Source organism: Aquila chrysaetos, chromosome 25 (assembly GCF_900496995.4).
Source record: "Aquila chrysaetos chrysaetos chromosome 25, bAquChr1.4, whole genome shotgun sequence".
Taxonomy (NCBI): Eukaryota; Metazoa; Chordata; class Aves; order Accipitriformes; family Accipitridae; genus Aquila; species Aquila chrysaetos.
Genome location: NC_044028.1, coordinates 7,924,319 through 8,212,676, shown reverse-complemented (window position 1 = coordinate 8,212,676; position 288,358 = coordinate 7,924,319). Strand labels below are relative to the sequence as shown.

The following is a 288,358-nucleotide window of genomic DNA, read 5'->3' as shown; positions in this document are numbered from 1 at the left end:
AAAAATTTTGGATCTGTAGCATGGCAAGAGTTGCAGGAACTGATTTGTATCTCTGCTCTCTTTTGCCCCACTTACCATAAAAATAGCAAACAAAAAGAGAGGAATATAGCTTAATAAAGTCTTGTGAAAAAGATAAGAACAAAATTAATCTGGAAAATTATCTGCCTACTATAGGTTTTATTGACACTTAATTTTTTCAAAGACATTGAATTACTACATACTGATTGTATAATATTAAAGTTTAAGAATATATTAAAATTTAATGAAAATGTCTTAAATAGCAAGCCGAAGAGCCAATGCTATCTAATTTTTTTTGTCTGATGCATCTAGAGCTGAAATTTCTGCAAGTCTTTCCCTTGTCTTTAATAGACATCAGACCAGGCTTTTAAAGGAGCAGGTCTATTTACTAAAGGTCAGACACATTTGTAATGAAATTTCCATTCATCAAGATGCATTTATATTGTGAAAACAGCTTACTGCTTCAGAATGGATTTTTCTCCCTCCCTCGTCCCTCCTGGAAAAAAATAAACACCCCTGAAAAGAATGACGCTAACATTTCTCATGGTACTCAAAGGTCAATTTGTAATATAATAGCCCTGAGGGCTTACTCAGCTGGGTGAGGAAGCTGTGCTCTTGCGAAGTGCCAATATAGAGAGAGGTATGACGGCATTAATATCTCTTTGAAATAATCCATCAAAGCTGGTATTTATGTTTTTGATAGTAAAATGAATGGTGCTGAAGAACCCTGTAGAGAAAAGCTTACTGGTGGATTGTCTGCTCTGAGGTGTTGAGGAGGTCTGGCCTTGTCTCTCTGGTGTCTGTAGGATCATGTAATTATTGTGGCTTTTCCTCAGAAATGGGATTGCTTAGTTTTTAGAAATGTGGGGGTTTCTTGTGTTCATGTCCACCCCCACCCTGAAAAAAAAATGCTGTTATTGTGTTTTGATTTAAATAAATAAATAAATAAAAGTTAAAAAAAATCAAAGCTCACAGACAACTATCAGAGTTCAAAGACCATCTGGACGATGCTTTTAGTCATATGGTTTTAGTTTTAGGTAGTCCTGCGTGGAGCAGGGAGCTGGACTCGAGGATCCTTATGGGTCCTTTCCAACTTGAGATACTCCATGATTCTAACTCCCAGAATACTTCAGCAAAAACCTGAAATTCCTCAAAGGACTTGCAGCTTGGGCATTTTTATTTATTTATTTATTTATTTACCGCCCTGCCCCACTCCTCATGTTCCCTTTGCATGCTCTCTCTCCAGCTGATGGAAGTGGGATTGACTGTGGGAGACATAGTCAGAGGAAGAAACGTGGCATTTAGGGTAGAATTAATGAGTTAAGCTCAAAATACAGCTACTAAATGTAGTAACAGTATTTCTAAATTAATTTATTTCTGATAGTCAAAATAATTGTGTAGCCACTGTAGATGGAACAGAGGGTTTTCAGTGGTGTTTTGTACGTAGCTGGGGAAAGAGGAACCCAATTTACACTTATCTCGCACTAAGCCATTATTAAGAAAGGGAAATTATTTCCAAGCTGCGCTGCTCTCCCTGCTCTCCCCATCCCCTCTGCTGCTGCCAATGGTGCCCAACCCGGCTTTAGCCTTTGCTAACAAAGCACCTCATTTGTTATAATGGTTTCAAACTTTGTACCTGGTACCAGTATTGCCCAGAGGTGTGATGCTATGGGCATTAAAACCGAAGCCTCTCCCAAGAGGATCCTGCCTCTGCCTGGCGTGAGGTAGGTGAAGTCTGTACTATTTTTATAAACACTTATTTTGTGTCTGATTTGGAACATATTTCCATGCAGGTGCCCCTTTTCCCTTCAGGGGCATATCCCGCACAGCAGCAGTGAGAGCTGGTGATAAACTGCGCAGCAGCTGAAATCAAACTCCCAGAGATGTCCCCTCCCTCCTGCTGCTGGCTTAGCCGCCAGCATCAACATCGCGTGGTGAGTCTCCTGCACGCGTGTATATCGATGCAAAGGGGGGATGCGCAGCTTTCACAGGCAAAAAGAGCCGTGTGTCTCCTTCCTCACATGTGCGTGCAGCTCCTGTGCATGCCTGCACGGGAGAACTAGTTTCTTCTGTAACAAGTTAAATGAAGCTCTAGGATATAGCTGAGCCTGCCGATGCTGCGGGCTGGGGTAGGAGGGGAGCACAGGGAAGTTGGCCACTTCAAAGCTCTCTGAGATAATGTTCCTACCAAAGGCAGTGGTGCTGGTGGTACACTGAAGCTATTTGTTTTAATGCTGTAGATCTTGAAAGGTACTCCTCCCCCTTGTAAAGAGAATATTTGTTATGCATTTTATAGTCTCAGGCATGGCCATCTGCTAATATAGTCAAGTAGACACAATAAAGGAGGTTTATATCTTTTTAGGTTCTGTTACTTCAGGTTCTATTTTTGATGCAGTAGGAGCTGGCACAGCTGAGCTGAAAGACTCTCAGGAACATGCCATGCATTTTATAGTGGATGCAACTAAAGAAAATTTGCTGAAGGACTAGAATTAAAGGCAGCACATAACAGAGAATTTGAAATTGCTATTGCCCTGCCTTTAGCCAGGGGTAGTTTAGAAGCTCTTTTTTTTTTACATAAGAGACTCGAGACTCTTTTATTCTGACATTATGTAGTCTGTGCAGTGCAAGCCTGTGTGTGAACTGCACTGAGATGTGAACGGTCAATACCAGCATGTCTGTTACCAATATAGGCATGAAAAGCTTTTAATTGCAGTCCGGAGGAGGATCTGTCATGTTCAATTTGTCTCCTGACACATGGTAGACTCATATCTGCATTAAATAAATAAATAAAGCACACCAGTAATTTTGTGTATAGATAAAACTTCAGCTGTCTGGAGGTTCAGTTTCTTTGCCTTTGCTGTAGGTGTCACTTGTCAAAGTTGGGAGCTCAAGGCTGGAAAGGACTCCTGGCTAAGCGAGCTGGGTGTGCTGCTCCTGCAAGCAGCCGTGCTGTTTATAATGCATTTGTCTGAGTGTAAGTTGCCCTCAAATCCGAGGTGTTTCTCACTTTCCAGAGAACTCACAGTCGAACTTACTCCGCCCAGTTCAGCCCAGCGTGGGACAGGTCAGTGGGAACACGGCCCCTTTCTGAGCCCAGTTTCACGTTGCGGTCGCTTGGGCTGGGCAAAGCAATGCAGCCGTCCGTGTGCCTCCGCAGCAGCCGGGCCAGGCAGGACGAGGGACTGAGTGGCTATCGGTGGATTGTCTCCCATCTCTGCCTGTGCTGCCTAACATCCTTGGGCGTTTTTGTGTGTGTGCGGTTGGTTTTTTTGTTGTGTTTTTTTTTTTTTTTTAAATTAATTTTTTATTTTAACCTTTTAACCTGCATGCTAGAAGACTTCTAGTTACTTGTTTTGAAGTCTCTTGCAAGACCTGATTTAGCTTGACTTTTTGCAGTTCTCTTGTGTGTCTCTACACTTCTTGACCTCCTGTAAGACATCATTATCTTTGGTTAAGTCTCTCTTTCCCATTCACTGTATGCACTAAGCTGTTCCTGAAATGCTTTTTCTTTTTGAATGTGATTATTCAATAGGGAATTTGGAAGTGCTCTCTTAATCCTAAGAACTTGGTAGGAGTTGGGCCAAGAACAAAGTCTAAGAGCTCAAGCTGTACTTTCTAGATTGTCTGGGGAAAAGGTGTGGAGGATGAGCAAAAATATACCTGCTGAGAACTGTAACTTCAGAGTGCAATTTTCATTCATCCTTGTCTTTGCCACAAATTGTCACAATTCAAAATCTTTTGCTACCTTGATGCCTCTCAAATAGCTCAGCCCTTCTTACAGAAGCTTTTCCAACTTCTTTTATTGTTAATTTGGGTGGGTAACACTACTCAGAGAGCTGTGCTTAGGCTGGCAACCTTGCACAGAACGCGTTGTTCCTGAGATAAACTTCAGTGATGGCACGGGGTTGGGGTTTTTTTGGTTTTTTTTTTTTCTTTTCCTTTTTTCACCTTTGAACCTGCATGCCAGAAGACTTCTAGTTACTTGTTTTAAAGTCTCTTGCAAGATTTGCTTCAGCTTGACTTTTTGCAGTTCTCTCATGTAAAGAGAGAAAGCAACGGTGGTAGGATCATGCCCTCCCACTTTGATGGGAGTAAACTGAGGAGCTGTAGGACCGTAACTCCTGGCTCATAGCACTCTGGCGCTATGAATTTCAGCAAGTTAATTTTGTATGACCAGCTCTCCCTGCCATGTTTCTAATTAGCTGTGGTTTATGCCAAGCCTTTCCCTATCTTAATCCTTCTCTGCTACTGTTTGGAGACTTCCCTGATAACCAAAACAGATGAGTTGGTGTATCTTGTGATACCTGTGTTGCTGCACGTTTTCTTTTCTTTTCCCTGATCCCCTGAACAGCACAGAAGGAAGCGGGGCTCTGAAACGAGGAACGGCAAAGAAAGACGAGCACAGAAAATTGCCCTCTCTTTTCTGATGCTCTTTCTGTGTGCTTGGGACAGGTCCTCATTTACCTCACTTTCTTGTTTTTCCCATTGTTTTCTAGAAAGCAATTGGTTTGGGCATTTTTTTTAAATCTACACACATCTACACCATAGATTCACACGATCCTTCGTAGCATTAATTTGCTGGTTTATCCTATGTTTTTCATGTTTATGTAGCTTTTGCTTTCAATTGTGTGCTCACCAAAATGCTCTGCAGTATTCAACTTCTTATTCCGCAACAGTTACACGATTAGATAGCAAGTGTTTAATTAGACTTTGGCTAGTTGGCTAAGTATCTTGGTATCTGTAATACATGTCTGGTCACAATTAATAAAAGGGAATATACCCATGCAATTATATAATCTTGTTTAAATATCCATGACCATGAGCAACAGTAATAAGTAGTTAAATAAGAGTATTAGGGTATTACCTCTGTGAGTGGAAGGATCTTCCTGGAATTACACAGAACACTTTGGCATCGCTAACATTAATAGCATAGCAGGTGATTTTGCAATGAAAATTCTGTGTAATAATTGGTCTATTTGTTCTTTTTAGCTAATGCATTTTACAGCAAGTGCAATAAATACTTCCAATTTATAACATATGTTCAGGAGAAAATCTCTGGTAATAGAAACTGTTCCATTATCATACGCTTCAGATATTTTTCATATCCCCATGCAAGATCAGTACATTTGCTGAAGTCACAGCATAAATGAATGATCATGGTGAAACCAAAAATAGCAGGAGTGTACTCAGGTGATGCAGTAGCCCCCTCCAATATTAAGACATAATTCCTTCAGATACCACCATGTATAGAAACAGCAGTTGGAAAAGCAAACATATGATGCTGGGACTGGAAGAATGACAGTCTGTGGAGACACCTTGGAATGGTTATGCTTTCTTTTTGTTTCCCCTCTGTCCTCTACCTCCCATTTCCTTTGAAGGCATCCCAAAGCATCCTCAGATGCAAACAGTTATTGCTTTTTGAGTAGCATCTATGTTTTGGAAAGGTCGTAAAAATGTATGAGCCTTGCTAGGAGTGTTGCTAAATGAAGGGACTATTATTCCAGCTTTTGTTTGTTCTGGTGAGAGATCTGTGAAGGTGTGAATGAGAGTGGGCACTGATGGACAAGCACCTTGAATTAAATTTTTCTGTATCCGAATGTAGCCTGTTTCCAAACCCGTCTGACCTTGTGATTTCTGTTTCCCCATTACCTAAGAGAACTCCATCTGAGAATTTTACATGTGTAAGGAGAGGAGCTTTGGAGGGCAGATAAGAACAGGGTGTATTTAAAAGGTCTGATCTGAGATTTCATGTGGAATAAGACAAGTGTCTTTTCCAGAAGGCTCAATTGCTTCATTATTAGGAGCATGAGATTGGAGTAAGTATAGTCTTGGCAGCAGAGCCAATTGGAAAAACACTGTTTCATCAAAACACAAGTTGTGGGGATATCTTCATGAGTTTGACTATTTTGACATATTTTCCTGAGGGGAGAACATTATCCAAACAGAACATACTTGCTTTGAAGTAGCGTTAAATTCTGGCTTGAAGAGTTCAGCCTGCTCTCTATCCTGAAGATATGAGATAGCTCTGAATTCTGTTAAAAGGCAACTCTGAGGAGGGAAACAGGCCCCAAATTAGTTTCCACAGGTGGGGAGAAAGGATTCATTGTGAAACTGCACGATGCAGTCAGAAGGCCTATCAAGAGGAGATGGCTTTGCTGAGAGGGAGACACAGGGATCACCAGGCTGTGAGAGAGATGAGGGGAAAAGAGCGGAAAGAAAACTGTACATCACAGGAAAGCGTATGCTGTGGTAGAAAAATAGAAGAGAAGAAAGTTGTGCTATGGTTTCTCATGTAGTGATCCCCTTCATGGTAACTTTTTTCCCTGTGGGATGTGCACAGGGACAAGGGATACGTCTGTCATTCATTTTCAGAGCCCTGGCTCTGTCCTGCCAACCCTCCTCTTCAGATTTTGGTGCAATAGCATCACTCTTACATGTGGCAATTACATTTCTGTATATCTTGAATGTGTTTCTGTAAAAGTAAGTATTAAGTACATACAGGTAACTTTGTACCCAGTTAAAAAACAAACAAACAAACAAACCACCTTTTGTGTCTTTCCAGTGAATTTAAATTGAAAACTCTGCTGGCATATTTTAGATTCAAAAGGAAAATGTTGACCAGGTTGGGTGTGTGGTTGTTTGGGGGTTTTTTGTTTGGTTGGTTGGGCGGGGGGGGTTTTGGGTTTTTTTGTGGGTTTTTTTTGTGTGGTGTTTTTTTGTTTTGTTTTGTTTTGGTTTGGGTTTTTTTGTGTGGTGTGTGGCTGCTTTGTTTTTTTTTGAAGTCTCTTTTTCTAAGTAGCAGCTCCAATACTCCAGAGAACTGGGCTGGGCTCCTGTGTCCCCATCCTGCTCCACCACCTTTGCATGGATCCTCTGGATCTTCTAAAGGAAGCAAAGTCGCTTTGTGGCATGCTGAGTTCTTCCAGCCGAGGTCTCTGCCTTGTCTGCTTGAAACGCTCTCTCCGGCTGTCTGAAAAATCACTCTCAGCCTTGAAATCCACCTGGGCATTTTCCTTCTACTCAGAGCTGTACGTCCTCACATCCTTTGTTTTTGTCTTATTGTTTCAGATCTTCCTGGGGGAGTTCTTAGCCTTTTTCTGTAGACTTTTTTTCATTTTGTTTGCATTAATAATACTGGAAGGGGTTTGGGGGAGGGGGGAGGAAGCTTCAATTCTGCTGGAGTTTTTTCCAAATTGGTTCATCATCATTAATCTTCCAATGTTATTTCCCTCCCTTAAAGCTTCTTGGTTCATTATTGCCGTGAAAAAAAGAGGAACCCTTTGTTCAGTAACAAGGGAATTTGTGTCTGTCAAGGCAGCAGCTTTTTGCTCCAAATTCCATATCTAATTTTGCAGAAAAATATTGTCAGCAAATTGCTTGAGGTATTGCAGTGAAACACAGGGCTTATGTTACCAGCAAACATTCATGCTATTATGTAAATCTTTGCAGAGCTGTATTATCAGAAAAATAAATAAATGGACTGACCAGAAAATATACCTGAAATCGGGATGCGATGGGCACAAAGAAGAGCTGGCTAGTGACACCATGAAACAATTAGCTGTCTGCTTAAATGACACTTCCATTTCTTTATAGACAGAGGATTTAGCTTTTTTCATTAATTATTGAAAAATAACTTTGAACAGAAGAGTAATGCTTTCCCCATATGTGTAATCTGTGCTTGCAAAGCAAAAAATCCCAGCGGTTCAAAATGGAAATGTGTTTATTGGCATGCTTAGTAGCTCTCTTCTGCCAATGTGTGGAATACTCAGTGTTTGATTTCCTACATCTGGGCTTCCCAGCTTGGTTTGCCTGGGAACCACCAGCAGCGGTGTATGCAGCAGCACCTCACGCGGTGCATGCGGCTCTTAAGGTGCCATTCAAAGAGGCTTGTGCAGTAGTACCCACGGTGGCACGCACAGTGAACCCCATGTCACCTTACTCTAGGCTTCATTTAGCCAGGGCTGGGGCCCCAGTACTCAAAAGTATCTAGTTTCTAGCTGGAGGTTAATAACTGCAAAAGATTAGTTTTGGTTGCGCAGAGATAAATACCTCTGTTCTGAAGCTCGCGTTTTCTCCAGCTTCTGGAAAATAATTCTGTGACCGTATCTCTGTTCCAAATGTTGCTACGTTTATCATAATTGGCATTATATTTAGAAACTGGGTTGTCGTGTTCTAGCATTTTGAACTGTTTGTCTTCAAGTCCTTTGGAATATTGCACAGATCCCCGAAAAGACCTGGATCTAGAAAAATGAATAAAAATCCCCCAATATCACTTCTGTACCACCAAAGTCCCCCCCAAAATAGTTTCTGAGCTGCACTTGGGTTCTTCTCCAATTATTTCTTACTGGATGGGGCCCAAAGAGCCTAGTGTCCCAAGGACTTCACAAATCCAGTAAAATACTCACTCAGCACAGCCCACATGCTACCAACTGCTTCCCCCAGACATATGGCTATGTTTTTTGCCTATCACTATATAAGGTTAGAGTAGGGCAGAAACGCTTCCCCCTCCTGCTCAATGGTATAAGTGTGATAGTTTTTCTAAATTAAAACAAAAACAACTTATACTCAGGAGCGTGACTAATGCGATGTAACCCATGTGACTTAAAAGATATGCCAGTGGCGTGGTTGCTTCATTGACTTCACTGTGTTGCTGACTATGACTTGCATTTCTGTCTCTGTGGTTCAGGTGTGTCAAGAAGCTCCCGTCAAAGGTCAGATGTCTCTGTGCACATGATGAGACGTGACCCTGTAAGCTGGAGACTGGTCATCACAACTCTTCTTGAAATTCAATGTTGAGTTTTCAGTACATGCTGCTGTTGCCTGGGATGGAGGTCTCTTTATCTTCTCTAGTAGCGAAATTCTTCCAGTGGCCACCAGTGCCTCATCTGCCACACTGGGTGGCAGAACAAGAGAGATGGCAAGGATGATGTTTACAGCAAAATTTTTGCAGTTGTTTTTCTCCTTACAGACATTTCTTTACTCTAGTCTTGCCTTGAGAAGTCTCATATGCTTCAGAAATGCTCTATATAGAGATTGTCACTACTGCCATTTAAATCGTTTTGCTGCTGGGAATTAAAAGGACAATTGCAATAATACTGCCGTATCATTGGAGGAAAATATTATCTCGGGATTCAGCAACCGCTAGCAGACGGCATGTGGGAAGGGTTTGAATAGCAGGGCAGAAACAGGGCCTTGTTGCCTTGGGAAAGGCACTGTTTCTGCTGATTTCTGAACTCATCTGGAGCTGGGAGTTGTTGCCTTGTGTTGGAACAAAATAACATCACTTGGCTGAATGGAGGCTTTTCATTCACAGAAGCTGCATCTCCAAGCCCTGCTGAGTTTCTCCCGGTGCACTTACTGCCTTGATTTGGGAAAGAATAAACACTGTGTGCTGTATTGCCTTTGCAAAGCTCTCTACTTCTGTGTTTAATCAAACTGTATCGATGATCTGATGTGTCCAAGCAATGTGCTTGCAAAGGATAGCTAGAACATTGGAGACTTATAAATAAATAGAATTGTAGGAAGAGATTGAGCCTACCATCGGAGCAAACACTGCCTGCTCCTACGCCGGAGAGTGAGTGGCACTGTTCGCTGCAGGTTTCATGACTTGGCTCTGCTCCTTCAGCAGTATTTCAAATATTTGGTCTTTTACAGCTACTGGGCAGTCTTATTCTTGTAAGCTTTGGGAACAAAATGGTTGAAGATGGACACTGTTATGATTAAGAGGATTTAGGACTGGGTTTGAAGGTTTGCATTCTCATTCAGCTGAGGGTCTCCCTGGGCAAACTACAGAGGGACACTTGATCTTTCTATGCCTTGATTCACCTTTGTAGAAAACAGATCATCGTCCTTTGTCTTGTCTATATAGATCATAAATGATAAGGACATGGACTTACGTACGTAAATACCTGCTAATGCAGTTTTCCCAGTTGTGGTCGGGACTTCTGGTTGCTACCGTCCTACAATAAGTAACAGGATGGCAATTTCTCTTGCATGGTTATAATGAGATCCTGAATGTAATTTTCCTACTAAGAAAACATTTTGGGGTTCAGTTCTATTTTTTGCATGCTAGTCAGTAAGCATGATAATGTTTCCTAGTCAGTGCTGTCCTACTTGAATCTTGAAAACATTATATTCATTGGGGGCTGAGTGGGAGGGAGAAGAAGAGGAAGAGGAATTTAAAACTTTTATACTTAATTGGCCATGTATAAGTCTCATAGGTTTTACTCAAAACTCATCATTGGTTTTAATAGATCTGCTTAACAAGTGTTGGTCTGAAATGCCTCAGGGTAATTAATGCTAATTCTTACATGGCCTTGACAGTTCTGCAAGAATTCCTTCTAAAAGAAATAATGAAGGGATAAGTTATTATTTTAGCATATATAATGATGCATTCCAGGAATTAGGGTGTTAGAAACTAGATAACCAAGTCAAGAGGAATTTCTTATAAGATTAAAGCACTCGCGAATGAAAGTTCCCAGATGTCTTTCTAACTAACCTTACAAAAATATAATATGACCAGAATCTACTCTCTCATTCAGCCCATAGAGCAAAGATGGTTGAAAGAAAATATCTGGTTCCCTTCTCTATCACTGATAAATGTGGACCAAATTAAGAAAGCATTGAAGCATACACTTAGAGGAATGCTTTAAGTGTTTTCATCAGGGCCTAAAGTAGTGAATTAGAGCAACTCTTACCCTTGTTCAAACCACACTGATGTCAGTGGAAAGATTCTCATTAACCTCTCAGGATTTTGCATTAGATCTGTGGGTAAAATTCTGGTTCCTTTGAAGTTAGTGGCAAAGCTTGCATCAACCTCTGCCTGAGACTTCATTTATTTTGCAGAAGGAATGTTCCTGGCATAAAACATATGATCATGTCCTGATAAATATAAAGAAAATTGATGCTATCAGTTTAGGAATATCCGACACTACCAATTAGTAAGAAGTTTGAATACAGAAAAAAGCTAATCTAATTATGTGAAAATCCTTGCTGTGTAATAAAATAGAAATGATTTCTGCAAGTCTTACTAGAAATGAAAGAGATCAGTATTCAGAAACATGTTTGAATTTATTTTAATATGTATTGCAAATACTTTTTGCTTTCAAACTGCTTGGTAACCATTATGGTCTACTTTGACCAGCCATAAAGCTTCATTTGCCTTACATTCTTCGGTTGTTTCTCTATTCCTAGTAATGTTTTGGAGGCAACCTGTTCATATTTTGTAAGGTGTTATAATGAAACCTGAAGTTCTGTTCATTCCATGTTTCTGACTCATTTTATGTGAAAACCTGTGAAAAAGAAAAGGTGTCTGAGACTTCGAGGACAGATAAAATTGGTCCTCAAAAGTTCAAAAAGAGCAATTGCATCAGTCTGGAAGAACATGGTTAGGGTTAGAGTTTGCAAATACAGACTGAAAGAATTGAGTGTATTTAGCCTAAAGAAGCCACAGTGAAGTAATGAAGAGGCACCGTGAGTTGTTATTTTCCTTCTGAGGTGAAAAAAAAAAAAAGAAAAATTAAGTACCAGTATAACAATAGAAAATGTAGCAAGGGCTGTAAAATACTACATAGTGAATAGAAAAAAATTTCTAAAATGGGTCTAGAGGGTGGCTATAAATTATGGGCATGTATAGTAAATTATACTATAGGGAACCTGAAGTATAAATATTCCAAATTTCTTTTAAACTGTATTCAATTATTTTTCTTAATGGAGAAAATGCTATTTCATCTAAGTTGGATTTTAAAAAAAAACAACCAACCAAACAACAAAAATAGCCAACCCTCAGAAATGAACAGTTTCCGCTGTGAAAAGTGTATCTAGAGGATGAGATTTTCCAAAAGCGTGTAAAGCTTTGCTAATCCTAAATACCTAAATAGAAAAATAAATGGAGCTTGATATTCAAAAGGGTTTTTAACCAGTGTTTCCAGAGGAAGCCGGAGGGCAGCCTGCGGAGATCTCTAAGAGCAGGGTTTCAGGAGACTTGCCATGCTGCCTCCTCACTTACGCAATGTATATGGAAGGTGTTGCCGATGCTGGGAGCAGGTCTGCATCCTCCAGAGAGGCAAGCCCACACAGCAGCTTGGCTGTGAGCATAGGCCTTCAGGTGAACATACTTTATAAAATGCAAGCAATCACATCAAGTCACGGCATGCTTTGTCTCATTTTTACATACTCTCTTTCAGATAGGACAATACACTTTGCAGGTAACTCATCAACACTGCAGAAAGTATTAATGCAGTTGCTGAACTGGAAAACTCATTCACTCTGTCTTATGAGTTACATACCCTGAGGTCTGGGAGCTGCCAAGTGTCCTAAGCTGATACTAAATTTGTTAGGAATCGAGGGTACTCAACAACCCCAGAGATCGTGTCAGGATGGTATCAGATTGATTTATTTTGGAGGAGTGACTGCATGGCAAACTTCTGTGATGGCTTTCTGACTTGCATTGCCAGTTCTGTATTCCCTAATGACTGCAGTTAAGAAACCTGCACCAAAACAGATGGCATCATGTGACATCACATGTTTGAAAACATTCATGCATGTGACTTTGAAACACTGCATGTTTTTTAAAGATGCTGAACATTATCTCCCTATACGAACTGGAGCCTTTTTTACCGAGAGATCTCCCTGTAACTCTTCCCCATGTGTCTAATAAACTCACAAATGAAGACATAAATGCAGGTCTTGAGAGAAGCCAAACAACTAAAATAAGACAGACAATTAATCTGAAAGCACGTTTACCAGTTAATGAAGTGTTCTTGAGTGCTGGCAAGGGATCTATGTTGGGAAGTATTTCTTGCTCCAAGGTATCCATTTGCAACAAAAGCCCTGAATGGCAGCATCTGCTAAAGAGCTGCTCAGTGCATCCTCCCAGTTCAGTTGTATATTGTTCACAGTATGTTTTCTTGACCTGGCTACAGTAAATATATCTAGACTATATTTCCCAGGGTTGCTTATGAACTGTCAAGTAAAACAACATTAAGAAATGTCAGAAAAAAAGGAAATTACATTTGCTTCATGTATTTGTTCTTCACAAATCCATGTTGGCTATTACTCATCTTCATGTCATCTTCTGGTTTCCTACAGGTTATTTATTTCAGTATTTCTCTGCATACTGAATGATGGATAAATCCCTGGATCCTCCCTTGCTTGTTTTCTAGCAATCTGGATTCTCGCCTGTCTCAACTTCTGCTCCAAAAAACTGTACAACTAGTTCCCTCAGTACTCCTTTGATTATTTTTTTTTCCTGACCAACAGATATAAAAACCTCCAACTTAGCCAAGTATTCTTCGATCTCTTCTGATTTTTGTCATAGTTCATACACTAATATCTCCGAGCCAGGATCAATGTTGTTATCCATCTGATCACAATTAACCTTTTTAGTGAGGACTGAGGCAGAAAAGGGAGTAAATGCTTTGGTCTGCTCAGCATCATTTATTGAGACATTCTTTCCTCTTGAGTAGCAGACTGACTTTCTTTGACCTTCCCCTTCCTACTAATACAGTCTGTTTTCTTGTTTCATCTGGTGTCTTGTTATCTGTGCCTTTGTCTTTTTTTTTCTCTCTTCTTTACACGCTGCAGCAGTTCTTGGACACACTCTTAGATGAGTAAATTGTATGTTTTCTGATGCCTCTTGAAAGGACTCAAACTCTTTGCAGAACTCTAGAAATACTCCAGCTGCAGCTTTAGCCGTAGTCTGCTGTAAAATCTTATGCATTAACATGTAGAAGGAATAATAATCAGAGGATCAAGTAGTATTTGATTACTCTTTTGTGGAATACTTACTGTAATGGTTAGGGTACCATAACAATAATTTGCTAGACCACTAAAGGACATACCCTTTCCTGGATTTCTAAACAGTATTTATAATTCAAGAGAGATACCAATTATATCTGAATATATATTAGGCTTACCCAAAAAGATATCCTAGCTAGTAAGCTTTTTTTTTTTTTTTTTTTTTTTGACAGATTTCACTGATTGGGAGATTTTTGAAAACATTTATTTGTTGGGGTTTTTTTGTCCGATTTTTTTATCCTTTCTTTATCCTTTCATTAGCACTGTGCTTGAAAAAGCTTCTTCAAATGTTGTCGATCACCATTAGTATGGTTTTATAATAAGCATTGTAAAGCCACAAAGCTGCAATGTTAATACAACAGAAATAATTGATACTGTATATGTATAAACGTTAAAAATTCTTTCCCTAAATGTAATGGTAGCTTAACTGGGGCTCAGAGAGACATTGAGTCTCTTGTGTCACGTGTGATTTCAGAGGGACTGGCATGGCACAGCACTATTCTAGCAGCCAGGTTGCCACTGCTTTACCTTTCTCCTGCCCAAACCAAGGGTGTTGGAAGTTATAAACTGTCAGATTTTTGCTACTGACAATAGCTATGTGCTATCAATAGTTCTGGCCTCTCACCTATTGAAACCATCTGGATTATTTGGTTATTGTCAACTGTAGAACCAAACGCTGTATAACTATGAATAGCAGAAAGTCTCTACAACCCCATGGGCTGATGAAAATTAAAGGTAGTACTATTTTTGTGTTGAGCTGCCTGTGATGAGAGGTTTGTTTTGGTTTTTTTAATGATCAATTGTTTTTTAAAGCTGACTGCACCATTTATATGACCACTGAAAGTGGTATTAGGAGTTAGTGCTCAAATCCTACTGAAACTCATCTGATACTCCTTTGTGATAATGAAAATCTCTTCCTCCTAAGCAGAAATATTGATGAGGGTATAATGAAATTATATTTCCCTGCTTCTGATTCAGGTTTTGAAGACTTTACTCACCTCTCCCTGCCCAGCCAGGGACTCCAAACACCTGAACTCATCCAGTATTTATTTGCTACTATATGTCTGTTCTTTAGGTGGGAAGTTTTTAGTAAGGTTATTAGTACATAAAATGCTGGTGTTTATTTAAATGCAGCTTCCTTCAACAGTATGCTTTCAGCTTTTCTATGGTGCTCTAACACCACATATTTTCATATTTAAATCTTCTGTGGGCTTTTTAAATGTAAAGGTGTTACTTGCAGATGGAACTGATGTGAAGTTTAGACTTGCTTTATTAGCAATACACAAGAACCAAAATAACATCTATTTTTTTCCTGTAAGTGTGTGGTTAGTCTTTGTAAATACTGAAGGCTAAATTGTGCTGTTTAAACAGGAAGGATGACTAACCAATTTAAATTGGCTGTGTTGGCATCAGCCTAAGATGTGAGGTATGGTGGCTGTGTAATTGCTGCTGAAACTTGGGGGTTGGCTACAGCCGCGCGGTGGTGCGTAGCGGTGTGCAGCGTGGAGCTGTGAATTTGCGTGTTGTGGGCGCTGGATCTGGGCTGCTGCACCTTGTCCACCAAGGGCTCGGCTCGCAAACGGTCTCTTTCCGCGGCGCCGTGTGTGCGAGCACGTTGACTGAGTAGTAAATGTCGATCGGTGTCTGTTAGGGCCGTGGCTGTGTGACCCTCCCCACAGCCCTCCTGGGACCCTAAGGCAAGAAACGGGAACTAAGGGGAAGGTTTTGGAAAAGCACTGTAAGGCCTGCTAGTATCCATATGGTTAAAAATGCTAAACTGCAATATAGGGGTGTCTGCAAAGAATTGCTTTTGGAAAGAGCCAGTGATATTTGCTGAGAATGTGGGTATGTGGCATTATTGCCTAAAACCCTCTTTGCAAGCGCCTGCACGGGTCTGTGGGAAGGGCTTGTCCTCAGCACCTGCACAGTTTGGGCAGGGGGATTTGACCCCTGCCAAAAAAAAAAAGGGGGGGAAGGGAAAAAAAAGAGAAGGCGGCTCTAGGACTGAATCCAGCAGAAATAATCACCTCCATGAAAATGAGAGCCCTCAGGTACTCCTTTGACTGCTGTTGAAAGGATGATGGCTTTGGGTAATAAAACCATAGTGCTCTTTCCCCTCTCCTGTTGCCACCCCACTGCTGACATTTAATGCATGGAACAGGACCTGTGCCGTAGTGAAATATCACTCCTGTCACTTAGGTAAGGTGACATGACCGGTGCTGGGGGACAGCGGGCTGTGAAAGCACCAGGTGGGAAGAGTCATCTTTCCCAACCGATGAAAGAAAAGGTAAAAGGGGATGCATAATTATGGAAAGAGGCTTCTCAGTGACCAGAGGTGGAAAGAGTGACAAAGAAAGTGCTCATGTTGAAAGGCGCACAGACTGATGTGCGCAGCCCTACGTGACACAGCAGCTCTTTCATGCCTCTTGCGTGCTCCTCCACTTGGTTAGGGTTTCTGTAGCTGGAATCAGGCCCCTCTCTGCTCATCAAATGCTACGTGCTGATTTTAATAGGCAAGATGAAACAGAAGACAGCTCAGTATGGGTTGTAGATTGAGTCATGGTTATTGAGTTTGTCCAAGGTACAAAGGTGCTGTTTGCAGCAAAATGAAATAAGTGATAAAAAAAATCCACCAAGAACAAAGGGACTGGAGAGTAATATTTGTCACACTCTCAATGGTCTTCTCTTTCTGAAAGATTTATATAAGAGAAAAAAAAGAGTAAGAAACATGCTGCAAACTTGCAACAGTGAACTGCTTGAAAATAAAAAATTTAAAGAAAGTGAGCATTGCTTTACTCAACTTCACAAAAGCTTGTGGGAGGATAAGTATGTGGAACTGAAAAAAACCCCCAAACGCACAAGTAACAAAGAAACAAAAAAAAGAAAGATAAGGGGCAATGCAGGAGCCTTCACAGCCCCCATGTGGAAACCCTATAGATGTGCTTTCTCTGTTTTACCTGGATGCAGTGCCTGGTTCAGTCATTATTGTGTGAGTATCCATGTAATGTTGAGTTGGGACTCGTACCTCCAGACGTGAGGTTCCTACCCATCTGGTTGTGTACGCCTCTAAACCTTTTCTACTGTTTGATTTGCAAAGAAACCTGTTTGTGTAAGCACTTAAACATCTGAGGTTTGGTCTGTCTTTTTTAGCTCTTAAAGACAGGAATAGTTTTCTTTGTCACAGGCATCTGTGGTGATGAATAAGTGATAGGTAATTAGTTGCTATAATAAGGGGAGATTGGTGGGTAGGTAGGTAGGTGTTTCCATGGTAAGATTGTTGTGGTGGGTTGAGGATATAGGTACAGCAACACTTGTAGGTAGAAATGTCTTGTAGGAAGTAGTCTGTGAAGTATAGTTACTTTACATGAGTACTCCAGACTTCTGTGCACAGTCTGCCCTCAATTTGGCCCTTATATAGGTTATTTAATCTTTTATGAGGCATTTACGTCAAAAGAAAATGACAATATTGAAACAAATTGGGACAGAAATCAAACGAGAGGTACTTATAGATGAACCCTTTGCCCTCTCTTCTTTAAATGGGTATCTAATCAACCTCTGCTAACCTTTACCTTTCAATTTCTCAGCTGTGGTTGCTTTTCCAGAAGAAAGCAGCCATAGGTAGAAGGCTCGGGCAGATGTGTGCCTCTGCTTTGTGCCTGTAGGGGTGTAGCATCTTTAGTGACCCAGCGGGCTGCTGTTGTCCGTATGTGCCCGCTGTTGTCAATTACGCAGTATCAGCTTTTGCTTCAGCTGCCAGAATTGGTAGAAATGCATAAGCCTTTATCAGGAAGGAGCATTAGAATGAAAAGCCAGCTGGACTCAGTAGACTTTTTTCCTCCTTCTCTGTCAAGACTTCCACGTGAAATGCCACCGTCCCTCATTAAGGTGCAGACTACCAGAGTGCTGTGCTGCTCCCCAACTCTGTTGCCAAAGCTACAGAATCAGAAGCTCTGGCTATGAATGAAAGAGAAGGGTCCCCACTTTTCTCATAATTTTGGATGGGTTTGGTTCATAGTCCAGGCACCACAGCTGAATCCTAATCTCATCAGGTCTTGCTGACTCCTCTCCATTTTGGTTGATTTTCTCTCCCTCCCGCCCCCAATCCCCCACCAGCAGATGGGGTCATCAGGGACGGGTTTATTCCTTGTCCCAAGGCTCTGTAAATGCTGTGACCCGAGGAGGGTCCTTGGTGAGGGAGGAAGCTTGTGGATGGACATACAGTGCTAACCTTTAGGAATTGCTCTTGGCTGTGCTGAAACGGCATTTAACTTGACAGATCTGCTCTTGACCATCCGGAGACTCATTCAACTCGACGCTCTACTACAAATCTGTATTTCCGTGCTTTTCCTGGCGGCTGCTGAGTCTTTCTGGTTCAGCACAGTCCTCCAATGCTTGTGCCCAGACATGTTTGCACATGTTTGCAGTTTCAGAGGGTTTTCTGTTGTTGTTTTGGTGCAAGCTGTATGTATTTATTTTCAGAGCAAAGATTTGATATTCAGATTTAACTAATGTAATTTTTTACTGATATAAATTAAAAGCTAACCACTCATTTTCCAAAATAACTGTCTGTATCTTGGACTGCATTGGAGTAATAGGAGAATCAAACTAGTCCTGTTATAGCACCATTTTTGTCAGTAAATCAGCTGTAACTGTGTTTCTGTCTGGTCTATTATTTTTATTCCAATATTATAGATCTGAAATTCTCTGTTCTTGCTCCAGGGAAGCAAATGACAATTCTGCTATGCCATAACTTTTAGTTAAGTCTTTTCTTATTGAGCCATCGCACTGTTGCTCACTGGTTAAATGCAGTTAGTGAGACGTTTGCGGTGTGCATTTCTCAAGCTGTCATCACTTAATGCAAATCAAGGCTTGAAAAATGGAGGAAATATAGTTCTGCTCTTTTGCATAATTTTCATTTTTATGTCCTAACCCTTGTAAGAACAGCAAAGTTGGGTCACGTTTTCTCCCTTTGTTGTGGTACCGTCACTGTACCGCTGTGGTGGCCAAGAAGTGTTTTCCCACCTTCATTGCATTCCCGTCTTCATAGTAGAGAAAGTGAATATAAAGTAACTTCAGAAGCCTTTTTGGTAAAATGTCAGCTACCAATATTGTTTTTCCTGCAAAATTCAGGATCTGGGTTACTAAAATTATTTGCAAATAGCTTTTGCCAGACAAAGAGAGGAAAAGTCTAAATGTTTTCTTTTGATAGTTCAAAAGGCTGGTTTTATTTCCTTCTGGGTAAACAAGTGATGAGAGGTTCAAGGAGTTAGCTGTAAAAGAAATGTCTCCAATGAAATGTGTGTGGGAACTGTGGCACAGCTGAAATAAATATAAATTTCTGTAACTGAAGGCTAAACATCTGTTTCTTCATCTTGGGTTTGCCCTGCTTAGTTTTTATGGGGATATTATAAAGGGAATATGTCCATTACCCTTCAGAGATTTAATTTGCCTTGATGGTCCCAACTATACTTGTATAATTAGTTGTCAGGATGAATGAAGTTCCTAAGCAACTTGAGTATGAACAACTTCAGTCTCCATTGGGTCTTTCCAAGAAGTATTTGCGGGGTTCTTTTGTGTGTAAGAAAAGTAGAGTGTAAAAACAAACAAACAAATAAACAAACAAAAATTCCCACCAGTCTCTCAGCCAGAGTAGATTCATTAGTTAATGTCTCTCTCCGGAGTCTTGTGCTTTTCTTACTTCCCAATAATTAAATTTTCCAGGTTCAAGTCAGATTTCATGCTGTGTCTTGGATGATGAGAATCTACAAATACATTCCACTTCTTACAAAAACTTCCTAAAAATTCTCAACATAAATAAGATATATCTTTGAACTTCAAACTATGACCTAAAATTCCTCATTGTCGGATCTCATAATTTTTACTGGCATTTAGTTACTTTTTTCACGTAGGGAAAATAAGCCTGAACAAGAAGGCTGGTGACCTCTCTTCAGCATAAGGATACCTGGAAATTTGGCTGCTGTGCTGGGGTCTGAATTTGCTCTTCTAGTTCCCATTTGAAGATGTGCTACATGATACCTACCCATAAACTCTGAGATGGACTCACGATTCTTTTTCTTTTCCCTATTAACAGTGCCTTTCTAGCAGAAATTTCTTACAAAATTAAGATTTCATTCTTGCAAAATGTAGTGTGATACATTAGTTTGTATAATAGGAAGTATTATCACACTGTAAATAATTGAAGAAACCATAAACTACAGTTGACAGTCTAAATGAAGCAAGTACATTTTCCGATGCTTTTTTCCTGTGAGTTTCCTTGCTGAATTTTGCAAATTAGCAAGTAATTTGTAATGGTTATCCTGAACGTTATGTGAATTAGTGAGGGTCCATTGTAATTAGATTTTTTTTTTTTTAAATCCAATTAGCAAGTGAGAATGATCTCATCATTTACCTAGAATTACTTAGAAAAAAACCACCCATAATTTTATTTGTACTGCATTTTTTTTAACATTTTAATGCTTTAATTTCCTCCTAATAAAAGAACTTGCACCAGGGCAAGGAGAAGAATGGTGAAATCCAAAGTTACATTTTTTCCTGCTAGATATGTAGGCTCCTTCTATTCTCAAAGGTTTCTGAATCAGACCAGCATGATATATGTAGTATTCTACAGGGCAAGGAATTAATTCTGCTTTCTGCAGATGCAGTCTAGTGTCTTCACCATAAGATCATTCTTTTTCTGCATGTCTTTGCACACATCACACTAGAATATTTTTAATTTCCATTTTAACAGAAGTGGAACTTCTTTTTTCATTTCTTTTTCATTTAGTAGTAACTGAATTGTAATAGAAATGGAATTTCATGAAATTTTCAACCTTGTCCAAGGACATCTCTAGTTTTGTTCTATTTTTCTGTGAAGACTCTTATGATAAGAGCAAAACCTTGTTTTCCTTTGCTGTCACCTCATAATGTCAAAGGGAAAAGAGATTTGGCTGCTGCATATTCATGAATTACTATAGGAGATTGGATGAAGTACTTGGCAGAGATTCATGTAACAGCTGAGATGTTGACTTCTTGGCTAGTGCAAGAATAATATGGACATTACACCAGTTTGCACAGCAGGTCTGCAGTCATCAGCACTGAGAATAAGGATTTTCTATCGCTTCAGAATAGAGGGGTCAGTCATTTCCTTCTGTCATATTGCTGTGCACTGGAACGCTAGGTGATAATTGGAATCTCTGGGTGCTGAAGGACTGGTGATCTTTTATGTGAAAGATGCGACCTGTGTTTGAGGTACAGTGTAGTGAAGCTTTTCAAGCAGCGGTGCATCTGTTTGCACTGGAAGGCCAAGACCAGCTGATGGCTCCTGTTACCCATTTACAAGCTCCTCTGCGGATGCAAGGCTCTGCCGCGTTGCAGCATAAAGGTGTTTTTTTTTCCTTTTCAGTCTCGTCTTATTTCCTGAGATCTATAATGAGATGAAGTGCTAGGGGATTTTATGTGCAGTGTTCAGCTATAGAAGTATTCTCCCTTAAGCAATGTATTCTCTTCCCCATTGTACTTCCGTTGTTTTCTACTTCTCCTTTGCAAAATACATGTTTTGCAGTTTAATTGTAGTTGCGTGGTCTGTGTGTGTCCTCCCTTCTGCACTGCTTTTACCTAGTTCTTCTCTTCTTGGATTTTCTACCATCTTGAACAAATCAGTGGAAGAGTTCGGAAGAGAGATGCTTTGTAATTTACCAGCATTTTAGCTTGATGATAGGTCTAAGCTTAGAAAAACTCAGCTAATAACCAAAACAAAGTAAATGTTGCTTGAGTAGACATCAGTGGAAGTGGAGAGACGCCGGCTGTCTGCTGGAAGCACTCGGAGCTGCCCCAGACCAAGTTCAGCACCTGACCAGAAACTCTGTGGCTGAGAAGCACGACTGCTGAAAGCAATGATTTCAGCGGTACGATTTAGGCAGTTTTAACTAACCTGCTAATTCTGACTATAAAAATCCAGAAACAAATGATAGAGCATTGTGGTGGATCTTTTCTTCCCCAGTCAGAGTGTCTGTAAGAATAAGCATTAATTGACAACAGAGAAAATCACAGGAGGCTGCGTAAAATTGTAAAATAAGGCAGATACGTATAAAAAAAATTAACCCTAGGCTAGAGCAAATTGAACTATGGCTGCTGTAGCATTTAAGATGTTTAATTACAAGCTGACTTACTGATGTGGTTTCTTTGCTTGGGATTCCTTTTATAGTGAGCCTTAAACAACTGGCTGCATCTGAACATCTTGCACGTGTTTGTTTTGGTTTTTTGGGTTTTTTTTGTAATTGGTTTTTTTTCCTGCTTTTTTTTACAGCTTAACTTTCCTTGTGGGTAATCCAGATAATACTTTTTTTCAGTATTCTTTGGAACACTCCTCAAGAGTTCTAAGTAGTTTTGGTGGTGGAAAAGTTGGCTGAGTACATCAGTCATGATAACAGCTGTAAGCCTTGCTCAGGTTTGGGAGGGAAGAACAGGGGGCTTGAAAATAGCTAATTGTATGACATATATAGAATCTGGCAGAAAATTCTAGTAATTTTCTGCTCTGATATACACTTATGAATAGATAAATCTTCTAGTTAACCAGCTCTGGACCACTTCTTGCTCTGTGTATAGGTAACATTTGGCTTAAATAAGAGGAGGAAATAAAAGGAACAAATTAACCACACAGTAATATTTATGTTCTCCCATTTTCCTAAATAGAAGTTTTTTCAGCTTTAGTAGTAAGCTTAAATTGAGTGGCAAGTATTTAAAACACTTCTTTCTGAAACATGAGTTTTAAAAATCGAAGCAATGCACGAAAACTTTAAAGACAGGAAAAGTCTTTCAGTTCTGTTTCCGAGCTCCAAATCACTCCTGTGATTGTTCTGATTCTCAGAAGGAAAAAAAAAAAAATCCCCTCAATAACATCAGCAGGATGTGTGTGTCCCCTGGTACCACTAAGCAAACCAAGAGATTTCACATTACGTTAATTTGCATGGTTTGCAAATATTTCTGAAGTAGCCTGTTGATTAGATTTCCCATTACTGAGTAACTGGTTCATTGCAGGGCCCTTAAGAAATGTATTACTAAAAATAATACCTTAAATTAGTTGTTTATGCAGATGAAGGAAACTATTGACAGAATATGGACACAGTCTAAATATTAACTGGGTATATATGGGTAGGTATTTGTGTATGCGAACAAGACTTCCCCATGCTTGCAGCTTTTAAAAAAAGATTTATGCTTCTCATTTCACATTGATAATAGTGGCAGTCTCTTCCTTCTTCTCAGCAGGAATAGCTATCAAAGATGAAAGTATCTTTGTAGGCTGGCATGAACTGATTTCCTTAGTTCTGTGCATGATAATATTTTAATTAGGCAATTTACTGTAGTAGTAACTAGCTTTTCAATTAACCATTTTTGAAAAGCTTTCTTGCTTTCTCTAATTACATTACTTTAACTTCTTAGTGAAGGAATAAATCTCAACAGACAGGAATTCATTCACCTGAATTTCTGGGTGCTAAAAATCTGTAGAAAATCCAGAAAGCAATATGCAGTGGATGAAATATTAATAGTCACTCTGTTTCTCACGCAAGTTATTAGTGATTAGGAAAATGGGTGATGCACAGTGTGATGTGCAGAATTTCTTGCTCTTTAGAAGTGAAATATGAACCATTTCTTGTAATTGAAAATACTGTGATGTCTGTTCCTTAGATCACCATCAAGGAACTTGCTAGTTCAGACCTTGAAGAACCAAATTCATTCCTGATCAGTGGAATCAAACCTAATATGGAAGCAGTCAAAAAGTTTACCTGAAGATCATTTAGTCATGTTTTTATTAACACTTCATGGAATTTATGTAGGGGTTAATAAGTTACAAAGAAATGCTACAGGTTTTACTACATGTCTTGTATTCAAGTGCTTGGAGCAGCTATAGGTGTTGTAGAGGACTATGGGTGAATGAAACTTCTTAGTTTACATATAAACTCTTTTAGTTTATATATAAACTTTAGGTGAATGAAACTGCTTAGACTCCGTAGTGACTATTTCATCACAAATCTATGAAACACTTAGAGTAGAATCTTAACTGACTTTTTCCATTCTAGTTCTGTCAAAATATTTCCATTGTTCCTGCTTTCAGATACATGTAGCAGCTTAATTACTGTTTTGAAGCCAGGGAACATTTCAGAGGAGATGAAATTAAAAACAAGTATTCTTATCCCAATGGTTAGTGAACCTTTTAGCATTGAAGAAACTTCCCACTGATGAGAAAAATCTCATCAGGCGGATTCATAAGCAATTGACTATGGTTCAGGTACTCTTCACAAAAGAAAAAAACTCTGGAGATATTCAGATACTTATTAGTTCACGGTTGTCCAAAGAACCAGGGTCTAACTCATGCTGGCCATAACTAGAATCTAATTAATTATTTCATTTTTTATTTTAACCTTTAGTTCTTATAATTTTTTCTGAAAGATATGAAATATAGCTTGTCTTTTTTTATAAGTTGTAACGGGGAGAGTGGAGAACATGAGGACCTGATAACAGGATACCCAGACTAGAGCTAGTTGGAAATGTTTTAGTGGAACAGTTTTTCCTCTAAAAAATATAGCTTAAGGGGTGGGGATGGGGATTAAATATTAATTAGAACATGTTGATACTTGACCAAGAAGTCTGATAAGGAAAAACCAGAATAAATATAAATCCATTTTTTATTTTCTTGATTTCATGCATTTTATCCCTATTTATATTTTAAATAATATAATATATACTTTGAGCCTTTAATAATAGTAATGTTATTTTATAGAGTTTTGACACTTTGGAAATATTTCTAGTTGGTAACAAATTATTTTATCAGAATTCTTATTCTGCAGGTAAATAAAAATTTTTACTTTATGTTCCAATTCAAAATGAAAACAGATTTTGAAATGGCAGCTTTTCCTGCAGAAAGAAAAATGGCCTTTCTAAACAGATGTACATGTGTCTTAATATAGTTTCAATATCACAAAAATTTTCACTGCTATTGACACTAATTGGAGGGGACAGGTGGTGGCGGCAGTGGGGAGGAAATCTCTCCAGGATTGTTTAGAATTGATAACAGGATACGCAGAACTAGCGCTGGTTGAAAATGCATAAATATCAGTTATGTAAGAAATTGATTAACTAAGATTAAAAAAATAGAAGAAACTGCAATATAACGTAAAATAACAGGAATAAGAAAGGTACTTTCTCTTCTGTGTCTTCATGAAGAATCCCTAGAAGTGTAACTCTAAACCCCTAATGGTCTCCCATGACTGCTGCTGAACACCTCCCAACTAAGGAAACTCAACACAGTAGAAAAAATAGTGAGTATTTGTGGTGGGGAGGCATCGGAGGAGCTTCCTCACCTTGTGGTTATGGATACGTGTGTTCACGTTTGCAGAGAAATGACTGAATCTTTTCCCATCTCGGAAGACAAATCTTTGGGTAGCACTAGAATAAATTCAGAGTTCAAGGTTAAAATAAATGCGGTTGGTCAGCAATCATTTTTTAAAATTCTCAGTAGATTTCCAAGAGTACAAGGTCCTGTGCTCAGCCAGGGAGAAAGCTCGAATACGGACCCTCTGCTAGGTGAGAGCCTGCCAAGAAGTCTGAGTTACTGTAGCGTGCATTAACACAAGAGGGAGTCTGAGAGATGTCTCTAGCACGTGTGCTATGGTAAAGTCTGTATGCCATAGCTGAAGAAGTGAAGATATTTTTCCCAATAATATACAGGCTGAGAGAGAATAGTGGGAGAATAAATTTAAGGCAGCTAGATTGATTCCATTTACTCTGAGGATCCACTGGTATTGCCAAAGGAGAATGTGAACTACTGAGTTTTCAGGCTTGTAAACCATGGACTGATTTGACAGAAACAAAGTAGGCACTGATAAAAAGCCATGGTAATTAACTTTCAAAAGTTAATATTTATGACCGGAAATCAGATCATGTTATCATTAGCATTTAATACTCAAAACAAGATGTAATTGAAAATTTTCACAGTACTGAGATTTATTTCATACTATAAATATTTGTCTCTAGAGAGCTTAAAAACAAAATAGGTAAGAGACGTATGTAAAGTCATATGAGAAATTGAAACAAAAGTGCAGTGGCCTAGAAACCACAAATAGAGAATTGTTGTTTCATGCCCCATGGCTTGAAAAACAGCTGCTTTCTAAACATGAAACTCAGCTTTCCTTCCCATAATCACTGCCTTTCCTCCAGGCACTTGCTCAAAGTGAATCAGCTTGAGGATTAATACTTTTGCACAATGTTTTTGACAAAGTGTGTAATGCCAGACTGTATGAGCTTGAGCAACACCGAGAAAGGGATTTTGCAGAGGAGCAATATAGCACCTTGGAACATCAGTGTTATCCACAGAAATACTTCAGACCCTTTGATAAAGAGCTCTGGAAACAGAAGTGACGTCTCTGCCTGAAATGCTGGAGAGGAAGGCAAAGAGAAGGGGAAAAAACTAGTTTCCAGCAGTGGCTTCTCAGCATTCCAGGTTTCTCCCAGTTTCAGTGATGCTGCTGAGATTGGACTTGGTGTATCTGTGGTTTCCACCAAGAATAACAAAGTTGGATAGCCAGTTGCTGGTGGTGATCTGGGGTGATCTGAGTTTGCTAGGGCCAGTTTCCAGTTCTGATACATGTGGGTGGAGCAGATGCAGTAGTTTAAAAGACTCTCTGAGCCTACTACTTGTCCCTGTCAGCTCTTTTGGGATGAGGCACAACTAAAACCCATGGTGAAAGTGGTCTGTAGGAGCCTGGCTGCGGCGGGGAGAGACTTTGCGTTTCCCCAGGGAGCCCTGCCGAAAAGGGCTATCCTGCAGCAAGCCTGTGGTCAGAGCCCTTGATTTATTTGACTTTTGTTTCGCAGCTGGATCAGGACAAGGACTCAGGTGAAGGTAAGGCAGGATGGAGCCTGGTGCAGTGGCATACTGCAGTTACTTATCACTACTGTACATAACCTGCAGCACTGAAACTACATTATTGCTGACTTCTCTAGCAATTGCATTGTTATAACGCTTCCTTTTTATGTACTGTAAATGGGAAGTTGATGATAGGAAAAAGAGAATTGTGCAATAGGCTTTCCAAAGCAGAATTGACAGACTGCAGTTTCTGCAGGGGTACATCTCCCAGCGGCAGCTTCCTATTGCATATGGAAGAGACGATGATCTATCAGTGACTCACTGAATGCTTTTCACTTTATCATAGCAAATGATTAAAAAAAAAAAAGAGGATAAAAAATACAATTTCCATGGCCTTATAAATGCAATAGGAACCTGTGATTAAAAACAAGGAGCTTAGCATGTGAAGGGTAAGAGCATGGCAGCAGGAGCAGCAGGTTAGATATTACTGCTGTTACTGAAATGGAGCGCAGGGGTGACCACACTTTACAAGATCTTTATTGCTTCACTCTAGTAAAAATGAATCACATTTCTCTCTCTCAGCTCCTCATTTTTCCCCTCAAAAGACTGATAGGAAAAAACGATGATAAAAAGCTCCAACATGAAAAAAAGTTTAACTATACACGTCAGTGCTGTGTATAGATGGATGATTCACCAGAATCCATCTCTGTGTTTTTAAGCTGGCTTTTTGTTTGAACTGTAAACATGTCAGACTTTGTAGAGATTCCAGGTCTGGGCCTATGCTAATACTTGCTTTTATCAGGTAAAATGTTATGTGGTGGCATAGAAGGGACTCCTGCTGAAAGTCCTCTCCTTTGCTGGTTTGATGGGAAAATAAAGAGAAATCTATGTGAAATCTTCATTTCTCTGCTCTTAGGGATTATTTCCATGGAGGTTTATACTGGGTACTTAAATGGAGTCTAGAGGTACTTTTCAATATTTGACACCATCCTTTGCAGTATTGGAGGGGGTGAACTATATACACTTCTCTGACTGAATCAATTTTGTGACTGTCCAGTCTCTGTTAAACAGCTTTTAACTTTTGTTGCTGTTAACAGTCTTAGGACTTAGGGGCAGCAGAAGGCTCCAGCTATAGACTATTCAACAGGCTCAAGGCTTTGTGCTAGGTACTGCAGGGACTGAAAGTCATTATTTAGGAAGCCACATCCTAAAAGTACTTGCAGATGTAGAAAGGACAGGGCACCAGCCTGCAAGCAGCAAAGAAAAATTGAGTTTACAGACCTGTAATATGTACATATAAACTACATACCTCGTTCCTACTTGCAACAGAATTGTACTAGTCAATGTGTAGTCTGCAGCCGTGCATCTTGCCAAAGCTAAGCCGTGCTGTCTGCAATAGGAACGCTTTGCTTTCTGCAGTGCCTGGCATCTGACAGTCCTGAAGCATTTTGCAGTACAACTGTTAATTAAGCTTTACAACAGCTTTGTAAGGTAGGTAAATACTATTAGCAGACATTTCAGCTAAGGCAATGGCCAACCTCTCCTGTGGAAGGGTATCAGGGTGCGAGAGGCGGCCTGTTGGTGGGTAGCCCAGTGTCTGGGGCCAGATTTGAGCTCAGGAGAGCCAGTCTTCAATTGCTGCGTGACCTTTTGTGCTAGCAAATAGGGACCTACATCACAGCTGGGATCTCTGCTATTATTACAGCAGGAAAACTATGGTAATAGAAATGCTCCATAGACTGGAATAGCACGGTGGTCTGTCTGCCAGGGAATTATTTTGGATTTCCCCCCAAATGAGACTAGAATCTGGCTTTTGATATGCATAACAGCTCCTCTTGTTCCCACTTAACACGAAGCTTTTACTGGTTCTAGAAGTGTGACCTTGTACCTCAGCTGCGGCAGTGCCACGTCGTATGGGCTCGCTCTCTGCAAAGCTTGCCAAGCAGCAGCCGCGTGCCCTCTGGTCTGGCGTGAGCCTTCATTTCATTCACACATTGATGAATCGTTAGCAGTCTGCGTGCAGCCTGTCAGCCCTTCATGTTCTCCCTTCAGTGCTCTTAGTTTCCTAGCAGGAGGAAAAAATGCTCCTGGCTTGTAGCTGAAACCCTTTTCTGTCACACGTCCTTGTCCGGAGCCTCTCCTCCTAAGGGTGAATGCTCTGTCCGACAGCCCACCTCCAGGCTGAAATCTGACGTCCAAGGGTTATGCTGGGCGTTAATTTAGACCAGTCTGAGTCTTATGGGTAAATACTGCAGGATCTCTTTGCAAAAGGGTGGGAGGGAGGAGGAGGTAGACAAAGTGCCCAGTGCCCTACTTAACAAACGCCTAAAACCTGGCCCGCTGCGTTGCCTTGTCAGTCGCTGTATGCCGCAAAACTGATTAAATAAAAATGTACCATGTTGGGGGCAGAAATTGCCCAGTTCAATGTTAACATTGTGTAAACACTCTCCAACTGACTAAATTTTAGCAGATCCAAAAGTAGCCAGAAGCGTTTTAGTGCTTTCCCTTTCTGCTAAAGCTAAAATGGCAACTCTAGCTACATTACTGTCTCCCTGGGACTCATTAGCATGGCACCATCGTAGTTTCTGCAAGCGGTAGGCAGCCACAGGGGAAAGTGTCACACGTGCAGCTAGTGGCAACCTTCACGCGGGAACAAAACTATGAAGCAAAACTGCAGTGGAGGGGAAGGATCATGCTTAATAATATGCAAATCAATGTAGCATCTCACAAAGATTTGATTTGCGTTTTGAGGCAGCTGCTAAAAATGTTGTTTTAACCCCTCCTGGGAACGTAAATATATCCAGTAGACAGACTAGATAGAGGGCGATTACATTTTCTAATAACTTTAATTTTACAAGGTAGAACGTTTGAAAGCTGCCGAGTCTTTCATCCTTGGACCAAGTTTGTTGGAGAGATGTCCATGTAAGGGTAATTGTATCAATTTAATATGGCAGAACCCTGCCAACTCATGCAAAAAAATTGCACTAAGAAATGCCCTGCAGATTTGTCAGGATGTGAGAAAGTTTTGCTATACATAATGAAACGTGAAATATAATTTTCAATGCACAAAGGACATGCTTTCTCCTTGCTTTCTATTGTTCCATCACAGGCAGACTAATGCTCGGTGGTGCTGCCTGGGCTCAATCATTACACTATCAGGCTGCGTATCCTCTTCGCTGAATCAAGTGCTTACCGGCTAACCTGAGAAACTCAGTCAAGCCTAGTTGTTTTCCCATTTGTAAGGGCAAATGATTGGGGTCCTTTGCCTTCCTGTAACCAATTCCACACATTGTTAAGCTTGTGTAACTCAGGTGGCTTTTTATTGCCTGTGTCTCACAGAAAGCAGCACAAGACTTAATGCGGTTGCTTCAACATGACATAGCTGTAAGAAAGAACAATATTCTGGCCCAGTGCTGGTGAGAAGCAGAGAGGTGCTTCAGGAGGCAGAGACCTGCGTGAAGGCTGAGGCCCCAGTGCCAGGAAATGAATAAATAAGCAGCACGCTGCTGCACTAGCACTCGAGGAAAAGTTGTTCGTGTCCTGCTCTGGGAAGTGATTGTTCAGGAGATAGCAAATTGGTATTTCTGTGGCTTGGATCCATTTTGACTTGTTTTCCTGTGTTCAAATCATCTGCCCCCAGCTGTTCTCTCGGGTTGAGTTTGACAGAGATGTACAAATGGACTCATGGCTCCCCATCTTCTAAAGAACATCTGCAATTCTCCTCCCTTTAGTTTTTGTTTGGGGTATTTGCAATAGTAATGCCACTGTACTGGGCCAGGATTCCCTGCTCTGCAAACACAAAACCAAAAGGCAATCTTCTGCTTAGGGAGTTTCCAGGCTGTGTTTTGTTTAGAGACACGTTGCTGATTGCAAGTACAAAGGTATTGATGGAAATCATACTTCGGTACTGCCCTTGGCAAAATCTTCTTAACTGTTAAAATGAGGCCCCGTTGAATCAGAAAAGGGCTGCCCGAAGGCTTTGCCACACTGAGGCAACCTTTCTGGCAGCAGATAGGAGCCCGTTTCATTTTAGCCCTGCAGGGCTGGTGGTCTTCTCCACTCACCCACGGCTCAGGGAGCAGTTGTCCCGGGCGGCGTGGCCAGCTGCAGGATTTGTGCTGCTCTCTGATTGACACCTGGCGCCTTCAGTGACCCTCCGTCGTGTGAAGGAGGGGGGTTGTACCACCCTGAGACAACCTACTGCTTCCCTGGGGTTTGCTCAAACCTTTAATCATTCTCTATATTACATGTCTTGCAGGGCACCGTTTTGAATTTGCCTAGTTTCATCCAGATTGAGGGACGTTTTATTAACAGCTATTCCCCTTGTGCCTTTCTCTCTCCTTCTCCGAGGTCTCCATACATTGTAAACCAGGCAGCTCTTGGTCTCTGTTTTGAGCTGTTTGTTTTACAAAACCAGGCATGTTCTCTGATCCTCTAAGAAATTCTGTGGTTTTGCACCTTTCCTGGTTTTCAACGTTATTTTTTAAAATTGGAGTACCAGAGGATTATAGAATATTTCATCATCAGTCTCACAAGTGCTGCAAATGGAAGTAAATTTACCTCCCTATTTGTTGTTTACTTGTTTATACATCTAAGAATAATTTTCTAGGTTATAGTCCCTTATTCTGTAGCTGTGCCTAGGTACATGTCTTTTCCCTAGATATATAACCACAAATTTAGCTTTAAATGAACCTGGTGAAAATGAATGGATTTCCCTGAGATATCAAGGTTTATTAAAAATTAAAAAGATCTCATCTAACTCTGCTCCAGTTCCTCTGTGCAGGCTTTCCTTAACTGCCTTAAAATGTTTATTCCTAGATATTTAACATCCTTTTTAGTTACTCAAGGATTGGAAGACATTTAACTTTCCTACTGCCCTTTTCATATATGGAATAGAAATATGTATTGAACAATTTTACCTCTTCTGCATTATTATTGAAAACTTTGCCAGCTCTATAGCTGCTGTGCTGCTGAGGTTCTTTTGCTCTGTTTAAACTCTTTGTCCTCAGCCAGGCCTGCAATGGCTTTTTCTCTGTGCTTTTTAGCTTTCCTAATAAATATTTCATCTTTTCTAATTTTGTTTACAGTAATTCCTATTGATTTCCTCCTTTTCACTCATTTTATATTGGCTTTTTGTTCCTAATTGCCTCCTTCACTTTGCACCAAATGAGAATGTGCTTTTAGCCAAACTTGTTCTTTTTTTCAATTGTGGTATTGTGGCTCTTGGCCATCTCATGAATTTTTCCCAAAGAACTCCCAATTCTCATCCTGTCTACTTTTTCTTTCAATCAGTTTTTGGGCATTTTATGTTCTTGAGTTTTTGGGCAACAGTCCTTTTGAAGCCTCAGGTATAAAATTACATATATCATATTTACTCTTCTCCTTTCTGTTCTGTCCTCATTTTTTAATATCTTCTTTATTATGTTTTGCATATTATGATATTAAACTGCAATATCTGGATCAGCAACAGTCTTACCAATATGTTTGAATAGCACTTGGAAAATCATGTCCTATATCTTTGTGGTTCAGAGTTTTTGCAGAGACTGTTTTCTGTTCTATCCTTTTCTCAAAACAATGAAGTTGAACTCTAAGCAATTTGTTCCCAATTTGTTGCTTCCATTTGAACCCTGAAGACGTACCGATGTTCTTCAAGCTATATCTGTGGGGTTTTTTTCTACATACGTTAATAGTGGCATAATAAGGGATATTCAACCTTCTACAAACCTTGCTTGCATCCTTGGATTTCTATAGCTAGTTGGCTCGAAAATAGGATTTGGTTATAATAATTTTTAGGAGACTACACTAAACCAAGGTGTCCCGACAGTAGGAGTATACTTCTGCAATGGTAATTTTATAAGTGAAAGAGACTATCACAGGAATTAAACTTCTTGTTTGGGGTGCTGAGTTATGAGACCTGTTGCTGTGAGATGCTGAGAGCTGGCATAAAACCAGCATATGCTCCTAGATCTGCATCCAAAGCCACTGCTGCACCAATTGCTATGAAATAATTTGCTCTTGCTGTGGTAGCAATTTTGGGTAGTATTTGGCAGCTCAAGCTGACAGAATGATCTTATTTTTATTGCATGGGTGTCCAGCGAGCTATGCAGCAAGCTGTAAAGCTAAAAATTCACTGTTTTGCAAGAACATGGGAGTTTGAGTTTGCATTCCTAATCAGTCCCTTGCTGAGTCACTTTGCCTTGTCATGGCTCTGAATCACTGACACTTAATTGATGGACACTTTTTTTTTTTTTTTTTTTTGGTGCAACAGATGTCAGGTCTGGTGAGTGTTCCTGGGCTCCAGGTGACTGACTGGGAAGGTTCTTCAAGTCAAACCGATCTACACAGAGACAACCTTAATTCCTCCATACTGCACCTGGCCATGCACTGTAAAGGATGCTTTAGTGGCTGAGCGTGGTCAGATTGAACACCACGATCGTAATTCCTGCAGCAGCCCCCCTGAAGTATCTCTCTTGAGCATCTTCTCTGGGATTTGAGAGGGCACCATGATTTTTCATGTGACAGAACATCTGGTAGCACCGAAGATGTGAGCGAGTTCATCGTGCTGTGTCGCATGAGGTATAAACCTACCCACAGGGGATCCTGAAGCACAAACAGTCTGTATCCGTGAGGCTGACAACAGCCAGCTCAGGCTTACAGAGTAGTCGCAGTGTGGTTTTCAATGCCTGGGAGAGCTCTTACTTCCACAGAAAATTTCTTGGAGCCCCAGACTTGATGAGTGTCCCTGACTAAGGTCTGCTGCCTCTGAGCTGCTTTTCTCCCTCTTTACTACCATGTAGCCATAGCTGGAAAGGCAGAATCGGACCCTACTTATCTGTGCTGATATTGTCTTCTACTTGGCATTTGTGCTATATGTCTCCCCGCATTCTTCCCTCTCTCAAAACGCATGTCCCTAGATATCTAAACACATCCTACCAAGAGTGCTCGGTGAGCATGGAGCAGATTGACTGCGAGCCCTTCTGATGCTGAATTCAGCTGACAATCAGCCTCTAATGCCAGCAGCTATTCCTGTTTTGTATCCTCTTCCTTCAATCTGATGTCGACAAGGTCAAGTTTAGAAACTTCTAACAAATGTTACTTTCTCATTAACAGACAGCCTGTTGGGTGGCAACTCCTGTTTCGTATATGCCAGTTGCCACTTTAATCAGCTCTCTTCTGTAAGCTTCATATTTGAATATTTGGTAGTGCCAGAGTGGTGAATGGCGTAAGAGCCAGCAGGTCTCTCTGCACATGCTTAACTCTTCATATTTTTTATAGCAATTACTATTTCAATCCCATTTTCCAAGTGACCCTGACTGTTCTCTGCTCTTTGAGGAGGAAGGGATGAGGTAGCAGAGCAGGGGAGATCAGGGGATGGATGGATGGATGGATGGATGGATGGATGGATGGAGAGCATCATGAACAGGTTGTAGCTGGTCCACAGAGCTGTGGTCTTAAGTGGAAACTTCTTCCATGTGGAGGAGTCCTGGTTCCAGATCCCATCATTCCAGTTTTCCTATACTGCACCTTCAGCATCCTCCACTAATCGTCCATTGGCTAAAGGCCACTGAAGTTTGCTAGGGACTCTAACTCAGCTAAGCATCGTAAAGTTGTGTATCCTGCACAGTAAGGAAAATGAACTCCCTGGTGTATTGGTCTTGGATAATAGGCTGAAGTAAGAGCCCTGCTTTATTGTGACTTGAGTGTTGGCTCTTCTCATCTAATTATCACTGTAATCTCTAACCTAGTGCTGCAGGCATGGATTCAGATATGCACTTACAGCAATTAAATAAGTGAATGAATCAAGTATATGTAGATAAGATATATAAATATGGTGATTTAAAATTGTATTGTGAAGATGTCTATGGAGACTTACAGTTTGAATCAAATACCTTTTGCATCACTGGGAATCTTTCCACTGCTGTCGGTAGCCTTTGGTTTGGCTTCTTAATGATTTGTCTTCATTACTGAAAGTTATACAGAGTATGTCTTCCTATGAACGGTTCAGGGCTGTCAGATCCTGGTGGATGCTCTGTCTGAATGATGGTACTGAAAGTTAATATCTGTTAGTGATGCAGTAACGTGCATGACATTGTTCTTTTAGTCTTGCTGAGGGGCAGAGTCAGGGCTGTTTAAGGATGAATGAGGGTGGAATGACTTTCCACAGATTGGAAAGAGGATCTCCAGAAGAGCATTCTTGTCCAATATGCTTTGGGATTGATACCTGGCATCAGCTGCAATGAAATGGCCTCTCATTAATGCTAATCACGCTTACCTCTTACTTTTCATATTAGATAATGAACACGGTTATGTACTGGAAAGCCTCCTCTCCCTTTTTCTGCTGTGACAGCATTAGATTGCTGTGATTTATACTCTTCATATAGGTAGTAATATGATTATTCAGTTAATCTATTATTCATTTCACTCATGATCTATTCTTTTCACATTTTTATTCTGTAAGTCAATTTCTCTCTCTGCTATTTTAATAGAGTAGCATTTTAAATTGTGAGAACACCGCATTAAACATGTATAAGATTTAATCTAATTTAAAATGCTTTCTTCTAGCGGGATATGCCTAATAAGCATAAAAACAATAATGTTCAAAATGCTATGGCATATTAACATGACACATCGTGAAGGATGCATTTTTCAAACAAAGCTAAGCACTAATTAATGAATAGGTAAAAAACTTTCTTATCCCTTATCCTGAAGCTGTATGATTGACATGGAAAAAGATCTTTTGACAGAATAGTATTGCATACAAGCTGCCTTGAAGTTTACAAATACTATTTCTTGCTGTCTAATGAGATATCTTTAAAGTAACACAGAATCAGTGGTATCTCACAGTATTAATGTTACATGGACACTGAAGTGCTTGTGAATAATTAATCTGCACTTGATTTAGTGCTGGATGTATGTGTGTGACCCACTGGTTGAAATGGATTTTAGGTTTCCTATCTGCATTTTTCTGCAGAGATCATGAGTCTGTTCCAGCCTGCAGCGGCACAGCATGGCTGTTGCTTCTTATGCTTGTAGTTTTAGAGACTCTTGCCAGAGTTTAATTATCTGGGCAATAATTATTTTTGCTAATAATTTGTTTGACAGAAAAATGAAGTTTTGGTTTGACTGAAAACTTGTTTGAAACAAATTCAGCCTTCTACCTGCCGCCTGAGAACTGAATAATTTTGATGTGTTTTTATGTGAAACAATTTTGTTTCCTGCTTAGAAAGTTAGGTCAATGCACTCTTGCGAAAATGTTAAACCTGCCCAGATGCAAAAAGAATATTCTGCTATCAGTTGCACCAATACTCAGTCTAACTAAACCAAAATTGTCTATTTTTCTGTTTGGTTGACTGTTTTCATGACCCCTTTTAACGCTCAGTTTTCGACCGTGCGAGCAGCCCCACTGTGAGGATACAGAAAACAGTAAAATCCTGATCCTGCAGAAAGTTATGCACAAACTTGGGGTTCATAATGGCTGCACTGGTTCCCGTGCAGCCCACAGGAGCCGGCTTTTCCTTTCTGTACAGAGCAAGGCAGAGGGTAGGAAGGCAGCAGAGCCCGGTCCCATACTAGGAGGCTGGGTTGTGGCCAGGACGAGCTCCCCGCCGTGCAGATTTGGAAGCCCTCTCAGCTCTGTCGTTTTAGACAAAGCCAGCAGAGGCTGCTTTGTAATACTCAGAGGGAGAACTCATATAATTAAGCACGTCTCTATGTCTCTGCAGTTCCTGAATCTGCTTTTTAAATCTCCTATTCATTATCATTGTATCGGTTTAATTATAGATTTTCAGCAGAGGCTGACATGCAACAGGAGGTCTAATTGTGCATTCGGTTTCCGGGATTGCTCATTCCCAGCAGGTAACTCCAGGCGCATATGGTGGAATTAGCCATTTACTCGCACTGCTGACCTTCTCCGCGTGCACGCTCTCGGCAACTGCGAGCCGCTGCGCTCCCACACTTTCAGAAGGGTGAGTCTGAAGTGAGGAAAAAGGAGACTTGGACAGTCAGATGAAGATCACTGAGACAGCTTGCTGTAAGCTGTGCCTCAAATGATGTAGAAAAATGGCTAATGCTGCAAGTTCCAGAATACAAACCCCTGCAATATCAGGAGTGCTTAAAAAAAACCAAAACAACTTTCTGACAACAGGTCAGAAGGATATTGGTTCTGAGCATGGCTTGGATTCAGCAGTGTTTTTCCTTAAGCATGTTTAAGTTCTTGCTAAGGTCAGAGCTTTGCTGAATATTTCTCTTTATTATTTGTATCTTGCTAGTTGCTAGGTACTCCTCTTTGAACATAGAAAAATGAGAGTGCTTTGTATTTGAGGAATGTATTAGAAGTGTACTTAACTCTACATATCTCTGCCCTGGAACTTGCATGAAGTAAACTTCCACGGGAAAACAACTTTTCTGAACATTACAAAACCAATATTTGAGAATGAGTGTGCATGTATGGCATTTTTTTAAACTGAGGAGGTGCAACTCCCCTTGGTAATTCTTTGTCCCAGGAGGAGCTTACAGAAACTGAATTACAGGGGTTCGAGAAACCCAGACTGGGACTTCAGTGATGGTTCTTGGTGTGCTGGAGAAACAGATCAGTAAAGTATGGTCATTCTTGCAGACATACAAAGTTGAAGAAATCACCACTTTCAGAGTTGGGAAGGAATTTTTCCTATGTATTCCCCAAGTTTTGTTAGGTGCTGCGGATCCTCCTGCTGCCCACCCCACTGTTTCTCTAACGCTGCAATCCCAGTGAACTTACTTAGGAAAAAAACCCATCGGGTAGATGGTTCAGTTTTCTGTGGCTGTGGGTGAATGGCATAACTGGATCTCAGCCCTTCTGTCACCAGGACTATGTTTCTATTTGCAATTACATCTGAGTCTCTGCAGCACTAGAAAACAAGGTGAGTGGCAGATCTCCTCTACCCCGTGCTCTGCTTAGCAACGTGCCCCAAAACCTGCCCAGAAACTTCCAGCAGTGAAAAATGCTATTATTTTATTATATTGCTTGATTTTACAAAATACTGCCCCGCAGGTGACACCCTTCAGACAATTTAAAGAGCTGGCTTTGATCTATAAAGCTTTTCCTGTTTAGGATCCTGGATGCCTCAGCACTGACATATCTCAAGTTGACAATCGGCGTCATTGACTGTTTGGGAAGCTTAGGCCCTGGGCACACAAAGATGCAGCACTTTTTTTTCATGTCTACCTCTCCTCACATCCATCCATCTTAATAGAGATGTTATTTCTAGCCCTCATTGTTTTGTTTCTGCTTTCAGCAAATAACATAAGAGAAAGGTCTGTGACAATTTTTGGAGTCTTTATAGAAAAAGGTTATTGATGGCTGCTACTTCTTCTACGGGCATTTGGAAAAATCCTTGAAATGGTGTTTGGTGGCTTGGTGAAACAAATTATTACTATGGTAACAGCTGCTGAAATGTTACAGAAAAGTTTATCTCTACTTTTCCATTTTTTGTTTCTATGCTGACATGAAATCATGTGGCCTTATTGCTGAGATAGTGGCATGAACACGTCAGTAATATTTGTTACGCAGCTTAAAAAAGAGAAAGGAGCAAGCATGTCAAAACCTTCATATTCAGGATCTGAGCACAGCAGTGGAAATAAACACCATCTCACTGAAATAAATTAAGAACCTGGGAAGAAAAGTCTATACACATCAACTGGAGGAATCTTATTTTAAATGCTAGTGATTTTTTAAATTAAAATATTATTTCTTACTAGATTTATATCACAATTCTACAGTTATGAGCTGCTATTGAGTTACAAAAAAATTGCCTTTACAGTAGAAATTTCATATTTCTGCCAGCATGCCCAAATCTGCCTTATGGTAGTTGGATAAGTTGTACTGAAGGAAGAGCTGAATGCTCTGCCTGCCCACCCTGGGGTTGATTAGGCACAAAGTGTCATATCCACCTCAATGGAAAAAATGGCCCTAAGTTATCAAAAGTGTAAATGGCTGCTTGACTGCACAAAACACAGCAGGAGAGTAAGTCCTGGGCCTCTGAGCGTAGAAGTCTCAGTTCAGTTATCACAGTGGACACTAAAGGATGTGAAAGTGCGGAAATTCAAAATGAAAGTTAGTAAAAGTTTATTGCAGCCTTTCTTAAGGGGGGAAAAAGAGATTTCTTGTCCAGTTCTAGGGTGTAAATGATCAGGACACTGAAGAGTCACTAGTGGTTGACAGTATAGGTGGACACAAAGAAGCATGTGGGCAGGAAATACGTTTTTTTTGTCAATGTCCTCAGAATCCAGCTGGATTGTCCATCACCCATAGATACTCCAGCCCTGGCAGCTCATCTTATTGTAGAGTTGGAAGAGCCCTTGTCAGGCCAGTAGTCCATTTATCTGCTGTGAAGTGGAGTCTGCACTTGTGTACATCTTCTGGACTCGGGAAAAATTCAGCACCAGCTCGGTTATCAAAGTAGCTTGAGAAGTATAGAGCTTTTATTCCGTGTGAGATTGGAGAGGCTTTGTAATAAAAGAAAGAACTTTGCTGGGTACATTGCAAGCTCTGGACAGTGGTTTGTGCCAGTCATTCTGAAATGAAAGTCAAATCCAAGTCAAGGGCAGGATCTCTTTTTGGCACAGTGATTGCTGATGCTGGCGCTTATGACCAAAAGAAGATGCCAGTCTCTTATGTTTTTCCCAGGATGCTTGAATAATTATATATTTATTGTGTTGCGGAGAAGCCTTGAAACAAACCCGTGTGTCTGAACAAGGTGAAATGTCACAGTCTCTGAGGTTTAAAACCCAAAGGTATGGCCAGACCAAAATTTGCATGTGATACCAACCCAGGAGTCTTTTTTCAGGTGTTACCAATCTTGGATTAGTCCAGAGTTTGGGACTAAATGAAACACTTTAAGTGTGTCTCCAGGCTGTGTATTACCTGCACTGCTGCTCTGTGTGTGTAAAGCCTGCCACGTGTAGCTGGATGTATAAAGACACACGGTTCAACTTCTTGTCGTTCCTTACATTTTAATAATATTGTTGGATTAGGACGATGAAAGAGAGGACAATGTTATTGAAGACACAATAATCTCATGAGAACTGAGGGCAGGTGTAACTCTGTAGTCAGTGTGAGCACATCCTACTGCTTAAAACCATGGACTTGGGGCAGAATCCTGCAAAAGCATATGGTTCAAGGATCTAAACCCAGGTTTGAAATAACAATTTACCATGTCAATGGGGAGAGAGGCAAACTGGAGTCTGCTCCCAGGAGTGGTGTCCTGAAATTGTGGGCAAGTTGATGCACAACTTCGTATCATGTATCACATAAGGCTCATGTTCATGCCTTAGCTTCAGTGGCCTGACCCTGATATGCTAAAAAGCTATTGAGGTGTTTTATCATTTAACTCCTCTGTGCAATTCCAGCCAGACTTCCTATATATGCAAATACTTGACAGGTAGAGGGCTTGATCTTGAGGAACGACTTCTGTTGTGTCCTTTTCAAAAACCTGCCTTTAGTGTGCTTTTAAATGTTAAACCTTTGATGATGGTTAAGGTGATGGGCTTTGTTCCAAACCGCAAGCACTTAGAAATATTTGATTTGAAATCACACCTAGCAAACTTTGGGATATTACAGTCAGTTTTATTCCAGTGTTTGGGATCTTAGTCCTTCTGTAGCAGCACAGTATTTCAGGTAATTTTATTTTGTGTAGCAATGGCTGGTTGGGGCTGTCCGGCTACTGCTAATTTAAGAAATGGATTGAGGAATTTTGTGCATGGAAAATGAAAAGCTACAAGTGGATCAGATGGTGGGAGGAAAAGTGGGTTTGCGATTGAAAACACCCACTCAGCCCAGAAGCACTGGCATCAGAGATTTTTTTTGACAAATCCTGATTCTTATCCTGTATAAATCAGTGGCAATTAGGAGGAGCTCCACTGAAGTGAATGGGATTATCCGTGTAAATATAGATGAGATCATATTTATGCTTCTGTGCAACCAGTCTTAGCAGGGAGTGGATCCTGAGCAAAACTTAAAAGACTCAGGTTTTATTGCATTTTTAACTTTTTTTTTTTTTTTTTAAACTACCCTTCCCATCACTCCTGCCTCTTTAAACCCAAAATAAAATATCACATGGAGTGCTTTCATAAATAATTTACTTTCTGCCTGACACCAGTCAGGGAGGCATAAAGCTTCCTGTGTGTACATGCTGCTTCTAGAGCTCAGCAGTAACTTGATCTGAATTTAAAACAAAAAATCTGAAGATTTTTATTTTTCTATGAGGATGGAAGAGGTTCAGGGACTCTGAAAGAGTCAATTCAGGCCCCACTACATCAAACACTCTCTGTGGCATTTGAAAAGGCACCGTTCATTCATCCTGACCCCCGCCAGAGGGAAGAGGGATGACGTGGGGAGGACTGCCCTTGTGGTTAGGGAACTGGGTGGAACTCATGGGATTTTGGCTCAAGTCTCTGCCCTGCTCTAGGTGATGTTGGCCCGGTACAATGTAGCCCTGTGATGAGATTTCCAGGCTACCTCCAACCAAGCTGGGAAGCAGAATAGTTGCATTGATATGTTATGTCCAGGCAAAGATACCTGCTGCCCATTGGGGTTAGCTAACACAATAAGTGTGTCTGGTTTTCCCAAATGACCTTGCAGAATTACTAGATTTCCATCCTTTACAGGAAGAGTAATTATTGAGCAAGCTGTGGAGTTTGGAGCTGTTTTTCCAAATGTCCTGCATGACCTTGGGTAAGTCACTTGGGCAGAAATTTAGTGAAGTATTAAAGCATTTCAGTCTTATTGAGGGCTTATCTCTGGTTCATTTCAGTGGGATTTAGACTTCCACTTTCTACTTAAGTACCTAAATCTCTTTGTGATCCATGCAAATCTTGAAGTTTCTCTTTGAAAAAAGGGGATCATAAAATGTCTTGTCTCAAAGGGATGCTTTGAGGAGAAATTAAAGATTGGGAAAAAAATAAAAGGTTTGCCTATGAGGCTATGTAGACATGGTAGAGAGAGTGATCATGCATTCCCTAAAACAAAATCCGGAGTACATGCTTGGCATGAGTGTTGTACAAGTGTTTCCAAGCTGGCAAGAGCACCCAGTCTTCACGTTGCACAAAGATCATTCTATAATTTACAGCAAACCTCTGGAAAATATTTCTTTCGCTTAAAAATACAAAAAAATTCTGCCTGTGGCATGGCATTTGTAACATGCTTAGCAAGCAGCATGAGCTCTTTATAATTCATCAAAAAGGCCACACAGATAATGAGACAAGGCTCCTCGCTGTAGCTAAATATTTCTTCCCAATGCTGCTTCAAAACGAAAAGCGCCGAGATGACGGGCAGAGGGAAGACTTACTCCGGCACCGGGGCCCAGTACGTCCCAGGACATCTGTGCACAGAGCAGCGCCTGTGTCTGGGGGCAGCATTTGTCGTTCTACACCAGGGATGCTCCAGCCCAAAGCACCAAACCATAAACCTCTTCTGCCCAGCTCTGGCACAGAATTTGGGCTAAAATCTCCAAGCTGAGGCTAAAAGAGCTTCAAAAAGCTGTCAGAGCTGCCTTGGTAGCTCTGCTGCTGCCCTCTGCCACCACCGTGCCTTCTGCTGGGGCTGGGATGAGAGAATTTTCTGCCTCTGGACAGACCCAGAAAATATTATTGGAACAGGAGAGCTGGGGTTGGGGCTTGTTTTGTTTCTAGATGGCATTGTGAGCAGGGCTGAGCTGAGCCTGCCTGTGGCCCTGGGGAAAGAAAATGTCCGTGGGAAATGATTCTTTCACTTGGCACTGTTTCCAGTGGGAATCGGTGAGGATTTCAAAGATGTTCCCCCTGATGTGCTAAAGCTTAGCTTAAAAAACACAGAGATGAAAGGGCAGCCTCCTCTGGCGTGCAATGAGATGTGACAGGGTGACGGGCTGCTGTTGCAGTGAGCTGTAATGAGTTCCTATAAGGGGAGTCACAAGCGCTAAGAAGTAAAATGAACAGAAATGGCTGCGTGCAAAGTGATTTCAGCATTGCCTGTGCTGCCTGTACACATGGTGCATTCAGTCCTGGTCCTTTTCATGGCTGTGTAATTCCCTGGGGCTTTGAGGGGACCTCCGAGGTATCTGGAAAGAGAATAATTGCTGCACTGCTTAGGTTTGCTCTGCATGCTGGCCACCTCCCTAGATCGCTGTTTGTTTTTTCCTTCTTTGTCTTTGAAATGTAAACTGTAGAGGTTTTGATACTATAACAGAAGAGGAGAGTTAGGTGACTGTACTCTACTGAAAAGCTGTTAGGTTATTTCCTAGTCTTATAGCAGTCTTTTCCAGTCTGCTGTAACTATAGGTGAAGCTGTGATGCAGAGATATGGGATTTTCCATCATGTTGCATATGAATTTGGGGGGGGTTGTCAGGCTCTGTAACTATGCCAACTTTTAAAGGCACGATCTCTTTGTGGAGTTTGGGGTCTGCGTTCTCCCATGTGTATTGTGGCAAACTTGTAGGTGTAATGTGAGTGTTTATATCAATGAATCCATGGTTTTCTTCTCCCTTTTCTCTTGTTCAGTTTCATGAATCTTCCAGGAATTAATAAGGAAGACTAGGAAATTATGGCCCCATCCCTCTGGCTGTGGGACACAAAGTCAAATGGAACAGGGCATTGAAGAAGAAAGCACAACAGTGAAGAGTGTGATGGGGTGGAAGGGCTTTCACCTGCTCTACCTTCTCTGCATAAGCTCTGCAATTAATTGTAAATTAAGAATGGGAGAAGCAACATTAGACAATGCTGCTTTCCTTCTCCCCTCCTTCAGTTTGGAGTATGCCCTGTGGTGTCAATAACGTACGGACTGAGCGACGTGTGCTTCTGTCTAGTGGATGATAAATGGCACACAGTGACTAGCAGTAACTAGGAATGGTACTACCTACATCTGCTTCCTAAGTGGGGTAAGCAACCAAGCTAACTATGCAGTGGAGATGTAGGAGTTATTGTGGCAATAACCTGTTGAGTCACTGTTTTTTATTGTACAATTATTTGTGTTCAGATCTGATGCCTAAATAATGTGCAATACTGAAACACTGCAGAAAAGGAAATGAATGCAGAGAGCGTTGCTCCACGCAGCAGAATGTCCCTGCTGAATAAAATCTATAGCTATTTCCCTTAAGCTCTCGTTAATAAGGTTCTAAAAATGATGGGTGAGCTCCTTAGGGGCTGGCACCTGAGTGCAGTTCAGAAGAGTAGCCCGAAGTTCAGACACTTCTCTAAAGCTTCTGTCATCCATTTGAATGTCATGAGTCTTCAAACCTGGGCTGAAACCCCTGCAAGGACATGCTTCTCAGCAGTATTTCAACTTCTCAGGTTCCCCCTGGAGAACAGAACTGCAAAGGCACACAAAACTCACGCCATTTCAAGCTTGAAAACAAAAGTTGGTGGTGTACTGGAAATAGGCAGAGATCTAGGGTGAAGGAGCATCTTTGTGACTGGTTTCAAACAATGGAAAATCTCATCTTTGTTTAACATATGGAGAGTGGGAAGCCTCTAGATAACAAACGGGGGAGGGCTTTGCAACCTGTCCCTATTTACACAATGTTCATCTCGCTTATGAAATATCCTGTCTAGCGTAAGACAGGTTAACATAGCCCAGCTCACTGTCATCGTCTTAACGCAAAGGCAAAACACGCTCCCATGTTTGAGCTGCTGGGATTCCTCCTGTAGCTCAAATAACACAGGCAGATCCTTTTACACATAGAGCCTCAGGGCTCAGTCCTTTTACATGGAAACAGGCAGGTCCCTCTTCCAGGGCAGCAATCTCTAGCCAGCTCCCACCAGCACCACTTGGATGTGGCACATGTATCCCTGCATGATGTGACCTGGTCACGTCACATACAGATCTAAGCTGTGGCTTTCCATAAGGCAGCACCCTCAGGAGGGACGGCAGGTTTCCATAACAGATACAGTTTCAGTAGGAACCTTCTATGCTTAAGAGAAATACTCTTTTTTGTGAGAGAGCGAGCAAGCCACACAGAGCCTAGCAACTCTGGATTTCTGGATTGCATCCCTCAGCACAAGAGCTGGCAGCCTGTCAAGGACAGTCTTTCAAAATACATATATATTTTTGCAAATTGGACACTAAGCGTGTTAGCGAAAACTTGGTCTAAATGGGAGATGTTTCCAATCAAAAGTCAACATGCTGCTGATCTAGCTCATCATAGTGTCTTGCCCCTGGGAAGGCAGCAGGTTGCAGTTCCTGGCTCACACGAGACAACAGATAAGGGAACCAGGGGTTAGGGACCACTACTTCTTGTTGACACATGTGCCTCAAGGTGATGTGATTCCTCGCTGGGGCCCAGCACCAGCCTGGAAGCTTGCTGTTCAAAATACCAGCTTCATCCTCTTTGCCACCCCTGGTTTACCTTGCTGACCACCAGTGTCCTGTCTTTTGAGTCCTTTGACATCAGTGTGAGGTCTGAAAATCTAGTTTTGTCTGAACCATATAAGACTAGATATTGTGTGACTACAATGATGTGTCAAATCTGTAAATGTTGTCTGTTTTGGGCTTTAAAGGAAAGTACATATGAAGGAGTGAGGAGGAAGTGTATGAAAATCCCTGACTTGGGTTTAAACAATGATGACTAAGGATTGTCTACACAGGAGTTTCCTGTGTGGTGAGGTAGGTTTTGAAGTGAAGTGCTTTATACTTAGCTGCCATTTCCATCTGCAGTGTCTGGATCCGTCGCATCCCTCCTACAGTTTTCTGAGGCAGTAGCACAGCCGAGTTAGCCAGGGACAAGAGACAGAGAGACCTAAGGTGACTACTTTTAATGGAGACTTTGCACAGAGTGTATAGAAAGCTGGAAATTCATATTCTTGCTTAGAGGTCCATATAATTTACACTATTGCAGAAAAATCTCTGTGTTCCTTTGCACATTAGAACGTAGACTGGTACAGTTCATCTGCAGTGCTTATGGAGTAGTCAAAGATAGGTGGAACATGCACTTTATCATGTGCCTATAAATGTTTGGATGCACATATATGTTTAGTGTATGTCTGTAGAGCTTTGTGATCTAAGAGCACCTGCGCTACTCGCCCTGAGTTACTGGCAGACCTGCAGTGCTTCCAAATGCCTGAAAAGATACAGCTAGTGTGGTATTCTGGCAACCTTTTTTAATAAGAGAGTTGTTATAAAAGTCCCAACAAGGACAAAAAACCTGCGAAGGTGCATTAAAGATAAACGAAATTCTGGCAGTGATGCAGTCCTGGGTTACTCACTTCATAAAAGCCATCTTGATAAGCAGCACCCTTGAAGGACAACTTTCAAAAGCAGAGGTAGGATTGTTCCTGGCAGGACCCCTCCTGCTTCATTGGCTTTCAGTAGCACTCATGGCCTTGCTTGCTCTCTGGGCTTCTGAAAATTTCCAGGCACAGTTGGCACAGTTTTGCGAGAAAAGGTGGAAGTGCTATATTATGTGCATCTTCCTCTTAAGCCACCTAAAATAAAGCCACTTATTTGTTTCCTTGTCAGATTGTCTGTGTGGCAGTTGTCTTTTTGGCTGTGATAGTGAACCTAGCGTTAAATGCTGTATTAAGGTATCAGAGAGAGGAGAATAATGTAAACTGTAGTTATCAGTGCTTTAGCTTTCAGAATATTTTGCAGGTTTGGGGGCAAACTGAATATAAGGTGATGAAATGCGAGGACCCTTGTTTTCCTCCCTCCCCTCATGGTGTCTCTGGCTCCTCCAGAGCACCAAAGCTCATCCACCTTGAATCCGTGGAGGGAAGCCGAGGAGTAGTTTCAGTGCAGCTTACTGGATCCTTGATGCACTCTTGAAGGCTTTTTGATTGCAGTGTTATTTCCTTTCAGAGCCAATGTGATTCCCTCCGTGCCACAATAAAACCACTTAACAATCTTTCTTCCCTTTCAGGAGAAAGGAAGCAATTTTAAAAAATATATAGCCACATATATCTCCAGCATTTCTAGGCTAAAAAATATATCACATTTAAAATGTTGTGGCTGTGGCTCTGCAGGCTCTTCCATGTCCAAACAATGCAATGTCATGCTCCAAAACTTCATGAATTGTGAGATTCAGCGCTAAGCTGGTAACATATACATTGAATTTTTTTTAAAAGTTACAGTGCTGCATACCATTAGAAAGAGAAAATACTTATTTGTCCTCTGATACTGAGCACTGATTAGTAGCCATGTCAAATCTGAATTAGAAATATTTTAACTGTGGCACTCACCAGCAAATAAAAGGCGTATTAGATTATTTTAGAATGCTTTTATGGCTCCATGTGAGTAATACAACAGATGGTACTAAGGCACTTGGTTATAATGCTAAAAGAATATAAAAAATTGCCTTGCTTAAAATAAGAAAGTAAATTCTCAAAAAATTCTACAACAGTTTCAAAAGTGTGGCATGTGCAGCATACGTAAAGAAGTGAACGTGAATCCTGAATGCCATAGCCTGCCTTAAAACCCCAAGTAAAATTTCATGCAAGCAGTAATGCTGTCCCACATGCACATCAATGAAATATTTGCATTTCATGGTTATGTATCTGTCTTGAAGATAGATGTGTGTATATAGGTACAGGCTGTGTTCGCAGAGTATATGAGTTAGGGAAACATATCCAGCTGCTGTGAAATCATGCTAACTTTGTGGCATAAATTAGGTGGAAATTTTCCAGATTTGTATTTAAAAATGGCATACTCAAGAGCTTTGGAACTAAACAAGCCCCATCTGTTTTAAAAATTATACAGCACTAAGAACGTGCCCCAGTATACATCAAAATCTGGGATGTTGTATAAGAAACAGTAATTTCTAGGGTAGCAGGAAGATTTCAAAAAATTGATTCTGTATGTCTCTTCTTGAAACAGTTAGTTAAATGCACTCATTGACTAAAAAACTAGTAAGTTTTTAGTGCTAATTATGAGCTATTTTCAAGTTTGATTTTTTTTTATAGAAGTGTTTCATCACATCTTATGACTGAACCGTATTAGTTAGTAGGTCCTGCTTAGCTAGGACAGGGCTCACTCTGGCACCGGCCAACCCATGGCCCACCCTCTGCCTAATAGCCATCTTTGAAACAAAGATGCTTTGACTGTAGATACGTCTAAACTTGGTTGTGGTTGGTGCTGCTGAATGGGAAAATCCAATGATATTTGAATTTTCCATAGCCTTTGCATCAAGTAACCGTTCCTTATGAGATGGACTTGTGAGCGCAAGGAGGAGAAGGTCATCGGGAGCAGTCAGCACAGGTTGACCAAAAGTAAACATGCCTGACCAACCCGACTGCCTTCAATGAGAAAACAACAGGGTTTGGGCATGAGGGAAGAACCTCCCTGTCTTTTACCTTGACTTCAGCAAGGCTTTCAACAGTCTCCTAGATACTCCTCTATCTAGTGTGGGACATGACATTCTGGAGGGACAGACAACTCAAAGAAATGGTTGGATGATTGGGCTTATCAATCCTGGTCACACTTAAAGGCACGTGACAAGTGCAGTACTCTGAGGTCTGTCCTGGGGTCTGTTCTGTTTATGACCTTTACCAGTGACCTGGAGGAGGTGATGGAGCACACTTTTGTCAAGTTTTTGGGTGACACCAAATTTCAGGTGCTACCTGTCTGTAGCTTAAGAGCAGACCTGCCATTTGCAGGAACCTTGATAGGCTGGAAGGCCAGCAGGAACCATATGAAGTCCAGTAAGGACAAATACAAAGTCTTGCACCTGGGAAGAAAAAGCCCTGCGACAATAAAGGCTCCAGAAGACAGAGCCAGACTCTTCACCGGGGTGTGTTGTGGGAGAATAAGACACAGCACATGTAAATTGCTACAAGAGAGGTTCAGATGGAGTATAAGGAAAACCATTTTCCCCATGATGACTCTCAAGCGGTGGAGCAGGCTGCCCAGAAAGGCTGTGAATTTTCTCTCCGTGGAGTTTTTTAGGACCTGACTGGACAAAGTTCTGAGCCACCTGGTTTGACCTGAGACTGGTGCTGCTTTGAGCAGCAGGTTGGACACAGAGGCTTCCTGGGCTCCCCTCCAGCCTGCATTATCCTGTGACTCTGTGATCCTCTGAGAGTTTAATGTTTTAGGATTGAACATTTTTTAGACTCATGGGTGTTGTAAACCAGAGCTGACCACAGCGGAGTCAGACCAACGTATATTAGCACGGGATTTGGTATTTCAAGTCTCCCAAAGAGTCTGGGATATAACAGAAGAGAGATGCAGCTCTATAAAATGACAAACCTGCTGTACGTTTGTTGACTGAGTCTAACAGGGCTGCTCAGCTCTGTTTTCCTTCAAGTTTCTCTGCTAGCTCAAACGCTGCAACATGTTACTGTAATAAACAGAACAGTGGCCGCACATTCAGGGTTTGCAGGGGGATTTCTGTATGTTCATTGTATCCTGGAGATACTATATTGCCTGAATTACTGACAGTAAAGTTGCTGTTCTAGGGAGAGAAGGAAGAAAGAAGAAAGGTTGGCTTAAACCTCGTGCATACAATTAGTAGCAAGTAAACCAGGGTGTGAACTGACAGCACGTCAGCTGACGCCCTGAATTCCTTTGTGTGAAGCAGCTTGCTTTACCCAGAAAGCGCAGTGAGGCCCTGGACAGATGCTCTTTTGCAGGTCCAGCTGAGCCAACAGAAGATGCTATTGATCCAGATGCTCCTCAGTGCTTCTCTGCCAGAGGTTGCTGCCCTTTCCTATTTGCTGGCAGAAGGGGTTTGCATGAGCGTGTACGTACGCCTTTGGTTCAGGCAGCGTCAGCAGGGCTGGTGCAGTCTGGCCGTGCGGTTGGTGTGAGCTGGCCCCAGGGATTTGGCTGCTGTGAATTAGGGAATGCTCTTACGGTTTGCTCAGCGTGGGAGATCCAGTGCGGGGACAGGGAGAAGCGGTAGTGAGTGCTCCCATGGCCCAGCTGGAGCAGGAGGAGGGCAGCCCTCTGAGGCTAACGGCACCTTGCATGGAAGAGCATCTACCTGAAAAATGAATGCAGAGGAAGTAAGGAGCTGTGAATTCACACCCCTCTCGCTGTGCATTAACTTTCTCGCTTTAAGAGGTAGATTAGGCTGCTGTATGTCACTGTCAGTGAACGACGATACCCACCTTTTCTGAAAACTCCCTGTAACATTGTGCACAGGCCTTGATTACCGTTGTCTGTCTCCTTGGCTCTCAGGAGTATGTTTTACAGAAGCACAGACATTACCCAGAAAATTCCAAAACCATAGAATTGCCTCATACTTTTTATGCTTTTTGCTTCACCTTGATATTTCCCCAAAGGATGCTATGCCTTCTTCCATCTCTTTCTGGACAGAAGTCCTTTTGTAATGTCCTGATATAGCTGATGTTTTTTTCTTTTTTTAATTTAAAAGCTTGCTTTGGAGTTGTTTCTCCTTCCGTGACAGTCAGTCCCCAGGAATTATTTTGTTTTTACATAATTTGCACGTCTGTGTTCTGTCTGTGGTGTGAAAACCAGCAGAATGCCGGCTGTTAATAATAACAACCCTATATCCATTGCTTTCCTGTTGCCACTGTGACTCTCCCAAAGTCATTGACAATTCATCATCTTGTAGCGACTCAAAATGAGCAGTGTGCAAGGGGTGATTTCCTGCTGGTTTAGCGTGACTATTAAGTGTCCTCATTGTGTCTTACACCCTGACCACTTCTTGACGCTGGAGGACAATATCAATTAATCTGTCACCGAACTGCGGCCACCTCTGCAATGGACATGGCAAGTTTTGAACAGGCTCAATCTGATCCAGGCTAAGCTCTCTGGGGAAGGGTAGGATCTGTTGATGATTATTTGTGGCAGACGTTTGCCTGTCCTGTGATGATGTGGGAGAACAGCTCTTTAAATCACAGGACTGTCAGCGGCTGCAAACATCTGTGGATATGGGATCTGTAATCTCCCCTCTCAGACCTTGACATTGCTGTTTAATCTCTGCTATTTGTGACTACAGGTTTTTTTTATAGGAGTCATATAAAATCCACTGCAGGAAGGAATCACTGTGCATTACTCGCTTGAATGGCAGTGGATATTGCACAAATACACGCATATGTCTGTGTGTCTGTGTGTGTGTGTGTATACACACACACACACATATATATGTATATAAAAATAAAAACAGGGGGAGCTCTAGTGCAGACATTGCCACATACTCTGGAAAGCCAAACGGGGCAGCAGTTAGTACATGAGGAGATGGAGCTGTTGAGTTTTCAAGCAGTACAGTAATGAAAAGCAGACATGCCTCGGAGTCCTGGTCAGCCCTGATGGTGACACCCATGAGAGCCCAATATAGGCCTCAAGGACAATATACCTGGAGAGATGTAATCATTCCTTATTAAAGTGCTCATTGTTTTGGAATTGAAGACATTCTTTACTGATCAAAGAGCTGCCTTTGATTAATCAGTTTTGAAATGAATGAATTTCCAAGTTCTCATTTTTTGCTTTTCTTAGGGGACGTATTTCAAAAGCCTTTTGATCTTTGGTGATAGGTATTTAGTAAAAGGCAGGTACACTTTTACAGAAAGAACCATAGAAGCCTTGTTGTAAAGGGTGACGTATATAAAGCTCTGATCAGAAAACATTCAGAACACGTTCAGCAGGTCCATTGACTTCAGTGGGCCTACGCACACTCAGAAGGCTGCTCTTGTGCTCGTTCTTCAGCAGGATCAACAGTTTTAAAAGGCAAAACCAGGCTAGTGGTCTGTGGGAAAAAAAAGGGTAATATCTACTGCAAAGGTCAGAAAATATTTATGTGGCATCTTACACTAACAGAGTACAGGCAGCACAAATCTTTACAAATAGGCATCCTGCTGGTCCCAATTGAAATGTAGGAGGCAGTTAGTGTCTCTCAATTGTAGGTGTCATTTGATCCCCAGGGAGGCATTTAATGGATGATATTTCCCTACTGAGAGTCCTGTCTTTTCTTTCTGTACTTCATTAGTAATAGCTGAGGGTCCTCCTGTTCATAAAAAATGTATGCATTGCTTACCTGATTTTTTCACATACTGTATTATGAGAAAGGATGTCATTGCTAAAGAACTAAATAGAATACTTGACCTTTAATTACACGGTGTCTTCCTGTCTGCAAGCAGGTTTTCCCCACTACTTACTACCAAGCTGAAGGGAAGGAAAGAACAAAACAGAGAAAAGAGAATAAAACCAGAGTAAAATATTGGCTATGTGCAAATCCACTTGCCTCTGGAACTTCCCCCCTCCCCAGCTAAGCTGGATTGGTCTTAAGGATACTTCAGAATGCAGCTCCTATCTGTGGTGAGATATCTATGGGAAATGGATGCCTCACTCCTGCAGAGGTGGACCTGTGATATGAAACACTCATCTTACTGAGTATGAATAATTTTATCCATAAGTGAAATCTTGCAGTCGTTTGACAGGGTAGAGCATTACTATCCTACTGCTGTTAGAGGGAGAAAAAAATTGCAAGTAAGAACTCAAAATACCAGAAGTAGATCTACCTGGAATAATTTCAGATTCAAAACTCAAGCTGTAACAAAAATCCAAGTCTTTCACTGGTGGCTCAGGGGGAATATATTGACTCCTCTCTCTCCCCTAGGATCAGGGGCTGCCATTCATTTTCTCATACTGTTTTGGTTGACTGCTCTCCTATTTTCTCACAATGTTTTAACTCAAACGTTGAGTTAAACCTTGATCAACTCCACAATATATAGATTATTTAGTAACAGAAATACATTTTTTACATTGGTCTAATTAAATACAATAGAACACTTTAACATGCAAATATAGAGCCTCCCAGGAACTGCTCTGTGTTGCCGGGGTTCAGTCCAGACACGCAGCTCTATCTGCCTTTACAGCTGCAGCATTCCTGCATAGGGCACTCGCCTGGACTGGCAGAGAACACGCTGCGCTCCCTGTCATAAACCAGTCCTGTTTGTCCCCTGTGACCCATGAAAATGCTCTGGATTCATTGCAAGGGTGAATGGCAAGCAAATTGATTGCATGTGGAAAAAATCCGATAGTGGTCTAAGAAATTATTTTTGCATTTGACACCAGCTCTCCAGATGCAGGTGCTTACTGTAGGCCGTTTGATGTGGTCCTGCGAACTGGGCTCTCCCACGGAAGCGAGGATGCTTATCTTTCCTTCGGACCCTTTCCACCACCTCAAGGAGCTGATCCTCCAAGTCTGCTCCCGCATTTGTACTTAATCACATGTTTAGTGCTTTGCTGAAGCAAAATCAAAGTGGCCGGTTTCAATATTGGCTTGGTTTTGTTAAATTGAGGATGTTGTGTTTTGTTACATAGCTTGGGGTGGTGAGAGAAATCCATTAAACTTGAAGTTAATTAGTATGGGAAGACTGTAATTTATCAAGATTGCCTGAATGAAATAATGGCATTGCTATTTAACTAGCAAGTGTATTTGGATTTTTTAGATTATTTTTTCCTTTTTAATTTAATTCAAAATATTGTAAGTACTTTGCAGATAATGAAAGAAGATTAGATTAAGGACAGGAAACTGAAAAGACATTAAAAACTTACGGCATAATATTTATTTTTTTTGCTATTAAGTACATGCTGTTGATCAGATAAGAGAGCTTTTATTGCTGTGGCCTGTTCTCATTTTGTATCTAAATTGTAGCTGAAAAGATGCTTTAAATGATAGACTCCTAATTTATATTACCAGGAAGGACTGAGCTTACAGAACTATTAAACCATAATGTGCCTGTTTGTTGCTTCTTCTGCTTCCCTGTTTCTGAGACCTTCCACTGAAGCAGTGGGGACTTCCAGGTGATTTCAAGAAACGTTTACGCTAAGCTGTGTTTTATACTGTGGGCTGCTTTCTTCTTCATTTGCCTTAATTTAAGGTAACTCATTGTAGATTGAAACTTCACAGTTACTCTCCTTTATGGAAGAAGATACTGCTTTCATCCACAGGAATGCTCCAAGTCCCACCAGTTTCTAATCACGCAGCATGTGTCCCACTGACGTAAGGGACTGTGGAACGGGGTGTTGTCGCGTCAAGTGCATTGAATAACGTGCAGAAAGTTCTCTCCCAGGAGTGTTACTGCCTGCGCAACTTGCTAGGTCTGTCTGTCCATCCATCCATCACCTTCCAGTGAGAGATGCCGGGCTCACCCCATGGTGGGGCAAGTGTTTCTGTGCGTAGTGACCGACACTGAGTCATTTCTCATAGTTGCTTGGGGTGGCACCCAAAACTACGGTACTTGTCTTGCGAATAATCTCCATCTTTTATCGACTCTGGTTGTGCATTTAGCTTACATACCACAGCGAGGCGTGCGTAAAAATATTCACTGAAAGTCTTACCACTGGCTCACGCCTGCCATTGTGGGAGTGTGAAGATTGTGGCAATATTCTTGTGCAGTGGGAGACACCTGCTGTGCAGTCTACAAATCGCAACTCCACACTGCTGCTGCTGTGCCCAGGCTCCTCGTTACAGCTACGGCAGGCAGGCGTGATATCTAAGTTGGTGTCTGTAAAAGGCAACCTGAATGTAGTGCTTACCTCACTCCACCGACTGTGGAAAGAACCAAGATTAGGTAGATGGTCCGCATGGTTCCTTAATCTTTTTAATCTTGAATTTTATGCAGGCATCTACACCTGCCTCTGCACGAGCAAGCTCCGTATCTCTATGTGGCTCCCTTTCGCCTCCTGTGAATGGTGATAATATCACTCCCCTGCCTCCCAGGACTGCTGTGAGTAAATGCATTAAAAATTTATTTGGCCGGGGTAGTCTTTCACTAGTGCTCTAGTATAATTTGCTTCTGCAGTTGTGTCAGTTGTTGTACAACTATGGTATTTTGTACAAAACCCGCTATATGCTGCGACTGCTGTCTTTCTGCACGCTGCTGTAGGAATTACGCACGCTGGTGATGAGCATACCCATCTCTGAAAGAAGTTTCTGGAACTTCTGCATTCCCCACGTTGGTGGCTGCAATTTAAAAATCCACATTTGTAGTGCTCGGTGTGCTGTCAAAGCTGAGATCTGCAGGATTTAAACAATTTTGTGACAGCTGCAGGATAGCACTCCAGTTTCCATGGAAACTGGCACTGGCTCTCCAAAATCAAGGTGAAGTGTTGGCTGATTATCTAATAATAACGCTGAGCATTTAAATATGAAGTTCTTCACCTTCCTCTTGCTGAAACAATTTCCATTCCTACTGCATCCAGGAAACACAGTGGAGGTCCTGCGAACTCAAACTGTTGTCACAGCTTGGGCTGTGTCATCTACTTTTCAAAGATGAAAGACAGAATTCAGCCTTGACCTGTTCAGCCACTGAGCCTTATGCTCTGCTGTTAAGATAAAGGGCTAATTTGTCCCCACATCTACTGCATAGACTGGTACCATTGTTTATATGACAAATTACAGAATAACAGAAGTTCTTTTGCTTTACTGTGTGTTTTTATACTATGTCTTTCCAGAACATTTTTGTCTTCAAATGCATTTCCTTATAAATAACTCTCATTGCACAAACTTCTTATCTGCTCACACTCTTGCTTATCACATGAATTTAATTGCACTTTGGCTTTGCACTCACCAGACTCTTGTTTTGAATCAGTGAGTTTCATCATTTTGCTGAACATTCCTTTTTCCAGGTCATTGATTTCTAAGGTTAACAAAATGAATCCTCCTGCTGATCCTTGTTACGTCCCACTAATCTCCTTGCTATATCCTGAACCGCTCAATTACCTTTTGTCTTCAATTTCAGAGGCATTCATTGAACCCACAGATCAGTCTTTTATGCAGGAAGCAGTTTCATATTGGATTCAGGAACATGCTCGTGTGAATATTTCTCATACCTCAATTTGTTAAGGTTGTTTAAATTTTCTTGGTTAATTTGCTTCTTGACATGTCCTTTTAAGTGCACTTTCTCCACTACTTATTTTTTGCAAGAGATGTCTTTCTTTCTAACCTCTCTTCTTTTCCATCTGCTCTTGAATAATATCTTTTACTATTTGATAGTCTTGACTTTCCACTTTGCAGCACTTTATCTTTTCCACCCTTCTGAATCATTTGACTCCTTTGCCATCCTTTGTTTATTTTAGGCAGAGAATAAGCCAATATTATTCTGAAGGACGTTTGCTCAGTTTTCCTCAATAAGAAATTGGGGATTTTCTTAGGCCTGTCTTTCATATCACTAACTCCATGTCCCTCTTTTTTTTTGACTGGGGGTTGATACCCACTTTAGCCAGGTTTGGCATGATCAGTTGTATCTCAGCTTGGATGTACTGGGGAGAACACGGAGGCACAAAACCAAAGAAGCAATGTTTGTGGCCTAACACCCCATGATACCCTTTGAATCAGCTGGGTATTAATGGAAAATGGGGCAGAGCATAGGTCTTACTCCTTTGATATGATCTTCCTCCAACCCAAATGACCCCTGTTTCAGGTACCTATAACTGAGTCTGCTCTCATAGTTATTGTCTTTGCTAGGAGTGCAATATGGAGAAGAGAAGGCTTTTTACACGTTGATTGGTGTGCCAAGGCGTTCTCTTTAGGTGTATTATAGCAGCAAGGGCCACATGTCTGTCACAAACATAATAAAAGAAGAAGCCCAAACTAAACTTCTGGCTGCAGGGAGCCACTGTCCACTCTGTCTAGGGCCACCGTCACTCTGAGTTGCATTTTTCACATCAGAAACCTGTTATTTCCAGTGCCCAAGGACCATGTAGCCATTTACAGAACACACTGACATCCCAGAACAAGTCACGTTACCTTTGGCAGTGGCTCAGAAGTCTGGGATCTCAGGAATAAGCAATAAAACGGAAGCTCTCGAGAGCAATAGCTTCTTTGCTAAGGAGAGGCACATTTTTAACGTGACTGAATATGACTGAAGATAAGAGTTTGACACCAGAGCATTGGGAAGGAATACAAACGACACCACTCCTAATCAACAAGCTTGCTTATAAATACAATTTCTCTTTAGAAAAAAAGCCAAAAGAAGTTCTGCCTTGGAAAGTACTTTTTGACAAAAACTTGGTTTTACTGGATCATTTGTTATCTTAGATGATCCTATTCTATGTTGAATGTATCAAGTTAATTAAAAAAGCGCTTCTGAGGTCATGTAATTTTGTTCACAGAGGACCTGAAGCTCTGGGCTCCTCTGAGGAAACGTAGAAGTTGAATGTGTGAGATGAGCACCCCGAAAACCTCATGGTAAATCCCCTCACATTCGGACAATTATCTCCCAATCAGCGCATTTGAGAAATTATGGCATACCTGAAAAACCCAAAGCCCACGATACGCATAGGCTTTAAATCAGAGGTGGGGAAAGCATGTCACATTTAAAAAAAGAAATGGCCACAAAGGCACTTTTGTTTAAAAGCCTCCGGGGTACTCTGAAATGCCTCGTAGCAGGGGGCAAAGCCTGACTGAGCAGGAAGCTGATAGTTGAAGATAGTCTGCAACAGGCATGGAGTTTATACAGCCTTGAACATTGACTGTGAATTTGAATTGAATATGTTTTGCTGAGCAGCTTTGAGCTACTGGTTGTTGCATTTTTTGGAAGAGGAGCTTTGGTGACTAGCTGGGTAGTAATATCAGAAAGATAAGAAGAATGAACAGGCTGAAAAAAAAAACCCACCTACTTATACAGATTAGAGTGGTGTACTACTTCACAAAGTGTTGGAAATGTGTAGTCTTCTACAGCATGTGCTGCAATCCCACCAAAATACTGCTAGCAGCTCGCTCTCCACGAGCAGGTCACCAGCCACTACAGTCCCACAGAAGCCCATTAGCTTAAAAAGGGGGTCTTTTAAGACAGGAGTGAAAAAGACAACATAATTAGGTAGTCTGGTTCATTGGAAGCACCTAGGCCATTCTCAACCTGGACAAGTCAGTTCCTTTTTAGAACAAATACACATTCAACAGCATTTTGGGTGACTTCCGTTTCCAGTAATATTGTTGTAACATAGGAAAGAGAGGTATGTTTGTCTTAAGCATTTTCTTCTTTGAAACAGCAGAAGGAACAGAGAAATTACAAGAGGTAGTGAGTTTAGCAAACCTGCACATAAAACAATCTTTCATAAGAATAAAATACTGCATTTACAACTGTAAGTGTATACACCCGTATAATTTAAAAATACAAAGCTACTTTTACTGTGTTTCAGGGCTTGCTCTTTTTTAGTTCAGAGAATGAAATGATCAAGTGCTGGACTTAAAGTGGTTAATCTCATTGCATTGGCAAAACCAAACCATTCATGCAGCACTGGGCTTTTAACTCATCTTAAGTGAGAAAGTTAAAACTCAGCAGTTCGTGTAACCGAAGTGCAATTGTGTTCTTCACACTGTGTACATTTTGACTGGCTTGTAAAAAGAACGTAGAAGTTCATGACTCTCCCTGGCAGCTTCTTGAGATGACTGAAGAAAACATGATCCGCAACATATTTGTCCACAGCCTGACTCCGAATGAGAAGACAGTTTTTTATCAGACAGTGGAGAAAAGTCAAAGTCAGCTACCTGGAAAAGGAACATCAGAGAGATAATTTTTAATTCGGGTCCTCCTGGCTCATAGCTCATAGGCAGTCTTTCTAGAGGTACATTATTCATATTATGGCACGATGTAAAGTGTATTAGGTACTTTCCAAAGGGCCGTGAAAGCTACTTTTGATTTAGGAGCTCATGCTTATTACAAATACAATAACGTAGCAAGTGAAAGCTACACCAGAGGTGGAAGGGATCTGGGGAAATAAAGGTCACATACTAGAGTCAGGTAACAATTTAGTGCAGCTTTAGGTAACATACTGACCCTTTTTTACCATCCTATATCCTCTCTCACTACCCCACTGCTTTCTTTCATGTAACCACTGTGAGGTAGATCGTCTGGAAGGGATATTTCAATGCAAGCACCTGCTTGGTAATATTAACAAACCACCCATGATAGCCCTGGCAACTTGAATTAGGTATAGTTCTCCACAACAAGCCAGAAGCATGCCTGTTGCTTAAAGTGTTGTTTGCCTACACTGTTCAGATTTTTTCATGGAACGGATCAAACATACCAAGGAAATACTCCCCCCCGCCCTGTTTTTCTGGGGATTAAAGAAGGGAGATGGCTGAAAGGTATCTCATTGCTATCTCAGCTCAAAGTAAGAGCAACTGAATACCTCCACGAGATCTTTTTGTTGTGTGTTACTTCGAAAGGTCGTGTACAGCACCAGTCCTAGCATCACTGAAACCAGAGCGATGCAGAGCAGGACAAAGAAAGCCGGGTGGATCCCTAGGAAAGAGCACAAGGGCACATTCCTGGAGTGATACAATACACTGAGAAGGTGCAACAGTGAGAAGGAAATCATGTTTTAGGAGAAGTTTTTGTATTTTTAGAACAAAAGACATGTGTGTAACAAGGGATACATTTTTCAGCCCAGATCACTTCAGGTCTTTCTGAAATCTCAGAAGTGGGAATGCGGGGTTGTGAGGTTGTAAGGGTCTTTCCCTTTTTTCCCCTCTTTTCCCTTGAACAGCCTAAAAAACCCCACCTGATTACGTATGTTAGCCCTAACTCACCAGAGTGTTTGTACCTCTGCGGTACCCCAAGAGGATAGGAAGGAACCTCATCTTCACAACAGCTAGCAGTCTCCAGCAAAGAGGATTTGCACACTTAGCCCTGAGTGCACACCACTCACACTGCCTTTTGGAGTGAGCTGCCCTGTCTGTATACAAGTGCTGGCCCACAGTGAGACGGTATAACCGTTCTGTATCACAGCCAGGCTGTCCTCTGGTCAGGTCCTCTTCACTTGGCCACCTAACCACTTTCTCAGATGATTCAGGGACCCGAGAGGGGTATGTGTGAGCAAGCATGGGGGAGCCAGCAGGGATTGCTGGCTGAGGGACAGAAACCTGTAATGAAATGGAGGCCTAGAAAAATCTTCCCTTAAAAAAACCCTATAACTAAACAAAAAGAAGAATTGAGACTGCTTAATTAAGGGAATGTTACAGACATATATGTTTTCCTAGTTATCCTCTTTAACTACAAGAGCCAGACTATTTAAACTGAAAAATATGTAACTTCAGTAACTCAGCCTTCCCAGGAAACTCATTAGCTTCAAGACACTCTTGAGACCTAAGGGTTCAGCAGGATGCAAGAAGCTCAGAGCAATTAGAGTAGGCGCATTATAGGCTCTCCTTTCTCTTCCTCCTTCCTATGCTTTTAGGGATCTATACCAGTTTCCAGAAACCTCATCTGCAGGCTGGTTAATCCATAATTGTCCCTGCCATGTTTGAGACTGTCAGTCCCCTGACAGGTGGGAATCTCCGTGCTGCTCAGACTAGCTGCTCCTCACCTGTTGGCCACACTTTTATTTCATGGTACGTCTGCAGCATCGTCACACCGTTCTCCACTCTGACACTGAGGCAATACTGTCCAGCATCACTGAAGGTATGGCTGAGATTGTAGCAGGAGCCATTAATCACCACCAGATGGCATTTTTCACCTTCAAGTGGAATGCACTCGGACTTTATAAGCCAGCATAACGCTAGTGGTGGGCTGAAATGACAAGAGCAAAAATAAAAAAAAATAAAATAAAAAAAAAAAAAAAGGTGAAAACGTTGCAAAAATTTCAGCTAAGAGCTGATGAATCACTCGGTTAAAATAGCATAATAGTTTTGAAAATAATGAAGTTAATCTAAATACAAATAGAGAAGTAATTAACTGCACAATTGTTTGGTTTATAGCATTTGTCAAATGAAAAAGTTCTTTGTGATGCTTCTATAAAAGCATGCCTTTCAGCTGAGAGCTAAACACCTGCGTGGGTCATAGGCAGGCCATTGTGTGTAGGAAACCCCATAGTCCTTCTCCAATAAAGATAAAAGGAATCTTTTTTTCCTGCACTTCCAAGAGGGTATAGGTTGTTTTTTCTTTGTTCTTCTCACACAGAAGAAATCACTGTCTGTGCTACTGAAGCACACCCAAGACTTTTCTGATTAAAAAACCCCCACAACCAAATGGAAAGCATGGAAGTTGAGCTCTGTACAATGGACTAATAGCTAGAAAAGGTAAATAAATTGCAAGGATCACAATACTCCCTTACAATAACAAAAAGGTTTTCATTTGCTGTCAAGCAATCTAGGTGCAATCCACTTTATGGCCATGTGTCTTCTCACTATGTCTAGCTGATGCCTTTTATTTACATTTTCAGACTGTTGTTCCAACTAATTCTGCTTGGACTCACCTTAGGCACTACGGACTTTGATTCTGACAACAGAGAGCGCTTTTCTTTACCCCATCTTATTAGTATTTTGTTCCTTATCTCTCTAGGACATTCTCTGCTAAAGAAAGCATCGTGTTTATATGTTTAGCTCATTTTCCAGCTTTGTTTTTGATAACCCATCTCTCAAGCCTTTGTCATTGCTTCTCTATCACAAACTCCCATTGCATCAGTCCCAGCCCTGTGGCTAGGAGGTTAGGTCTGGCAAACATTGTCCATTCTAAAACCAAGCCTGCTTTTAGGGATCTCAGGTTTGCCTGTAATGGGTTTTGGCTGTTCATATTTACTGGTGCGCCATCTCCAGTTTCCACTCCTGCCAATGCGCCATTCAATTTCTGAATGCAAACTATGCTGCTTTGTCTATTGGGACTATTTATGCTTTTGGCAAACAACTGTGCTGGGTGCTGCTCACTCCATCCCACATCCCTACTCTTTTTTTTTTTTTTTTTTTTTTTTTTTAAATCCAGCGTTCGCCTAAACAGCTCCCAGTAGCAGAACGTGAAAGCGTCACTCTTCTGGAGAATAAATGACTTCTGTGGTCATGGAGTTTTTATGGTGAAGGAGCTTTTCTGAGTGTTTCAATAGTATTTAAAATGCTTCTGCCATACAAAAAAACTCTGATGTGTTCTAAATACTGTAGCTTGTGCTAGGATCGAGGTGCTTGTGACTCTCCTATATTCCTATAATCCTCACTGCATGGAGCCTCTCTGTTTTATTCATCTTACGGCAATCTTAACTTTGCCAAAATTATTCCCCAAACCCATTAGTCCCATATGCCAGCCAAGGATCACTGCTATGCAACAGGACTCTGAATACAGTTTAATTTAATGGTGGTGAAATTGGTCAAGGAGAAAAATTCAAAAGGAAGTTTTAAAATGTAATTTTTCCCACTATCTTTCTCTGGCTAGTTCCCTTTTAACATTCTCTTCACAAAGATATAAAAATAACATTTGCTTTATATAGGAGGATTCTACTTTTCTGTAAAGATGCAGGCTCTTTCAGGCTCTTAGAGTTCATGGTATTTCAAGTCAGGAAAATGCAATAGTCAACAGCATTTTGTTCAAAGGAAATTTCTTTTTTGTTTTAACAAACAGTTCTGTGGGCCGCAACTGACTATTTTAAGGAAACAGGGGAAAAACACTTAAATAGACAATGCATTTTGGGGAAAAAAAGTTGTGTTTGCTACTTACGTGCCATTGATATGAAGAGATAAACTCAAGTTTTCCATTACGTGAGTCTCTCTGGAGCCCACTACATGAATGCTTTTAACAGCATCTGAGAGGAAGAAAAAAAAAGCATATCATACCCCACGTGTAAACTTGCAATTCACTGCTTTTCCAGTGAAGGTTTGTTTTCATAGACTTCACAGATTTTTAGCTCCATCAGTCACACAAATAATAACACTTGCCTCATACCCAAAAAGGAAACCTACCGATAGAGTTGTAAATTTTCTGAATGTTTTGTGATTTCTTTTTAATATGTAATCAACTACTTTATTAATCCTTCACACTTTTACTTCTGTGTTTGTTTACTCCTGAAGCTGATCAAATCAATGAGACTTTCCTAATGCTTATTTTAACTAATTTATTTTTTAGGGATAGCTGACGTAACTCAGACAAATCCTCCATAAGTTATGGTAAACATTTTACTGTAGGTTTTAAGTGTATGTGAGACTTTGACAAAAGACAGAAAAACTTTTGATAAATGAAAAAGAAACAGAAGATTTTATATAGTTCCCCCTATTTTTTCTGCAGTAGAACAGCACAATGGAAACTCTTCCTTGAATTATGTTGACCAGTTCTTGCATGTGAAACAATGCTGAAGTTGTATTGTCACATTAAAGCTAGATTGTATCTGTACATCTATATAGCAAGTTCTGTTTTGAGTATGCAAAATGTTTTATAATTACCTAACAGCTCCAGAGCAGTGGTAAAATCACCAGTTTTCTGCACCATTTCTCTTTCATGTATGACGCTTCCAATTTGCTCCCATTCAGCTATGACTTTCAGATGCACTGTGCGATTCCCCATGGTAGAGCAATTATAGTAGACAAAGGGTTCCTTGGTAATCTGATAAACTCTGTGTGTAACATGAAAAGATTTAGAATCAAAATTGCCTTTTACCAAGTCCTTGCATATTTCTGATTTAAGAAGGAGCAAGCTCGAATATTTTCTTTATAGACAATGCTACAGTTGGCCGTGATTCTACTTTATGTCCATATCAATGAGGATTAATGTCTGTGGCATTACCAATAAACTACAATCAGTATAAGACCCAGAGTATATTTATGCATTTTTAGTCAAAGAAACTAAAGATAATGCTAAAAGAACTCACAAAATGGAACAGGAATAGTCAGTAAATTATGAAAACTACCTTTATAGCAGATGGACTATAAGTTAACTGAAGCACTAAGGTCCAGAGAAGGAGAAGAAAGAAAGAAAGAGAAAGAAAGAAAGAAAAAATATAGTATTCAAAGACTAAAACTTAAATTTCTATTGCATATGCTTATTTGTATTGGACATATATTTGTCCTCAGAGAAGGAAAATAACTGAATGTCTTTTTTCCTCCCTACTGCAGAGTGGCTTAAGGGCTAGATACTACCCATGGTTTTATTTTTGGTGGTTATGAGCTATGTTCCCCCCCTGCTTTTTGCTATTAGGTAAGCATTAGGTGTGTGTTAATATGCACCTCCATATTATTTGAGAGACGTATCCACTTTCAAAAGCTCCTCACCCAAGCTGTGGTATATTTATGGGTAGCTGGTCATAGTAATAGCTACTTATTGCCCAGCCACAAGTATACTGCTTCCATTCTCCGTAAGCGCACAAATTATTCACATATTCAACAATAACAAACTGCTAATGGAGATTGGCAGGGGTAATGATGTTTTAAAAGAACAATTTACAATAAGTTACTTTTTCCAGTTCATTCAGTTCAGCTCATTGCACACATAGTAATACACCTAAGCATATATTTGAACAAGAAACTTAGGTCTTTAAAACATCACCTTTTTGTGAGTATGCAGTGATTTCTGTGCCAAAGTTTTTGTAATTCACCTGGTTTATATGCTAAGACTGTACCAATTGACAAAGGTGTATGCTTTGTCCTATGATTTAATCAGGATTTTTCTCTAGATAAGCATCTGAATCAGAGCCATCTTGAATACTCATTGAAGCAAATGAAGTAACCACACCTACCCATCTCCAAAATCCCAGTTGTAGACAAATGATGCTGACTTGAAGTAATGACTTGGGTCATGAAGGCAGAAAGAAATCCGGGTCACGGCACCCATGGAGGAACTAGAACCATGAGTGATAACTCTATTGTCTTCTATCTGGGCAATGGTAAGATTCCCTGTGATAAATTCTGCAGAATAATAAGGTGGAAAAAGAATGACAGCATATATCACTTTCATAGCATGCTCTGTGTGAGTATGGAAACATTATTTAAAATGTACTGCATAAGTCTTTCTGTGTCCTAGTCCAAGCGGTTAAGTGTATTTTATATCTATTACTCAGTGTTGTTACATGTGTTAGTGAGGCAGAGAGATTAAACTACTTATTTAGTGCTATACAATGGGTCATGGTAAAGCTTCTAATAGAACTAAGAGAAATAATCCTGGACTGATTGAAGTCAGTATCAATTTTTACTATTGATTTAAAGAGAACTGGGATTAACATCAAGTATCTAGATCAAAGGATTGAGAATCAAACCAGTATAGACGCCCTTAATGTTTGGGGTGGTGGGTTTTGTTTGTTTGTTTTATGGGTTTTTTTATGTTTCTGGTTTTTATTTTTTAGTTTTAGCTACTTCCACAGAAATTAAAATTTGACTACTGTGAATAACAGATATGCTATATATTGTGAATACATAAAGGGTGAAATTTTGATTTTGATGTCTGCGAGAGATCCTATGCTTGAGTTTGTTTACAAGGACTAGCAAAGACTGATATAAAAAAACCTCTCTAACCTATGAATGAAGAGGTATTATGATGATACACTTATCAGTGCATTATAAAATTAATGGCGTATTAATTACCGGTAACAGACTCTTACCCTGTTACTGCTTCAGAATGGGGCTGGTAATGTAGAACTAACTGGAGTTGTAGTTTATATGAGTTATTGGCAACTACCTTTAGGTCCCTCTGAAGCCCTGGTGGGTGCTCTTGCTTGGGGAAGGCACAAAGGTACAGTGGGATCTTACCTTTTACAGCTATAGAAAGCTTCTATCCCTTTTGCTTATGGCATGAGAACATAAGACAGTGCAAAATGAAAAAGGAATAAATATATATTCAGCAAGGCAGCAGAGAAAAGATCTCACGTATACTTTTATAAAGACTTATCCAATAAGCTTGGTGTTTCTCAAAGAAAAATCTCAATAGCTGTTCCTCAAAATGTCAGCTATGCCCTATGGTTAGCTCTTTTGTCCTCATGCATGTCCTTAACTTCGGCCGGGAGCTGGGTCTATTTTGGAGTGTATAAGTAGAGCACTGGGACATGGGGTTGGAAGGACGTGATTACTAGTCTCTGAAATAAGGGATTGTGGGAAGCTGTCAAGTGGTATTTCATGTCAATCCCTGTATCAGAGGTTAGGTTCACATCATTGGTCAATTTGTCAAAAAATGCATATTTATAGATATGAATATTCCCAGTAAGCTGAAATTGCACTTAGCAATATTTGGAAATGCAGCCACGACTTCGCATTTAATTTCAGTTAACTCAGTCAGAACTTTAAAAGAAAATGTAATGGCTCTGTTGCGCTGATGGCCTAAGTTTTTGCTGTGTCATGCAACAGGGAAAATCAGTAGATTATCACTGCTGCTGGTCATCCTAACTTTAGGACTAGAAATGCTGGGAAGCAGTACAGGAAGCAATATTTTAGGAGTCTGGACATCACTGAACAATGCTGACGTGTGAACTGCAGCTACTGAAGCATCTGGTTTCTAGTTCAGTTTCTCTAAGTGATAGAGGCAGGATCACACTTGCTTCCTGGATGTAGGTAGATTACGGCATGGCCCAGTTAGTACAATGCCACCCAAACCCACCTTCAATCAAAGGGCTACACCAATCAAACTTTGTTGGCAGAAGCCGTATTTACGCCCGGCTTTCATTTTTCTGATGCTAGCAGAGGCAGCAAGCATCCTGATGTATACTGAATTCCTGAAGGCGTGGAAGTTGTAAAGCCATTTTACCTGTAATCTGAAGCACGGTGACGTTTCTAGCAACTGGCCGACATAACCAACAGTTTCTATGGGTCACCCAGACAGATACAGGAAAAGTCCCAGGGAATTCACCGGTCACATTAATTACGGAGTTAAACCGCTGCTCGGATTTCTCTATCAGAATCAGAGGAGCATAAATCCAGTTAAAGTGATACAAGTTTGATGCGACACTGTCATTCTTCATACTTAGACTGGCATGAATAGTAGCTTGAGCTCCCGTTGTGATGGGACCATTGTTGGTTATTTCCAGACCATACTCTTCTGTGGAAATGAGAAGAAAAAAAAACCAACCCAAACCATGTTGTATTACATTTTTGTTTATTTATTTACATATTTTAACTAGTCACCTGTAGTTATGTGACCCACAATGACACTCATCCCAGCAAACACTTTACCACCTTATTTTTAACCATTTAAAAACCTCGAATAGAAACTGTTGCATGTATATATAAGTTCAAACAAGTAGCATTAAACATGTTAGATTGGGTCCTAGAAATGTTAATAGTAGAAGGGAGCTTCAGACTAGAACACCACAAAAAATTTGATGAGGTTTTATAGGCAGAGCTGGGCGCTGGCTGTAGGTTCAGTATCACTAATGATCTAACATGGTCACTAAACTTCCAGCTACTGGAAGAAAGTCAAGCTCAGCTCAAATCTCTCTCCTAAAAAAATTGAACTTTCAAACTCAGGTAGGATTTCATCCAATAGATTCCTTGTCAGCTCTGTCCACCCCAAAGTCTCCCCCACCTTCCTCTAACTGAACAAAAGCCCATCAGTACCAGCTTCTTCTTCTCTATGGTCCACCACTGACTTCCTTTTGTAGGAAAGGACCAAAAATCCCAATGTAAATGAAACTTGTACCATAACCTAGTGACAGACCAGCTGCCATCCAGAAGAACCTGGACAAGCTTGAGAAGTGGGCCCATGTGAACCTCATAAGGTTCAACAAGGCCAAGTGCAAGGTCCTGCACCTGGGTCGGGGCAACCTCTGGTATCAATACTGGCTGAGGGATGAAGGGATTGAGAGCAGCCCTGCGGAGAAAGACTTGGGGGTACTGGTGGATGAAAAGCTGGACATGAGCCGACAATGTGTGCTTGCAGCCCAGGAAGCCAAATGTAATCTGGGCTGCATCAAAAGAAGTGTGGCCAGCAGGCAGAGGGAGGTGATTTTTTTATGATGAGGACGGTGAAACACTGGAACGGGTTGCCCAGAGAAATGGTAGATGCCCCATCCCTGGAAACATTCAAGGTCAGGTTGGATGGGGCTCTGAGCAACTTGATTGAGTTAAAGATGCCCCTGCCTATTGCAGGGGGGGGGTGGACGAGATGACCTTTAAAGGTCCCTTCCAACCCAAACCATTCTGTGATTCTATGAAACGGCAAGGCATGAGAAATGCAGGACCTGTGATACTGAACCATCCCTACTTCTGTGGAACACTCACCATTACCTTCTCTGCCACGTTTACACAAGCTGCTTACTTCAGCTCTTAAAACTACCGCAATGGGCAGAGCATGAGTGAGGTTGGGTTTTATGGAAAGGATACATTCAAGTTTTCCAAAAAATAGCAGTGTAACAAGATTAAATGACCTGCATGTCTTAAAAACGAACAATCAAAACAACCCCCAAACAAAAGGAAAGGCAACAGCCACTGAAAGTTGTGAACTGGGGTAGAGCTGGGAACAGGATCTGGTTGTTTGCCTCCAACATGGAGCATGTTTCCTCCCTGCATCAGTGCTCTGCCTGGCTATCCTCTCAACAGCGAGCAAGGGGGCCATGCTAGGCAGAGCAGCAGAGCTGTGGGGGTTCTCATGCTGATGACTTTGCTTCTCCTCTATTTCAGCAGCCACCAGATTGCTAACAGGGACCTGAATCTTTGAGCTTCAGAAGTTGCATTTCTCACTCATCCATGACCTGTAATGTGGAGGCAGCACTGGGGTCAGCTAAGCGCTGTGCTGCCTTTCCTGCACCCATCAGCTTGGGACAGGGTGGAAGGAGAACCCAAAGCATCTACTTAGTGCCTGCATTTTATTTCACAGATTGCGGGTGCTGAGCAATTCTGGATGCAAAAGGATTGTGAGAAATAACTGTAAGATTACTGCCTGAGCAAGAACTCCACTCTTCCCATTTCACAACACAAGGAATGGCCCCAAGTTCAGATTTTTCAGTTGATAGAGAAATGCTTATGATGTGATGAAATCTGGCACCGAGAGGTTTCAGGTCTCTAGAAGATTCAGGCTACCCTCTGCTTTGTTTCAGCAGAACTTAGGAAAAATATAGCCAGCTACCTCATGCTTATCTAGCACTTCTCCTTAGAGGTTATCACGGTGCTTTACAAACCAGGGCTATACTGAAGCCCAATAGCTGCAGCAGTTGGAGATTAAGCGGCTAACCCAAGGTCACCCAGTGAGTCACCGGCGGAGCAAGATATTTCATCCAATTCAAGTATTTCTTCTACCTTTCCGACCTCTGCAGAATGCAGCACAGCGAGGCTGCCAGAGCAAGAGACAGAGGCTGCCCGGGTGCCTTGTGACCCACGGCGCTGGGTCAGCGGAGGAAGCAGAAGTGCAGCTTTTGGGTTAGGAAGTGCAAAGCAGAACCCCGGCTCCCCGGGATGCCCCAGCTTCACTGCGCGCACCAAGGTCGGAGCGCCTGAGAATAAAGTCTGGGGAGGGGAGAGGGTGCCCGGAGCTGCCTCCATCCCCTGTCACGGCTATAGCAACCCCGGGAAGAAAACCACTACCACCCCCCCACAAGTAAAGCAGCTCACACCTGAGGTCTGCCCCCCGCCCCGCCGCCGCGGCTGCCCTCACCGCCCTCGCCCGCATCCCGGGAGCCGCTCCCCGGCGGCGATGACAGCGCAGACCGGCGGCCCCTTACCTGCCGCCGGGGAGGCGCGGCCGAGCAGCAGCACCAGGCAGGTCAGCAGCAGCACGCTCGGGGCGGCGGGGGCCATGGGCAGGCACCGCCGGGACGGGACGGGGACCGAAACCGGGGCCGGGAGTCGCCGCGCTGAGGCCGGGCGCTGCCCCCGAGGCCGCCCGCGGTACTGCGGCACCTCTGTCCGCGCCCCCGGGACGCTCCCCCGCGGCAGCGCCCAACCAGCCTTTCCCGGGGGAAGTTCCTGCGGGGTTGTGTTGCTAACGTAACGGGCTGCTGCGAAACCGCCGGAGATTTAAAAAAAAAAAAAAAAAAAAAAAAAAGCACAAATGCTGCCCATCTGCGGAGAGACTGGGCACAGCTCTGAATTGGGTGAGCGTTTGGGAAGGAGTCTGTATTTTGGTTTGGTGGCTGACACGGCGAACATGAAGTGTTTTTCAGGCTCTGGTGGTGTGAGGACGCCCCAGCCACGGGCAGTTTGGCTGCGGTCGCCTCGTCGTGAGGAGTCTCTAACGCGAAGCGTGCAATGGGAGCTTCTGGAGAGAGCCAGAAGAGCGGCGGCTCTCACAAACGCAGTGCAGGGTTTTTTTTTTTTTTTTGTCGTTGTTTGTTTGTTTTGGTACTTATTCGAAGCCCTTTCTTACTCCTGGCTGCAATTATTTTGTTGTTCTTGTACGGATCAGCCCCCTTCTACCGCCTTAGCTCCCGGTTCCCCGGTGCGGCGCAGCCGCTTCTGCCGCCGCTCCCCCGGGCGCCGCTGCAGCGGCGGGGCGGGTCCCCGGCGGGAGGGGCCCGGGCCTGCGGGGGGGGACCGACAGCGGCCGCGTCTGCTCGGGGTAACTCCTCGCCCGCTGTTACCGGCGTCGCGCCCGGCGGCCGCTGCGTTAGCGGAGACCCCGGGGCTGAGGGGAGAGGGACGGGGCCGGCCGGCCTCGCCTCAGGCAGCGCGGCCCGGCGGCGGCGGGAGCTGGCAGACGCCCTTCCCAGCTGGGGCGAAACCGCCCCGGCGGGGCAGGACCGGGCAGGACGGGGCAGGGCAGGGGGTGGCCGAGGGTTGCGGGTCCCCCCGCGCCGGGGCGCGGTGAGGGGACCGGGCGGCGCCGTGGGCCTCAGCGCCCGCCTCCGCCCGGGGAGATGCGCGGGAGGCGGGGAGCGTGAGGAGGCGGCCGGAACTGGGCTCGGGCGCTTCCGTTGCGCCCATGCGCTGCCGCCGGCCTCCGGGAGCAACAAAGGAGGGAGCTGGGGGGCTAAGGCCGGCCGAGCCCGGGCAGCCGCGGTGTGAGGAGCGGCGGCGGCGGCGGCAGCGCCTCGGTGGGGCCCGGGCCTGGGCGCGGGGGCGGGGTGAAGCGAAGCGGCGGGAGGCGAGGCCCAGCGCGGCGCGGTCTGCGGGGCGGAACCGGCGCGCCGCGGGGAGGAGGAAGGGGCCGGAGCCCCGCCAGCACGGCGCTCGGAGGCCTTGGGCCGAGGCCGGGGACCGGGAGGGCTGAGGGACGGGGGCAGGCGTTGTCGCGGCCGCTCACGGGTGCCCGTGTTCGCAGGGCGGGCGCCTCGGCTGGGATGGGGTCGGCGTGATGGCGCCCTGGCAGCGGGGAGCGACCCGGTGGCGACCGGCCCTGCGGCGGGGAAGGTAAGGGGACGCGGGGCCCTGGGGGCAGCGCCCCGGGCCTGGGGCAGCCGCGGGGGGGGGGGGGGGGGGCCGGGGGGGGCGTCTGCGGGGCACCCCAGCTGTTGGGGGCGGCGGGCGCCGTGAAGGGCGGCTCGGCTGAAGCGGGCTGTGTAGGAGAGCTGACAGAAAAGCGCCGAGGTGAGGCGAGAGGTCGCCGGTCTTTGAAGCTGTATTTGATTTCAGGTTTCTTTATAAGCGAGAAAGGCAGCTCGTGGCGGCAGGAAAACTTCTGGCATCTCTGGGAGTGAGTCCCGCCGGGCTGCGTCCAAGGGTGGCTGTAAGTTTGGGATCCGGCCGGGTCGGAAGACAAGACGGCAGGTGTGCGGTGCCGGGAGCATTCCTGAGCCTGCTGCTGCTTCAGGGAGAGACGAAACCAAGCAAAACGCGTGAGTGTCTACGCTGTGAAGAGCCCAGGAACCACTTGTATCTGGAGGTGTGTTCCTGTGATAATGAGTGCTGTACATGCTAGGCATTGTATTTGTAATCCTAACTAAATGTGACAGTTGTGGTTTTTGGGAAAGATGTGTCCTCTTCAGTACAGCAAAAGAATGGATGTAGGTGGTGCGACAGCTGTTCTTAACTACCCATATAAGCTAAAAAATAATTTTTTATTTTTTTGTAGGTGTGTTGGTCTTGATTTTGTGTACTGAAAGCTGATCCTTCCTCCTCCAAGATGGCATTTGTTTCAGCACAAGGGCCTACGGTGGTGGACCAAACCACTTTGATGAAAAAATACCTTCAGTTTGTGGCTGCTCTTACAGATGTCAATACACGTAAGATACTTTTTTTTTCTGCTGAAAGTTACAGTTCTTCAATAGTGTTTTACAAATACTGCAGTATTGTTTAGACTGTTGATAAATGTGTGTTGAATTCACTTTGAGTTTTGATTTTTGAAGAAGCAAAGTGATGAGTAATACTTGCATGAGCCGAAGTGAGCGAGCTGTGTGCGTGTGCGGTTGTGTGACGGTTGTTTGTGAGAATTGTGTGCCTTATAATTGGGCGGTGATAGCTAAACTGATAAGATCTGATTGCTTCTTTGATCAACGAGCCTGGTATTTTCCTTCATGATGTAGTTTTACATTCAACTTTTTTGCTTGAATTTCCATTTTCAGCTGACGAAACCAAATTGAAAATGATGCAAGAAGTCAGTGAGAATTTTGAGGTAAATAAATAATAAAAAAACCAAACCCAAACAACAAAAGCCCACAACAAAACCCCTTCTGAAATGGCTGTCTTCCTTGTGCTTAATGTATGTTGATTTGATTTCAGATGTTATGTGGTTAAAATATTAATATTAGTATCTTGTGACTTACTATTTGTATTGTTTTAAGTCATTGATTTTAGGTTTGTATTTAGGAATTAGCCAGGTTACCGAAGAATTACAACATTTGGACTTAGAGAGCTCTTTCATTCTTTAATCTTTATTCAGTAAGCATTTAAATAAATGTGAAGTAATAGATTTTTCTTCCGTGTTGTTGAATGATATGAAATCTTTGTATTTAAAACTTCCTTTTATTTAGTTCAAATATGTTTGTGCCCTCATGAAGCAGAGGCCCCTCTGATTCCTCTGAGTAGTTCCGTAGTATAGAAGTGAGGGAGGAGTTGTCAGATGCCGAATCCGACATCAGGAGTGGAGATGGCTCCAGTGACATCTTTAGCATAGTGATAGACCATCAACCTTAGATGAGCAGCAGAAAAAAGTGAGACACAAGTTTAACCAACCCTGTGTTAGCAGAAATTATACTTTTGTTGAATACTTAGTTATTATGTGTCTGTTCTGAAATTATAGAGAACTTGTTATTTTGCAGAATAAGTTCAAGATCTTAGAATCACTAATTGTCTCTGTATCTAGTTTTTTTAGTCGTGTTGCAATTTAAAAAAAAGTGCTGTCACTATAACATATTCTGTCCTTACCTGCTTTATTTGGAGTGCTCTTGCTTGGTCTGTGGTATGGAAACATAAATATATGTTCTAGTCCTCTTTAATGTCTTTGGCTATTTTTAAGTAAGCTTTATGCAAAGTTACATCCAACAGGTCCTGGATGTTGAAAGCTGTGCCAATTTTAGTTGTTTCTGAGTTATCGGTGGAAATTTCCTGTCCAGTGAATTTTTTTGTTTAGTTCAGGTTAACATAGTGGAATAATAAATTTAGAGCTGGTGTAACTGTATTATAAAAAAAAAAAAGTTAAAAGGCTTAATTTGTGCTTGGTGTGTATAAGCAAATAAGTAGATGTCTGTAACAGTTCTGCATCTGTATGCACATGGGGTGAGCAGAGCTCCATATTACCATAAGTGACTATCAAAAAGTATCCTTGTGGCATTTTGTATCTGTTTAAGCTGATCTGCCATCTCTGAAACGATTTATTATCTGACTAAAAGAGTAGTTTTAACAGGTTAGTTTAGTGATCTGTTTAGAATTTGAAGCTTGGTTGATTCTCTTTGCTCTTGTCTTCAGTAGGGAAGAACTCGTTCAATATTTGTTCTAACAATGTTCTCTTGGACCTCACTTGGTTCTGTAGTGTGATCCTACATAAAGCGATGATGAATTGACTTATGCTAAAGTACAGTTCTATTTGTTGGAAAATACTTGAGGGAGCAAGAGGAACCACTAATACGGTTTTATTTTCCTTTTTTTCCTTTGGAGGTTGCGGACGGTATTGTTGCATGTTGTTACGCTAGATGGTTTCTTTTCGTCTTCTGTTTCTATAGTCTCCTTATTAAATCTACTCTATCGCCTACTTCAGCTTCCAATAGCTATAAAGTTCAGCAAGTTTTTTTTTTTACTTCAAGTGAAAAAATATTTTTTTTTTCCAAAAATTAGCTGTTTGTTGTAAGTTACAGCATTCATATTCTGTTGGCTGCATTATTGATCTGGATGTCTCTCTAGTTAGGGGTAAAACTGAACATGCATTGATGATTCTGGAGGATGACTTGAAGTTAAAAACTGAGGTGCTTCACCGTAATGTTATCCATTTGACAGTGCCAGTTGTTGGACTAGTTTTTAGGGTGTTGTTCTGGGCTAGCAGAGGATATTGCTCTTCTAAACCAGTTTCTGGATGGGAACATATGATAGTTTTGAATCTTGTTTTCTCAGAAATTATTTGTTTGTGGGGGAATTTTTTCCTTCTCTATTTCTTCATAGAGATTCTGGATTCCAAATGGGAAGAGAGGAGTGTATTCGTTGTCTTTCTAATCTCTGTTTTGGAGGAGAAAAAGCTTCCAGATTCAACCTCTGTTGCTGCTTCTGATGTTTTGTGCCAGCAGCATAAATCTGAACTTGGTTAGAGTAGTGGGGGTTTTAGTTTCTTGTATGGTTCAGAACAGCAATTCATAGATAGCAGGAGTGCCGCAAATTTGCTGCTCTTTGCTGTTCAGCAAAGGTATTGGGAAGGTGCTTTCAGGAATTTAAGCTGGGTTTGTGAAGGTATACTTTTCCTTGAATGGATTTGTGAGCCAGTTTCCAAGAATGCAGCAATACCTGTTTAATTTCTTGTTGGAAACTTTCCTTCCTTTCTTCCTCCAAAGTAGGACTATTCTCCTGACATAAGGTCGGGGAGGTTAGGAGTCTTTCAAAATTGGAAAGGGGGAGGTGGAGAAGGAGAAGATACAGACTTTTTTTGGAAGACCTTTGAGGTGAAGAGAACACGTGGGCTAATCTGCTCTTGATAATATCCTGTCTTGCATTGTTGTGGTTTAATCCCAGCCGACAGCTAAGCATCACACAGCCGCTCACTCACTCGCTCCCCCCCGGTGGGATGGGAGAGAGAATCAGAAGGGTAAAAGTCAGAAAAGTCGTGGGTTGGAATAAAGATAGTTTAACAGGTAGAGCAGAAGCCACACGCTCAAGCAAAGCAACACAAGGAGTTCATTTACCACTTCCCATTGGCAAGCAGGTGTTCGGCCATCTCCAGGAAAGCAGGGCTTCATCACTCTTAATGGTTACTTGGGAAGACAAACGCCACCTCTCCGAATGTCCCCCCTTTCCTTCTTCTTCCCCCAGCTTTATAGGCTGAGCGGGATGTCACATGGTCTGGAATATCCCTTGGGTCAGGTGGGGTTAGCTGTCCTAGCTGTGTCCCCTCCCAACTTCTTGTGCACCCCCAGCCAACTCACTGGTGGGACAGCATGAGAAACAGAGAAGGCCTTGAAGCTGTGTAAGTGCTACTCAGTAATAGTTAAAAATCAATGTGTTAGCAACGCTGTTTTGGTCACAAATCCAAAGCATAGCACCATATGAGCTATGAAGAAAATTAACTCTATCCTAGCTAAAACCAGCACAACAGTGGAAAATAATGCTCAGTTTGGGTGATGTATGCATGTACACATATTTGCAGAAAAAACTAAAATCTCAATTTAACAGTGGCTGAAAAGTCTTGGAAATCCTAGAGCAATGAAATGTGAGTGTGCTTGTCAATCTTTCTCGTTCAAGAATGTGTGCAGCATTTTGCTGTTGTTTTTTTTTTCCTCATTTAAAATAGCTGTATGTCACGCCAACTTTATTTTCTATGTGAGGTGACAGTGTTAAAATAGGAAAAAAAAATCATATTACAGTCCATTGGGATTGGAGGAAAGAGATTAATTTGTATTCACTTTTGTTTGTTTCACTAATAGTGCTCTGTAGTGCGTCAGCAGATGCATAATCACTGAATCTATTAAAAAGTCACTGAAAATGTTTAATAGTGGCTTTGCATGTAACTTAATATCATCTGTGTAATGTCTATTATATCTGTCTCCCCATTTTTTTTGTTTGTTTTGTTTTGCTTTTTGTTCTTAATTAGAATGTGACATCATCCCCTCAATATTCTACATTCCTGGAACACATCATCCCTAGGTTTCTCACCTTTCTACAGGATGGAGAAGTTCAGTTTCTGCAGGAAAAGCCAGCACAGGTAAACTGTGTGGAGCATCTCTTACCTTTTTGCAATGTGTGCAGCAGACTATTCATTCAGTGAAGTACTTGATTAACCTAATGAACTGATTAATGTGTAGACTTTGTTGTTCAAAATAGGTCTGCCGTTTGGAGTAATATTGAAAAAGTCCAGTTTCTAAATAAGTTACTTACAAATTTTGCAAATCTGGGCTTCTATGAAAAATGAAGAAAAACTAGGTGCAGTATAATTGGCTTTCTCGCTGAAATACAACACATTGTTACAACTTACTGACTTTACCTTGGAATGAAAGGCAAAAGTCATTAAATACTTAAAATTGAGTTCTTTAAAAAAAGTCTGATAACTTGCATTTTTCAACTGTAAATTTGTTAAATTTGCCTTATTCGCATATGTGGGTAGTAGGAAGCATTATGTGTTTGTATATAAGTGTATGTCTTCACAAAGTAAAATGGCTTTTTTTCTTTCTAAGCATGCAGAAGTATTAAACTGAAAAGATGTTGCAACCAGTTGTTTTTTGTGGACTTTTGGAAAGTTCTATTGTGGTGTGGTTTTTTTGTTTTTTTTTTTTTTTTACAGCAACTCCGAAAGCTAGTGCTTGAAATAATTCACAGAATACCAACAAATGAACATCTTCGTCTTCATACCAAAAATATCCTGTCTGTGATGTTTAGATTTCTAGAGGTATTTTTTATTTTTTTCTCTTAAAACTGTTGCAAATTTTCAGAAATATTTTCCTCTTCTTTCTTCATCTCAAAGAATTGCTGGGGGTAGAATTTTAAATAGCTGTGCTTCTGGAGCAAGAGTGGAAGGGCATTCTATTTAGGCTTCACCAGTGTGATATCTTACTATCTACAGGTTTTCTGCATGTTCTTTTCTGCCCTTTAGAAACCTGGATTTTACAAATGCAAGGAACTGTTCTCATGCTAGGCAAGATTTCATTCATGAACACTTTTCTGGCTTATATAAGTGCAGATAGCTTATTCTAGACACTTCATTTTGTTTCTTACGTGGAATTGAAAACATTGTCATTTGAAGCTCACAGAAAATAACCTGCTCTATGTGGAGGTGTCATGGTGTGTAATAGCCACACTTGTGTGTTTCTGTCTGTGGGGCGTTAGAAACAGGTCTGATGGTATAGAGTGGTTGAAACTTCTGTTTTTTGTTCCAGTAGGGGTGAATTTCATTTTAGCCATGCTGTAAGGCTGCAAGGTAAAGTTATATCAAAGGAAAGGCATCTTGCTTATGCAAATTCGTATTAATAGGGTACTTGTAGGTTGCTGAGATGAGTATAATTTTATAGGGTTTTGAAGTACTTACGGAGTAGTTGAAGAATGCAGCAGTAGGCTCACTAAAGATTCCCTTTTTTTCAGACGGAGAATGAAGAAAATGTATTGATTTGCTTAAGAATAATTATTGAATTGCACAAACAGTTCCGACCAGCAATCACTCAAGAAGTAGGTCATAAATCTTGTTATATGGTATAGAACTTACTGCCATACTCTTCAGAATTGTTATTTTAAGTGAGTTGGTTGGTTTGTCTTTTCCTGCTGTCCTTTTATGTTGGCTGACCTGTTGTGGTGACCATATATTTAATTATTTTTTTTTTTTTTACCTTAAAGTAATTTTTAGAAGAGGATTGCATAGTGCTAGCACCCCTGGGAAAAACAAACTGTTAAAGCCTAGTTGTCTTTGTTTTAAGTGTTTATGGGCAGTATGATTAGACTAAGGAATGTAATTTCCACAGAAGGAAAGAGAACTGGTGCTTTTTTAGTTTGTGAAGGGGAAAGTCCTGGAAAAGGAATATGATTGTCTCCCCCCTGCCCAACACACACTCCCCCCCCCCCCCTTCTCTCCTGTGACTCGTGAAGGAGTATTTGAAAGTTTGCATTTTTATTCTGTTGCTTGCTTTCCTTGGTTTTTGCCTGGGAAGACATAGTTGGTTTACAGTAATTATTTCTAATGATACTGTATTGTAACTATGTTGAGATGATAGGTAAATTGGGTTCTTTCCAAGTGCAATTTGAATTAATATTGGCAGAACAGAAGGAAGCAGGAGAACACTTTCAGATTCTTTTTAAATATCATGAAAAATATACTCTAGTGGTGACTAACGATTTTATGTAACTGTACAGTTAATACAAAGATTCTAAAATTGTGATTTTTTTTTTTTTTTTTTTTCCTTTATCGTAAACCGACTTCTTCCTTCCTAGATCCATCATTTTTTGGACTTTGTGAAACAGATTTACAAGGAACTTCCAAAAGTAGTGGTAAGCTTTTTATTTCTTAAATTGCACTTGCTACAGTCAGAAAACCAGTTTTTATTTCTTAATTTTAACTCTAAAAGATATTAACATAATTACTTTTGTATCTAGTGATACAAAGTAAATATAGCTTTAATAAAAATATTTAACAAAAATATGTATAAAAATGGAGAAATTTAGATTTTGAATTGGAAAACCTTCTCTTTCTAGCACAGTATTACTAGTATGAGAAAACTGAGGTAAACTTATATAATAAAGCACTAGTCAGTTGATTGCAGTGGTGTCCATGTAGCCAAATGTTTTGTGTGGTGGTTTTTGGTTGGTTTTTTTTGATGTTGTTTTTGTTTGGTTTTTTTGGGGGGGTTTTTTTGGTGGTTTTTGTTTTTTTTGAGGGAAGGGTGAGGTGATGTACTTTCCAGCAGTTAGAGCTCTTCAGTGTGCTTGAGCAATGTGGAGGCCATTGCCCGCTCTTCCTCACTGATGCAGAGTATCTGTTTGGATGCTTAGCAGAAGAACCACCTTGGTTGGGGACGCTTTTCTGCTTCTTGTGGTAGGGGGAGTGAAAGATTGCAGGATATGTTTACACTGCAGCATCTACTAGGACTATACACATCATGTGCAGAGAAGAAAAAACCGTCTGCAATAAGTTGTGGGGAAAAATTATATGGAGGAATTCTAATGAGATAAAAGGCCTTTTGACTATTACTAGCATTATTATATTTTTCTACTGCTCTTTGCTTTTAGAATCGGTATTTTGAGAATCCTCAGGTGATTCCAGAGAACACCGTTCCTACTCCTGAAATGGTTGGCATGATTACAACAATTGTGGTGAAAGTAAACCCTGAGCGAGAAGATAGTGAAACGAGAACAGTGAGTATTCTAATTGCTCTTGATGAGACTGTCTGTATCACAATACCCCAAATCATAAGGGCAGGTAATAGGCTTTCTTTTTGCTTGTTTTTCTTATCAAGATTTATTTGTAGAAGCTGATGGAAACTTTTCAGATATTTTCTATGCAGCTGTAGTTACAGGATTTTTATTTAATATAATACCAAATGGTTTTGTGCTTTTTAAATGTAATTATCGCTAAATATAGTGCTATTAAAATGAGCAGTTTGTTTAAAAATGTATTTCAGATACTTTTTTGAATTAATAATTAAACTGTTTATAAAACATGTGTTCTTTCTTTCAGCATTCTATAATTCCCAGAGGATCTTTATCTCTGAAGGTCTTGGCTGAGCTACCTATTATTGTTGTTCTTATGTATCAGGTTAGTATATTCCAGTATTTTGCATGTAAATACCTTTTATTGCTGAGTGCCTTGTGTAAGTTCTGCTGGCAAACATATTAGTAAAAATGAATGTAGGTATTTTTGAGATTAAAATATGGTCTAAAAATACGCTGCTGAGATTTCTTAACTTTTTCTGATTAGCTCTCAAATAAGTTGACTGTGAGTGTGACTTGTAAATTCTCTAATAATACTTTATTTTTTTTTTAAGCTCTACAAACTGAACATTCATAATGTAGTAGCTGAATTTGTGCCCTTGATTATGAACACTATTATAATACAGGTTTCTGCTCAAGCAAGGTAAGAGCATTTTAACAGTATTTTGATGATATTTGGGATAAACTACTTAAACCTGCCATTCAGTATCGCCCAAAATACTTTTGTCTTATATCCTGTGATTTTTTTTTTTGCTTCTAGTCTTACTGCTTTTAATCTTCAAAGTAGCAATGATTATTTGACTTAAAATTGTCAAAGTTTTGTAGGTGAAGTAATTGGCAAATCTGAGTATTTCTATTATATGTCACTGGTAAAATCCATAGTTGTGCAGTAGATCCCAATTTGTTATTTGATAATGTATTTTTTTAAAATAGAGTTCTGACAGAAATCCGTATTACCACAGATAGTATGTGATGGAGACCATGTTAGTTAGGACACTTGCTGTTGTTTAATCTTTACCATACCACCAGTGATACATTTTTGCTCTTCCAAGGTATAGCTTAGGTGAAGCCTTGTGATGTTGCAGATATGGGTGCTGCTTTTCCTGCTTCAGAGAGAGATGTTTCTAAGGAGCAGCAAGTGGTGCTGAGCAGGGCAGCAGGAGTAAGATCTCTGTCTTTTCCTATCTGCCCAGATGATCTGAAATAAGTGGTTGAAGCTTGAGAGAGACCGATAAGTCTGTGGGAGGGAATATTGTTTGGAGAAAAAAAATTGCCCTGGTTAGGGGAACGGAGCCAAATGTTTGATGCTAATGTATTGACTTGGCTTTCTGTAGCAAGTTGAAAATTGTATGACTGCCTCAAGGTTGTGCATTTCTGCTTAGAGCATAAGATGCTGGGAATTTGAATGGCAGAGAGCTTGTTAAAAATCGGCTCTCCCATGATGATTTTACTCCTTTATGAAGCAAGAACCTCACTACAAGATGATGTAATTTGAAACTTCTGTGAATTTTCTGAATGAAGGTATTAAAGAGGAGGCACAAAATCGTAACCACTATTCAATTTAATTTCAGACAACATAAACTTTATAACAAGGAATTGTATGCTGATTTTATCGCTGCTCAAATTAAAACATTGTCTTTTTTGGCTTACATCATAAGAATTTACCAGGTAGGTTGCATTTTTGTTACATTGTTACTCTTAGTGCAACAGATCTCTAGTTACTTTATGGCAGGCAAGTGACCACCAGCATGACTGCAGTGCATCAGGGATTGGAAAGAGCATTTGTGCAGTGAATCTGAAGATAGGGCTGTACTTGGTTGTCCTTTCAGAAGTATTCTCATGTAAATGCAAAGTGAAAATGTCCTATTCCCCCTGCCCCAGGCATTTATGGAATGGCTATTGTATTTTAGTTTTACAAATAGATGACTTAAAGAGAAACAAATTAATTTAAATTAAATGTTATCTTGCAAACGTAAAGCAAGCCTTTAAAATAGAATGTCATAATAATTGTATTCATGTAATTTTTTGTTATAGGAATTAGTGGCTAAATATTCTCAGCAAATGGTAAAAGGAATGTTGCAGTTGCTCTCCAATTGTCCAGCTGAAACGGCACACCTCCGGAAGGAGCTTCTGATTGCTGCTAAGCACATCTTGACAACAGACTTGAGGAGCCGTATGTAGTACTTTTTAGAAATGTACCTATAAACTGAAAAGATTGTGTATTTAAGAGGCATATTGCTTATTATTTGTTTTGGACTATTACATACTTATTAATATTTTGGGAGTGGGTGTGATTTTTGTTTTGCCTTTTTTCTTTTTCCTTTAAAAAAAAAAATCATCTGAATAAGGTGGCATACTGAACAAGTGGCTTTTCTAGCTTTCTAAGTATCCTTGTTCCAAGTAATTACCATTTCATGATAAATATTTGTGTTGGCTTGTAATTGTGCCTACAATTGTATAGATAACTTAAAATATTAATCTCTTAACCTGAGTGGAAGTAGTTCTGTCAAAACCTGATACCATATGTTTGATTCAGCTCATAGTATTTGCCTCTAGCAGAGGAAAGCCATTTTGGTCTGCCTAAATTAACTAGGTTTGGTGGATATGTTCTGTTTTGGCAGAATTGCAAAACTGGAGATAAGTGTAAAATACTCACTTCTATCTTTTCATCTTTACTGTGTGGTCCCCTTTCTTTTCCTTCTGCTAACAGCAGTTATGGGGCAGTGTGATATCTTACAGGTATTGTTAGGTTGCCAAAAAAAATAAGCATGTTTCCTAGTTCTGGAATTTAGTTTTGTGGTCACATGGAAAGCTGTTTCTTTGGCTGTTTTTCAAAAGAAATTAGCTTAATTGTTCTACGTTTTCCAGCCTCTCCTTAATAACTTCTGAACTTGACCAGTTTCAACAGAATTCAACAGAGAGTGTGGTCTTAAAGATACAGCGTTCTGCATAGTTTGTGAACTTTAATGTTTGAGTAGTGGACAAAACCCAAGTTAGTGTCTCTGTTGGAGGAATAAACAGCAGTGGGAACTTAGCAATTCATTGCCCTTGGTCAGCTGGCTGGCATTTTGGCATAAGTGTTGATAACGCATCCCTCGTAGCCCTGCTCTTGGCTGCCTGGCAGCCCCGAAGTGGATGTAGAGGAGGAAATGCTTAGAAGCATTAAGGAAAAGAGGGAACATGGTATTGCAGGAGGAATAAGGAGAATGAGGAAGAGGAGAAGTGGGATATAAAGTATGTGGAGATCTGTAGAAGATAAGGCTTTGGTCATTCTGCTGGCGCAGTTCAACTTATTTGGAAAAATGAGTGTTCAGGGAAGTGTTTCATGTTTGTGGGTCTTGCCAGTGGCATTATTTTTCTCAGTGAAATAATCTTGCAAACTGAGTCTTTTGCATTGATTGAGAGTTGATGAATAACGCCGCATATCTTATAGTGATGCATTTTGTCTGTGTGGAACTTTGTTTCTGATTCCTAAAAGAGAGGGTGGAGGTGAAACTCTACTTCCTCTCTCCACTGTTATCACTATAAAGGCTGCCCCTGTCTAAGAATACTTCATAACAGCAAAATGTGGTATGCATATAAATATTAAGTGGAAGTTTTAAAACCTGGCTTAGAAGATAGAATTCAAATCGAATTTAGAAACTTGCCTATTTTCATTGCTATTAAGCCATTTCTTTTGAGAATTTTGACTGAGTTGTCCATTTCAAAAGGCTAGAATGGTTTGTATGGCATTTCTGAAATTCTTATGACTGATCATTGTGAACATTTCTTAATTTCGGTGTAAAATATTCTTATGTTATAAAGTTTAATGAGAGAGTTCAGTCAGTGGTCCAGTGTAAACAATTTGTTATTGCTTGCTTTGCTTTAATTTCTCTTAGTAGTTCACATTAAGAGTAATAGCACAACACAGGAATATTAACATTAAATGTGTTCAATACACAAAAACTCACTACTGTTTTTCAATTTGCATTTCCTTTGCTTTTTTTCATTGTCAGGATTTGTGCCTTAATCTCTTTGCTCTGCTAACACTAGTGCATCTAAGACTAATTCCTTTTTTCAAACAGAGTGGATTGATGATCAAAGGTGGTTCCTTTCCAACCGTCTTTTTGACTGAGCTTTTTTTCTCCACAGTATTATTTTTTGGTTATGACTGAATTTATTCTCATGTCATGACTGCTGTGGTGGTTGGCTTGTAAAATAATGGATTGTGTTTGCATCTAAAATCTTTATTCCCATTCTTCATTTGCTTTTTTCCACTGCAAGTCTTCCAGATCTCTACCCCCCTCAAAAAACAATGCCGATGCTCTCCTTTTCTCTTCCTCTGTGTTTTTGTAGCATGTTACATTCTCTTAATGCAAAGACGGCTACCATGTTGTCCCTTTCATTTAAGTGGACCTCACTGATTCATTGTCCATTTCAGATTTCATTCGGAAAATGCTGGATTTCTATCTTTATATACTATTTGGAAATCTGTGGAGAATGAAGGTTGCTGGATGTTCCTCTTTCTCTTTATTTGACATTTTGCTTATTTGTTTAGTAAGTTTTAGCTTGTTGCGTTATTTGGAGGTGAGAGCAGTTAATCTTTCCTGCCATTTCCATCATCTGCCTTTAGGGTGGGTGGAGTGACCTAGTCAATCCTGTAAACTTGTTGATTTCTGTATTTAAAAAGAAAATGCTTCTTTGGCCTTACTTTGTCACTTGACTTTTGTTACTGAATTCTTCCTTTTGTTCCCTGGACCCCAAGTTGCATGTATTCCCCCCTTATATTTTGGGACAGAACTTGCGCGATAAGGTGCGAGACAAAATAGAGTTGTGTTGTACAGCGTCGCCCAAACTTGTGCTTTCCAGTAACTCATTAGTTATATTCAAAAAGTTCCGCAAAGTTGAAAAAAATATAAGCATTTTTTCTCTTTGCAGATGTAACTTTTTTGTTGTGTCAATGCTGTGGCTTTTGACTGTGTACGGTAATGTTACTCAAGGGGCAAGTGTCAGTGGAGTTCATAGTCACAAGAGGTTAACTGAAAGTTTCCTGGTAAATGACACTGTCCTTTATAAGCTTCAGGAATGAATTTTATAATCAAACTACTTTCTGACTTAAGTTTAAATACCTAAGTTAAGTGGTTTAATGCTCATCTACCTTATTTTGATTATTTCCTTTGCTAATCGTTATGTACAGCTTTTTCTTTTTTCTCTCTCTCCCTTTTTTTTTTATTTTAATTATAGAATTTATTCCATGTATGGACAAGCTATTTGATGAATCCATACTAATTGGCTCTGGATACACTGCCCGAGAGACATTGAGGTATGACAGAAAGTTTGGAATAGCTATCTGAGTACCTGCCAGGGCTGGTTTCTTTCAAGGCTTATTAATATTTACAACAATGTCTGTATAGGTTCCTAAATCTTTGCTTTAAATAACTAATTTAATTAGATTCTAATATTGGAAGGGCTTCTGCTGCTGTAAAGAGTGGTGGTTGTTTTAACACTTCGATGGTGTAGCATGGTAGAGCGAGTGTAGGGCAAAATGAGATAAACGGGTGAATGAAAATTATTTCATTTTTTGAATTGCAGAGCAGAACAAAAATAGTCGTCACAGTGAAATCAACTTATATCTTCCCAGTATTTCACGAAACAGCCTAAATCTTGTGTCCACTGTAAAATCTGAATGAGATTTAAACTGTTCTGTCAATAAGTACCTTAAAACTTATTCATTTGCAATTGAAAAAAATAAATGGGGAGAATACATACTTTCTGTGTCTTCAATAGTCTACTAGTTTTTGGGTGCTTTTGCTGACCAAATTAAAATATGTGAACTAGGAGAATTACGTCTTCTTGCTTAAGTATCAAGTGTACCTTATTGACAACATGTATTGGATTTAGAAGTATTTGGTCTACTAGATGCTTAAACCTGGTATTTGAAAAGAAATGTTTTTTAAAATTTATCAGTTTTCGTAACTACTTTTGAAATCATGAATCATCAATGATGAATTGTGAAACAGTTTACCAACGCAGCTTAATAGGTGGCTTAAAACATGCTAATTTGCTCGTAACTGTATGTAGATGAAAATACGTGCTGGGGATGTTCAGCAGTGGGGGAAGAAAGATCAGAGAGGTAATATTAGTGTTATGGGACAGATTAATGCATCTTTGGTTAGATCGTACAGATTATAATTCTCTTGTGTAACTGAAAAAGCCTTGTGAACTCTGGATTTGCTTAGAAAATTTGGATTTAGAATCTTGGAAATAGCTCCAGGCAGTAATTATTGGTTAAGTCCAATTAACAGCAATTATAATTGTCCTCAATGTGTTTTCTTCATTTCTTGTTTTTACTGATAGACCACTTGCATATAGTACACTGGCAGACCTGGTGCATCATGTCCGTCAGCATTTACCACTCAATGATCTCTCCCTTGCTGTCCAGTTATTTGCCAAGAACATTGATGATGAGTCATTGCCTAGCAGTATCCAGACAATGTCTTGCAAGCTTCTGCTAAATTTGGTAGACTGTATCCGGTCTAAAAGTGAACAGGAAAATGGAAATGGTAGAGATATTCTTATGAGAATGCTGGAGGTACTGCTTTGTTTAAAACATGCGATAATAAGTTGAATATCTTATTTCATAGTATGTTGTTGATCACATTTTACTTTCACCTTTCTTCAGAAATGAGAATATGTAGAAACAGTCTCCATACTGTATTTCATTTTAATACTTCAGAGAAGGGCTTTTTTAAAATGCTATGCAACTGGGATAAAATCTCAAGTATAGCAGAGATTCTTTGCTAACTCAGCTTATTCGTTCAGTGACTTGTTTCAAAGTAGGAAACTGAATGTCTATGATGCTGTGGGTGGCTTAATTGTTATTATTTTTAAAATTTTCTTTTAAATTTTAGTTGTAATCTCCTTTTTTCCCCACTTAAAAGTATGTAAGAATGGTATTTTTTTAATGCCTCTGGTTATGTTGTTTTGTTGGTTTTTTTTTGTTTTGTTTTTGTTTTTAAACCCTGAAAGAGGGTTATTGTGCAGGTCCTTGGCATAGCCCAATACCATCTGTAAAATGTGAAATATCCTCACTTTCAAGACCTACTGATCCTTTTTAAGGATCTTCTTTATATGCAGGATTTTTGGGGGGCTTTTTTTATGTGTTATTTTTAAACATCAGGGATGCACCCGAAAAGCTGTTATGCATGGTATAGTACAACTGTAACTACCTGCTTGCTGTAGCCAAGTAGTTAATGGAAAAAAGTTGCCTAGTGTTTCTCCTGCCACAACATGAAGATGCACTCAATTGTAGAGTAAAACACTTCTTGTAGGGTAAATACTGGTTTAATAATCTAATTTTGGGATGTGAGAGCATGTCTTGAAATCTAAATCAAACTGGTGTTAACACTTTAAGATCACCGAGGAAGCTGTATGGCTGCTTGTTTCAGAAAGGGAGATCTAGGAATTCTGAATGTAGTGGATCCCCTCCATCATTGACTCTTCTCTGTCATTGACAGACTCTCATGTTTCTGAATGCATCAGGGAAGAGATTTAGTCATTTTAGTCATCTCCAGGTTATTTGGTATCACCCCTGAACCTGTTTTTAAGGTAGCAGTAGTTTAGGGAATGGCTTTCATCCTAAATACAAAATACAAGTGACGGTGCAAGTGAAAAATCTTGATGTTATGCATTGTAATGGGTCCTTTATTCCAGATTTCTCAAACTGAAGTAGCTGTCTAGTAGGATTTGTCTTCCAAAAAAACTTCTATGTTTTTTCTGCTTTTTAAAAAATCATAATGTAGTACAGTTGTTTGGTCACTTGTTTATCAAATTAAAATTTGTCATACTATGTGAATTCAGAGAAGATGCATCTAGGGAAGAAGGGAGCATGCAGAGCTGTGGTGCTAGTGGGGAAATATCTGAGCAAGCCAAGTAGATCTAGACTTCAAAATCTGGGAAGTACAGAAAAATTTAAACTGAAACCTTGTGCAACATGTCCCTTGACAGCCAAGAGGCAGAAATATTGGGGACCACTGTTCTGCAGGATTGGTTATTTCTTGCTAAATCTGATAGGCTGCATAAAACTAAGACTTAAACCTATGACGTATACATCTTTTAATATATCTGACATACATTACATAAAAACCTTGAATTTTTCAGATGTATATCTTAATAGTAAATATTTATAGACTGAAATATTAAGTCTTATTTTAAGAAATGAATTCAAATAACTTTTAATTTTAAATTAAGTAGAATTGTAGAGAGATCAATTTGTAGTTTATGGTTTTACTAGTTTTCAGCAAATATTTTTACTTTTGGAACTTGTTAAAAGTAAGCAAACTACTTTGTTGATACACTTAATGTTTGCTGTCATTTGAATGACTTCAGAAATACTGAGCTGTAAATTTTATTGATCTCAGTATGTTGACTTGAAGTATTAGTATTATTAAATTTAGAATGATTTTTGAAGAAGAAACTTACTTTCTTTTTTCTCTCCCCTCCCTGCTCTTTCATTTGCCTTTCCTCTTTGTGCTTTAGGTTTTTGTTCTGAAATTTCACACTATAGCACGATACCAACTTTCTGTTATTTTTAAAAAATGCAAGCCACAGTCTGAACTTGGGGCTGCTGAAGCCGCATTACCTGGAGTACCGACAGCAGCAAATGCAGCACCTGTTCCTGTTCCGTCTCCTGCCCCAGCCACTCCTGTGGCCCCTGCACCAGTACCTGTATTTGAAAAACAGGGGGAGAAAGAAAAAGAAGATAAACAGACATTTCAGGTCACAGATTGCCGAAGCTTAGTAAAAACTTTGGTCTGTGGTGTCAAGACAATCACGTGGGGCATAACATCATGCAAAGCTCCTGGTGGTAAAACTGCATAATATTTAATTACATTTATCTTTTGTAATTCTACAATTAAATCTCTCTAGCATGAAAGCAAATAATATTTTAATGGTTAACTATTGTCTTATTCTTTCTTTATCTTCTTTCAGAAGCACAATTCATTCCCAATAAGCAGTTGCAACCTAAGGAGACTCAAATCTATATAAAACTGGTAAAATACGCAATGCAAGCTTTAGATATTTATCAGGTATGTAACCTGGCCACGTAGCACTTCTAACACACAGTAACTGTATAAATAGATCTTTTAATAAGGATTTATTTGTCAGCTAAAAGACAAATTTCACGTGTAGTATATTTTCATTAAGACTTTAATTTCAGGACCACAGCTATTGGGAAATTTTATGAATTTCAAAGTACTTATCACTTGGAACAAATTATTTTCTTAACAGCTGTTATTGTCTGTGTTTATGCAGGCAGGTCAGACTGAAAATAATTTGTCTTTCATGTAGTGGATTAAATCTTTTCTTCAAAGAGATAGTTTAGCTATCAGTTGAAGCATTCACGTGGCTATATTTGTCTTCTGTAGTTAGACAAAGTACTGATGAAATGTAAATGTACATGGTTTGGAATTAAGTAAGTTTACAAATACAATGTGGTATCTCCTGCTTTTGTCTTTTTCCACTCCTGACTTAATGGTTTTAAAATCTGTGCTGAAAACACTCTATTTTAATATTTTTATTGTCACTGTTGGCTCTTGTGCCCAACTTCTAATTGTATGGGGCTTGCGTGTGAAACCTGTAAAATCTCAGTTTTTTTCAACAGGTATTTTAAGACTAGTGGGGGAAAAGCTATTCAAATTCTGTAACCAATATATGTGTTTTCTCAACTGCTGTAGGTCCAAATAGCAGGAAATGGACAGACGTATGTTCGAGTAGCAAACTGTCAGACGGTGAGAATGAAAGAGGAAAAGGAAGTTCTGGAGCATTTTGCTGGTGTGTTCACAATGATGAACCCTTTAACTTTTAAAGAAATCTTTCAAACTACTGTTCCTTATATGGTGGAGAGAATCTCAAAAAACTATGCTCTTCAGGTATTACGTTTTTGTTTACTTTTTTCAATTGGTAATAAACAGCATGTAGAAAATAGCTTATGCCTTGCAGTAATGAGGCTGAAGTGGAATTATAAATAATAATGTTGAAATTAGCATGCGAGATTTGAAGCAGTCTATAAAATTACTTTGTAAAGGTGATTTTTCAAAAACTTTCCAGAGTGGTGCAATACAAACATGAGCCCTTCAGTTTAGAAGATATGAATGCACTTTTTTCTTGGAAAGTATTGAATATTGTGGAGTTCTTGTTTTGTTCAGGTTGTTGTGTTAATGTTCTACTGTTTTACAGAACACAAGTCCTATAATATACATTTAAAATTACACTTTAAACTTCAATACTTAAGTTATATGCATGGTTGTTTTCCACTGAGGATAACCTGAATCGCTTGGGTAGCAGTGGAAATGGGGAAAGAAATTTGTCTTAGTTTTTTGTTTTAAATGGCTAGTGCATTTATCCCTCTGTTCTTTTCATTACAACAACAATAACTCTTTTGTGGTTTCCTCTTCTAGATTGTTGCCAATTCCTTCCTGGCAAACCCTACTACCTCTGCCCTCTTTGCAACGATTTTGGTAGAGTATCTTCTGGATCGGCTGCCAGAAATGGGCTCTAATGTGGAACTCTCCAATCTGTATCTCAAGCTGTTCAAGTTAGTCTTTGGCTCAGTTTCACTATTTGCAGCTGAAAATGAACAAATGTTGAAGGTAAAGGTCATTTGTGTTAAAAACAAAAAAATCTGTTTTGACTCAATACATTCTTCAGATGTCTGAAGAAACTTAAAAGTTTTATGCTGTCTTAACATTTGATAGTCTTTTTGTGTTTGAACCACTGTTAGTGACACAACCGCATTTTTTCCAAATGCCAAGTACATTGCCTTATTTATGAGAGATGGTTTCTGTAAATGTTTGCTTCATATTTGAAACTAAAGTGATGTGCTAATTCTGAGTATAAATGACTGATACGTGCTTGTGATCTGATTAGGATAGCCATAAACCCATGTAACTTCATGGTCAGGATATGCATATCTTCTTGCATATTTTTCCCCTTTTTTTCCGTATTAATTTAAGATTTTTGCTTAGACTGGAATCACTTTTTTGTGTGTTGGTGAATCTTGTTCATTCACGTCATATTCAATGACATGTACGTCTTGAGTTAGATATTTCTGTGCTCTTGAAAACTCTAGATTAAGGAATGCAATTTTTTCTATTGACTAGATATTGTCAGTGTATTCCAAGGATCTATTTATGTTGATGAGATCATCTCATTATTCAATGAATTTAGAAATACTGAGCTTGAAGCAAGAGTGTGCTTTTCTCGTAAAAGTAACAGCTGCCTATATCCAGAAAAAAGGTTAAGGTATTAATTGAATGCTGCTCCGTCTCTCATAATTTCTCTCCATTTCTCTTCCTTCTATCTTAGAATAAACAAAATTTCTGATACAGGTAACTGTGTGATAATTGTTTCTGTGCTTAATGATTTATTACAGCAGGATTAGTTCAGTTTTCTGGGTAGAACAGAGTAGGGACTACTAATTTTCCAGATTCTGTGAAAGATAAAAGTAATATGGAGCATTATTCGTATAATCTTGCTTAAATTCTTCTAGTTTGTCATCAGAATCAAGGTCATTTGGATTTTATAAGCTGGAGATGCAATTTAAAGACTGTGATTTACTACCTTCACAGTTTCATGCTTCTGTGATGGTTTTTTTTGTTTCTGCAGGATTGATGATATGGGCCTTGGGTAGACAGTTTAATTGAATGATGAAGGCTATTTGCAGCATTTGCATAGCAATGTAGAAAGCTCTTAGATGTTAATAAAATCCAGAATTGTGTCACTGTTTGTCCCTGATCTGTGAGAATCCTTGTATTTATCAACTATCTTCAATGATTCCTGCAAACTGTTAATGTCCTCTGCTCTAGAAAGGCCACCAGTTGTGTAACCATTTTTTTTACTTGTAAAAGTTTCCTTTCAAAGTTAAATTTTAACATTCACGAAAATGAAGAATTCATGATGAAGTTAGGTCAGGAGTAAATGAATATTGTGAAATGTCTTCTCTTGTCATTCTGACACTTCTGATTTCTGCTACACATTGTTAGGTTTTGTGGCGCAAATATTTTTCATTGTGTCAGATTTGCAGAAGGTTTTTTGTTTTAATAAAGTTACTGCTTGGAGTAACAAGCAGACTTGATTGTTTGGCTAATATGAAAGCAGGGTTTAATTAATTAAAGAATGCTCTGGGTTCTTGATACTCTTCAAATACAGATTTACTTTTTAACAATTCTTCAACAGCGGTATAAAATTAGCATGGCATCAGAGTACGTGGAATAGCTGAAGGTTTTTGATCTGAAAAAGTTGTCTCATGCTAAACTCTTATACAACAGTACAATGACGATCAAATTGATAATTTATTAATCTTCAAGCTTTATTTTTTTTATAGCCACATTTGCACAAGATTGTGAACAGCTCTATGGAACTTGCACAGACTGCCAAAGAGCCCTATAACTATTTCCTGCTGCTCAGAGCACTGTTCAGATCTATTGGAGGAGGCAGTCATGATCTGTTATATCAAGAATTCTTGCCGCTGTTACCAAACTTACTGCAAGGTAGAACAATACCTTCTTTCCCCACCCCAGTTTCTGATCTTTTTATGTAAATAGTAGTAATAAAGTTATGTTATGTAATTAAAAAAACAAAACTAAAGCCCTAACCCTGATAAGTAGCTTCTGATTTTGAGCTTTGCAGTTGATTAAATATCTTGAATGTGGCTTATGTTCATTTACTCTCAGCTGCTTCAGGCTCCATAGTTTTGGCTGCTTCACAATTTCTGCTGCTTGTTTTTCTGCTTTTCATTGTGGGGCTGTTGGGGTTTTTTGTTTCTTTTATTCGTTTTTTTGCTATGGATAACCTTGTTAGCATAAAGCATTGAGGGGTAAGAGTAACAGGAGAAGCAGTATTGCCAGGCAATCACTGGTTTTGTGGGAAGAACATTACAGAGAAGCTCTGGTTGTTCTGCAGTTGAGGGCATGTGTGTGCACCTGCAAGTGCATGATAAATATAAACGCAAGTAGTGTCAATTTGCAAAAAGAAATGGAAACAACAATCAGTTTGATTAATTGAGCATTTGTGCTTGCAAGGACTGTGTTCCAGAGATACTGAGGATGAGCAAGCAGATGTGGAGAACTACTTAAACCTAAGGACAAGCGAATCGTAACAATTGCAGGAATGTGAAATCCTGTGGTTCCTATTTACAGCTGTAGGGGCAGTTTTTACTGTAGTTAGCAAATATGTCCGTTATCTATAAACCGTTATGTAAAATACATGTCAGCATAGAGGTGCTAGCTAGGTTTATGGAATATATGAAATCTTGATGGGAAGAAAAATAAGTTGGGGAATGTGTTTAGTTTCTATGGGACAGTGAATGTACTTGAACTCATTTAATGTTTCTTTTCAGGATTCCAGATATTTTAAAAGCAATTTGTTCTGTGTGGATTTTTTTTTATTGATACAAGGCTGAGGTTTGAGTCAAATTATCTTTTTGTGGTTTTCATCCGCTGTATTCAAATGCTACTTTATTGAGTCTAATATTAAATTTTAGAATATGCATAGGTACTCTTTTTTTTTGGTATATGCATGTACTTACAAAAGCATTCACTGCATAAAGTCCTTAAATATAAGTTATAACTGTGAATTGTATTACATTTTGTAAATACATTATTTACAGAGCTATAAGCTTTACAGAATTTAAAAATGTCAGGTTATTCTGAATTTAGGAAATAGCAATTTTTAACAATAAACTGTGGACTGTCTTTTCCTTTGAGTGTATAACTTATCAATGATTTTCAGGACTTAATATGTTGCAAAGTGGCCTTCATAAACAACACATGAAAGACTTGTTTGTAGAGCTCTGCCTGACCGTGCCAGTTCGTCTGAGCTCATTATTACCTTATCTGCCAATGTTGATGGATCCCTTGGTGTCGGCTCTCAATGGATCTCAGACCCTGGTTAGCCAAGGCTTAAGAACTCTTGAACTGTGTGTGGATAACTTGCAGCCAGACTTTCTGTATGATCACATTCAGCCAGTTCGAGCTGAGCTAATGCAGGTAAACATGTTGTTTCCTGTTAAACCACAAGAGGTCATTGATTCGCTAAATATTATTACAAATTTCCAGGAACCTTTGGGTGTAAAAATTGAAAAATCTGTCATGAGAACCATACCAGTCTGATTTGTATGTAAAAGGCTAGTTGGTGGTGTGCTGTTAAACTGAAAACTCTGAAAAATTTAAAAGTACGTTAATCATTTCTTCTATACCCCTGTTAAGGGGTTAAAGTTAAGACTTGGGACTCAATAGAAGAATATTACTATGTTTAAGATGAGCTGGTACAGAAAATAATTAAAACTTGTTAATTTTTTAAAAAACAAACAAGAAAAGCTAATTACCTTCAGCATATCATGATTGAGAGCTATATGAAGTCTTATATATACAGTGAAGATGATGCGGCTGAAATTCAGAACAGTGTTTTAAATGTGGCTACTTCCCCTAATAAAGTGCTTTCATATACTTTATCCTTTAAATATAATATTTACTTTATTTGCTTTTTATATTTCAAAACTAGCTCTATGAGGTTAATTCACTTCAGCCTTAACTGGCCTGCCTTTTTTTTGTTTTTAAATTCATGATGTTGTTTATCTAATATTATTCATAAACATGAAATTACATTTTGGTGTCGCAAAGATTTTGTAGCTGATCACAGTAATCTAATCTAAAACTGCATTTAGGACAACCTTGTTACAAAGCACTTGAACTGTTGTGAACTGAGACTGCTTTTATTCAATCTAGATAAGTATATTCTGGAAGTTATGCAGGATCAATTACCCAGATACAAGAATAAGTGTTTTCCTTGACATTTTTTTTACATTACAACTTGAAAATTTTTGAAGTGAGACTGGTCTGACCATGTAACTTTAAAAATACTTACAGGCTTTGTGGCGTACACTGCGCAATCCTGCAGACAGCATTTCTCATGTGGCTTATCGTGTACTTGGTAAATTTGGTGGAAGTAACAGGAAGATGTTAAAGGAATCACAGAAACTACAATATGTACTCACAGAAATCCAAGGACCCAGTATTACAATTGAATTTTCAGACTGTAAAGCATCCATTCAGCTCCCAATGGAAAAGGTAAAGGCTTAAGTTACTTTCTGTGCTGAGAAACCATCTTACTCAGTTTTCCTTTATTACAGATTTTTTTTTGATGTTTGCTTGTAAAACCTTGATAAAATGTGGTATGTGTGCCAGTTCCAAATATCAGTTAATGAATATCTAACATTATAGAATTTACATAATTAAAAGTAGGTTTTAGGATCTCTTGCATACCTGTTGGGTTTTTGTTTTTTTTTTTTTTTAATATATCTCTCCAGTTAGACAAAGAGATTTCTAATTAATTTATGTTCTAATGAGGAAACAGAATGTAAACCCACTTACAGTTTTTGTATGTTTGGGTTTGTTTGTTTGTTTCTGTTTCAAGTAATTTTTGAGTTGCCAGACTTGGCAGGTAAGAGCTTTTTCATGATGTAGTGATCAGTTGACAGTCTCTGTATAAGGCAGATAGATCTACACTAACTTCTTGCTTTGTTTTGACATGCAAAATTAGCAGAAGCTTGCCAAGGTGTTCTTTCTTTATTTTCCCTTTAAACTGTTTTATATGTCACCCCCAAAATAATAGATTTAAACATGCTGTTCTGCTTTTACAAAGTGATAGGATAGGGAGCTAAACTGGCACAAGTAAATGCTTTTTGTGCATTTATTTCCCCTTCCTAACTTTTGGTGTACTGCTTAGATTAGGAGCGGGAATCTACTCTAAAACCTCCCTATTTTCTTTTTGAAGTGTACCAAAAACTTACTGTAGAAATTCTTCGGTGATGATTATTCTAATGACACCAATGATTTGGTTTTGTTTGTTGTCTCTAGGTTGGGTATAGTACTTCCTTTAGCTGCAAAACCACTTTGTACTTGTGTTGGCTTTCATCTGACAATCTCAATGTATCACAAATGCTTAGTTCTCACTAATTACAGCAAACTAATCTGTGTCTATGTCTTGGGATCTGAGAGTGAAGCTGGATTCTGAGTTAATTTGGCCTGTAGAGTTTTAATACTTAGCTTTTCAATTACACTTTCATAGGTAGGTATGATCTGAATGTAGTAAACAATTTTCTTTACAGGCAGTTGGCTGTCTTTGGCTCCATACAGCCAACAGTCTTAAACATAGCTTGGAAAAATGACTCTTAAAATGCAGATAGCTTTACTGATTTCTCCTCTGTACTGAAACTGATGAGTTGAATACACATAAATACTGTAATTGCTGACATTTTCCTATCCTGCTAGGTTTAATTCAAACCAAGTTTTCCAAAGTATTTATGCATTTAACATTGCTTAATGATATGGAGCGATCTCCAGCTTCTCGGTGTTGACCAAGAAACAATGTTATCTGCTGAATGCTTTGTATCTGTAAAAAGGGAATGTCAAATTGAAAGGAAAAAGAAGTGGAATAAATTGGAAATGAGAAGTCCATGTTTTCTTTTAGTGCTTTGGTAGTCTTCTGCAGTCTGTGTAAAAACTCATTGTTCTTTTCATTGAGGTGCTGATAGGTTATTCAAACACTGATGGGATGACAGCTAGTTAAGTCACTAAGTGGAAAGATGGTTTTCCTTTCAAAGAAGGAAAATGCCCACCTCTTTGTAGCAGAGCCTTTTTCTGCATAATCCTGTTTAAGCATGGATGATTAGATTTTATTTACAATTGATCAGGTATTGAAATTCCTTATTTTGTGCACTCCAAAACAATTTTTATGTGTGGTTTTTTTTTTTTTTTTTTTTTTTAACTTGGCGCCGGTCTCATTTGTATTTAATTCCTTCCTTTCTTTTCTTGGGGAAGGATAGAAAGTATCTAGCTGTGTTATATATATGCAAAATAGAAATTTTCCAAAAAGATGTACCCCTCCTTTTCATTGCTTTCACATCTTAAGAGATTATTTGAACTATTCTCAAATGTATTAAATAAATCTTCTTGCAAATGAAGAGAAGAGTACTATTTCCATTAAGTAAACAGTGTTTAGAAGTTGCTTACAGGGACATTTCATCATGTATGATGTAGCTCTTGATTTGCATGGAAAATATGACACAGTAATTTGTAAGATAGAACATTTTTTGGTACCATTTATATATGTGTGTAAATGCATTGTATACCTACAGTATATAGGGATTAGGAACAGCAATTACTGCTGGAGGGAAGGTGAGGAAAATTTTCTTGAGGAGGGAGAGAGAGAATGAAGGTGTACTTCACTCCTGACCTTAAATGCTTTCTGACCATGGAAATAAATGTATCTGCCATGAAATTTTGCATTTATAAAAGCACAGCAAATACCGTAATAGTTTCAAGTCCGCTCTCTCAGGCATTCTCTGCATTTCTTAACTTAGGCAATCCAAATTGTACATACTTTTAAAGTTACTTTTAATATGTATTAAAGATACTATTCCCTTGATCAATCACCTTATTGTAAATATCAAGAACAAGAAGTGTTTTGTTACTATCTATCTTTTTTTCATTGTAGGCAATTGAGACAGCTCTGGACTGTCTGAAGAGTGCTAACACAGAACCATATTATCGGAGGCAAGCGTGGGAAGTAATCAAGTGTTTTTTAGTAGCTATGATGAGCCTGGATGATAATAAACATGCATTATACCAACTTCTTGCACATCCCAAGTATGACAATTCTTTAAACGTAAATGTGTATGTAAGATTTATGGTGTCTTTAGAACAACCTAATTTAGAGACAATGGTTAGTCTAGGCAATGTATTCTTCATGGGATTTTTACCTACTGGTTTATCCTGCTTTCTTTTAAATCAGTGCAGGACTGTCCAGTAAGAGGAATTCTGTCAGCATGTTATTTAATGCCAATGACGTGTTAATGTTTCATACTTTAATTTTCTTCCCCTAATCACAGTCCAATTCATAATCTGTTACATATGATCAGACTTTTTTTTAATTAATTTTAATTTAATATATTTAAATAGTTGGAATATTCTGGTGCTTAATTGTGTTTTAAAGATTAATTCAGATTGTGAAGTTTTGTATGTAAATCTAACTTTTTACTAAAGTGAAAGAGATACATAATTCAGTTTTATTTAGTGACCTAACTATAACATAGTCACACATGTAACCTATGTTTGTCTTAGTGTAGGGCCTTTTTATTGTTTTGGGTTTTTTTAACATCTTCTACCATTTTAGTCATTGATACTTAATGAGTTTATTGCTTTTAGACAACTTTGACATCTTTGCCCACAAAGTGTGTGCTGACTTTGACTCTTGCAGTGTAGTAAATGTAGCTAAAGAGTATAGTAGCTTTTATAATTTGGACTTGTTAGACTTGACACAAATATAGCTTCGCAATGAATAGGTTTTGTTGGGCAGTGATTTGATAAATAATGTTTCAGTCTTTCAAGATTAAAATCAAATGTCATTTTAAAAAAGGGAAAAATGTCAAAAATTGAAAATGACATTCTGTAATTGAGTTGCAGTGTGATGCTTGTATACCTATTATTTGTAATATACGTGGCTTCTTCTGAACCACTGGCTTTAAATGTTACTGATGAAATTGAGCTATCCATCATGTTTGAGACCAGTGGTTGACAAAATTAATACGGACTGAGTGAACTGGACTAGCTCTATCAAAATGAAGGGAAAATGGGAAGTGGAGAAGGAGTTAGATATCAAGAGCAAACTTTAAATCAAGTACTTAACAGTGCTCATGATAGAGCTGCCAGTACTGCAGTTTAGGATTATAATGAACTTAATTTTGTCTTTCAGCTTTACTGAGAAGTCCATACCTAGTGTGATTATTTCGCATCGATACAAAGCTCAGGATACTCCAGCTCGTAAAACATTTGAACAGGCATTGACAGGGGCATTCATGTCAGCAGTCATCAAAGATCTGAGGCCTAGTGCTCTGCCTTTTGTAGCCAGCTTAATCCGCCATTACACAATGGTAGCAGTTGCTCAGCAGTGTGGTAAGTAAGGTGGAATAGAGATTGTGTGGACTGACATGAGAGGGGTGGAGAAGTTTATACTTTTTCTAATAGTAATTTATTTTAAGAAAGTCATGATATTGCAGTTGCTTCTGGGTAGATGTGTTGGTTTTTGTTTGATGACTGAATTATGTTTTAGTTCTTTTGAGCAGTGAAAAATTATTAACCAAGTTTTAAAAAACAATCAATTGCCTAATAATACTTCTAAAATGCTACAGCCAATGAAATAATTACAGCTTGGAACAGTTTATATTTCCAGAGCATTTGTGTAACTTGGTATACACAGTTATTTTTGCAGATGGCCTTTAATTGGGCTGTTTTCACTTGCGGTTTTGAAGGACCATCAGAGGAACTAAGTAAATGTTAGAGCACTGCAGTGTCTTGTATCTACGAAGAAAACTTTTTGTTTGGAGTTGGACTGTATGACAAGTAATTTGGGAAAAGACATACTCTTAAGCATATCACTCTTCCTTGTCACATTAATGTAACTTGAATTTTTATGATTCTTCATTTTAATTAAATCTTCTTGCACTGCATAGTCTAGTGCATAGAAGAAAATATTCAAGTAGATGTAATCTTTTTTTCTAAAAGTGAAGAATGCCTTACAATCCATTTATATGCAAATAGACACAGTGCTTACTGGTTTTGCCATCAGCTAGTCAGACGAGTAGTAAAATCTAATTGAAAGACTATTCATATTGAAATATCCATTGTTTTATCTTTTTTTTTTCCTCTCCCTCTTTTCTTCCCCAATACAAATCACAGGTCCTTTTTTGCTGCAGTGCTATCAGGTTGGAAGCCAGCCTAGCACAGCCATGTTTCATAGTGAAGAAAATGGGTCAAAAGGCATGGATCCCTTGGTGCTTATTGATGCCATAGCAATCTGCATGGCCTATGAGGAGAAGGAACTCTGCAAAATAGGAGAGGTGGCTCTAGCAGTGATATTTGATGTTGCGAGCATTATCTTGGGTTCAAAGGAAAGGGTAATATATATATACATATATATATATTTTTTTAATGTATTTAAATAATCTAGTTTCAGCCAATGCAATTTTGCTTCTAAAATTTTGTAGGCTACCAGTGAGCTGAAAAAGCAAACTGATATATTTCTTTGTTTCCAGGCTTGTCAGCTTCCATTGTTTTCGTACATTGTGGAACGTTTATGTGCTTGCTGTTATGAACAAGCTTGGTATGCTAAACTAGGAGGTGTTGTGTCAATTAAATTTCTTATGGAACGACTGCCACTAATTTGGGTCCTCCAGAACCAGCAGACTTTCCTGAAAGCACTTCTCTTTGTTATGATGGATCTAACTGGAGAGGTATTTAATGAATTAATTCTATCAAATAGTATGGGGGAAACAAACTTTTGTTCTTAAATTCACACAGATTGAACTCTTGCTAATCTTGATTTTACTTCAGAATGTATCTTATCTGTGATAGTTACAAGTGAATTTTAGTCATTTTAACTTAAACCGAGACCTGAAGTTAGGAATGAAGTCTTTTTTTTCCACATAACTTTGGCAAAGTTGTTGGAATTACACTTGCTTCTTTCAGAGTAGAAATGTACAGGTTGCTTTCAGATCAGTGAAAGAACACTAGATTCACTGTCATTTGCATGAAAAACACTGTTCTTTTTCTTCTTTCTGTGTTTAGTTTGAAGGGTGTTCATCTTATCAAAAAGCTCTATGTAGTTATAGATACCTCGAGAATCAGCTGCTTGACCTTTTCTCAGTTGTGAATCCTATGGTGACAACATTGCTAAGGGTTCTGGCACCTGAGTTCGTTTATAAAATTGTGTTGCATTGCAACTCACAGTTTTGGAATGATTGGTGGGAAGGCTAGTTGAATATGTGTTCCCTTTAAGCTTTATATGTTTTTAGCCGTTTGCAGAGGATTCATCAAAATCAAATGCTAAGTTCGCTGATGAGTAGTGTGTAGATTTTGTGATCTTTGTTCTGTACTTATTTAGTAAAAATAATCTATGATACTTCAGGTTTCCAATGGAGCAGTTGCTATGGCAAAGACCACATTAGAACAGCTTTTGATTAGATGTGCAACTCCTTTAAAAGATGAAGAAAAAACAGAAGAAATCCTAGCAGCACAAGAAAAGTCTTTTCATCACGTAACACACGACCTTGTTCGAGAAGTAACCTCTCCAAACTCTACTGTGCGAAAACAGGCCATGCATTCGTTGCAGGTACTTGCACAGGTCACTGGAAAAAGTGTCACGGTGATTATGGAGCCACATAAAGAGGTAAGCAGAAATACTTACTGCAAGTGAGTTTGAAGTTGTTTACCAGTCTGGATTTGCAAAATGCTTTTCTGAGTACATTTTCCCACATTAGTGAATTAAGTTCTTAGTGCTTTGATAGCATATGTTTGTCATTTGCTAGGTTTCATTGTTCTAAAATACACTGCGGTTGGAGTACTATAGAGATTCATACAAGCTGTGCCTGACTACTTAGCCAAGCCAGTAGTTATAGTGTCTGCAGGTTGATTTACTTCCTGAAATTATGGACTGCTCGTCCTACCACCAATCAGACATAGGCTAGGCCAGGTAGATACTGCATTTTGAACTCAACTTTGTATTATTCTCTAAATATGGGGCATATTGCTATGGCGCTCTCTATCCAGAAAGAGACTTTAAAGATCAAAGCTGGCTGAAATAACTTTTTGCTAGGTAGTCCTTAAAGCTAATAGCATTCATTCTCTTGAAAGACAAGTAAATGTACATAAGCCCTAAGGACCACCACAACATATGAAATTATAGATGTCATTACTGTAGTTTGGGAACATACGGAGAAGCCCCCTAACTGATACCTTATTTTGCTAAAGGTGTTTATGGAGGAAAGTGAGAATTTGGTGTAATGGAAAAAACTTAAATGAATGTTTTTTGTTTTTCTGATGTTTTAGGAGCTTAAAATATTCTTGTTTCTTGACTTGAACATTTGAAATGCTTAAGCCTATGAATTTCTTTGTTGTTTGTAACGTTATGTGAAGTTATTAAATATCATAGATCTGTTCACAGAGAATATGTAATAATTATAGACACTGAGTTGTTTCACTAACAGACTGTGAATTAAATTAGTTCAGAGAAATACTTCTCTTCTTGCTTAGTGATTTCTAAAGAGGTATATCTGGAGCTGCAATAGCAAGAGGGTAGAAACATGCAGCCATGACTAATGATGTCTTCTTAGCGGCTAGGTCTGTGGCGTCATTTCAATAGGCTGCTAATTCAGTAATCTAAATTACACTGTGTAGGTTCTCCAAGACATGGTTCCTCCTAAAAAGCATTTACTTAGGCATCAACCTGCAAATGCCCAGATTGGCCTGATGGAGGGAAATACATTTTGCACAACCCTGCAGCCCCGATTGTTTACAATGGATCTAAATGTTGTGGAACACAAGGTTTTCTACACAGAGGTACTTTCTTTTTATGTTTTTTATGTAGGTACTTAAGTAGTGATGGTGTTAGAACTTTCATTGTTAAAAATACATATTTTCTCTGTGCATTTTAAAATTGCACCAAAATGTAAGAATTTTTATCTTTTGAAATGTGAACTGAGGTCTGCCTTTACCTACAACATAATAGCTCTAAGCTAAGCAGCATATTCTAATGTGTGTGAAATATGTTAAATGAACTCTGGTGTTATACTCCTAGTCTAGTAGCTCTAACTTTCATATTTAGGTCTTATTTTATGCACAGTATATCTATTAAATAAATTGTTGTACCACCAAAACATAGATACTGTTTGTTAAGCTTTTTGGGTCCCTAACAGTTTGAGTAAAATCAGATACAAAACTAGTGTGTATATTTAACTTGGAGAAACTGTCTAGTCCCTTCTTCCTAGCTGTCTTGTCCAAACACAAGTTCAGAAGGTCTTTGATACCAACAGTACTTGGAACTAGCGGCAGGTATGGGGTATAGTTGTCAATGCAGAGGATCCTCTATATTTTACCTAAGACAAAAATGAAGTGCTGTAGATCAAAAAATGTCTGTAAAGGTGAGTGTAATATACTGGTATTGTGAAGGTCTGAATCTTAGTAGTGTTCTTGGATATAGGTGCAACCTGGGCCTTGTTAACTTGCATAACTGTTTCAACCTGTTCAGTCTTTTCTAACAAAAACCATATATGTATGTTGAAAGTACTCGCCTGCAAAGAGGAGAGCTCTGTAGGAAAGAGTTGTCCCTCTGGGCAGTGACCCATGACCATTAGAATTACTGAAGACATTTTCACTGCCTTTTTTCCCTATTGGTCTCCTTCTGTTCTCTTACCCCTTACCTCAGTATTTTCAGTACTGTTACTGCCATTCAGGGGGCAAGCTTTTCTGTAGACCTATTCTTTTATCATATGAGCAGCTTGTTTGGAAATAAACCAGCTAGGTATTGGCCAACAAAATGCAAAATGGCTAATTTTCCCTGACTTTGTTGGCAGTGCTAATGGGCTCTCTTGCCTCTGGCTAGCCACCAGTTTTCATGGCAACTTATACCCTAATTTTGAGTAGAATTTTTGCCTGTTGGTGAAATTTGGATGCTGGTTAGTGTGTTTGCATAAACTTGGCTCTTTGAGGAAACAAGACTCAAAAGGTTACTGATAATACCATTTCAAATGTGATTCACAATGCTATGCTAAAATGATTGTTTATTTTTTTCCCTAGTTACTGAATTTGTGTGAGGCTGAAGATGCTGCCTTAATGAAACTACCTTGTTACAAAAGTCTTCCATCACTTGTACCTCTTCGTATTGCAGCCTTAAGTAAGTAGAACTTCCTAAACAAAATTTGATGTATATAAGTGTCCTTGTGAGCAATGGGCAGTCGTCTTCCCAAGATCAACAGAAAACTGGAGCGCTTGAAGACTGATGACTGCTCTCTAGAGGTCGCAGTTTAATGGAGAGAATAATGGGAAAGTATCGCTGCTTTCTTAATGACTAGGATTTAGTTTCTGAAATGAACCTAAAATATTTTTAGACTAATTATGTTATATAGCATTAGGAAAACTTTAGAACGCTGTTAATAGAATTTCCATTCTTTTACTATTTTATGATGCCTGTTGCTTTTGGCAAAGCATGCTATGCTTTAGCTGTCTGTAATTGAAGGTGAAATAAAAGAAACTTGAAGAAATGTAGAATTAGGGTTTTTTTTTCCCCTCTCTGTTGAAATTGAGTTAACAAAGAGAACAAATTTACTTTGATATTTGCAGATGCTCTAGCTGCCTGCAATTACTTGCCTCAGTCGAGAGAGAAAATCATTGCTGCACTTTTCAAGGCACTTAATTCAACAAATAATGAACTGCAGGAGGCAGGAGAAGCGTGCATGAGAAAGGTTAGTGTATTAAAACAATGTTGCTTTTGAGGCCATTGTTCTCTCTGCTTTACTTCCTTGTTATAAAGCTTCTTGGGAAAGTTCTTTACAGAAAATAATGGCTGCTCTGTTAAGTTTTTGTTAGTGACACCAATATAATTAAGTTTCTGTCAGATGTGGTTTTTGGGGGGTTTGAACTTAGCCATAAAAATTTCTTCTGGTTGGAGTTAAGCTCTTGGACAAGGACCGTGGTAAGTCTTTCAGTCTGTCTGTCTGTCCGGTCTTTCTGTTTGTCTGGTCTTTGTAAATGTATCTTCTTTTCTAAATAAACAGTCCTTCCCAGCAGTTTTGTGAATGTGCATGCCTGGCTTTATTGTAAAAGCTTTTCTCGTGTTTCTTCTTTCCTAAAAGAAGTGGTAGGGACCCCATGGTTGGTTTTGGAAAAGTAAGCAATATAGCGGAGTTAGGCTCTGCATCACAGTATGGCGGTTACCTTAAGGAACAGGACTATGGCTGTACTGTTTAAGGTCAGAATTAGTATCCTTACATAGTGCTATGCTACACTGTCTGTTCTGTGAATGCTAGATTATAGTGTGAAAAAGCTGGAAAGACAGAGAAAAGGATATTCTCTCATCATGATTTGTTGCCTAGTAGATATGCCTAGTTCTGATTCAGCAAGATTTTAATACCATTCTTCTAAATATAGCAAATGATAAAAAATAAATATTTATAGCCCCTTTGTAGTGATGTGTAGATTCACTGGCATGTAACAGGGAATATAACTATAGTAATACTGGTGGTTTACATTTGTTTAGGCCATTGACTGATTAGAGGTCAGACATTGTCTTTTCATGTCACTCTGGTCATAACAGGGAATGTAGTTATTATTTATGCCTTACTGAGAATACAGTTGGGTTGAGAGTTTGACCTATGCATTTAGTATAAGATTTTTTCCAATTGTTTTTTCCTGTGATAAATCCATGCCCACAAGATGTTTGGTTATGATGATAGGAAATACTTTCTTTGGCTGCTTGCAGCCAGGTTCTCTTGACCTCTTATGTTACTCAGGATGCATGCAGATTGTAACACAGAAATTTGCTCTGTTGCCTTTGGCCAGGTTCACAGGCAGTTCTTAATAAAGCAGTGTCTAAGTAGTTTGTCCATAGCTGTATATTTAATTTGTAGCTGTGGCAGTTTTTCAATCTATCTGTAATTAAGATCTTCTACTTGATTATTTTATGAAATATCCTACTGTGCGTCAGAAATACTTAAATGCTTCCCGAATCCATCTTGTCACCATATATATTTCCAGCAATAAATATTGTTTAAGCTATTGCATTCTGAAAGTACAAAATCAAAGAAGAAAAATCAAGTCAGCAGGGTTTATTTTAAGAAAGATGCTTGCACAGAAGTTGCTCTGCTCTCCATCTGTATCTTAATCCTGTACTCTCTTGCAGTTCTTGGAAGGAGCTACCATAGAAGTTGATCAAATTCATACACACATGAGACCATTGCTTATGATGTTGGGAGACTATCGAAGTCTAACACTGAATGTTGTGAATCGTCTGACATCTGTCACTAGACTTTTTCCAAACTCTTTTAATGATAAATTCTGTGATCAGATGATGGTAAGCCCATTCAAATTTTCTTTAGCACTTCCAGAAGAAATTTTCTTTTAGCTAATATTCATATTGTTGAAAAGTCAAAGAACAATTCAGAAGTGACTCAATGTATATATTGGAAGTAAAAGATTTTTATTTCAAAATTAATGGAAAAAAAAATTTAAGCATTTTGAGTTAATTTCTAAAGAGCTACTATATGAGAAAGTGAAGAGATGTTATTTTCTAGTGAAGACATACCTAGTTATACTAAGGTCTGCTTGGACAAATTTATCTTTAACCAAGATGCCAGCAGCATAATGTACTAAGGAAACCCTTGAAAACATGTTTTACTTCCTAGAGAGCTAAATCTGTTTTGGTTGTGTTCTTGATTTATAAAATGGTGGAAGGTATTGCCCTTCTTATTTGCAGTTTTTAAACTGTGTATGTGAACTCATTATCCTTTTGCCATAGATATTTAAATATTTAAATGCATACATATCAAGCAAATCATTAAACAAGTGTAAGTCTATCAGACTTCAGATTTTTGTGCCTTTTAATGTATGTACCTGTATAACTCCTGCTTTCTTGAATATGGAGAGGACTTTTAGCAACAGTAGACTCTGCAGTCTGAGCGAATGAAAATAACTAATAATTTTTCCCTTTGTTTCCTTAAAACAATAATTTCTGCCTCTGCTACTTCTTTTCTTGTAGCATATGCTGTCACTTGCTAAAATGGAACAGTAGAATTAGAAGAATAATACTAATTATCCTTTCTTTATAGCAACACCTGCGTAAATGGATGGAAGTTGTGGTTATTACGCACAAAGGTGGACAACGGAGTGATGGAAATGTAAGTTAATGAATGCTTTGAAGTGGGAAGGCAAGAAATAAATAGTATTAATATTTTGGAATTACAGAATTCATTCAGTTATAAATGTTGCCATAACCGATTACACACTGATGTTTTGTTACAAGCTAATGAACCTATATGTATATTGAATATTTGTTACAAATCTTAGTAAGAGGAGCTTATCTGCTGACAATGGTTACTTTAAAGCCTATTCTGTAGAGGTTGGTGGGGGAACAGCTCATTGATTTTTATTTTTTTTTCCTCAGGATTTTCTGCTTAGAAATCTGTTCTTCATTGGAATGGCTGATGAGCTCAGGAGCATAATCCCTCTTTTTTCACTAGTGTGTGTGATGTTCATAATGTAGTCTTTTGAAAATTATACAGTATAATAATATCATCCTGGTTAATTTTAAATATGATTTATGAAAAACAAGTTCAATATTTACCAATTGAGATCACATTAAAATCTCTTTCCCGTCCAAATGAATGGCCTTAATGTTGAACTATGGAAAGCTGATCAATTTTCTTATAAATGGAAAATTGCACAGCGTAATGACAACACTGTGTGCTCCTAGCAATATGGCACTGAAGGGAATTCCAGCTTCAGTGTTGTTTCATGTAGATTACTAGAATTCTCATAATTCTATTAAGATTTTATTAATAACTTATATTAAATGTTGAAATTTATTATTGCAACTAGGAAAAAAATTGGAGGTAAATTTATTTATTTATTTTTTTTTTTTTTTCAAATTAGAATGAGATTAGATTGGCTTTTTATTTCCCTCAAAACATTGAAATGGCTTAATGGCTTTTCATTACTCTTCCCTGTCACTGCAAAGAGAGCTTTTAAATCTGAATTTAGTCATTGCTTTGTTTTTGACCCATTCTCTAATGGTGTAGAATTTGTTTCTTATGTTTAAACTTAACTGTGCATTTTTCAGTTAAACACATTTTATTCAGGTCAGAGTAGTTCTAAGGCCTTCATATTCTTCTTTTGGGATTCACTTTTCCTCAGCCGTTGTGATGACAGATACCTTGCAGATATTTTTATAGCAATAGTCTTTTAAACCATAATGTGGCACCTCTAGAACAGTTTTTAGTTGTCCCTAAATCACATTTAGCTGTGAGTTCTTGTGCTTTTAATGTTTTCTGTTGATGTTTTCTATGTAGTTGTGTGTTTAGTCTCCTAAACCTGTAATTTTTTTTTAGTGTTGGTTTAAAACCTACGTATGTTGAGGGGGAGACACCAGACACTTGAGAAGGAATCTACTGTCACATCTTGAGGGAGAAGTCTATGGAAACATTTTCAAATAGAATTGTGTGACTGCAAAGCTGATGGAAATATTACTTTTTTGCTCTCAGTTGTTGCTCTAAAGTTTCCTTAAAAATAAAAACTCTAGGAAACTAAAGGAGGGCACAGCCAGTGTGCTCTTTATACAATTGCTGTGGCAGTCTGTGTTTGTATGTCCATATGTACAGTGTGCTGTTGCTATAATTGTATCTTATAAATGTGGAAAAAACTAGGATGGTGAAACTGGTGGTCAGAGTTGCTGTAGCTGGCCTTTTGCTTGCTCTGATTTCTTCTTGACCATAGTGAGATTCCAAAATTTGAGATATTCACTTAAAAGCAATGTTGGGAAGTATTACTGGAGCAGGTTGCATCATTCAGACTGAGTGAGTGAGTGGTTAGATCTCGGAGATGGTAAACACGCAGTGGAGAATGGAGTTGGTCAGGAAAGCCTTATGTTTCCTAGCTGAAATGGTACAGAGCACCTGTTACAATAACTTTTTTGACCTAAAGAGTTTTCATCTTTTTCCAGAAGCACTTTATGACGGTGCCATTTGATGGTGATGCTGGTGGTGTCATGCAGTTCTCCAGCATAGTGCAGATAGTGGCTAGTCAGCAAGGCTTCTTAATGAAACAGTCCAAAAGTCTATGGAATGAGTTTTCATATGTAAATGGCATTTCTAGACAAACTAAAAACTTCAGACATCTCTGTTAAAAATGCTACATAATAATTAACAACTATTGTAAAGATCTATATTGATGCCAGCATAACTAAGCTCTTTGTTCACCTAAATAATTTTGACAGTCCTGCCATGTTCCTGAACTGTGACTTGGCTGCTTTAGATAAATGAACAAATTAAAAAATAACATATTAAGTAGCGATTAAGATCTAATTCGTTGGCCCAATGAGTGAAGTCTTTGATTTAAATCCTTTCTTCCTCTCTTCCCTGCCTCCCCAAGGAAAGGCATGGTTTTTTAGGTCATGTCTGGTAATTGAAGAAACAAGTTTTGAATAGGTGGTTGCCTCTGACTGTCCCTCTAGTCAACCGTGGCACCACGGTGGAAATTCTGCATTACAGCCTATTAGAAGGACTTTGTAGCTTGGTAGTTCAAGTATTGAAAATGGTTCCATAATTGATGCTGGACAAATTTGTCTTTGAAGATGCTAAAATAATGTCTCCCCTGACTTAATAATCTCTAATATCTTTTTATTCAGTACAAATATTTGAGAAGCTATGTCTAAACAATGTACAAGTAGAAAAAAGGATGTTTTTCATCCTAATTCTTAGGAGAGTGATTCAGAGCATGGGGGATACTCGTTGTCTCCATTCTTTCAGTTTGAGATGAGAAAATAACCCTGCTGAAGTCAGTTTCTGACTGCAACCTGAAGAATAGCATATACTGATTTGTTCATTTATTTGATATTTTTGTGGGCTTTTTCTTTTCATGCTGTGACTTCTGTTTTGGTTCAGCCTGCTGCGGAAGGGGTAGAGGTGAGAAACTCAGTGGAGGCACCAGGAAGTTCTTTGTTGTTGTGGTTTTTTTTTGTTTGTTTTTCATTTTTTTTCTTTCTCTTAAATTGTGGTCTGTTAGTTTTTTTGTTGTGTTTTGGGCAGAGTGCATTGTGCCTTTGAGTGCAGTGCTGTGAATTGTCTTCTGTTTGTCTGTGGCAGAGTTGTTTTGATAACATTGCTGTTAAGGATGTTAAGCATGTTTGTACTAGGAAGAGCAGGATTTTTAGTTTCTGTGAAGGCATAAGTGCTTTCAAAAGATTTTATACGTGTTCTCAGTCCTGCACTTCAATCCATGAGAGAAGTCTTGTGGGGGTCTGTCTAGGCAGATCATGTTAAAGGAGTGGGGCCTAATACTTTGTGTTTAAATTCAGTTGAAGAAATACAATGCACTTGGTAATATTCTTTTGTATGCTGCATACTAGAAATTGGCTTTGGAGGGATGGTGAGGGTGGATGTTTTGTTTTGTTTTTTCCTTTCCCTTTTCATACTGAAGGAAATCCACACTCCATTTAAGTGAAATATAGTCCCTATTTAAATTACACAATGAAAGAAAAACACAAAATTATTTTGGACTGAAGAAGAATTTAATGTCTAGTAGGAGAACAGAGCTGACTTTTCTTTGAAGTAACCAGCTGTTTGCAAGATATACTGAACAGTGCTGTAAGAAAGCTGTCTTTTTCTTCATGTCTAGTCTAGGGCTGTGTATATATGAGAAATTGTTTAGAAAGGAAGGTCTGGCTTTTTGATGCATGGGCCGCTTGGTGTAGTGCAGTGAGCGCTCCGTAACTCCCCCACCACCGCTATCATTACACAGTGTTTAGCTCTTACCTGTAAAACGCCACTATACTGACAAAGAAAATAAAATTAAACCATGATATTACAAGGGAGGAAGGGCAGACTTCCACAAGAGCGATTTTGTCCATACGTCATGGTAAGTAGATGCTGTATGTATGTTAACCCTTCACATTTGGTTGCTGGCTATGCTAATATAGAGAGGAAAAAAAAAGGTAGGATGTGTGATACTGTTTTTATACATTTATCTGGTAATATTAATTTAATTGTGTTTCTTTTTACCTGTAGGAAATGAAGATTTGTTCAGCAATTATAAATTTATTCCATCTGATCCCAGCTGCCCCTCAGACTTTGGTTAAACCTCTGCTGGAAGTTGTTATGAAAACAGAACGAGCGATGTTAATTGAGGTAAAAGTGGAAGCTAACATTGTGGATATTTTTGCTTTATAGTATTTTTAAACATTAGCATATAATAATTATAATATTTTGAACATGGTGTGGGAACACCACGTGATGTAATAAATAAATAAATAAATAAATATGCTCTTCAAGCCTTTTAGGTGGTGTTAACATTTGTCTTAAACTCTTAAAAGTGAAGTTTTGAAATTATCAATAAATTCTCATCACGGAAGTTCTGAACATTTTGTATCTGCATAAATGCCAAGTCAAATGTATTTTTCTGAGTCCTAGTAAATTAGTAGAAAATACTCTGTACTCTGCTTTTTAAAGTTAAGCTTTATGAATCTTTCAGGCTGGCAGTCCATTCAGGGAGCCACTGATAAAATTTTTGACGCGTCATCCATCCCAGACTGTGGAGCTGTTCATGATGGAAGCCACTTTAAATGATCCACAGTGGAGCAGAATGTTTATGGTAAGCTGTGTGGGGAGGGCAGTAGGAAAAAGCCCTCATCTTCACAAATCTGATGAATGAAAAGTTTCTCATAGTTTTCATCTCTCTCTCTCTTTTTTTTTTTTTTTTTTTTTTTTTTTTTTTTCCTGTATGACCTTGTAGTACTTAATCATGGTCTTACTCTGACTGTAGGATGCCTGTTCTCCGTTTTGTATTTGTTTGTCCTGAGATGTTGATTTTATACCTTTCCAGATCATGTAGGATTATTACTGAAGTTGTAAATGTTATTTTTTATATATGTGAAATATAACCTCTGCAACTTTAGTGTGGAATATAAAAGCTACAGGATGATATAGCCTTTTGGTATTTTTGCTTTTAAAGGTTGTTATCAAAATTATTTCTTCCCCTTCTTCAGAGTTTCTTAAAACATAAAGATGCCAAACCTCTACGAGATGTACTGGCAGCTAATCCTAACCGATTTATCACTCTACTGTTACCTGTTGGTACCCAAGCAGCTGTTAGACCTGGTTCTCCAAGCACTACCACAATGCGTCTCGATCTACAGTTTCAGGCTATCAAGGTATCCATTTATTCTTGTTTGTCTCTGCACTAGATAGTCAAAACCTCTTTAGCTACAAGCCTGTTACATACAGGCTTTCAAGTGTATGCATATGTATTATAGCTCATAGAAAACCACTTGTAAAAATGTAAAGTGTTTGTAGTCAGAGTCACTCTAGGAAGGGAAAAGAGACTCAAATGAACCATACTTTTTTTTTTTTTTTAAATCAAGTAAGATACAAGAGGAAAACATGGCAACAGAAACTTTCTTTTTTAAAAAGAAATTCCTTTAAAAATTGATCTAAACTAGTTTTTATTTGACTTCTTTTTTGAGTATTTTAGAACCCTTAATTGACCTTAAAGAAGTGCTTTTATGTCATTGTTTCTACTGACAGATTTGCTGCATGTCAACTGTGCGTTTGTCTTGTTTTGCTTTTGACAGATCATAAGTATTATTGTTAAGAATGATGAATGTTGGTTAGCAAATCAACATTCCTTGGTGAATCAACTGAAACGTGTATGGGTGAGTGAAGCTTTTCAGGAGAGACATCGTAAGGAGAATATGGCTGCCACAAATTGGAAAGAACCTAAGCTATTAGCATACTGCTTACTGAATTACTGCAAGTACGTAAAAACATTTATTTCCTGTAGCTTGTGTACTTTTCAAAATTAAAAAAAAAAAAAAATACTGTAAAGGTATACAGGTCTAGTAAAAATGGTTTGCAGTTATTGGAGAGAAAGTTTAATATATTTCATAATACTGCTATTAGCTCTAAAACCATGCCTCTGGTACTGCCTGCTCTTGCCTCTCTGCTCATTTAAAACCCAGATTAGTTTCTTCACAAAGTCATCAGCATAGTAGTTTGGTTGGGTATTTTTTCACAGAAGCTTTTTATTTTATGTGTTTTTACAGAAGGAATTATGGTGATATAGAGTTGCTCTTCCAGTTGCTTCGAGCTTTTACGGGTCGATTTCTTTGCAATATGACTTTCTTAAAGGAATACATGGAAGAAGAGATCCCCAAAAACTACAGTATTCCCCAAAAACGGGCTTTGTTCTTCCGGTTTGTAGACTTTAATGACCCAAACTTTGGAGACGAGCTCAAAGCCAAGGTAACTAAAGCAATTAAATCCAAGAAGCCTGGTATTTAGATTTAATTTTCTTCTTGGGAACAAGGGCAACAAAACTCGCTTACTTAAATGTCAACGAGTTTGATAATTGGCAGAGCCATTTAGGTGAAAATATCATACCTGAAGAAGAGTGATAATAAGCAGAGACAGCAATTCATCTTGCTTTCAATGCTGACTACTTTAGTTTACACTTTCTAAGAATCTTTGCCCTTGCAAAGGGGGAAAGAGGGGGAAAAATTTGTGTGTATCTGTTTCTTAAGGTTTTATTTATAGCTTCCTTTTGCAATGCAGTGATGTGTCTAACATGCAGGTTTGCATATGAAGTTACTTGAATGTTGACTGCCATTAGAAGAATCCATTAGTTGAGTGTAACTTTTTTTGTTTATATTCTGTAGGTCCTGCAACATATCCTGAATCCTGCTTTCTTGTACAGTTTCGAAAAGGGAGAAGGTGAACAGCTGTTGGGACCCCCAAACCCAGAAGGAGATAATCCAGAAAGCATCACTAGTGTTTTTATAACAAAGGTAACAATCCTTGTTTACATTCAAGTGTTTGAAAATAAAAAGTTGTTCCTCTCATTTTGTTTTTCAATCCTGATTTGTATTAGTTGCAGTATTTCTAAGTATTATGATCAGTTATATCAAATCACATCATAACTTTGAACTGTTGTGAGATCCATCAGTCATCAGTAGGATTGGACTACAATTTTCAGTTTATGATATCTTTAGGACTTGAATGTCTGTCTTTAGAAATGGGCCTTATATGGCTGTAATCCCAGTCTTTTTCATAAGCAAAGCTTTCTGTGGCTGAACATCAGTATCTTTGTATTCACTTAGATTTCATTGAACCAGTTAGCAGATATAAAATAGATGTTGTTGAAGGTGAGGGTTGGGGTTTGGGTTTTTGTTTTTTTTTTAATAGGTTAGCACTTTGGAAGTTCCTAGATGTGCTCATTATTTAAAAGTTCTCACCTCAAGAGGTTGTTTTATGGGTATTAAACTGAATCAAAAAAGTAGTTGTATTTATTAGTCTTCTTAAAAACCACTCAAAAAGCAAAAACCTAGGACTTTGCTTTTGTGGATAATAAAGTTTTTTTGGTTTTTTTTTTTTGTTGTTGTTGTTTTTTTTTCCCCTCACCTTCCTCCTCTCCTCTTTGATCATCCCTGGGACTAGGTACTTGATCCGGAAAAACAGGCTGATATGCTGGATTCTCTCAGGATATATCTTTTGCAGTTTGCCACACTCCTGGTTGAGCATGCTCCACATCACATTCATGACAACAACAAAAACCGGAACAGCAAACTACGACGCCTAATGACGTTTGCTTGGCCTTGCCTCCTGTCCAAGGCATGTGTGGACCCAGCGTGCAAATACAGTGGACATTTGCTTTTGGCACACATCATTGCAAAATTTGCCATACATAAGAAGATAGTTCTGCAGGTATTGACTATGGGCTTGTATTCGTACATTTAAGGGATGTTGATAAATTCTGTAGTGTGCTTTTATTTTAAAATGCAGAGTAGAGGGTGCACAGTAGTTTTGGATACTTAGTATACAAGTAACAGTTAAATTCATATGCAGCAAACAAATACAAAAGCAGCAAGCCAAATATTAATACAAATTTATTTGGGAATAGGAGAGTATAGAAAGAAGTTTGAAGATAAGTGAAAACAGAGAGGTTAAATGGGACAATGAAAAGTCCTTTTGGTTGAATTAACAAAATTGGTAATGTTTCTTCATTTAAGAGACAGACGTTTTGGTTGAGACAGAATGTGGGTACCAAAGGAAAAGTTCAAATTGGACAGTGGAGAGAGAGGAAGAAAAAGGGAACACAAGGGAGACAGAAGTATACACAGTATACTTCTGACGGTGAAGTAACATTGTGTGTTTAACAAATTATGGGTCTTTAGAAAAAAAAAATCGTGTTGTTTAGAAAACGTATGTTGTAGTTTCTTTATAAATGCTGTGTTTTTTGTAAATATGTATAATATTAATGTTGGTCAGAAACTTTGCTGTTTAGGTGTTTCACAGTCTTCTAAAAGCTCATGCAATGGAGGCCCGAGCTATTGTCAGGCAAGCGATGGCTATTCTGACTCCAGCTGTGCCTGCTCGAATGGAGGATGGACATCAGATGCTGACTCACTGGACACGAAAAATCATTGTGGAAGAGGGTCACACAGTTCCACAGCTAGTACATATTTTGCACTTGATAGTACAACATTTCAAGGTACTTGTACCAGTTATTCTGGTAGTCACTGTATCTCAGCTATCAAGGAGGTAAACTACAGTTTGATTAGAAAATAACATAATCTGATTTATATGGTTTAGCTTCAAAAGGCATCAGGTGTCTGCAAAGGTATTTAAAACTGAAAAAAACCCATTAAAATTAAATAGCAAACCACTTATTAAGCTTTACCTTTATTGAAGTTAGAACTCAAAATGTTAGGTGAAAGTCTGCAAGATTAATTTGTTGCATGTGCATTAGCAGTGCTCTTTAACAGATCTGTGAAGACTCTTTAAGGTTGTTTAAAAAAAGCGCAGAACCATATTCTTTTCCATCCTCCAGTAATCCTTGTTTGTTTGACTTTATATATTATGTCGGGTCAACTAGGTAACTTTTATCTCCAGCTAATGTATGTTGGGAAACATTAAACAAATGGGGGAATGCTGTAGAATGTCAATGTAGGAGCATTTTTGAAAATGCATATTAAAATATGATCCAAAGTGACAGGTAGCTAATATGCATTTCAGTCACTTTTCAGGAATCGATGCCTCAATGCTTTTTAAAAAAATATCCGAGTGTGTTCAACTGTGAGTTGTAGCTCTCTAAAATGATCGGCAAAAAATTGGAATGATCGGTCCTTGAGAAAAACCATGTATCTTGAAAAGAACATCTTCATTTGGGTACATGAAATCAGTAGTCACTACTGAAAATTGTAGCCAAAATTTTATTTTCAAAGCACCAGTTACTTTTCTGGATTGCAGAATTTGAACATGGTACAGATTTAGCAAACTTTGGGATTAAAGACTATTTTACCGTTTTGCTTTATTTTGACTCTGTAGTTTTTGCGTAGAATTTTATTGATTAATGGCTAACATGACTGTGAAACCATCTTTTCAGGTTTATTATCCAGTGAGACATCACTTGGTTCAGCATATGGTTAGTGCCATGCAGAGACTGGGCTTCACTCCCAGTGTTACAATAGAGCAAAGAAAATTAGCTGTGGATCTTGCTGAAGTAGTTATTAAATGGGAGTTGCAAAGAATTAAAGACCAGCAGGTAGGAAGTCTAAACAAACTGGTAAAGATTGAACTGTTACACAGTTAAATGCTTTTTTTTAATGTGCACATTGCTGATATTTCAGCCAGATTCAGATATGGATTCAAGTGTGAGTGGAGAAGGAGCAAGTTCTGCCTCATCTGCTGTCAAAAGAGGATTGTCTGTGGATTCTGGCCAAGAAGTGAAACGATTCAGGACAGCTACAGGAGCAATAAGTGCTGTAAGAAAAAATCAGATTTTGTTCAGAGACAATGAAATTATAACCTGCACTGACTAAGCAATTTAGCATAATTTTCCACATAACTTGAAACTCCCTGAATTGAAGGTTATAGTTTTAGAAACTATTTTAAATCTGTTCTGCTGTTGTTATCCTTATTCAACATTGCTTATGGTTTTTGTGTTTTGTATACACGCAGGTATTTGGACGTAGCCAGTCCCTGCCAGGAGCTGATGCACTTCTTTCCAAGCCGATTGACAAGCAGCATACAGATACAGTTGTGAATTTCTTGATTAGAATTGCTTGCCAGGTAGTGTGTTTATTCTGATATGCAAATACCAATGCAGCATTAGTAGCCAAAACAATAGACTCCTCTTTTCATAAGAGTCCTTTTATGCTTGGATTATTTTAGTGTTTATATACTTTCTTTTGCTGAAAGGTTACAAACTTTAATATGAAATTGTACAAAAAGTAAAATGTTTTTATTTTAAGGAGGAAAGAAATTGAATTTGATAACCAGTTTCTGCATGTATTTCATTTCACAAATGATGGGTGTTATTCATGGGAGGTATGCTTTAGCTTCTTATTGTTGGCATTGTACATTTATAGCTTGATGCAGGAAGCGTGCACTTGGAAATTAAAACTTTAAATGTGAACGGTTGCAGTCCAGATTTTGAAATTGAAAGAGTTTCCATTTTGCTGTGCTCTCTATCACTTCTAGCGTTTTGTTTGTTCTTTACTTTCTCTTTTCCAGAAAGTACTATATCAGGAGTGACATGATTGAAATAAATGTGACTAGAATTTGGCTGGAGCCAGGCAAAGACTTCAAAAAAGTTCCCATAAGCGTTTTTTCTTAATTCATTTATGTATTTGGCTGATGCTGCAAAGTATGCTTGTTCTGTTGCCTAGATTTAATGGCAAGAATATTTTACCCCAAACCTGAAGAATATTTAGAGAGTTTAATAGGGAAAGACTACGTCAATTACGTATCTAAGGATAACTATTGTAATTGTATTTTCAAGATCATATACGTGGAATTACTTCTTTTCATACAGCATGTAGAATTATAGCTTTTCACCACATTTTTTCAAGAATTAAATTTTCTAGAGTAGGGAAAATTAGCTGGGTGTAGCTCAAAGCTGACAAATTTTGTGGCTTCTGCTTCTGTAGCAGGCTCAGCTGGTAAGTTACATGGGATTTTGTACACCACAGTCCATTGCACAGAATAGATGTGCTCTTGAAGTATAGAGATGAATCGAGTAAAGAGCTACATATGTTTATGGATACCTTGCAAACAGAAAAGATTAACCATCTTGAGCATGTTCAGAGTTGTATTAATAAAGTATGGGATTAAACTTTTTTTTTAAATATACCTCTGATGGGTGATTTGGGATAATTAGCTAGCAGTTTAGACACCAGTTCCGTTGTTTACTATTAGTTGTCAGCTTTTTATGCAGTTAAATACTCTGTGACTGTACTGATAAAACTACTTAAGCTCACCCATTGCAGAAATAAGAAATTATATGCTTCCTTGGAATGCATAATAAATTAATGAGTTGGTTACAAAACAGTGTCATTTTGTTAACTCTGATTAATTGCTAGGTAAATGACAACTCAAATACTGCTGGGTCTCCCGGGGAATTGCTGTCTCGCCGCTGTGTCAACCTTCTGAAAACAGCTTTACGACCAGACATGTGGCCAAAATCAGAACTGAAGTTGCAGTGGTTTGATAAGCTGCTAATGACTGTGGTAGGTAACGTTCTAGTCCTGTAGGTCTTTAGGTTTCACTAGCACATATGTTGATTGAGTACTAGTGATATCTGGATACTGATTTTTACAGCCTTAATCTTTTCTTTTTTGTAATGAAATACATAAATCGTTAAGTATGTGAATTGCATCACTGGTTATAATTTGTATAGCTGCAGTACTTACAAATATTAAAATAAACTTAGGAGCAGGTAGATTAACTTCCTGCATTAGTTTGATTTTGAAATAGGTTGTAGTTTGCTTGTTTGGATAGCCTACTGGTTGGCAGTTTTTGTGGGCTTGTTTTGTTTTGTTTTGTTGTTTTTTTTGGTGTGGTGTTTTTTTTTGTTTGTTTGTTTTTGTTTTGTGTTTTTTTTTTTGTTTGTTTTTTTTTTGTTGTTTTTTTTTTTGTTAGTAGGAAGTTTTACAAATTGAGATTTGGTTTTATTGGTTTCTAGTTTTCAGACTACATTATGGCAATATGAAGTTCACTGAAAGGCTAACTTCCTGTATTTGATAATACAACTTACTTTGTTTATCATCTGTATGCTGTTTGTGTGCTTTTTGCCATATAATAACTTTTTCTACACCTATTTTATCTGTATCATGCTATTTAATAGACTAGCAACTCTTACTTTGTTAAATTTTTAGGAGCTCTCTTGATGTCACTTTTTCTTTGAATAAAGGATTAATATATCCTACTTTTGGAAACTTTAAAATGTCTAAGATTACATGAAAACTCACTGTGGCCCATTTTTTCCAAATGTTGATCTACATGTGCTATACTTTGATAATGCTGTTGTCTTTATGGAGATAGTCCTTGAGAGGGCAAGTATGTACTTTCATCCTTTTCTCCTTCTGTTGGAAGAGTTTTTGATGTGACTCTTTGTTTTGGGTTTACAAGCGTTGATAGTTCTCCAGGGAGCTCATATTTGTTGCTTTACTCATCTTTTCCCAAGTAGTGTGTAACTTGAGTGAAAATTGCCATTAAAATTCAGAATTTTTTTCCTGTTGATGGCATTTGATAGCCTACAATAGGAAGGACTGCAGTCAATTCTGATGATTTTTGCACAAGGATTACCTCCTGCTCATCTTCCTCACTTACACATTTGCAAAGCTATTTAAGTGCCAGGCGATGGAGGCTGTGCAGTAACAGCAGTATGACTTCAGGAAAGTCATGACTTTGAGTGATTCCTCTGCACTGAAGACAGAGAAAGTTGTGAGTATCTATGGGCTGGCTGCTGAAGAAGAGCTGCATGTCATGTACAGAGCAGCGTTGCCCTCCCTTTCGGGAACAGGGGGGAAGATGGTGGAGGTGTAAAAATGACATTAGAGAGTGCAATTCAGAGAGTTCATATGCTTCCAGAACGTGAACTGCTATCTTCTTCCTCGACATTTTGCAGACAAATCTTCCAGTTTATCATCTTTCATGAATTTGGGGAAGGTGGACAAAGTGCTCTGCATCTGAGGTTGAGCCAAAATCAAAATGTAGCCCACTCCACTTCTCCTTCCCCCACCTCAGAACAAATGCACCATACCACCCCTCAGACCTGAGGAAGGTGGATGTTGTTGATGTTTACTTAATACAAGGATATGAAACCCCTGGAGCAGGAATTTTATATCTTAATTTTGTGCTATGTGGCATCAGGTATACAAGAGGGTCAGAAAAAAGAATTAAGGCTTCTTTAGCAAACAAACTAATTTACTATTTTAATGATAATTTTGTAGGTTTACAAAGATACGTCCAGGAATATTTTATTTTCATTATTTTTTTTTCTTTAGTTCCAAATATCCCCTTTTCTAACCTTTAAGCTATAACTTACCATGGAGTATGCTGTTGTAGCTCTTCACTGAAGACCTGTCTCTGAAAGGTGTTGACAAGGAGATAAAACATAATCCTCTGTTTGAAAGCATTTCTAACCAGCGAGGTTGCAGGCAAATTTCAAAACTGAGGATCACAAAAAACACCAGAAGGAACATACCTGTAAATGCTTAAGTAACATTTTTATGGTTAAAGATTTTATAGCGCCTTGTATTTTACAGTTTTATATTGCACGACTTATCCAAACGATTGATGCGAAATATCACTAGTGTAGGAACCTCAACCTTATTACAGGTTTTCAACAGATTTGATCTGGACTTACTAATCTGTGTAATACTTGTGTGATTTCCCCCACTCACTGCCTTTTTATATGTGTTCTCTTTAGGAACAACCCAATCAGGCCAACTTTGCCAACATTTGCACTGGCTTAGAGGTCTTAAGTTTCCTGTTAACTGTACTGCAGCCCCCTGCTATCCTTAGCAGCTTCAAACCCCTGCAACGAGGCGTAGCAGCTTGTATGACTTGTGGAAACACCAAGGTTTTGAGAGCAGTCCACAGTTTGCTTTCTCGCTTGATGGGTATTTTCCCTACAGAACCAAGTATGTGGTATTTTCTTCCTCCTTTTATCCTTTATTGCTGCATAACTTAAGTGATTAAGGGCGGGGTGAAGACACTCTTTAGAATGTGCTAATGTTCTGTTTTATGATTCCTGCATTTAATGGTCCATTTTAGCTTGCACTTTCAACCTCTGTTTAAAAAAAGAAAAGCTGAAATAAGTAATCATGTGGAATACATCATTATCCATTGACATAAAAACTTAATAACCTGTGGCTGTCATAACTTTGGTTCAAGAAATGCATGCTATAAATTTAATGTATTTTTGCAATTAAAATTTTTCAGCTTCAGAAGTGCAATTTTTTAGTTGTTAAGCTTTGCTGTTTTGCTAAAACAAGGAGGGAAGATAGAGTGTCAAAAAGACAGACAATAGGTAATATGCTGTGTCTTGATATAAACTGATTTAGATAAGATTATCTTTAAAAAAAAATCAGTAATGTAAGACTTCTCATCAAAATGAATTATTTAGAAGTAGTGGTGCACTGTTAAAGACGACATATTGGTTGGATAATAAAGACGTTTATATAAATGAGGGATCTGCTTGTGTTACCTTGGTTTATTAGCAAGATAAAGTTCTGGTGATGGTATAGATGACTGTATGTTCACAGTGTAACTGTTCCTTGCCTGTGCTGTGGCTAATGTTACCAGAAGTAAACACAACTCTACACTCTGCAGGTACCTCAAGTGTAGCTTCAAAGTATGAAGAGCTGGAGTGCCTTTATGCTGCAGTTGGAAAGGTTATTTATGAAGGACTTACTAATTATGAAAAAGCCACTAATGCTAACCCTTCTCAGCTCTTCGGTAAGTTTCCCACATCTCTAGTAGATGTATGCAGCGTGCCTGTTAATGAGTATGATCTTCGTCATGAGCTTTTATTTCCCATAAGGAAATTGAAATCTGATACCATGCAGAGGAAGCTGTGGGAAGCATTTCAAGCTAACTTAAGAGACGAGCTTGGGATGTCTGTCATCTGTGAAGGAAGGGACTGGGGGGTTCATCGCATTCTGTCTTCTCCCTGTAGCTGACTTGGGACCAGTTATTGGAAGTAGGGTGCTGCAGCTGTGCTAGATGGAAGTCTTCTGTATTCAAAGTGCATAGGAAAAAGATGCAGCATTCAGATTAACCAAAATATAAAGTAAAAGTTACTGGAAACTTTTTACATGGAAAAACCAAAATCCTGCAGGTGGTACTGTGAGATGCAATAGAATATTTCAAGGAATCTCTGTAAACATTCTTACATGTTATTGCCTTATACTTTCTTTTTCAGTTGTTTTTAAGAGCCTCATTTGTCAGCTAAATAGTCAGTTTTGCCATTTGTCAGTTAAATAGTGGAAGATTTATGTATTTATAGATCTTGGATTCTCAGTAAGGAAGAAAATACAAAAATACTATTTTTTCTGGAGTGACCAAATCTGAATTTTTAGCATATACCATTCTGAAGAGCTGAAATGTTCTTCTTTTCTTGTTCTTCCTACTTACTTAACTAGTAGAGAGCACAGCTACATAATACTATGACAAAGATATATTGGAATAATACAGTTTGGCCCAGAACTGATTGTGTTGGTAACACAGACCTGAAATTGCACAATTTTGGAAAACTTACTGATTTAAATGGTAAATGTCCTTCACTATTCTACTCTGTGATCTGTGTACATAGTTGTAGTTTCGCTTTGGGACTTGCCTATTTGTCAGATGTTAGGATGTGCTTTACAACTAACTAACCAAGAAAGATGTTTCTTACATTTTGTCCAGACCTCACTTAAAAGCAGCACTACAATCTAACTGTCAGGTCGTGCATATCTTATTAATTCTGTGTTTAAGAGCCTGTACATTGTGTGCCAAATTCTGTGCACATCTGAGCACAAAAAGAAGTCAAAACTTTTGAAGCAACCATTCAATGAACAACACATGCTTCTATAAATACTGTTGTAGGCTTTTGTTGAATTATGAAGTTGCAGTAAGGAAAGGGATAGCTGTAGGTTTTACAGAGGGTATGGTTTGACAGGATGTCTGTACTTTTTTAAAAGAGTTAGGTATTTTAAAGCATAGATATTGCTAAAACTGATTGGTTTGCATGAATATGGATAAGCTTATATTAGGACAGGCATTGTTAACAACTATGTGTAATTTGAAGGGCATGTGATCTTGTAGGCATAGTGCATTCATAAACTGTGCTGAAATTAGCTGTTTCAGTAGTTAACTTTTTAAATCTAAAGTAAGTGATTTATGAAACTTTATAAAGAAAAACTAAGATTGTGTAATTTTAAAATTTATTTTATTTTTAATTACTAAACCCAGGCCTATTCATGTAAAAGTTTTGCTACTTTTCGCTACTAAAACAAATGTGCAACATTAGCAGTAGTTTCATTTTTGTCTTGTTAACTATATATATATTTAAAAAAAAATTTTTTTTAAGGTCTTGGAGAAGTATCTGCTCTCAATCCCTCTCTTTCTGTCCTCCCTTTCTCGCCCTTGCCCTCCATCACACGCTTATATACAGAACTTTCAAATGTTTTGGTTAATGCAAAAATAACTTTCTAGTCTTAGACTAAAAACTAAGGTTGAGACAGAAATTTTTTCTTCAAATCTATGCAAATTTCTAGTGTTTGCAACTTGGGTAGTCCCATGCTTCCTTCATGGCAGGACAAAATACAGCTAGAATGTTTTCCTGTGTTCTCTCATAGAACATCCACATTGAAAACCTATATCTTACTTGCTTAAGTATTGTTTTTATCTATAGGTACTTTAATGATTCTGAAGTCTGCGTGCAGTAACAATCCCAGCTATATTGACAGACTGATTTCAGTTTTTATGCGATCTCTGCAGAAGATGGTCAGGGAACACTTAAACCCACAGACTACAGCAGGAACGGCAGAAGCAAATACAGGTATTACATTATATAGTCTGAGGATGTTAATGATTAGAAGTGTTTTTAAAGTATTAAAATCTCTTAATCCTAAAATGATTTTGTAGTGTTTTGTGTGCATTATTACATGTTGAAAAATACTTCAGTGGTAGTGAGAAATATTACAGAAGTATTGAAGGATAAAAATGCGCTTTGACTTCCTGTTACCTGCTTAGTATGTGAATTTCATTATTAACCCAAACATTTCAGTGAATGGTTAGTGAATATTTGTTGAGCTATAGCATATATAGAAATACTGAAATTCTTCAAGAGTTTATAGGGTTGAGAGGGGAAGGGCTGAATTCTTTTGATTGTTCTGTGCTTTCACTTTCTTTTTTCTTTTAATCCTTCCTACTGGATAATATTGGAACAACTGTTTGTGAAATTAACTTGTTGGAACTGATGCTTTAGTTTTAATCTTAAAATAGCATCTTTTTCAGTCTGTACAATTCTGTCTCTCATCAAAGGAATTAGGTCATGAGTCATTGAAAAAAATTAGATGTTCTCGTTAAAGAAAATTCAGTGCTAGTGAAGAGCACTGTAATTTATTAATGAATAAGCTACTGAAGAAAATACTTTGAAAGAATTGCTGCTGTTAGATTCCCAGCCCATATTTTAATTAGGTAAATGAGAACCTTGCAAATTTTATTAATACTGAGAAACAAATGGAAAATTATTAAACTTGACAGATAAGCAAGTCAGGAAATTAATGGAACAGAATAGCTGTGCTGCATCATACAGTATTTCTTTCACAAGTTTAATTGCAGTTTTTCAGTACTGGGCTTGTGTAATACATTTTACCAAAGATTTACTGAAATGAAACCATACAGGCTTGCCTTTAGGATTTTGAATGGATTTGGGTTTTTTTGGAAGGAGTCTGTCTCTGTATTGTTTAGGAATGGAAAGTAGTAATTCTGAAAATGTTATTTCCAGGGATATATTTCCAGGTAACAGATATTGTTGTTGCTATTTTAAAAATTACAGTAGCTTATCTTGAAAATTTTTTTACTAGGTGTTTTATAGGTGTATACACAATTCTAATCCTTTCTTTGCATCCATAGCAGGTACAAGTGAACTGGTAATGCTAAGCCTGGATCTTGTGAAAACTCGCCTGGCTGTGATGAGCATGGAAATGAGGAAAAATTTTATACAAGCTATTCTAACATCTCTCATTGAAAAATCTACTGATGCCAAAATTCTTCGTGCAGTAGTAAAAATAGTGGAAGAGTGGGTGAAAAACAATTCCCCAATGGCAGCTAATCAGGTAAATTGAAAAGATAAAATCATTATTGCTCTCAAATACTAAATAAATAATAAGCCACTGTTATAATTCATCAGTTTTTGACAGGTTTTTAAGGATCTGTGTTATATGTTTACATGCCCTTGATGAGGTTTGGAATATTTTGCATCCCCTGTGAAAGTAACTGGAGTTAAAGATCCTTAGCATTTTATAGGTTTATATTAGGTGTTTGATCTCAAATGCTGTTTTGCTGACAACTTGTTTTAAAGTAAAAGTTTTAAAATATGTTTCACATTAACTTGGATAGAGAGATCCTTCAGGAGGAGAACGACTAATGGTGATTTAAATCGTGTTATTCCTGTAACATTTTGTGGCCTCCTCAATTTGCTGTATTTTCTGTTAGACTTGAGTACTTCACAATCTAGTGCTATATAAGAGGACCTACACTTCTAAAAATATATGTTAGATTTTTGTAATCATTGAACAACTTAAACCTGGTTTTAGTCATGATTTTAAATTTTTCTATCATATATTAGAAGGATAAATGCTTGAGTTATTTTTCTTTTTAAGATCTATGACCTTCTACCAAGCTGTTTTTCAGTACTTTAGAAGTGAAAGAGTGATATAAAGGATGGCTGAGGTGTACTTTGAATGTGCCAGTTCTCTGCTTGTTTTAAGATGAATTGACAAAATTAATCATGTCCTCTTCTAACACAGACACCTACTCTCCGGGAGAAGTCCATTTTACTAGTGAAAATGATGACTTACATTGAAAAGCGTTTTCCAGAAGACCTTGAGTTAAATGCCCAGTTCTTAGACCTTGTTAACTATGTCTATAGGTAATTATAGCAATTAATCATTTATTGCAGCTTATTGGTTCATAATTTGTACCATATATGACCTTTCTAACATGCTATCAATCTTTTTAGGTCTGAATTAAGTGATTTTTTTTTTTTTTTTTTCCTAAAATGCAAAATCAATTCATTTCACTGAGACCACAGTATGTATTTACAGAAGACAATTTGAAAATAGAAGTCCCTTAGAAAGGATTTTCTTTTTGGCTCTGCTAAAGTATCTCCACCATCCCAACCTCTTACTTTCCCAAGATACTAGGGCATCCTTGTAGCTGATTGTATTCTAAACACTGTGGTGACAGCTGAAATCTGTCTATCTTTTCACTTGCGTAGGGTGTAAAGTTGTTTTTTTTTCTTGGAAATTGATTGGAAATTATACTTTCAGGAGAGTGTCCTAGTTTCAGCTGGGATAGAGTTAACTGTCTTCCTAGTAGCTGGTACAGTGCTATGTTTTGAGTTCAGTATGAGAAGAATGTTGATAACACTGATGTTTTCAGTTGTTGCTCAGTAGTGTTTAGACTAATGTCAAGGATTTTTCAGCTTCTCAAGCCCAGCCAGCGAGAAAGCTGGAGGGGCACAGGAAGTTGGCACAGGACACAGCCAGGGCAGCTGACCCAAACTGGCCAAAGGGGTATTCCATACCATGGGATGTCACATCCAGTATAGGAACTGGGGGGAGTGGGGGCAGGGATGGCCGCTGAGGGACTAGCTGGGTGTCGGTTGGCGGGTGGTGAGCAATTGCACTGCGCATCATTTGTATATTCCAATCCTTTTATCATTACTGCGGTCACTTTATTAGTCTTATCACTATCATTATTAGTTTCTTCTTCTTATATTCTATTAAACCGTTCTTATCTCAACCCACAAGTTTTACTTCTTTTTTCCTGATTTTCTCCCCCATCCCACTGGGTGGGGGGGGGGGGGTGGAGTGAGTGAGTGAGTGGCTGTGTGGTGACTAGTTGCTGGCTGGGGTTAAACCATGACAGAGTTACTTTGCTAGCTAAACTGGCAGGTTTTGTAACATGATGAAATAAGTAAAATAGTTACCTTATCAACAAATGCAAGGTATTTAATTTTGTGGTGATGATTCACATTATTTTGAGTTACTGTTTGTTGCTGTTCTGTTTGCTGGTTAACTGTGCAAAGCCCTGGTGCGGACATGCTGGTCAGAAGTTTTTATCAATGAATATCACTTGTAATTTCAAACAGAATACAGATGTGGCTGAAAGTGTTTTGCAATTATGATAAGATTTTATCCTGAAGGAGTTTTTATGATAGTTCTGGGGCAGTTTTCTAACAAGCAGCAATATTTTCTTTGCTGTTTCTTTCAAAATGCTGCACCTGGATGCATGCCACACCATGTGGGCTTCTACAGAATATCACCTCTTTTGATTTTTAATATTTTATATACAAAACCTAGAAGGCTGCTTTTTCTAATGTCTCTGTCATTTCATCTTTATTCGTTTTAGGGATGAGAATCTTTCTGGTAGTGAACTTACTGCTAAACTTGAGCCAGCATTTCTTTCGGGTTTGCGTTGTGCCCAGCCACTCATACGAGCCAAATTTTTTGAGGTCTTTGACAATTCTATGAAACGTCGTGTTTATGAGCGCCTACTTTATGTGACCTGTTCTCAAAACTGGGAAGCAATGGGAAATCACTTTTGGATAAAACAGTGCATTGAGGTAGGGAAATGATTTGTATCAGAAATACAATTATAATTTGAGAAACATGTTTTATTCCCCATTTTTCTTGGCTGGGTGTAAAAGCATTATGCAGTGTGTAGTCTTGTAGTATGTATTATCTGTATCAAAGCTAAAAATACCAAGTTGGCTGCCTCAGATACTTCTTGTGGTGCTTAAAAATAAATACAGTGTCTAAACCATGAAATGCTGATGCTTGGGAAGTGGCTTTGATATCAACCTTTAAAATCTATTTTCTCTGTGAAAAGCTTAATGACCAGGTTAATACTTCTGAAGAAAAGCCATTTCTTATAAATGATGGTGATCATAAAAAATACAAGAATTGTCATAGTAGATGATTTCAAGAAAACCATTAAGGCTAGAGTGTCTGCTCTGGTGATATGACAAATGTTAGGTGGGTTTGCATTGAAATGAAATTGCATTTTTGGTTGGTTGGGACTGATGCCCCCCCCCCCCCCCCTTTTTTTTTTTTTTTAACAATTTGCATATCAAAACATGAGTTTAAAGTGACTGTGAGGATAACTTTCTACTCTTAAAAGTGTTAGAACTCCTTCCACAGAGATAAAAAACAGCATTGGGTTTTTTTTATTTCCACATCCTTTTGGGGAGGACTTTCATTGTAATGGTGAGATTCTGTATACTGATTGAGGGCACTAAATATATGTGTTAAAAAGTACAAAGACAGAATTTAGGCATAGAAGATTCTTATTTCTTCAGTATTTTCAGGAGAGGCTTGAAAAACAATCTTGAAAGTATAGTCATGAACTTCAAAATGGTGACAAAAAGTGGTCAGATTAAGATGAAAATGTATTAGTGTATTTATTGAATAAGGTGATAAATAGGCCTTAAGCATATTATTGCAACTTCTATCTTGCTGATAAGTACTAAACCATATTGATGTTTTCCTTGAAATAGTACAGTGAAATGTATATTTAAAAACTCTCCTTGCTTTTTAATGTCTTAGCTCCTGTTGGCAGTTTGCGAGAGAAATACTACAATTGGGACAAGCTGTCAGGGTGCTATGCTGCCCTCTATCACCAATGTTATCAACCTTGCTGACAGTCATGATAGAGCAGCATTTGCTATGGTAACCCATGTCAAACAAGAGCCTCGTGAAAGGGAAAACAGTGAATCCAAAGAAGAGGTAACTTACAGAAAATAAGAAAAAGAAATCTTTTTGATGGAAGATAGCTCTTCCTAGTTTCTCATCAAATAAGTTTGGAGACTGTCTTGAAGATGATGTGCACAGATTGTTCAGGCTATCTTGTCTTTTAATACATTGTATTTTAACCATGCATGGGTTTCTTAGAACTTGCATTCATTTATTTAGCCTTTTCTTTACTATAGCACTCTGGCAATTATTTATTTGAACCTGAAGAACTAGCAGAAATAGTGAGACCTGAAATAAATTGATTGGAAGCGTATTTTGTATTTGTATGGGGAAAAAAGTAAGAGTACGTAGAAAATATCTGCATGCTTTGAGTTGTTTACTTCTGTATAGGATGTTGAAATAGACATTGAATTGGCTCCGGGAGATCAGACCAGTACACCTAAAACTAAGGAGCTTTCTGAGAAGGACATTGGCAATCAGCTGCACATGTTGACCAACCGGCATGACAAATTTCTTGACTCTCTTCGAGAAGTGAAGGTTGGTACAGGTCATTGGTTTGCTGACAAATCACTTTAATACTGAGATCTTTGAACTCATGTGACATGCTGCTTTTTTTTTTAATCTTTTTTTTTATCTCACACTTATGATTTTTTTTAGCTGATTTTTTTTTTATGTAGACACCTCCTATAATCTGATGTAATTTCTTATTTGTATAAGAAAATTATAATAAAAAATTCTTAAGCCTTCACTTAATTGCTAGTTGTTACTGTATCGCTTTCCTACAAAGTTAAATTTCATCCTCCTCCACCTGTAAGTGTATTTTAACTGTTCAGTTAAGAAAATAGTGATGGCAAAGACAGGGTATAGGATCAAAAGAGTGTATTGGTATTTTATGTTTTAAATAATTTCTAAGAAAGTAATTTTAGCTGAAAGCTATGTTGAAATAATTCTCACAGTAGTAACAGCTCTATCCAATTAACTTGATCATTCCTATTACTGAAGTCATCAACTTCTTTCCTTTTTCCTTTTTTTTAAAATGGTTACAGTAATGAATTAGTCTCAATCAACATGAAAATAGGACTAAGTTGTTACAGTAGTCTGTATTGCTAAAGGAAACATATTTTTGATATGTTGGTTGGAACAGGCATTTGCATTAATGCTTAAAAAACTATAATTGTGAACTGTTTTTCCATAGCATTAATTGTATTTTTCCCTTTTATATATATATCTCCCTTTTTTTTTTTTTTGTTTTGCTTTGTTTCTAGACTGGAGCGTTGCTGAGTGCCTTTGTTCAGTTATGTCATATTTCTACACCATTAGCAGAGAAGACTTGGATACAGCTTTTTTCACGACTTTGGAAAATCTTGTCTGACAGACAACAACATGTGAGAATCTCTCTCTACTCACAAATTCCTCTTTGTAAATGACTGGTGTTACAGGAAAATGTATTTGTGTGATAAATGACTTGTTCACTTGCTTTGAGAAGTTTGCCATTCTTTGTGACTAGTGAATGCTGTATACCTCTATTGATACATTTTTTGAAAGAAATAGGGCGCTTCAGTTTACAAAGAGAAATATACTTATTAAATGATTGTTCCCTGTATTAACAAGATTTTAAATCTAAATTCTCTAATTGAAGAATCTGAATGAACAGATAACTATGGTTATGTTTTTTTCTTCTAGGCTCTAGCAGGTGAAATAAGCCCTTTCTTGTGCAGCGGTAGCCACCAAGTACAGCGAGATTGCCAGCCGAGTGCACTGAATTGCTTTGTGGAAGCAATGTCACAGTGTGTTCCTCCCATTCCCATCAGACCGTGTGTCCTGAAATACTTGGGTAAAACTCACAATCTCTGGTTTCGTTCTACACTGATGCTGGAACATCAAGCCTTTGAAAAAGGACTAAGTCTACAAATAAAGCCTAAACAGACAACAGAATTTTATGAGCAGGAAAGCATAACTCCTCCTCAACAGGTAGTGTTACATTAATTGAAATGCCTTATGAAATGTGAAGAGAAAAATACAGTGACAGTGTAGTATGGTAGTACCATAAAATCATAGAATCATTTAGGTTGGAAAGGACCTTTAAGATCATTGAGTCCAACCGTAAGCCTAACACTGCCAAGGCCACCACTAAACCATGTTCCTGAAGTGCCACATCTACACGTCTTTTAAATACTTCCAGGGATGGTGACTCAAGCACTCCCCTGGGCAGCCTGTTCCAGGGCTTGATAAACCTTTTAGTGAAGAAATTTTTCCTAACATCCAATCTAAACCTCCCCTGGCACAACTTGAGGCCATTTCCTCTTGTCCTATCACTTCTTGCTTGGGAGAAGAGACCGACACCCACCTTGCTACAACCTCCTTTCAGGTAGTTGTAGAGAGTGACAAGGTCTCCCCTCAGACTCCTTTTCTCCAGACTAAACCACCCCAGTTCCCTCAGCTGCTCCTCATACGACTTGTTCTCCAGACCCTTCACCAGCTTCATTGTTCTTCTTTGGACAAACTCCAGCACCTCAATGTCTTTCTTGTAGTGAGGGGCCCAAAACTGAACAGAGTATTCAAGGTGCGGCCTCACCAGTGCTGAGTGCAAAGGGACGATCACTTCTAAATCTTTGTATTTAGAAGCTTGTTAAAGTAGTGTCAATTTTTTAATTCAGTGAAGAAATTCTTGTCCTTGCGTCTGTGTGAATACAGACACTTGCAACATTGACTACTTCGTGTCTTACCTAATTCTTATGCTTTTCTTTCACCTGTCATTGATATTTTTATATTTTTCTCACTTGCTCCCTCTTTTCCATCTGCTTTTGACACTAATTCTGTGCAGCACTGTAGAACTAGATGAAACTATTTCTGCCCCTAATTTTAAATCTTGAGTAGAAGTCTGTATTGTCTCTGTCTCGTTCAAAGGGAGTGTGCTTTCCCTAATCAAGTCTGTTGGTATATGACCTTAAAGAATTATTAGCTAAACAAAATTGAGTTCCCTGTAAACAGGTGCTGTTGTGTTTAGTAGTCTGTCAAGTAGTTATGATCTGCCTAGGCATGTTTGTGATCAGTTGAGGAAGCTAAATATTACAGATTCTTTTTACATTAAAGACCAAGTTGTTGGCTTTTTAAACAATTTTGTTTTCTATGATTTGATCTGATATATTAGGGAAGGCAAGCAAGAAGGGTTGTTTTTTTTGTCACGTAATGCAGCGTTGCAGTTCTCAGTACTTGGTTGTTACTAATTGCTTGCCTTCTAGATTTTTAAAAAGAGTTTACATAAACACTTCTCTATTTCCATGTTTTTCTCAATTTGCCTTAGTGAGAACATGTTGTTTCGCTATCTACTACACTTTATAAGGACAGCTTGACTGTGGAGAAATATGTGTGTTTAACATTCTAGGAAATACTGGATTCCCTTGCTGAGCTCTACTCTTTGTTACAAGAAGAGGATATGTGGGCTGGACTATGGCAGAAACGCTGTAAATTCCCAGAGACAGCAACAGCTATTGCCTATGAGCAACATGGCTTTTTTGAACAGGTACACTCTTGATATTAGAAACAATTTGAGTAGTTCTACTGTCAGGATCAGTATTCTGGTCAGCAAGAAAATATTCTGAATATTAATAAACAACTTCAGTCTTCTAAAATCCAAAGTGCCACAATTTCTCTACTGGCTAGAGTAGTAGTTTAAGGCCATGTAATACCTAGATAAGGTGAGATTTTTGAGCACATCCGTCAGTTTTTCATAAGGTTTGTAAAGCTGCCAAGTAATGACTATATTCAGGAATGAGTTCACACACTTTTTTTTTTTTTTTTTTTTTTAAACTTAGAATTTATAAAAGTTTTCTTATCACTTTTTTTTAAAAAGAAAAGAATGTTGAGTTAATGTGTATATAGCAGATGGAAAAATAAAATGGTTTGAATTTTATTTAGGCACAAGAAACTTATGAAAAAGCAATGGAAAAGGCTAAAAAAGAGCACGAAAGGAACAATGCTTCCCCTTCAATCTTTCCTGAGTATCAGCTCTGGGAAGACCATTGGATTCGGTGAGACTTTAAAGCTGATATAGAACAAGTATTTTTACCCTACAATAGAAGTAAAATACCCTGCTGGTTTAAAGCATTAGTTACGAGAATGAACTTAGCTCAGGACTTAGCTCAGATATAGGGGAAACTTAAGGGAATTAAAAAAGCTACTTTTTCCTCCCTTAACAGACCCTCAGAAGCGATCTGCCTGAAGTGTTGTAAAAATGTAATTTGCTATTGGTGGAAACAGACTGGAGCTAAAATTTGTTTTTCCTATTTAAAATGGTTGTTCTGGGAGACACAAAATGCAGCTCTTCCCTGTTCACAGATTTCTGTATTATAATTGGTAATAAATAAATTAAAAAAAATAATCTTCCCATCTGGATAAAACTTTTGCAGTGATTGCAAAGCTGTTCATAGACAAACAAATATGCACATAATATTCTGATACACAACATCTATAGTCACTTTTATTGAAGTTTTATTTTTTGATAACCAGACTGACAATGCTTTTGATTTTCTTAGTTGCTCAAAAGAATTGAACCAGTGGGAACCTTTGACAGAATATGGGCAGTCAAAAGGCCATATAAATCCTTACCTAGTACTAGAATGTGCATGGAGGGTCTCAAACTGGACTGCTATGAAGGAGGCGCTGGTGCAGGTGAGTGAGGGCTTTTAATGCTAATGTTTAGTTTCTTTCTTCATTTACTGATTACATTTCTAACAAGTCAGCATTACAGTTCATTTCACAGAAAGAGTGAACTGTTCTTTGGACGTTTCTTGATGTCCCAGCACACAGCTGGGTATTTTGGCAATTGAAGCATGCCATTTCAACAGACAAACTTGGTTCTCTTTTCGATCTGTTTATAAAGCTGTACTATGTAAGAAATTGAGCCAGGGCAGGTGAACGACAGCGTGCATGGTAATGAGTCATTAAAAAGCAACAAATGCTTGGCACAGGAGTGTGTGCCAGCAGGGATATGTGGAGAAACTTAAAATGGGACCCTTGCAAGTATATGAAATTTAAATAATATAATACTAGGGAGGGACGTTTTTTGTATTTTACACCTTTACAGGAACAAATGTTGCTTTTGTGAAAGGGAATAAAGTATGAAAATACACCTATTATCATCTCCCTGTCTGTGGGCAACATAACTATGCTTCCAGGTGTAAAAGGGCAAAAGACCATTGCCTCTGTTGGTTTTGTTTGTTTTGGCACTTGAAAGGCAAAGCCAAAGTGTTCCCAACTTCTACTGCCCAAACTTAAAACTGCAAAACACAGTTTATTCTGTTCATCATCACTGCACATGAAAGGGGATTAAAAGATGTATGAAAATGTTTTAGTGAAATGAGGGTCAGGGACTTGTCAGCTAAATGTGGTTTACATTAAATACCTTAGCGTATCTGAGGAATATTTGTAAGACTGTGTTTCAGGAACCTTGTTAAAAAACCCCTGAAAAAGCAACACATGAAATCTCAGTTTGTGTTGATTGGTTGGTGAGGCTTGTGTACACAGCAGATTATACCAGCAGTTATTGTTTTAATGAAGACGGTGACAAATTTGAAGTTGTTTATATGTGGTGGGAAATGTATTGACACATGCTGGTTTTCTTGTTTCTTAGATTTTATAGCCTTGCTTAGCAGAGGTATAATAGAAGGTTTGTTCTTTCAGTAGCAATGTTTTTCTCTACTATCTGTCTGGGAATTGCTTCCTGTATCTGTATTCTTTTGCTTTCTTTTTAGTTTTAACTCAGATACTTTATTACTGCAAATTAACTGCTGGATTTCTAACTTTATTCTCATTTTGAGTCTACTTTAGTTCCATTTAAAATAAGGCTCATTTGATTTTGCAATGTATCCATTACATATAATTTTAAAATATCTTGGGAGCACCAGAAGTTGGAGCCAGTGTGGTCAAGACTGCAAAGTGGAGATCTAATGAGAGATGAGGGACAAGAAGACCAGGTAATGAACCTCAGGCAGTGAGCCTGAGATTGGGAAGCAATGAGAAGCACATGAGGTGAGGCTGAAGGAGGCTGAAGGAGTATAAATTTGACTAGGAGTGGCAGGGATAACTGGGTAAATAGACTGAAGCAAGAAGTTGAAGAAAGTGATTTCTTTTGAGAAAGTGTAAAGGACTTGGTAAAACTCGCAGAGAGGAGAGAGGCATTGAATTAAATGTTGCAGGGTGCATCAATGAGACTGGCTGTGCAGGAGACAGGATTTGAGTTGATTGACAGGGAGAGAGATGGGGATTGGACTTGAACAAGGATCACTGGGATTACAGAAAGGGATAGGTTACTTCTGGGGGAAAAAATACTTTCATTCTGCAAAAGTAGGTTTATAAAGTAAATAGAATCATAATGCATAAGCACAAGGGCACGCTTAGCTTTTAGATGATTGACTTTCAAATGTGTTCCCCAAACAATTTTTTATGTGTATAATCTTTATACGAGGAAGTATACAAGTAAAATTACTGAGACCACTTACAAGAAAGAGTAGGATATTGTGAAGTGACACTTGTTTAAATCTACAATCTTTACTGAAAGAAAGAAATAAGGCTAAAAAGTACTTTTATCTGCTTTCCAATTGTGACAATTTGTGGTAAGTTTTGTGCTAGAAGTAAAGATCATAATAATTGTACAGACTTCTAGATTATGTATGTTATGACAGAGAGTGCTAAGGCACTCCTAGTAGTTGTTGTTTCCTGTAAGTTCATTATTGGATGTTCTGTGGAATTGGGAAACTTTAGTTTGGAATTTTCTGATGTTCCAAGGTTTTCTCAGAAGCTTAATGCATTGATTATTATACTTTCATAGTTTAATGTAAAGTTTACAGAACCATAAAATAGTTTGAGTTGGAAGGGACTTCCAGAGGTCATCTGGTCCAATGCTTCATTCAGAGCAGGGCCCAAATAGATCAGGTTGCCTTGTCTAGTAGGGTTTTAGTATCTCTAAGAACTGAGATGCCACAGCCTTTCTGGATATATTCTTCATCTGAAGTAGCATAGATGTTGTTTTAGAAACCAGTGCAGTACTTAGCTTCTATTGTTAGAAACCAAGGAACTTGTGTATGGCAAGTGAGGTAGTTACCATCTTCATTTGGTAACGGGTAATATGTATTGTTTGTACTTTCCTGCTGTTGACCTTGCTGATTCATTATGGAGTTCATTATTGTGTTCTGCTTGTAATTCATTTTGCTGAACAGCATGCACTTGTAAAATATTTAACCTTCTGTTTGTCCTTTCCTGGGTTTCACTCATGAGACTGTGTATTCTGTGCTATCCATGTGCCTGATGAATGAATGCTCCGTAAAGTTTTGGCTGTTATAGAACAGTGTGAAGGCGGGGGGCACACTATGTACAGAAAATAACGCTTTGAAAGATTTGAATCTGGAAGATCTTTTTTCTTTCCAAGTGTTCATAAACACTTTTTTTTGTGTGTGTGTGAATAAAGTTTAAATGGCTAGGGAAACATGCTGTAAATGAACCCCCCATTTTCTGAAAAGGTGCAACAGAAAATACGTAGGTAGACGTTGTTATCTGAGAGCAAATTTTTATGAGTTCTTCCATATGCAAAAAGCTGGCCATATTTAGGTAACTTAATTCCTCTTTATCCTCTCTTAGGCATCTTCTTTCCAACTATTTTAAGAACCAACCCACGTGAATAAGCTGGTGGTTATTGTTCTTGAGGTTGCTATAAAATGTCAGGCTGTACAGCCATCTCGGGCTTCTTGGGGCCAATGACAGACTTCTGTACTGGAGTCACCAGTAGATTTTTCTGTCTTTTTTGTGGTTGTGTTTGTTTTGTTTTTTTTTAACTTTGTATATGGTACCTATCACTCTTCTGTAGAAGATTGAAACTTTTTTTTTTTTTTTTTAAGGAAATACACCCTCTTTTCATAGTAGGTAGTTGTTAATCTGTGATTAGTTAATGTAGAAACATAAACCAGATGTAGAACTGAAATCTGAAAGGTGAGAATACTGCACTAAATCACAAGTGGAATGGAGCTTGCTGATCTTCATTGCACTGTTGCTATATAGTGTAACATTACTGAAATTACTCTCCTAAGGATGCCACAGTTTGGAATAAGGGAGTGAATTACATATTTAAAATATAATTTTACTGACAAATCTCTGAGCAGAGCCTTAGGCAATGTTTTTTCATATCGCAGAGAGCGAGCTGGAAGAATTAGTCCCTCACTTAATTGGGGTTTATTGTTTCAGCAGTACTGTTTAAATTTGAACCAATACTTACCAGTTAATAGTGTTACGTGTCAAATTGACAGTTGACTGTCTAGTTGCATATTATTTGCAAAAGATAAAACATGATTATGAAAAATGCTGAGCATCCTTTAATTCCAATATCTTGCAGGATTAAGTTCCTGTATAGAAAAAACCCTAAGAGCATGCTTCATTGTGACATCTTAGTCTCGTGTGATAAATATGCCGAGTTGTGTGTGTCTCTTACTTTCTTCAAAATCAGACTGAATATTACATTTTTAAAATGTAGTATGGTATTCTTCTGTAACACTTTCTCTTGTCAGAAGGGAAAATAGGTGGATGCAATCAGTATGTTTTGCTTTAAAGGCTGAACTATGAAACAGTAAAAGTTGTTTAATTAATTAAAGGTAGTGTTGTCTTTTGATGGTACCTAAATTAAGGGTGTCCAACTATTGCAACATTTGAAATGGAATTTTTCAATATTTGTAGTCCTGATGGTTCAAATTGAATAGGTGTTTCTAAAGATGGATTTTATCATTTGTCAGCCAATGTGAAGCCCAATCTGTAAGTACCAAGCTGCATATGCTACAAAAAAAATTATCTTATAGGTTATATTTACATTTTAATGAACTTCTTTTGTTCTTATAACAATTGGTATTTTGTGTCCTATTTAAGTATGCAACTTTAGTGGCTAATTATAGAAATAGTATTATCTGAGAAACCTTTAAAGCCTATAATAAGAACTGTTTTGTACAGTATATTATAAACCTTGAGTTCGAACAGAATGAAATAGATCATGTCTGACAGGTTCTGGTTGTGGAGATTTGCAAGTTGAGTAGAAGTGACAACCACGAGTAACTGCTGATATGCTTTAGTTGCAGTTATATTAAATGAGATATTTTCAGTAATGAGACATTTACTAAACAACAAAGGAGAAGATGCTGCTGAAGCCATAAATGGAGCTTTTGTGGCTCTACTCAGATGCTTGTAAAAGTGTCAGGACACGTTTGCATAAATATTAGGATGTGAAAGAATAATTGATTCTATGCTGCTATACTTGCTACTCCAATTTTATTGATATTCTTTAATGTGGTTGTTTTTTATCAAGTTCCATGGTTGATTCACAAGAGAGGTCAGAAAGGATGGCAAATACGTATCAATTTTCGTAAATCTTTGTGAAACATTTTTAATAATCTACCTATTAAAGTTGAGCTATTAAAACAGCAAGTGGCCTTTGATAGGACCCAAGACTCATTTCCATTTGCTCACATTGCCATTGTGTTTAATGATCCAGTAGATAATGTAATAAAGAAAGAGATTATTTTCACTGTGTAAGTGTAAGGTTGCTACCTGGCAGTTTCTCTTTGCTGGCTCAGGCATAAAAGTCAGTTGAGGATAACAGAAATAACAATTGTAATGGTTAAGGTACAGTATATCAACAAGAAGATAATGCAGAGGGATTTCTGTGTTGCGTATCAAACCATAAAGCGTTTGATGTAAAGCAGAAGAAAGAAGTGAAAAAGTTCTAGATTTAAGGCCTGCAGTGTCAGCTAGTGAGCATTGGTTAAGTGCAAGTTTACTGTAAAATACTCACAGAATTTAGTTGCTAGACAATTCAAGTACTTTTCTGTTTTTAGTTGCCATGTTTCTACTGTTCCAGGATTTTAAGAAAATGGTTTAAAATTATTTTTCAATTAATTTAGCACTATGACCTGACTTCGCACCTGTACTCAGTAATTACTTTGACATAAATGGGAAGGTAAGGTGTGGATTAGTTAAAAAATTATTAACTGTTTATTCTCCTAAACTTAGTAACATCCTAGAGCAGGCAGTTAGGAAGTATAATGCTGGCAAAATGTGCTGATGTACAAGGACGGGATCCTTTTAAGTGAGAAGTTGACATTACTTGTTCTGGAGCCCCTGAAGCATTTCAGAGGTAGTATGTGTTATCTGCTGAGAAGCATCTTTTTTCTTTATACAGGGTGAATTGGTTTGCAGTGAGCTTCATACTCCTGTTGCAAGACTGCTTTCAGCTTGCTCAGCTGTCTTTGAGCTACACTACAGTTGTCAGTGTAAAAATACCCTAACAGCAGGTTGTATGCAGGCACTTCTACTCTTGTGCTGAATTTGCAATTTATTTGCTAGCTTGTCCTTGCCAATAACCTTAAGAGAGCTGAAACTCCTCTAATGACAAAAATTTTGATATTTTAGTCTGAAATTTTTAGAAAATGAGCTAATTTTTATAAAAAATAAAACTGAGTGTTTGCTTAAGAAGGCGTTTATAAAAATAATTTTAACAAGACTGCATTTGAGTATGAATGATCTTTACTAGACTTTTTTCCATTTCGTTACCAGGTGGAGTTGAGTTGTCCAAAAGAGATGGCATGGAAAGTGAATATGTACAGAGGATACTTGGCAATCTGTCATCCGGAAGAGCAACAGCTTAACTTCATTGAGCGTCTGGTAGAGATGGCGAGTAGTTTAGCTATTCGAGAATGGCGAAGGCTTCCTCACGTAGTCTCGCATGTTCATACTCCCCTTCTCCAGGTAAGAATGAAAAGTTTTTATTGCCAGTTATTTTCCAGTAGCAGGTTTCAGAACTTTTAGTACCTGTGAGCATAAAATAATTTACTGTATAGTACTGATCAGTTTTTCATAATGGTGTATTTTTGCTAAAAGTTGAAGAATATGCATCTCGATTTGGATTCCGTTTAACGTTTTTACAGTTTACCTGAATCTGTTCTGTTTGTGGCATACAGAGGTAGCTATTTAAAAATTGATCAGACGGTTCAACTTTCTTTGTGGACTAATGCATAATGCATTGCAGTCCTTGGGGTTCTTGAATGTTCAGTGGGTTTTGAAGTGAGGTCCATTTTGGGTGGGTATATTATTGCATTACATTATTTGCAGACATGTTGAAATAACCTCCTAAGTGTTCTTTTCAGTTTAACGTGTTAAACGCGGTATGGAATTTTCTCAACTGTAATGTACTCATATTTTTTGGTTTTAAATATTTTTTTTTAAATCGGGGCATTAACAGTTAGCTCAGTAAGGGAAAAGTGTATTTAGAAATGCTGGTGTTTCTTTGAGGAGTAGTGTTCTCAACAGGCTGAGCAAGTTCTGAACATGCCTGTGGCTCAAGCATTAAGGTCAAAGAACCAAAAACTGTAAAAGTCTGTTGTTAGTGAAGGACTTTTCAGGTGAGCACCACTACCTTTAGGAAAAATACTGAAGGTTCTGGCCAATGTGAGCCTTACCTTTTCTTTATAATTTCTACATTATATTGCTAAATGTTCTGATTTGCATCATAGGAAGGAAGTAGGAAGGAATCTAGTCTTTAAGAATATGATATTACTCATTGGAGAGAGATTTAGTTGTATACAAGTTCTGCTGAAAAGTAGAGTGCATTTTATTAGTTAAAATAACGTGTGTGCCTCAGAACTTCATGCATTCGTCTTCGCTTAGTAGTTGTCCAGCTAGCTCATTTGGCAGGTTCTGTTCAACACTGCATTAAAATCTTGTAGTAATTTGTAAAAAGAATTCCCATGTTGAATCACATTGCTTCACAGACTGAGAGATGATGTGGGTTGTGAAGAGTGATCTCTGCTCCCCTCATCTAATCTGATGCCAGCTACAGGAAAGAAAACTTCTTTGGTCTGAGTGGAAGGCCATATTCAGTAATGCTCCTTGTCTACATCTGGGTGGGCATTGTCCAAATTTAGCTGTGCTGATTGAAAAGGTCACTGCTTCCAACTAATTGGTTAATTTTAATTCCAGTCTGTTGTGGAGTACTCATGTGAGTAGGTCAGCTGGAAGATTTGAGTCAGTGGTAACCTCTGTCAGGCGCCTTTTGCTGAACTGAGAAGGTATGGACTGCTTGACTCAGAATTGGATGGAGCCCTATGGCCTTACTGGTTTGTGATCTGAGAGAGATCTATATGCTTTCTGGACAAAAACAGACAAAGCAAGCATAAAGTTTTGAGACAAGCTTGCTCCTAAAGTAGGGGCAGAATTCTGGCAATGAAAGCAGTGAGCTGTCCTATCCAGAATGAAATGAGGGACAGCTAGTGAATTCGGGGTTACAAGAACTTTAAAAACAAACAAACCAACCCCTAAGACCTTGCCTCTGCACCCCAACCCCCAAACCCAACCCGGCCAAAAGTTGAGTATTATCTAATCTTCAGTGGCTTAATTCTTTGTTAAAATCATTTAAAACAGGGAGGAAGTTTGTAGCTTGAATTTCATACTGTCCTGTAAAATTACGGCAGTATATTGCACGTGACTTTTAACAGCACTGATGTTCAAATTAACTCTTGCCTGCATGCTTGAATCCTTGACTTATAAAGGATGAGTAACTTTCCAGTTACTTAGAGGATGGGCAAAGCTAACACTTTTTATGCCATTTTTCTACTTACTTACTTTTTTTCTTAACTCTGTCATCCATTTCTAGGAGAAGGTAGAGCTTGTTGGCTGCTTCTGAATCATGAAAACATTTTGCTCTCAAAAGGGAGCATACTATTTTCTGTTTCTCTAAAGGAGTATGCTTGGAATACGGAAAGTAAAAGATTACATTTTCTTTCATCCTTGCTAAACAGGTTCCTAGTGCTTATTTAAGTGTGCCATATTTTAGCCTTCAAATCATTAAATATTACAAGGCAAAGAATGTACTGTTTTCCAGCATTTATTTAAACATAAACTTGTTTTAAGATGCTGTACACCAGGTACATCTTTATTTTTGGTGTGAGAAATCTTTTCTTTTGTTCACACAGCATTGACAATTCAATTTCAAGACAAGATGTGTTTAAACCCTGTGTGTTTAGTCTTTCTCTTTGGCATACATGTTACTTGCAAATTGGTCCACTTAGAAAATTAGGGAAAAGCACTTGTTTCTTGTCCTGTCAGGAAGAGATCGTAAGAACTTGAGACTGCTTTTTTCAGACCTCCAGAAATATTTTTGGGAAGCAGTTGGCACAACTTGCATAATATAGAATATGCAGTTTAATTATTGTGTGAGATGAAATAACATGTACTACATGGTGAAAAATGCATGGCTTGTGTCCTTTGCAACTTTTATACATATTTCACCATAACAAAAATGGACTTCTGTTTCCTTTTGAAATGTATGAAATGTCAATGCCCTTTTGTTTTTCCCTTGGATTTAATTGTGTAAATAATTAGGTTTTCAACTGTAAGAGAAGAGTTTTTGAGAGTAGATGTTACTGCCAAGTATAATCTAATGGAAGTAGGTGCCTAAACTCATCTTTAAAAAAAAATTTGATTTGGCCTTGAGGTGATTCCAGAAGCTTCTTGAAAATGATCCTTGTGTCCTCTGATTTGTATTGTACAGCTGCAGCCAGAGTATGGAAGTGGGGCTGGAGCAGGATTGTGTTCAGTTTGTCATGCAGTATGTGATCTAGACAAAACATGCCATTCATTTGTCATTTAGGCTGAGTGTGTCCCTGTTTAGGTGTCCTGATAAACATGTACCTGACAAAGATCAGCTCTTGTTACTGTTGAGGGAACCTTTCGTCTCCAGGGGAGAAATTCTGGAATATCTCAGTGCAACACAATCTGAAATTTCATAACAGGGATGCATTTCTTGATGGACCATTGCTCAGAGAAGTATGAATGAACCTTACATGTAGAAATGCAGAGGACCTTGCTTTCTGAGTTCTGTTTGATATAGCGGCTTCTGTAATTCTGTTTAAGATCAGTAGTTTCACCCTGTGTTTCATGCCCGGTGTGATTTGTAAGTAACTAAATCTGCATGATCTAAGTAAGGTACCTCTGCTAAAATGACTGTACTTGTGGGTAGAGCTTACACAGCAGCCTATACCTTTGGATTTTTATAGTATAAGTTGATGCATCAGATCAAGTGAATCAGTATGGAAGTGTTCTCCATATTGAGAGGAAGTTGTCAAGTAAATAGATGCAATGCTTCATTTGTTTGAGCTGATACAATACCACTAGAAGACTTGATGAAATTAATTCCTTCCTGCTAAGTTTTCACTGATATTCAAGTTTTTCCTCCCCTAAGAATGGCAGTATCTGCAGCATGAAATGATTAGTATTGCTAAATAAAGTATTTAAATGCTTTCAGGTATCAATTAAAACAAGCTTTTAAAGTAATCTAATATGTATATATCCTTCATGAAGAAATGATAAATCAGTCAATGACTGACAGAGGTACAAATGCAGCCATGAATTTGCACTGCAGTAATTACTTTTTCTTAATATCAGATAGTATGTGATTAAATACCTGTGAGAAAATTAAATTTACGTGATGAATGGGTGTAGGATGAAGGTTAAGCTATTGTGAGAGCTGATACTGAGATGATTGTAGGAAAATATTACTTTGTTTAATTTATTATGTTTCAAGAGATTTCACTCTGTAAATTTGCACTGCTTTTTTTTTTTTTTCCAAATAGTTATCTTATTTGGTTGATTAACAATGAATACAACTGTTATCTGCCAAGTAGTAGCTTGGAGAATACTACATTGGTTTTATTGTACTACAGGTAATTAAATTCCATTAAAGTTGGTGGGCCTTTTCTTTAGGTTGTTGAAGTTTCAACAAAATGTCTGCTGCCTCTACTAGGTTTGAGACTACTGCCATCTTCTGTTTGTTCCTCTCATTAGTTTGAAGATAGTAGATGTCAGTGAAAAACCATTCTAAACTTAAGTAACTTCTCAAAGCTAAGGTCTTTGCAGAATATCTTAAAGTAACACCTTCAGGAGCACGTAGGTAGTATTTCTGTACATTCAAGTTTCTACCAAGAAGTCGAATCATGACCAGGGAACTTATGCTAGTAAGTTCTGTTGAAAGTTTTGGGTTTTAATTCATGAAAGTTCTGTTAGAAGTTTTTTTAAGGTCACTATTTTTACTTGATCCTTGTTTCTAGCACACTGTATATATATTTACTTATGCTTTTCTATGATTAGGGTCGATGTAGTAAGTTCAAACCTGTATGTTAGAATTTAATGCTAACCTGTGGTTTTATTTAGATGTGTGTGGGGAAAAAGGATGGGGGTGAAGAGAAAGTATAGGGGTTTTCTTTGGTTTGTTTTTTTTTTTTTTTAAGAAAAAAGTGCTTCTTAAAAGCAAGACACTACCATTTGAGGGATAATTTGTGCCAAGCATTTGCATTTAAAATAAAAGAAAGGATGAGGGTATCTTTATCTTAATAGTTTAAAGGAAAGACATGTCATAATTGCCCAAAGTTAAACCTGGCAAGCAAACCCATAGTATTGTAGGAAGAACACATTAAGTATAGATCAGTAATGTCTTTTTGCAACCAAATAATGTTAGGGCAGTCAAATTTTGTCAGAATGAGGCGTGCATGAAATAAACTGCTTGATACTTGTACTCCATCCCTGGAGAAGAGGGGAGTGTGAATTTATTCAGGGATGTTTTGCAAGCATGTAAGACAGTACTTTATGGCTCCTTTATTTATTTTTTAGTAAACAAACATTATTTTAAGACTAGCGACCCATTGGTATAAATTCAGTGGATGAATTCAATGTTTCAGTCAGTGACTAAAGTGTTGAATGAATCTCAGATTATTTTTTTTTTTGCTATTTTGTTAATGATTGGATTGGTTAAAGGTCATTTATGCAACTAATAGTCAGCTCCCTAAAACAGCATAGTTTCGTCTTTACTTGATCATTTAAAGGTGGCATCATTCATGGACACCTTTTTCTAACAATGAAATTGGCCAGCTTGTTTTACTGACCTTTATAATATTTATATTGTTTAATGTTTTCTAGGCAGCACAGCAAATAATTGAACTTCAAGAAGCAGCCCAAATAAATGCAGGATTGCAACCAACTAATCTGGGGAGGAACAACAGCTTACATGATATGAAGACTGTTGTAAAGACTTGGAGGAACAGGTTACCTATTGTGTCAGATGATTTATCGCACTGGAGCAGCATTTTCATGTGGAGACAACATCATTACCAGGGTAAAACTGCCTGGTCCAGCATGCATTCATCATGTAATTTTCCAGACAACACATTGTTTGAAATAAGTTCTTTGTATTTTTTTTTTTTTTATTTAAACATACAGGAATGTTGTTGATTTTGACAAGTGGTTTTTTTATTCAATTTCCATTTAAGTGTGTCATTATCTTAAGTCATTATTTCATATATATTGCTGTGTAAGGTATTGCTGTATATATATAATGTTATTTATAATGACAAACGTTTCACGTTTTATTTCTAGCCATTGTAACTGCATATGAAAATAGTTCTCAGCATGATCCTAGTTCCAATAACGCTATGTTGGGAGTTCATGCTTCTGCATCGGCAATTATCCAATATGGAAAGATAGCTCGAAAACAAGGGCTGGTCAACGTAGCTCTGGATATATTGAGTCGCATTCATACAATTCCAACTGTGCCCATTGTGGACTGCTTTCAGAAGATTCGCCAGCAAGTTAAATGTTATCTTCAGCTGGCTGGAGTCATGGGCAAAAATGAATGTATGCAGGTACAGTAGCTTTATCTCTGAAGTTGTTGCTGGAACTTGGAGGATTACAAGGGCCATCAGATACATCGATTTAAATAAACTGCCTATATACAGAACAGGGTCTGAATTTTGTTGGCTGTGTTATACCATGCATAGAGTGTTGCTTTAAGTAATGCTGCTAGTCAAAAGCAGTCATTATCCTCTTTGAACTGAATACTTTGAATATATTAAAAATTATCTGAATAAAAAGTAAGGTGGAAGTATGTTTTTTTAAATCTTCCAAGATAGATAAATGGGAGGGACTTAGAAAGTGGTATTATTTGCAATAGGAAGAAACAACACTATTGCAAGACTAACTGAAGCTCTAAGTCAGTTTGAGTTTCTGACTCATGAGTGATGGATGCTGGCAAACTGAAGTAAAATTGTATGTGTTAAAAGGAAAGGAAAAAATGTGATTGTAGGCAAAACCCACTGACATATGATTAAAAGGTCAGCAAACTGGGACCTTACAGAAATAATGTAATATAACATAATATAAATAATAATAATATAAAAAAACCCAAGATAACCCATCACCTGATGAATGCTGTCTATACTATCTAATAGTTTTGCGTAGGCCAGTGGAAACTTAAAATTGTTGTCAGTCCAGATTTTTTAAAATAAAAATTAAATACTAGAAACTCATGCTATTTAAATTTCAAGAGAATATTTTGGCTGTTGGTTTATGGCACTTTCATCTTAATAAAACCTTCAATTTTAGAAGGCTTTTCTCACTAAGGCTTATTTAACAGGGTCTTGAAGTTATTGAATCAACCAATCTGAAGTACTTCACCAAGGAGATGACTGCTGAGTTTTATGCATTGAAGGGAATGTTCTTGGCACAGATTAACAAGTAAGTATGTTGGCTGGAAGAGGAACTAGCACACATCTGAGAAAAATGCAGCTGAAGTATTTCAACACAGTATTTGAGCAGTAAAGATGTTCCATATGTGTATACCAGCCTAAAATTTGTCACAACTGTATAAGAAAGTAAAAGTATACGTGAGAGTTCCTTTGAAGTTTGAAGATGTAATGGTTGGTCATATTTCTAAGTATTGTAGGAAAGAACTAGTTAAAGCAAACATTCCACCAGTTCTTTTTACAAGAGTTTTGTATTTCAAGGGGTGAGATGGGAAGAGGCAGGGAGAATATATTTGTCCAAAGCTTTGCAGCTTAAGTTTTTGGTCGTCCCCCCCCCGCCCCGTTCTGTGAATACTTAGACAAACTTATGTCTAACTGACGTCTTAATATAGTTGATGAAAGGAGGTTGCTTTAATTATGTTCTTAATGTAAATATCACACATAAAACCAGGGGAAAAAAAAGGTTCAGTCTATAAACTTACAGCTACTTAAACAAAACTAGCCTACATCTTTGTTTCTCTCATTTCTGTTTCATTGTCATTGTGTATGTCCCATTAATAGCTGCAGCTGGTCAAGGCACAAGCAAATGTGTGGTGGTATAGTTCAGAGTGCTTTGTCAAATCTGCTGTGTGATGCAATATGGAAATGCAACACCCATTTCAGATAATAAAATTGAAAAGACTAATGTAGTGTGCATGGGAGACATCTTGTATCACAGTAATTAAACACCTAGGTACAAGCCTTGCTTTCATGCGACTACTTTTGTAATATTTTTGCTTTATGCTGACAGGCATCTTACTATTTTGAGGGAGATCTTTCTTTAATTCAGTAAACAAATATCTTAGCAGTCAAACTTTCTTCGGTGATGCCAAAAAACTGCTTCAGATTTCAGCAGCTTTTAGTATGCATGGTATTTAATGGCAGTATTGCTACATGTTACATATGGGTGGAATAATTCCTTTACCACTACATTGTGGACACTTACGGAATGAAATCCATCAGGTTTTAAGCTGTACACTGCAACCTCACATAGCAATTTAAGTCAGGAAATGATGAATATCTTCTTGTGTAGATACAAGAGAGAATTTTAAATAGGCAGAATGCAATTACTTTGATGGAAGGTGCAGTTGGCTTTTTTTATGGCCGTAAGCGAGCTTAGTTTCAGCTGAGGTGTAAAGAGAAGAAAGTGTACCTCCCCCCATCTTTCCTAATTTTTTTTAAATTCACACAGATAAAGTAAGAGGCAGCTAAACTGTCTCTATTTGTTCTTTCAGGGTAGAATGGATAAAGGTTTCAGTTTAAAACATGGTTCTGATGTACTTACAGTTTCTTAATCTTACCAAAAAACATACAGGCATTTTAGCACCGCAGTTGAGGTCAGGAATTTATGAAGGTTACAGTTAGAAACAATGGCAGTGTTGAACCTGAGAATGTGTGACTACTGATTACCTGTGTGTCAACTAAACTGGAAGTTAAAGGTCACCTCTGCTCTTGCATCTCCCTGTGCTGCCCATTTGCTGAGCAAGGTGATAGAAACCATTTTAAAAAAGTCATCTCAGGTGTCAAGAATGATGGATTGTAGAGAAGGAGAAAAGAAAACCGACTGAAAAGTCCTCTTTTTATAAAGGAGAAGTAGTGATACAAAGCCATCTATCAGGCTGCTGCTGTGGTAGTTCACTTCAAAACCTCAATCTAGGGTGCAGAAAGCCTCTGAAAGCAAGCAACATATTAATGTAGCATAGAAACTAATATATACTTTGACAGACAAAGTTGCTTTCCTTTTTATAGTTTTGCTTCAATAGCTTGTCATTTTAATTTATCACTGTAATCCTCCAAGCTGATATTTTTAGATAAAAAATACTTTACAGTTAATTTTAAAAAATTAGTCACACAAGCATTACGTTACTTTTTTATGGTTTATTTCCACGCTTATTCTGTAAAGGAGAAGTGAGGCACTTTCTATTAATAAGGAATCTTGCAATGCTTTAAAAGTATCTTCATTTCAGTAATGTGTATGTGAGTTTTCTCTTCCTTTATTTTTATGCCTGAAAAGTTACATAGATTCAAGGGCTGTATATATATTAGGATGAATCATGCCAAATCTTGGAATAGGAACACTTGAGGAAACTTGGAGAAGACTTCAGAAGTATCAGACAAATAATCTTGTGGTTACCAAGAACTGTGTGATTAACGTTCATATTCCTTCACTTTTCCAGTTGTAAAATAAACTTTTAAAGCTGTGGGGATGACTAACTGACTTTTTCCAGATAATGTTGATTGTAAATTTTTTCATGACTTTGGTGCGAGAACAGTTAAGTAAGGTGTAGTCCTCCAAAAGATAGCTAATATGACATCTTCCCAATGTTGCTTTTCCGTACTGCCTTTTTTGATTAGCAGAGAAGCACTTTTTAATGCATTTGCTTCTGTTCTTCTTGTGTTATCATTTGTTCTTCTTCCTCGCAGTATCATTGCTTGGGTTGCAACTGCAGTGCACTGAAGTTGTTTGTTTTTTCAGGGAGTATCTGGAGATCTTAGACACTTACATAATTGTTCCCATTATGAAGCATTTACTTTCATAGGTGCTGAACTTTAAGACAAACAGTCATCAGGGACCTTACTAGAGAACTTAATGTATAAATATCATTAAGAAAGTAATTGAGTACCCTATCAGAAATCTGACTCTTACATAATTTAGTAACGTTTTGTTAGTATAAAACTAATATTCTTACTTGCCACAATGCAGGTCTGAAGAAGCAAACAAAGCTTTTTCTGCAGCTGTGCAAATGCATGATGTACTAGTGAAAGCATGGGCGATGTGGGGTGATTACTTGGAGAATATCTTTGTGAAAGAACGTCAGCTTCACCTGGGTGTGTCTGCTATTACTTGCTACCTGCATGCATGTCGTCATCAGAATGAGAGCAAATCAAGAAAATACTTGGCAAAGGTAAGATCTAGATGTTTAAAAAAGAATTGGAGCTCCACCCCTTCAGAAAAGGCTGGATAATGTTCAATGCCTAAATTCATGCAATTAGAGAAATATCAGTTACTGATGGAAAGCTTTAATTTAGGTGGAAAGTCTGCATGTGATTGCTGTTGAGTCACTGCATGTAACTCAACTTGGGTTTTTCTACTTCATTGGGATACCTGGAGTTTTCTTTAGGTATGGAACCTTTTTATGGGAGAAAGGGTAAAAATCACATCCAGCATTTCTACTATATAACACAGTGAAAAATCTGCAGAAAGGCATCCTTTGGTCCTTTAAAAAGTAACATAATTTGATGTCTGTTTATCATTACTATGGATAATTCATATTAACTTTTACCTCAGTGTTGCATTTTATTCCAAATAAGCCTTTTCTGTAAATTTTTACTCTAATTCAACAAGATTTCAGCCAAAAAAAGCTCTTTGTAGTATGTATTTCTTAGTTTGGGCATATTTACTTTAATCTCTCTCATGAAGAAAATTTAAAAAATGATAGCAGACTGTGGAAGACAATCTGAAACATGAAACAAACACAGAAAATATTTTTTTAGATTAAAAGGTGGCTTCGATAGCACTCTGAAGTTTGTTATTCTCCCTGTCTGGTTGCGTAACTGTTAGTGATTTTTAGTCAGTGCTTAATATATTTGCATTTAAATTAAACTGTAGAAAAAGTATTAGGGGTGGACAGTTAAAATAATTAAAAGCACTCAAAGAAATACTCTCAAGCTCTTGCATCAAAGTTAATTTATCTGAATAGCATATCTTAGGTTGTACAAATACACTTCATTTTCCACCCTCCCTCCTTCCCCCAACCAAAACCCCAAAGAATTTGTGGAATGCAGTCATGTTCATTTGCTTTTTGTCTTGTTTCATAGCAAGTAGTACACTTACGTTTATTTTTTACATCCTTTAAATATTATTTCTAAGGGAAAAAATGACATTGGCCAGGCATAATGAATGTAAGTTCTTATGTCTGAGGCAACTTTAACACTTAGAAGGACTCCGTTATCATATTAATAAGATATCTGTGGGTTTTTGTGCATCATAATGATTGATGTGTCTTGAATTTAAGCGCTGAGATGTCCTCTTGAAATTCTCTTTTAGGTTCTTTGGCTGCTGAGTTTTGATGATGATAAGAACACCTTAGCAGATGCAGTAGACAAGTACTGTATTGGTGTCCCACCCATTCAGTGGTTGGCCTGGATTCCACAGCTGTTGACATGCCTGGTTGGCTCAGAGGGCAAACTCCTTCTGAACCTTATTAGTCAGGTACAGAAGATAATCACATTATTGTCTGTAATCTTTGTTTTCAAGATGAGATACAAATATTTTTCAAAGCAAACTAAGAAAATGCCAAGCTTTAAAAATGCTATTGTTTGCAACTGTTGATGAGTTAAAAAATGGTAATTTCTCTCTATAAGTAGAATATTTTAAATTTCAAAGTGAGTGTTACTTAATGAGATTAAATCCAGTGAAATTGCATGCCATGTGTGCATGAGACATTATAGCTTTCCCTCTGGAATTCTATTTATTACATTTTTGTGAACATTATAGAATGCATTTAGAAATAGTTAAATGCTTGTAACATAGGAGCAGGGATGAAGAGTTGTTAGCATTAGTGACTAAAGGGCAAACTATTTCATTAGTGCTTTGTTTTTTATTAGACTTGATGTTAAAAAACAAGGCTCTGTCTGTCACCATCAGAAATCTTACCAGGGCTTTGTAAATTTTCACTTGAAGTTTAGCGTGACAAATGATTAGACAAATACGGATAAGGTTTAAGGAGTTAGATGAAGAAACTGACTTCCTGGGTTTGTACCTCTGAAGTGACAGATACGAGTTTTGATTAATTGTGCTTTGGGATTTTACTGCCTATTGCTGTTTGCTCTGAAAGAATCTAAGAATAGAACATACACCTGTATCTCAGTATAAAGTTGGTTTAAGCATGTCTGTAGACTAAGGGAGAATAAGTGACATCTTTCTGTTACTGTGTTTTTAGATACTGTTTTGTTACTGTTCAGCGCGAAGAGGGTTCAAACATGTTTTCAGAGATGTTAACTGTTCATGGTCTAACTTCAGCTCTGTTTTAGCATGTGTACAAGCTGGAAACATTTTGATGTTTGTTCATTCAGGTTAATGTAAAACAATTGTGAAGTCCTATTATTGTACAGGTGAACATACGAAGCTCTCACAGTAGCCTGTACCCCAGACCACTTCTGTCTGCAGTGCTCTGCTGTTTCCTGAAAACTGGCATAGGGCAGCTGTTGTGCTGAATTCCTCACAGTATTCTTTTTCTTTCCTTCCCTCCACTCCTGATTTTTGAGATACGGACTTCATGATCCATATGGGTCCCTTCCAACTTGGGATATTCTATGATATCCAGCTGCTTTTACACTATCCCTTTTCTTTGCTCTTTCAAAACTCTGAGAATGTATATTTTTTTAGAGAAAGAATATGTCCATGTGTGTTTGCATGTGCATTGATGCTTGTGTACATAAATCTAGATAAGTATGTGAGTGCATATGTATACATAGGTTTCCTTCTCTCTCTCCATAAAATTAAAATGAAACTCTGAAGAGACCATGCACCCAAACAGCTTAAGAAAGCAAAGTAGCTAAGGCAAAAGTTCTGATGCATGTGGCTTGCTATTGTCTTGGAATACCAATGTGCTCAGCTGTCTTCTGACAGTAGACAGAAAAAATTATTTCAATGAGTTGTAGACACTTTTTATTTGTTGAGATATGTCTAAAATTTTTAGAAGTGAGTGCCTACTTGGAAGTCTTACTGTAGTCAGAGCTTAGGCTCATAAATATCGCAGATATTTTTGTTTATCTTGCCTTTAAACTTCAGGACCATAGAAGGAATATAAAATAAAAAAATACTGAATTTTCTGTGTTACTAGTTTAAAACTCTAAGTTTGCAGAAGTACTAGAACCTAAACCTTACAATTCTCTTCAAATAATTTACTCTTCAATTACAGCACGAAGCATATGTGTGTCACGTTAGTAATCTGCCATAAATACCATGTTACTGAACAGTTAAATGCCATTGCAAAATTTCTACCCCTTACCATACCCATTTGGATGGAGAAAGAATCCATGATTTAATAAAATTGTGGCTGGAGAAGCCTCTAATCATGTCTTAAGATGCGCTTTATCATGGGTAGTACTTAGACACATCGTTTCTTTCCTCTAATAGATACTGAGATTTACAAATTTTAAGTGGATGCTGAATGTTAATATCTCCTTAGCTTTTTTTTTTTTTTTTTTTTTTTTTAATGGAGGCCATAAAGTCTCTTTTATTTTTGGGTGAAATTGGTATCCCCTTACATTAAGTGCCACAATTAGGTGGAGTAAAGTTACTCTCTAATGGGTTTTCTTATCAAGTATCGTGGGGCTCGCTGGGAATTGTGGCCTAATTTAAAGACTAACTGCTGTCATTATGTCTGTTTTTCTTCCATTATGTACATGAGTAAAATCTTTGAGCTGGCCCAGCTGGTACCCTGGCATTATGCTGTTTTCAGGTTTATTAGGCAATATGATCTGGAAGCCTTAATTAGGTAATGCCTTGTCAGTGTGTGTGGCGAGTTACCATTTCATCCTCTTTGGGTTTCTGTTACTGAAAGAATCTTTAATTTCCTAGTTTTCCATAAACCGTTGTTTAAAACAAGGAGCTGATTATTACCGAATTGCACTCATTTACAAAGAGAATCTGTACGTGTTGATCTGAACTATAGTCAGTTTTCCTGACTGACTGAGAAATATGTATATGTGTATCTCCAAATAGGTGGGAAGAGTCTATCCTCAAGCTGTCTACTTCCCTATCAGGACCCTCTATTTGACCTTGAAGATAGAACAACGAGAGCGCTACAAAAGCGGTGAGCTTGATAGTGATCAAATTGTTTGGGCTCTTTGTAACTTAGTTATTATTTTGAGGTTCACCTGATTTTACTGGGAAAATAGATTCTCTAGAAAACATACCAACTTATCAAGGCTAAGGAAAAAAATTCTTGATAAACTTTGCTTGCATTCATTTGTTTCTGTGAAGTTAAATCTAGAGATGGCTTGAGCTGTCTTGAATTTTCTTGAATAAGAATAAGTTTCATCTCCTTTGTTCTCATGTCACCTTAATTATTGAGAACCCATGTTCTTTACTGGTTTTTTTTATCTTTAAGAATTGGTAGAGAGGTAGAAAATTCTTGGATTACAAATACAGAAGAGCATCATAGTTTTCTAAGATGTTCTAGTCTAATTTTGGTTGGAAGAATGAACCATGCAACATTCGTTTTCTTTTCAAATGACTCAAACCTTTAAAAATAATTTTATAAAAGATGAGTTTATGTAACTCAAGTGAGGTAAACTGCTTTGAATAATCTGTACTTTAATGTCTCCATAATAACTTCTTATGGTGAATTTTCAAATAAAATGAGCATCTAAGTTCACACAAAATAATACTAGTTTTGGCTTTGAAGAAATGTTTGGGAGGTGGGGCAACTTGCACAACACCTTTCTTTCCAAGAACAAATCCTATTTAGAATTGTTATGTCAAATGATGCCACAGAATTTAGTTGTTCTTTTGTCCCATATAATCTCCTGGGAATCCCAGGAGAGCTACTTGAAGAACTCCCCCTTCTGTTGTGTATTCTTTGTTACAAAGTGCATTGTTTATTTAATTGCCCTTTTCACTTGGGAATTGATTCACTAAATTTCTGCATAAAATTTTGAAGTGCAGTAATTAAATAATGTCTTACTTTTCTTTGGGGTCCTCCTTTGGAGGAGGAGGAGATGCCTGCATACCATAATACTTCACTACATTCATATCCAGTGGCAGAGGTTTCTCCGCCAAATTCTTGGTATTGCTACATGCACAATTAGTGATAACCAATAAAATATTTTCGTAGAGGTTCTGCCACAAACTTACGGCTCTGTTGGTGGGTTGTGTGAAGTGGTGGGGGGTCATCTGATAAAGCAAGACTCTGTGCTTAATCACTGACTGATGTAGTTGTAATGCAAGAGATCAGTTGTTCTAAAAGATACACTCTACAACAATTTGTGTGTTGTTGGCACCAGCACGTCTATTCTTCAGTTACATGTGAGAGATATCCCCAAAAGGGAAGGAAGCAAACCCCCCATAATTTAAATAATTTGATCCTATGTGAAACAACGTCATTTACTTCAAGAGCATGGTTAGGTAGTGTGAAAGCTAAGGCTATACCTCCTGTGAGTTTTTGAAGAGTGTTTATATTGCTTTAGCTTTGGGAAGTCTGTACCACTGAACAGGCATTGGAGCAGAGTTTTCTTTCTAAAAAACAAATTTGCTTTCTAAAAAAAAATTTTTTTCTCAGATTTTCTGAAATTCAGTAGGTAATACATTAATACTTAATGCAAAGCTAAAGCAAATTCTTGGAACACTTTATTTTATGTCATGCAGGCATGTGTCAAGTTTATGAAAGGTAATTTTTACATTTTTTTTTTACATTTTCCGCTTTCCAGATTCTGGGCAACAACAGCCAAGTTCAGTTGGAAATCAGTCCCACTCTGCTTCAGATCCTGGGCCAATCAGAGCCACTGCACCAATGTGGCGATGCAGCAGAATTATGCATATGCAGCGAGAATTACATCCAACACTTTTGTCTTCTCTGGAAGGCATTGTAGATCAGATGGTCTGGTTCAGAGAGAATTGGCATGAAGAGGTATTTGGCTTTAATACACCTTCATACATGTGTATCCTCTAAAGAAAAGTTAACTGCAAAATATTTATCTAGAATTATTTTTAAACATTAAAACATAACTGTTTGTTTTGATTAGTAAACTGATGTATTTGTAGAACTGATTGTTCTGTTTGGAATTTTAAGGATCTTGGTTATTTCTGGAAGCAATACAGAGGTTTCCCCAAACTATTTAATTTGATAAATGCCTCTAGGACTTAAGCTGTTGCTTGTATTAACTGAAAATTTATATTTTTGCACTAAGTTTCACAGATACCAGTTTCCTTCTTGATCTGGTGGTCTGTGACAGGTGGTGATTATTGTCCGAAGTTTGAATTACAACAGATTGCAGATGGACATGCCACTCCACTTCTATTATTTGCCTCTCAGAGTGTCAGGCTATTCTGTTCTGTCTACCTAGCACAGTGTTTGTTTGAAGAAGGATTCCTTATATCACATCATTTTCTAATACATCACAAAATAGGAAATCTAAAACTTAGCTGCTGTTGAAAGAGCAAGGTGTACTTTGGGATGCAGCATTTCCACTGCTCAGTTTGTTCAATTGCAGTGCTAATAAGAATCAGTGCTGTGTCATTGTGACTGACTGTCTGATGCAGTTTAAAAATACAGTTTTAAATAAATGTTTCTGAGAGGATAACTTTACTATATAAAATGCACTGTGGGAATAAATACTTGGTGTCAAATCAGAAGGCCTAATCTTCCTGACTATTTTGTCTTTTTTTTTTTTTTTTTTTTCCCAATCCTTAGGTTCTTAGACAACTGCAGCAGGGCTTGGCAAAGTGCTATTCAGTTGCCTTTGAGAAAAGCGGAGCCGTTTCAGATGCCAAAATCACTCCCCATACACTGAATTTTGTCAAGAAGTTAGTCAGCACTTTTGGAGTAGGTCTTGAGAATGTCTCTAATGTGTCCACCATGTTTTCTAGTGCAGCCTCAGAGTCACTAGCTAGGAGAGCACAGGCAACAGCTCAAGATCCTGTGTTCCAGAAGTTAAAAGGGCAATTTACAACAGGTAAATGTTTAAAATGTTATTTTAAATGTTACTTTTAATCTCCAGAGAAATTTCCCCCCCAAAGTTCAATTGTGAAAGCATTCTGCTTTTCTATTCTTCTTCCAATGTTTTTCCTGAGAGAAAATATAGAAAACAGCACCTTTCTGTCATTCACCAAACCTGAAATAGTTTGTTCCAGTCTTCTGTGGAGTAGTAAAGATAATTCAAGTGAAAAACAGACCTCAACATAGAGAATGAGTATACTGTTGTATTTTTATTACCTAAAACTGTGGTCAAATCATATATGTGTTTAAAGACAAACTAGATTACTTCACTACAATATTTTTGCAACTCACTTAGAACTGCCTGCTATAGATGAGGGGCAATAATGATCTCTATTTTATGGTGATGCCAGAATTTAATGAAATTTTCACCCCAGAACTCTAAACTGACAATATTGTGTGAAGTCTTTCAAAACAGCCTACTTCTGATGGGTAAGATTACTTTAGTGTTTTGGATAACTAGATTATAAAAATCCTATTACACAAATTTACATCATTGTTAGGTTAATTGAATCAATAACTTTGATCAGACCTAATAAAAAAGATACTTAAGGAAAGTAGCTCTTTTGTTTCATTCGTTTTCTCTTTATCAGTGGAGTTACATGTTTGAGTATCTGATGCTGATTTAAAATTCTAAGCAAAGCTTATGCATAGTAGAGCGTGGCTTTGATATATTTGATGAAAAGTGTTAAGGCCATGCAGCTGTATATGACAGAAGGTGACACTGATTGGCATCAGTGTTTTGGATTGCCAGGATTTTGAGTTTTGTATCTATCTATCTAAACTACATCAGGTTTTCCTTAAAGATAACTGTAGAATTAGATGAAAATGATTAGTTAAATATAGGTGTTGATTTTTTTTAACAGAAGAATTCAAACTTAGTAGTTGTTCAAAACTGGAAAGTTAGAATTTTTGTGAAGATCTGGGTTTTCATCTTTTTCTGAATCTACTTTTCTCTTTACCCTACTGGGACTCAGATGATTCTGGCATGAGTTAAAACTCTATCATCTTAGTTTTATAGTGATTTAAAAAAATCGCCTTTCCACATCAAGCTGGTTCCTCTGCAAAAGTGAATCTTGCATTGAAAAGTTATTCTTGTTAGAATTCTAAGTTGCATAAAGTTGCCTTAACTTAAAATTACTTGAGGTCTACACAGCTACTGAGCATTTACAGAGTTTGACAAATAGACTTGCGGTGTTTTTTCAAGCATTTTACTGATAATGTTGTGAAAATAAGTGAACTGATGGGAATCTTGTGAAAGTAACCCAGTTGTAGATATGCCCTACATATCTTGTGCACGCTATGTGTCGCATGATGTCCTTTCTGAGGCACAACAGTTGCATGACAGCAGATAATGAAAGTCCTGAACCATATGATTAGATTTTTAATGGATGAAGTGTACTAGGGAGGGAAATGGAAGTGGAAACATTTTGTGTGTCTTTAATGGAAGCATACAGGGTGGGGGGGTGGAATCATTGGGCAATGATTAATGGAATAGAATATAACAAATCCAAATGCTGGATTCTGTACCTAGGGTAGAGTAACGCTGGGCACAGGTATAAATTGGGAGAGGAGTGGCTGCAGAGCAGCCCTGCAGAAAGGGATCTGGTGGTGCAGGTTTGACAGCAGGCTCTATAGGAGTCAGCAGAGTGCCCTGGCAGCCAAGAGGGCAAACTGTGTCCTGGGGGGCATCAACCACAGCATAACCAGCCCGTCAAAAGAGGGGATTATTCCCCTGTATTCAGCACTGGTGTGGCCTCACCTGGAGTACTGTGTCCAGTTCTAGGCCCCACAGTTTAAGAAGGATGTGAAGGGAGGTACTTGAATGTGTCCAGAGGAGGGCAACAGAGCTGCTGACAGGGCTGGAAGGAATGTCCTGTGAGGAGCGGCTAAGGACTTTGGGCTTGTCTAGTTCGGAGAAAAGGAGGCCAAGGGGCGACCTCATCACTCTCTGCAGCTTCCTGAGAAGGGGACGTGGAGAGGGAGGTGCTGATCTCTTCTCCTTGGTAGCCCGTGACAGGATGCGTGGGAATGGTTCAAAGCTGCACCAGGGGAGGTTTAGACTGGACCTGAGGAAGCATTTCTTTACCGAGAGCATGGTCAAACACTGGAACAGGCTTCCTAGAGAGGTGGTCGATGTCCCAAGCCTGTCAATGTTTAAGAGACATTTGGACAATGTCCTTAATAACATGCTTTAACTTTTGGTCAGCCCTGAATTGGTCTGGCAGTTGGACTAGATGATCATTGTAGGTCCCTTCCAACTGAAAAACTCTACATTTAATACAAGTTTGGACTTGCTTTTCATTTTTAATAATGGTTTATATGTCCTTCCATTGCAGTAGCAGTATAGTCACTTTTTTATGATTGTAAGTGTTGTTGATATGCTCAGTTTTTGTTGGATTAGAGTTATTTTTGGTCTGTCATAGTATCTCTTAGTTTCTTTCCTTTGAGTGTTAGAGAGATCTGGGGTTTCAGAAGGTATAAAGGAAAACTAAATGCAACACCAGGCTCAAGTCTGCAAAATCTAAAGTAATGTTTCAGAAACAATTAAGAAAGTTTAGTTACAATTCAGTTACCATTTTTAGTTAAAACAAAAAATGGAGAGGATTTTCGGTTTTTATATGCTGTTGTGTATCTTTTGCATGTCTTTATGATATATAAACAGCAGTTAAGGTTTTCAGGTTTGCTGTCTAATCACAGCTTTTATAAAGAATTATATGGAACAACATATAAAACAAAGAACGACAACACAGGCCTGGACATAAAAATCATGTAAAGTCATCAGATGCAATGTGTTTCTCAGTAAACTTTAGTTTAATAATAAGTAATTACTTTCTGTATATTTTTGTGTTGAAGAGTTCATGTTTTATTTTTCAAGTATGAGTAAACATGAATGTCTACAGGATTAAAATAATTATTTTGCTTAGTGCTAGGTTTGGTTTTATTTTAATCTAATAAATTCAGTGTTTTAATTCACAAATGAAGTGTGGGAAAACAGAAGAAATTAAACTGATCAATATACTTATGCATTTTTGTAATTCAATTCATTATGCAGAAAATGAAAATAAGGTTTTTATTAATTTTGTAATAACAGTAAAATGCACATAAATAAATGAATAGGATTGTAATTACTGTACTGAAAATAACAAAGGCTGTTTTAACATTATGAGAAACCATTTGTAAATCATGCCTACTGTGTCCTTTTGTCACACTAGAATGTTATTGTTTGTTTTTTTTTTCTGATTCTCAGTACCAGTTGCATTTAGATGATGGACAGATAATTACAATGGTTGTCTTCCATTTCAAAAGTATCCAAGCTGAGGAGCTGTCTTGGAGTAAACTCTTTTCTTCATTTATTTCTAGATTAATGTTGGCAGCTATGTTTTATAGACACTGTCAACTCTGTTTGGTTGCATAATCATTTCCATCAACATCTGAGTTGCATCTTGATTCCTGTTTGGAGCCATTGGGGACTCTCACACCTTTTCTTATATTCTAAATACTTTGTCTGCAGTAGTCTGGACTGTTGGAGCTTTGATAGGTCATCTTTTTCTATCCAAACATTATGTATTTTAAAACCAGATTTTACTTTGAATTTTTTTTTCTGGAACTTCAAATGCATAGTTCTTTGACCATCTGTTCTTTGTTCCTTCTCTCCTTTTCTGCTGAACCTTTGACATCAAAGAACAGGCAAATGCTGAGAAATGTTCCCTTTGAGACCTCTCTCAGCAAAGAAAAGAGAAAAAATGCCTCAATTGTTCATTTGCGGGCAGATGATAGTTTAGTGTTTGGATTGGCTTCTTTCTGCAACCATCTCTCCACTCAAGCTGAATACGAATGGAAAATTCCAAAGTATACCTTAAAGGGCACGATAATTTTCTTGAGAGTTTTGGCACCCAGCACAATGAATTATTTACTGCGAATGGAAACTCTGTAATCAGAAGGAAGCTTCTTGAAGTCCTGGTGTGTTTCTGAAGTGTGGGGAGAGGTCAGGGGAAAGAGCTCTGCTAATAATTTTCAGGGTTTTTTAAGTTGTTTGTTTTTTTTTTTTTTTTTTTCCCTCAAGAGTGAGCATAGCATCACTTAGGTAGCTCTTTCTTTACTTCCCTTCTAATTTTTAGATAACAGGACGTTATCCAGAAAATCCAGATGAACAGATTGGAGTTAGCATTGGATTTGACCTTGGTCTGGTCTTTGCAGTCTTGGTTTTCTGGAGGTGACTGATAAACCAGAAGTCCTGCTTTGTATTTCTGCTTTAACTGTCACTGAGATTTTTCATGTTTGTTGGTGCTCTCCAAAAGTTCTTGTGAGATTAAAAAGAACTTTTGGGAAAGTACAGAGTATGTAAATGTCTGAATAATACTTCAAAAGCAAGACATCTCCTCTCTCTTGGAGAATGCTTGGATCTTCTTCAGTATCATATTTATAAAGGATTTGAACTGCTCTGCAAAGCTAAGCTTACATTTCAGTCATAAAGTGGCATCTTACGTGATGGGTGTCCTGGCTCTTTAGTTGAAGATCTTTGGGTCATGAACTTTCTTAAGCAGCTTCGTCTATGGTCAGAATAATCTTTAAAATCTTGCAAATGAGCTATTCTTGTGTGAAAAGCATTAACTGATTAGAACGGTTTTCTACCAGTGTAGCAGAAAGGGTTGGTTTTAGTTTTTAAGGCTTTGTTTGGAGGTGTTTTCTTTGTTTGTTTTTTAATGGTATGTTAATGTTCTGTAGGTCAAGGGTTTTGAGGGCACAGAGCATTTGGCATTCTAGTTTTGCTAACTCAAGTGTATCCTTTTTTTGTGTGGCTTCATGAGAAATGATGGTACAGCCCTCATTCAGAAAGTATTAAGCTTTATCTAGTTGTGTTAAGAACCATCAGGAATTTTTAGGTTTGTCTCGCTGGCAAGGAAGATTGTGCCCCCTGTTTGTCCTTTCAATGAGAGTGGCAAGAACTTGCCAATTATGCTGGATTGGATGGATTCAGGTAATAATTTTTAAGGTGTTCAGGACTTTGAATGACTGTATTTGTTTGAAATACGTATATCGCACTGTAAAATCTTTAGCAGCATTGAGAACAGAGAGCAAGCTTCCTCAGTTGAAATGCAGTCTGTAAAGTATCATGGTCTTCTGTGAATATCTCCATTAAAGATGAGGAGGTAAACTTCCTATTCCGTTTAGGAAAAGATGGTATAAGCAGTAAGGTATTTTAGACCAGCATGTGTTAGCTTGAGAAGATGTTCTCCAGTAGTAAGTACTGGAAAAAGTGGATTTGTTTTAAACAGAAATACTATTTATATAGATTAAGATGTCTGCAAAGCAAAGAGACTTTGTACACAAGTAATGGCTGGTCTTGTATTTCCCTTTCTTCCAACTGAAGTGATTTTTCTTCTCAGATGGGCTCTCTGTGACATGAGCAAAAAGACTAATTGAACTCTCTGTTTTTCCCATCTGCCACTGGGAAACAGAACAACAGAAAAATCCTAAAATAGGCATTTCAATAAACTAGAGCTATTCTCGTGGTGAACTGACTGACTTTTTTTGTAAGGAATATATATTGATGCATATTTTTACTACTTTGGTGATTCACATTAGCACAAAAACTAGTTGCAATTTGGGGATACTTTCCTGCGCTTCAGGGATTCAGGAGATAAATGAGTCAATAATTTTGCCACTTTCATGAAATGATTTACTCCCACTGCTCACTAGAGGGTAGGCTTGGGATTATAATAAGAGCGTTCTACAGTGATATTGCAATAGATGCATTGGCCATACCAGGTAGAAAAAGAAAAGGGAATATTGCAGAGTTATACTAATTTCTAACATCCGTAAATATGAAACTGTATTTTTCATTATAGACTTTTTTTCTTATAGAAGTGGAAAGGATTTTGTATGTGCTGGTTTTTTGCTCTGTTTTGGGCTAGCGGACTTAAGACTTTCACTGAAAGCTTTTAGCGTATCAGTATGTTGTGGATACACAATGAAATATGTTGGGCTCTGTGTTCTCTGATACTCTAAGTAACAGAACAGCAAAATGAAAGCAATCCTAGGTTGCATTATTTTATTTGGTAATAGTTCCTGTACATGTAAAGAAGAGAACTTGAAGAAGAAGAGTGTATGTATAGAATTATATGAAATCTTCTGGCTAAAAGAACATATGTTGTAAGCTTGTTTTTAGGAGTAAGTCTTGTGGATAATAGGAGTTTTGAGTGGTTTTAATTGTGGTTGAAAAAAACTTTTATATGCAGTAATTACTGTGTGCATGTACTTAATTCACGATTAGCATACTTGCAGATAGATAGATGCTTGTAGTATATTTGTGTGGTCAAATTAATTTCCCCTCTGAGCAGCACTCGTGATTGTTTTGTTTTGGGTTGGTTGGGTTTTTTGTCAACTTAGGAAGATATTGTGTGTGTGTAACATACTGAAACGTAGGTTCTGCAATAGGATTCAAACTAATTTTTGAGACTATGTTAATTTTCTCTTGTATTGAACCATAATGAAGTTTCTGTTTGCTTTAGCTGTAAATCTCAGAAATACTGAATCGACATTCTCTGTTTCTTTTGTGCTGTTGCTTTTTTACTTGTAACATATTGAACTTAAAGTGGCATCTTTTAGACTCTGGTAGAGAAGTGGTTTTTGAAAATTCAACTGTTAGTTAACTTGCACAATTTGGGATGCCATAACTAATGAGGTTACAGAGAGAGCAGTTTATTTTCGTATACGATTGTGTTTAATCTCTCACTGTTGTGGTACTGAAGTGCTGAACCATAATTTAATTAGTGTATGTGGTTTCCTCATTTTCCCTCTTTTGAGAAATTCAAACATATTTATTAATTTGCTGTGTTCTGAAACTGTAGCGAAAGCAGTGTTGAGAAGATGGCATTGGTGTTGGCCCAGAAAATTGTTGATATTGCAGTGATTTCTGTTACAGAATTATTTGCATAGTGTATTGAAGACCACGTATTGACCTTGGGAAAGTTCTTGCTTCACTTGCACATGGGCTAGAGGAGATAGTTCCACACTGCAGTACTGTTGTGTTGCAAAGGAAAGAGCAGGCTGTTTGCATAATATTGTCATTTTTGCTTAGGCTGTCATATCTGTTCTTCCTGTGATGGCATGCAATTGTTATCTAAGCCAGGAAAGAATAAAGAGAATTTTCTTGCAGCTCAGTATAGGAGAATAATAGTAATAGCAGTTTTACTACTTGTCCTGCAGTTGTTCACAGATTCTACATTGTATTCTCAGTTGAGGCTCTTTCATCGCTTTTGAAAGTAAAAAGCCTCCATTGATTTTAAATAAATAAATAACTTTTAATGAAACAGGCAGAAAATTATAGTGCTAGACTGTAAAATAAGCTTACTTTTCCTCTTTCACTAAATGATCTGATCTAATCTAATCTATTGGTTTGTTGCTGCTTTTTTTCTATGCAGTCTGGCTGGTTGCAGTGTAGAGATAGTTAAATACAGTAGTAGTATTTGAAATTTTCACAGTGTATTTTTCTAAGGTTTACATGACTGTAAAACAGGAAAATCTTGGGAAGATCATTATTTACTAAATAATAGTATTTTCAAGCTGTGTACAGAAGAGAGGCAGCACATGCTGACAAGTTTAAGTTATATATAATTTTAGGACTTTACTACAAGATTTTCCATAGAGGTGAAATATTCAACAGAACCTGTCTTTTAAAGGCCGTACAGGTCTATGTGTGTGTTAGGTTTGCACTATTGAACTATACGATTTGTTCTCCTCCAGCATCTTCTGTTGTAGTGTTGTTGCTGTTGTATGATCCTATACCAATTACACTCTGACACTTCCTTAATGATTCTTATGTCTCTTCTGTGTTTGTCTGAACCTGCTAGTTTTTCTTTGCGTTTTAGGGTTCATAGGTAGCTGTGTTTCTCTGCTGGACTTGCTTGGTAGTATGCTTTCCTTATTTTGTGTGAGTTGCTGATTGTAGTACCTTTCTGTTTATACTATAGTATTCAAAACTGGTGTGATGCCTTTCTATGTAACAAGTGTGTGTCCTGTATGTGGAACTCCTTAAAGTATTTTGCTTCAAGGCATGTGGCTGAAAGAACCTCTTTGCAAATGCAAACTTTTGACACTTTATAGTTAAATACCCTATATAGAATTTGAAATGCTGGGGATGTGTGTATTTTTTTTTTTTTTTTTTTTTCTTTTAGACTTTGACTTCAGTGTGCCAGGGTCAATGAAACTTCACAATCTTATCTCTAAACTGAAGAAATGGATCAAAATTCTGGAGGCCAAAACTAAGCAGCTTCCAAAGTTCTTCCTCATAGAGGAAAAGTGCCGCTTTCTAAGTAATTTTTCAGCTCAAACTGCAGAAGTAGAGATACCTGGAGAATTCCTTATGCCAAAGCCAACACATTACTACATCAAGATAGCAAGGTAACCTAAAAATACCCTTTAGTAGTTGTAAATCTGAAAACAGAGAAGAAAATGGAAACCTCCTCCATCCGTCCACTTTGTAAAAGTAGATGTTGTGTATATTTCATATATTTAAATTCCATATATAGAGTCATACTTTGGTATAACACCTTTATTTTTTATTTTATCCTCCTTTGGTAATTTTACATTGTCTCACTAAGCAACTGTACTGTTATATGAAGCGTATATTTGGTTTTCTTTTATGTTGATTTTAGTTGAGAATACTTGATGTCAATAGAGGTACTACTCTTCAAAATAGTGATAAAGGTCTGATCTAATGATTAATTTTGCTCGAGAACTGTGTTTTCGTAAAAACAAAATCAAACAGAAGAGCTTTTTGACTACAAAATAGAAACCATGGGCTAGCTAGATAATAGAATTGTACCTTGTAATATAGTTGCACTGCCTTATTTCTTCGGTGGTTTGTTGGGTTTTTTTGGTTTGTTGTTTTTGTTTTTTTGGGGAGTTTTAGGGGTTTGTTTTTGTTTTTTGTTTTTTTTTAATGTCATGATTTAATAGCAGAGGAGATTAGCTCAGATGCTTTAATATCCCTTTCTTCCTGATAGGTTTATGCCCAGAGTGGAGATAGTTCAGAAACACAATACTGCAGCTAGAAGACTCTATATCCGAGGCCATAATGGAAAGATTTACCCATATCTGGTAATGAACGATGCTTGCCTGACAGAGTCTCGTAGAGAAGAGCGGGTATTACAACTTCTTCGCCTTTTGAACCCTTGCTTAGAGAAAAGGAAGGAAACCACAAAAAGACATTTGTTTTTTACAGGTACTGAAAAGAGGGATTTTTATATTATTTTTAAATATATGTTATACGCAAAGATTATAATTGCTAAAGTTTTTGACAGCTACTAATCACTGATACTGAAGTTTTTGAATATTCAGAAGGTAAATTCACATCTGTCTAGGTGATTAGTCTTTTCTAGCATTGTAGCACCCCTCTGAAGAAGTAGAGTTGATTGCAGGCAATCTAGGGTGTTTTTAGAAGAGTTTACACGCATCATTTATGGTATAAAGTTCAGTTGTGAATAACGTATAAGGCAGAGGCATGCCCATCTGTTGCTATGGAAATAGATACATGTACTTCAGAACAAGTGTTTAGACACAACTGGGGAGGGACAGAACAAAACTTTTTCTCCCCCAGTTGCAATATATAAATATTGACTTTCTTTTACCTCTTCCACATAACACAGAAGAAGAAACAATTTTTTTGTAGAGCTTTGAATTTTATATATACTTTCTGAATTCTCTGATATGAGAACATATCTTTGTAATTTTTGAAGTAACTTTGTATATCCATGGTGATGTTTACTTTCAGGAATATATACTGACTGGTTAGTTGTTGCCAAATAAAATCCATTCATAATCTAGATACTGGATGCAGGACTTCTGTTGGGCGTACTTCTGTGATCCCGTAAAAGGTTACTTGGTTTGGAGAGTGCACTTTGCCAACAGCACCACCTGGCAATGCTTAAACATTACAGAATTAACAAACATAATGGTAAGGAGGCCTTAATGAGGACAGTTAAGGAGGGTTGCAATATGATTTATGTGTATAAATGGCCAAAATACTCATGTAATAAAAAGGTCACATAAATAAGCATTTCAAAACAGGAACAGTGAATGAAGGCTGAACACACGGTCTTAATTCTTTCTCTTTCCTTGTGTATCTTGGCTTTTTCATGTGTTGATTATAAATAATTCATTCATGAATTGAGGAACAGAGAATATCCAAGTCTCACCTGGCAACATACTTGATCTGCTTGTGGTTCAAATACTAATGTAAATGCTTTAAAATAGTTAAGCTCTTGTGTTTTCCAGATACTAAGGTTGTTGGCAAGTACCAGCTTACAGCTGTGTAGTTACTTCATATTAATATATAAATACTTCTCATTTCAGAAGGCCAATGAATCACTTACTAAATTCATATAAATGAGTTCTGTACATTGCATTAGTCAGTTCTAATAATCCTTGGTTGGTGAGGAGGAAATATATTATGGATAAGAGAAACTTTTATCAAAGACGCTAAGGCAAAGCTGCTCCTTTGCTGTTGTCCTTTTAAAAAGTGCTGAGATCTGATTTTAAAAAAAGTACGGCTTTATCAGTCCTCCTTTTTGGGCTAATAGTATCTATTGACATGTAGTTGCTGTCATGAGCTTGGGTGGCCAGATAATGCAAGTTGCACTTACAGAGTTAGAAATGCATATTTGAGTTCTAACTTGAAAAAGACCAAAATGTACAAGCCAAGGGATTTGTTATAACAAAAAGTAAATATAGTACCTCTACATATATGAAGACAGTTTTGCATCGCTCTGAGGCCAAAATAACAGAAATGCGGTAGATAAAGCCTTGAAAAATATGGTAAACAAGGCCATTGATACAGAAATATATCCCCTATATAACATGATTAGTGAAGTAACATGTTTTCCTTCAGAGAGCTGTTTTTAAACTATAGTGTTTTTGGAAATAATTCTGTACCTTGTGTTTGATACTATTTGAAAGAACCTAAAGAACATTCATTTCTCTGCTGCCAGAGGTTAATGGAAGCAGGCCAGAAGAAATAGCTCATTAACACCCCTCCCTTCTGCAGAATGCATTTTCTTCTTTAAGATTGAAGAAATTACATCAAACAATTTAAATGCATTTAAACAACTTTTCCCTATATTTCTGAGGTTAATTATTACAGCTTCTGAGACAAATGATGGGAGAACAGTTTTGGGGGTAACTGGAGGTCGCTGTCAAACAGTACAAGCAGTCTCACTGGAAAAGCTAGCTATGGAAGAGGCCTTGTCTGTCTTGATGTAGGTGGGGATGCACATAAGACTCAGAAGGGTGATACATCTGCTGAGCTCCATGAAAGTGCAAATAGGGTTTTTGCAAGTTTACTGCTCATCAAGGGAAAGCTCAGTGGCTTAAGTTTTCTTATTATTGAATATTTCCTTATGTCTTCCCTATGTTATTTTCAAATAGTATCATTTAAACATCTGTTCCTCAACTATGTTCAGATTTTTTTCCTCCTGTTCTTCTGAATCACTTTAAATACCCTATTGAGTTTAGTAGTTTTGTTGTTCAGAGTCATTTTTATTGACATAATGCCAGTGTCATGTAATCAGATACTACAAACCCATTTGCATCTGAACAAAATATTACCCTCTTTTCTGCAGATAAAGAAAAGTAGGAAGAATAACGAGTGCTCAATTTTTTTTGCTAATATAGTTGAGATGTTTCTGTTAAGATAAAAAAAATCTGCTATCATACATGCTTTGTTTTTAACTGAGCTTGTGAATTAGTTATGAGTGTAGTAATAAAAGTTTTCTCTTGGTATACTTCAGTTGATTAGCACAGTTGTGTTTTAAGGGCTGATACTTGAATGCTAATTCTTCTCTTAGTATTTGGGTTATGGATTAACTGTTTTGTTTTGTTTTGCTCTCTCTGCCCACCCCCCTACCACCATCCTCTCTCACCCTTCTGAAATTACTCCTAGTCCCCCGTGTTGTAGCAGTTTCTCCACAGATGCGTTTGGTTGAAGACAATCCCTCTTCTCTTTCCCTGGTGGAGATCTATAAGCAACGCTGTGCTAAGAAAGGCATTGAGCATGACAACCCTATTTCTCGTTACTATGACAGACTGGCAACGGTCCAAGCACGGGGGACTCAAGCTAGCCATCAGGTATTAGAATATATAATTAATTTTAATCAAGGGCTTTTCCTGAGGACTCTATGATACTGTGTCCAATCTGCCCCTGCCCTGACCCTTCACCTCTCATTAGATGTGAGACAGATATATTTTGCAGAGGTAGTGTTTTGATTTTTGGGGGGTTTATTTTGTTTTTGTTTAATGTATTCTTGGGAACGCACATTTCTTTAGTGTTTTAGATTATCTTGGAAAGCTTCAAAAAAGCTGTATTTGTTTTACTCTAGGTTGTTTTGGGTAACTGCAACTGAAAACAGGCAAGGCGTTGATTGCTTTTTGGCCCTTTCATATAGTGCTTTGAAAATAATTAATTGATAACATGGGAAACAGCATTCCTAATTTACATAAGCAGTTACAGCATGGTATTCAATACAGGCTTCCCTATGTTCTTCTAATGTATCTTCTAAAATTACCAGTGGATTCATTTCATCTAAGTCAAATAGAAACAGTTGAGTAATCTTACCCTAATAAATGATAGTACTCAGAAAGAACAAAGCTCCCTCTCTCTGTAACCTCCATCAAACATCCGATTGTGATAAATAAGGTTATTTTATGTTTTTTATCTTAAGGTTAATGCAAATTCTTACATAAAATGCAAGTCCCATTTCAAATACAGCTATTAGAAAATACATATATAAATGTATCACAGACATAATTTAGAGAAACTATCTTTTCAGGCTTTCTTTGTTACAAAATAAAATGAAGTGTTACGTAACATCTGTTTCTATTTTGAGAATTTTTCCTTCAGGTTATGAAACTCTTTAACAGCCATTTAATTGAAGTTAGTATGACTATCATGCTTTCTGGTGTAATAGAACAGATCCTAACTTTATTTCTTTTTCTAATTAATTAGGCTAGTATATGCTACAGTGATTAAATATTTTGGTAGATTGCAAATGTTTCCATCTAGGGGAAAAAACTATTGCACAGTGTTCACTGACAGAACCAGGTGAATAGAGCTCTCAGCTTTTATCTTTTTGTATTTTTGAGGTAATTTTGTTGTAATAATACATGATACAAATTACTTTACCAGTGTTTTTCCCTATCTTGTGTAATAAAAATCCTTTACCTTTTACCCTGCATATGAAGAAACCATGCAGAGAGCCATCTTTAGGTTGCATGCTTTGTAGGTCCCATGTATAATTTCAAATTTTGCTATTATACTTAAAATACAGGATTTTATTTTATTGCTGCAAAATGCATATCCAGCTTGTAGTGACCCTAGAAAATGGTGAGTATGTTCCGTTAGTTTCCCATAAGGAGGTGCAGCATTGTGAGTTGAAAGTCTTGAACAGAAGATATTTCAAATCAGGTCATATAACTTTTCAGTTTCAGGTTTTCTGACATGCCTGTTTGCAGTTCTTATGCTTATATGATTTTTATTAAAAAACTTAGTCTTTTCAGATAAAGAATATTTTCTAGCTGTGCAGAGGATGGGCTAACAAAGTATTATGTGTGCTTTGACAAAGAAGTCAGGAAACAGTGTTGGATTGAAAGCGTCCAAGTTCAGGATGTTTTTCCTACAATGGGATGCAGCAGTTGAGAGAAGAAGTTTGGTAGTTGCTTTTGGCATGTTTGTCTGTTGCTAAGAAGCGTATTAAAAATGATCGCTTTCAACTAATATTTTTCCTATGTAGGTTCTCAGAGATATACTTAAAGAAGTACAGAGTAACATGGTGCCGCGCAGTATGCTTAAGGAGTGGGCTTTACATACATTCCCCAATGCTACGGATTACTGGACTTTTCGAAAGATGTTCACTATTCAGTTAGCCCTAATTGGCTTTGCAGAATTCATCTTTCATTTAAATAGACTCAACCCTGAAATGCTGCAGATTGCCCAGGTATGCTTTAGTTTGTTCTAGATGCATGCTGTCATCTTTGATCAAATGGAAATTTGGACTATACTTTTGAAATGAGTCAAAACAGTAATTTGACATATATAATTAACAGTGCATTTCAGTAGGCTTTTCATTTATATGTGATTGCACATCATGTAGGTAGTAATTTAAACTGCAGTCCCTGTGGACATCAACTCTACCTTCTGTGGTGAGAATTTAGAACTTTGTCTGTGAAATTGTTCTTAGATATTGGAACTGTTCATGTAAGTAACTGATAAGTCTCTTTTTAGCCCTCCTTCAAATATAATGCTTTGAATATATCTCTGTGTCAAACAGATTTAAAGAAAAAATAAAAAAAATTAGAGCTTAATTTTCTTAAAGGGGAATGCCCTTTCTCAAATACTGTTCTCTTTTCAGCATTGCCATCATGTCAAGCTACAGCTCCTATTAATAGTGATTTTTCTGTTTTAACCCAGCATTGAAAATGAGGCTTGCAACCTTAGTAGGGCAAGGGTGGTATATATTAAAATCTTAATGCCATTTTAATGCATAGAGTGCTATACTCTGTATAACAATTAAGATTCTTTAATCCCTCTAGAGAAGCGTTCAGATGCTTACCCAGAGTGAACAATGCCTAGAGAATGCTTACCCAGAGCTGGGATGCATAGCGAATGGAGATCTGTCTATCTGCATGACTCCTTATAGATCATACTACAGAAGAACCTATTACTTAAGTTTGATGTTACAATAACATGTATTTAGTAAGGGGGCTTGGAGACACGTTTTGAGAGAAATACATACCTGACTTTGTGCATGCCTTTGATTTTAACTTTTTTGCTCAAGGACTGTTTGACTGAAAGAATGAAAAGCTATTGGAGTACTATTTGTACTCTGAGTATTAACAGTAAACAAAAATCCAACTTCTTTTGGTTTCATTAATGAAAATCTGTTCCTGTAATTACTTTTGTGCATCTTGCTTTTAAATCCAGGATACTGGCAAGCTAAATGTAGCTTACTTTCGCTTTGACATTAACGATGCTACTGGAGATTTGGATGCCAATCGTCCAGTTCCATTCCGGCTTACACCAAACATTTCTGAATTTCTTACCACCATTGGGGTGTCTGGTCCACTGACTGCATCTATGATTGCAGTAGCTCGCTGCTTTGCACAGCCAAACTTTAAGGTTTGTATACCTTCTGAAAGGTTGTTTGCAGGCATGTTATATTTGGCAATTTCTAAACTAAACAGCACTTTCTTGGTTAAGGTAGCAACTGAACAATCAGTATTTGTTTTTAAACCTTACCCTAAGGTTATCACAAAAGCCAGCTGAAAGGTTTGCAATTCACCTTTTTGGAAACAATACAAGGAAGATAGGTGTAATTCTACCCTTAATTTAATTTTTTGTCCACACATGTTAATTCAGGCTGATTGTTTCAGTGCTCTAGCATCATCAATCCTTACAAATTCTGGCAGTGGTGAATAGTAAAATGACAAATGCAACATCATGTAGAATCTTCATAATAATCTGTGAATAGAAATGTGTCTTGGCCCTTTGTTAGTGGAGTAGAATGATGAAGATACACTGTTACTTTGATGGATTCTAGCTCTTAGCAGGGTGTAGTTTACTAAAGACATTGTCTAACTTCCTTTTAAATTCTAATGCTTTCCAAAAATGAGGCATCTTGCACTTAGGCAAGCAATTTACACCAGAAAGACATTGCATATAACGTGCTGTAGCTATGGTGTGAGCTAGTTACATTTTAAAAGATGGAAAATATCCTAAAGTGATTTTTTTCTTTATAGTACAGAAAGCTGTGTTAGAATATTTTTGATAATTCTTCGTCTTACTTTGCAAAGCCATGCCTATATATGCAAATGAATTTGCAGACATAGCCTGTAATTTCAACATCTGAATGATGTATGCCCAATTAGACTTGCCACATCAATTTGGTGTGGCCCCACCTCGAGTACTGTGTGCAGTTTTGGGCACCTCAATGTAAGAAGGACATCAAACTATTAGAGTGTCTCCAGAGGAGGGTGACCAAGATGGTGAAAGTTCCCTAGGGCAAGACTTATGAGGAACGGCTGAGGTCACTTGGTTTGTTCAGCTTGGAGAAGAGAAGGCTGAGGGGTGCCCGCATCGCTGTCTACAACTTCCTCAAGGAGGGCAGTGGAGGGGGAGGCACTGATCTCCTCTCTCTGGTGACCAGCAATAGGGCACAAGGAAAGGGAATGAAGCTGTGTCAGGGGAAGTTCAGACTGGACATTAGGAAAAAAATTGTTCACTGAGAGGGTGGTCAGTCACTGGAACAGGCTCCCTGGGGAAATGGTCATGGCACCAAGCCTGTCAAGAGTTCAAGGAGCATCTGGATGATGCTTTTAGTCATATGGCTTAGTTTTAGGTGGTCCTGCTAGGAGCAAGGAATTGGACTCGAAGATCCTTATGGGTCCCTTCCAACTTGAGATATTCTGTGATTCTATGATTCCTTGAAGATCAGAGCACAGGTGCCCATTTATTCTTTTCAGAGTGAAGGGTGCCCAGCTCAGTTCAGGCATGTGGCGATGATTGCTTTAGGTTGTTTATCGCTTGGATTTAAGAGGAATACTTTTAACATTTTCTCCATTTATCTTTTTTACAAATGTCCATAAAATATATTTAATATGTGTTTGTATATGTTGGCCTATGTGTTATAAAATGTTTTATTATTTATGTGCAAACAGTGAGTTTGACTTAGACTGGATACCTAAAAGTTTGTTTTAGAAGCTCAAGACTGTTGGAGTTGACAGATAAATGTCAGTAACTCAACTCGGTGATGAGAAAAAACAGGAAAATATTTGTTGCAGGCATTTCTTTTTCATCCAAGGATAGAACTGGCCTATATATACATATGTATGTACAAATATGTATTATATACATATGTATGTATGTTCTTTCCCTGTTTGGCAGAAAACAGTATTCTCTGAGAGCGTAATCATTGTGCAAAAAACCCCCCAGCTTTGCAAAGCACTCTTTGTCTTTGCATAGGACTTCTGTGTATGTGTGCATGTGTGTGGGAAAAGTAATCAATTTAGTGGAGTCATTTAAAAATAGAATATACATGACTGTATGTGTGTATGAAGATCTTAATATATGTTATAGTTTATGGGATTTTTTTCATTTCTGTAGGAGTCATTGTGTTGTGTTTTCATAATGAAAGCTTTTTATGAAAAGAAAAACCTTGAGAGGAAAGTAAAGACAGTTGGAAGCCATACTCATCTTGAAAAGACTGAGATTGCAAAGTGGGAACAAGACTGTCAAAATGCTGTTGACTAAAATCTAGTTACAAATCTATAATCCCTGATGGTTCTTTGGATTAAATATAATAGTCTTATTTTTCTCCTTCATATAGGTTGATGGCATCTTAAAAACTGTGCTACGGGATGAAATAATTGCATGGCACAAAAAAACACAAGAGGATACTTCCTCTCCACTCTCAGCAGCTGGGCAACCTGAAAATATGGACAGCCAGCAGCTGGTTTCACTAGTTCAAAAAGCTGTTACTGCTATCATGACTCGACTTCATAATCTTGCTCAGTTTGAAGGAGGAGAAAGCAAAGTCAACACTCTGGTAGCAGCTGCAAATAGCTTGGATAATCTCTGTCGTATGGATCCTGCCTGGCACCCCTGGCTGTAACTTGAAATTTTTCAATAGCTTTTTTTTTTTTTTTTTTTTTGCTGCTGTTTGTGGTGTGAGCCATATATTGTGTTAAGAAAATGTGAAAAAAGCTTTCCAGACCATGGCTTATCTGTCACACTGCATTTTGTCAGTCTTCATTTTAATCGTGTTTACAGTAATATGACAATTTTACTGTTTTTAATTTCATAAGGGGATGTTTTCTCCTGTTTAAAAAAGGTTGTTTAATATGCAACAACAGCTTTCACAAATAGCTTAAAGTGAAGAAAGGAAACTTAAATAATGTACAGAAAAATCTTATTTTATGATGAGGACTATAAAACTAGCACTGTTAGATTTAGGGTCTGCCATTCCTAATAACCTGCAGTATATAATTTTTTTATACAATAGTAATTATTAAAAAAAAAAAAGACAGTATTCCCAGTTACTGAATTTTACTTTGTGAAATTTTGCTTAATCACTGTCCCTTCATTATACCAAATTGAAGGCACAAATAAATACTCTTCCTTTAAGTTTGCTTCAAATTTACATGAGCAAAGTTGGTTTGTACAGAGAATTTTGTACCAAATGTATAGAGGTGACTTTTTGTTAGGCACTGAGAAAATGATGATCAAATTGTGCTAGCTTTTCTTGGAGCACAAGCTATGTACAGTAAAAGTGTAAACCATTTGGGTATTTGGTTTAGTTGTGGACAGTGTTTGGGGGGGGAAGTTTGTAAAAAGGATGGAAAAAGTCATCCTTTGATACATGGATTTGGCTGTAATAGGTAAAAAAAGTAAAATCTTAAAAAGTTCTCTTTTTTTAATGTTTAGAATTACAATAGCTTCTTTAGAATGAATCTGTTTCTTTGTAATTTAAGAAAAGATCAGTTTAATGTTTCACTTGTCTTTCTGTTGTCTTAGCATTTTTATAAAACTTCGGTGTTGAGAATGTTAAATTTGCACAGAGTGATTTTTTTCAAAATAAATATTTTGTAAAACTCTCTATTGTATTCATTTTATTTAGATTGTTTTTCATATAATACTATGGGCTAAATAGAAAAGACCCCAAAGCAGATGTAATCTTTAATAAATGTTAAAGGGTGATGACTGTATTAATGAGACGTGGATGTGATGTTCTCATGTATAGTGTTGAATTTGTTTACAGAAGACCTGCAAATAGGAAGTATGTATATGACAAGAATTTCTTCATTCAGTGTAGTCTTCCTAGCCAGTCAATTAATATTAACCATCCATTTTCTGAAAGTCTTTCTTCAAGCAGAATAGTCTATTTCATGTCTACAAGAAATTCAGCTTTTAAGTAATTGTTCAGAGGTCAAGATTAAATGTGCAGATGAATTCTATTGGGGGATTTCTGCTATTCCCACAAAAACAAAGATGATCTTGATTGCCATAGCAAAGAATGGGTCTGCCTGTTGTGTGTGGGCTTTTTTTTTTTTAATGTGTGGGGTTTTTTTGTTTTTTGGTGTTTTTTTTTTTTAATAAGCAGTCAATGGGTTCTTTAGAGATTTCAGGGTAACATGAGAGGCATAACTGAAGTTAATCACCACTGTTCAGTAGTGTACTGTCTGTGAGACAAGGGGAATATCTAAAAGCCAATCCGATGACTTTTCCTGGGTCGGTGAGCTCACCTGCAGGTTAACAGATGAACAACATCTAACTCATTGGTTACCTGCAGATCAAGGCTTGCGGTAGGTATGACTGTGGTCAAGTCATTATTTAAAACCAAAGCAACATGTGCTTTCCGTAGGTCTCTTAGAGTTGCAAAAAGACCTGTTCCTTTGATCTTTGTAGCCACTAGCAGAACCAGTCAATTGATATGAACTTTGAGTGTCAGCATTATGCAGGGGTACATGTCCCTCTCTACTGTTCATCTTGTACAAGTTCTGCTAACACCATAAGCAACACTGAACTTGATGCAGGGAGAAGTGAGGCTGATGGACAGAAAGTGCTGTATATATGTAGGTAAATACAAGTGTGTAGGTAAATACAAGTGTATATATAAATACACACACAGACAGAGGTTGCAGCCATGACTGTAATATGAACTCAAAACTTTTAAACCCATTTGAAGGCTAAGCATTAAATTGATTTTTACTGTATGTTTGGCTGAGAGGCATCACTTTGTCATGTCAGACAGACCTTGGGTATCAGTTATTTGCTCAGTCTTCATTACCTTTCAGGTGGGATATTCCACTGTTATACTGGGCATGAAGCCTTTGGTGGTTAGTACAGAATATTTTGCTATATGTTAGTTATGCTACATGTTACAGTAAGTGCCACTTATAGTATATAGGATAATATATAATTTTGCAAGGTTAATTTATGAGTTTGCACTTGTTCTTTACTTTTTTTACTAGTAACAAGTGCATCTAGTATTAGAAATGAAGATACCTTGCACTCCAACTTAAATGCACTTTTTTCCTCTTGGGATATAACTATAATATAACAGGAAAAATAAAATGCAATTTTGAATTTGGAAATTAAGATATTATTGACTTGTAAATGAAAAGTAAATGTGCAATAATGAATTTATGGGAAAATGGCATATTTTAGAGAAGAAGCCTGGAAAATAAATGAATGTTCATTCACAGTACAATATTAAGGAACAGTGATAAATTTAGCTTATTCTGTGTAGGAGTTGTAATAATCTAATCCTAGAAGTTTGGGAATAAAAAGTGACTTGGAAATACTTGTTCACTAGCTTAAACTGCAACTGCAGTAATGCATTATATGTTTCTCTGAAATTATGTCACTTGGAGGATTTCCCATGTAAGTTTCTTTTCAATTCTTTCCTAGGTGAGATGGACCAGAGCTTTTCTCAGCTGAATTACTACTGCCTTTCCCATTAGTTGGTTTGAGGACCTTAGCAAGAACAAAGGGACTGTCATCAAGGAAGTCATGACTTTTCTAGGTGTCTGCCTACTACTTTCCTGGGTCCAGAAGAGCCAGTAGCAGATAAGGTCCAGCAGAAACAGATAGTAAGCATTCACCCCTCAAAAGTTTAAAACAGAATAGTAGCTAACTGGTTGACCCTGAGCAATATCCATGTGATGACAGGTAAGTCTGGTCAGTTTGTGGACTTGTGGAGTTGAGATGCAGGCATTTAGCTCAAGGGGATCAAGCTTTTCTGCTTAACATAGTTCTTATGTGGATCAAAGGATTTGCTGTGGGATTTGGCTGGGAGGTAGAGTATATTATTTCTCACCAGATACTTTTTGTTCTAGATTATGGTTCTGTTTCCTTGTATGATGAATAAAGCATGTCCCCTTTATTCCCACACTTGGTTTGTGTGCTCCTTATACATCGAAGAGAAGATGATGGATTGAGTCATGCTGTATGCTAGTATATACAAGTGGAAGCACAAATACATGAGTGGTGAGGACTATATAAGGATTTGGAAAACAAACATACCTTTTTTTTGGCAAAGACTTGCTTCCTTATCAAAGTCACGTTGGCAAGAAGAATCTGAACTTTCTTATAAAACGTAACGCTTCCTGCATGTGTCACAACATACTCTATATGCAGTCATTCACAACTAAGCTTAGTGCTTTCATGACTTGAAGGGAATTATTGGCTTCCTTTTATTGAAGATTATAATATTGCAGCTGTGAAATATGGCATATGCTGCATCAGAGGAGTTGCAGTATCTTTTCCTTAATCATTTGCATGTCTTCGATATGTCCGACTGAGAGATAACAGCATTTGCTGAAAGGAAATCATCAGATAATTCAGCCACTTTTCTGTTCATGATAGAAATCATAATGGAAAAATGAGAATGCAAATTAAAAGAGACAAACTTTGTTGTTTTTAGATTTGTGACATTTCTCTTGTTTATTCAAATATATTCCTAAAGGAAAACTTGGGGTGTGAAGGAGCAGAGCTAACAGGGAAAACAGAGTTATTTTAATGAGGTCCCTGACAGTGTTAATATGCAAATGTTAATACTTGGCTCTCTTCTTTCATGAATATATGCTATGGATTTACCTTATTTTGTGAGCAGGGTTACACAGTCTTAACCAAGAGTTTTACCACTGGCTCCAAGGAAGTAAATCCTGAAAGCTTTTAGTTATAAATGAGCATTCTTCAGAGTCTGGAGGAAATCTTCTGACATATCTTGTATGATCAGCAACTGTCCATTACCAGGTAAGTGGCTTGACATCGTACAGTATATGAAGTTCCTGATTATCTTCAAGAACACGTGGCATGTATGTTAGCTGCATTTAATTTTTTGTGATTGTAGATAAGGGTTCACTCTGTCTCATTAGTTCAGATACATGCTCAATATGCATCTTGCTAAGCAGATACTTGAAAGTGAAATAGATTAATTGTCAATTCACTCTAAGTACTCCCTTTAAGGTTTCTTCCCTCAGATTAGATACTACACAAAAAAAGTCCATGTTATTACTCAGTAAAATCAAATGCTTGAAAATTAAGAGACATAAAATTTAAAATTTTCTCTGAAATTGCGTGTATGAGCATTATGCCATTCTTAAAATTCCTGGGTTTTGGGTTTTTTTTTTCCCCTGTAGTGTCCTGGACAGATTTGGCTGGATCTTTATGAGAGTAACTAGTGACAAGTCCTCGACACCAAAGTTGTGCCAGCCATATTTTAAGTCTGTATGAAATGCATAGAGATACACATGTTGGTAGACTTCCGTGCACATACCTGTGTTGGTGTGAAGTGGGCTTTATGGTAGGTCGCTCAAGTGACAGAAATATTAGTAACTAAGAAGCAGATCTGGTGTGAAAAACTGTAAACAAAAATGTGAGCTGTGGATTTTACGTGGAGAATAAATAGTTGTCAGGTTTCTCAAATTGTACTGTATTTTTTCAGTCTCCTGATTTTTGTAATCATGTTTGGCTCCGTCTTTATTAGACGATGCTGCTTCATTTTAACCATTTATTATTGCAGTCTGCTCTCAAAGTAGATTATCAGAATTCATTTGCTTAAGTGAATTATACTCCAAAGCAAAATAATTTAACATTAGTTGGGTGTTTTGAGTCCACCCTCTGAAACTGGTATGCCGCTTTCCTCTCCTGTAATTGGGCTGTCCATGATTTGTCAGATACAAAGAGAGCGAGTGAGAGATTAGTTATTACTGGAAGAAGATGACTCAAAGCATTTCAGCAGCAGACAATGAAAGCTCTGTTTCATAATGGCAGTAGAATAAAGTTGCTTTTAAGGCTCCGATCTGTTTCAAATATGATGTATGAAACGTTCTTTTGTGGTGTAGAAACCTATTCAGGGAGAAGAATTCACACTCACAGGAGCTTTTAATCAGCTCAGTGTGGGTGCATTTCACATTTAAAAGGTTCAAGAGAGCACATGTGAAACAATGGTGTCTCGCATGTGATTTATCGTTCACTGGATGTCTCAAGGTCCTCGGCGTCCACGTGTGCAGGCACTCTAGGCTCACTCTAGGGTGTTAGTCAAATGGTAGTGAGTGCTACATGCAATTTCTTTTAAAGGAGGACTCAAGGTGCTGAAATGCAGGAAAAAGAAAAAAGTCTGTGAAATTGTTAACTTAGAATTTCGTGTCTTTTCATTGGGTCTAAATTATCATTGCCTTTCCCTGAGAGTTTCAAGAAAAGAGCAGAGGAAATGCTATTTCTGTCTCAGCCATGTTGCGTCCCCTCTCCGCTTTCAAACTTCTCCCTTCCCTGTTATAATCTAATGCTTTACTCTAAGAAATCTTTTATTTCTTTCAGTTACCCCACGGAAAACACCACATATGAGCGTACTGGGCGTAAATGCCAGGGTCTGGGTAGCAGGGGCTGGAGCAGCGTCCTGTGGGGAGGAGGCTGCAAACTGCCCTGTGCCGGTCACAGCCGGTTCCAGCCGGTTTGGGAAAATGGCGGCAACTTCAGCCACTCAGGGAGCACGTGGTGCCGCGGCTCCAGTGTGCTTGAGAGAAAGCAGCAGCTGAGAGGGGCCCCAGCTACGGGTGATCCGTGCAGAGCGGAGGAAGAAGACCTCTGGACGAGAAGAGAAAGAAGCAAGGAGCGGCTGAAAGGCACCATTACGTGCTGCCCGTGCCCTTCCCCAAGGGGTTGGGAGTGACTGAGTGGCATCCGCTGCGAAGACGAGGGAACTTGGGGCTGCGAAGCGGGGAGGAGAGGCGGCAGACTGAAGCTGAGCCCGGTGAAATGCAAAGAAAGGTGCTTCCCTACAGGTTTGTTTCATTGTTTGTTTCTTTTTTTCCCTCAATAACTGAGACAGTAATTAAAGTTTTGTGCTAATTGGCAATAAATTAAATTGAGTGAAGTGTCCTCTGCTGACGACAGTAAGCAGCCTGGCAAATGTTTTTAGCTGCGGTAACTTACTCTGATGGCTGGATCTTGCACAGCCAGGACTTTGAAGACATTGTCATGGAAGCTCGTTAAGGGAGATTTTGGTGTGACAAAAAGCAGGTTTTTTGTTTGGTTTTTTTTAATTTTTTTTTTTATTGGGTGATGCTTTTCCCTCTGACTTCACTGGAACACTACATGTGGTTAATATGCTCTTGGAAAATCTTTCTTGAGTGAGCTATAAAACTTGTCCTGACCTTGTCTAGTCCTGAAAGATCATATCGTGCTTCTTGTAAGAAATGAGGTGCGAACCCTGCAGTCATGGCAAAGTTTCAGGTGGTTCATAATGTTCTGCTATGTCTGCGTTTCCAAGGGAGAAGCAGTAACTAGTGTGGGTGCTTTCTCCCCTGTCCCGTATTTCAGCAGTGTAGTCTTTTGGATTTACAAGGGCAGAAGCTGTTTATTTCTTGTTGTGTTCAACAATGCGAACCTCTTTAGCACTTTGTATGAATACGTATCTTGCCATTTAATCGGTGCTGGTTGGATTTCTTGGAAGAAAACTAACTGTCCCAGAAATCAGCTGTCCTAACTAACTGCCAATAAAAGCCCTTTTCCAATCCACCTGATTCTCATGCTCCTGAGGATGGTATAGACATTTGTTATATTTAGAAGTGATACTAGCTTTGGCTTTTAAAATTCATGTGTCCTATGCCCTAATACCAGGCCTCACTTGCTGCTTGCAGCCTAATTTTATTTTTTTTAGGAAAGGATATTTATCCAGGCTCCAAAATGCTGTCAGAATTGTACTGTAATCAATCAACCACTGCTTACCCTCAGTCCAGCCTCTATGAACTGTTACAGTACCAGTTATATTAAAGAAGCTTTCTCAGTCTGTTATCTGGGAAAGGACAGAGACCTTTGCAGGCTCTTTGTTGCTCTTGATACTAACACATTAACTATTGTGTCTCTCCACTCCTTGCTACTCTTTCTAAGAAACTGGCATTAAAGAATCTATTCTGCTTATTCAGCAAGAGTTCTTATCAGTAGCAATTCATAAACCACTTTACCGTGGGTCAGTATTGCTTAACCATCCCTTGAAGCAATACAAGTGGCACAGAACTTTTAATTGAGGTCTGGTGGTGTCACTGAAATGTTGTTTCATTGTGTAATAGCTGTCCCCATTCCTTTCTGTAATAAAAAAAATAGCAATTATCAAGTAGAGAAAGATGCCATATTAAAATTCTGTAAATTGAACACGTGCATCATTGTAAAGGCTATTTTTAACATCTCATGCAATAAAATCTATCCTTCAATTTTTTAGCTTAAGCATGGAAGGGACTATCTCTGTCTTTGTGAGATTCTCTAGAGGACTGGGAGTCAGGACTTCAGGAGTCCTTGTCTAACTCTGCGAGTGATGCAGACTTTCCAGTATGAAGTAAGTGGGGGGGAAAAAAAGGTTTGATACTTGGAGGGGGGTGTTGTAAAACATATTTGCTTTGTAGTCTGTGGGTGAAAAATGCTGCTCTCAGTTAAAATAATCTTATCTTTCTTGTTAAGGTACTGCAATCTGAGTGGTCCAAGCTCAATTTTTGGGGGATTCAATGAGTTTTGAGACACTTTCGTGGGACAGTGTCCAAAATTCTGTGATCTCCTGTAGGCCCTTTACCCTCTTCTCCCTTTTGCTACACATGCTTGACAACAACTAGCAGAGACTAAATGTATGGACATGCACAGATACATAGGAGATGGCAAGATCACAATAAAAAAAAGTAAGTGGGGTCAGATGAATTTGCCTTGCAGGCTGTGTTTGATTTCCAGATATGTAGCTAGATGCATCCCGTGTGAGATGCATTGCTCTTGCTTTAGCCTTTGGAAAGTTCTGAAGAGAAAATAGTATTTTTTTTAGTATTTCATATAAACTTTTGGTGGAAATGTTGGGTGGGTGTGTGGGATTCTGACTTTCTAGAAAGCAGTTACTGCATGTTGCTGGGTATGGTTTGTAACTGCAGTGGTTTTCTCTGTAGGCAAATATGCATGGAGAAATACCTTAGGGAAGGATTTACCTGTTTCTCTATGCAAACAGCTCATCTTTAGCACGCTCTCAACTTGAATTTGAATGTTGCCCAGAATCAAGATTCTCCTTTAAGGAACCACACGTTCCTCTTGTGGTGGCACTTTCAGTTCAAGCTATCTAATTCCAGGGTGTCAGTTGGCATAGAGCTTCACTCGCACACAGAATCCCACAGCCCTGCTTCAGAATTATGTGGCATTCAGATGAACTAGACTAGTTTTAGGAGCCAATCTGACAATAGGTAACTTAAACCAACCCTACTGCAAAGATGTAGTCTTAATTGTTGAGTGTAGCTATAGATACTAAATGGAAAACTTTCAGGACATTGCGTACTGCTCATGAGAGGTCCTTAATTGACTGCAGTGGGGCAATAATTTAATCCTTAACCTGTGAATTAAAGACAGTATAGCACAAGAATTATTGTGCAGACTAGTCCAGTCTTCCACAGCTCTGACAGTTCATTTCTTTCAGCAAAACATCTTAATAGGCCTGTCTGTGCGTTGTGATCTTTTGTATTCTGGAAATGGATCTAAAACCGAAGACTTATTAAACAGAGACACTAGGGGACTGAAATAGTGGGGACCCTTCCTCTGACCATCTGCTACCTGGTTTTGATCTGGTGATTTTGGAAAAAAGAAAGACAATCTATCTGAGCCTTTCACAACTTTGCAAGACAATAAGCATTCGTTTGGGGTGAAATGATGACTTGCTTGTCTCTGCTTTGGGTGTTTCGCTAAGCTGTTATGTTGTGAATGAGGTAACTATTGAAAACACAAAAATGCTTGTTTCATTCTTTTTGTGACAGATGTGATGCTGTAGAGCTGTGGGATGGTTCAGTACAGATATGAGTTCTGTGTTCAGCTCTCAGAGCAGGCTATTAGTCATGCAGGGAAAGTTATCTGGTAAGTCCAGTTTAGCTTTCATTCTGACTTTTTTTAGGAGTTATGTGTACTATGTGATTCATCAGTTCTTTTCTGTGACCTGAATGAAGTCCTTAAAATGGTGCTTTGCTGTAGTAATAGCTACACACAAGGGCTCTCAGCTTCATTTGTTGCGCTCTTTTGCAAATCCACCCAGAATGAGATCTCAGCTTTGGTGACTGTGTTTTTAAACCTGGATGTGCCTTCTTTATGAAATAAGTTCATAGATTGATGCAATAGTTGTTCTTTAGGGGGGCTCATTTAATGTCAATTTAACTCAATTTACTGTATAAACCCCCACTTCTTAACTGAAGGTTTTATTCTAGAAAACATTTTGTAACTTCTTAGGCTGTTGCTGAATAAGACTGGGTACTTGGGTAGGCTGTGTTTGTGTAGTTCTTGGTATTTGCTGCAGCATGATAAGCAATGCTTGAGAAGAGGATTTTAACCAATTTTCAGTCCTGTCTTTGTAAAAGAAGAGAACTGTAGACTTCAGGGATTTTGTTAAGAGCACGCACAACTTAATGGCATAACCCTTCATTCCAGATTCCAATTAGACAAAGCACTGATATATTTCCTTTGCAATGAGACATACTACCTTCAACTTCTGAGTGTTTATCTTTTTAAATGTCATTTAGTCAAAGAATCATCATGAATTCCATAAAGAATAAAGTAGCTTTCTGGGATCGCAGCCTTAAAAATCTCCCTTTTATTTACACAGTAAGTGTAGATGAAGAATTGGTATTATCCATCGACTGTAGGTCATTCTTAGAGGAATGCAGCTGAATGAATTATAACTGTTTACAATACCTGCATCTGAGGACTCAAGAGAAACTCTGATGTCCACTAGCTAGGGCACAGGCTGGAAAATTTCGAGATCTGTTTTCTGTCTTATTCTGCCATTGACTTGCTTTGTCATGTTGGTCAAGTTACTTCACTCATGCCTGCTTTTGATTTCCCTGTCACTCTTTTGCCTTTTCTGTAAAGGGAAAAGCTTGAACAGTGCTTGGTACAATGAGAGGCCCAACGCAGGACCATGTCTTTAAGTGTCCTTGCTATGTAAATAATATGTTGCTATTCAGCTATGGTTAGTTTCATCACTCACGAGCTAGATGCAGACATAGAAAAGAAATGTTGCCCCTTTTACCTTTAGCAGAATTCTTCTCATTTAATTTCTATGTGTTAGTTTAGCACTTTTGAGGTATTACACTTTTCCTAGAGTGGAAGACAACACAAACACGCAAGTTAATTGCCTTAGTTGCAAAATTTTTCTCTCTGTATTTGTAGATTTGGTTAACAATTATATTCCTATTTTGCCTGAATCAATGGTAAGAACTGCACACTTAGAGTTGTATGATTCACCTCTCTACATGCTTTTAATATTATTCAAAAGTAGCAGGGATAAATGCTGTCAGTTGAAGCAGCAGATTACAGAACATGAATCAGTGATAAAAATGTGCAAATGGACCTGACATCAGTGGTGTAGCTGAAATATTATTTCATGATTGCTCTTAGGGATTTGCAGTATCTGTCCCCACCATCTTTAATAGGTAGCTGTTCATGAATCAAATACAATTTCAGTCAGGAAGCAGCATGCCAGTGGGAGGAAGTGTATGAACATAAATTACATAATTACTATTCCACTTGCTTTTATGCATTTAATCACAAAAGAGCAGAAGCCTGAAGATACAAAATAAACCTTAAAGGCATCATAATCTTAAACAACAGCAGCAACACACCAACATGTGCCCTGTAAAATATTAAAAGATTAATAAGAGTGGTCAGGACGCTTCTTAATTTATTTTCCTCTTTCATGATCATTAGGCAATAACACTAAATTAGCTTACCATATTTGCTTACACTAAGTCAACAATTCTTGAAGTAAAAGCTGCAGAGAACTGGAAACTTACTGGGAAAAGGAGATATGTTGATCTACCTTCTCTTATTAGAGGAGAAAAAAAGGGGGGGAATTTTTGTCTGTATTTTCTTAGGGCAACTGTCACTGCGTGATAGATATAACCTGATGCAGTGATGTCTGCCTGAATTTGCAGAGAGCCTGAAACAATGATTTGAGGTGAAAAGTGCTTCATCTTCTGTAACTAGTTGCTAACACCAAGGTCAGTCATGGATTTTTTTTTTTTAGGTGTCAGCATTGTGAACAGTGTCCCTGTTTACGAAAGAAGAGCAAGAGTCATACAGTTGATTCTTGTCATTCATGGACAGTTCATCCAGGCTGTAGATTTTGTCATGAACACAGATACATGGATGTGTATTAGGGGTAATGAGTTTAGTGATAATGGAGGGTCAATAATATTAAAATCTTATTTGTATTTCCCACAAGTGGAATATGTCCCAGGGCTTGTTATGGGAGATGGGGCACAAGGAAGTTCCACAACAATACTGGAATTTTGTGCCTTCCTCAAGGGCAGCTCAGCTCAGCCTTCTTAAATTTGGAAACTCTGTTCTAAACGCTGTCATGGCTATGCACAACCTTTTTCCAACAAAAGAGTGGTACTTTCACTAACAGAAAATACAATGTGTTTGGTTATAGTTGCCTTTATTTTTAATAAAGGATGGGCTGCAGGAATAATAGGTCATTGCATGGGATGTGCCTGGATCCCATTGCACAGAAAACACCTGGTCATTTAGCTTAGCAAGTATCATGATCTCATGGAAATTGTCACAGTAGACTCATTGATCGGTATGATCAGTATTAGTACTCTGAACCTAGTTTACTGACTCCAGGTGTAGATTCATTTCACTCAAGCTCCATTCAGAAATGGATTCCTGAACAACCCGAAGGAAGAATTTATTTTGTAGTCAGTGGACAATCAAAATTAATTTCATTCTTCTTGCCTATAAAGGAATATGTCTAATCTTTTTCCTTTTTAGGTGTATTTCTAAGACTTAGCCTGCCTTGAAGCCATATACAGAAAGCAGAATGGATGTTTAGCTGTGAGACCACAGAGCTTTAATGTGTCAATTGGTGTGGCAGAAAAGTCCGTCTTTTGCAGGAAGTTAGAAGCGGTATATCTTAGTCTATAGCCACTGGCCTAGGTAAGGAGACATTTTGGGTTTTGTTGTGGCACAGTTTGTTTCCCGGTGGCTTTTTGCTCTTTCAGCAGTGGTTTTGACTGTTTTCTCATTTTTCCCTGGGCTTCTAGATAACTGCCATTCATACCCTCTTGGCATCTATAAACTGCAGCACATCTATTTTACCCTGAACAACACAGTATGAAATCACTGAGCCACCTCCAGACTCAGAAGCAAGGTAACATTGTCAGCTGGATGATCCGCCCAACCTAATTCAACCTGATGAAGGGTAGAGCTTATCAGCTAAGGCAAAGAAACAGGGCAATTTGGCCATAATGCTTTCAGAACTGAAGCTGGTGTCACCATGTGGCCCTGCTCTGAGATATGTGGGTGCATTAACACAGCCATAGCGTCCCTGTGGTGTGTGAATGTAGTTAGTGGGTGAGGGTTTCCACTGTGCACTACCAACACCCGTAGGTCTTGCTGAACAAAAGGGCAGAGCAGAAACATACAGAAAGTTGATTTAGCCATAGATTGCTGGTCAAGACATTAATGACTTTGTTTCACTTCACTGTACCACAGCTGGGAACAGGCATAGCCCTTGCTCCTCCCTTTTATATGACCACCTTTAAGTGTCCTACAAATATACACATTCAGTAGGAATGCGTTCCCATTATCTTCTCTGCAAGAAAGGAGCAATTCTTGGGCAAAAGATACATGGCATGTTAATAAAGCTGGCTGAGGAGTTAACTTCATTGGAGCAAACGACCTAGGAACCTTATTTTTGTTACTTCAGTTCTGTATACATCAGAAACAAACAAGCCATAACAGGAAAACTATTTTATCAATATACTGTGTCAATGATATGGAGATTAAGGGCAGCTGAATTCTAGCACAAGCACAAAATGTTGGACAAAGTACTCCTATACAATTTAATCCTTTAATCCATGCAGTAAATAAATGTGTTTGATGTGAAATCAAATCACTTTGATTTCAGCAGCAGAGGGGAATATTTTTTCTTCTGCTGCTTTATGTAGGATAACTAGGAAAAAGACTGATGGAGGTTTGACAGATGAAGCCTTATAAATATACTGTCTTCCTGTCTTTCAGATGAACTAATCTTTGGATAAGGGCACTATTATTAGCAGAATATGCCATGGCTCAATTTCTCATCACTGATCTCTTGAGTATTATAAGTATTCGTCCAGAAGAGTTGTTTTTATTGATATGGGATAATGTAGTATTTTTCTGAAGCTCTACTCTTTAAAGTGGTCTATGAACATCCACTTAATAACTTTAAGGTCATGATCCTGTACATTTCAGTACTTGTTTTGGTCAGGCTTCAGATGTGGTATCACAACACTACCATATCCTGTATGAAGTCAGAGTTTACCCACTTCATGTTTTTATGGTAATGTTAAAATATTTGGGGATGAAGTTCTACCACAGGAGGTAAAAACAGGTCAAAATGTCAGCAGAAACTGGTGAGAAATACAGAGCCACCAACATCAAAGCATTTCGTTAGTTCATTCAAATTTTATGAAATTGTTTTGTTTTCAGAAAACAATATAATGGTTGTTCTTTCTTAAACATTTTCAAATGAAATGCATTTTGATTTTATTTTTTGTTCAAAAAGACTTTTTATTTTGCAAATTTTATTTTCAAACTTTAAAATTAGTAAAAATCTAATTTTTAAAATTTTTTTTTTCTTAGTTCAACCAGAAACAAAGTGAATTGTAACTTTTTTGGTGGGGTGCAGTTGGGATGTTCACAACTTTACAAGCATTCCATTTCATGTCAACTTAATACCAAACCATATATTTTTACTTTGGAAAATGGCAAATAGATAGAAAAGTTGTTTTTTCTTACTGTGCTATTGTTGGCTTATATTTGCAGTTGGTTTGCGGCTGATATTTTAAGGAACCTCAAGCTGTTACTGCATGCCACTGGGCTACATTATGCTTTGGGGCTGTGTTGCCTTCGGGCTACCCAATTAAAATAATAGTGATTCTGCTACAATAATGGAGGAGCAGATCACTGTGATTAAAGATAGTGAGTTATTTTGAGAGTATGACTTTGCTGTAGATAAAAAATATTTTCAGACTGAGATGCGTTTAGCAAAGACAGATAGACAGAATTTGAAAAGGTTAATCCAGAAAATGATGTATCTATCCTTGCACATACTGAGTGCAGTGTTAAGTAGACAAAGTAGCATTAACTAACTTAGTCATGTTCCTACACTATATGGGGGTATTTGTTTGGTACATATATAAAAATGAAAGAGAAGAGGAAAGTTGTGATGCTTCATTCTAAGCTTCTTAGTAATTGCTATCAATTATCAATGGTAACACTACAGTTCCTATGATGGAGCTGCCTTCCACTGGGTGCCATACAGGATTGGAGCTTTGAAAACTCTAGGGATGGAACTGATGGTTTAAAAGTGAAGGAGGGCTTAAGCAGGGTGGATTATAATAATCTAGTTAAATTAATTGAGATCTAAATGGGGCAGGCCTTTGAACATCTCCTGAGTAAATATTGGCAGGATTTAGGGAGTGTTGAGTTTAGTTGTCCTTCAGAATTACCTCTTGGCATCTCTGTTTTATGTTTGCAGTGTGGCTCCTTGAGAACTTTTGTTTATTAGTTACCCCTTATTAATTACAGTGATGCAGTTCTGAAGCCTCATGTTTATTCATGATTTGTTTTAGCCTACTTTCTAATAAAGGCTGTTGGGCTCCTTAAAACAAATTTTATTGTCTAATGTCTGTGCCTGATTTCTTTCTTTCTTGGTTTTGCACCCCAAACTTGTTGTCCTTTTCCAAAATTTGGAAAACATTATCCCAGATCACACATGGATCCAGCCTTGGTGGCTATAGAGAGCTTATTTAAATTCTAAGTTGTTTGTAATATCCTGTTTTTTGAAATGTGGTAGAGCACATTATTTCCATTTATTTTTCTTTAAAGAAAAAAACAAAAAGAAAAGGTTCTGGATCCAATTTTCTTGTTTATATAAAAATTAATTATACTTTGATTTTTGCATTATCAGTCCCTTGTGATGTTTCAAGTAGATATTTTTAAGTGTAGAGCTTAAGCTCTTTGTGCAAGAACTTTTTTTTGTAATTTCTGTATTTACATACTGCCCACCACAGTGGGGTTTTTGTTCATCCCTCTATGCTATTCCAATGTAAATAGTAAAGGGATGATGCATTTTCCTCAGAAATCCAGAGGGGCTTTTCAGTACAACTTTTTTTGTTAAAATGTAATATTTTAAGTCTGATTTTCCATCCTACAAGCTATAAATCATACCTGTTTACAGATATGTATAGAATTCTGTGGACTAATGATTTGAAAGTGCTATCACATGAAAACAATGGTGTCGCACAATAGTTGACTCCCTTAGGAAATTACATAGCTATCTCAATACTCAGGAGGTTTAAAACTGTCAGTGCTTGGTAAAGATGAGTAATAACAATCCTAGGTGTTCTCAGCCTTGAGTTTTAAAATTGTTTTCAACTCTCAATGCAAATGTCCCTTTCAAGGTGAGAAATGTCACACCAGAAAGGCTGAAAAGTTTCCAGGCAATTACACTGGTGAATAAGTGTGTATGGATTCTTGATAACTTCTAAATAAGCTCTTTTAAAATAAATAATAATAGTGAAAAAGACAAGAGCTTCTCGTAATTTGTATATGGGTTGACTGGACTGGAGAAAATAAGGCATTGAGTACATCTGTAAGGCTATTTACTGATTGTTGAAATCTATAAATGATTTATTTATCAGTGTTGTGCTAAGCTTGCCACTACAGATCTGGCTCTACAAAGGCTATCAGGTATTATGTAATGACACGATCTAATCTCAGTCAGTGACATGCAAAGCCCCAGATCTGATTTTAAATTGCAAACCAATATAATAGGCAGTAGACCATCCCCAGATTATTTCTTGTTAATTTGAGAGAATATTTAAGCAGCAAATGAGAGCATATATAAGCAGCAAACATGGCTTCACTTTTGTCTCACCTATAGCTCTCTCTGCTGTAGACAATGTGAAGTCTTATACAATAATTTTTTTCATGTTCATATTATGGCAGGAATTTGGCTACCTGTTCAACAGATGCAAAAAGCATGCTTTTGTCTTTTTCTGGCAGTTTTAGGAGGTTGAAAGACAGAGACACAGAAATAGGATTGTTACGACTGTGATTACTACTGAGCAAATGAAGGTTAATATTTCAGAGGGGAGAGAGGAATTTGTTTAATGTATGTTGTGATTTTCATAATTTTCTGTTGACATATGATGGTTGTTTGATGGGCACACAAATGGCAACATGTTCGTGTTCAGCACGACTTAAGATTTAGTTGCCCTGTTGCCCCCGTATAACACTTGAAAGCAAGAAGAATTTGGGTCAGAGATGTTACATGACAAGTTCTTGGTCAAACAGTTGATTTCTATGAGAGTGGAATTAGAACTCCCCACAGTCTGGGGAACACCTGAGCTTTGTCTTTGGTTGCAAACAGAGCAACCATTTAAATGCTGGCTCTTCTATTGAATCACTCAGTAGTGTTGGACTTACCTTCATCTCTGTGGTTATTCCCCTCAATCTTTCTACTCTACTATTCTTGGTGTCTTGTTGCATCACGTGAAAAGGCTCAGGTTAGATTCCCCACTGCAGTAGCTCAGCTTCTCTTCAGTTTTCACATTTGATGAACTGAGACCAACTCAACTGCTGAGAATGTGCAAATTGCTGGCAATATGTCAGGGGACTGTGAAATGATTGCAGCTAAAGCCTCCACATCCTCCCCAATAACTTTGTGTCTCCTTGACCATGAAGTAGAGCACATACAGGATGATGCGCTAATGCTGAATGAATTAGGCTTCAGATCAGCATAGCCAGCTGAAGTGAGACTTGCACTTGTAATGATGGAAAGGGCCAAACACAGTGTGCCCAGGCTGTTTCCTCTTCTGGACATGATACTTGTGGCCCACTGCTCTGTTTGGCTGCACAACTGGCCTATAGCTGCTTTGGGTATCTTTAAGTTGGTCCCACACTAAGCTATGAGAACACCTGCTGAGTGAAAAGAAGACAGGTCTTCTGAAATGAAGACAGGTTTTCAAAAAACAAGCTGTAAGATTTCAGTGTGAGAAAACAAGAATCCTCGTATATGAGAAAATAAACATGCTTCCTTGAAACTATTATTTGTAGCCACTTTGAAAAATGACTTTTCTCTGTTTAGCAAATTCCCTTATGCAAAAGAGAATTTTTATTACTCCAACAATTATTATTATTTAATGTGAATTTGAATTTTAAATAACCCATTTCCAAAGAAATATGTAAACTTGATTGCAATTCTTTTCCCTGTCATTATCCTTTAGGGAAATAGTACATAGCGTGCCTAAAGAGAAACCTTAAGGCCCTCTTAGTAAACTGCTAGTTATGCTGCAGAAGGAAAGGGGGTATTTTAGATCCTATACAAATGGCAGAAATAAATCTGGTGCCATTTTGTACCAGGCATAGGTTTGTGGGTTAAAGGGAAAGAGTAAATACTTTTTTTAACATTGTAACTCTCTGAAGCATAGCAGGTGAAAGAGCTGAAAATAAAAATTTAAAGCAACTTCTCTTTAAGCAAAACGAAGCGAAGAAGGATTAAAGCAGGTAAAGGAAGTACATAAATGGATAACTGGAGGAAAGTAATTCTGTGAATCATCTAGTACAGACAACTGTCAAAGATATGAGGCTCTACAACTATTTTTATCTAGTGCTTTATGACTGTGATCTGGAAAAATGCTTACACACATGTATAACATGGAAGCAATTCCATTGCTTTCAGTGAGTTAGGAACAAATAGGGCAGCCATATGTGAATACGTTTTCAAGTATAGATCTATCAGACTCTCATTCTTTATGCCTGTTCAAAGCATCCACTGAAGTCAGTGGGAATTTGGGCCAGTTGGAAATTTCATCTGGAGTTCATTTGGAGCAGACTCATAGCAGAGCTTGTATTTCCTCTCGGGATGTAAGTCATAAAAAAAAGCAAAAATTAGGCAGCCATTTCACCCCTCCACATGGCCTTTTCAAGACAAAACATATTCTGATTACTGCTCATGGAGGCTAACATCAAGAAGACCATTGCTTAGCCTGGAGACATTTATCCTCCCAGCCTTGTAGTCTTAAGAAGATGATGGCTTCAGCAGATTGCAGGGCTTGCTAAGACAGAGCTATGAAAATAGAGGCAGGCAAGCCTCATGCTAATGATGTCTACTAAGGGCAGGCTGAATGTCTTCTTGAAAGTTTAAATTTGGGCTTCCTGACCACATGGTGAGTGTCATGAATGGGTTGATGCTAGTTTAGAAACTTGTTGTCCTGTATCCTCCCTGCCTGGGGTGAGCATGCTTTCCCTACCTTGTATTTAACAGCTAACCATGCTCCACTCTGTCCTAAATGTGGCTTGGGATGGACAAGCACTGGGTAAGCTTGGCGTGGCGGGGTAGTTTGAAACAATGAGCCAAATACGGCCACTTGCTAAATTATTTGTAGTACAGTTGAAAAGAGTGAATATGTTGATGTCTGGGTTATCTCTAGGTTTCTCTGATCTAGTCATGAAAATTGTAATTACGATCTCAGTTATGACTCTTGCCTTTAAGGATCAATAACATGTATAAAGCTGCAAACTGTTTCCATTATAACTTACCAACAGAATAAGATTTGTCTTTTTCTTGGAAGCCTCTCCTTTTTGACTGTGTAAGAAACAAAACAGTTTAAAAATATTTTTTCCCAAAGGATTAATTTTCCATTACGTATTGATATACACTTGAAAAACAGCACCTATCATACAAACATCATTCCTTACCTATCAGTTACCTAGAGTCATTTAGCTGAAAGCCCATTATACACTCCTACCATGAGTAGATCAACACCACGCATCTATGAAACAGTCCATTGATATGGTCGTAATTAGATTTTTATCAGTTTCAGCTAGGTGTAACCATTTCATTATAATTGACCTGGATTAGTTTCTACATGTCTCCCTCATTAAAACGTATAGCACCTGTGCTAATGGGTTTTGTTTCTATCAAGATATAATGAGGACTGGCATATCTGCATATTCTCCGAGCGCACCAAGAACAGAGACAAATACTCCATTTTATTACCATCTGACAGAGACATAATGATTGCTGAGAAACTCATTACCATCATATTATGCAATGATTTAACTTGAAAACCTTGCCGTGCTGCAGCCTGGCAGTGGTAGAGCTCTTGGAAATGCATGGTTTTTTGTTTGAATAGTGTGAGCTGAGCCGATTCCCTTCTCCCTGTGTGCTGTACACAGTCTATTTGCTTTACAGATCTCTGACTGATTTTGAGTGTATTTCATTACTGTGCTGTGTAATTAAGGAATATCACTGAAAGATGGTTAGAAAAACACATGTGATGAAACTACAGGTAGTGCAGGAAGGTTGTACAAAAGGCAGAACTTTAAAAATATTTTTTTTTCCTCCTTTCTCAGTACTGCCTCATTTGCACACCCCCATAACACTGTAGTTTATAGGTAAGACATCCTGGTGCCTTCTCTTTTGAGGCAGCTGGTGAAAGAGTTCTTGCTGCTCTTGGTCAACTTTTCTGCAGCTTTGCAGATATAGACAGGTACTTACAGATAAAAGCTTTTCAGCTGTAATTTGTGTCTTCGTTCTCTGTGCAACTTACCCTCTTCCAAATGCTACTGCTGAGCCGATTTCTTCAGAGCACAGTTTAGTGCAAAAGACCATGACAGAAAATGTCACTGAGCACAGTTTATCATTTGAACACAAAACCCCTCAGTAATGCAAAATAACACAGTTCATCTGGCAAATGCTGGCTGCAGTCTCTCTGCCTCCATGCTAGACGGGAGAGGTGGGTGTACTAATAATTTGTCTCTGTCACCTGAGATAGGAGGTCCTTAAATATTCTAAATAAATATATATATATATGGTAGTCAGGAATGCCAGTTCTAACCCCTTCTAGGCTGTTTGACAAATTTACCTCGAGGTTTAACATTTCACTGTACGTGTAGGGGTGGCTGCCTTAGAGAGAGATCCCGCTGCTCTTCCTTACATTGGGTAGTAATACTTCTGTAAGTAGCCAAAATTATTGTACTCTGACAAGTGCTCATTAGCTTGAATTAAATGTTTTATTGTTTCCATGTGGTTTCTGGAGAGAAACATCCATATTGCAAATTACTCACTAATTAACAATCTCTGTAATAGTACTGGTATAGAGATGAAGGTGGGACTTATTTCTGTCCTAGCCAGAATGGATATTTCTAGTGCAGGAATCATGGTAGCAGTGATCAGAAGGACAGACAAGTATATTGTTCTGGAAGCAATGTTTCCATTACTCCTTTCAATGTGTAGAATTCACAGTGTTGGAATATGTTAAAAAGTTCATTCTTTCATATATGTACATATACACAAATACACACTTTTTAGCAGTGGGACGGTAAGAGAGTTTTGTCATTTGTAAACTGTTTAAAGTTCAGAAATTGTGTTAACGTTTTCAATTTCAAACACTGAGGAGCTCTGACCACAAAGCCAGGCTGGATTCATGTTTGGGGTGGCACTGACATTTTAAATCACTGGACAGGTACTTCAGCAATTTTGATCCCTTTGAAAATCATTTGTTCTTTTAAATAAGTTCAGTTATTAAAGAAACATACAGAGTGTTCACACAGATGTAATTTATTTGGTAAGTGAGGGAAGGAGTTGACTCATGTAGCAATCTAACTTTAGCCATTTAATTTCAGTACTGTAAACTCAATGGATAGAGATTAGTTCCAGGCTGTCCTTTAGAGGAAACAACCTGTCTCCTGTGCTGATAGAGACTAAATATGGATGCCTAAAATGAGACAGTGCTTTGTATTCAGCAAGAAAAATGATGGGGATGTTTCGTAAACCTTCTGTTTTCATCTAATCAGCAATGAGAACTTTGCAATACAATGAATTTCAAGACTTAATTCAATCCTGAGCTTGTTTACCTGTGTTTTAATATTTAGAAAGGAAGGGGATTGGGAAACTTCTTATACTGTCTCAGTTTATGAACATTGGTGAGCAGGTTAACAGTTTCAAATGCCTGCTGAAAAAGATAATGCAAAATTGATAAAATAGGCTGTGCATACCTGAAAATAGATGGAAAGCTTTTTCCATATTCAGTGTTTGATCATGTAAGTAATTTAGCTGTGTTATGTCATAGAATTGTAAACACAATATTTCACCTGGGAGAACTGCTATCGGTTTATAGAGCAGGTTTCCCAGTTGGAAAATGAACCATATGGTGCATATGTCAAACCAAGGGAAGGAGGTAAGCCTCTCAATACATAGAATTAACAGATTGACTCTTAATTAAGATCAGATGGTGCCTACCATTAATCAGATACGCAGGCAGTCTGTCTATAGTTGCCTTGATCTTTGGTGTAAAGTTGTTGTATGAACAAATTTCTCCACTCACCCCAAATCAGTGGAGTTTCACTGATGCGAATGAATGTTGAACATGACCCTTAGTCTCTGTTGGGGGAATTCTTGTGAGTGGAGATGAGAACCTATCCGGACAAGCCATCTGTCTGCTGCTCGTGTTGTTGTCTGCTGCTCATGTGTTGTAAGGTTTTCATTCTTGGAGGAAGACAACATGCAGAGCAGCAGGGAACTAGGAAGAACTGTGCATGATAGAACTTGTTTCTAGAGGGCAAAGGGTGAGATCCCTTAGTTTCTCTATCTGCCTGCTGTTTCCATCTAGCTCTTTGCTCTTCACCATGCTTTCAGATTCTAGAAGGCACCAAGGCATTTCAGTCTGTTGCAAAAAGCTTATTTGCTCAGAAATGTTGAAGATTATTTTAAAAAAATGGTGGTGTGTATAAACCAAAGAGATCTAAAAGTCCTTGGTGGTCTCTAGATGCCATCAGCCCAGGAAGCATGAAAGGGAGAGCCAAGACTTGTCTCTTACCTCTTAAAAGGTTCTTTATAATACAGTTTGCACAGCCCCGTGCAGTGTAAAGTTGTACCCCTTGGTTATCACTTCTAAGTTTTGGTTTAGAAATGCCTTCTTCATGCAGTCCTGCCCTGCATTGCTGGTGTTCCAAGCCAAGCAGTGAATGAAGACACTTGAGAGGAAAGGATACAAACTGATTATAAAGTTTTGTTTTGTTTTCTGAATACATTTAAGTTAGCCCCACCTGGCACCTCTTCGAAGTGACCCAAAAGCATTCAGCAATATTGTGTCAGCCACCACAAAAGCTGGCTTATTCTTCTCACCCAGTATGTAGCATCAGGCTGGCATTTTGTTATCACTGATACCATCGAAGAAATACTTCTTTTGTAATGCAACTTATGAGGGAAAGGGAAGAATACAGTCCTCCAGAAGAGTCTGTGGATAATAGTTACTAACCAAGTTTGGCACTGGGGCTATGAAAAGACTTTCTGCAGATCATAGCATTTCTTTTTCTTTCCTGTAGCTTTTTCTGTGCTTTGGCCAAGGCGATCGTTCTACCTGTGTTCTATATCCATGCGTATAGAGTGTGTAAGAAAGTGCCATAATAGTTTTTGAGTAACGAGAAGGAAAACACAGTTGTGTACAAATTTTTTTCCAACAAACTGTAGGACTGCTGTCGCAACATACAACTTCAGAGCTCAAATGCTTGCCCATCTTGCATTATTCTTTCACACAGAATTTTACATTGATTGTATTGACTAGAAAGAAATAAGGTCACTGCACAGTGAGGCGTTGAACTTATTACTGATGTTGTAAAGGATTGTTTTTCTTAAGTAACTACAAAGATATTGATAACTGAACTATACCATGTGTTTGTTTTGGGTAAACATTTTGCTGTAATTCAATTTATGAGAGGGATCTTTCTCTTAAAAGCATTGGACACGTCTGCATGCTAATAAGAGATTGTGCTCTTTAGTCCTACATATAGGAGTGGTTGAAAACAGGTCATTTAAGTCCAGCAGAAGTTTGTTTACTGTGTAATTCTGAAATGCAAAAGAGCACCCAGAATGACAACCAGAGTGCTGACTTTGGAAACCTCCTGTCTTTGGAAACAAGAGTTGTGTTCATTCTTGTATTGGAAGACTAGTATGTTTTAATGTTGTAAAAAGGAAAAAAAAAAATCTATATGATAGAGAAAAGCAGTGAAAATAACTGTAGCTGTGCAAACCTTAGAAGGATGAGAATAGCTGTTTCCCTAGCACAGGTTTGTGTTTGCAGTGTACAAAAAGGAGTCTGATCTTTGTGTTTGTTGGTTGGTTTTGTTTTTTTTTTTTTTTTTTTTTCCCCTCAAGCTGTAAGCAAAGCAGGATATGGAAGAAACCAATTTGTGGTTGTCCTGTAAGAATAAATTCTGGGGGAAATTCTTTTACATCTGTAAGCATTCAATCTGTATTCCGGAGTTTGGTAAGTGGTTCTTTCCAGTAAACAAGACCAATTTTTTTCTCCTGTCTAAAACCATAAGAGGTTTTCTAAGTAGCATTATACACAGTTTAACTCTTTAATATAAATTCTTAGCTCAGTGGCTGTGTCTGCCCAGCCAAGAGAAGGCCTGACACCAGGCCTTTACACTCCAGATCATGAGACTGCAAGAGCAGCTGTCTTTTGGAGCGTGTGATGTGCTGAGGCTGGGAGGTACCTTGTGGTAGTGTTCCACCTCTCCCTGTCTCCATGTTGCTACCAGCCAGCCCGTGGGCAGCAGCCAGGGTGTGAGTGTGCAGTCTTTCCTTGGGGGTATAGGTATAGAGCCAGAAATATATCCTGTGGTGATGATTTCCCTTGGTAGATGGCACACTCTAACAGAACAGGTTCTTTTTATTTGCTGAGTTTTCATTGTCTTTCAATTTAGGTGAGTTTCGGTTTGCTCTAGAGAAATGTTTTATAAGTCAGTCAGAAACTGTATTTGTGAATCTGATAAAGCAAAGGCCTGTACTTGCTGTGAAATATGAGCCTGATTCAAAGCCCTCTTGAGCTCTTGGAAGTATCTCCATTGATTGCAGCAGGCTTGGATCTATTCTTATTTCTGTGAAAATTCTGTAATAAATGAAGCTGCTTTAGGTCATTGGGAATGAAGGATAGCAGCTGTAGTTAGAATGTTATTACTGTGGTGCCAATAATCTCCAACTGTATTAGGGCTGTTACAAGGTGTCTATGGGAAGTGGTTCTTTTTGTGAGGGAGAGATGGTTTCAGAGTTCCATAAGAATTTTTTTGGCTTTTCACTCCTGGTTTGTACTGGTTTCTCTTAGGTTCCTGACTTTTTGTTCTTTTTTCCCCACTGGTGTTCCAGTCACCCAGGGAGCCAGTAGCTCATTAGATACCTTGCTGGATTCTAAAGTTTAGCTTCTAACCTGCGTGATGGGTTGACCCTGGCTGGATGCCAGGTGCCTACCAAAGCTGCTCTATCACTCCCCCTCCTCAGCTGGACAAGGGAAAGAAAATATAATGAAAGGCTCATGGGTTGAGGTAAGGACGGGGAGAGATCACTCACCAATTACTGCCATGGGCAAAACAGACTCAACTTGGGGAAATTAGTTTCATTTATTACCCATCAAATCGGAGTAGGATATGAGAAATAAAAACTCAATCTTAAAACACCTTCCCCCCACCCCTCCCTTCTTCCTGGGCTTAACTTTACTCCCGATTTTCTGTACCTCCTCCCCTTCTAGCGGCACAGAGGGTCGGGGAATGGGGGTTGCGGTCAGTTCGTCACATGTTGTCTCTGCTGCTCCTTCCTCCTCAGGGGCAGGACTCCTCACACTCTTCCCCTGCTCCAGCATGGGGTCTCTCCCAAGGGCTGCAGTTCTTCATGAACTGCCTCACCATGGGTCCTTCCCACGGGCTGCAGTCCTTCAGGCACAGACTGCTCCAGCGTGGGTCCCCCGCGGGGTCACAAGTCCTGTCGGCAAACCTGCTCCAGCGTGGGCTCCTCTTTCCAGGGGTCCCCAGGTCCTGCCAGGAGCCTGCTCCAGCATGGCTTTCCCATGGGGTCACAGCCTCCTTCGGGCACCCACCTGCTCCAGCGTGAGCTCCTCACCAGGCTGCGGGTGGAGATCTGCTCCACCGTGGACCTCCGTGGGCTGCAGTGGGACAGCCTGCCTCACCATGGTCTTCCCCACGGGCTGCAGGGGAATCTGCTCCGGCGCCTGGAGCATCTCCTCCCCCTCCTTCTTCACTGACCTGGGGGTCTGCAGGGCTGTTTCTCTCGCATATTCTTCACTCTTCTTTCCAGCTGCAGTTTTCTTGTTGCGCAGCAACTTTTTCCCCTTCTTAAACCTGTTATCCCAGAGGCACTACCACCATGGCTGATGGGCTTGGTCTTGGCCAGCGGCGGGTCTGTCTTGGAGCCAGTTGGCATTGGCTCTGTTGGACACGGGGAAGGCTTCTAGCAGCTTCTCACAGAAGCCACCCCTGTAGCCCCCCATACCAAAACCTTGCCACAGAAACCCAATACACCTGGATAATTTATTTAGACCATCAGCATCTTCTATAAGAGACGTTATTATGTAGCACTCTCAGACTGTATCAGCCTCTTATATAAGAGAGTGTGTTTGGTAAACAGCGCTCTGGAGAATACTGTCTGTACCATATTACTAGAATATACTTCCAACTTCCCCTTAGTTGAGAAAATGCTTTTGATACACCTAAAATTAAATGTTTCTCCTAGTACATTTTTGTTACTTAGTAAGCACCTTCTTCGCATATTTAACTGAACTTAAAACGTACGTAGCTTTTTCTGTCCAGTCTTTTGGTTTCACATTTTTTTAGCAGTGATGCTGGTACAGCTCAGAAATGCTTGATAGCTAATTGCTGCTGCAGGACCATCAGAGGGGCAAAAAAGTGTACGGTGTTGAGATACTGAGCACAGAAACGTTGGTTGTTAGCAAGCCTTCTACCAAGATTTCAGGAGAAACATGATTTGAAAAAGCTCTTTCTCTCTTGCATTTCCTTTCTCTTCTCTTCTCTTCTCTTCTCTTCTCTTCTCTTCTCTTTTCTCTTCTCTTCTCTTCTCTTCTCTTCTCTTCTCTTCAGAAGAGGAGTTATGAAGAGGTCCAAGCTGAAAAATTATATTCTCTTCCATTTAACCATAGAATGTGGTACAGCAGGTAATGGTGCTGGTGATGCTGTCAACGTGCCTTGGCTCTGAAACAATAAAATCAACTCAAAATGACAGTGAAGACTGTTCAGTCTTGGACCTCTTCAATCCTCATCTTCTCTGTTGAGACAGGTGCCAATTAATCCCAGTAACAGTGGATGGCTTTGATGATGTGGAGACTTCTAAATGAGGAACAGGAATAAAACTGCTAGCTCATTTTATAGATGTTTCTATACAGATATTCAAAAGTGTCCATTTGTCATTGTTACTGTCTGGGATTTGGGTCAGAGAAAATCTCCATGTCTTTTTGCTAGCCTTACGGACTTGGTCATTAAAATAGGTATTTTAATATCTAAATCTAAGAAATGTTGGGCATCAAACTGTAAGCTGTAGCTGGTCTCCTTGAAACAGGTCTGATTTTTCTGGTTTTGGGGTTTGGTTGGAGTTTTTTTGTTGCTGGTTTTTGTTTTTTTTTTTTTTTTTTTTTTTTTTTAAGTGTAAACATTGTTGTGCTTTGCACAACTGGGTGTTATTTTGTCTGTTACTTCAGAAGAATATCTTTAAGTTTCCAGTTGTTTATCTGCATTTTTAAATGCAGGGTGTATTCAGGTCATATTTTTCCTTCCCTTTCCTTAGGCTTATTTTAGGTATTTGACAATATACAAAATATTGTCAGGCAAATTAGAAACAATATGAATTGTCATCACTGGTTTAACTCTGTCAAAAACAAAGCATAAGGTTTTCCAGGCACTAAGTTATCTTGCTTTTATTATGTTTACTTTATTATTAATTTGAATATTGTAACAATATAGTAGATAAAATGTCCAGGTATATTTTTATATTTATAAGAGAACTTTTTGACAGTAAAAATCTTAATAACTGAAATGAAAAACAGCAAACAATTACTTTTTCCTTAGAAGGAATTAGAAGATAAATGAGGCTCAGTTAACTAAGGTGTTTACTCTGGCCATTTTGCTGGTAAATGTATTATGTTCTGAGTTTTCTAAAGCAACTAACTGCAGAACAAATTGGAGTAGTTTCACTTTGATTATATCATGTTATTCAAATTCCAGAGATGCTGTAGACAGTTCTAAAGTAGCATTAAAGAAACCCAGTTATGTTATTCATAGGCATCATACCATTGATGCTCCCGAAATTTAAACATGGTGCTTAAGTAATTTTCCTTGCCCCATCAATATTTTTTCCATCCATTTCTACTGCTGCCTTGTGTTTGATTGGGTTGCATCTAGCCCCAGAAAGCTCTGTCCTGTGATTTCATTTTTTTGAAAGTTAGACTTCACATTCAAAGGTGCACGGGTTCAGATAAAGTTATTTTCTAGATTGTTTCAATTTAACATGTCCATGTCCAAGTAGGATCCTCTGAAATCTATTAAACCCTGACTTCTGGAAATATTTGAATTTGAAATTTGAAGGGAATGGATAACAACTGTAAAACACTTAATATTGGTTTAGCTAAATAAGAGGAAATTATGAGAAATCAACAAAAAACAAGTCTCCCTCCTTGCCCTGTCTCCTTGGGCCAGTTCTGTGCAGGTTATTTTCAGTAGTGCACGTTCCTTTCTTTACTGGGATTGGAAAACTTGGTATTTTGATTCCTGCCTGGTCTGCCCAGTTTGAGAAACTAACCTTAATATATCAATTAAGATGAGAAACACTCTTTCCCTAGCATACACCCATGGAGATTCCTGATGGCCATTTGGATGAAGCCCAAGCTCTTGTAGTGGTTGCCTGTGGTGAAAGTCCAACTGCTTTTGTGCATAACAGACCTCTGGGCATGGATGGAGCATGTCTGCATGGGTCCAATTGTAGGATCAAAGCTCTCATTAGCTTCGCTCAGGCTTTTGTTGGAAGCTGATCTTTCATTTGCACAGATCTCTGCTTTACCACTGTGGAAGTGTGTAGCTAGATCATATGAATTTGCAAACAGGCTGAGCAGAGAGGCTGTAACTACCACATTGATTCCTGCTCTTGTGACGCAGTAGGAACTTTGCAGCCCACCCAGCTGCATGTATTGCACCCAGCCACACATAGACATGTAGAGACAAAGCTCATCTGTCTCCTTCAGCTAAAAGTTTTTTACTGACCCTAATTAACGAATTATCCTTATGGTATAGTGCCTTCTTTCTTGTCATCGCTTTCTGGTCCTGAATTCACCATAGGGTTTGCAGCATTCAAGAACCTGCGTATTTCAGAATAGCTTTCAGTGAATAAGTGTGTTGCACTAATTCAATGGGGGAAACGGTCAGGACAGAGGGGTTTTGCCCAAGAGCTAGCATTTCTGTAACAATGCCATTAATTGTCTAAATGATAGTAAGTATAGTTTCACATGCACTTTGAGCCGGCATAAGCAGACATTACTGCCAAGAGCAGCAGTTCAACCCTCCCCATGCCCCTGGCTAGTTTTTCCCATTCCAGAGTCTCCCTCTTTGGTGAACTGCATTGTTTTCATTCAGATAAGTTCCCTGATACACTTCCCCACATGGCCACACAGATACTTGTCAGCATGGATGAAGGAGTGGAGCTGGGAACAAACAGCTGGAACCTGGGGGGTAGGGCAGGACTGCTTTTTCTGGTGCCTGTCCTAGTTTAAGCCAACATAAAGTGTATGTGAAACTACTGCCTCACATAAAATGATGTTATTTTACATCCTGGTCCTTTAATTCTTCACAGGGTTCCCACTTCAAAGTGCCTGTGCTGTAATATCTGATTAGAAGAGCTGCAGTGAGAGAATATTTGTTATGTATTAGAAGATGGGCTCAGTTAATTAGAGTTTGAAAAAGGATTGGATGTCCTCTCTCAAGTCAAGAAATCTAGAGTTTATTGCAGGCACAGAGAGTGAGGGAATGGTTCTGGAGACATTTTAAAAATCTGTCATCTGGAGGCATGGATTCTCCCGGGTTATTCGCTTTCTTTCCCTTGCAGGTTCATTGGCTGGTCAACCCTCTGACTTTGTAGCAGCCAGTGGAAATTTACGTAGATTTTGAGTTGTTTTATGTTATACATGGCTGTTTCTTCTCTGGCTTTGGACTTGGGAGAAAGAAAGAAGATGGCATCAGGCCACCTCAGCTACCTGTCTTAGCTGAACATCCATTTGTTGCCCTGTGGAGTACTGAAACACCATCTGCTTCCAGCACTGGGATCCCTGCCAGCTGGAGAAATGTGGGGGTGCTTGGACAGACTGAGTGCATTGCCCCAGGAACTATGATCGCAAGGTGGGCCTTTTTGGTTTGTCTCGTTGTTCTTGCTGCATGGTTAACTCTGTGAAGGGACTTGCTAATTCTTATGCAGGGCCATCTTTACTCAGTCTCACCAGTAACATCACTGCAACTCAGATTTAAGTGGCCAATTTTTTAAAAGCTGCTACAGTCTTTAGGCTCCTAATGACTCCTAAAACATGAAGTGAATTCCTGTTCACTGAGACTGAAACAAAAATAAGAGAAGAGAGCTCAGTGCTTTCTCTACTGTGTGTTTTTCTTGCCTTTTCATGGGTGAATTATTATAAAGGAAGCTATGTATCCATGGAGACATGCATTATTATAATGATAACTGGAAGGGGCTTCCTGTTGAGGAAATAATAAGTATATCCTGGGTTGAATAAACTCCAAGAGAGAAAACTCTCTCCTGCTTGTCCCAGCATGGTGCCCCTCTGCAGGAGCCCTGACGATTTCTATGTAGAGCACAAGGGAGAAGCTGCTTCTCACAGCACCCATCTCTGGCTGTGTTGAGGTCTCCAAATGGGAACCCATGTGGGAGGTAATAGAGCTGGGAAATGCATTTCCCTCCCTCTAGGTCCCATCTGCTGTCACCTCTCAGGCAGGAACCCTGCCAGTGATAAAGTGGGTACGATAGCACAGCAATGGGGAATGTATGATGAGATGTTATCCATTTGCTGTGGGAAGGCTCCTGGCTGCTATGGGAGGAGAATGGCTCTCAAGGGAGAACTCTATAATCTGTGAGTTTAAAAGAAGCAGAGCTTCTAGAATAGCAATGACTCAAGTGCTTTTCTCTGTTAAGGGCTGTTTTAGAGGAAGGAATGAGAGGGAAACCTTAGAGGGTTCCTCTTTGCTTTAGTAACTTCTGCAGCAGCAAGCAGTCTGGCCCTCAGTTCTCCAAGTCAACTGCATAAGGCCTGTAAATGGGGAATGCTCGTAGACAAGGCAGGAAGGATAACCATGTGAAAACCGTTCATCTAAAGTCTTCCTCCTTTCTATGCGCATTTATTTCTCCTGTGTACCTTTTGGACAGTTAGGGTCATTTACTGAAGAGTATTTGCCCAGGGTTGTCGTAGGTTTTTTAGGTTTTGTTTTAAGTAAGCTGGGGAAACATATCTGTTCCAGCAGGGAGAGCAGAGAACCATGCAGAGTGTATGGCTGATTGAAAAAAAGAAATAATTACAATAATTAAAGGAAATCAGTGACCTTGGATTAAATGCTGCTGTCAGCTGCTCAGAGCATGGAGCTTTGCATAGCTGTGGGGCGATTATGCAGATCAAATGCACAACCAACCAGAAAATAGGAATTCTGTTTTGTGAAAAGCTAGAATTGTGCAGCAGTACCACAACAGCATCTCTGCACCCAGGGTGTCTGGGGCAGGACTCCTTCAGTGTGTATCAATAAGCCACACACACAGAGGCCAATCAAAATTCTCCTTCATTCAAAATCCTTTTATTCTAGATAAAAAATTTCATGGTTAATCATTATCATCTTGTTCCCTTGCTAGGTAATTAGTATTGCATTGTTGCTTTGTGCCTTTCCCTATGTTCCCTTCATGTTAGAGAAGTTTAATTGACATTAAAAGAAGAGGAAATTAAAGGGATTTTAATCAGTTGGCCTGTCCTATCTGTTTTAAAAAGAAAAGCTGGAGTAATAGAAAAATAGGTTGGTGTCTGTGCTCTCTTATCATCCATTTTGCCATTCATTACTGAATTGATGAGAATGTCTGCTTTGCATATTTAATCATATAACTGATTAAAATACTACTGGGGTTTCTTCCAATTAGTAGGTCTATAGGCAATGTTATAGGTGGTCAATAGGCTTTTGCCTAACTATTACCTCAACTTTTTTCAATTTTCACTCAGAAACCAACAATGTGAGTGAAGAAAGGATGCTTACTGCAGTTTTCTCAAAACATCCATTGATATCGACAGAAAGACTTCATTTCATAAAGAGCTAAGGAAGAAAATAATTTTCTTATCTATGAGAACTCTTTAAGTGTACACTTTAACATAAGGGTTTGCTTGAAGTTGTTTATTTAAAGATTTTCCAAATGAAGACTTCGGTGCATTAAGCTTGCAGAATCTACAAATGCCCAATGTCTTAGTTATAAAATGATTAGTAAATTTACACTGAAGGCAGCAAGAGAGTAGTGTAGGTCACAAAAAAGAATATTTTCTACTACATTAAATATTTAAATCCCGAGAAAATTTTAAAACAATCTAAATAATAAGTCCTTTCTAGAATTTGGCCCAACAAATAAAGTCGGTTTAATATACTTTAATGACCTTGATGAAAAGAAAAGAAAAAAAAAAATTGGTCTAATTTTTCTTAACCAAAGATGTTGAAGAACTCTTATTGGTTTTCAGTGTTTCTTATAGTAAAGAGCAAATATGGATTTTTAAATATCATATTTATTAGGCTCTCTTCTTTTCTGGAATTTGCAACAACAAAGAAAAATCAGAGAACATTCTTTAAATAGCCTTGAAGAAATTTGCTAGAAGAATAGGACTTCCGCAATTTATTGCGTGCTGTTCAGAGGTGAACTCAAACATGCCTCTACCAGGCAATTAATACAAAGCAAATTGTTAGGGACTTCAGGCTGTACACACTGGAATAAGCAGGAGGGCTCCCACTAGTTTCAGTGTGCCTGGAGTCAGGCAGTGGAAACAAGATCCTGGCAGTTCTCCAGTGCAAGCTGATGGCAAAAATCCCATTGCCTCATTAGGGGCAGGATTTTATACTAGGTTTTGCTAAGACTTCATTCCTACAAAGTTTTTATCCTTAAAAGAAAGAAAAGCAGGAGATGCATCTCATTGGGTCTCTGCTTTTGCTATTTAGGTGGAAAGCACTTAAATGCTATAGTCAGGTCTGGATTTAGCAGCCTGGTTGGTGGTGGGAGATGGCTTTCAGGAGCTTTATTAGTCATTATTGGGAGATGGAGTCTTTCATGAGGAGGTGCTTACACACTCTGACTGTATAGAATCCGCAGAGTAACACATTGGTGGGAACATGCTGTGTACATGATGTATGTGGAGAGGAAGCTTCCTCGCTTATATCCTCGTATTAGCTGTGCTCATTCACCTACATCTCAAAGTCATGGGAGTGTGTACATGTGTTCTGAATCCCAAAGGGCAGTGTTTCTATTTCATTTTTTGTTCCTTTCTATTCTTGGCATGTGATAGCAAGTTGGACAAATTGCTTATAAACCTCAAGACCCTCCCTAGGATTTTTCGGATCCCTGAGCTAAGCCTTTCTAGATCTGAGAGCAGCTGATGTGTTTCCATGCACCCCTGAACAACAGTGACTGTTCTGTCTGTGGTGAATGTATTAGAGGGAAGATTCCAGCCTCTTCTGTAAAAGCACTTAAAATGGAAACTGCATAGTATCCATTTTGATTTGCTGTCCATAGTCTAATGTTGGAGATGATTTGGGAACTGACGGAAAATAAGTAGCAGGTTTTTTGTCTCGTAATTTTGAGACTTGCTGTCCAAATATGACACCCGAGCGAGTTCTGATTCCACTGAAATGAACACAGACTTTTTGCTTTGTTTTTCATAAACCATGGGTTGGTTCCTCTGTCTACATGTTAGTAATTACAAGAACAATCATGTGTAATCTGTAATTACTCCTATGCTTAATTTTCATCCTGGTTAAAGGCAGAAGGAATTTATCAAAGCAAAAATGGAAATGGCTTGGTCCCAGATATGGAGTCATGTTCTTGCATGTAAAAAGTTGGCTGACAGACTAGATGAAATGCAGACCTCTTCTGGGAGGCCTTTAGCCATGGTGTACCTAGAAGAAAATGTATTTGTAATGTAATATACATTCCTCTCAGATTTTATTTTGCATGTCTTTTGGAGAAGGCTTCTTTGTTTTTTTGAGAGACATCATCTGCGTGAAAATCACATACTTCTAGGAACATCTGTGCCTTCACATTACAAGAATATCTGTGTCTGTGAATGAAAGAAAGCAAGGACAGGTGTAGTGTGGTTCTCCTGGGTGTGGGATGATGCTTTATCCACAACAGCGGTCATTTGCACTGAAAAGAGAAAATATATTTACTGCTACTTTCTTTTCTGAAGCCTTTAATTTGGGAGATCCTTAGACTGATTTAATTTCAGGATCTCTTTATAAATAGCTGCCCTGGTATAGGAAAGCATGGAGGTCTTTAAAAGTGTCTTCTGTGTCTTACAATAATAGTGCTACAGTCGTGGAGGTGTTGTCTAAGCTGCCTTTAAACTAGCTTACTTATCTGGAGAAGTATAGCGCCAAAAGTATAGGGGTAGTTATAGGCTAAAAAGCCATCTGAGAAAGTAGCAACAGAATTCTTTACAATCCTTCAAAAAAAGACCCTATATCTACTATTTTATGAAACATAATGCTCCAGACAGCATAGAAAGGAAAATATACTTCCACATCTCTCTACCTTTAAAAGGCTATTTGGGATGGTGGGGGGAAACTCTTCATTTTTAATTCAATAAGGCCAGCACTAGAATACAGACAGGAGCATTCCTGAAGCTTTTTCCTGCTCCTTTTCTTTTTGAGTGACTGCAGTCTCTAAGGGGAACATGGACACCACCACTAGCAGGGGATGAAGAGAGAGCTGTGTTGCTTTTCAACAAGTGGACAAATAGAGTAACTTGGAAAGGAGATCTGAGGAGAAAGGAGACTCAGACCCATGCATCTTTGATTAATGAGCCATCTCAGTCCTGTAATAGTCCCTCTAATAATTCCTGAATAGGGCTATTTCCTAGCAATGGAGTTGAAGGACATTATACATCTCCAGTCTTCTCCTCTTTCCCTTCTTGTCCCTGTCTTGTTTCTGCACTCAATAAGCAGAAATCTTTGCTGCAAATTGACAAAGGTCCCAATGGTTTCATAGCAATCAACAGCTTCCTGCAGGCTTTGCAGGGTGTCCTGATGTGAAGACTGGAATGATGAGCAATTCAGTCTGCACCGATGGCTGGGTCTGCGGTCACTGCCTGAGTGCACTGAGAAAATCAGTAGGGTCTCTTGTTGGACCTCGGGTGTGATTTCCCTGTGGAGAGGCTTGCTCCCTGAAGCTCCACTCTTTTAGTCTGAAGTTCTCTTTATTAATTCTGGAATAGGAGCCTGATAATAAAGACCCCATGTGCCAATTTAATCGATTAGACCTATAGGAAGCCATTAATGTAGGACTGTGTTGTGTAAAGCCATCAGCATTACATGGCACAGATTTATCTGTCCCTTCACAGCACTTCAGCAGGGCAACGCATGACAAGGAGGCAGTAAGCCAAAGGGAAACGTACTCTTGCAAGCACAGTTCTTTGGAGGCTAACCAGTTTATGGCAATGCTGATATAATTAGGTGGCTGTCGTGGTTTAACCCCAGCCAGCAACTAAGCACCACACAGCCGCTCACTCACTCCCCCCCCCACCCAGTGGGATGGGGGAGGGAATTGGAAAAAAAAAATAAAACTCGTGGGTTGAGATAAGAACAGTTTAATAGAACAGAAAAGAATAAACTAATAATGATAATGGTAACACCAATAAAATGACAATAGTAATAATAGAAGGATTGGAATATGTGAGTGATGCACAATGCAATTGCTCTCCACCCACCAACTGACACCCCTGTTAGTCCCCAAGTGGCAATCTCCCCACCCCCACTCCACCCAGTTTATATACTGGGCATGACATCACATGGTATGGAATACCCCTTTGGCCAGTTTGGGTCAGCTGTCCTGGCTATGTCCCCTCCCAACTTCTTGTGCCCCTCCAGCTTTCTCACTGGCTGGTCATGAGAAGCTGAAAAATCCTTGACTTTAGACTAAACACTACTGAGCAACAACTGAAAACATCAGTGTGTTATCAACATTCTTCTCATACCAAACTCAAAAACATAGCACTGTACCAGCTACTAGGAAGACAGTTAACTCTATCCCAGCTGAAACCAGCACAGTGGCCTTTGGTAGGGAATGAGACTCAAGAGGAGCAGATGGTCCTAGTAACCTGTGTTGCTGGGATGCTCTTTGCAGTGGACCACAAGGGGGAGGTAGATGCTGCTTTATTATCAAGGAGGATAACATACAGCAAGGAGATGCAATCTGAGTGATACATGAGGGCAGGGAAGCTGGCTGGCTGGAACCATAAAACCCAGACCTCTGATGAGTTCCTAAGGCCTTGCTCTCATCTTCGTCTTTCAGTAGTCAGACTCACAGTGTTTTCAAACAGGAGCAGTGTCACTGTGTCACCCATTTCACAGGTGGACAGCCTGAGTTACAAAACTATGATGTGAGCTGACAATGATTACTCAGAGAAGCTGGGTGACAAGGCACTGGATGCCTGTCTCTGGCCCAGGGCGGTCTGTAAAGGGCAAAGGCTCCTTCCTCATCTTGTCTGCACACTCACTTGCTAGGAAATACCTGTGTTGTTGCAACGTTTGTCGTATTGTGTGCTACTCTGCTGTTCCTCAATGCTCAAAGGTAGCATTTTGTGGTCCTTTTGTATCAGATGTTATAGATACTTTTGCCACTCCCCCCACATGGGAACATGCCCTGGGAACTTGCTTAAACAGAAGTTTTGTGGTGCTTTGTTAGAGAGCTGTGACCCTTCTTCTGAAATGCTAGTGTTGCCCTCGGTTTTCAGCAAAGAAAAGATGAGCACATATTTACAACTTCACATAATTACATTTTGTGATAACCTGATGCTAATGTGAACACCAAATTGAACATAAGAATCTAATTGTGTACTTCCTGTTGAATAATGCAAGGCAGTAGAAGTCATTAGCCTTGTACTGTCTGAGAATGCAAGGCTCTTCCCTTTGTGGAAAGCACATAAACAGAAGACAAAGAAACAGAATCTTCTCACAAGGTTGTCATTGTTCCTTTCTCTCAAATCAGAAGCAGTGTCTTAGTGAATCAGATTCCCAGCATTGAGCACTCCCTGGTGTGCCAGATCCTTAAAAAGAGGGTGTAAAACATGTTGTACCAGCTAGCAAGTCACACTAGCTTCTTTGAAATCAGTGGTTGCACTAAATGCCCATCTGGTCTTGAAATGTGTAGTTTTCTGCTAACACAGGGAAGTAGAAGGAGAGGAAAGAAATGAAAAATTTCATGTTGAGGCTGAAGGATAGAAAGAATGAAAAGCAGCAAATGGGCCAGCACTCTCTTGGTAACACCACCTATTTCTGTGTGACCACTTTCATAGCATTCTGCAAAGTGTCAGGGACCAAATATTTCCAGGTTCACCTGCAGATTCAGGTTCAGGACTTAGAGTGAGGTCTATATATTCAAAGCTCCTTTCAGTAAGGAACCTTCCACGTGGAAAGGGTAGGAGGAGGAAGAGGAATTTTGTTTGGGAGGCAACATCATTGGTTCAACTGAAGCAAAATGCAAGACACGAGACCCTACAGACCTAGCTCATTACCAAATTTCACTAATGTGCTGCAACATTTTGACAAGGCTATCAAAACTATTGTTTTCAAATATCTGGCCCAAGTTGTGGATGCTCAGTGCTTCTGCAAATCTAGGCCTTAGTATGAGGCTATTCATCAATTTAGAGAACTGAAAAGTAACTCTGCAACAAGAGGAACTTAGAAAATAGGATGGAATAACAGACCAAAGGTTTCCTGATCTGTGCCTCAGCCTTCTTCTCTGTCCCACTGGTATTCAGGGGGCAAAGGAAGATAGTAGAGGGGATATTTTCCTTAATATAATCTCCTAGCAGGATAGAATTTTCCTCTTTAGCAGGCAGAGACCTGGGAGAGAGATTAAAAAAGGCCTTATCCCCAGTGGAGCATGTATTTAGTGCTGGCACTAGGAACAGTGGCAGGATTTAATCAATAGTGTGTTTCTCTTGTCTGCCCTGTGGCAGTCACATCCCACTTATAAACAGTCCTTATACTCTTACATTCACTCTGGTGGGATTCTCACTTGCACTGTGGGAGATCCAGGTAGCATCATGTACCTGGATATCCTTCCTGTCTGTCAGCAGAGCTTGGTGGTACGTGTATCTGACAAGCCAGCAACTCCATGGCCCTGAGTAGGTAAAAGCCCTAAAGGAAGTAAGAGTGACTGCCACACACAGCTAGAAGTTTGAGAGCATATCGTTACGTCTGTCGGTTTGCACTGGGAGTACCAGCTGCCAATACACAGCAGTAGAAGCTCTGACTCACTATTGTTCCTGTTTCTGGCAATCGCAATATTTGCAATCACCATTGGGCTAATTGTTATGAGAAGTGCCACTCCACTTCACACATCTGATGCGTGTTGATTGTAGTTGTATAACAGAACAGTTTATAACCTTCTGCTTCTTGTCTGTACGAAAGGGATGTTTCTTTTCACCCTTGTGACACTTGAGAAATTAAAAGCTGTCTCAGCTGGGGCTGTGCATGATGTAAGACTAGGGCCTGTCTTCTTCTGTCATACAGCTCCCTTTACTCCTTTGGGGCAAGCTGTGGAAGTAAGGGTTTGCTTATGTGAATATGCGTGGTGGGTTGTGCCTTCAGATTGCAAGGGTGATAGTCTGAATTTCTAAGAGTTCAGAATGTATGTATGGTTTTCCAGTCTCTGAAGGTGCAAACCATTGCACCTGAATTCGACTTAATGTGATTTGGGGGGTGTACGGGCATAGCAGAAGTGTCGGTCCCTTGACTGGATCACCTGGTCAGACTGGCCTCTGTTCAAAGCACTGCAATCACTTGTGGTGCTCTGAGGCCAAACTTTTCTTCTGTGGCAGAGCCTTAAGAGGATAGGAAAGATGCTCCTGGCTGCTGTGTAATTTACAGACTCAGTTTCACAAATGCATCTGTATGATGTGAATGTATGAAAGAAGAAAGTAGCATAAGTTTGGTTGCTTTTCCCTCGAGTTGAAGGCTTATGGTTTGCTGTTAAGTCTCATGCAGGATATGAGTGGTTTGGGAGAGTTCCTTACACTTTCCTTTTTCCTCACGTTCCTTCTAGACCTGCATAAATCCTAAATCCCAGGTCTGTTCAGCACTGTCCAGGTGCATTGCTTAGATGCAAGTCAGGTGGGCTAGGCTTGGGACTCCGCCAGTGCTGACATACTATTACTGTCTGTCTTTCCTGTGAGTTACTGCCTGGCTCTGCTGTTTGTTTTTCTTCCTGATTTTGATCAAATGTTTATGTACAATAAAGTTTATATGTAATATGAAGATACCCAGTATTATGAGCTCTCCTTATATCTGTAGACTGACTAAAAAAGAGTCAGTCAGATTTTCTTAATGGCAAATTTAAATACCTCAATGTTTCCAGGGTTGTATTTCTATCTGTACTATGTGCTGGTTGCAAGGTGAGTAAGGGTTTTCCTGTGGGGCTGTTTCACTCCATGCTTACCTTTTCCCCCTACACATCTACTGTCTGGTATAAATGTGCTTTTGGATAGATTTGTATGTAATCTGAGAAGCTAACTGCTTCTTTTGGTAATTTCTCTTTTTGTTTTTTCTTTCTTTTTTTTTTTTTTCTTTACTCCTAACCTGAGCAAGAACAATTTTGCCTTGCTTAATGTCAGATCTTTGCAGAGGAACATTTTAACTATGGTTATTTGAGGATTTTAAAGCAGCAATTCTGGGGCATTTTTAAGAAGAATATTATAAATGTCTGTATTTTTCCATCAGATTGCTAAACTCTCGATCTTCAGAGGCTGAGACTGCTTGTGTCTTTGTCTCATTTTTATTGCAAATGTTTCTTTTTCAGACTTCTTTAGTACTGGCCAACTGTTCCCCAACTCAAAATTTGTTGTCCAGCCCTTAGTCATCCTTAGAAATGAAGCTATGCCATTTAATCAGTAGTGATGGTCCCCACAGTTAGCGTAAAGTTGAAACCAGCTGCCTGCTTGTTTGCATGTCGGCTTTGCTTGCTGTGATCCCTGGGCCTTGTGGGCACTGAGCAAGGGAACAAGATACCCTTTGCTCTGTGAGAGGTTTAAAGCAGAAGTCTTGTGTCGGTGACCTTTAGCAGCCTTCAACACGAATTAACAGGCTGCTCTTTCACCAAAGGGTGAGTCAAGTATCCTGCAATGCCAACCTTGGTCTGACACTCTGTACGTGCTGGTGGCCTCAGCCAGTCCCCCAGGGCTCTGCAGCCAGAGCCAGGCACGAGGCTGTGAGTGTTTTACTCTGGCGAGCACCTTGCTCACGTACCTGCACTGGGACTGTATCCATGAGCAATTGCTCCCCAAGGTGAGTAAGGGCATCTTTCACAGATGTGTCTGGCTGGACATTTAACCTCGCTCTAGCATAGCTGTGCTTGGCACCACGGTGCTTTCTGCTTCTGGACCTCTAGGGAGGAAATTGCCTCACTGAGGTGCACTGTATGATTAATGAAAAGAGTCCAACCAGTCACTGAACTTTAAATAGGAGACAAGGTGCTTTTAATAATGCTAGCACACACTTAAATACCTTTGTGTATCTAGATTTTGATTACTTAAGAGCCGCGTTTCCTTGAACTCCTTGAAAGTCCCCGGGGCTTAGCTCAATTTAGCTAAGCTTCCAAGGGAGGTAGGGCCACATGCTCTAATGCCTATGAAAGTTTTACAAGTCTACCCACCTAAGCAGGGTATAACACTAAGGATGATAAATGAAATGTGTTAAAAACAACAAAAAAAGTACTGTCAAAAATCACACTAGGAAGCTTAGCAGTTGTCTGAAAGGAAAAAAGTTGGGGAAGAGAATGGATCTGGGGGACAACATCACAACAGGTTTCTGGGAAATGGCTTGAAATGGCATGAAACAACATTTTCTAATCCTTCAGGAGCAGAGAAAAGGCTTTCAGCTCACTGCTTTTAGCACTTATATGTTGTGGCTTGGCTTTATACTTAAATCCCAATAATTTAATATTTAGCTGAGAGTAAATGCCTTTGGAAGCAAGAGGGTGAGAATGGCAGCCTGTAATCTGGAAGGCTTGATGTTTTAGGCCTGATCTTATTTGAATTTTGAATGTAATGAAAATGCTCTTGATACATTGATAACCAATAGCTTCTTTGAGCTTCTTAAATAAAAAGTAGGAGTGAGTGTTGTGCAGAATAACATCTTGTGCATACACAACTTTTCTTTAGACGGTTTTACCCTTTGTCATTCCTATCTTGCATGGTTAGCTGAAGGACTGCCATTGTTTTGGAAGATGGAGAATTTTTTCCTTCCAAATTATTCCTGCTTATGCTACTTTACTTAATTTTCCTTAAACAGATCAGCCTATTGACTTACTAACTGTGTAGTCACTAGAAAGAGGGACCAATCCTGTGAACACTAGAGGATAAATCTGTCAGGCAGAGAAGAAGGACTTTGTGTTAGAAAGAAGTCAATACGAGACTGTTATCCTGAAGTCCATAATCCATTTAAGTTCTTGTCTCAACACACATTAGTATGTACATTTTCCTGTAGAGTCATTGGCGTTTGCCCTGAGTGAGATGTGTGTATGTACCTTGTCAGGTAGGGACAGATGAGCAGTGCTGTCTTCTGCTCCCTGAGCATGGGGCCAAGGCCAACCACCATATGGTTGATGTAGGTATCTGGTCCAAGGCTTACTGGCTTCTGGTGGAAATCTTCATTATGTGACTCCCAGATATTCTTGTGCTGTCTTGGCAAAAGTAGGGGAAAAAAATCACTGGGTAGTAGTATTTCCAATATAACAAATGTGCTTAGCAAGTTTCTATTAATTATTCCACAAAACTTAGAAATTGACCCTTTTGTTTTCTTAATCTCAAAGTAATTAAGAAATTCTGTCTCCATTCCAAACCCATATGCACAAAGAGACTATTCCCTTACGGAAATACAGAAAGCAGTGGGCAAGTTTTCTTGAAAGGATTTATTTTTATAAATTCTGTAAAGGAATTTAATTTCCAATTTACCATACTCTTAATATATCATCTGGGGGGAGGGGTTGCATATTGCTCTTCTGGGTTTTTTTGTTACTGTATCACTGCTTTGCACCAGTAGCTTTTGGTATGTTGTCTTCATGAACTAGTGTTATATTCCCACTTCTCCCTCCTGTTTGCCACAAATGGAGACTGTAGTTAAAAATCCACTCACTTCTCCTGTTAAATGTTTCCAGCTGAGACACAAATCAGGCCTGTATCATTTTCATTTGGTAGCCATCAATGTCATTTTCCTCTGAGGTACTTTTTGTAAACTGTGACCATGATTGTTTTGTAGCTATTGCTTTCAGACATGCCATGTACTTCATCTGTCAAAGCCAGGAAATATGTCTCAGCCTAATTATGGTGTTTGTGAGGAGCAAACTAATCAACTGAGTTCTAGTTTATTATTTCCAAAGATAGACTCAAATAGATGTATGTACATAATGTGGTGGCTCTTTGTGTGGTCAGGGGAGCTGACAGTGAAACTTGGGAGAGAGGAAGTGGCATGTGGATGTTATAGCTCTTGCTGCTGGTTTGTTTCCGGGACTGACCAAAGGAAATGAGTGAAGGATATTTGATGTTTTACCCCACTTTACTTAACCAGGCGTGTTTTGTCCTGTGGTTTTTTTGAGATGATTAAACTGCAGCACTTGTACACAGTTCTCTACACAGACACAGTTCTTATAGTTGATATAGTATAGACACAAATATTAACCAAGGTTTGTTTTGAACTATAAAGACAGGATGCCTTCTGAAGGTTGATTTTCCTGCTTCTCTCTAGAAATCTGCTCCTAAAATGTCAGGTTGCTCTATGCTGAAGAGCCACTACCTGCCTGCATGGTGCTTTATTTTACATGTGGAACCATGAAATAGATAGCACTACTCAACGAATAAGGTATCATTTGTTGTGTGTGAGAGTGGTAGGGTAAGAATAGTCATTGGTCATGTGTTTCCTAAGGCTTTGTGGAAATCTCCTACTCTGGGATTTGGCCGTTGCATTCCCTGGTATCACAGAACCTCCTCTTCTTCCCTGTATGTCGTGAGGAGTAAGTGGAGGGTCTTGCTTGGGTGACACTTTCCCCAGCAGAAAGGAATAAATAAAATTCATAGGGACTGTTGTCAGAGTCCCTGTGGTAAAGAGAACTTTACAATAGGGTGAAGTCAGCTGGATTAAAGGATCAGGAAAGCTTTCTGAAATTCTAAGGCTGAGAGTTCTTTTCTGACTGTAAATAACCTATTACAAGCTTATCACAAAGGAATATACTACATAATGGATGGTAGTGAAAATCCAGCCATCAGATTACTAGATCAAATAAATAATCTCCAGAAAATAAAACCTGATACGTGTTTTCAATGGGTTATAACTAATAGAAAATGCTTGATCATTTAGATTTGTCTTTCAGTGTGTTCTTTAATGAAATTACCTTTTTGTGGAATTGATGCAATATATGTCTTCATACACAGTGGGAGTTTGTTGAGCTAGAGTTGGTGTCTTTTCTGGAAATGTTGACACAATAGTGAGTGAACTAACCAGAAAAACACAAGCCACCTACATAGCTTTGAGTTCTGCATTTACAGTGGAGCTCTTAAATGCAAGAATGGCACATGTATATACAAGTCCAACCTTATTCTCAGTGTCTTCTCTTTCATTATGGATATTTCTAGTCTGTTTCATGTCTGAGGAAGGGTAAGCACTGTTTGCAAAGTTCTGCTGCCCATATTTGTCTTGTGATATTTAATGAGTACTTTTTCACAAGGTTGTGCTAATGGAGTTAGCACAGGGTTCTCTCTGTGTCAGGACAAAGTCCTGAGGGTGGCTGTATAATAATGTGCACCTGATGTCAGAAATGGTCTTTGGAAAAGCAGAACAACATAATAATCGTGCACATGTTGCTTACCCAAGAAAAAGTTAATGTAGTCTATTCAGGAATAAGAGCTTCTCTTTTATTGGAACTTCTGTTATTTCAGAACAAAATTCCCATCTGAAATGAAAAGCTGAAATATCAAGATTTCCTCCAGCTTGGAAATGAAAAAAATAAGTGTCCAATCAGTTCTTCCACTTCTTATTATGACAATACTGGAATAGTTGTTCAAATAAAATAGCTTTAATTGAAATACTGATTTTAACTCATTTTGAATTTGTGATTTTAGTTGTGTTGTTTAACTTTTATGCTTAAAGATTAATTTCTGAATCTATACTGAAATATATCAAAATGAAACAGATTTTCCACATTGAAGTATAGATGCTCTGATAGCCTTGCACCACAAAAGGCAAGTAAAAAATATGAGTAGTTTTGAATCTATATTCAAATCTTAACCTGTATCTTAGAGAAAGCTAAATTCACAAGCTTCCTTCTTTATAAATAGAATATGAGGACTGTAGAAAGCTTTATTCTAAACCAGTGTCCTTGAATCCAGATGAGATGGTTTCCTTGACCCTGAGGTTATTTAGGTGTCAAGTGTATAGAAGTGGTTCTTTCTTTTCCACTTTTGGGAAATGTCTCTTACCTAACTCAGCTCTGAACCATTTGGATCCAGTTTGTACAGTGCATAATGCGTGCACATGTAACAAAGCAGCAGTCTCGGACACCTTGGCTCTGAGTAACTATGGAGCGATGTCACCATCACTGACTCTGTGCAGGAAACAACTGTTATATATTTGACATGGGACATTCAAACTGTGGACAATTTTTAAGAAATCAGTGATTTTTACATCTCTAAATTCTAGTGGTGTTAAATGGAAAAGTTGATACTCAAATGAAAACTGCTGTCTCTTTTCCCCACCTAGATATTTTTATTTCCCTTTCTTTCTGATTATTTCACCAAATCTCTTCCATTGGATCATCTTGGCCTTTACAGGACTTGGTGTTACAACTTCCTTTCCTCCTTAATAAATCTTCCTCTGGTTTTGAACAATGGGAGAGAAGTGGTAGCCAAGACAGCTTGGACCATTAGAATGATCACCTGTTGTATTTTATCACTGGTAATTTTTCTCTAGCCTAGCTGCCTATTGTTGTTTGTCCCTTTGTTGTTCCCAGAGTACAAAGTAATCAATGAGTTGGAAAGTTTTCAGGGGTGGTGGCTGTATTGAGTAGGAACATCCTGCTTGCTTCAGGTTCAAATTTAGGCTAAGTGGGGCATCTTCCAGTTTTTGGCAGACTCAGCCTCATTTTGTAAATGCAAGGGGATTAATAGTGAATGGGGTCACTATATATAAAGCTTTTCTGTTGTTTCTCTTCAGAAAACATATCTGCAAGCGACAGCTTTATTGTGTCATGTCTGGGATCCCAATTAAACAAAAGTTAATATCCTTTTTTGATTCCTGACATTTTAGGACACAGAGAGCCAGACCTGGTACCTGTGAACTGATTGGTTGCTGTATTCTGGTGTGTTGCTTTGGGATTTTATTTAATGGCATCACAAAAAAAAACAACTCCACATCATCATCCTAAGACAAACCAGCGTGAATTCAGACTTTCCATAAAGCAACCTAAGTCTCAGCTGTAACTGGCAGACTTTACATTGTCTTTACCTCATATGGGAGTTGGTATTTAGTGCCCCAGTTCTCTTGCATTGTTTTCTTTAGGAATCTCAATATTTCACCTGCCAAACTGCAACTCAAGTTGAAGGGTAACACTTCTAGTACCCAATTTCTACCACAACTTACCTTAGAGACATTGAGGCACTGTTCAGTATGCCGTGAAGTCCACTGGATAAAAGCATAAGGCAAAACAGGTAGAGAATGGTATTGTTCCGTATGGTGGCTGATTGTAATCCAACCATATCCTCCTTTTACTTTGATTTCTTAAAAATAAAAATACCCTAAGCAGGAAACATACAGTAAATCTTTGCCTAGTGAACCTGTTCATCAAAGGCTATGATCATAAATCAGCAATTATCAGTGGCAATCTCTTGACAACTGCAGGGCTTGGGGCATGTGTACAAAATGGCAAGGCTGATGCAAACAAACCTCAGGGTGGTTCCCAGAGAGCCAGGGAGGCTTCTCTCATACTGTGATTACTGCCAGACAATGGTCTATCCACCTCAACGTTTATACTGTGTTCAGTCTTGTTATTTTCATTGTTTACTCTGTGGTGCTTAAAAAAAAACAAACAAGCCCAAAACCTTAACTGACAATTTTTGTTATGGAAGAATGTTTTTGATAAATGTAGTAGTTCAAGGGATGTGGCGTCTGGCGTGGCTATGACCTCAGGGAAGAAGAACACATGAGTTTGGACCTGTGCCTCCACACGTGTGCATTTCAGGACAATTATATCTGTGTTCCAGACAGAAGGAAAAGCAGTAACTTCCCAGCTAGCTAAATACTTGTTTGGACCATTTCTCACCTTCATTATAACTGTATTTGCAGCCTGACCCTAATACAAGGCAGCTGCCTGCTAGCACTTGGCATGAAATCTTTACAAACAACCTGTTTAATAAAAAAGTTTGTGTTTGGTACAGTTGAACCAGAAAGTTTCCCTTTGAGGTTTTCTCCATCTCCTTGTTCTCTTTCTCTTTAGTCAGAGAAGCCTTGAGTCATGTTCCTATTTGGCTATTCTGCTTCCAGCTCAAATGGAATAGATTACTCCTTGGCATTGGGTATTTACTAAATAAGTTTCGAGTAATTCCACCCTAGGAACCAAGGGAATGTCTGCAGAGAGACATGGTGTAATTAAAAAAAAATACAGTGGGGTTGTACAGCAGCAGTGCAAAACACTGCAGTAATAAGAGTGCACTGAGAGTGAGTTCTGGGGTTGAGAGTTTTTGAGTGGGTTCCTGAGTTAAGCACCTAAATCAGTGCCCTGCCTTTCAAAACAAATGAGCCTCTGACAGATTTCATACCTTTAATTCTCCTCTCCCTCAGTTTGCCTGTCTGTCACATGAATGGGATGCTTTAGCTCACTGCTGGGATATGGCAGGGCTTGATTCTTTTGTAATTTTTAACAGCGAAATGATAGTCTAAGGCTAAAGCACTGGCATGAAACCGAGGAGACTGGGACTTCATTTCTGGCTATACCACAGAGTACACGTGACCCTGGGCAACTCATTTGATCTGTCTGTGCCATGGTTTTCAGTTGTAAAATAGGGCAAATCCTATCTTTCACACAGGCCTCTCCAAGCCAGAGGACTATTTCTTACTGTGCGTACATTCAGTCCCTCATATATTGTGGGACCTAAATGTAATTCTGCTGCTAGCAGGATAAAGTAAAGAGCAAACCATTACATAGAATCTAAAGGACTTTGGGCTCACTTTGCTGCCATTTAAGTTTGCAGAAGTTTTTCTTCTGTATTAACTCATGTATTAACTACAGTTCACTCAGGCTTTTTCAGTGCCTTGTTAGAAAGTGTTTGTGAAGCAAAAAGATGAGCATGCTCCAGTGATGAGTTCTGCATTAAAATCCTCTATGCCTCCTTTCTCCCCCATTAGAGAGACAGATCTCCATGGCTACTCTGCAACAAGCTCTCAACACTTTTCTAAAGCGCCTTTACTTTTTTTGCTATTATTTCCTTCTTCCAGGATTTTCTTAAGTTTGAAGAATTCCAGTTAATTGAATTAGACTTGCAAGCTCGCTGATGACTGTGCTAAGTGTGTTTAATAAAAAATACCAGTTTCTTTGTCAGGGAATGACTTCCTGACTTATTTCCAGCTCAGTGTTCATGTTTTCCAAGACAATATTTTATTTACAGACACCACATAAGCGATTTGCTTTGCTTTGACATTTTCCAGCTATCTAAAAGAAAGCCACCTTTTGCTGTTTTTTTCCGTGGGTGCCTTTCTATCAGAGGACTCCTTTTTCTGCCTATATGTGGTTTATGATGGTACTTTGTTTAGTTAGAATATTTTTTCCAAGTTAGGAAAAAGAATCACTTTATTGAACTGACTTTTATTGCTGCTCTGAGCCAAACATCACCCATAAATTGAGCATCCTCTAACTTTTATCTCAATGAAATTCTCTAAATTTTATTAAACATTTTACCATTTCTCTCTCCTGCAAGAATGCTGGAGTGTCATCCAACCCAGAGGAGTAGTTTCATTTTTGTTATTAAATAATCTGGTCCTGTTCTTTATCAAGCTCTATTTTAAATGAGTTTGGTTAAATTAAATGACTCTTTATAATGGCTGGCAAGTCAGAGTGGTTTAGTGCTCTGGCCTTTTATCTCTGGAGACCTGAAAGCCATGCTTTTGGTCCAGATAAGACTGCTAGGCACCTCTGAAGCAGTATAAAGTGACATTCAGCTAGCCTCAGAGGACTGTTAGCAGAATCCTTTATAGCTTGAGAGCACTGCACAGAGACTTTTAAGAAAGTTCCTTTCCAATCATTGCAGTGCACTGGTATAGGGTAAAAAGTTGGTTGGAAAACTCTTGGCTTATGCTCAAGAACAAAGTCTTGTGCTGATTTCCTGCTTCAGGTCACAGGCAATCAATAATTGTTTGGATTTTTCTGAGTCTAGTGGGTACTGGCCACGTCACAGGGACATGTTGCAGTTTGCTCTAAGTATAACATGCCTGCTTGCCAGCTCCTGGAGTGGCCAGACTTGGGCAATGCCTGCAAGTCCATCCTGGCAGAACTGTCCATTGCTTTTTATTACTTTTTATTACTTTGCCTTACCCTAAATCCCCAGAGGGTAATACATTTGCTTATATGTGTTTGGCCCCATCCTTCATTCTCTGGTGGTGTTAAGGATTCTTGACTTCAGCATATGCCAGACCAGAGTTGGATTTTGTAATATCTATGGAAAGAGCACATGGATGTGTTGGAACATTTACGGTACAGACATGCAGAGGTAATGTTGTACGCAGGTTTGCCCCATGCTTGCAAAACTTCAATAGTTGTGAGAACAACTGCATTGCTCAACCCCACAGCCTCTATGTGTTGAATATCTATCTTGCTGGAAACATTGGGCTTTTACAATTTTTTTAACTGTCTTGTGTGGTTTGATGAAAAGGCAGTTACTTTCAGGACTTTTATTTCTGTAAGTTCCAGTGAAGAAGTTATTTGAATAATGTAGAAATAGAAAAGCTTTAAAACATAGTTGCAGAATGAAAGGGAACTGACTGGCCAAGAAAAATAAGCCTTCAACAATCTAAGGGCAATCTAATGTAATTGGCAGAGATGTGTAAAGTGGCATTGGAAGCTGTTGTACTCAGGTAAGTGAATCTGTATTTGGTTGTGGAACAGGCAGGTATCAGTCTTTCTCAGAGAACCCTTTCAAACCCATAACTTTGGCTATTCCATGGTGATCTGGCTTTGTTCTAATGTTTGTGGAAGACTTGTTGAAATTTAGGAGCCTGGGTACTAGATTTTATGTGGTTCAGTGTTACTCATGAAAAAAGTTCTACCATTGCTGTCTCCCTCCAATAACAGCTACAAAAATTACTCATGCAAGTATAGCAGAATTGCCTCAGATGACAGTGCAGTAGTTGAACATTTGCTGTAAAAGGGCTGGGTAAGGAAGCAGTTGGATTTATACCATGCTGATATAGCAGCATATGACAGGGACTGGAGCAACCCCCAGATCTGCAAACCTAGACTTTTAGGGAAGTTCAGATCCTTTGGCTTCTTTCCTTTAACTTGCTGTTGGTGCACTTTTCTGTGTTGGACCCTGCTGAACTCAGCTGAGCTAATCTGAGGTAGCAGAAGCACTGTGTGCTCTTCTCAACTATGGAATCAAGGCTTTAGTGGCCAATCTCTAATTTAATTTAAAAAAGGAAAAGAAGAAAAAAAAAAAAGAAAAGGAAAAAAAGAACTTGCAGTTACAGAACAGCCTCAATGAACTTTCTAGCTGTCATCGTAATAATCTCTATTGCATTATGTTTGAAATTTCACTATGCTCTAGTCTGGCACTGAGTCACTTAGACAGTGAGAGGGTATTAAGACCAGTCAAATAGTTGCAGTAATCAAATATTTCCTGCCTTTCTGTGGAGAGCTTTATAGAAGTAGGGAAAAGGTATAAGTACAGCTGATGAGGGCTTCATGATGCTTCATACCTCAAGTACTTTTTGTGTGTTTCTCTATTTCACAGATAAAAGACTAATTTTGTTGCTTTTTTGGCTTAATTTGTTTTGTCTGCTTCATGCAACCAGGTGATTTAAATGGTCCACAAGTGAGAGATACCTTGGGGACAAAACTTAGTTTTATGCTTCCTATTATTCAGACTCTAAAGCTCAAAGTAATTGAATCTCTACTCAGAAATGAAGATTGAGTATTTTTATTTTAAATTTAAGTGTCTATATAAACATGATGCCTCAGGGCTTTGCTGATTTAAAATATATGTGATTTGAAGGGTGCCTTAGTGGCTTCAGCAGAACCCTTTTCATTATATTAGTCTTTGGGAAAAAGTATGCAGCCCATAATTCTTTTCTTTCCTACACTATAATATTACTAATGCTCTTTTCTGTCATGATCCTGTATAATGCTATTAGCTAAGCAGCTGTTCTATACCTCAGACACATGACAAAACACCTTACAATATTGGTTCCTCCGTGTACTAATGATAATCTCCATGCAGTTTTTTCCCTCTTTTTGTGTTTGCCTCCTTTCCCCTGCTGCCTCTCAGCCAGGTGTCTTCAGCCTAATGGCCATAATAATAGATGAGCTCATGTTTCCAGAGCCTGCTAACGTCAGACCACTGTTCTTTTGAAGCCTATATGGTATTATTGTAAACAGTAGGATGACTGCCTTCATCCTGGAGCCTGTTCAGTTTGAAAGGCAGGCCCTGAGGGCCTGTGCGGTGTCTCATTGACTAATGTGGGGCCCTGCCCAGGTCTGGAGGGTGACTGATCATATTCCAGTGTGTGATTTAGCTGCCTCTTGCCAGAGTGCAAGTTCAGAGATATGAAGCATGTTGAGTGGTTTCACTCATCCTTTTTTTTTTGTGACTAAAGTCCCATAGCAACAGGTGCTAAGGTTATGTCACCCATGGGAGCAGTGGCTGAGGCAGCAGGTCAATTTGATATTTTCTAGCCAGCTGGCAAGTTGTGTTATGGCTTAATCTATGTCAGGTTTTTCCAGACACAATGAGTTCAAAACACATTCCTTTAAATTAAAAATCGTGACAGGGTAGAGAGGGATGCAGTTAGAGTGACCGGAGAAAAGTCCTGAAGATGCCCTAGTGGGGACCAAAGTGAATGCTACCTTGTAAAGACATCCAGTTCAGTTTTTATTTGAGACCAAAAATAAAGCTTGAAACTTGCAGAACTGGCAATTTTAATCTGAGTGCCAGCTCAGCCTGACTCTGTTAAGGTTTCCTGAGCCTGTATTTTCCTGAGGTCCTCTTGCCTCTTCTTTCACTTCATGGATGGCTAATGGTCCATCCTTCTCAAGGCAGTCCAGGGTTGAAATTTGGAATGACCACATGATTTAGTGGTAATCTCATAAATGCAGCAATTTATATACTGTACCTGATGGTGAGACCATAGTGTTGCTTAAAGAACTGTGTTGTTTTCCTTAGGGAGCAACAGTAAGTTTGCTACAGGTTTGCTCTGGCTTTTTGGTGACGCTCTGAATGTCTTCTGTTGATGTGCGGTGAACTGAGGAGTTAGACTGAGATAAGTGCTCCTAGTGGCACTTTCTATTTGGGAGTTTATTCTTGTCAGCCAGGCGAGAACTGTGGACAGAATTATCTATTGCTTGTGATAAACCCCTCACCTTCTGCAGAAATGCAGCAGATATGAATAGAGTTGTTGGTTGGGTATTTTTAATTTTATTTTTTATTTTTTTTTCTCCTTCTAGACTTGCTTACTGGCCACTGAGATATGAGCTGGCCTCCTTTTGTGTGCAGGAGGCAAGAGTTCTTTTGCATAGTATAAATGCCATGCTTTTTAAAAAACTTTTTTTATATGGGCTGTATAGAAGAACATTCATTCCGTATAGAACTGGCAAGAAAATTGGCTTTAAAATTGTTCAAGTTATTTGAGAATGGTGTTTTCATTGCTGGTACTTAGATACCAGCGTAATAGTTCCCTTAGAAAAACCTAAGACAGTGAGACTTAGCTATAGACAGGGTAGTATTAACACTTCCATTGTCATTTTTCAGCATGGAGTGAAAATACTTATGCTTAAAGGAGTGATAATTTTGCATATTTGCTGGTAAACTTCTACCCAGACCTCTTTTCAAGCTCTGTGCAAGAGTCCACATAGGTATACATACAAAAGAACCTGTATTTTTGTCTCATCTTTGCTGGAACAAAGTAGTTGCTTTCCATAGTCTATTGTGCATGTGTGATGTGAATCTGATTTGTATCAAAGGAACACCTGTAAATTCTGACTGTGCAAGGTCTAATCCTACTTCAAGGAACAAGTGCTAGTTCATGCACAGATGCTAATACGTGCGAGCACAGGGTCTTTCAGTGTGCAAGAGAGTGTACATATACAGCTTTTCATGGTCAAAAGGGAATGCTAGCATTTGAAAGATGAGGTCTGTAAATCACATTTTTTATTGAACTCTTTTTCTGTGTTCCACACATCCCTCAGGCCACTGGCTATGAATTATCCCACGCTGTTGGCCTATTCTTATCCCTGGGCTTTCCTCATCTTCACATTTGTATAATTACATGTGTCACCTCAATACACTGTATACCTCAGGAAGAACGTTTATTTTTTTATTTTGACTACTATTTCATTTCCTAGTATGCTGCTTGTTTCCTCAGGAGTCATAGAGTAACAGCTGGGGCACAATATGTACTTCCAACAGATTAGTAGGGCTATATGTGGCTTTAGTTTCTAAGAAAACAAACATTTTGTTTACCATTTCCAAGAGCAGCTTCTTCTCCACTGAGAACCAATATAACAGGTCAAACTAGGAATATTCCTCTCATGCCTAATTAAACAAAACAAATGTATAGTATTTCTTGCTCTAAATACTTGTGGAATGCATTTGGACAGTCACTCAGGAGAAGTATTCCCAGTTCTGCCAACTTCATAGGTGAAAAGAAAGAGAAAGAAAAAGAAAGAAAGGAAATGTTGTCAATTAAAGAAAAACTATTGTGGCTGGAGTGTGAGATCAATAAAGACTTTTAAAGATCCAGCTTTACATTAGTTACTTGAGTTTTTCACTTTGCTTTGAATTCCAGTCCCAGTGTTGAGTTCCAGGAAGATGTGTTCCCTGTCCTACCCTACCCCTGCTTTTCCAGCAGCACAGTTACTATAGAAAGGGAAAATTAGTTATCAGAATTAGGATACAAATGCCAAACTTTTCCATTTTGATGTAGTGGTCTGTGGGGCATGCTCACAAGAAAGATACATGGTATTTCCTACTGAACCCTGGATATGGGTAAGCTCTCTACTCTTCCTTCCCCAAGAATTTTGGTTTCTTTCTTGTGGAAGACAGATTGTGTGGTAAAAAGGAATGAGTGCTATCCATGGAATGACAAAACTGGTAGATTGATGTGACTTGCCCAGAGCCAGTGAAGAGGTCTGTGGTAGAGCAGGGAATTGCTTTGGATCTCGTGAGCTCCAATATTTGGTGGCCTTTTCTGGGGATCTTGTTTTTTGTCTTCCCCCCCCCCCCCTTTTTTTCTTTTTGTTCTTTCTCGGCGAATTTTCTTTGGTGGTTTGGCAGCATTCCAGATGCATTCTGATAGACATCTGAGAAATGAATAAAAAATAAATTAATACAATGGAAAAAAGCAGTCAACCATTTTAGTGACCGTAAGAAAAGGTGTGGGGGGAAAAAAAAAAAAAACCAACCAACAAAACCCCTCAAACCTCTCCTATAATAAAAACGTCACTATTCGTGAGCCATTACTGAACTTTTCTTTCTAAGATCTGATTATTTTTTTTTTTAATAGCTTCTTTGAGGAAGAAAGAAAATAGGATCAGAGCTGCAATGCAAAATGACAAGTGTTTAGTTTGTTATTGGTTCCAGCTAATAAATGTGAATATTGCTGTGAGCCTCTTTCAAACTGGTGGGCATAACAACTGAAATTCCATTCAAGCTAAATGAGGGAGCAGTTAAAAACATCTTTATTTAGTGAGGGCTGAAAAAATAGAGGCTGCTGCCAAAAGCATAAGATGGTAAAGCACAGCAAAGAAGTTAATCTGGTTGGATTGAGGCATTTCCTTGGATTAATAGAGCAAACTGAGAGATTGGGATGCTGGAAATAAGAAGGATATTTTGAGAGAAGGAAGCAGGACCAGAAAAGCTGAGGAGATGGTCAGAACAAGCATTGCCACCATTGGGAATATGCCTTTGAGAAATAAGGTAGGAGATATTCTTCTTGGAAGAAAATGAGGTGTTATTGCTTCCTTATTTTAAAAGCAAAAAAGAAAGCAGGATTGCATAAAAAAGGGTCTTGTCTCCAGCAACTGTTTCCCTTTTGGATGTGGATGACAGCTCAGGTTTGGCTCAATGCTCAGGTGAAAAGGGGGATAACGAGATATATCTTTTGGGCTGGATTCTCAGCTAATGTAAGTGAGCACAACTCTGCTCTTGACCCTTTGTAAGGAGATGTGCAGAAGCAAGTGGGAAAGGTGAACAAGTTCTCTTCTTTGTTTAGGGCAAATTAGATGTCATTTGACACAGGATGGTTTCCAATTTTGAAATATTTTATTGCCAAAAAATGATGCTAGAATGAAAATAGAACTGCTGGAAAGAACTAACATTCATCCCTCATCTGACCAAACTGCAGAAAACAGGATAATTATAGGTGTGTGGGGAATAAGGAACCTTCTGAACTTTGCCATTTTCCCTGTAAATAGTAAGACCACTGAGACTCATCCAAACTCTGCCTGGGAGTAAACAGTGGGAGTCCATTGCTGTGGTGAGGTTAGGGGTGTAAAAGGCATTTCTCTGGCTTGTTTTAAACTTTTAGGTGAGGAGGTACTAACTTTGAACAGGGTGTATGGTCCCCAGCTCATGTCCATACACTGTCGATGTGATGAGGCCCAGTGCTGTGGTTAGGATATTTAGTTTATCAGAAGGCAAGTACTATTAGGAATGAACACCCTGGTGTGTGCTTAGAAACTTTTTTTGTGGCTTTGAGTATATGTGCAGGGGAAATGTTTTGAAATATTTCAGCTGAGTACATTCTCTAACCTTTGCTGGCACTGACTAGAAGGAAACCTTGCTGACTCCCTCAGCAGTGAGGGCTGGAAAAGCCTGGTTATTGAGCCTGAACTTCTTATCCTCTCAGCAGCAAGAGATGGGGCTGTGCGGGGGATGTCTGTTGTAAATAATTCCCAGTGTTTTCCATTTACCACCTTCCCTCTAGGCTGCAGTCACTCTTTATTTAAAATATATGCCAAATACCAAGGAAAACAGCTTGCTTTCAGCTGTGACATCATACCCTCAGTTTTCCACACTGCCTGGATGTTTCCTTCTATACACCTGGCATCCACATGGGTGGGCTGATGAGGGACCTGAGCATTTCTTGAATTTATCCCCTACTGCTGTAAAAGGTTTTAAGAGACTATTCTGTTCACTTCATCAGACTCAGATCAGTGAGATGGTCTGGTAGCATCTTACAGGGAGCACTTCCAGTGGGAGTGAACATAGGAGGAAGTATGGAGATACTGCTTTGAAAATTTAAGAAGTCAGCTTCTGCCAGTCTGCCCTGTAATTCTGACTGAGAAGTAGAGGGCAAGCAAGGTCTCATCCTGTCGTTTGACATATTTATGGGTGTTTGGTGGCCAAACTCCATTGTCTGCTTGCTCTAAAGCACTCTTGTTCACATGCTAGTTGAAAGCACAGATGTTACAGGCACTCTTATATCCACTCACAGGAAAAGGTATTGCAAATATGGTGCTATCTCCAGGTTTTGTCTTCTCAGCACAAATCTATTTCTGCAGTACAAATGACTTGGCTTTGCAAATGAGAGATTTACAATTGACTACGAGAGCCAATTTGGTCCTCGCTTTCTTTCCTTAAACAGTATTCTCCCTTATTGTAAGCCTTCACAGCAAATGAAGTTTTCTTATTGTGACACGTTCTTGCCTATTTGAGGAAGCCATGTTCTCTCCTTTTGTGATTGAATAACGCTAGCTGCAGAATTTGTTCATCTACTGACATTTTTAGTTACACCCATGTCAGCAGAGAAAGACAGCTGTAAGAGGGCACTTGAAGAGACCAGACACTGTGGGAGGACAGGGTCGCTGTTCTGTAGGGAAGTAGTGTTTTGGTTAGAATAACTCCAAAGCAAGAAATTTACCTCAGAAGGTGTGTGATAGCCTCTGTCTTTTAAAGCTTTCTTTGACTAGAGTTAAAAACTTGTAAGGTCTCTCATTATGATAAGGCACAGAAAAACTCTATTACTGGCTCATCTGGACTGTATTGGCTTCATTGCTCTAAGAGAAATTGCTTTATAGCACTTTTAGCTGTCTCAGTCTCCCCATGTGTCTAGGACTGCTGAATGTATGTTGGAGCATGAGCCCAGGAGGACAAACAGCACTGAAGAGTAGGAATAAACTGGAAGGAACAGAAATCTTTGGAAAGGTGGTATCAAAGAGGTGCAGGAATGTGGCTTGTCAAGAGTTATTCTAGCACCCTGCAAGTGTACTTGGCACCTTGTGCTATATGTACAGCCTAATGAGAGAGAATAGTATTCATGTTTTTTGGTTGGGGTTTTTTGAGGCTAAAAGTTCTGTTTGAACTTAAACTCCTTCTCCTTCTGGATTCTATGTCTATGTGTATTAAAATAAGTGTATTAAAAAAAAAAACAACATGTATGAAAAATATCCACTCTGTAATGTCAGGCCCACAGCTAACCACATCTCGCCTCTAGGAAGAGGTTGGTGTTCCTCATCTTTTCTTTCTTAGCCTCAAAAGAGCAACTGTTCTGCTTTTGCAAGGCAGAATGTTTGGCAATGCTTTATGTATAATAAATACGGCATGCTGATTATAAATGAATAGTGCCACCACAGTAAATTCCACTTAGACATGGTAAATGAAACAATGGGAAGTTACCTAGTCAGTGATTTGCTGACAGATTTTTAGTTAGTCGGTTGCTGTTTCACTCTGGTTTAGTGACTATAAATTCCAGACCCACAGAAACTGCTTTCTACCCTTATCATCCCACATTCTGTAGTTATTTTGCACTTTTTATGTTGTCAATGTTATTTCCTATTCAACTGCATAACAGCTAATTTAACTTAGATAGATAAATTAGCTGAAATGAAAACATAGTGTGTCTGTGGCCCTAATTGCTTTCTTTTTATTAAAAAAAGGCAAAAAAAAAAAAAAGTTCTAAAAGCATGAAGCGTATCTTAAGGATATGCAATTAGCTCCAGACTGCAGAGAGACCCTTGAAGAAGGTGCTGTGCAAGTTACCCATTGCTTTTGTCACTTCTCACTCAGTATGTACCATATGGGAACATTCAGCAGAGATTTGTGTAAGGTAAACATCATCTTTTTGCAGCAGCTCACCCATGGAGCAAGGTTTGACAGGCAGCAATGCTTAGATTTGCCTGTAGAGTTGTACTGCAATCTGAAAACCTTCTTATGTATTTAGCCTTCTACCCATCTTGATTTTCTTTGCTGAATATTTGAGTTTTGTGGAATGGGGATATAAAGTGAGCTCCATGCTGAGTTGCCTTTACCCATTGGAGTCTGTTATAATGCAGCTACTGTGTCAGAAGACCTACCTTGTTAACTTTTGTTAACTTTCAGTCTGCTTACAGCATGATTTGTGGTATAACTGAAACACAGCCATGTCGCCAGTTCTCGCAAACATCCTAGATTTCTTGAAAGCTTCAGCACTCCTCAGAGGTATAATAAATTCTGGAAGATAGGCATATTTGGTGAATAGTTGTTCTGGTTTTGAAAGTTTATCTATAATAGTAAAATGCATCTTATTGTAAGGGAATGTACAGTCACAAATGATTGCTTTGCCTTAGCTTAACAAGTTACTGCTTGCGAGCTGACGTGACTTTTGTCTGAACTTCTTGCTGGTTGAAAGTGAGCAGTAAGATGCATTTCCATTAGACATCAACAGTGTACAAGTTTGGGGTAGGTGAGATAGGAGTGACCTTCTGTTCTGGAATCTAATTTGGTTTACCTAACCCAGAGTCTTGGTGATTTTTTTATTGACTTTTTTAAAGGTAGCATAGGTATAATAAAGGTATGACTAAAGTTTTCCTGGAGAATAAAGGTGTAAGTATCCTTTCACTGAGATGAGAAACATATTTTCCAGAGCATGAGATGTTAACTGCTGTTTGCTATTCAGATATTTTATTTATTTATACCTCCTTCTTTGTACTACATGTACAGTTTGAAAGATGCTAATCTACTCTTCAGCTGCAAATTCTGTTGTTGTATTTTTTTAATGACTAACCTAATTGGAATGTGCATAATTCCACTGGTCATAAGGCATGAAGGATAGTGCTAAAGGATTACAGGGAGGCCCTCCTGATATTAATGTCTGTAAACCTCAGGCAGTAGCTTCCGCCCCACATGGGAAAAAATTGCTTGCATAGCATACAACTGATGTTGGGATGACAAGGAACTGCTGGGTCAGATATGGTAGTAAGTGTTTGTTAAACCAGGATTTCTGCCAAAGAAATTACATTAAATATTTTACCCTGATTTATGATAAGGTAGCAAACATTCAGGGCATTCATAAGTTAGAAAAATTCACTGATTTAGCTTCGTCTGCTTTTTGCCTGGTTCTTAGATAGTCCTGATGAGTCTATAGTGCACAAATTCTTCTAAGAAATGCTCAACTCCTTTTTCATGTGTTATCCACACTTTGTGTCTGAAGTGTTCCCCTCAAATCCTGTTAAATCACCTCCTATGTGCTGACATTCTTCTTGATCTTCTGACCTTTTCAAGCAAATTAAGGCGACACTCATACACATCTCTTTAGCCACATTTTTCTGTTGATAAGAATTTTGGGTGCTCATCTAACACTTTTCAACTTCAAAGCTCTTCAGAAGTGAGGGGTCTGATCCAAAGTCTGTTGAAATAAATGAATAGTCTTTCTGTTAGCTTCACAGGGACTTAAACTCTAAATTGTGCTCCTGTTCCTGTCATTTTCCCCCATCTGTTCTCTGAAGACCTGCTGTCTTTTGCACCTACTTAAGTTTTAGACTCTGGGTAGTAACTCTCCTATTGTGCTCCTGTTTGGCAGTGGCATAATGAGACCATTTCTGACAGTAGCTTTCTGAGAGATGCTCAAAATTGGGGTATAAATATAGTCTCATAAGCCCTTTGTAACTAAAAGATGTCTTTATATGTAAGCCTCTAGCCTGTCATTCACAGTAATTTCTTCAGATGAGATGGCACTGAGGTCTCTATTTTGGTAACAAAACAAGCCCTCCTTTGAGTTTCCAGGTGGTTCCATGATTCTTCCCCTAAGCCCCTCTCACTATTAAAGAACTCCTCCTTTTCTCCTGTCAACAAACTGAATGGGTAATTCCACTTATTTAAGGACTATAGGAGGCTTTATCCTTACAAAACTATTTCAAGGGTCCTGAAACCCTTTGCTGCTCACAGCTTGGTGAGTGGCTATCTCTGCGCAAGGATATAGGTAGACACTGTTCATTTAACAGCTCCACTTTGGCTTTAACAGTGCCTCTACTTTGCTATCCTTTATAACTCCTGGTTTTCCTGCTTTTGCAACATTGCTTCTTTCTTTCTGGCAGATTTTGCTTTCTCTGTGCTGGCAAAATGCTTCTGCATTAGTTCTTTCCCTGATCATGTTTTCTCTTCCTTGTCTGTAGCGTGCATTCTGTTTCTGTGTTTTATCAGCTTTCCTATCTGTTTGTTTGTTTCTTTATTTGTTTATTCATTCCCAGTATTTGTTTTTCTCTTCTCCCTACAGGATACTCTGCTTCCGTGGAAGCAATGGAACATTGTCAGCTGACAACGTGTAGGCAGGTCTTCAGTAGGGATTACTGATACCAAAAATAGTCCTCCGTCAGTCTGTTAACAATGTGCTGTTGCTGTCTTCATTGTTGCTTTTTCTGCAAGTCAGCCAGAGCCATTTAAGATCTCTGTGTGACAGTCAGTGTGTGTGATTTACAGGTCTGAGAGCTCTTTGGGCATCGGGGTTGTGATTTACCTTGTTGCTGCTGGTGGTTTTGAGCACCCTGGGACCCATATTCAAGAAAGTACACAAGCAGTGCTTTTACGTGCCTGTGTAGCCTTCTGTTCCTACCACTGGTAGGCTCTACATTACCTCCAATTATCTGTCTTTTCATTAGGTTGGAGATTGCATTACGTTAGCTCTCAGTTCTACTTACTCCTGCACTTGACTTCCTGGACCCTACTCAATTCACATTTTCATTTCTCCTTGAACAGTATGACCACTTAGATCTGGTACAATGGATGTTTGTAAACCATCCTCATTTTCCCATTGCAATTAGATAATGCTGCAGCTGAATTACCTCTAATTCTTTGGTTTTAATATAAGAAAAATAGATTCTGCCAAGGCAGCCAGATTGCCTCTTGCTTGTTTGCTTTCCTCACAAGTATCTTGGCACTGTCTCCCATTTCCCTTTCTTTGAACTGATGTTAAGTCCAGATTTATTACAAACAAGATGCAGGTTTTATTTAACAGCCAAAGTGATTAACCATTAGAACATACTGCTATAGAAGGTGGTGCGATGACACCTCCTAGAAAGTGAGCATGAATTCAGGGGTTTAACAGTGGCTTCTCTGAGTGAAATCCAGTGTTGTTTGTTTTACAAAATGTGAGTCTAAGTGGTGTGATTGTCCTTCCTGAATCACTGGTATGCTAGAAGCCCTGTGAGACATGCCCTTGTTGTTCAGTGTCCAGTGGAACTGCTGATGTGAGATCTGGGGGCTCCTAACTCTTTCAGAGACATCTATCAACAGGTTCTGCAGGCTGTGTGGGCTTCCTTAAGACACAGTTTAATGATCACTATCTTCCACATGGTATGTAACAAAATATATTAGGAAAGAAAGACTTCAAGGAAATTATAAAGCTGTGAAAATCATATGTTTGAATGCAGCATTATAGACTTCAGTGCTTTTCTTCAAATGTCATCTCAAATCCTTTCCCAAAGTGCTAGCACTAGAATTATTTATATGTGCTGTGTATGCTCAGCTTGTATTTAAGCAGACACAACACTATGTTCCAAATCTACATTTCATGACCGAAACCAGCATCACTCCATAAACATGTGATAACACATCAAAAGAAATAATGAGATACCATGACACGAGTGCATTTTTCTAAGGCTTTATCAAATGCTGACTCTAAGGTTAAAAAAGATCAGCACTTCACTTCAAAATTTGTTTTCAGCAATTCTTACTTATTTGTTAAACAGTGAATATTCTATGGGTGGCTAAGGTGTTTGGAAATAGTTTAGTATGGTATTTTGGTTGTAGTTCATGTTTCTTGCAGCTGCCAGCAGTTTAAGACTTGTGAGTGGAGAGCTGGATATTATACATCAGTTCTTTGGGGCGAAGGTTGGCAGGGAGAGAATCTACGTAGAAACAGTAAAGATGGCAGCTACTGGTGTAATTATTGGATAATAAGTGGTGATAGACTATGGAGATCTTTTATAGCCTTCAGCTTTTCTCTCTTTCATCATAATGATTAATCTCAAAAGCTATACGTCTCTTTCTTCAACCACTTCTCTCCTTGATACTCTAGCAAAGAAATAGGATTTTTCTAAAGGCAATTTTCTTCCAAGAAACAACACAGACCATTTCCTTTTGGACTTCATTGCTGGCAGAAAATTTTCACACTGGTAATCTCTACAGCAAATTGAACTGTTTATAACAGAAAAATGAAAGCAATTAGTTTTCTGATTAAATTCACCTTGGCACTGAGGAGCAGGTAAGTATTTTCAGTTTCCATGTGCATTCAGATGAAACAGACCTGGTAGAACAACAGAAAAGGCCATAGTATAGAAAATAATAAAAAGATAATTGGTTCCTCTGTGTTTTTAATAGCTGTCTTGGGTTACTGTCTCCTTTGGGGAAACAAACACATCTGTCCAATACATATGTCATTGTAATCACAGGGCTGTGTGTGCATGCGCACATGTGTGTGTATTACATGTGATTAATTTGGTTTTGCTTACTCTGAGTTGATAGCCAGCACTGCATTTACAAGCATCCCACAACTGATACTGCTGCCAACATTAGTGTTGTAAGGCATTGGTGGTATGGCATATAGTTTTCTGCATACTTGAGCAAGAATCACCTGTGTCATTCTGGAAGGTAAATAGGACTAGAGTCAATACTATGGGTTAGATCAAACCTTGAGTAAGAGGACATGTGTCACCTGCACCTTGAGCAGTAGCTCCTTGTGCTCTAAGATACCCCTTTTACTAGCAATTATTGGCTCTCCTTTCTCTCCAGGAGAAGGAGCAGGATGATGAATGTCCTGTCACAGCCCCAAATGTGAATGTGCCCCTTCATGTCTAGTGAAAGGATATATATAATCCAGGGTCTGCCTTTCCCCTGTCCCTGTCAACCTCTCCTCCTCAGCTGCTGATCCATGGAAAGGATGTGAAGGAAGAATTTCAGGTTCTAGGCTCCTGTGCAGGTCTAGTATTCATGTTAAAAATCTAGTCTTAAAATGTGGTACCTTAAAGATGGGAAACTGTAAGAAGTGTGAAATGGTTTGACCCTCTAACAGAGGTAATTGCTGGTAAAATGGTGCTTCATCTTGGCAACATCATCACGTTAGAGTGAATGATGACAGTATATCGCAATGACTGAGTGAGGAGCACTTGTTTAAACTTCAGCCCTTGTTCCTTCAGTGTTTTATTAGGTTGAATTTGCTTTTCTCAGATGTTAGATTTATGCTTGCATTCCCTTGTATGAAAACAATTTTGTCCAACTAAAAGAGTTTGTTGTTTCCACTTGCAGGGAGATAATTAGCTGTTGGTTCACAGAACTAGAAGGGGATATTGCCCTTGTGTACTGAAATGGAGAGAGATGCTAATTTTTAGAACAATAATTAAATTTGCATGGCTTTGGTAGTTAAAACAGCCCAGGTGTTTGTTGTTAGGTCATAGTCTGAAGAAAAGGCCACCATTTCTTGTTCAGTGTTTTAAATTTAAGGATTTTTTTTATGCCTCTCAACTTTACTGACTCAGTCTGAAGTGTACTTTTGAAGGGCATTATGCTGTAGGGCCTAAAAGGGAATGAAAGTTGGATGGAGGTCTGAATCACTTGTACGAGGCAGCTTGTGTCCTGAAACTTGTATGTTCTTTATGGACTATTTTTGTCTAATGAAAATGGACCAACTTCCTACAAACTTTGCCCTACTCCTATTGTAGAGTTTGTCTTTGGTGTAAAGGGTATAACCATAGGCTGTTCTAGATCTACAGCTACCATTTACAATGATTTAGTAGTATATAGACAACATTTTCTTTGGTTTGAGCTTGTTTCCACTCCAAGCCAAACTGAAGAAAAAGGACAGATATTTTCTGTTTCGATGACTCTTCTGATTACTCCTCTTATTTTGTATCATTTTTTTACCATTTATCGACACACTGGCATGCTTGACTGAGGAATGAAAAAGGTATGTCATCCTGCCACATATTTCTTACTTTGTTGAAGGTGGCCCTTCACTTTAATCCTGGCTTTACCTGGAGCATACTGCTTCCTGAGAAATTGTCTTATCCATCATTTGACGTGATTTTGTAAGGTCATGTGTGAAACAACCCCACAAAATGCATCATCTGATCTGTTTTGATGTGATGTGGCATAACTCATAAAAATTGCTACTTTTTTGCTGCTGGTACAGTCATTTTAAGGGCACTTTACCTGCATTACCCATGAAGCAGCAGTTTAGCCTGTTTGCTGACAATACACATTACTTTTGGGATTTTAAGCATATCTCTACTTTCCACTCTACTTTAGGAAATCTGAAGGATTCTTAGGGATATATTTGCAGTATGATTTCTAGGGACTTGTTGCACACCTATTTCTGTCAAGGGAGGTTATGTTGTTGTCAGCACATTCATCTCATGAAAGATGAGCCAGTATTCACTAGGCAATGTTATTTGTTGAAGTTTGATTTCAAACTCCTTAAAAATCATAAGGCAGATAAGCAAAAGGGGGAGAATGCCCCCCAAACCTTCACCACTTCTTTTTCAAAATTAATTCTACTTATATACATTTTTAAAAACTCTTTTTGCATTGGGCAATCAAAACAATGTTTAACAAAGCTTTGTAAGAAGAACAGAGCAAAACATACCAAGATACCTGCTTACATTTTAAGCTTTCCAATGCAAATCAAAACCTCCCAAACACTCTCATTTATAAGGCACTGATCCATGTTGAGTAGATTTACAATAGCAATAGCACTTTCTGACCAAATGGAGAATTATCGAAACGCCCACTTATTAAGCATTATTTACTCTAAAAGACATCCTGTTCTTCCACAACTGAAACTAAAAATTATGTGAGGCAGGGACTCACACTGGTGCTTTTGCGGTGCCTAAAATAATAGGATCGTGACCTGTGACCTCTTATGTGACACTGCAATAAAGGTAAAAAATAATATACTTACAGGAAAATACGAAGCAATTCGCCCTCATATTACCAGCAATATCCACATTTAAGGCCTTACAGCTGTATAAATATATTTGGTACAATGGTGTGCAAGTGTATATCAAGTAATTTCACTACCATCTTTGAACGGTTCAAACCATACACAATGAAGTTTCACCAAAACTTAGGCACAAACTCATCCGTCAGCTCAGGGTCCTTTGAAAGTGGGTCCAAGTGTTTTCAAATACGTTTGGGCTTTCAACCAGTCTTGGCTGAGTTATGACTTAGTAGCAAAACTGCAAACCCAGATGAGCTTTGGGGAGGCTTTGGTTTCACTGTGAACGTTTTATTCAAGCCTGAAATCTGATGAGGTGAAGCTTCGTAGGGAGGTTTTTTACCTTCTAAAGCTTCTGATGAAAGTTATTTACTTGATCTCTTTGCAAAATCCCCATAGGTTCTGCACTGTAATGCTTCTTTATTATTGCTCATCTCTCACCTGTAACACAACCACAGAGGCTGCAGATTGCCTGGAGACTCCCGGAGTCAGGAATGATGCCCCAGGCATTGTTACATGTCTTGTGTGTTAAAGTCAGATGGTGGAGGGGAAAAACAAAAAAGAAAAGCAAGTGTACTGTTCTCTGTGGGCAGCAATTTTTGCAAGATACTTCAGGGGAATTTGTAAGTGAGAAAGCAGCCTGTGTCTTTATGTTTTAGCAGTTTAATTATGTCTGTGTTAATAAAGAATTTGAAGGGGACTAGGAATGATTGTTACAGTTTAAGGATCTACTCCTGGACTGTAGTGCAGTGCAATGGATGGCTGTAAAACCTGGCCAGAGAATTTCAAGTACAGATCTGAAACTGCTCACTGGAGCAAGGTTGTTTTGTCTTGCTCTGGACCTGGGGCAGCAGTCGGTTAAGTGCCGTAAGTAGGGGCTCTGGATTGTGTGGAGGGTGTATGTGTGCATGTGTGGAGAAGATATCTGTACTTCAACAGCACTATTTTGATACATGCTGCAATGTATATGTTCAAAAATGTGCTTTTCACAAATGTCAATCTTCTAAGCAGTGAACTTTGTGCAGGTAGGATTTATTCTGGTTTCATCTCCATTTCTGTAGCCAGTCAGCCAGTCAGGTGCTAGGTACTCAGTATCCCATAACTCAGATACTCTGTTTCCCTCGATCTATACAGGCAACTGCTAGAAAAGATGAAACCCCCTTTTCCTTTTTTTCCTTTTAATTGCAAAACTGTACAATGCTGGTTCTTGTTCTGTAGTGCATTGCTGGGTACATTTCTTTTAATAATGACTTCTGTATCAGAAATAGCATACATATCACATAACGGGATGCTTCTTTTGAACTTGGCTTTGACTGAATAGCAGTGTCTTAAAAAATTCAACGTGAATGTCTGGAATTTGTATCAGAAGTGACCCTAGGCAATAGTCTTTGAAATACCCCTGCTTTGAAATTTATAATAATGTAGGCTCCTTTTGAGGTCAGTCCATCCCTCTTTAGCTTTGTTGATATCAAGAAGGTGAACAAAGGTGCTGTATGCAGTGAATGAATACAGATTTAATGAACAGGAGAAAAGCAGATGACACTTATTATACTGTGAGCTGTTTTGGAACAAAGTCCTTGGAAACCATATGCAAATAAAGGAAGTATTTTATTGAATGGACTTCTTTGTGTCAGCTGCAGAAGTGGACAGAGCTGATGTTTGTATCTTCCAGAGGAAATTCTTTGAAACAGTGATTCTGTTACTATGGAAAGATACAGTAATCCTAGGTAGTGGCCTGGGAGGTCAAAATATTTTGCAATATGAAAATCAGTAGGGCTTTATCTGTGTGAACACTATTTTACAATAAACTTTCTAGCCTTAGCAACTGATTGCTATGGTGCTTTCAAGTTGTGCTCTGTAATTGTCTCCATTAATACTTTGATCTTTAGCTGTGTGCATGAAAAGCATTTTAAATGACCACCAACCCAAAGTGTTGTCGTAAAAACCAACTTTTTATACTTTATATTCTTGCCCATGCAGTAACATTTGGTTTCCTATGAAGTTTCTTTTTATGTAAATTTCCCAGCAGATTTTTTTTTTTTTACTAGAGAAACCATATGAAAATAACCATAGTTTGTACTTGATAAATTATTAATCTGGCAGCAGTTGCTTGCTAAACAATTCTCTCTCATACTAAAAGTGCTGTTCTGCAGTATAGTGGAGAGTTATTTTGAGCTTTTGTTTAGAGACAAAGAAGTTCATACCAAATTCAAAGTTAATGCATGTGACAATACCTATCTGATAGCAATTTAAGTGCCACCTCTACCCACTGACTCATTTCTGTTTACCTTTTTTTGGTGGCTGTTGAAATTAGAGGGGAACATACCCTGATTTCTGCATCCTTGGTTTCTGTCTGTGATCTTTGACTCTTCAAGCTTTACTGAACAGTTTGTACTTCTCACAGTTAGCTGCTGGGAACAACTGACTGACATTCATTTGTCTTTGGAAGGTTTAACGGGAGACCTTTATTTTAAAGTGGGTTTTGGAGACCTCTGAAGCTGTAAAGCTAAAGCCAACCCAACTGTTAATACCACTGGACTGAAGTTAGCCCTACAGATAACCAGTAGGACTTCAGTATGAAGCTATAGTCATGTGTTTTGCATAAGGTCACTTTAATTACTTCAGCAACATTAATCCTAAATTAACAAGGCTTATGTATGGCAAATGACTTATCTGTATTAAAGAGGGCATACATTTTCACCCAGCAAAATTAGGATGTTTGAAAGTGATATGCTTTCAATAGAAAGGGTAGAGAAAGAAAAGATCTTATTATACATTTCCTTCCAATGGGCATTTGAAAGTCATCCTTCCTACTACAAATATATAATATGTTACAGTATTTTCTTCTAAGCTGAAGTTTCTTTCTTGGCTCTTTGTGCTTTTTTTATGCCATTAGTCCCAACAACTTCAGTATCCTAGACCCAGTTAAACATAGTTACACAGATATATGCAGACAATCCCAAGCTGTAAGGAAGAGAGCATATCCTGAAAGGGGAGCTTGTTCTTTCTACTCCCTTCCTGGGATGGGTGCTGAGTGCTGACAGGTAAGGACAGCACTGAGCAATGGATTTCAGGAGCAAGGACACACTTCCCTTTCTTCTATTTTGGGGAGAAGTGTATGGAGACCCAGGGTTGGTCACCCTGCCAGTCTGGCCATAGAGAACTGAAAGTTTTTTGACCTAGTTTAATAGGATCTTAAGTCCAGAATTAGGTTATAATGATTGCATAGGTGATGGATTAGAGCTCAAAGCAGAGCTTCTCATGTAGGCTTAACAGGTAACTCAGATGAGAATTTAGCCTCCTTCACCTAGTAAAACATAGGTCTGGAAGAGTTGTCATTTGTCTCTAAATACAGCACAGGCATGAACACTAGAGGAGAAGACCTTGCTGGTCTATGAGAGAAGGGCGAGAGTTGTCCAAGAGTGCATTTGGGTTTGTAATTAGAAGAGTTTTTCTCAGACCAATGGAGCAGTAGACTTCTGCAACAGCCTTCCAGGAGAAACCGTCAGGGTGAAAATCTAAGCTTTTAAATTCTATTAAAGCTGACGAGTTAAGAGCAGCTTCCCATTGTATAGGAGAACTTACACATGTGCTTTAATAAGTTATTGAAACATTTCTTAGCCAGAGTACTAGAAATGCAGGGCATCACTTGTAAATTTTTGTCATGGTTATTACTTATTACTATTGTATCCGAGTGAGGTCAGCACCTTATTGGCTAGATATGCTGACAATGCAAAGAGCAATTCTGCTTCAGATTTCTTTAATTGGACAAGACAGACCAAAGGTAGCACAGAAAACAGCAGCAAAGAGAAACAAAGAAGTGAAGTGACTTGCCCAAGGTCACCCGGCATTTCTCATTTCTGTTTCTGTCTCCCAGTGCACACATTTTCTCTTCCTGGAATAAAATGGGTGAGTTCTGCAAGGCATGTCTCATTTGTTATGAGTAGTCAGGTGAGAATTCTTATCTTGCAGTTTCAGAAGCTGCTGGTATGCTGCTACTTCAGTGAAAGGAACGTTTTCCGTAACACATAACAGAAGCTATAAAATAAAAGGAGAAGTGAAAAATGGTTAAGATACTGTAACTTGCACAATTAAAATCCAGCACTGAACAACAATAGGAAGCAGAGAATTTGCTGAACAATGGGGAACTTCCCCTCTTGTTGTGCATTTGAACCTGCATGCAAAAATGAAGTTTGTCCTATATGCCAAATAATTAACACAGACCATAAAAGTAAAGAAAAGAATAGTTAAGGTAATGTCTCCAATTTTAGCTGAGAAAAACCACAGCATACCTTGCCCATGCTCCACCGTAAAGAAATTGGTTCCACTTTTTTCTTCTTCCCATTGTTAGCATCCTAAACTGACCAAACATCCTCTTTCTTCTCAGCTCTGGACCCTCCCACACATAAAGAGAACCCTACAGTCCTTCAAAATCTTGTTTTTAATTAGCTGTAATGATATAAAGCCTTCTAAATATACAACTTTGCTCAAAATAGCACCTAAATACAGTCTGAACTCACAGATAGCTAGATATTAAGATGCTTAACAATTTTTGTTTCTCTGATGCAAATGCAAAAAAAAAGGACATGACTTGGGTATGGAGGAGTAACATGGACTCCATTGCTAACATTAGATGTAAAGCACAATTCAGTGGAAGGATAACTTGATTTTTCTTGTAAAGAAAGATTCCTGTTGATTTCTTCTAAGTCAATGAATGTTTTGTTCAGATGCCACGATCAACATACTTTTTATTTTATGATTTTTTAATTTTTTTTTTTTTTTAATATTTGCTTCACCTGGAGCATTTCATAAACAGATAAGTAGAAATAAAGCATCGTGTTCTTTGAGATGTGAAGAGGACTTGATTTTTAAAAGACACATTCTTTGTCCTCTTTTAATCACTATCACCCTTCTGGTCTAGAGATATTTCCCACATAGGTCAGGAAAACTTCATGACCTCTTTTCCAGTGCTTGGAGTAGCTGCACCTCCTCACAACCTGTTTTACACCCCTTTTAACAGTTTTTGAAATTAATTTCGCTTGTAAACCCTTTTGACAAACTTTGAATCAAGAAGCAGCAAGACTATGCAAGGACCTGAACTGATAAAATTCAATTTATTACGGGGTCGACAGGGATGCAACTTTGAACAATCATGGCTAAAAGAATGAGCCTCTCTTGCTTTGTTAAGAGAACAAGCCTTCCAGGTTTTGAAGGGGTGGGCTCATTTCTTCTGCAACTCTGATGTCAGGGGACAACACTCAATGTGGACTGACTGTGGCTTGGGAGGCCTCTGGGATGCACCCAAATGTAATGGTTTACTATTTCCTGGTCCTTCAACGTTCCGATTTCTTACTGTGACATAAATTGTTGGAGTTTAACTCTGGATTTCTCTATATTGCCATAGTTGTTTTTTTCTTGAAAAGGTTGTTGATAAATCTTGAAGTAGGCCAGTTTGAATTACAGGTTTGGTCTTGTAACTTTGTCATTAATCTCTCTTAGAAGAGTAATTAACTTAATGATATGCAGTGATTTATTGGTGAAATTCAGCTAAAAAAGTGGTTTGATGAGCTGCAAGGTGAGATGAGTAGCATTTTGTACTCTGTGCTGAAAGGATGGTCTCAGCTGTTTCTTCTGTAAAGTGGGAAAAATAAAGCAAATTTACTCTGTTTTTATACTTTTGATCATAATTCACTAGTGTATGTGGTGATATACTCTCACAAACATGTTGAAAAAAAGGAAATTATTCAAGAAGAACCAAATGCATTCTCTAGATGGGAATTTTTTTACAAGTTGAGGAAAGGGAGAAGAATCTTTTTTCAAGGTTTATTCCCCTACATGAAGAATTTCTACCTGAGTTGCTGAAATGAGATGTAGTACCTGCTGGATACTACAGAGGTTCAAAATACCTTTGTGTAGTTTTCCATGCCCACAAACATGGTTCTCTTCTGTGAAGGTGCCATATCCTTGAGCTCTGCCAAGCTCCTGTGCTTGCCCGGAGTAAAATTAAATGTCAGTGTTACTTTCCCAAGTAGTGTTACAGCAAATGATCTTCCACTTTGTGTTCAGTGTCAGTTTGTGTTACTAGGGACAGTAAATGGGGCAGATAGAATGATAAAACTTGACAGGATTTCCTGATTGTCAGTTCTGGTCTCATGATATCTGAGTTTCCTTCCCTTTGCTGTACAAGGAATGAAACGATCATGAGTGCTGACACATAATTTATCATCATTGGACACCTCACTGAGTTGAACAGGGCACTTTGTTTCTGAGTGATATTCCAGATGTGTTCTTGACACTCCTGAATTGTTACACTCTGCTTTTATTTATGATAATCAGAATTCCAAAAGATAGAAATTTGCTTTATTTTTAATAATAAAAAACTAAACTCTGGAGAGCTAGGAGACTAGCTAAAAGAATTAGCCAATTGGACTTGCTCATTTCAATACTAAAGACAAACTTTGTAGAGTGGAGGTCAGAAGTTCCTTATCTATCTCCATGTAAGGGAATCATATTGTTTTATATGTCTAGGCTCCTCTCATGCCCTCTTAGTTGGGTTTTCAGTTCAGAGGTGATTTAAAAATCAGGGCTCTGATGTGGAACCTAATGAAATCAAACGCTTCACATTTGGCAATGGGTATTTCAAGAATTCCTTGGCTTGGATAATGCTTTAATACAAGCCACTCTTTTTGTTGGCTTGATACTTACTGTGATGGGTATAAGGATTAATCAGTGAATAGAGAAAAGTACCTGACTTTCTCCTTTAATTGCATTGTAAGCATTTGCTCCAGGTTTCACTTGGAGGGAAAAGTAATGTATGTGAGCCAAACAGTGGTTAAATTTCTTGGTGACTATGAGTTTTGGAGAGTACTGTGATCCTTTGGTCTTTGCTTGCTGTTACATTGGGTCTTAAACTAGAAAACCCATGAGCAAAGCCCCACTAAATTAAAAAAAAGACCGTTCTTTTATGAATAAGCCACTGTGTGCCTGTCTAAAGTTAACTGTTATCTCTGTGTAGGGGATAGCCTCTCAGCAATCTGCTTATTGTGCACAAGTTCCTCTTGATTTAACAAGAAGAATCAATTAGAAAGGAAGCCAGAAGTATCACCGTGTGTCATATTAATTTAAACATTGTTTTCTGCACTTGAAAACTTTATATTCATCAGTAACTTGTTAGATTTATCCCCCTCCCCCATCCTCCCAGTCTCTGATGCACAAAATTATTAAACTTAATTGGGTTTCTCTGGACACTACTCATTTCTCAAAATTTATTGCAATTATACAATGCCCATAGCTCATTTATTTTTTGTTTCCTGGTGATTAAAACTTAAGACACTGAAAAATGTTATGTATGTTTTCCTTTTCATCACTAATCCTTTTCTGTCCCCTACATTCAAGACACATTCTGTAGTCATGAATCATTAAAGTAGCAAAATTCACAGGCAGACTTAATTTTTAACTAAGTATAGGAAAACCAGAATGCAGGTCAGAAATCTTGAAACATTTTTAATAAGATATTTTTGGTTTGTTTCAGAGTATGTTTTTATTACCAGTGAAGGCATTCCTGTATGTCTTATCTCAAATCAAAGTAAAAATTGTGTTACTACAGAGAATCATAGAAGCTGGAGGAGGCAACTGACCTGTGGGTAGAGCCAGAATGTGTTGTGCAGTGATATCCCAGTGAGTCGCTGTCTCTGTCTGCTATGATATTAGAGGTCTGTATGTGGTTTACCCTGATGAGGGGAGACCTATCTGGGACATGTTTCGCAGTTCAGGGTGCAGAAAGGAATTCTTTTTTTTTTTTAAAAAGGGTTACTTAGCGTCTATGTACTATGGCTAGTCACACAGACCTATTCTAAAATGTGTTTAGGTACCTACACAGGACTGAGAAGAGACTAGGTAAATTCATGAAAGAAAGCATACTCATCGAGGGCTCCTAAGCCCGGAGATGCTGCTGCTGAGCTGCTGCTTTTTCAAGGCTGGGCAGTATTCCATGGAAACACCATTGCATGCTTACCCTGTTTTTATCCTTTTTCTAAGCTGTTGGCTCTCAGCGACTTTTATTTAAATTGCAGTTATTTAACAAAAATATTGTGTGAGCAACACTGAGTGGTATGGTTACACCCAAGCAAGGTAGAAGGAGAGGAGAGGAGGGGTTGTAGAAGTGGTGGAAAGCCTTTGAGTTTCATGAACTGGGTCTGGTCCTGCTCACCTCCTCATTTTCTGTGGAGGGCTAGTTTTGCTTGTCTTCACCCAGGAGGCTGGAGGCTGTTCTTCTCCCAGGGCTCTTTCAACCCCTGCCACGTTGCCTGTAGCTGCTGGGTCAGCATCCCAGTGATTGTGGTGTTTTCTGGGAGAAGGAGCACTTGTCAGGACTATTCCCACTAAGTGGCAGCATGTAAATGTTCCAACTCATGCACCTCTGCCTCCAGCCTTGGCTCTGCTGCTCCTCCCATGAATGATTGAACCCAGCTGCCTACTCTGCTGTGAGCGCTTTCCCTGGCTGGGCCTTCCCTGAGTGCTGTCTGTCACCTTTCCACCACACTGACTCAGGGAACTGAGCTAGTGGACTTTGGTGTGATCCAGGGTAGCTGTTCTGACATTTTTATGTCAGGAGGTGTTTGGAGGATCCTTGAGGATACCATTCTGCGTAGGCAATGTGCATTCCATGCTGAGATGCTGCGTTGTTGTGTTGGTAGGTGAGTGATGGAGGTGAAGAGGGAATAATTAATACCATTATAACACCTAGTGGTATTTTTAGCATTAGTGAAAGTAGGAGCTAAGTAGGAGGCACAAATATTTCTTCAGGCAGAAAAACTCCCTAGATAATGCAGCAGAACAATACGTGTGACTGGGCAGTGGTATCTCTTCAGTACAATACAGAGTATGTTAATTTGATATATACTCAAATCATGTAGAGTCTTTCCCAGCTGAAACAGCAGCAAAGCTATTCAAAGCAAATATATGCAGTGGCTGAACTTCCTTTAGCACTTCGTGAATGGAGTTCAAGTACTGAGAGGCTGGCCTACTTCCAGAAAGCAGGGCTTCTGTTTCCAGTGCTGGCAGAACAATGTTTGGGAAATAAACTTGCATCTGAAATGTAAACATATCCTCTAGTTCACCAGACTTCCAAAATCAGCTGAAATGAGTTAAAACAATTAAGTACTGTGAGGTGGAAGTATGGTACTTGAAGATACTGTGGAGAAGTGATTTGAAGTGTTCATCTCTTTGGAGCTGAGGAGCTGCTTTGTAGACAGAGATGGGCCTGTGGTGCATTGTCTTTCTGATTCTACTTGAGGAGCACAAAAAATCCAGTCCACAAAACTACCAATCGTTCTTGCTCTCAGTGTTAACAGAGGAAAATAAATTAGCATGCAGACATTTATCTTTGGACAGATTCAATATCTTCTTCCTCTTCTTGTCTCCATGCTGAAAGATGGGTGAAAGCCAAGGCAAATAGCAGCCATGTCTTTGTAAGTTGTTGTAGGGACCTTGTTTATAAGGAATTGTTATAGGCCTTTTAGTCCAAATCTTGCTTACATGGCAGCCACTGGAAAACACTCCTTTTGACCTGAATGGGAAATGAGTCAGGTTTCTCATGTTTTTATAAGTTCTATAAAATGTTGGCTTTCCTCTCAGATATTTCATTGAGTGAGTGAGAAAAATAATAAAAAAGTGTTTCATTTCTGTCATGCCTTCCAGCTGAAGTCCTCTAAGTGCTTTAGAACCTGTGTAGATTTAGCTTCATAGCATCCCTTTAATTCTGGTAACGCTCATTTCAACATTATAGATGGGCAGATGAGAGAAGCTACTTGACATTCTCAGGCCAAATCTGTATGAGCACCAATCTCCTTTTCTGGCACTGTTCCCACAATGCTATTTTTCTCCTTCGCTATAATGGGCCTCTGCGAGCAAGCTGGATTTTTTTTCCTCTAGTATGAGCACTTGAAACAGCTGAACAAAGTATCTCAAAATCATAACTAGGCCTGAACTGCCCAGACTTCAGCACTACATGACCTCTAAGTGCTGTCAAGAAGTCTTGCAGAGAAAGGTGATCTGTTCACTTGTGAGGCCAGTTTGCAGCAGGAGATAAAACAGGTGGATTTTGGTGATTGTTGGACATGCCACACCCTCCCCAAATTCTAGGTAGCACCCCACTGCACATACTTATTCTATCTATCATCTGCCTGGAAATTCCCTGCTAATATTAAAGATCACTGCTGTCTAAAACATGAAACAATATCCCTTACTAGTATAAAACGAAAATCAAGCCTCCCATATTTAACACCTCCTTGATGTCAAACATTTCTTTGTATGTATCAGCGATCATTCAACTCTCCCAAGTTTTTGTCATCCTCCTGCACTCCAGTGGGGACTTTTCTTAATTTAAACATGTAAGGAAAGAAAAGGCTTGCACTCTTAAATCAGGTTATTTGGTGTCATTGAGATGATAGTCTGATGACAAACACCACAATGGTTGAGCAATCAAGGTCTCATTTCAGTTGCTGGCAACACAAATAGCAATTGTGATGGATAAGGTAGGATAAGAATATCTGTCTGAGAGCTTGAGTTCTTAGGCTGTGAACCAACTATGGATATGACTGCCTACAGTGATTTCAAAAGCTGACTACTCGCAACTAGTTGCTAGCTGTGTTATCTTATCCAAGTTTATTCCATGAACCAATGAGGTTAATGGGCTTAAATTCCCCACGTTTCTTGTTCATTTGCCTGACAGGTTTCTGTCAGCTCAGATTTTGATTATCGTGTCCTGCTGACAGCAAAGGAGAAGTCCAGCTGCATTTTGTATTAGAGTTGGCTGAAAAACTTCAGTTGAAGTTGTCCACACCTGGGACTCTATTCCCTCTGAGACAGGATTTCCAAACACTGGGGTTTCATCCAATGTCAAAATACCAAACATACTCTGCAAAGTAGCATCATCTTTTCCCTATGTATACCTGAACAAAGCAACACACAAGATCTCCAGTTTGGGAGTAGAGGAGCTGAGATTACAGTGCAGAAAAACAATAACCTTACAAGAGGACCAGTTTAATTAAAAGGTGAATGACATATGAAATGCATGATTATGGGCACTATAGCATTTCATTTCCTGAAAATAACTAGAATCCAATAACACATAATTAATTACAGCTTATAAAAGACCTCTAGAATTTACACTGACTTTTTTTTTTTTCTTTGTAAAGCTGGCGGCTAACTTGTTCATCAGTCATTTCATTGTGATTTAGCCTGTCTACTCCATAATCATGGGATTCTTGTAAAAAAGCATTTTGAATGCATTTCATCAAGGTATTCTACTTGTGCTCAGGTCATAGGGAAATCAATGAGCTTTATGCACCTGCTTAACTTTAAACATACAGGAGAGGTGGTTTCAGAAGGGATGGGAAACCATTTTCATGTTCTGGGAAAAATGCTGGCATCCTGAAAAAAAATTTGTCTGTACACAGGACAAAAAAACCCAAACCAACCTGGAGGTTTTATTATTGTTGTTCTTAAACTGAAAATAGTAATGAAGCAATTGCTTCTGGTCAACTGAATGTTTCCATTCCAAGATTTTATTAGGTCTTGAGTTCTTTTTTTGCTATAATTAACGATTTTATAAATAAAAATACATATTGAAAGAAAGAAACACAAGCTTTCAAATGTCAGAGTTACTATTGTGACATACGGAGCTTCTGGCAGCATGAGCAGTCTTGAGCTGAAGTTTCTTCAGCTAGAAATCAGCACATCTGTATGCAGGCAAACACTAAAGTTGCATGAAAAGATTTAAGTAGAAGGGAAACAGAAGGGAATTTTGACTTGGCTCATGCTTCTGGAATAAAAAACTGTGAAAAGTTAAGTGCTCCAGCACAGGTCTGTACAGTCCTACAATCAAATTGATTTCCATGCAGGGAGAACTGCCTTTTGCATTGAGGAAATGAGCCCATGCATCATAGCACAGGAGGGAGTGGGAGGATAACGGGCAAATTTAATTTCACTCTGAACCTGATCCCACTGTGACACAGTTGGGGTGTTCTGTCCCTTGTTCTCCTGCTGAACAATGAGAACTCACACAGATTACAGGAGCAAAACATCTGGTAAAGTGGATAGTGTAATTATGTGTGCAAATGTGAGACAAAATTTTAAAAAAGAAAAGGAGGAGATATTGATTCAGTGCTGTGTATCTACAGTTTGCAGTGATGTCATTCTGTAAAAGTAAACATAACACAGTGATGGCCTGTGACTGCTCTGTTTTGTTGTCACTGGTGAGGCGAAGCTGGAAGGCAGAGAAGTGGGGTTATATTTATTTTCATTCTATTAAAAAGAGCTTTCTCCTTCAGAAAAGACCCCCAAAACTAGATTAAAAGAACATCCTGGAAATGATTCAGTGAAGCAACTGCGAGATAGCGTTCAGCTTGCTCTCTCATGGGTGTGTTGCCATTACAGTTAAATTCAATCCCTTAGGAAGTTGTCTTCTTGAAGCAGTGTGTATTAACAACAGATTGCTCTGGGTTAGTAGTGAAAATGCTTTCAGTACAACTGTGTTTGGGAAAAAACTGTTGCAGCAGTGCTACAGAAAACCCGTATCAAGTCTCAGAGTCTCCTGTGGCTGATGTACACAGGTGTTATACATGCAGTGTTATTGTAAGTTCAGTCTTTGGTGTATCCTTAAGGAAATGAGATGACAGTCACGTTCTGAGTGTGTATGTGAGAGACTAACACCTTGCTTCATAACTTTTGAACCTAGGGGTTGATTTCAGCCACATTTGATGGAGAGGTGGACATGTCCAAGGTATTTAAGTTCATACATGTTTCATCAAATTAGATGCTGATGGAAAGGTGAAACCTTAGAAGTATCCTTTGTATGCTCCCCAACCATGGGAAGTGGTTTACGTGCAGGTTATTAAACATGCATAAAAATCCCAAGAGGAAAGGGTGACCTATACAGACTCCAGACATGTATATCTTTGCACTTGATTTCTTAGAAGAAAGGAAAAAGAGTGGCTGTGATTTAAATACCTTATTCTGTAGAGCTGGATGAAAAATAGAGAGAATCTTATCCAAAAACATCAAAACAATTTATTTGGCCTTTTTTCCTTGAAATTCAAAATAGTGATGGGAAATTGCAAACTTCAGCCAGTTGTAGTTATTTAAGCAATTAATACAACTTGGTCGGCTGAGTTAAATCAAATCCTTTTTCCTTTGAGTCCATTTTTTGACTTCAGATTCATTGCTTGAAGATGATCTCATGCCATGATATGAGTAAGACAGACATATCAGCTATCCAGGGCTGACCCCTACCTGACCCTTTTCTCTGACTATTGATTTCTCCTGGTATTTTATTTCTGTATTAGGTGATAAGATAACAATCTGATTAGGAGGTGATGAGAAACTGAAATACATTGATCTACAGTAAGTTCAAAAAAAGCTAATTGAGAAATAAAAGTGAAACACAGAAGCCAACTCTTCTCAACATTGACATATATCTTCTAAAATACAGAAAATCTTTTAAATCCCTCCAAATCTTGTTAGCTAACAGAGGTCAGATTAATCACTTTACATGTAAGGTTGTACGCATGTGATTTTTTTTCCTGTTGTACTTTGAGATTGTTAAAGGACCTGTTGGTTAGTGAAAGGCAGTTGATTGTTCTTTTACTTTTATAACTGGATGAACTATTTTTAAATACAGTGTATGTTTCTGAAGGAATTGTCTTTAAAAATGGCAATACTTATTTATTCTACCTCTAAATAGCTTTTAGGAAGATACAGAATATGCCATTCATTTTTGTGCCTTCATAAAAATGTTGCTGAGGTGACAAGCAGGGTTACTCTTTCATGTGTACTGACTTCCTTAAACCTACTGGTGTCAGAAAGGTGCTGGTTAATAGCTCTGTCTTTTAAGCTTTAAATAATTCAACTCCTTGGGCTACTACATACCCTTCTTAAAACTTGGCAACGCTTAAACCTTTTAGCAAACCTGATATCTAAATAGCTGAATTTGAACATAACTCCTCATGGCTTGATGGTCAGTTCTGGTTAAAAAAATACATCAAACTGAAATATTTTCTCTGTTGTCAGCTGCTTGATTTTTTTTTTTTTGGATGTGCAATGCTATTGCCAAGAAAAAAAAGCACAAAACCTAACCCTGAATCTCTGGGAAATGCTTGGAAAAACAAATCAGTTGCACTCCCTGCTCACACTAGCAAATGAATTGCTGCCAAATCCTTGAGAAAGCAAAGAGGCCCCACTGAACAAAGTCACTGCACTGGGAAGCCACTGCTTGTTGGTGCTATATAAGGATGTGTTTGAAGGAATATGACAGTGCCCATAAAGCTGAGGGCAATGCCCCAAGTCTGTGAGAAACTGCTTAGCTTTTTCTTTAGCAATGTACACAGTGAATCTTCTAAGTAGCAAGATGATCCTAGCTAGCTTTGCAGGAGTAGTACATTTTCCTGTGCTTAATTATTTAAAGAAAGCTGTATAATGGGTCTTTGGAATTGTGTGACCCACTAATCAATCCATCCACTTTTGCATAATGCATGTGGCATCAATGTTATTCCATTTCAAGATCACTTAGGAAAAACTTGCCAATCTGCTCATCGCTCCTCTGCAGTGCAAACACAAACACACAGCTTGCAATGCCATTTGCCTTCTGTGCTTATTTAGAGCCAGCTGTAAGCGTTCCCAACAATTAGCATTTAAAGAAGAAGAAAGAAGTCTGTAAATTCCGACCTTTGAGTGAGATCATTCAAGGTGCCTGACCTTTGGACCTGTGGGAGGTTCCCTTCACAGTGCAGAGGAACATTAGACCCTCACTGTGAGGTCCTAAAGATGAGTACTTGGTAAGCCTTGCTCTGCAGGATGCCATTGCAGTCCAACTGGGGTTCTTCACCTGAAACCTTTTCTTCATCATATGGCTGAAGAACAAACCTTTCAGACAACTGAGCAGGACTTACTCTTGCCTTTTAAATCCCAATTGCTGCTATACTGTAAACTTAAGAAAAGGGCTACCCATACTTACTGTCTGTAATAGCCTAGCAGAGCTCAAACCCTCTTCTTTCACCCTTAGGGAAGCTCCTTCAAATGAGGCTTATTCTGCTGAGGTGGAAAAGGGTGTTCCTCACTCTTTGTATGAAGAACAGTAGGAAAGGAAGAAGCACAAAGGAGAATGTGCTTATGTAGCTTCATAGTTAGAAAGTATGCGGGGGGGGGGGGGGGGGGGGGGGGGGGCAAAAGAAATTCTATGACCTAGTCTCCAAACTGTTCGTCTGATTGATGATTGTCTAGTGTGATCTGTATAATGGGTGCTGAGGCACTCTGTTCTGCTTCCATGGAGGCTGACCTCCATCTGAATTAAGAAAGAACAGCTGGAGAGTTTAAGGAGCGGCTTTGCTGAGTTTTACACTACAGATTTGGATAAGGGTACCTATAGTCTAGCTAAATTCATATACACACCTAATGTTTTATTAGCAATGGCTGAGTTATTGCTAACCAGTGCCTTGGGCTCTTATACACTCTAATGAACTCTTTGTCTCAAAGACTCTTCTGGGCCTTTTTCAGTTGTGGCAATTTTATCTGACTGATTTTTGGAGGAGAACATCCCTTTTGATGTGATATGCCTTGTTGGTGGCTTTTAAGTATATGAGCCTTGCATTTTGTTTACATTTCCATAGGCATTTGTTCTGTCTTCTATGAATTGGGCGTTTTCATGCAAGGTTTTGTTTTAAGCTGTGCAGAAAAAATGCAATAGGCCAAACCAGTTTCTTAGAGTTCAGCCCTGCATGGTGCTAATCTTTCTGGCCTGGCTGCACTAAACATATGTAAGAATTTGTTAACTAGTTAGGATTAGAATGTGCTAAACAGGTTTTGGTGGTCTGAGGTCAATGTGCAGCACTTTGCAGGATTGCACCTTTAATTAAGAAAAAAATATAACCAACAAGCCATGCAGTAAGCTCGTTAAATATAATGTACTCCCATTCCATCTCTATTTACATAGAAATGCTTCTGAAATACCCTTAAGCCTCTCCTGAACCCCCATTATTTTAGGAATTGCTATAGGATTTTCCATTATGTATTCAGGATGTTTTTATGAACAATAATGCAATTTGTGGTTATGCAAGCTAAAAAAGGTCTATCAAATGTAATACTTGAGAATATAAGCTGCTTGCCACAGAGGCCAGGAAGGAATTTTCCTCTGCATGCCTATCATTATGCTATTCTGTAGGTGCTTTATGAGGTTTAGGTATGTTTTCCCCTTTATCTGGAGCACTGTGAGTTGGTTAATGCCAGAGGTGGGACAGCAGAATTGACAGTCTCATGGTCCAGTCCAGAGTCCTATCTATCATTCCCTTTCCTTTTGTATACTGTTTGCTCTTTTGACCTCATGCTGGAGAGTTTGAAACAAACTAGATCTTACACCAGAATGTGCGCCTCCCTAGAATATGGCCTACTGATTTTATTATTTTTTTTTAATTTTTAAAAAAGACCCCACAATAGTACATAATAGTGCCAGGAGGCTGTGTTAGAAAATTAGGTACGGGTGCTTAGAGGATATAATTGTTTTCAAAACTGTTTATGAAGTATCTATGTTGTTCCTGCAGGCCCCTGGGAGTGGCAGAATATATCTTCTTTGTAAAATATGCAGGAAACCTTGTGAAGGGAGAATCATCTTTGAAAGAGTATTGCGAGCCTCTTGCCAATGAACTGTTTCAAACGCAGTACTGGAGAGCCATAGATGTGGGGAATTAAGGAAAACTTACTACCTAGCAATTTTCTCTGCCATGTTTTTAAAAATATTTTCACCCTGCATCTGTTTTCAAGGGAATAGCGTTTGGAGATTTTCTTCCAGATTATACCTTTTTTTGTTTCCTTCACTTGTGTTTTGATAGTAAAGATACATTGCCCTATATATTTGAGCCCTCTTGCCTGATGAAATGAGCGATGTACACCACAACAGGGTTAGCAAAAGCAAAGGGAAAGGAGGGAGAGAAGCTTCAGGAATAGAAGAAAACCTGCATGTGACACAAGGGTTGGTAATGCTTCCTTTAGTTATTTACTGGTGGTTTGCGGTGCATGTTGCTTGTGTTGCACTCATTGCAGTATACATATAGGAAAATGTGAAGTGTGTGTAAATGCTTGCACATACATATATTATTAGGGATTGACAGGCTTTTAGTTTCACAGAGGGAAGGAGAACACAGTGTTTGTTGTTACAAAAACTGCCTTACCCTGGTTTTTGCTTGATCAGTTTTGCTGAGTTTATTTTCTTCTTGTGTTTCAGTTGGCTTCATCATCTTCTTTCGGGCCTCTGGTCTGTGGGAAAAGACTGTTTCCTTTTCACTTAGGGTCAGTACTGACTCCTTGAGAAAGAGTTTTTAATACTTTTAGAGAGAGATGTGACAACATGGTCTTGCTCATGAATATTATGTTTTACACTTGTGCAAGGGGCTTTACACCTAAAATGGTGCATGCAGTTGTCTTCCAGTCAGTTGGTACTATGAGAATATTTTGGGGAAGTCATGCTTCTTCACATAACTCCCAGTCTGCATCTGTGTTTGGACCAACCATTGAGTTTCTATGGGCAAATCTGTCTTTAGGACAAAGCATTGAAGCAATGTTTGTAGCTGTGCAAACATGAAGAACTTCTTTTGCCTTACAGTCTACTGCCTTGTTTTCTGTGCTTGGTTACATTTCCAGATTCTATGTTTGTCAACTGAACCTTGCCAAATTCTGTTATATTCTGCGGTATTTCATAAGGAAATGTATCTCCTCAAAATCCTACAGAAACCTTCCAATTTTTTTTCTTTTTTTTTTTTCTTCTTTTTTCTTTTTTTTCCTTTTTTTCTTTTTTCTTTTTTTCCTTTTTTCTTTTTTCTTTTTTTTTCTTTTTTTTCCAGAAAAGGATGAAAAAAAAAGTAAGAAACAAAACTAGAAACTGCCCTCCCAAGAATTATGAATATACCTATGTAGTCTTACCAGGTTTTCCATCTTCAGGTACAGTCAGATAACATTCAAGAAAGTGAAATTATCCTTAGACTTCATGGTTTGGGGTTTTTTTTGTTGTTTTGTTTGTTTGTTTTTGTTTTGTTAATATTGTCAGGAGTGACTGTGGTATCAGCAATCAGGGTAATTTACAGGTTGCATTCATGAGAAAATGAGCATTTCCATCATCTTGGATAAGGGTGTTGTGGCAGTTGAATGTGTGTTTCTGACATATATGTCAGCATACATGTGGCCTTGATTGCAGTTTTGTGGCTAATAGGAAGGAGACTTACCTTCAAAAGCTGTTTACTTGCAATGACTGTGGGGAGGGGATAGCTGTCCTCCTCTTCTGATGTCCAGTGAGTTGCTTAGGGTAAACACAGTATCATTCCAGTCTTGTGCTCATCATCTGACCTTGCGAACACCATACTTCCAGAGCTCTGCATCTAACTGTACCCCCAGAATGAGGAGAAAGCTTTGCCTTGAAAAATGTTTTGCTTTGGAAGATGCACACAGGATCTTGGACATCATGTGGTCTGGACATTCTTCTTCATAGTTGAGGTTGGGTGGAGAAGTAAGGATAAAATGAGAAACAGATCCAACTCTAGCTCCAAACCTGGAGTCTCCAGTATCCAAAATGGATATGAGCTGAAACTTTCTGAAGTTAAAAAGAAATTTGGAATTACCTATTCACTTTTGCTTCTAGCAGGGCCTGTCCTTACAAATACAGGAAAGGAATTTTTATAGCAATACTCATCTGACTCAAATTAATTTTACAGGGATTTCCAATGCTGTTTCCTGTTTAAAGAGGTTTGGATTAAGTCTTTATTGTTTTGGTGCCTTACCTCAATCAAAATGAACTAGACGAAGGCTTTACGTTTTGTTATTTTGCTTTCTTCCCACTTCTTACGTCCTGCAAGTGTTATGCTTATGTTCTGGTTCTTCAGTCAACCAGACTCTTGGCTGTTTTCACAGTACACCCTTTTTAGAAATACTTAGCAGCTGTGTGTTGAGCACAGATGAAAGGAGAATAAAGGTACTGTGCTGATGGGCCCAATGTTAAAACTAAAATATCATTTGGAATCAGGATTTTTAAAATATTCTAATTTCTCATTTTTTAACACATGCAATGATTGTATAAACCTTGAATAAATAGAAATGTGTATCTTGCAGGGCAGACCAAGTCTCTTCCACACTGACTTATTCCATGCCCTGTACCTTTCTAGAGCTTTATGTAGGCTGCCTTGAAATGTCTCAGGTACTGGGCCTTCCATCTCTTCCTCTGAGAGGATAAAAAGCAATGTAAGGGATCACACTACACAGAGGTTTTCTTGCACTTTGTGAAATATTTCCTCATCTTCTCCTTTTGCCTTCTCTATTGGTTGTTGCTGTGACATTATATACTGATAGAGGTACCTAGCAGACTTCCCTGTTGAAGACTTGAAAAAACACTGAAACAGACAAGATAGTCCTTGTCCCAAAAACTTGGAGCCTAAAGAGACTCTACTCTTTGCCTTAGAAGTATCCCCTTTTGGCTTTGTACTGGTTGCTTTCATGTGACAATGATCAAGGTACTACCCGTAATGATACCTTTAGAGAGCTTGGTTACAGGTATTTGCTCCTAAGAGTGGGCTAGTGTCGTGGTTTAAACCCAGCCGGTAACAAACCACCACGCAGCCGCTCGCTCACTCCCGGCCATGGTGGGATGAGGAGAAAATATGAAGAAAGGCTTGTGGGTCGAGACAAGGACAGGGAGGGATCACTCCCCACTTATGGTCACGGGCAAAAGACAGGCTCAACTTGGGGAAGAAACAAAATCGATTTAATTGACTACCAATCAAATCAAAACAAGGATATTAGGAAGTAAACCCAACCCTTAGAACACCTTCCCCCCACCCCTCCCTCCTTCCCGCCTCAACTCCACTCCCGGTTCTCTCCACCTCCTCCCCCCAGCGGCGCAGGGGAACACGGGATGGGGGTTGGCGTCAGCTCACCACACGTCGTCTCCGCCGCTCCTTCCTCCTCAGGGGGAGGACTCCTCACTCGTCCCCTGCTCCACCGTGGGGTCCCTCCCGCGGGAGACAGCCCCTCATGAACTTCTCCAACGCGAGTCCTTTCCGCGGGCTGCAGTTCCTCTCGAACTTCCCTGGAGTGGGTCTGAGACAAGGGGAGTCAAAAGAATCTCAGCAGACATAATAAAGGGGGATGAAAGATGATGTTTAGCGCTTACATTGTTGAAATTAGCTGAGGTAGAGACAGTCCTTGATAAGAAAAACTGGTCCCAAGAACCAGCCAATGAGGCAGAGACAGTTCCTGATAAGAAGCAGGAGCTGGCCCCAAGAGCCAGCCAAAGACCGGTCTTGCGGCTTGGGTGAATACCAAGAAACTACTGAGCCTGCGCAAGAAAAGAGGTTACTAGTGGTGACGAAGAGGAGTCGTCTATCTTCATCTCTGCGACCACCACATGACCACCATAAAGAGGCACTGCGCAAGTGCAGTTGAGAGGAGACTATGGAAATGACCTCTCGGAGCTAATTTTAATATGAAGCGGGGATAGGTCATGCATATGTATAGGTGTATTGTGAATATGTAACACTTGACTGTATAAACTTGAAGCAAACTGCCGAGTCGGGCACGTGTGACTTTGGTGGGACTACCCCCGTGCTGCCCAGCGCTGAATGAACATACCTACTTTACAATCTCACTGATTGTGGAGTCTGTTTTCCGCACGTCAGGTCCTTCCCGCGGGCCGATCTTCAGTCACACACTGCTCCCGCGCGGGCTTTCCCACGGAGTCATGGCCATCTTCGGGGGCCTCCGCTCCCCCGCTCACCTCCACAGGCTGGGGGGACACGGCCTGCCGCCTCCCCATGGGGCTGCGGGGGCATCAACCTCCTCAGGCGCCCCTCCTCCCCCTCCTCCCTCACTGACCTCGGTATCCGCAGAGGGGTTCCTCTCACATCCCACTGCCCTACTCACGGCGGGTTCCCCCTCTAACATATGTTCTCCCACAGCTGTTGCCACCCTCGCTGACGGGCTCGGCCTGGGCCAGAGGCGGGTCCGCCGGGGAGCTTCGAGCAGCTTCTCACAGGAGCCGTTGCTGCAGGCCCTCCCCCACTACCAAAAAACCCCATGCCATACAAACCCATAACAGCTAGTCAAGTACAACTTCAGCATGAATTCATTTAGGAAACTGAATCATCAGGTAAGTCCTCATGATATCACTCTGTCACTATTTGCAGTGGAAAGTAATAGTGGTAATAATAGCAGTATTTTTTCAGTTTTAAGTGAGTGTTCCCTCTGTAGGAAAAGATCATGCAACTTTTCTATTTTGCAAGTCCCAGTATAACTTGGTTTTTAAATAATGAGGTAATAATGACCTTAATTACTAATATTTAAAGATGGTACATTTTCTAATCTCTGTTACTTTCCATAACCTCCAGGAAAATGTGTAGGGACTGAGAGGAGGATGTGGAATACATTAATTACAGTGGTATCTTGATTAGATGCCTTATCTTTTACTTCTTTAATCTATTTCTGTTTCTGTTAACTTGTTTTTACTGTGTGTAAAGGAAGGAGAAGATTGCGTCAGTCCATAACAGTCCTGCCAGAGACAAAGGGCTGTAAATATCCACTTCTAGGAGTATATGATCACTAAACATCATGTGGCCAAGCAGATAGGGAGTCAGAAAAGGTGTTTGTCCTACTGCTTCTCTACAACTGTTTTTGTGAGCCCCAGTGTTGCCACCTGCAAGGTAAAGGAAATTATTCCCTCCTTAGTGATTTATGACTGGTTGATGAAATATGCTATATTTTACCCAGACCTAGTCTCCAGAGAAGTGTGTGTATCTTCAGGATTATTCCATTAATTCATATAAAAGGATTCTTTACTTAATATTGTTGATTCCTAAGTCTGGACTGGATAATTAAATTCAAATACACTGACTTCCTCCCCACCCTCCTTGTGCTGTAGAGTTGAATATGTTGCAAGAAGGCTTGTCATACCAAGATGCATATGCAATGTCATAGGTAGTCACAGGTGATACAAAGAATGTAACTTGATAGGTTTATGTTTGTCTATGTTGGTCCATTTTACAGCTTTAGTCACAATGATTAGTTCATGAGCATCACCTCTTCATAGTCTGAGGTATTTGAATGCATACTATTAATTTAAGATTATCTGTGCTGGATAGGTGAAATCCTGGTCCTCACTGAAGAAGGAGTGGAGTTTTGTCACTGACTTCATAAGGACTAAGACTTTACCCATTTTATCTAGTGTAATGATAGGTAGGTGAACATTAGCTTTTTAAGAAAAATGCCCTGCAGTTCTTCTTCTGCAATGCACAACACACACAAATATATTGTAGATTTAATGATTTGTTCAATGAATGTAAAAGCTGGTTGCATAAAGGAGATTTATTTTAAAGTGATTATTACCATCTGTCACTAGGTTTCACTGTGCTGCAATAAAAGTGTGTTTCAGATTCTCAGCAGTTCAGTCATATATAAAAAAAAAAAAAAAAAGGACTGGTTTCTTGTGATGGCATTCACCAGCTTTACCCTCAGAATTGCCTCTCTAGATGGTGGGTATGTGAGGTTGGAAATGCACAAAACATGGATGAAGCTCAGTTAAAAGCTTCTTGAATGCAGACTGTAAAACTAATCAGGGCGAAAGAGTTGACCTGGATTTCAGAAGGTGGGTATATTCCATATCGAACTTCTACAGTCCCCCAGTCATCTTCCATCCTGCAAAAATATGGGGACACATATTTGCCTGTGGCTATTGCTGCTTTCCTCTTTAGTCTGTACTCTTTCCTGAAGACTACTGGAGAGAAAAAAAGATAAAATTGAAGGATTAAACAGCTAGAAGGGTTTTCCTTCTTCCATTCACTTCTTTAGTCTTTGAGGGAATCCCATTGTACTGAAAAATGGATGGCTGCCAAATGTGGACAATTATAGAGACAAGCAAAACGTCTTGGAATTTGTTGATAATGTGATTTTGGTCATCCCAAGGCTACACACTAGTCAGCACTGTAATCAGAAAGTAAATATGTTATGTTGCAACTAAATTTGCAGTAGTTTGTCAGCAAAGGTAACAGACCCCCTTTCTAGCTAAGGGGTCATAGCACTTACCTATCCAGGCCGTAGATTTTAACCTCTTTCTTTTGTCTATCAGGCTTGAATGTATGTCTCTGCTCTCCTAGGAGCACAGGCTATCTGCTAATCTGGAGAATCATTTTGTGCTCTGCCTGGGTGAATGTTTCTGTATTCTATATGATGTTGGGTCATCTCCAGCAGGAGGAACAGACAGCTATCTCCCAGAGTACCCTAAATGTAGAGCTCACTGCTTAGCGTATCGAAGAGTTCAAAGATTCATTGAGTTCACTCTGATTCAGTGTCGTTCAGATATGTCCAGGCACTGGGAGAGTACCTGCTACCAAACCTATTTCCTTGCTGATGTAATTAATTTCTGTGTACATGCAAGAAGAGGGCACAGAAAGTAAATTGATTGTAAATATATGTGTGTCTGAACTCACAGTAAGTCTGGGTCAAGAGTGGACCTCTGTGTCTAAAATCCCATATATGTCCAGATGCCTCTGCATGCTCTTGTCTTTCATGTATGATGGGCTTATTGAAAAACCATGGATTTTCAGTGTCTTAAAACTGATCTGCCCTAGGCTGTGAAAACTTTTGGATATAGAAACTATACATAAAATGTAACTGTAGCCTCTTACAAGGAAACCAAAATGGCTTCCATGCCTTTGAGCACAGGATTGATGAGTAACAACCTAATTATTGACACAGGTTCCTGCTCTCATGAGTTCCTCTTTTCTTAATGTTTCCTGAATGAATCTACACCTTTGCTGGCCTCCTTTAGCCTGTGGCACCATTACACTGAATGAGTGACAGATGGTGGCATACTCTTCTATGCTGATTTTCCCTGTCAAAGCTTAAAGCATTTTACAACTCAAAAACATTTTCATTTTCAGCTGAGGGGCTTCTACAGCATTCAAAAGGAAATCTGTACAATTCCCTGAAGAATGTTGTTTGCCTGGAAGGACCTGCCTAAATACTTCTGTGCAAAGCTAGATAGCTGATAGCCTAATGAACATGGTATTGCCTCCTCAGCCTTTGCAGCTGGTGTGGGCTTTTTTGCAGAAGCTCTATTATCTGGTGGCACACAAGGGTATTCTTTCCTCGACCTTGTTGCTGGTTTTAACAATAACTAGCTAACTTGCAAGTTTAAGGTGTTTAGAAGGCTTGAAAGGTCAACTTGCTTGGACACCTGTATTTCTCATTTTAGTATGAGAAAGAGCAAGATCCACCTCTGTTTCTTTTTTTTGTTTTGTTGCATCACTTAACTTTTTAATTTTTTTTTTTTTTTCCTTCACCGTTTTGCTGAATCTTTTCTCACAGAGGCAAATACAGTTCTGGGTAGGAGCTGGTGGCAGGGACCTGAGCTTCTGTTTCAGTCTGCTGAGCTACTCCACCAGCATCCTTAAGACCTGCCTTCCTCCTGGTTGCCATGAAAATGTAAAACACAGAGAAAGTAGAAGGAAAGGGAAGAAGAGCACTGACAGGAATGACACTATGGTGCACTCCTTCTTCAAATCTACCTCTTTTATTTTTTTTTCTCTCGTCTTGTGGTTCCCTGTAGTGATTGACAGAAGTTCACCTTTCCTGAGCTATAGGTAGAACATGGCTTAGGATGTGGTTTTTTAATGAACTAGCACTCTCTTTCATATCTCCTTTCTTCCTTCCTCTGACATGGAATCTGAAATATCTTTAATATGGCAAGAAGAAAAAGGAAAGGAAATAGTTAATAATTTGGTTTTTTTTTCCATTTCAGATCAAAATTAGCAATACAGAAGGTTAGTATTTTGCCATAAGCAAGTGATTAGGACATCAATCATGTTCTGTGTTCATGCCCTGGGAAAACCAATGGAGGAGAGTCTGATTTTGAATCTTACTGAAGACTGTTAATGAGTAACAAAAAAGAGAAACATGAAAGAAGGAAAAGGGAAAAAAAAAATGCTATCACTGTTACAAAGTTTTTAGCTGATTTCTACTGAATCCTTTTCTTGGTACTTTTGTCAATTTCCTAAAATTGATTATCTGGTATTTTCTTGTTTTAGTAATGCCTTAAGCTATTGAGAATTATTGCTTTGTTTCAATGTCTGTTGCGTTCCATGGATTACTGTGCCTAGTGCTTGTGAGGTGCTCTAGGATTTTACAGGATGAAAGGATCAGTATTATAAACAAAAATAATATTTACTGTTTTTATTGTTCAGACACAGGGTTTTCAGCAGCAACGTAGGCTGATGATTTGGTGAGGTATTCAGCTCCATGTGTGTCAATCCCGGTTGACACTGTTTTTTTTTCCCCAATAGGGTGTTTAGTAGAGCCATTTTGTTTCCTTGTATTTGTGCTTTGTTCCTCTCATTCCCCACTGTCCTTCTTGAAGACAAAGGTGTAGAAGATATACATACAACATCTCTTCATCTGTCTACCTAAGTAGAAGCACTGAATAACAATTTGATACTCTAAAGAAAGATCCAATTTGGATTCTGTTGTGAAAGTCTGGGAGCCTTAGCAGCACTTGTCAATTGGTCTCTGAATAAAGATCTGATTGTCTCTGGTTTTGGATTGGCTCTTTGTGGCTTGCACAGTGAATGCTGTTACTGAAAATACTTCCCTTAGCTATGGCTATAAGTGCTGTGCTTGGACTGTTCGTCAGTCATTTCCTTTGATCAGTGCTAAAAGTACCAAATAGCTGACACCCACATTGTTTGATAGTCTGATTTGAAGGTCTTGATCCTGTGAGGCTCTGTGAACAACTTTTTGTTAAAGGAAGTTTTTACAACTGTAGTGTTGAAATGCTTTGTGCTTTCTAAGGCTGCAAAGAGATAGTGTTTGCCTGAACTTCATGTCCAGGCTGTCTCCCAAAAAGCTGCAGCAAATTATTGAGAGCAGAATCAAATGCAAACCTTCACAGTTTTCAAATATATTTTCACTTATCTTTTTAGCAGCATCAGTGCAATGATGGTATTATTTCCTCAAATCAAAGGAAAGAGGTCAGAAAGTTTTGAAGGAGGGATGGCATATTTTTCATTAGCAGTGGTGCTATGTAGTTATGTATTTGTCTTACACTTCATGAAGCTGTACTGGAAATGTGTACATGAATGGATTTATCTGGACATACATGCTTGATGCTTGTGAAGTACTGTCCAAATTTTCTGTACTTTCTAGTTAGTTTGAAATAGTCAAAATCAAATCTAGAAAGTTTGAAGTATAGAACAGATTCCACACCCTAAATTTCCTTGACTTGAAAAAAATTTTTGAAAGGATCCAAGTGTCTTATAATTTTATGTTTCTTTGAATGGCTGTGTCCATGCTGTACCCCAGAGAGTGATCAGGAGCACTCTGAACTCCAGGTGACCCCCGAGACCCGGTATCTTAGCCTGTTCTCACCATATTATTGCAGCATATGATATTAGGGTATTGGTTACAGCCTCTGAGATTTCCATTCCTGCGAATGCCTAGTCAGGTAGTGAGTTTTTAAACTTTATCTCACGTATTCATAGGTAGACAGGACTTACTTTGTTGTTTTGTATGAGCCTTTGTGAGGATGAAGTGATTCTGTTTGGAAATTCCTTAATTTTTATTGCCTTGAAAGTGGAGGAATGAGAGGAAGACGAAAGACTGTATTGTGTTACTTCTAGTCATAAAAACCTCTTCGGTCTCAATTACAGTACAAGGATAGTATTGTTATTCTCCTATGGTCTGTTTAGACGTCAGCTGTCTGAAGTATATATTAATTAAACATAATGTATTTTTGACATATGTTAAAAGCTTCTTACTATCAAAAAATGCTGTAGTGGTCTTATCCTAACAACAGCTCCATTTATCAGATTTCATTATTTTTTAAATGCTTTAACAAAGCTGTACTCAAGAATGGAAGGAAAAGTAGAGGCATGAGAACCAGGATGGTTCATTTTTATGGAATCCTGGTTTTCGTTCTTCAGGTATCTCTTATCACATTTGTATGCATATTTTGTTTTCTTTGGTAAGTTTCAAGGGACACAGCACAAAATGTTGTGCCCTTCATGTGGAAAATCACTGCTACAAGGAGAGGTCATTAAAAAGTTCAGAAAAGTTGGAAGAGAAGCTTGATCCCCCACAATCTGCCTCTGCATGTATTTGGTCAAATTCTCAGTCAGACTAGCACTGCTCCATTCAACATACGTGCTTTTTGACCAGTTGAAAGATGGATGTCCTACTTAATGTGGCACATACAGACTTAAATTAATATCTGATTGAAAAAGAGCATGAGAAAAAGTTACAAGAGAAGGGAAGAGATCCAATAAAGAGAGACATGTTAAATCATTATCTGTCATCCTTCTAACCAAGAGTTCTGGTCAGTGTGAAATTGAAGATATTTTTATCTTTGAGAGAATGACAGTAGGTCAAGGGAAGTATTAACCTTGAAGTTTGTTGTCTAGGTCAGCTGGACAATGATCAATGCTTCAAGAGTGGCTTAAGAAGTATTTCCAAATTGGCTTTGGGAGAATGTTTTTATGTTCCTTCTTCTCTATTTATATTCTACCCAGGAACACAAATGTTTGGATAGTTCCCAAATAGGCCACTGGAACTCTTGGACACTGTCCAAGAGGCAAAAAGGATCAGATCCTCAGTTGGGGTAGATCACTACAACTTCACTGTAGCAAGAGTCTCAATCCTGTTTGTTAAAATACTTTGGAGTTGATGATGTAACAAGTATTAGACTAGGTAAGAAGTTACGCAAGTCAGCAATGCTAAAGGCTTACAATTTCTGCTGGAGAATATTGTATGTATGTTTGCTGTGGTGGTTTCCTGCTGTCAAAGTCTGAGTTTCCTCAAACTTTGCCATCAAGAAATTACCTTTGAAAGGAGTCAGCATTACCTGCCATGGTGTAATATATAATCCTGGAAATTAGAGAGAGACACCATCAAAACTGAGTAGTATCTTGTTTCCTTTGTTGCATTGCATAGCTCCAGAACAGTGATAGTCAGGAAGTAGCAGCGAATTAAGCTGTGGAGTAAGATGGGGGATTGTGTATTAGCTAAGTGTCTGGTCACTTGAATGTTCTTTCTAAGTAACTCTCCCTTTTCTCTGTGTAGACTTTCTTTTTGTAACCAGCATCACATGTTGGTCAAGGTTAATTAAGTATTTTTGGATGAAGCTAGCTGAATAATGAGGAATATAGGAAAAAAGGCACCAAAATGCCAGTCAGCTCATGGAAACAGCAAGTCTGCTATCTTGTCTCTGATAGTGCCAGGGACCAGATGCTGCAGAGAAGGTGGACAGTACTATGATAATGTATACAGGGAGGTTTTCTAGCCCATGTCAGTTAATATTTGGCAATGAAGCTTGAATGCTTATGCTTTTCTTGTAATTTTTTTGGATGATACTTGCTGTCATCTTTCTGCTGTCACCCAAAAAGCTGTAGGCTTAATGCTGATTTTCATTCTGTTTGCTTTTAGACTTCCTGTTGATATTCCTTCTTTCTCTGTCTCTCTCTCAGGCACTACACTCTTCTTGGTTTATGGTATTACCATTTTGATATTTTCTTCCCAATCACCAGCTGCATATCAAATAAGAAGTTTCTATTATATACAGTAATGCACTACCATCATTTAACCAGTGATAACTTCATAAACTTATCAGTGATATTCCATGGATTGGAAAATGCACAGAAGTTAGTGACTATGCAAATAAAAAGTGAAGAGAAAGGCTATAAATTGGATGGATTTGTCTACATTCTCACTTAAACATTAACTATAATGAAAAAAAGGCAAATCTTTCCTATATGATACAAAGATACTCAGTTTAGAAAAGTGGTGAATTAAAGTTATGTTGAACATGCTTCTAGTTTTCTACAGTAGCAGTTGCACCGAAGTGTTGCCTTTAATGTAGGCTGGTAAGGCATCCCTTGTTAGAAGCAATGCATTTGTACAGTTTAGGAACTGAAGAAAACAGATGAAGAACAAATAAAGGCTAAGTGTAAGCATCAGATTTTATTGTGGTGCCTTGAGAAAAGTTTTCCTATTTTGCGTAGCAGAGAGTGATTCCTGAGAATTCTGCCAAATTGGCCTCTGATGGTTTTTGTAAAAAATGGTTTGCAAACAAAGCCATTTGTCCAGTAGGTGAGTGTACATATGTGGGGACTTCACATCGGAACTTGAATGCACTATGGTAGAAAATTCATTGATCAAGTATCGGACTTGACTGGGCAATGTTCTGGCAGAGAGACAGCTGGACTTGGTGTGGCTAGAAGTGAGCATAAAGATATTCTACTTCAAATTTTACAGACTTAGCTGCAAGGGCCAAATCAACCTGCCATCAGGCAAAAAAGAACAGAGGAATTATTGTTACCCTATTGATATTCCAATACGGTGTTATATTTTGTATACCTTTATTCACAAAGAAGTTAGGCAACTGTCTGAATATACACAGCAGGGGAAAATGCTGACCTGCAGTTTTTAGCATTTGTCACAATATTGGAGTTGTAGCTCAATAGCTTTTCTATAGTACTGGAAAATTCCCTCTTTGGTAAGAAAGAGCACAAAATGCAAAAGCAACTTGTTAGGAATATACTTTGCTTATCTTCTACATGAACAGCATTATTCTTCCAGATATGAGCTGGAAAAGGTCTCTCATTTTGAGACGTACGTTCAGGATTGGGACAGAGACAGTTTTCTGACAGCTCTATGAAATTAATACTTTTTTATGACAGAGTGTTTTACTGCTTGCTCTATGTAATAGTCAGTTTCTTTCATTGCCACTTATGTCCTTTGCAGGGAAAGAAATTCTCCTCTATATGACAGTACACTTTGAGTGTCACTGGCTTTCATATTGTCTATTAAAAAAGATAATTGTGAGAAGCAGATCAGACCTCAAGAAGGCCTTCTGAACTGAACCCATTTCAAGGGGGGAAGCCAGAGCTGTCAAACTTTGACTTTCTAATTCCTAAAGAGACGTTAATTCACTTGGCTGCATGATCTACTGGGAGTAGAAATGAAACTCCACTTGCATGACCTCTGGTGTCAATCATTATAGGAGGCATCTGCATTTATATTGTCAATGCACAAACTTTCTTTACTTCCTGAAGCATGAAATCACCTTTCAGATGAAGAAAGAAATATAACCCCTCATTCTCGAGAGATGTAGCAGTTCTGTCTAAGGGTTCAGTAACGCAGAGCAATGTTTAAACACTATATTCTGACTTCAACATCAACCAGTCTCTTGGAAGTTGTCTGCTTTGCAAGTGGAAGTTACACTATTGTTTTAAAAGAGATCTATTACTACTTCATATTATTTGGGGGCTTCTAATTGTCCATCTCTAAGCCAAGGGGAGGTTTATCACTAACTTTGACAACTGTCAGCAGAACTTGGCCTATAGTGTCCCACATGAGGTTTTGTTTTAGGCCTACGTTCCTGTGGCACAGAAAGAAATGAGGAAGTGCATATTTTAATGAAACTTTACAAACCAGAAGAGAAGGGTTAGTTAGTAAGCTGCAGCAGCAGGATGCCTGCTAATGCGTTTGATATACAGTCCTTTAATGTAATTGAATTCATATGTTTCTTTGGGTTATTTTAGGGTGTTGTGTGCTAGGTCTTTATGATCTATGCTGACATTCATTTTGTTGGTGGATTCACACAGTTCTGTGGAATCCCATTGAATTATTTCACAACACAGTCAGCAAAATGAGACCTACTCATACTTCTAATTACAATGTTTGGGCCAGAGATCATCAATTGCTTACTAGGGCAATGGCTTGTTTCCTGCTGGTTTTGCTAACGCTCATGACAAAGTTCTTGTCCATCACCTAAGTGAGTTAGACACAGAAGAGAAGTTCTGACCGTAAAGAAAACAATATGCTTTTGATAAACTTCTGAAAAGGTTAGCTTTTATTTTCAAAGTTAATGAGATCACAAAATAGACATGTTAACTTTCTCATTCTTTGAAGTACAGAATACTTTTCTTCACTCGAAATGTGCCAGTTTGAATCACAAATTTCGTTCATCTGTGTTGGTACAGCCTATACTAACCACTTCTGCATGACTGTGACTGCCACAACCTTTCAGGTATAGTCTCAGTCATAAGGTGTGCTTCAAACTGTGTCAACCCTCTCAAAGCAGTCCTTCTCATTTTAAAGTGAATGGGAGAGAAATTTGCTTCATTTTCTAGCCCTTTTTTTTTTTTTTTTTGTAAGCTGTGATGTGTTTCAGTGTTCTTTTATTACCTGAATCATGTGGTAGAAAGGCTTAGTATCAGATGAGGTAAAATAACCCTCAGGGATCCATGGAAATGGAGCCAGCAAATTTGCTCCAGTGCATGCAGTTGATGCTCTAGCTTCAGTAAAAGGAATGATAGCAAAAAACTTAGGAAGACCTACACTGCACAAAATATTTCAGCGCTTTCCTCTCAGAAGAGCAGGTATGCCAAAGAACAAGATGGGGCTGAGTTGTTTCTAATCACAGACGTCTCCCAAGTCCATTCAATATAGCTGCCATTTATATCGGTGATGGAGCTTTCAGAGCAGGCATTGAATATGAGGAAATACATAAGCTTTAAAAAAAGGAACTTGTGATTTCAAAACCTGGAAATTTCTGTCATACCTCACAGTTAAGCCTGCTGTGCTTGCTGTTAAAATGTGGTTATGATAGGAGAAATTAGTTAATAATGGTACCTCCTTTGCTCAACAGATACGCTATTTTTTGGGGAATCAGGCAGGATTATTTTAATGCCCAGACCATACTCCTCCTGATCTTCTTAGCCCTTTGCAGCCATTAAAGTTCAAAACAGTCCGGTTCCTTCTTTCCTTGCTCATCTATCACCAGATTTGATAGCATTGGCTTTTCCTGCAAGATGGCAATTGTTAAGATATAGAGAGTATGTTCATTTGATGCAGGTCATGTTTCCATGACAGCAGCAGCAGTATAGCATGGAACATAAAGCAAACAGCCAAGCTGTAAACAGCTGTACCAAACCAGGATGCTTCTTTCTTGTCTTAAACATCCAAGGTACCTGTGTCCAAAGTAAAGGATGCTGTGAGCATTCCTGCATAACAGTTGGCAGGAGAGAGCCCTATGTGGATGGCAGCCTTGTCTGAAGGGCTTTGGGAGTGTGCTGGAGGGGAATGACCTAGGATGCCCTGTCTGCAGCATCCCAGTAGATTCCATGGATTGTGTCTCTGCATCTTGATAAACCCTTCACACTAAGCACCACACAGCCACTTACTCACTCCCCCCTGGTGGGATGGGGGAGAGAAATGAAACAGTAAAAGTGAGAAAACTCATGAGCTGAGATAAAGACAGTTTAATAGGTAAAGCAAAAACCACATATGCAAGCAAAGTAAAATAAGGAATTCATTCACCACTGCCCATGGGCAGGCAGGTGTTCAGCCATCTCCAGGAAAGCAGGGCTCCATCACGCTTCACAGTTACTTGGGAAGACAAACGCCATCACTCCAAACGTCCCCCCCTTCCTTTTTCTTCCCCCAGCTTTATATGCTGAGCGTGATGTCATATGATCTGCAATTTCCCTTCGGTCAGTTGGGGTCAGCTGTCCCAGCTGTGTCCCCTCCCAACTCCTTGTGCCCCCCCAGCCTACTTGCTGGTGGGGTGGGGTGAGGAGCAGAAAAGGCCTTGGCTCTGTATAAGCACTGCTCAGCAGTAACTAAAACATCCCTGTGTTATCAACACTGTTTTCAGCACAAATCCAAACCATAGCCCCATACTAGCTACTGTGAAGAAAATTAACTCTACACCAGCCCAAACCAGCACATTCTCCATCCCTTATTCCATACCATTTATGTCATGCTCAGGTCCCACACTATCCAATACATCCTCATTACCCCCCCCCCCCCTTCCCACCTTTTGATATAATGCACAGGTATCATCCCCTTAGTCTATGGACCACCCCTGTAAAATGTCCACAAATGTCCATTGAGTTCCTTTAGTCCATGACTTTGGGGTCCATCTGTTATGGTGGTCACTCAGGACAGGAGAGGTGGTATGTTACATGGAGCTACAGGGCATCAAAGCCAGCTCAGGTTGGGCCACTGCTGCACTTGCACTGCTTCTTGTAAGGCTTGTTCTCCATTGGGTCAGGTGGTTCCTGCTGTAGTAGTTCCTGTAACATGCAACTCAGATCCTGGGTTACAACAATTTAAAGGTATTTCCATTACAATCTCCACCCTTGGTTCCTTTGGACCGGACCATAGGCTTTAACGCTGCAATGAACTCCTCCCCTTGCCCTTGCTCTGGCTTGGACTTACCCACAGACTGCAGTCCCATAAAGGTGTACCTGCTCCAAGTGGAGGCTTATCTACGAGCCACAGTCTCTTCAGGGGTGTACCCGCTGCAGCATAGACTTAGCCACAGCCACAGTCGCTTTGAGGTGCACCTGTTCCAGCGTGGCCTTATCCGTGGGCCGCAATGCCATCAGAGGTACACCTGCTCCAGCATGACCTCACCCATGGCTGCAGTCCCTCCAGGGGCGTACCTGCTCTATCCTGGGCTTATCCATGGCCACACACTTTAAGGTGCTCCAGCATGACCTCATGCACAGCCACAGATACTTCAAGTTGTACTGTCTCCAGCGTGGACTTATCCTTGGGCCACAGTCACTTCAGAGGTATACCTGCTGTGCCATAGGCATAACCGTGACCAGAGATGCTTCAAGGTGTACCTGCTCTGGCATGGGAATATCCATGGCCACAGACACTTTGGGGTGTCCTGCTCCCGTGTGGACTCACCCACAGGTCACAGTCCCTTCAACTCAAGTTCACACTGGAGTTCCAGCCTGTCCAGTACTGCAGCACAGAAACAGCGGCGATGTCCTGGCCAACTGCCAGCCCAGGCGCGTGGACATTGCTATTAAATGTTTCCAAGCACAGCAGAGTAAGATGATTAGCAGTACAGCAAGCAGCGGAAGTAAAAAACAGCCACTAATGAGCACTAGACTCTGATATACAGTAAGGCAAGCAAGCCCCATGGCAAGCGCAGAAGCCTGCCGATTAATAGCTAAATAGCAATAGCAGGTTGGCATTTAAACAGGAAAAAAGAAAACAACAGTTCAGAAGAGATTCTTGGAGGTAAGGAGAGTCAGTTTTCCTTACTCTCTTCTAGGTCATGATGCACAGGAATCAGGAGTCACCCAGGAACTGAGAGGGTGGTGGGATTTGAAAGCAGGTTGTTTTGTCTTGGTCAGCAGACTGCAGGTTTGTTTATGGAAGACAGAAATTGAACTAAAGATTAAATCTGCCTGATTTTTTTATCTCCATCTGTTTATATGGACTGACATGAACTCAGCAGCATTATGCCATGAAGCTCTTTGCAAGACCAAAACCTCATAGAAATCTGAATTTCTCTCTCTATCCCTAGAAACTTGCTAGAACCTAGAAGGGACAGGGATATAATTAGAGGTTGAAGCCTTAAAGAAAATTTGTTCTTTATTCTTCAAACCAGAAACCACTTGGCATGATCTACTTTCCTTTTTTTGATATTAAATAGGATATGAATATAGGTAAGCATAATCCTTTGTTTGAAAAGATAGTATGACAAAATACAAGACAAAAAAGAATCTAGACTGTAGGATTAACTTTTATTCTTTTTTCCTATGAATATGGTGCCTTCCCATGCCAGTTTTGTAAAGGGGTTTTTCATCATATTGCATTGCAGTTACTCTGTTCAAGGACCAGTTTCATGCCAGGTGTAAGATGTCCTGCATCTCACATGACATGTTTTGGCAGCTCTTTCCACATTTCTGTATTGTTAGCACAATTTTTGTTTCTTCTTGGCATAATGAAATGCTAGCACACTACCCAACTGTCCTTAGATAATTCTGTGTGTATCATAGACTAATATCTGTCAAGTTTCGTGTGACTCCATGTTCTACATCTTTTCACAAAAGACCTATTGTTCCTAGTCAGATAGTCTTGGTTACATGCTTATTAGCACATTAGATAACCTGCTTAAAATGTCACCTGAAGCAGTGCAGAAAATCATCAATACCAGCTGTGAATTTAGCCCAGATGCTTTGAACTTGTATCTGATACACCTCATGTCTAATATGTTCCACAGAAAAATTCAGCAAAACATCAAAGTAGTGCTTTCCCATGAGCCTTCACAGCCCGAAGAGCCAAGGCAATGGAAAGCAGCCAAGTAAGTTCATACTGCAAAGTCGTAACTCACTTTTCATTGAGTGATGAGTCTGTCATCTCTCACTACTCACAGTTTTAAGAAGCAGGAATCCTTCAACCAGACCCCAGGAGTGCAAGCTAGTGACCCTGTTAATCTCTTCTGTGCTTCAGTGTCATCTGTCCTTTTTTTTCTCCCCCCACAAACCACAAAAAAACCCACAAAACCATCTGTACATCCTGGCCAGCAGGAAATCAAAAGAGCAAAAAGTAACTTGTCTTCTCAGTAAGTAGGGCACCTTTCATCATGTGAAACGAAGTAGCTTTTTTTAAAACTGGAGTCTGAACTGGAAACTTGAACACATCATGAAGAGCCTTTATCTGCAGAAAGCTCTGCAAAGAGCCCTTCTTATCACACCTCGTGTTTACCACACCTAACTGCGAGAAGGGCTGCTATTTGTGCTGTGTCTTGTTCTGGTGGGGATGGCTGGTATATTAGACAGGAGGAATGAAGGTGCACCTTCTGGGTTAGAAAAAACTACAAATACGTATGTATAAATTAATATATGACTGTAGCATACAGTTACATGCCTCCTCTTCTGTGTGCATGCTGGGAAATATGGGTCTGGCCCTTCAAAATTCCTCTGCTGGCCACTGCTGAGATCTCTTGGTGGGAGCAGTGGAAAACTCTGCAAGCGATCTTTAAGATAGCTTTGAGCAGGTCTATCTCCGCTGCAACTATCTGTTTTATAATGCTGTTTGTTGCATCCAGAAGAGGAAGCAAAGGTATCTCTGGGTCCACACCATGTTCAGCTCATCATGGTTTGTCCTTTTTAAAGCTGGACCAAGTCTTGGGAGAGCAACAGTGCTCTGTAATGTGTTCCAGTGTGCTTACTGCATGAAGATTAATGCTATGTGAATACAAGCTCTGTGTGTGATGTACATGCATGCCTCTATGAGCATGTGTATATAAACAGAGTCTAAGCAGTAACAAAGTCTCAAATGCCTTCAGTAACACTGTGAATTTTCTGATTTTGAAAGAATATATAGCCCAATTTGCTACCATGGTTAAATCTTTTCTGCTTCTATCAAGTTTAGGAAGACTGTCTTTTGGTATTTGAAAGAGAAAGCAAACAAAAGCCAGCTTTTACAATTAGTGACTTCTAAAAACTGTATTTTCTGTAATAATCTCCCATATCAGTATAGAATACAGATTTGTGGTCTTCCAGTGCAGTCAGTTTCAGATTGACTACTTGTGCCTGTATTACCAGCAGGTTCTCCAACCTGAAGAGATTAAAGACACAGACTAAATACAGATTTCTTATTTAGGCCTTTTGAGTTCAGATCTTGGCTTAGCCAGTGACTGCTTTGTGACATGACTAAATGGTTATTCTAGCACAGGCTCTTTTAAAAATGCTGCAGCTGAAGAAGTAGAGAACTTTGAGAGTCTTAGAGGTACATATATTTGTAAAAGAGAGTAGGAAACTGAATGGAAAGCAAATCTTAACATGAAGTTTTTTGTGAAGGAAGAAAATATTTGTCTAGGTAAGTAATGGAAAGAAGCTTGTCTGGAAGAGCATGCTAGGTGGTCATAAGCTTAGTATTAGTCAGAAGAGCAAGGATAGTATCCTGACTCTTTGTATACGTTTTTATGAAGATGATTGCTCATACTGAAAGCTCTAAATGCAACACAAAAGGCATGTATTATGCAGGATTATGTGGTTCTTGAAAGTTTATTTCTGACCAGAAGTTAAACATAAAACTTCAGCATCATCAGTAAAAGCAGAAGCAAAAAAAAGTGTGCATTTTTCCTTCCTTTGTAAATGAAATTGGAAAATAATTTGATAGTTTGGGTTTTTTTAACCCTTCACTACCTTTCTCTCTGGCTATCCTTTATGTAGATATCACCAAGCTCTTTTGGTTTTGCTGTTGCATTACTTAGAAACTATAGGGATTGAGAACCTTAGAAAAACACACGCATGGTTCAGGAACCTGCAGTTGTGCTCCTTGTCAGAATTTCCAGTTGATTTTCTGTGTTTGTTAGTTTTCATAATGTCATGCAGAAGGTTCTTGAAATCAGCAAGAAAACGAGAACTGGGCAAGGACTGAAGACACACTTCTTACTGCTTATTGGTCCGGACTTGTTCTAGATAGTGGATGTGAATAAGGGAAATCAAAGCCACTGTAGTCAGTCTCCTGCAGCCCCAGAGGCTTAAAGATCTTTTTTATGGAGATCACAACTGTGAATGTTAAAGCATGTATGGAAAAAAATCTCTGGAAAGGGGGAGACTGCTTAGTTGTAGCTTTTTTAATTAGCAGCCTATATTGTGTGTTTATAATAAAGTCTTACTGACAAAGCTAGAAACATTTCTTGAGCTCCAGATGGCTGCTTTTCTTTATGACTTGCTGTAGGGTGCAGACTTTGATTTTATATATTTTGATAATCTATCCTGATTATTCAACTAATACTCATTGTTCTCCCTATGCTGCAACAATACCCTTTGAGAAACTGCAGCATATGGCTTGCTGAGGGAATTTTCAAGGTTAAGAAAATCTTCTTTAGCTATATCTCTCATTTCTTTGTTTCCTTTTTCTTAAGGCTAGGACCTGCAACTTTGATAATATCTCTTTAAATGTTTTGTAGTGAAAAGATTCTTATTCTAGGCAGTGTCTTTCAATGGATGGGGAAAAGTTTCAAAATATTCTCTCATCTTCAGAAGTCTCTTCTAAAGGCACCCAGTACATGGGATCAAGTTCTAATCCAAAACGAGCTAACAGCAACAACAACAACAACAACAACCAAAAAAACACCCACATGGGAGAATTTGGTGGAAATAAAGTGCAAAGGGCAAAGCTGCACTTGTTTTGTGTGGGTGACAGAGGAGACGGGAGCAGAGAATCCAAAGCCCTTGTACTGATGAGTGAAATTGCCACGTCAGGAGGTGAATTGGCAGGATGCAGTACAGTGTAATCACAACACCTTCAGAACATAATATCATTATCATTAAATAAGTATCCATTTAGAAGGAGGAAATAAGGAGCTTTAAAGAAAGGGGATTATTGACTTGTCTGGGCAGTTGGCATTTTGATTTTATTCCTTCTCTCTTTCCCCAGGTTAAAATGTATCTAAATACCTGGATCTCAGGTTTTGCCCACAGATGTGTTCTTCTAAGAATACTGCATCATCTTACAGTTACAAAGCAAGCAACATGGGGCTGCACTCTCCATAGAAACATGCTACACCTTACAGTCTCTGAAAAGTTATCTTGAAACAAACTGTGGTTTGAAAATAAAGAATTCCTCTGGCTACCTGAGAACCTCCAGGATCTCTTTCTCTTTTCTGGACATGCCCTGTTGCAAATAAAACTCCCGTAAAATTATTTCATATGAATCATGACACCAGAAAGCATCCACAGCACCCTCTGTCTTACCAGAAAATAACCAAGATAAAATGGGCCAAAGCTGTGTCTGAGAAAACAGGATGGTACTGCAGTGATAGCTCTTAATGCAATCTTCAATTTTATATCCTTTCTTAAAATAGTGTCTTGTATTGAGCCAGCATGAGACCTCTGGGCTGCACACTAGCATCTCTGGTGGTATGCCATTCTGGGCAGTGAGGTTTGTTCTGGTGTTCTCTGACAGCTTCAATGGGCTACTTTTTTTGTTCATTTGAAAGAGAAGTTATTTTGTGAAATGTTAAAAACCGATCATTGCGGCAAAGGTTTCCTCAGCCCAAACCAGCATTTTTTTTTTTCTAGAAAAACAGAAAAAGGAGTGAATCATAGCAATTAGTCCAAATTCTAAACCAGGACTAGGTGCAGGTATCCTATGTCCCATGGGAATTCCCTGATTGCTGGACTAGGATTAGTCCAGTGCACTGAATCAGTTAATATTTTACAAAGACAGATAATGCTAAAAGGGAGTCTCTCTGTTCTGGAGAGCAGAATGGCCCAGACTTAAGCCTCTGATCTAAGTCAGAACGAAGCAAGACAAAGATTTCAACCTGTCATCTTCTTCAGTTCTAGTAAGCATATTGGCCTGTTAGCTATATGTAGGGTCTCTCTGTTTATGGTGGGTGAAGTTCTGTGTTATTTCTCAATAGTTTTAAAAAAAAGTTCTACAACGGAACAAACCCCCCCCCTCAAAGCCTGAAACTCAAAATTCTAACTGAAAAGGATTTTTTTTTGTTGGCCCATGTGTTGTGGTTTAACCCCAGCCAGCAACTAAGCACCACGCAGCCGCTCACTCACTCCCCCCCCCACCCAGTGGGATGGGGGAGAAAATCGGGAAAAAGAAGCAAAACCCACGGGTTGAGATAAGAACAGTTTAATAGAACAGAAAAGAAGAAACGGATAATAATAATGATAACACTAATAAGATGACAACAGCAATAATGAAAGGATTGGAATGTACAAATGATGCGCAGTGCAATTGCTCACCGCCCGCCGACCGGCACCCAGCTAGTCCCCCAGCGGCGATTCCCCGCCCCCACTTCCCAGTTCCTATATGAGATGGGACGTCCCATGGTATGGAATACCCTGTTGGTCAGTTTGGGTCAGGTGCCTTGGCTGTGTCCTGTGCCAACTTCTTGTGCCCCTCCAGCTTTCTCACTGGCTGGGCATGAGAAGCTGAAAAATCCTTGACATTAGTCTAAACACTACTAGCAACAACTGAAAACATCAGTGTGTTATCAACATTCTTCTCATACTGAACTCAAAACATGGCACCGTACCAGCTACTAGGAAGATAGTTAACTCTATCCCAGCTGAAACTAGGACACCATGTAACTTCTTAGAATCATTTGAGGTGTCAAAAGAGGGTAGTTAAATTTGTCCTAATTCAGAGGTTCAGCTATGCTTGGAGGTGCACAAATTTTTCTTTAAGTTACATTTCAATAAGTGACATTATAACAGCAAAATTAATTTTAGAGGTATTTACATCTCTTCAGAATTGTCTATAGTACTTTGCTGTATTTAAATAGATTCATAGTAAAACTAGAAAATCATCAGTCTACTAATTCTGGTTTACAAAAAATAATACTTGCTTGAGCTTTGTTTGTGTGTCCCAAACTAAGAAGCAGTTTTGCTAACTGCTTCAAAATACAACTTCCTCTTTCTTCAGTGTGTTACAATATTAAAACTGTTCCCTGATTAAAAGCACTGATCTCATTCTTAACAAATGGAGAAAAACTAGTGTCATGTGGACAGAGATTCAGGAGAGAGCACTCAATGTACAATTTTCATTTGTTTGTTTTTTGAAAAATGAAGTTGAGCCAGCAAGGAATGTGCAAAATGTTTCTTTTTCTTGAGCTCTGCAGTGCTGTTGTCAAATTTGTTGTCAAAGCAATCTAAAAATAATGATTATGATTAGCTGTTGAAATGGGTCTATGAGTTATGGGCCATATAAATATTTTGGCATTAGTTCTGTATTCATACCATGGAATAAACTTGCTGAACCTCTGCACTGGAATGCAAGTAAAAGGGAACATAAGGGATGTTTTACATGGATATTGTTTTTCTTAGGGAGAAGTACTTATATCCCTGTTTTTCAGATTTTCTACATGGTTCCTAGATAAATACAAATCCCACTCCCTCCAATTCAAAGTACAGCATAAAGAAAAATAGACAATTGTTTAAGAAAAATGTTTTACTTAACTAGACTCAAGGGGTTCTCTTGACCATGAGAAATCAATAGAGCTATTTACTAGGGAGAGATATATTCTTTGTTGTATGGGGCTTCACAAAATTATTCTGCACTGCTCAGCTACCATATAATTGCATAAACTTTTGCCAGCCTCTGCAAACAGAAGAATTTGATTATAGAAGACAAGTGACACTGGTCATGTTACTGATGTAACTACAATTTGGCCCAAAGAAACCTGCACGGTTAAAAATTTGGGAAGCAATTTCCTCCAAGAAAAGAGTGAAAAAGAAATGACAAGGCAAGTGAAGTTCAATGGTATAAGCACCATGTATTTATTAAAATTATCTGTATTGCTCACAAGTGGGCCAACATGAAGTGTAAGATGCCTTGAATGTTCAGCACCTAGGAAGATGTTAAATCTTAGTTCCTCATCTATATTCTCTAGCCAGCTTTGCCCTCAAAAGGCTTGACACTGTAATGGTATCTTTAGATGAGATGAAAAGCTCTCTGCCATCCATAATTTTCACTGAGGGAACAAAAGAGTGAATTTGGTCAATCTTAACAAGCACCGCTTGGTTCCTGAGTATTTTCTGCTGCACCCTGCAGTAATGCCAAGTATCAGAAAGCTGAATCCAAATATGCAGACTATGACTAAAATTCTCTTTTCACATTGACCTTGCTGGTGTTACTCTGCATTTACATTCCTGTGGGTGAAAGAAGAACCTGTGTGTGTGATTCATAGATAGGGTAGACTGAGTGTGGACTTATCCCAAATGGCTTATTTGGAGACATCTGCATAGTTCTGACTTGAGGAAAGAACTTATAAACGAAGTGTAAATGAGCATGCAATTTACTTGATTGATCTATGTGTACAGTTTATTGCTGAGGTTTTTCACTTAGTATTCACTTCACAAATGAGAGATGTAAAATATTTAAATTAAATGAAGCAGAAATAAAAAAAAAATATTGATTCTCTCCTTTCCCTCCATCCTTCTTACTAAAAGTTTTTGGCTCTTTTACATTAGTGGCTGTGCTATATATTGGCATTTACGCTAATGAAGAGCCCACGATGTTTCCTAAATGTTCCACTACAAGGACCTTGTTAATAGCTTCCATTTATCCAGCAAAAGAAAAGCTCCTACAAATCTCCAACCCATTGTGCAATAAACCAAGGACATAGAAGGGGCATGAAACTGGAGTCTCTCCTTAACTGTGCCATCCTTTATTCCAGTACTGCCAAATACTTTGTTCAGGGAAATAAAACCTGGAACTGCAGGTTAAAATAAGCTTTCCCAAGGATCTGTATTTGTTCCACTCTACTGATGAAAATAGACAAAAATGAAATCTGAGTGTAGCCCTGTGGTTTGTGTCACACTGGTTACTGGTAATCTCACTGATTCATGTGGAACTGATATTATACTTAATATAAAGGTGGGGCACTGATGTTGACAATTCATTTCTTAACGTGTCACTAGTCTTCATTCAAGTAAGTGTAAAATACACAATTTGTGGCTAATCTTGGAGGTTTTGATCTAGGTGATCTTAGGCAAGTCCAGTAAGGCTACAGCAGCAATGCCAAGGTTATAATTCATATATGGTTCATCTCCCAGTCTGTGCTCTAATAGCTATTAAACTGAAGAATAAAGATTCTTTTCATACTGTAAATGTGAAACTTAGTCACAAAGAATAAGAGTAATTATTTTATCTATTTTTTAACAATTAGTTTTTCTTGACACGTTATAATGGATTCTGTAGTCTTCATCTAATCAGCAACTTTAAAATGGTCATTTAAAGACCGTGAGCCATAAAGATTAAAAAACAAATACTAATAACTTCCTATGACTAAAAAAATCAATTGGATAGGAAATTAGTTTTATCTTAGTGAAATTGCATAATATATGAGAAGTCATAAAGATATACAAATGTAATCAATGCCAAAATTTAAAACATCTTTAGGGGACATTAATATGATTTGCATGTATTTTCACTAATTTGTCTGTCTTTATTATACTGCAGAATGCCATCTTCTAAAATCCTCCAAATAATGTAAGGGTTTTCACTGAGACTGCTACTTCATAAATATTTGTATTTTCTATTTGGAAATAGAAGTACTTAAAAATTTGAGCTCTGCTTGGCTACTGTATTAACCTCTACTTTCCTAAGAACAGGAAAAAATTAATTAAAGGCTCTCTAGATAGATTTTTTTCATTTTCTCTTCTGAACAAAAAAGGGTAAGTACAGAATCTTTTCTGGAGAGTGTCTGGTTTTTGTTGATGTTTATTTCTGTCAACGTTATTAAAATAGTAGGACAAACCTCTGTGTTTTCAAATTAGTCCTTCACAGGGAGTGAAAAACTCAGATATGCCACTGTGACTTCCACATTCTCTCTATTTTTGGTGAAAACTGGGCATCGCTGTAAGGTATGCAAATACAGTAAGAACACAGAACTTCATTGTTTTAAACTGACCTGAGACAACCCTCTGGCTCTTCTATATTAATCCACAGAAAATTCCAGTTTTGAAATTAAATCCTAGCCACAGAGTTCTTTGTAGACAGGGATGCATTGGATTTTCCTGTGCTCAGGAAGTGGACAACTTTGGGATTGGGGAAAGGGATACTTGCTGCAATGTATTAAAAAAGTTTATTCATAATGCTGTGGTAATTGGCATATAAGTCTATTACAATATATTGGTAACACTAATAAATCCTACAGTGCACTCAATGCAGGAAAAAAATAGAAAACTGCTACATCATATTGGCACTGCATTAGAAACAGCAGGAACAATTTCTGGAAGCACTGCCAGATATCCCCAAAGATGTCAGCTACCTTTACTACCTGCTAGAGGCTCTAATTTGAAAATGGGACTCAGGCTTCATGCATTCTAACTCTCACTTTTGCAAAACTATATTAAAAGGTTACTGTTTTGCTGTGTATCAAACATAACACACCTCTTCTGAGGCTATGACATTGTTTTCTCAATTCTACAGTCAGTACTTCAGGTCATTTAGATTAATGTAAGCTGACTGTTTGAACAGAGAATTCTCTGAAACCCAACAGAACCCAAACAAAATGAGATATATCACATCCTTGGATGTTTTCCAGTGACTAATAATCTGCTTTTCTTCGGTCAAAAGTCTTGAAGAGCAAAAAATACAATGACTTGCAGAGGCAGCTTCTTTATTTTCTACCTGCAGGATCTCTTTAACATCAGCTTTGCTGAATTAGTGGTTCTTGAATGTTGCTGAAAGCCTGCTGTTGTAACAAATGGGCAGATCTCAAAAAAAAAAAAAAAAAGATTAATACTGACTCAGTTGAATGCTTTTACAGGCTCCTTCAGCATCAGCTTGGTCTCTTAGTGGAAGGAAAACTCCATAATCACTGTCATGCATGAACACGTTCCAGACTTGAGCTGTGTTAGGGAATTCACTCTAGAAAATAGGCATTTTCTTTCGAAAGACTTGATTGCCACCAGTTGTCCAAAATTGGCCTTGTGATTCAAGAAGTCTCTTCCAATCATATTTCTGTACAAGTGTAATGAAACATTGCCTCTATGGAGATATTTCCACACTTGAGCTTTGTTTCAAATGCTGTGTAGAAGTCTCAATTATATACAATGTAATATCTATGAAATTCCTTGCTAAGACCCAGTGAGACTGTAAGTGTGTTGGAGTTAGGATATTTTCTTGATTTGTTTTTCTGAAGTGTTTTCTTTGTGTTTATGCTCTTTCTTTCTCTTCCACTCTCTTCAGTTTTATGTTCACTGTTATTGGCAGCAGTTTGATTACAAAAATAGGTTACAGGGAAATAGTTTTACAACAACACTCCCTTAAACTCACCAATTATACTGGCATAAAGAGACTGAGTTACTTCCTTGCTTTCTGTGTTTCCAGACATACCTCCTGTGGACTGGAAGGAATAGCTACACTTCCAAAAAAGGTGCTCTGCAAGAAGTGGTACTGACCAGTCAGACATGAACAACAGGCTTGAAATAGTGGTGGCTGGAAGTCAGCACTAAACTAGAAAGACCTACCAAAGCGCATCTCTTTCCTTCCTCAGGATGACCTTGAGATTTTTGCTGTTCCAAATGTAGGGAAAGCACAGTAAAAATGCAAGACATAGTACTAAAGCCAAGTGATGTGTGGGGGGAGGGGGAGGTGCAGCGTTGTGCTAGGGCTTTATCTTTTTTACAGGCAATATTCTACTGCTTTAAAGAAAATACTTTATTTGCACATCCTGCTAGCAGAATATAAATGTATTAACACAAAATGAGCTGAAAGTAGATTTCAGCTGGAAGTAAACGAGCTGACTCCATTTTTCACCAAGTTAAATCTAAATCAATCCTAGATAAGCACTAATTAGGTCAGATCCTGTTCGTCTCTTGAGGCCAAATCCCACATATCTTTTTTATATGCTGACTTTAGAGTTGCAGCTCCTGTTAATTTGGGGAACAGGATTTGATACGCTAGCCATGATGTTTGTCAGCAACTGAAAAACTCAGCGTGGGCATGGCACCTGTTTTCACTAATGAACACCCTGATTATCTCATAGAATCATAGAATGGTTGGGGTTGGAAGGCACCTTAAAGATCACCTAGTTCCAATCCCCCTGTCATGGGGAGGGACACCTGCCACTAGACCAGGTTGCTCAAAGCCCCATCCAGTGTGGCCTTGAACACTTCCAGGGATGGGGCATCCACAACTTCTTTGGGCAACTTTTCCAGTGCCTCATCACGCTCACAGTAAAGAACTTCTTCCTTATAGTCAATCTAAATCTACCCTCTTGCTGTTTAAAGCCATAACCCCTTGTCCTATCACTACATGCCCTTGTAAAAAGTACCCCTCCAGCTTTCTTGTAGGCCCCCTTTAGGTACTGGAAGGCTGCTCTGAGGTGTCCCCGGAGCCTTCTCTTCTCCAGGCTGAACAACCCCAACTCTCTCAGCCTGTCTTCATAGAAGAGGTGTTCCAGCCCTCTGATCATCTTCGTGGCCCTCCTCTGGACTCGCTCCCACAGGTCCATGTCCTTCTTATGTTGGGGGTCCCAGAGCTGAACGCAGTACTCCAGGTGGGGTCTCATGAGAGTGGAGTAGAAGGGAAGAATCACCTCCCTCGACCTGTTGGCCACGCTTCCTTTGATGCAGCCCAGGACATGGTTGGCTTTCTGGGCTGCAAATGTACATTGCTGGGTGATGTTGAGCTTCTCATCAACCAACACCCCCAAGTCCTTCTCCTCAGGGCTGCTCTCAATCCATTCTCCACCCAGCCTGTATTTGTGCTTGGGACTGCCCTGACCCATGTGCAGGACCTTGCACTTGGCCTTGTTGAACTTCATAACGTTCACACGGGCCCACCTCTCTAGCCTGTCAAGGTCCCTCTGGATGGCATCCCTTCCCTCCAGCATGTCGACCGCACCACACATCTTGGTGTCATCTGCAAACTTGCTGAGGGTGCACTCAATCCCACTGTCCATGTCACCGACAAAGAAGTTAAACAGCACTAGTCCCAGTACCAACCCCTGAGGAACACCACTTGTTGCTGGTCTCCACTCGGACATCAAGCCATTGACCGCAACACTTTGAGTGCACTCATCCAGCCAATTCCTTATCCACTGAGTGGTCCATTTGTCAAATCCATGTCTCTGCAATTTAGAGACAAGGATGTCATCTGGGACAGCGTCAAATGCTTTGCACAAGTCCAGGTAGATGATCTCAAAGTATTCCATTAGTAAGCTGATGGACAAGATTTTGTTAGCAATTCAGTTAGCTTTCCTATAATTTTAAGCTATTTTTCAGATAGCCTTGAATCACAGCTCCCTGAAAGTGACAGGTGATTTATTTTTGCTGCAAGTAGCTGCTGAAGTTGCTCATTAACAGTTATTGATACCATAACACTTTTTGCTATAACAGACTTTCTTTTGATTATTAGAACTTCTTTTAGCTTGGGTTCTCAAGAGCTTACTCACAGCAGCTTAATCAATATTTTGGTGTCTCTAATGTTTTTTTTTTTTTTTTTTAAATAATTTGTCCCATTTTTCTTTATTTACTAAAATGTCTATTGGAATCAAAAGAACCATTTCCTCATTTTATTCCCCTGGAGAAGATTTTTTCAGAAGTTCCAATGACTCTTTGCAATAGCTAGAAATATGAAGTTCTATGTATGGTGTGTTTCTTGGATACCTATTTGAAATTCTCAAAGTGCTCAGAAGTTATTATATATAGTGCCATCAAGCAAACCTTGTGCAAATAACATATGGGGAGGAATCCAACATATTGTGATAGATATAACTGACTTTGAAAACCAGGCTTTATTCCGAATCCTAAGACCTAAACCAAACTAAAATAAAACTAAAACATGGTATTCAGCACAGCAGGTTTTCCCACCAAGCACTAAGCTCATCTGTAATAATTTTTATGTTATTTTTATTTGTGTTTGATCTGAGTTCTGATTTAAAAAAAGTTGTTAGCATTTTTCCATTCCTTTAAATGGGAATAGGATTGGACTAATAGCTAGCTTTTTATAATAAGTTTGCATACAACTAGTCCAGAGGAGCTGTTAGTACTACAAGTTATTCCAATTGTCTGGTTTGCCTTGTTATTGCAATATTTATAATTAAGTGTTTTCAAATTTGTGTTAGAGCTTTGTTCTTTATAATTCTTAAAATGTATTTTTATAGCAAGGCATTTCTCTTGGGTTTAAGTCATTGTAAAAAGTATTCTCAAGCATGCCATTGTTTCCCCAAGTTTTCCATAATTTGTGCTACTTCTTTCTATTGTATGCACAGTGTATCAGGTGGATTCTTTTCTGTTGCTTCGTGCTTCATGGCGGGGGGGGGGTGTGTGTGAGTTTTTATATTCTCTTATTTATAGAAGGGAAAAATAGAGTTGATTCGGCTCTTTTCTTTACAGTCATAAAACTGCCCAAAGTTTACTTGGCAAAAACAGGAGTGAAGAACTGACATGCCAGAAAGGAGCATTTCTCCCTAGATTCACCTAGATTTACCTTCCCTCTCATTTTAAGAATCAGTCTTTCCCCTTCAAATTTGTCAGTTCAGATTAAAAGCAGGCATCAAATTTTGTATCAGTAAAAGAGAAATCTGATTAAAAAAATCAGATTCAGCACTTTCATGGTTGGTCAGTTTAGATTCAAAGCACACTCTGTGACTAAAGCAAAATTCAACAAAATGCTTCAGCATTAGCTTCAGTAGGGTAAAGTTAGTGTTCATGTAGTCATCAGCAATTTGAACAAACAACATTGCTGTCTTAAAGCTCTTTACTGTATTTTCTCCTTTTATATTTAATTATGGATAAGTATCTGTAAAAGTTATTCCAAATTTCTAGTTTCATAGCACATGAGATGATAATATATTTTTGGGGAATTAATATCTATACTACAGTTTGGGAGACTTCTTGGCGCTTAAGTTTCCTAGGCTACAAAACAGAGGTTCATGTTCCAAGTTGATACATGGTAATGATTATATGTCTATTTACACACACACACATGCATAATGTATATCTCTTCCTTGTTATGAGACTAATGGTCCCATATTTTCATTAACTCTTTGAGAGTGAACTCTGTTCTTCTTTGTTTCATACCTGGTGAACTACAACTGGCTTAATTCAGAAAATTGCTAACGTACAAGTGTGGTTTTGGTAGAGTCTGAAAGTGGATGATGATTGGTAAGGGACTGCCAAAGTTCCATAATCTTTAGGTTTTTGTTTGGGTGATCTTCAAAGCAATGTGTAGTGGATACAGGAGGAACATGGAGCAGTATTTTGTTTTCACCACATTGCAGATATCCGAGTCAGGTTTCCATGTAGACCCTTTCAGTGGATTGAACCAGAATTGTTTTAAGGCATATTTCCAACTATTCCAACCTTATCTTAGGGGAAAAAGTTTGCTTTTCAGCCAGCCTAACAATGAGAAGTCGTAAAGATGGCTTAGAAATACCTTTGTTCATCAGACTTGCAGTTTTACTGTGTACTCTGTGACTGGAGCTGAAAACTCAGCGCTTTTAATTTTCTCAGACAACAAACCCCCTTTTATTAAACACACATTGGTTCTCTATCAGAGGGTGATGATGGTCTGGGATGAATATTTGAAATCCTAATAAGATTGAATGAATTGCTCATTATTGTTTAATATTTGAACAAAAGACCATATTTTTTTTTCCACTGAAACATTGAAAGGCTCTGTAAGAAGCCCAGTGAAGCATTGCCACTCTAAAGTCCTCCTGGACAATATTTCCCATTGCTGTCCTGCTTTGTTACGAATTATTTTCTTTTCCCCTGAAAGAAAGATTATGTTTCCTTTGAGGAAGATTTTCTAAATGGAATTAGTCCATTACAAGAGCAGAGGGAAAGTTGTTTTTGTTTTTTTAAATAGTCTTAGAGGATTCAGTGTAATCCTTAAATCTGTGAAGTTGATAATAGGATGTTTTTCCCAGTCCACAGTACTGACTGCTTAAGCGTTTCTAGAGAATTATACAAATAGGGTTTGAAGCAGGTGAATATTCTCTTCAAGCTTCACATTATCTAAACATACATCTTCTTTAGGATTTAGCTTTTTTTTAGCAGCAGTAATGCAGAGAGGAATTAAAAAACCAGTGCATTTCAAGGACTGATTTGTCCTGTCTGGACACTTTGAAAATCACACCTTAAGTAATGGCAGGACAAAGCGGGTCAGATGCAACTTTTTAGACAAGACTGGTTGCTTATTTCATGAAGAACCCCTTTTTCATATTTCCATGCATTCTTGCCACCAGGGAAACCTACTGATCCTAAGCTATTCTGCAGATGGTTTTACTTACTGGGGACTGAATATGGTTTGTGTGTCAAGCTCGTGACATACGTCTCTGAAATTTTTAGTGTGAATGACCTGCTGGCTGACAACAAGTAGGTCTATTGCAGAGTGAAGATTAGAACAGAATTGTTCTGCCTCATGGCCCAGGCTCTTAACTACCTGAGAAAGCAACAATCTTCCCCATTCTGTAAAGCTGTTATAAAAAGTCTTGGTATCTTTTTATTTTTTTTCCACAGCTGTCAAAATGGTACTTAGGAGGTTTATTCAACAGACTGTGAACTGGAGGTGTAGTCACTGAGCTGATCCTGTTTTAATCATTGACCTTAAGTGGAAAGAAGGGAAAGATCAAACAAATATTTTTTTCTGATCTTTGAAAAGCTGCCAAAACTAACGAAGTTGAATTCATTTGGGACAAAGGAGATGCTTTTGTTTTTCTGCCTCTTTCAGCTTAGTCGCATTTTGGATGGCACTCAGCTATTGCAATTGGAATACAAAACAACGCTGCATCAAATCCCTCTGAAAGCTAGGTCTGTCTCATGTAATTACAATGCCACCCAGAAAATACTTGGTTGTATATCTTACATGTGTATTCTTCTTATCTTCTTGGTAAATAGCCCACATTCACACAGTGGGGTTTTTTTTTGGTTAGGGGAAAGAGTTGGGGAGATAATTTGCCTTTCCTGCACTTCTTTAGCTTGACTGCAAGAGATCAACCTAAATCAAAAGTTGATCCAAATGCACATACTTTTTAAAATGACAGAAGTGAATTTTTAAATGTGAGTCTCCATTTTTTGGTATCAGACTGCTGACATGAAAACCCCTGGAACTGTTACTTGTGTCCTTATGCTCAATGCTCTGAGGGACATACACCTGTTCACAATTTAGCAGCCTCATATACATACACATGGCACAGCCTGTCCAATATTCATGTATTCTTCAGGTTCAGTACACTGGGAATAAACCTTAAAGCAAAGCCATTTTTCTTAAAAGGTCATTAAAGCTTTCCAGAGGCCAGAACTATTCAGTAAGTTTCATGTAGTGAGTGAAATGGTGCCATGTTGGTAATTAATGTCAGTTAAATAGTGTGGGCTGATCTTGTATGATCTAAGGCAATCTCATCCCATATCATCTGCTGTGGGACTTTGCTGTGACTTCGATTCTGGCTGTGGGCCGTTGGCTCCTCTTGAGCTAAGATGATAGATTATGAAGGTCATTTGCGAAGACTGGGAGGTAAATTGTTCATTATCGGAGAAGTTGTTAAAATATTCTTTGTGCATTAGTCAATGTGGCCCAGAATATTTTTTTCACTGAATCACAACTGGAACAAAACCACAAGAACAAAAATGAGCTCAGCTGGGCCAACTTTGTTTCCTTAGGTGTGTTACTCTGTATGTTGGCCCTGTGATAGAATAATTTACTTTCACAGGAGTGTAAGCATTTGCAGGATTAAATAAATAAAACCAATAGTAACACTAATAAGTGGAAAGCAAAGAACTCCCTGAAAGTTTGATGGTTGTTAAAATATAATGGCATGTGCCCTACAAGTCGTCCTACAGAGAACTTTGCACTTTGGCCACTTTTTTATATTGTGGAAAGTTCATAGCAGGAGTGAATAACCTTTTTAGGGATTCTTAGCAGAGTATAAACCAGAGCTTTGCCACCATTTTTGCTGATGCTGGGCTGGCTCCAGCCAGAAATGGGACAGCCCAGCTCAGGAGAGTCAGCTTTTTTTTGAAGGTGGAGGAAGAGCTCTGGAGACCGCTGCTAGGGGAAGAGTGGTGACAGCTCTTCCCCAGTAGCAGCCACCTTCAAAATCCTTAAAGGCAGGTCTTCTGTCATTCCCTTAGCAGCCTGTTTCCTAAAGCATTTGCCTGCTCTGTCTTCTTGAAGCATGATCTGCTGAGGCCTAGTCCTGCAGCCAGACACATGCTGTCTCTTTGTCAGATACCATATTGTCTAAGAAAGTGTGTTAAAAGTGTTGGTTACCTGAATTTAAAAGGGGAGCCTGGATCAAGCTAGGACTAAAATATCACAGAAGCAATTTTCTTAGTTATCTATTCAGAAATGACTGAGCATACTTCTCCCACCTCAAATGTAGGCCACGAGGAAGGAAGGAGAGGATTTGGATTTGAATATTAACTGGAATCCCTTCTCTCCCCTGTCTCCCTTGTGTGATGGATGGCTCTGAATCATACTGGGAGACTATAGGAACTCATACGTAAGTCAGGCCTTTTCTTTTGTTAAACCACATACTCAGTACTGTGTTAAAGGACAAGATGAATACAGTTTTGAAATCAGTCACATTCACCCTGAAATGTAAGGGCATTAGCCAGTATTTCATGCAGGAAACAATTTTCACTCACCAAGGACAGAACTCATACACAAAAAAAGAATAATTTGAAAAGATGGTACTTCAGAAATCTGATAAAATGCATATTTTCAACTGGAATTTGGGATGTTATTAAACAAGTGCTTGTAAATTTATTCTGTTATGTAAGTTTTGTAAACAGATGGGGTCATTTTTTTTCTCTCTTCTGACCACTTTCATTTTTATTTTTATCTCTATGTGTTGCACATGAAGTCTGGACAGGCTATTGTCTGTAATAGGTTTTTCTGAGAATTCACCAAGAACAAAGATCTTTCAGTTGTATTGAAGCCAACATGCCTGGTTTATAGGTATATCTGTTCC

The 288,358-nt window shown here is 38.7% G+C and overlaps 2 protein-coding genes across 10 annotated transcripts; one reads left to right on the top strand and one right to left on the bottom strand.

The window, feature by feature from the left end:
* Positions 1-57,406: 57,406 nt before the first annotated feature.
* TMEM130 (transmembrane protein 130) lies at positions 57,407-69,523 on the bottom strand. Its single transcript, XM_030001612.2, has 8 exons — positions 68,926-69,523; positions 66,018-66,308; positions 64,024-64,192; positions 62,735-62,904; positions 62,016-62,100; positions 59,902-60,104; positions 58,726-58,838; positions 57,407-58,081 (listed from the first exon to the last, which is right to left on the bottom strand). Exons 1-8 carry the CDS (start codon positions 68,999-69,001, stop codon positions 57,905-57,907), a joined length of 1,284 nt encoding a protein of 427 aa, XP_029857472.1. The 5' UTR covers positions 69,002-69,523; the 3' UTR covers positions 57,407-57,904.
* A 213-nt stretch (positions 69,524-69,736) lies between these two features.
* LOC115335631 (transformation/transcription domain associated protein) lies at positions 69,737-173,083 on the top strand. Of its 9 annotated transcripts, none has more exons than XM_041120130.1 (74): positions 69,737-69,761; positions 70,464-70,552; positions 70,775-70,977; positions 71,214-71,364; positions 71,704-71,753; positions 75,369-75,479; positions 76,056-76,160; positions 76,850-76,933; positions 77,690-77,746; positions 78,485-78,610; positions 78,933-79,010; positions 79,240-79,328; positions 80,257-80,353; positions 80,720-80,858; positions 83,909-83,987; positions 85,022-85,256; positions 87,203-87,530; positions 87,656-87,753; positions 88,402-88,599; positions 89,125-89,316; positions 91,050-91,215; positions 92,456-92,712; positions 93,592-93,792; positions 96,221-96,399; positions 97,478-97,677; positions 98,461-98,678; positions 98,817-99,014; positions 99,689-99,949; positions 100,957-101,118; positions 102,355-102,451; positions 102,898-103,019; positions 104,456-104,626; positions 105,381-105,449; positions 108,210-108,230; positions 109,332-109,451; positions 109,795-109,914; positions 110,309-110,473; positions 110,894-111,075; positions 111,365-111,563; positions 111,977-112,105; positions 112,755-113,021; positions 113,602-113,808; positions 114,703-114,861; positions 114,947-115,081; positions 115,278-115,388; positions 116,681-116,827; positions 119,032-119,245; positions 119,937-120,062; positions 122,002-122,148; positions 123,228-123,430; positions 124,124-124,245; positions 125,730-125,943; positions 126,926-127,105; positions 127,463-127,609; positions 128,338-128,457; positions 128,756-129,043; positions 130,458-130,595; positions 130,991-131,103; positions 131,608-131,743; positions 137,660-137,851; positions 143,072-143,300; positions 143,528-143,793; positions 144,564-144,664; positions 147,416-147,617; positions 148,760-148,924; positions 151,442-151,532; positions 153,148-153,347; positions 154,131-154,392; positions 162,614-162,839; positions 163,445-163,662; positions 166,378-166,562; positions 168,224-168,427; positions 169,414-169,608; positions 171,815-173,083. In XM_041120130.1, the coding sequence occupies exons 4-74, from the start codon at positions 71,265-71,267 to the stop codon at positions 172,097-172,099; spliced, it is 11,598 nt and encodes a 3,865-aa protein (XP_040976064.1). In that variant the 5' UTR covers positions 69,737-69,761; positions 70,464-70,552; positions 70,775-70,977; positions 71,214-71,264; the 3' UTR covers positions 172,100-173,083. The 9 variants fall into 9 exon arrangements, with proteins under 9 accessions (XP_040976064.1, XP_040976065.1, XP_029857464.1 ...); XM_030001604.2 differs by lacking the exon at positions 69,737-69,761 and adding an exon at positions 70,099-70,236 and having other exon boundaries at positions 88,402-88,596; XM_030001606.2 differs by lacking the exon at positions 69,737-69,761 and adding an exon at positions 70,100-70,236 and having other exon boundaries at positions 88,402-88,596; positions 96,221-96,372.
* The last annotated feature ends 115,275 nt before the right edge of the window (positions 173,084-288,358 follow it).

What these genes read in the sequence shown, in the direction of transcription:
- TMEM130 (XM_030001612.2), bottom strand. Translation starts at nt 69,001, where the DNA reads ATGGCCCCCGCCGCCCCGAGCGTGCTGCTGCTGACCTGCCTGGTGCTG. An exon ending in CACTGCTCTGGAGCTGTTAG is followed by an intron (nt 62,101 to 62,734) that starts GTAATTATAAAA and finishes TCTTCCTCTCAG; the next exon opens with ATGCTGTTAAAAGCATTCAT. An exon ending in AACAAAAAGATCTCGTGGAG is followed by an intron (nt 58,082 to 58,725) that starts GTATTCAGTTGC and finishes TTCCTTTTCCAG; the next exon opens with GTAGCTGACTTTGACTTTTC.
- LOC115335631 (XM_041120130.1), top strand. Translation starts at nt 71,265, where the DNA reads ATGGCATTTGTTTCAGCACAAGGGCCTACGGTGGTGGACCAAACCACT. An exon ending in AGGAACTTCCAAAAGTAGTG is followed by an intron (nt 77,747 to 78,484) that starts GTAAGCTTTTTA and finishes CTTTGCTTTTAG; the next exon opens with AATCGGTATTTTGAGAATCC. An exon ending in AATTCTTTAAACGTAAATGT is followed by an intron (nt 96,400 to 97,477) that starts GTATGTAAGATT and finishes TTTGTCTTTCAG; the next exon opens with CTTTACTGAGAAGTCCATAC.